The sequence below is a fragment of the Lichenostomus cassidix genome, chromosome 12 (genome assembly GCF_008360975.1).
Source record: "Lichenostomus cassidix isolate B80296 chromosome 12, HeHo_3.0, whole genome shotgun sequence".
NCBI classification, from domain to species: domain Eukaryota; kingdom Metazoa; phylum Chordata; class Aves; order Passeriformes; family Meliphagidae; genus Lichenostomus; species Lichenostomus cassidix.
The window spans coordinates 9,568,925-9,841,636 of record NC_139493.1 but is presented as its reverse complement, the minus strand read 5'-3'; the positions used below and the strand labels follow the sequence as shown (position 1 = coordinate 9,841,636).

The following is a 272,712-nucleotide window of genomic DNA, read 5'->3' as shown; positions in this document are numbered from 1 at the left end:
AACCCCCTTTTTTCCCTCCTAATATCACATTACTCACTACTGCAGCATACAGACATGTTGGGCCTGAACTTTAAGCCATGACAAGGACAGTTATGATCAACTTACAAACATCTATGACCACATAAGAGGGTTTATTGCATGTAGAATATTGTTTGTTGGCTGAACTTACCAATATCTAGAAACTTTGGGCCACCAACTTAGTCCTTCCTCACCCATAAAACAAAATATGGCTTTGGACTGCATTTAAGAACCACATGACACCTTTGGTACTCACATCCCAATTTGGATCCCTTGCCCTTGCCTGGAATCACACAAGAGGTTAAACTCAAGACATTCATTTAAACTCTCTGTCTTCCCTATGATTTGGGAAGTGCTGAACATTGGACCCACAGACATGAGCTGAGCATGAAGGTAACCATGTCAGCAATCATGTTCTTACTACTATTTGCTACTTATTTGTTTTCCAGAGAAACAGGCAGATAGAAATGACCAGATAAAAGCATTTCAAAACTGATATTCCATTAAATCATCCAAATATTTCAGAAGCACTTTAATTAACAACTGATTCATTCTTTGCATCCTTGAATTTGGACTATTTTTCTAGACATGTCCCCTTATAATTATATGCCATTCTTCTTTGCAGATAGGATGTTTAACTGTGTACAGATCAAATAAGGATAAATTCATATCCCAGAAAGTCTACCCAGCCTCTGGCTCCAGCAGCTCACTCAGAAATTAGAAACCAGGCTTTCAGCTAGTGTATGGGCACCATAATTTATGAGACACTTGTTACACGTACCTCAGGGCAAGAAAACCCTTGCAAAATCATCCTCCTCCTATTTTTTTCTCCAATTAAACTATTTGATTTAAGCCTAGTTTTGTGGGGAGAAAAGAAAAAAAAATCACACTTAAATAAAGGTTAGCAGTCAGGGCTTCAGGCTGGAAGCAGATTTGACCCCAACACAAGCAGACATTTCTGCAGAAACCTTAGGTGAAAATAGTGGTAAAACATTCAGTTCGACAATGTAGGAGGGATCAAAGCAAGATCATTGCAGCTTAAGTGATTTGTCACTAGGACTCCAGCTGGAAGCTCAGTTTCTTTGAGCTTAACAGCCCCTAGAGACTGAGCAAAGATCTCTGTAGTGCACACTCAGCACATGGAAGTGCCCCCCCATGCCCTGCACTGGCGACTGAAGGGTGCCAGCACTCAGCACCTCCTGCCCACACAGAGAATCCCCTGCTCCACCCCGAGAGAGAAAAAGATGTCTCAATAATTCATGAGTGCTAAAAATAAAATCAAAATTAAATAAACAGTTTATCAGGTTGGGACATTTTGTGCTACAACAGACATTTTCTTACATTTTCTTTTTTTTCTTTTTTTTTTTTTTAAGCTTCGTTTGGCAGAGCAGCTCATTTCCCAATACAGCCCAGGCACCCTGGGTTACTTCAGAGACAATGTAAACAAGCCAAGGTTTTCAGATTTGCAAATTAGCTACTGCACACGTACAAGAAGCATTTGCAGAACAATTTCCCAACACGAACATTTGTACCAAGAGCCTCAATGTCCCTGTGGTGCAGAGTGATTTATATCTGAGGCGTGTGTGCCTGATTCATGGTGCCCGCCCAAAGAGGCTGTGGCATGCACCATATATCAATTCCCAGGCTTGTTTGCTTCTCATTCTCTCTATTAAAAAATTAAAGAAAAGGAATCAGGGAATAAAGAAATGCAATTTGCCAGCCTCACAGATTTTTCACAGTGATTTGAATAAATCAAATCAGAATTATAAAAGGGCCAAGATCAACTATTGCATTAGAGAATATTGCTGTGAGTCTGAAGCAACTAACAGAATAGCCTTGGATCTTGATTCTTTCTTTCTTTGGAATACAAGATATACAGGAGCAGGGTTTGAGAAATTAGCACAAGTAGGGAATTGTCTTCCTGAAAATATATGAAGCACCAACTTTTTTATGTAACAGCTGGATATTTACAGCTTTGTAAAAACAGCACAGTGAGCCACACTGTCTCTGGCCCTTGCATGGGACAAGCAGAGCTGGAAAAAGGCAGACACAAGGAGGTGGCAGCACTGTGCATCCTGTTCAAAGCCTGAAGATGATCACAGTCCCTCTGCTGAGGATAAAGCCAGGGCTCTGCCTGCTTGGGACATTCAAAATCAACCCATGTTCAAACAAGCATTGCATGTTCTCATCAGGGGGATGCCAGATTTAAACACTCCTGAGTTTTGGGAATGTCTGGATGGAAAACCACATGGCTCAGGTCCACTTCTCACTGCAGCCAAGTGCCCAGTCCTGATCTCACTGAAAACAATGGCAAAACTCCTGGAGAACAATCCTGGTCATAACTAGCCATCTGTCTATCATTTTTCTCACTATGTAAGCTCTTATTTTTACTATTATACCTGACTAGACTCTCCAAGTTGTGGGTTTTTTCTCACCCTGATCTCACTTGAATGATGTCAGAGAGGGAGGTAGGGAGACAAATACAGAAATGTGGTAAATGACAAAGCTGGAACCAGCACATCCAAGAAATAAATATAATAAGTAGATACAGTGCCAAGGCTGGATACAGCAGCTGAGAAAAAATGGGAAATGTAAAACTTTCTTGGCAAGGGCACATGGATTCATCCAGCTGAAAGAGGCACATTCCGGCCCACACCATTGTAAGCAATAATCGATGTCTCCCTCGACAAAATACAGATGTTTGTAATTTTTTGGATTTTTTTTTTTTTGACTGCTCAAATGAAATAACCTTGTTGTCTTGAAAAATTCCTCTAGGACTTGGTATTGCAAATGTTACTTCTGTACAAACTCTAAACTGCTGATTCAAACCAAACACACAATTACACACAGGACAGTTTTGAAATGCATTCTAATAATAAAAATGTACTTGAAGATTGACTGATGCTAATGAATTGAAAATTCATTCAGGCTACATAAGATTCAATTAATAAGAATAACAATAACAAAGAAACTGCAATCAGATCTTTTGTTGTCTGAAACAGAGACCTCCTCCTCTTCGTCATCTATTTCAGGATTTTCTTTGAGGAAAGGATAATCATGAAAACTGAAACAATATTTTAGTCCTCCTATTTTAATTGAGCTGATAATGCAGTAACTTCATTGTCTTTTAATCAGATGTTGCTGATTTACAGGAGTGTAAGTGGTTGAAGAGTACAGTCATCACATTCTTAGAGAGGCTTACTGAATTTGGCACCAAGTCCTTTGCTGGCAACTCCCATGATCTCGGCCAGAGAAATATTTTAACTGAAAAGGCCCAGTTCTCTGCTTTATTTACATCTGCATATGGTAACTGTCGACTTCAGGCCTTCTGATTTTCACATCTTTTTGGGGATGTGGACAGCTGTGTGCTGGGAAAATACTTCAATGTTCATGTGAAAACACTTCAATGCTCAAACACGTTTTATTACACAAGTTTTCAGTTTTCATACTTAATCTTTCTCTAAATTAACCAGAAGCCTGATTTGATTGTTCTTTTCTTTTTTCCTTTCTGGCTTACAAGTACTGCAGCTTCAGTCAGCCTCCTGGCTGAAAGTCAGCCTTTAGCTTTTGTCTAGCTCTAGGGAAGATGATGAATTGGGAGAATTTAAAATACCTCTTCACAGAAGGGCCCAAGAGTCACCACTCAATCTGTCAAGCTCAGAACTGAACCCCCAGGCAGCTGCTGGGGACAAGTGTCAAATCTGGAGCTGCTGGAAATCCTCCTGGCTTTGTTGGACGCTGACAATTCACACTAGCAAAAATCCAGCCCAGCATTTGAAAAATGTCCATCCTTGACCTCAGACTCTTAGAGAAGGATGAACCTCTGAGTCCCTGGAGATGAAAGACACCTTCTACAGATCAGAGCATGACCATGAAGAACAACAACATGTCCCTTCCTGTATGGGATCATCACCCAACACTTAAAGCACACACCCTTCTACAATAGATTCTAGTCCTTCCTTTGAAGGGGCCCTAAGTGGGATAAGGTGTCAAGGAATTACCCAGGTAGCTTGTAAGAGCTTTGTATAATCTCCTTCAGATAGTCCATGCTCTCTTTTACTTGCAGAAAGCAGCTTCTTAACACCAGCAAGACAGGAGGATGCAGGTGAGCAGAGGTGGTTTTTCACAATGCCCTTCATTATCTACTTCAAGTAGATTTCAGTGTTTCATCTTTTTTACCTGAACACTTCACTGAGAAGCCCTCAGTGACCTCCTTGGTAAACAATTCTGTTTTCTAATTGATCATAGAATTAAAAGATTTTCAAAATTTCTCTCTTAAATCTACCTGTGTATAATTTCATAGTGTAGGTCTTTGCATGCATCACCTATGTCTTTCTCAGACATCATGTTCTCCTGGCTTTATTTTTTTTCCACTCTCAGTTTTCCTCCTAAGCCTTGTAGGGTATTAAAATTGGCAATTTAAGATGCACTATAAAAACAAGACCACTCCTTCCTGCTAAGAGGACACATGGTTTATTGTTTTCTAAGCTCTGCTGTGTCAGGTCCTCCAACCAGCAATTATAAAATTAAAGTTGCCAAGATTGGTAAAAGTCACTTTCTTACTAGCATCTAATTATCTACCAGAAAATCTGTGTCCAGCCTTCAGTGCCATTGAACACATATGATGTTGGCTAGAGCAAGCAGAAAAGTTATGATTTCATTTTTAAGGAGCCTTGTGAATAGAAATGGAGAAAGAGTTGGAAAACACAAGGAAAGCAATTAAAAACCTAATGCAAACCTTTTGTATTGCCAGAATCTGTCCCCTCCAATTCCTTTCACTCCATACATCATCCATTATGTTTAACAGACTCAAGTTTCCATGGAAGCTGCAATGTCCCACTGGTGTCAGTGCTCTGAACTGAGAGTGCTCTTCAGTGAGGAGCTATAGCAACTGCTTCCTTCATCTGTAAAAGCAGAACCAGTGAGGACGTCATCAGACTGTTTTCCTAACAACATCTCCCAAAATACCACTCTGGCCTGACATAACAGATACCTGTTCTCTCTGAAGAAGACAGATTATTCAGGGGATTTGGCTGCTCACAAAACATGTAACTGATCTGTGTGATTCCCTTGCAATGCAAGAAGTTTACAAAGGCTCAGTGGAAATAATTTACCTGGGAAAGATCCATTGAGGGTTACCTATTGGACTGCAGACTAAAGACTAAAGACTATTAGACTAAAGAAGGCTCAAGTCTCAGGGGAAACAGCTGTGTGCTAAAAGACTGCCTTGGGCAGAATATCATGAGTGTTTGTCCTGTTCCTGATCTTCCCTGAGTATGCACATGGACACCATTAGAGATGGGGTATTGAGCTGGAGGCCCTTTGGCATGTTCTCAGCACAGCAATTTTCACGACTTTTAAAATTAGGATATACTTAAGTATATCACATGCTGAGGCAGCACACAGAGAACTGCAAACACACTGGTTTGCACCAAGGATCTGCATGAGAATAGGCATGTTCCTGTTTCCTCCCAACCTGATGGAATACCGGTTTTCAAACAAGACCTGAAAATCATCACATAAGGGAACAACTCCAAATTCAGCACAAAAATGCAGTAGAGGTTTCATTTATCTCTGGCATGTTTACTCAACCAGAGCTAGGAAACCCTGTCTAAGAAACCAGAAGGACAGGACAGGGTTCCTCTGCACTAACAAGCTTTGCTAGCAGCCTGAATTGGATGTACTTTCCTCTGGTTTTCCTTCACTGAGGAGTATCAGAAAGTGGGCAAAAAAGAAAAGCCTCACAGAGTGTTTTAGAGCACATGTTCTCATTTCCTTTAAGGCTCATTTCTGTCTTTTACATCCAGAAATACCCCATGTTATTAATGGCTCTGTCGCCTTTGAGAGTTCACCAGGAGAAGAGGGACTAACCCCAAATTCTTTGAAGTTGATTAAAAGTCTTGTAAAGGGACTTTGAACAAAGTCCTTAGCCACTTTCAAGCAGTCTTTATTAGGTGGTACCATGCTGATGGATCACTGTGGAGCTTTCCTTCATGGGTTTAAGACTTTCAGATCGTAACTCAAGAGTTAAGTATTAAAAAAATTACTATTCAAGTAGATAGTGAACCATTGTAGAGTCATAGAATGGTTTGGGTTGAAAGGGACCTTACAGATCATCTAATTCCAAACCCCCTGACATGGGCAGAGATGCCTTTCACCAGAACAGGTTGCTCAGAGCCCCATCCAGCCTGGCTTTGAACACTTCCAGGGATGGGGCATCTACTGGTTCTCTGGGCAACCTGTGCCAGTGCTTCACCACCCTTCGAGTAATTAATTTCTTCCTAACATCTCATCTAAACTTTCCTCATTCAGTTTAAAACCATTTCCCCTTCTCCTGCCATGATCTGCCCCTATAAAACAAATCTCTCTCTCTCCTTTCTATAAGCCTCTTTAAGGCACTGAAAGGCCACAATGAGGTCTCCCTGGAGTCTTCTCATCTCCAGGCTGAACGAGCCCAACTCTCTCAGCTTGTTTTCACAGGAGAGGTGACCAAGCCCTCTGAGAGCAACTTTGTGGACCCTTCTGGACCTGCTCCATCAGGTCCATGTCCTTCTCATGTTGTGGGTCCCAGAGCTGGACACTCACACCTCCCTGTCCCTGCTGGCCACACTGCTCCTGAGGCAGCACAGGATGCTAACGGTGTTTTGGGCTGCAAGAGCATCGTGGTAATGGGTTAATTACGGTATGTTGCTTCAGACGTCAGTGGTACTCAAAACTATGTTTTAATAGCTTGGATAAACTCACATGGAGAAACAATGGTTTCTCATTGTATTGAGAACTCAGTCATTTAAAAAAACAGGGTTTTTTCTGTTATAAGTAATAACTAGTGGCTGTTAGGACCTCTTGTTTCCTATCACCAATGAACTCAAGACACACAGTTTGGAACCAATTCCAAACAATCTCCAAATTCAGGGAGCTTGGATCTAAGATTTGATTTCAATTCAACCCCTTCTTTTTTATTTCCTTATGTTTTGGCCTATCTTTAAGCATTACTAGGGCCAGAATAACTATTTCCAGGATCCCATTCAAAAGGAAGCCCTCAAGCTGCTAAGAAAGGGGTTTGCCATTAAATTACCTCCTCATCTTCCAATTTTACTGCTGAATAAAATCTGGACAGCTGTTAGCAGCTTTTCCAGAGTCTTGATTTGTAGAGTTACAAACTGAACAACATGTAGCTTGTACGTGACTGTTGTATCTGAATGCTTGTCAGACATGGTTCTTATTCAACACTGTTAGCCATCAAAAACCAGAGAGAGATCCTCCTTCCTCAGCATGAGGAAACTTGTTTTGCTTTTCTGAATTTGTTGCATCAAAAAGCCTGGCCAGATTTGCAGAACTGTAACTCTCCAAGGATGGTGAAAATAATGTACTTATTACTTTGTAATTATCTGAAAGTTTTGGATGAAAATGCCTAGAGTCCATTTCATCCACATTTCATCCTGGCTGACAAAGCTGGCAGATGACCCAGCACCAAGAACAAAAGAGTAGGAAATTATTTGGAAACATGCTAAATCTGGAAGACAACCCTTTGAAACTGCAAAGGAGCCTCTGATTAAGTGATCACTCTGAGTATTTGTGATTGATTCAGAATAGAAGAAATGGAACATTTGGGACTTGGAGCTGAACTGAACCCAGAGTAGGGAATTGTCCTCAGCCTGAGGGTGCCTTACCAAGGCTGGAGCTGTGAGGGCAAAGGGGAATAGGAAAAGCAAATATATAAAATTTCCACTTTTCAAAGAGAAACAGGGGATTTGATCTTACTTTTTTTAATTACCTCCAGTTTATACCCTTGCACCTCTGGATTAAGATCTCAGAACTGCTGACCAGGGGTTCCCATTACTCACATCTCACAGAAACATACTGAGAGCAAAGGAAAGAGGTGCAGAATGTAGGTCTCTTGAAGCTGAACTTAAAATTAATTCAAGACCTTGATTCTATAAATCATATCATATCATGATCATATCATGGAGCTCACAGAGGAGGGATGCAGTCTTCCCTTCCTCTCCACTCCTGAATGAGTTCCACCTCTGCTCTCCATGTCCTCTCTTTCAGGTGACAGGGACAGCAACTTGTAAAGCAAGGAGCACTCTCAGTAATAACCTGGAATCTCCATTCCAGTTCCAGAGGCTGGGGTGGGATGCACAAATTAGGAACCAGACATGCACAGCAGCACACACCACACCATCTCGTTTAAAGAAATGTTCACACTTCTTTGCTAACAATTTAGCATCTTATTAAATGAATTCAAATTGTTGCTAAGTTGTGAATAAGCTGAGAGTGACTTAACACTCTCAGAAATCTCAACTGGAAATAAAACCTAATTTTTATCCCAAAATTCCTTTCCTACTGTAGTGATAACAAAACCAGGGTTAAAAATGCCATTCTTACTAAAGGATTAAGAGATTTAAAAAAAAATTAAAAATCCATCTTTTCAGAATTTAATTGGCTGGTGTCCCCCCATGACAAAGTAAAAACACGTTCATGACACGACATGCATTTATCTTCAAACCATTCACTTACAGTCAGTGCCATGGAATATGGATCTCATTGAGCAGGGTGGAAAACAACCCAAGTATCTTTTGGAAAGAATAATTTCATTACAATTACGGGTTTTCAAAAAGGCCTGAAATCTGATGATTTCCGAGCAACAGGGCACTAAAGCATTTCCCTCCAGGGAACCAGCTTTTGTTTAGGGACATTCCAGGAAAACAGTCTGGACAGATATATTTTGTTGGCTGTAGCTTTTTTGCAGACTTGGTTCTGAATGCCATTAATTAACTGGAGAGGCCCCAAAAAAAAGCCTATTCTACATGAAAGCAGCAGCACAGCAGAAGACTCAGAGCTCCATGATGAAACTGCTAATGCTCAAGTGGTTTCTATCCTGTTCCATTTTGCACCTTCTATATCCACCAAATTTCACTGCTGTGCAGGACAAGAGATCTTTCCTAAATGAAGTCAAACCTTGCATTTTGCTCTATTTTTGCTTCCTACTGAACCACACTGAGTCAGCCACCTCACTATAACCTTTGGTAACCAGATCCATCATAGGAGCTTCCTCCTGCTCACAACACTTGTTTCTCAGAGGTTGTCTGCAAGGGAAACCAAACCTGTGCCTCAGACCTATTTTAGACCCAAGTGACCCTTACAGAAAACACAACAAACTTTCAGCACCTTGCTATTGGAAAGGGCCCTGGAGGCTGCAGCAAGATATTCCATTTCTTGCTTTTCACTTTAACCAAACCAAAATCACCAGGCTTAAAGGTGAGAAGTTTCTTCTTTGAAGCCATTTAACCCAGTCACTGTACACAAGCCACTGGGGCTACTTATCTTTCTTACAGTTTTTTCATTTCCTTCCCTATTCCTTTTGAACTCTGAGCACACAGCAATCAGTCACAAACTCACAGGTGCTCAAAGGGGACACCCAGAAACAGCAATAGCAAAAAAACCCAACATCCAAATATGGAATATCCGTACTGTTGGTCACAACTAAATCTCACTACCCTTCCAAAATACAAATATCTCAGTTCAAAATGTGTTATGGAGCCGACCCTAATTCATCATTAGCTGATTTATGGGCTGCATCTGCTCCAGCAGACAAGAGCAAGTTTGCAAATACCAGTGTGCACCAGATTCCTGCTTTCCCCAGGCTGTGTTTCGTTTCACATGGTGGTGGTTTCTCTTTGACCAGGCAGCACAATGGGCTCTCTGTGCAGCCAAAACACTCAGTTTTTCTGGAAATTGCCATGTCTCCAATAATTTGGGGGGGAAGAGAGCAACAGCTGAAATCCAGATGACTTGAGTATTTTGCTAACAAAGAAAGATTGTTGGAGGCTAAATGAGACTGATCCTTCCTAGAAAGAGCCCTGAACAAATAAGTACTGCATGGTTAAATGCTTGATTAGGATTCAAATGAGATTTCTGCAGAGATCATAAATCAAACTTCTCAGTAGACAGAGTTTATAGAAGAGCAAAGCAGATGTGGAATCTCTGCCTAAGTGCTCTGTCATTTCCCTTCTAAGATAAGGGGTTTCTGGTTTAAGGGCTAGAGTAAAATTTGGAGTTATCCTTAAGATCATGCCAGCTTTATGAAAGGCAGTGAACAGGAAAAGGGGGGATAACATCTTAGATTTGCCCCTTTCTATTGGCTGCAGCCTCTTCTTAGTCACAGTTTGCAGCCCCAATTTCCACTTTGCTCTGGGCAGTCCAGATGAATTCCACCAGCACACACTTGGCTGAATTTCATGCATCTAACAGCAATATCAACCCTGAATGCAGAGTCACGTGAGAGGGGTGCATGTCTGACCTGGAACAGATTCAAATCCACACATGAGTTCCCTATGGCAGAGGCACATGCCTGGTGTTAGGGGATGATGTAACAAGAGGATGTAGCCTCAGGCTGCACCCAGGGAACATGAATTAGGCTTCCCCCAAAAGAACGTTTCTTGGCAGTCTGGGCAGAACAACTAAAGTTAAAAGAGCTGATCAGGCATCCTTTTTTCCCTAGGTAAGAGGAGCTTTCAGCCCAGGAGCATGAGTTCCCAGTCTGCAGAAAATTATTCTGTTTCTTAGAGAACAGTATGTAAATAGAGCTAAAGGTGAAAGACATATATACATGTGTGCGTGTATATATAGATATATAAGGTTACAGGTAAAAATATATAGATATATGTTCTGTTTGTTTGGGGCTTTTTAAACAAGATTTAATTACACAAACCCAGCACCACAGTCTGTACATTAGACTTCGGTCTCCCAAATCACACATCTCTGATGCAAAATGAACATGAAATATCCCTCAGCTCTAGCAGTCCCAAGTTCTCCTCATTAGGTTTCCAGACTCAAGAGGGCATGTTTGTCCCACATACTTCAGCACATCTCCTTTCCAGCTGCCAGAGAACAGTTCTGGAGCCAGGTACCAGTGCAGTCCCAGTGAGTATGGCCTTCAGATATGCACTGGCTGCCCTAGGTATGGAAACATGAGCTTTCTATGGTGTTCACCATGAGCTTCCTACCATGTTCAGCAACAAATAGATGGGAGACTTTTTCCTCCAAAAATCAGAATATTGTTATGCTGAGGTGGCAAAGTTGCTTCTGAGAATCACACTTGGTTACCTTGTGCATAAACAGAAGAAATGGGTCCCATGAACCCTTTTCTCAGGAGGCCTGGGTGCAGAGTGCCTGGAACCCAGCATGTTTTGGGCACCCATGATTTTGGGAATCTCCTCTGGCAAGATCTTCCTTCTACTCATGAACTCCAAGAGATCCCATGTCCTTTCTCCCCAGACCACATCAGTGAACAGGGAAGTTCAGCATTTGTCCTCAGCTGATGTCCTTTTCACAGGGCCCCTTCATTCCCTGGCAACTGCAATCCAGCTGCAAACACACCACAGCCCCTGCTGAGAGAAGGGGTTTATGAGCACAGGCTCAGTCCTGCTGTAACATGGCAATCCATCCCTGAGCCAGCCCAGGATGTGGGCACAGCTCACCCAACTTCCAGCCAAAGTTCTCCTGGATGGAGTATTCAAACTGCTGTGTAAAAATTACAGCTGCTCGGTTTGGGGCTGTAACTGCAGAGCCTTGGACTGCCCAGCCCATGAAGTGAGGAGCACACCATCAGTGTCCTTCCACAAAAACTGGGCTCAAATAGCTTCCCTAGTGACAAGCAAGTCTTCTGGGGACAAAGGCTGGCAGAGGCTCCAGCCCAGCAAGGTGCTGTTCAGCTGCCTGCATGAGGGCACCCTCCTGTACCATCTCCTTTTTGGAGATGCCACAGACTTCCCTTTCTTTTTTCTGTATGTTTCAGCTCACAACATACTCCTGCCTCTCTGCCCAACACAAATTCTGTCCCAGAGAACAACCACCTTGTGTCTTGAAGCAGAGATCTTAGGAGATGTCAAGAAAGAAAACTGAACAATGGAAGACTGTATGACATACTTACTCACGGCGTAGCCAAATTAACCTTTCCTGTCCTAAGAAGCACATGCCCTTGCTTGGAACACTGTAATTTGTTCCACATGGCAGTCAGAAAAATAAACACAGACACAAAAATAGGTAAAAATCATGTGCTTTAAGACAAGACTTTGAAAATCCATCCATAGAACCCCTACAGCGTGAGTTCAATGGGGTTTCCTTTTTTTTTTTTTTGTTTTCTTCAAATAGCCACGTATGTGGCTGCAACATTTCTGCGGAGACAAATACATCTTTATTTTAGTTACTGGAGTCCTCTCAAAAATGTGCCTATAAATCCTCTGGGAGCGAGGAGGAGTCACAATGGAAAGACTGATGGATCCGCAGCACCGCCGCGGCTCGCACGGTTCAATTGCCATGACTGCTCCTTTGTGGCCTCAGCGTAGCTCTGTGTCACCAGGCCTTAAATACACATTTTGAACTGTCATATCCAATATAGTGGGCCCTGGTGGATAGTTAAAGGCAGCAGAAAAAAAAATAGAGAAGCATGGAAATACGATGTGAAAAGACTCACTTTTTAAACAAGAGAATAGGAGCTGTTGTTGAACATGGTGCATGGTGCCCAGTATATTCTGCTGGCTTTGAGGAGATAAAGGATTTAGTAACACAGCCTTTATGGGCTTGCTTAGTTGTACACTCTGAATGAAGAACCAGCAGTATTTGGAGGCTCTCCTTGCTCCCTTTTTTTTTTGTGTGTTCTCAAGACCAGAATATTCTCCAGCAATGCAATTTCCAGCTGACCTATGCTAAGGCCAAATGGAAACAATAGAGAGAGATTAATGGCCCAGGAAACTTTGAAGAGAACAATAGCTCAATCTTGGGATGAACTAGAACATGTGAAATGTAATAATCTTGGAGGGGGGAAGGCAGTTCTGCAAAGAGAAACCTTTTCCACAGCTTATTTAACAATGAGTGTAAAAGGAAAACGTGCCTGACTGTTTTGATTTAAAATCTGCTGGCTATAAACAATGATTTTGAAATAACATGAGTCAATATTATTTTTCTTAAAATGTGACAGAAGGTCTGAAAGCCAAGTTCTCCTCTGGGCGAGGCTGATACCACTGTGATCAAAAGCAAAATTCGTATTGATTGCATTTGGCACCTAGTGATGTTCACACATGAGACACAGGCAAGAAGAAAAACTCCATGAATGAATGGGTTTGATCTGAAAAGAGTAACCGGCTGTTCCAAGAGGAAATGTGCTTTTATTATCAGCACAGAATGACTCCATGGCAAATAAATCATTTGTACTGCAACTGAAATATTGCTCCATTATACATCAAGGATGTGTGCAACTTTTCCACTTTTTTTTTGTTTGTTTCATTTTGATGGTTTTTTCCAGCTTGTTAAGTATCTCTCCAAGGACCTATGAACTAGCAACTAGAGGTTAAAAAAAAAGCAAAACAAAAATATCCTAAGTAGTATCCATATTATACAGAAATCCATCCAAGCCACAACAAACCACCAAAAAAACCCTCTAACTAATCAACTTAAATGGTCTTTCAGTCTCTGCCTTTTATTGCATTACCCAAAACTCAGCCTTACCAAGAATCCATGAAGAAAGGTAATCTTTTCAGAAGGCAACTGAAATCTAAGCTCAGGTAATCCAAGAAATCAAACATTTTCAAGAGTCTGGCAAGCGCTTCCATGACCTCTGGAGCAAGTCATGCACAGTTTTCTGTGGCACTGAATCCTGACAGTGGATCATTTGATTCCACTTAATCATTTATGACACATACCTTCTCTGGTATCTCTCACAAGATCTTCTCATGTGGCTTCTCTGACACCTTTTCAGAGATGCCACAGACTTTCTTTCTTTCTTTCTCAGAGTTGCTTGCTCTTCTCTGACGCAAGCAGAAAGACAACAAATTACCACCTCTGTGTCCAGCAGAGCTGGAAACTACCAAACGCTGGAATCTAATTTTCCTAGCAGCAGAATGAGGCCTGACACAAAGTTCCTATGTCACATTGCTTCAGAAAACTAGGTTTAAAAACAGTATATGGAGGGTTGTATGCAAGGATTTTTCAGCTTGGACGATTATAGTAAATGTGCAACAAGGAGAGAAAATCCTAAAGCAATTTTAAGTTCAGTTTGAAAATACTCCTGAAAAGAGTTATCCTTCCACTGCTCCTGTTGTGCTTGCACAGTAGGGTCCAAGGTTTTTATGTCATTTCCTACCAGCCTTGTGTCTATGCTGAGAGACTCAAACTGTCCCTCAGAGCCTTTAAGGAGTCAGTGGGTTAGACAGACACATTGTCTTTAAGAACTCACTAAGAACAGTGAGCTCCCAAACACAACTTCAGTTTCTACTGAGGTGTCCTGGAGAGCCCTTTGTAATCAACATATCAAAGCTGGCTAACAGATGAAATAAAGGAGCACAAGCATTATCTTTATATATTCCCAGGAGAAATCAGATGATCTGGTATCAGCAGTGACATATATGCTTTGCCCAGCTGAAAAGGATTTAGAAAATTCCAAAGTGTCCCAGTTGCATCTGCTATTATTTTGATGACCTACTTCCTATTACCAAGCAAAGATGTAATGTGGATCAAAACAAAGAGGAACTCTCTATGTGTCACAGGCAGAGGATGTGATTCTAGTGTTTTTCCTTTTTTTAAAATCCATTTAAAGTCTCATGGCTTTTTTTCCTTCATGTGCAAGAAAAAGGAGATAATATCCATCCCAAAATACTTCCACATGCACAATCAGCCACTACATGCAAAAAATGAAAAACAAGTGGGGAAAAATTAATCCACCTTGTCAGAGGCGTGACAAAATTAACATGAACATCTACAAAACATCTTGAATGCTTAAACATTCTTCTTACATTGGTATGCACTGCATATAATAGACAAGTGTTGAGTGGAGTGATCTGTCCTCTGAAGAATGAACAAGCAGAGTCAGAAAAAGGAAATAGCAGAAATGTTAGAAATGTATCCTGCATCTGTCTGCACCACCAAAAGCAGAGGTTGCTAATCCATGTTAGATGTCAGCTGCATGGCAAGGCTGGAACGACATGGATTGGGAAACAATCTACTCAGCAGCTGAAAGCAATGTTCCAGCTTACAATATTTCCAATTTATTAATACTTGGATAAGTTGCTCAGCATGGATGAACAGACAGCCATCCTTTTACTTTAACACTTTTAAAAGATGGCCAATACTCTCACTGTAGTACAACCCTTAAGGTACTTTGCTTGTTTGAGTAAGTCACAGGGATGAAGCCTCCTTGTGGAAAGATTTTACACTTTTCATACATTCCACTATTCTCACAGAGCAACTGGAGCAGAGAAAGAAAGCCACACCTGGGTTCTTCCAGCTCTCCAATCCCTGCCCAGACTGTGTGCTCACTTCAGTAACCCAGGACACATCAAAACACACCACCTTTCACCAACAACTCCATCTGAGCAGCAGCAACCACAGAGAGGCTGCAACCCCTGACAATTCAGCCCTGGGCACTGGCTGTACTTTCAGGGTCTGGCACCAGCAGCAGTGAGTAAAAAGAAGCTGAATAACAGCAGACAGAGATCACTGTGCAGTTTTGCAGATACAAATCCAGCATATTCCCCAAACAGCCCAGAGAGCTGCTGAAGCAGGAGCCAGCACTGACATTTCCATGTGGCTTTGGTGAGGGTGGAGTTGTGACCATCAAATGGGTACTGCTCCAGGGCATGCCATGATGGAAGGGAAAGGCTGGAATGGAGAGTGATGAAGGTGGGAACAGGAATCCTTTCACTTTATGTGGGAAGGTAGACTTGACATTTACACTTTAGAGGAAATTACCCAGTTGGGTGCAGAGCCAAGAGGCTGCTCTGAGTGAAGTGCTAAGCATACAAACTCGATATTTAGGCAAAGCCCTTGCCTGATCTGGGGACTGTTCCCTGGCTGCAGAATGTTCCCAGCCCCATCCTGAGCTCTGTGCAGAAGGGCCTCAACTCAACCAACAAATGCTGGGCATGAGCAGACATGAAGCCTCAGCAGCACACAGATCTTCAAGGAGAGAACTTTCAAACAGCAAAATGTGGTTGCCTCAACATACTTGGCACAAGAAGGAACTGGATTTGGAGGTGTTTGGTGGTTTTGGAGAAACACATAAGGCCTTATTTCACCAAATACCTTTCTTTTTTTTTTTTTTTCATTTAATAACAAATTTTTTTTCCTATTTGGGAATGTTATGCCTGGAATGTACAGATTCCACTAATTTGTTCTCTTTTCTGCTCCTTGAATTTTCTCTTCCAGCTGCTTTCTCCAACAGATCACTTTGCAGACCAACTTTCTCTCCATATGCCTCATTTTCTCTGTGAGTAAATACATCTGGCATTCTGTTTAGCAGAGATGCATGCTTCTTCCAAAATCCACAGTTATACACACTAAAACAATTAAACCTGTTTCTCTTCCAAATTTTGTTGTGCACTCACTCAATAATTGATGCACTTACATGCTTGTACATCAGCTCATCTATGCTGGGTCTGGATCTCCTGTCCATGTGTGAAAAAAGTAATAAAATTCAGTGAAGATAGGACACTTGGCCAGAGCCAGAAGTCCTGCCTCTTCCATTCTATTCTAGCACAGGATACAGAAATAAAGGAACACTGACAAGTAAATTGAAAATCCTGGCTGCTTTGGAACGTGTGTTCCCTGCTTATTGCTTTACAGAGCTTTGGCTTACTGCTCTCTGTCATGTGAGCTGTGGCAAAGAGAGCCAGACCCTTCTTACTTGGACACTGATTGTCTATGTACCAGCATTGATCCAACTGCTTTTATGACCCAAGAGCAATATATTTTTTTTTTTTGTCCCATTAAGTTTCCTAATATTATAGGATAGACAGATACAATGCATTTATAAATGCCTTCACTCAAGCTTCCTTTTCTGAGGCTGACACGAAGTTTGAACACAATCTCAGGCCAACTGTTTCCACATCCAAGCATCCCACCCTACTCTTGCGTTCATACCACTTGCCCTGCTTACTTTAACTTTCTCCTGGCTGATTTCCCAGAATATCCTTTGCCTCTGGCAAGATAATTGCACAAGTGTAAAATACTGTCACCACAAGCCTTAGTTATAATATATGCTGTTCTCAATACACCCAAGGGACTGCTAGCCTGTGGGAGAGAAGTGCTAGTTCCTGAAGAGTTAATTATCTTTCATGTTCCAGAAACCCAGAAGAGTCCCTCCAAGTTCAGGATTTTTTTAAACCTGGAGTAAAATGTTCAGTTTTTATCTGCCAAGAGAGAAATAGGGAGTGGGGGCAAAGGGGGGTGTCTCTTGTCCACAAGAAAAAAAAAAGTACTTTTAAGCAACATGGGTATTTTCACACCTTTTATTTTATTCAATACTTAAGTCATCTGCTGAAGAGCAAAATGGAAAAAATTAAGCCACTGTCTTAGAGTGTTTGATCCACTTTCACTACGCTTTTCTTAACTATGCCCGTAATAGAATAAATGTTACCAGTCAAATGCCAGTCAGTGACACAGCAGAGACTGAAACCTCAGGTCAGTGACCTTTCATGGGCGCCATGAAAAAATTCAGCCTTCTTTCCAAAATTAGAGGGTGAGGATGATGACAGACAACACAGCCATGCTGGCAGGCAGCGTTTGAGTGCCGCAAGTTTCAGCCTTTCGTGGAGGCAATGCATTACAATCAGCCACTCACCTCTCTGCAAGGTAGCAGCTGCAAATTCCTGCTATTTTGGTACCCCACAGGGGCCAGGGACTCACCTCATTTCCCATGCCTGCCCCAGCCCTTCTGCTGCTACTCAGCATCTGCCCACTGCCCTCTTGGAGAGTCTCTGTGACAAGGGGCCACTGAATTGCCCTCTCTACCACTTCTTTGCAGGCAATTGCAAAGTATCCCTCCCATGGAAGTGTTGTTCACATCAAAACATCTGCTCATTTCTGTTTGTTTCTGCAGTTTGGCTTGGGCCATATCACACACCTTGGTGACACCAGTATTAGCACAAAGAGTAAGCAGTGAAAGGATTTTTGCCTTTACCATTAAGGGCAGACTGTATTCTACTGCCTTCACTTTCAGTGTTTTTGTTTTGCATGTGTGGTGGGAAAGAAAACGAAGGGTTGGGTCTCTTAGTCAGCAAGGATCCCTGGCACTGGGGGAAATTTGAGGGCAGCTCCACAGGGATTGTTGGTGTGATCTTGAGATAGGAAGCCAGGTGTGGGTGTAATTGCAAGGACAGCAGTCAGGGCATGGTAAAAGCTTCATGCTCCAAGCATTTGTTTTCCCTGTGCCACAGCCCTAGAAATCCTCAGGGGTGGCTCAGGGAGGGCCCAAGGCACCCAGAGCAGATACTGGGAGGGGAGTTTCTTGAGAACAACATTAGTAGCCTCAGTCTCCTCCTGTGGTCTCAGCTCCATGCATCTCTCACGTCTCTCTCATTGCAAGAACGGTCTGATCCTGTTCTCATGGTTTCCAACTCCACCTATAACCTAGTGAGCATTGTGCCAGCTCTGCCCACAACCTCAAGGATACTTAGGTATTTTGCCTCTCTTAAATGTGAAGTGAGCTGGATCCTTTGCAAAATCTAAGTCTGAATATCTGTTCTTTGTTTGGACTTCAGGATTTACTAGCTCTTCTGACATTTTCCCAAGCTGAGTTCCTCAAGATCTTTCTTTCCACTCTGTGTTTGTGTCTCCCTGCCTTCAGCTCTGTAAGGCATTCTCCAGTGCTGTCCTTCCTCGCTGCACACATGCACGTTCTGGTATTTAAAGGAAAGGATTTCACTTTCACAGCAGAGTAATTGCATTTAAAAAACCAAAAAGCGCTTTGCTTCAGCAGAAATCCTTACATAAAGAGGAACTTCTTATTCAAACAAAAGGTTAAACAAAGAGCAGTGATTGCCACACTGCTCAGCAGCAAAACACTGATCAAATACGATTGAACTCAGTCCAGGATTATATTGATTATAATCACTTGGTATTCACTTTGATGAAATTAAAGAGATTGGATTCTACTCTCAATTACACCACAAGTTTCAGTGAAATCACTTTGAATTCATGCTGTTGTCACAGGACAGCACACACCCCAAGTCTGTAATTCCTCCCTCCCCAGCTTAGTTCCTCTCACGTAATTCATGTCTGAATCTCCACTTCTGAGGTTTAACAAGCACTGAATGAAAAGGCCATTCTTCAAATACACATTCAGGAAAAAGCTAAGAAAGTAATAAAATGCTCAGCAAGTAAGAAGCCCAAGTTTTGCAGTGTATCAGAGAAGCAAATTTTATTTGGAGCTTGGGAAAGGAAATTACAAAACAATTCCATCAGTTGGTATAAACCCAAGGAATGGTTTTACACCCAAATTTTTGATGCCCAAATTCAGAATTGCAAATTACACTAAAGAGTCCAGCATTGCTGGCTGCACAGATCTAGGCAATAAAGGAGGAAAATGGAGTTACCAAAGCCAACTTGCACATAAACCCCAACAACCCTTATTCTTATTTTACTCATCCACATGAGCAACACAGTTGAGGAGAGTATTTCAACAATCTGTGTAATTTTATCTTTCCTGTGTTCTTTGGATATTATGTGTCATCCCTGTTTGCACAATAGCCAAGTGCCTGATCCTGCTTTCTTTGCCAGCCATACGGATCATAAATCAGAGGTTACAACTCATAAATCATGTGCCACTGAATACTGAATCAAAGTAAAACACCCACTTGGTAGGAGCTGCAAGAATTCCAGGGGCTGGGGGCAGCTGGAATATCCCCTGAATACATGGGGATAGGCACTGGCCCAGTTGTCCTCAGCAGTAAATGTCCCCTGGTGAGGTGCTTGGCCAAGCTGTTCCCAGCTTTTTCCTTCTCCTTGGCCCATTCCAAGCCCATCTCCATTCCCATGCCACGTACATGAATTGGACAGTGCAGCTTTTGCACCATGTCCCTGCAATCCAGTCTGTAAATATTCTGAGTGGGGGAAAAGAAGTCCACAAAGCATTCAGACTTCTGTGGGTAACAATTTTTGCTTTCAGTGGCATGAAGGTTTCTTTCAAATCTTCTCTGTGTATACATCTATGGTGAGGCAACCAGTCAGCAAACAGCCCAGTTGTGCTCAGCAAGGCACTCCAGAAACATCCTTCTGAGGCTGTAATGTGGCCCTGAATGCACCACAGCTGCTCACAACACCAGCCAGCCAGGCTGCTCACACAAGCACTCCTCCATCCAGGCAAACACGAGCCAAATAATTTTGAACACCAGATCTTTACACCCCCAACACTTTCAATCCCTTCCTTCTGCAGTGCAGGATGGAGCACCTGCATAGATATTGTGCCACAGCTGAAAAGAACCATGCAAAATGCAGCTGAAAAAGCCCCATATGCAAGGATCATCAGAAACGGGCTCAGCAAGCAGCCTGCACCCCTTCTCAGAGCTCTGTGCAGAAATACATCCCTGGATGTGGGTGGGGTGGGGAACGTTGCTTGTGCTTTGGGGAAGAGCAAGCTTGGAGTGACTCAGTGTTGTTTTTGGCTCTCTGTTTTTAGAGACATGGGGAGGAGAAGCTAACAACATCCCCAGTGAGCTGAGAAAGAACCTACAGTGGAAACTTTCTCATCGCCTGAACTCTATTGTCCTGAGCAGTGCTGAAATACATGAAAGGTCTCTTAGAAAAGGTCCCAGATGACACTGGATGATAGGGGAACAAGAATGATAAAAACCTGGATGTAGAGGAACAAAACCACATGGCAGTGCCTCTTCCTTCACAGAAACATTTATGAAGCAATGAGCTACACCACTCCTGCATGTGCTGGGCCATCCATGCATGCACAGCCAGAATTCTACTTGTGCACCCATGAAATGACCTCAAGAGAGCAAGGCAACTGTACCTGCAGATCATGGAAATAACTATTCCTGCTCTTCCACCTTGCTCCTCTCCAGACCCTGATTTAAGCAATAAAGGGAAATTTTGAAGACAGAAATGCAAGTGCTGAGGAGTGTTGGGATATGCAGGCACCCCCACCATGCCGCAGGGAATGGACCACACTTGCCCCAAATTTTCTAATGCCCTTCTCAAACTGCTCTAAGCCATACAGAAGAAAATTAAAGCCAACACAGTAGAAGATAAAATAAGTGAAATTCCCAGCTGGTGGAGCCCCGTTCAAACCTGGGGAGTTATGCAACAGCCTTACAGCCCAAAATTGAATATAAATATTATTTCTATATATGAAGGCAAGATTATGTTCCCAGAAATCTTTAGCAGTATCCATAAGAAAGAAAAATCTGCATTTGTGTTTACTTTTCTCCTCATCCCTGAGGTTCAGAAGAGTTTGGATCTCATGGCTTGGTTCAGTTGTGAGCTCAGATGAAGAAAGGACTAATGCTGTCTCACTGGTTGCCCACAGAGGTAAGGCAGAGATGTGTACACTGTCCACCCAAGGTTAATCTCCATTGGTAAGGGAGTTAGGCTGAGGCAAAGGGATGACTCTATCAGGAAAAGCAGCTGTTGAAATGGTTGGGACTCTGAGGATTTTTAAGTCTTTTTTTAGGTTATTACTTCTTTTCAGAGGCTGAATTAAGCTCTGCTCTGCACCCATCTGTCGGTTACGCAAGGGACTCACTTGGAGCTCTGACGGCTTTGATTACTGGAACACAGAGCTTCCCTCTGCCGAGGAAGGCTTCAAATCAAAGAGTTGGTTGCCTTGGGACATGCAGAGACCAGAACATTTAATCCAAGAGATTTGCAGGACCAATATTCAGAGCCTTGGAGCACAGCTCCTGCTGGACACTCAAGAACAAGAAAAATCCCCAGGAACCTCTCCTCAGTTAATGGCACAGCTAAAAAGACAGGCAAAAGAGCAACCTTTGGCCTTATCTGGACCTTTCCTAAAATGTAAGCAGCTGTGGAGAAAAACCACAGCACACTGATGCTCTGGACTTTTGTGGTAGCTCCAGAAAGAACCTCACTGCCTAAAGACCTCTTGGAGCTCCCTCAGCATGCAGCAATCAAGCTCATCTGGGCACTATTTTTGTCTGGCTGACATCCCCTGCACAGCAGTTTCTCTGTTAGTAAACACACTGCCTCCATCAGCTGTTTTAGCTTCTCTCCTAAATCCTGCCATACCAGGCCCACCAGAAACTTGCTACACACCAAATCCCACTGAAGTTATCACAATATCATATGGCAGAAATTCATGGAAGGTCACCACCATGGCCAAGACACAGGGAGAGACATTATTGAGAACTGTCCAGCTGATGTGCCAAGAAATTGTACCCTCTGTCCATCGGACACCTGGAAAGTCAGTCTCACATTGACCTGTCTGTTTGCTGGAGTAGCCCCTAGAACTGCAAGACATGAAGTCCAGCTTAGCAGAGCCCAGATCTGCATCTGTGTCCCACCTAAACTTTGGTGGGAGCTTTGGAAGTCAAAGAGAAAGAGAAATTAGATTTTCTTACAAAACCCCAGCAAGTTGCATGCCATTAATGTAGACATATCTGTCACAGGCTGCTGGGGGATTACACATTTGGGTGTTCCTCACCTTATGGAAGGAGATCACATCTACAACACAGGAATTTACTGAGCCAAAGTCATTTGATTCCCCAAAACCAAGTTAGTTAAACTAAGGTGAAGACGTTGTTATGGTGTATTACAACTAAATGAAAACTGAATTTTAACCACAGTCCACTGATTACAAATGAGAGAATTGCAGCTTCTAGAGCACAGTTAAGACCTTTCTAACTCTAGAAATCAAAACATAATACACCAATGTACCACTAGGCTTTTCTTTCCTTGTCTCCCCATAAGTAGTATCAGATACATCATATTTTCATACCTATACTCTGAACCACAAAAATCCAGGCTGCTTTAAAACACACTGCTTTTCCAGGCACTAGATAGCCACATCTCAGATAACCCTCAGGAAACAGGTGACAGAGAGAAGGATGGACCTGAGGAACTTGGCTCCTGGAACAGATCAGTGTGGTTTGCAGAATCAGAACAAAGGCAGCTAATGGGAGGGAGTTGAAAATTTGAGGTAAACTCTCAACCTTCTCATCCACTTTGCTACTTAATCACAAAGTTTTGCTTTAAATTGATGATCTGTGGGTTATGTCAAAGTAAATGTAGAGTGCCTACAGTTACCCTGTAACTAGTTTCTCAAGTAGTGTAAACACTTCAGGATGCACAGAAAAGAGACTTTTCCCCCCCTCTTTACATCTCTTAAATTTTGAGTTTCTGCTTGCTAGTGAGAAAGAACACTAAGTAGCAGCAAGAATACAGTGCCTTCCCACAGCAGTATTCTGAAAATGACACTTGTAAACAGTTCCATCAAGCAGAGAACAATAATGCAATTTGGCAGAAAGAATCTTAGAAGCCAAGTTACACAGAGAAATTATGGTTAAAATTACATTAATCAAAACCAGTTAGGAAAAGATGAGAGGAAGACTCTGGCAGAACACATGTGGGATGTTACCAATTAAACTTGTTTTTCTTCCTAAAAGGCTACAGCATTCTTTTTAATTAGCCTCTGTCATTGTAATTCTAACAATAACCCAGGGCGCAATTACTATTTGAGCTACTTGAAAACTTAAAGCATGTGCCCAGTTTCTTTAAAAGACTCCTCTGTGGACAAGCAATGGGGCTGGGTAGAGGGAAATAAACAGTTTCCTTTTTCATTTCTGAAGCTAAGTTATATTACAAGATTTATCCAAATGCTGAGAAGCCATTCTGGGATTAGAAATAAAACAATCTGTAACAAATAAATCAACTAGCTAAGAGTCAGAAATATGCAGAAAGATATTTCTTTCCAGATTTAACTTTAATATCTCTGTGAAGCAACACACTGGCATTTATGAACCACCGCAGAGTTCTGCACATACTACTGCATCTCATGAGCTCACAGCAGGCACAAACTGGCATTTCTCCTATTCCTGCTGATGCCATTGGCACTGAAGAAGTTAATGCCTGTAGGTTGCAATGCTAACCCCAGTTTGGCTAATCCTCTGGCATTAACTACACTTTGCAAAATAAATGCTTGGCTGAAATGAGATTGGAAAACCTAATGGCATTAACGAAAGCCTGACCTATAAAAACTTCTTAAAACACAGAAACACTGCATTTTTCAGGTCTTCTGCTCTAAAATGCAGATTTTCTCCACTTCACTCTACTGCTGCAAGCTCAGAACTAGAAGTACAGTAATACTTCAGACCTTCCAACTTCAACACACAACTCTGACTCTAACAAAGATGGTTCATTAATAAGTTACTTTTTGTCTCATTGAATTTGTATTAGATTCTGGTCTTCCAGAATCTCTTTTTCCAGAAGTTCTTCTTCTTCCTCCACCACCAAGGACACAACTCTTCATCTGCATTTCTGTGGTGTGAGTTAAAGAAGATAGTTAGGGATGGCAGGAAAGGTGACAGTTTGATAAAAGTTGCACCATGTGTCATGGGAAAAATCTCAGTTCAAAGACAGCTGATTAGACTTGCTCTAGAAACAAATTACAGATTAAACTTGTGAAATACCTGTTTTTATCAATAATCCTTTTTCTATCCTGGTTGTTACCAATTCACTGTGCTGAAATATCTTAGCTGGGATAAAAATCTGCAATATATCCAAGAAATTTATTTTCTTTGGAAACGTGTTACTGCTAAAAGGGTCACTGAACTCTTCATATCTTTACTAGAAAACAGAAGGCACTGCCAGAAGATGTATCTGCTTTCCAGCTTTTTCAGTGCTTTTCCTGCAGCAACTCATACAAATGGATAGTTTCCCCTTAGACAATGTGGTTCTCTGAAGCTGAGTCAAGATCTAAAGAAGGATTTTACAGTCAGCTCTGTATTTTGAATGTTCACAGTGGCAGCTTTTTCTCCAAATGTGTGGAAAAAACAGTTTCCACCTGGCCACTTAGAACTTCCTTCTATTGTTACAGGAGGACAAGACACAAAGCAAGATCACGAGTCAGGAGGTCTGAAATGGTGATTATTTGTGCCTGCACAAAACACATCCCTCCATCCAGCTGGTGAGACAATCCCCCAGCTCACAGCACAGGATAAAAGTAAAACTAGCACTATGAGATACAATGAAGCACAGGGAAGGACTGAGAGAAAGATTCAACTGTTATACAGATAATGGGAAAATATTCACTGTGGTACTAAGAGGGATGTGAGATCTCTTACTTTCAGGCTCCAGGATGCCAGCCAAACATTAACTGCTAGGAATTCAGAGGAAACTGTCTCTTAGTAATGATACCATACAATTACTTAATAGGATTTTACACCATGCTCTGAAACATGTGTTAAAGTACAGGATGGAATACCTGGCTTGACCAAATAATGTTAAAGAGGGTGGAAATACTCATATTTTGCCCTACAAAAGAACAGCATGCAACTCACAACAAAGACTATATCAACCACGCTTTGCAGCTTCACATATTCTCATCATGTGCAGTTTCCATTAGAGGCTAATAGGTATTTTAAAAGCCTCTCAGCTCTTTTACAGAATACAGTTTTAAAATAGCCCAGCATAAGACATGTGGTATGCTGGCAAACACTGCGTGTGTTGGCAGCCAGTCTGAGACCACTGCTGGCAAAAACAGGACACCTGCTGTCAGTATTCTATCAAACACAATCATTTTAGCATTGGGAGAGTTTGGAACAGTTCCACAAAAACCTGTCTGATGTCAAGCTAGCATCCCAGCCAAACAGCAACTCAACTGAATTTTCAAAGTGTCATCAATTGACTAATGAAGTGACATGAAAATTTAGATAGGCTCATGGGTGAAACACGGTGCACGTCAGCTTGAAATATTTACTTGTAAAAAAGACATATGCTAAAAATACTGTTTGAAAGGCACACTAATGTTGTAAACAGGTATTTTTAGTGGAAGCCCAGTGAATGAAAAGGAATGACTTGAAATGCCTGGTGAAGCAAGCAGAAGAATGCTTTGAAAAAAAAGCCACGTCAGAGATTGAAGTCATTCCTGTTACTAATCTGGGAACTGATGAACAAACAACAGGAATGGAATAGCTAGGATTCCACCAGCTAGGCTAGTTCTGCACTTCTGTGCTCTCTCTGCAAGCATCTTTTTTGTATTTTCTTAATGGAAACAAATGCCAAGAGTATTTGTCCATACGAGTCAGCATGATGGGAGTTTCAGAGCAACTTTAAACTAAGGACAACAGAAATGAACCTGTGAGATGCTCTGGAGAGCAGACACATTTGGCAAAAGAATCTTGCATTAACTACTGCAGGCAGGAGGGCATTTAGAGGAACATAGCTCACACAGAGCAGAAATACACTGGGCACCACACTTTCTATTCCAAGGAATCCCAGAGATAGCACAGTTTATTTATAAAGCTACCCTGAGGCCAGCATTCAGAGAACTTCCCTTTTCCAGGTTGTGTATTGCTGCAAATTCAACCAAGGCTCTTCCAGAGAGAGCCTGAGAGAGGAGAACATCTGTGATTCAGCACTAATGGTTGCAAAATGCATCCACCATTAATGTCACTGTGATCTACCATGTGTGTGGCACTGCCCAAGCCTGCCAGCTTTATTTCTAGCACCACTTAGATCTGAATTTGATCAATAAAACTCTGGTTCTTACAGTAGCTAAGCTCATCAAACCCAAGAAGTCTCAGCTGAGACTGAGGATACACTGAAGTAGCCTTGGGAATTAGACCTGTAAAATCAGGAATCTCTCTCATAATGAGAGCAGTAAGTTTTTGGAACTGCACGGAATGGGGAGCAGCAGCAAGCTGAAGTTGCCCTATTCATTTTCCCAACAAAGTGAGGGCCTTGACAGCATGCCCATGGTACAGCACAGAGTATCTGATGGGAGCAGTTGTACAGCAGAAGCAGCTCTGATTCCTCCAGGATTCAGAGGAGGCACTGAATGTCCCAGGGTGCAGCTTTACTGCCATCAGCCTGAACTGATACCCTGTGGATAACATTCAGCTCCCAGATGCAGACTCAGCTTGAGAGGTGTAACCTGGGAATGACTTCACTCATCTCCACATTTATGCTGGCACAATCAAAAGCTGAAATCAGTGTCTTTGGAAAGGGCTCAAGAGGAAATGCTGAGCAGAATGGTAAGGCAGTTCCAGAACATGAAAGCCAGGCATCCAACACAACTTAAAACCAAAAGGCAATTACTTTCCCAGGCATTCCTTTTGTCTCCTTTGTTACTATTAATTCAGTAGAACACTCCAGAAAAGATCAATGTCTCATTTCACTAAGCACCATATAAACATGCAGGGTGAAATCTAGCCCCTTAAATCAAGTACAGTTTTGTTATTCATATCAGCAGAGAGAGCATTTCTCCCACAGCAACAGGCCCTCCCTGCCCCAGGGTGCTTTTATCTAAATAAGCAAGACCAGTAAAGGAGGGAACAGAAAAAGAGGAGAAGCCAGAGGTAAAGTTCAAAATTCACAGAGCAAATCACCAGCAAGAGCGAAGAGAACCAGAACTCCAAACATTGCTTCATGTGCTGCAGTCCATGGCAATACAGCTAGCAATTCCTGCCAAGCTGCACAATATCAGCTATGGATAACACAGGAGAAAAACCATCTCTGCTCTTAGGAAGGTACTTAATGTCCAAGAAAATTGCAGAAACAATGTATTCAAGCCATAAATAAGATTACATTAACTCATCTAAGGTGGTGAAGGTGTTCCTAAAGGGTAGAGAACATTAGCACTGTGGGCACTTGCCAGCTCTCTGACTGGACTTTGTTGTCCTTTGGATGCCAGGAGCAGCTACTAGACAAGCCTTGCCAGTGTCCTTAAATCCTGCCATTAAAGAGCTGCCAGAAAAGGTCAGATAAGCCTCTGTTGATTGCATTTGTCTTGACTTCTGTGTACACAAAGTCCACTTACAATCAAAAATGTCTGGGGTATTGACAGAGAAATCGTAGTGGATAACGTTCAGTTAGTATGGCAAACAAAGCAGCAAACCCATAGTCTCTTGGGTCAATTCCAGCTCCAGTGCACATTTCCTAAACTACTTTGGCCTTCCATTTGTTTACTATAAATGCAAGAAAGTTCAATAGTGGAAAATACCCAGAGAAGAGGAGCCAGAGACCAGAGCATAGTCCTAAATATATGCAACCTGACCCTACTATGATTTTCCTCTCTGGCAGTGCTAATTTGCTATTAGTAGACAGCATTTGGATGCACAGCCTGGGGCAAAAGGCCCCAAGGGGTGTTCAGATAGCTGTCACTTCTTGGGGACACTGCATGGAAGTGCAGAGATCAGATCCTCCACAACTCAAAATGATTTGCATAGGCTGCACTAAACATCTACACAATTATTACAACACCTTTTTCTTACAGGTGCAGTGATAGCATTGGCCTACTCTGTTTTATAATTACAATCCTTTAACTATTCCATGCCCAGTCAGCAGTAACTTTAGCCAGGGCATTTTCCATGAAAGCACACAGCCAGCAGTCTGAATTTTGTACTACATCATCGACCTGCATTCACCCCTTTTTTTTTTTTTTTTCCTTTTGGGCTTATTCCTTAAGATCTGTCATATGATATACTTGGGGAGAAGGGAGGGTCGACATGAAAAAACCCAAAATCCTACTGTTTTCCTTGGATAGGCAAGATCACCACAATTTTCATGCACTTATATGTGTATCCATGATCCTAAAGAGTCTCTTAGTCTAAGAGCCTGGAATGTAAACACTCCTAAAGCTGTTAATGTCCAGAAAAGGAAAGGAAGGACAGAAAGAGATGCTGAAAGTCTCTTTCTTTTGCAGCTGCTGTTCTCAAGTGCCTGACTCAATTCTGGTTTCATTTACACCAGGGGGCTACTGTAACAATTGAGTTCCATGTTTAAAGCAATCTAAGATTGAGATCAGAATGGGAGCTACAAGATTATTTCTTTGCAAAATTGTACAAGTTAGATCAGTCTAGACAAGAAGATGCTACTCTATCCTGATGGTCATTTGGAGACAATTTTTATGTTAAACACCAACCCCCCATCTCTATTGTACAAAATTCTGCCTTTGCTCATTAATTCCCCTCTCCATTGGCTGAGTTGCCCCTAAGAGACTTTGTAACATCTTAAGGAATTCAGCTAGAAAAGAGTCCCCTGCCTCCTGTCTTTGGTTTGATACCAGATTGGAGATAAAGGGACCATTTCTGACTTGAATTTCTGGAGAAAAGTAACAACAGTTGCACCAAAATGACTGCAGGTTTATTCCAGGGTAACTGCAATCACAGTTTGTTACCAGTCCCATAGGTTATGTAAACAGGCAGAGTAAATATCAGGTCAGGTAAATATCAGCAAACAAGCCATGTCCTGTCCTCTGACAGCACAGAGGAAGCCTGAGAACATCTAAAGGAGGATGTCCACAAGAGGAACGTGGAGTCAGGGCTAACATGAAAGAAACGCAGAGTTTGTCTTTGCTCTGATACCTAAATGACAAAGTAGAAAAAGCTAAGTTCCAGCCTTTTCCAAGCACGGTGCCAGGTGGCTTCACTGATACCTAGGAGTGCTTGCAATTCTGCTTCATCCCCAGTACCATCTGCAGTGGGAACCCTCCCTGCAGCCAAGCCTCCTCTGCCTCTAAAAGCTGTGTCAGGACTCTCCAAACCACATGTGTTACAAGAGAGACTTAAATGTGAGTTCTGGCCAAGCCTCAAGGGGAAAGATGAACGTGTGGTCCTGCTGTACCTGAGTGCCTACAGACCCTGCACTGTCTCACCTCTGCACGGAACACCCTGAGGATGTGGCTCTGACAAGAGAGATACAAACGGAGCAAGAAGTTTGTCCAATTGGATCCAAAGATCACGCAGCTCCTTATCAGAAATCAGAATCCCTCACATTCAATAGCTTCCGTTTTTGCCAAAGCAGAGCCAAGTCTGTACCTCAGTTCCCTGAGATGGACTCCCTAACAGATGCATTAGGCTGATCAAGCCACCAGGACTGTGGTGACATTATTTCAGATGGCAGGGCTCAGAGGAACCTGATTTAGTTGAAGATGTCCCTGCTCAATGCTGGGAAGCTGGACAAGGTGGCCTCAAATGTCTCTTTCAACCCAAACCACTCTATGATTCTCTGAACTGAGACTTTCAGTCCTGAAGCCCTCAGTCTGCTTGACAAAATGAAAAGCTCTGTGAATGTATCTCATTTTCTAACGTTTTTTACAGCTGATCCCTCCAAGAAAGCCAATTGTAGTGCTTGCCAACTAGAAAAAACACCATATGGAAGTGAAGGGATGACAATAAGGAAACTGAAGCCTCAGGGAGGGAGTAGGGAGGAGAGGAAACCCAAATAAACTAAAACTAGAAAAGAAATCCGACCAAAAAACCAACTAATGAGATTATTAAATAGCAATTATCTTGAACTCTGTCCTGCGATGCTCACATCATTCTCTCTATAATGTACAAAATAAAGGAAATGGTCTAGATTGTGAATATAGTACATAGCACAGTGTGCAGATGTATATATATATGCAATGTTTTCTCTCTCCTAGTGAAGCTCTCTAATAATCTCAGGCTGTAATATCTTTGGGAAAGAGGTAAATGCCTCTGTATTTGCTGTGGTTGACAACAGCTGAATTTGGTAAACCTCTGGCTGACATAGAACTACAACATCATTATTACCCTTTCTGTGAAGAGGATGTTTCACCAGGGTAATTTCTAACACTCTGGACTTACTCTTGAAGAACCCAATCTGTTTTTGCTGAGTAACTTGAATCTGGACTAAGGAATTCAGGAATGCTCAATACATATCTTAGGAGGTACTAGGACTTTTGTTTTGGTTCATGGTTGTATTTTTTGAAACTGTGCCTTGGTTTAACAAATGTGTTATCACAAACATAACAAGAGCTGTTATTAATTTACTAGTATAAATAAAGCTAATTAATATAAAACATTTAAGGACTGATTTCCTTCTCACATGGGGTTGTTCTTTAACAACAAGGCATGGCAGCCTTCCACAGTCACACTATTAACTCATTTCCTTTTTGGAATAGGCTGGTCACACCTATGCAGATTGGTGCCAAAGAGTACTGACTCCTGAACCGTGCCAAGGAATTGTTTGGGAGAGTGCAGGATGACCAACAGCATGCCAGGGACAATGCCAATAATATAAAGCATAGGTTATTGAGTTCCCACCTCAGAACATTTCTAACATGCTTTAGCATGGATAAGGGCTTAAGTGATTTTTCTCCAGCTACTACTGTAAGAACGTACGCAAAACCACAGATACAATATCCCCACTGTGTGTGTGTACAAACATATACAAATATTATATTACAGATTCTCTACCTTAAAAAGTCAGAAATGCTGCAGAATAACTTGTTGCATTGCTCAGTTTATGTATAAACACTGTCCTTTAAAGACAAAACTGTTCACAAGTAAAGTCCTAAGAGATGCACATAGCTGGGAAGATTAAAGCCATTAAACATACAGAAGCATACATTGCCCAGGGTTGTGTTAATCCATGGTCTGTAATAAGGCAGTTATTGAAATGTTCAGAAAGAGCTTTCACAGCTTTCATGGCATTCAGCTGATACAGATACAATGATGGAGCCTTTTTTTTTACTTCTGTGCAAAAGGTGTTATCTATACAAAGGTAGAATATAGGAAGTCTTGGAACACCTCACCTGTGAGGCCAGGTAAGCAGTGACAGAAAATATGTATTGTATATTTTGAAACTATGGATTGAGGACAGGACTCTTCAATCCTTTCACTTAAAACTTATCCCCACTTCCTGCCCCTAAACTATTAATAAATGCTAAAGGACAAAAGAACACAGTTTGGCTTCAGTCGACTGGTGAAAATCTGGAGCAACTCAGCTGAGGCCAACGTAACTGAGATCAGAACTTGGCCCAGACTCAACAAACTAAGCCAAGTTCATTACCACACTCTTTCCCTACATGTCTGCATATTAAAGAGCATGCTTTTTTTGGGGTTGTTTTTTTGTTTGGCTTTTTTTTTTTTTAAATGCACATTTCAGCCAGTTTAAAAGTACATTCTGTAATTGTGACAAAAATGCCAACTGACGTAAAGAAGCACCACAGATTTAATAATATTTTGCTTGGAAATGGGTGTAGAAATGCATGCATTTTCTAATCCAGTGTGCCTTGGCTCTGAGCTGTAGGAAACACCTTTCTGAGAAGCAAGAAAAAGGAAACTTTTCTCCCACATGCAAAGCTTCAAAGATCTCAGCAATGACAGTTATTTTTACCAACTTGGGCACTGTCTTTAGTGCTCAGATGAAGAAAATTTAATCAAGATAAACAAATTAAGAGCAGCCAGAAATTAAACCAGAAGATTTTGGACACACCATATGAGTCCAGTGTAAAAATCTTCCTTCCTGCCAACTTTTACTTTTAATGATTATAGACATTTTTAAGCCGAGCCCACCAAGTGTAAGAGCACTGAATTAAAAAAGAAAAAAAAAAAAAAAAAAAAAGGAGTTCTGTCTGCATCTTTGGTCTTCTTTCAAAAGATAAAGCTAAAAACTTGCCAAGTTCAGCCCCCACATAAACAAGCTCTTTGGTAGTCAGTCTCGGTCCATATTCATGAACGTGGGCTGTGAAAAACCTGGGCACAGCTCTGAATCCAAATTGATGGAGGGAAAGGGGCCATGCACAGCAACAAGTGCAGCAGATAAAAAGCGAAAAGCAGTGGGGAAAGGGAAGGGATGTCTCATCCCTGTGCACCACCCCACAATCAGACTTTTCCTGCACTTTCAAGCACTAAGACAGAGCCACACCAGGCAGTTATTTTGGGTTCAGATAACAACAGAAATCATAGGCCAGCTCCCACTGCCAGCGTACTTTTCTCAATAGAAGGAGAATCATTCAATTTGCTTCTCCAAGAAATGGATGCAATTTAGTTCATTTTTCTCTTGTGATACAGTAAATTCTGGAGGGAACAATTGGTATCCACAGCAATGTCAGCTCTATTCCTAGATTCTCCCATCGCCTCAAGGTCTCACCCTCAGAACCTACATTTTCAGGACACTCATATCTCTCCTTTATTTACTCTGTCCACGTAATGGCTGAGAACTGCTTCCCCTCTCCTCCCTTCCCATCATCAGCTCCCAGTCTGGACTCAGTACACTCATGGAGTAGGAAAGAAGTGCCAGAGTGTCCTGGGACACAGGAACAGCCTGACACCTTCAAGGTGTGGAGGAAATGGCTGGAGGAAGCACCAAACCTTCTGTTCTTCAACCCCAGGTGCTGCAGAGGCAGGAGGAGACACAGCAGTACTCTGAAATTCCTGCTTTGGCTGAAGCAAAGGAGTGCACAGAGCAGCTCCTGAGCCACCCATTGCCACAGCCAGCAGTTGGCCCTACTGTCACATCTGGGCCACCAACCCAGGCCACATCCATGTTGAGATGCCCTTAAACAGCTGTGGCCTCAAAGTCAGCACTGGTGACTTCTACCTTCACTTCAAGGCTGCTGCTCACTGCCAGATGTTCTCAAAGTGGCTGTGGAGTAAATGAAGTCTGGCCTTAATAAAGCCTATTGATGCTGTCTCATTTAGCAAAGCTCCTGTTTATAGGGATTTATTAGGCACTTAATTGCATGAAAGAGGAAAATATTTGCTTGTAACTCCAATTGCTCCGTATGGCACTCTGACTCAGTGGCTTCTGAAAACACACAAATATTTTCCAATAAACAAAGAACTGGTTCAAACTGCTGCCCATTGAAAATGAGAAACTGAACACAAACATATTGATTCACAAGCTTTCCCCCCCCAAATCTGGAAGAGATACAACTTTTTTTTTTTAAACTCTGACGTGACTAAAATTTTCAGTTAGGATATCTACACAGGGCAGTGACTCCTGCAGGCCTCAGGAAGTCAGTGACTTAACTAGGGAGTGAAACAGGCCATTATATTAATTAATTATATTAAACAGGCCATTATATTATATTAATCTCATAAGTACAGCAGCACATGGTCATCATCTTGACTTTTGCTACTAACCAGCTCCAGTGATTGAGACCAAACCAGAAATTTCTTGCATGCAAACATCCTTCAGACTGAACTTAGGTGTGGAACTAGCAGCACATACCTTTCCTGTGTAGGTCAAATTTATGTCCATGTGCACCCACGTGAACAGGACCCAAAGAAATTTTAATAGCAGAATACAACTGAAAATCATAAAACCAAGAAATAACTAAATAACTGAGTCACTGCATCAGATTGGTGACTAGGATAAATAGGCAAAAGTCACTGAAGTCAAAGAAACTGGGCCAGTCTGCATCAAGAAAAAGGTGTTCCCTTATCATTAAGGCTCCCTGTTTCTATGTCAATGGTGGAAATTTACCCAACAACTGCTGTTTGTTTTAGTTTTTCAAGTTGTCAGAAAGCTTGTTAGAATGTTGTCAGCTGGGTTAATTTGTCATATTTATTATGCAAATAATTCTCTAATTGTTCTTGTTTTGTAGCTCTCTCTCTACATCTCCCTTCTGACTACAGAACAGCCAAGGTACAAATGAAAATGTTAAATTATTTTTAGTCTGGCATACTGAATTGCGCTTCCCCATCAAACAGAACTCTTGGACTTGAACTGCTGCTTGTTGATATTCATACTGAACTGTATCTTGTTCTCCACTCCCTCTATTTTTGCATGTTCCACTCTCAATACACCTTGAAATCTTCATTTAAAGCCACTGAAACCAGTCCAAGAAGAGACTCAAAGTAAGGCTTCATTCACTCTTCCAAGAGAATCACTCTCAATTTAGGAGGATGGAGAGGTGGGTCTTGTCCACTTCATTTTTTTAATATAATAATTCATTTATTTTTGAAGGTTTGTCAGACCTAAATTAAAAAATCATTGCTCGCAAGTTTTATTCCTTTTTCCCAGTCCTGCTCCCCATCCACCAGGGCTTCCTGGTACTCAGCTGACAACGGGGATAAACCACAACAGCACCTTCAAAGGCCATATTTCACTGTCAGTACACTTTCTATACCTGAAATATTCACAATAATTGATACAATATGCTTTTACAGTTAATCATATCAGTGGGTTTAAACACAAAAGTCAGAATGAGAGAAGTTCCTCTTGATTTGATACTCTGGTAATGAAGAAACTATAAACAAAACAATTACTAGCACTGTGGCTTACAGAATATTTAGCGAGCCACATTAACACTGTGCCTGCTGAACTGACTCTGGTTTCTCCTAGGAATGGATTTCTGTATCTGTTTGCTCTTAACACCACAGGGCATCTGTCCAAAACTCTGTACTAGGAAGAGTGTGTGCATTCTTGCAGCTCTAAGAATTGTGAAAAATCTTGTCTATGTCAAAAGTTTTCTTCCTCAACTCTGTCAATTGGCTCAATTTCTATTTATTTATTGGTTATGTTTAACAAGGGCATTTGAAATTTTGTTACAAACTTACTTGTAACATAAGTGAGGTAAGCTGCATCTTTCTTCTCCCAACTGTTCCCAATGAGAGGTGGGGGTCTCTAAATCAAATTTTGTGTGAAAAAGTTGCTCCTTAATTTTTTTAAAAGGAATCTTCTGGATTCAATGCAAAAACAATTTCTCTTCTTTTCTTTTTTTGTCAGAAGACAGAATTTCCTCCTCCAAATGGAAAAATTTCAAAACTCACTGCAGCAATAACATCTTAACTCTGGATGGAGAGAGATCTTATTTCTCTGGAAATACTTTTCTCAGAGGATGAGATGTTCAGAACAAAATGAGAAATTATACTGAGAAAGAAAACAGTGAAGTTCCACATCCAGCTTCCCACTTACTTCCATTTAAAACAAAGAAGAAAAGTTGCTTTTGTACAGTGGCCTTTTCTGTTGAGAAACACTACTTAGAGAAACAGAATCAGCTTCCCACAAGCGACATACATTGAACAATTTCAATACAGAGAGCACAAGAGAGGCTTGAATATGACCTGCTTGATGAGTGATGCACTTGTCCCTGCTCAGAGCTTCTTTATGTCCAATTTCTTCCCATAACTGCTGGTTTTTCAGGCAGCAGCATTACCTGGGAAGGAGAATGGCACTGAGGGACACTCCTCTGCATACCAGAAGTGGTGTCAGCTCCCGCCAACAGAGCAATTCCCTGCATCCACCTCCATTTCTCACAGGCAAACCAACACCAGAAATATTTAAACCTCTACTTGGGTTTTTATTATATTATATTATATTAAAATATAATATATTATATTATATATATTATTATTCTTAAGTCACTCTTTGAGCTTCATAATCTGTAAGTCTTTCATTTATTACAGATCAGCATATTAATGTTAGATTTTTTGCATCATTGGCACTGTGTCAAGATTAAGCGTCACATGCAACCTTGAAGGAAGATTGATACCTGGAGCATAAGTCTGGCACATCCCAAGAGTTTCACACATTGTCTTTTGGGTTTAAAGTCCTTCCAAGAGGAAGACTCATTCTGTTATTTAGTATTTCTCCCCTTTCAGAGATTACAACAAACTGATTGCTTTACGATGGACTATGAATCATAGAAAGCTGTGCTACATTCTGGAAAGTCCTTGATCTCATCTGGGTCCAAATCACACACTCTACTCCTGTTGTCAAACAAGGAAAAAAGTTTCCTTTCACAGCATTGCAAACCACATTATTTCATCTTGAAGCTTATGATCAGCTCCTTCTTGTGATTATCAAGAAGTTCATTTCCACTTTAAAAGTCAGTGTCTAATTTCACTGTCCTTTGAGAACAGCATAATCCCAAGGTGCCCTCAAACCCCAAACGGTTTGAAGACTAAGCCACAGGATACAGCACTTAACTTTTTGTAGAAAAATACTTCTTTTCACTGCATTTGGGTGTTAAAATCCTTTATTATTTCTTTTCCTGCCTTGCGGAAAAAGTACGCCCACCAAAAAAATTTTGATGTTAGTAAACATGTTTTGAAATATTGAAAGCACCTCTGGATTCCAAAAGCTAATTTTGATTTTTTTTTTCTTACAGTTCCTCCATAGTTTGTCATTAATCAGTGTTCTGATAGTGAAGCCAGCAATATTTAAGGCGGACTTAGAACAACATTTAAAATTTTAACTACTGCTCTCCCTTCTACAGGAGGATAACAGATTGATGTGTTTTCAATTTTGCAACAGTCACTGTATAAATGCTGAGTTTTGTCTCTTTGGATTACCAATGTATCTTAATTTAAGATCTCATAATACGTAGGAACTATAGCTTTTATAAAATAAGTTGTTCCTTTGTGGGAAAAATAGCCTGCAGATTAAAAAAAAAAAAAATCACAGATCGATATGTCAAATAGCACTTATTCCCTCCTTTTTTCTGGTGCTTTGAACTGAAATCATTACTGTAAACAATACTTACATCTATTGGAATAGACTGACTCTTAATCAAGCAAATCTGTCACTGTGGATTTTACTGACCAGGAAGGGCAGGAGAAACCTTGAACAGAGTAACAATTGGGCTGCTTCTGCTTAGGGATCACATAGACTTAGAAATAGTATTTTCATTTATTCCCTATATTGAAGACCCTATATTGCCCTGGAGAATAACTAAATAAAATAAAAACCTGACTTTTTGATTCACCGTTATTTATCTTAATACAGTTCTCTCTACAACAGTTCAGCAAAAAAGACTGGAGTCTTACATTTACCATATGTTCCAAATTATCACTGTTTGAAGCTTAAGTGGCAGAAAGAATGAAATTAATTCTTCTTTCCATTTAAAACAACCCAAACTGACAGAAATAAGAGAATTTACTCCATCTGCTTTCAGTCACAAATCCACCTTGTAAAGTTCAGTACTTCAGATTCAGTTTGATACCAAAAGTGAAACATGGGAACACTATTGGCATATAAAATCCTAATAAGAGTGAACTTATTTTTAACCATATTGTGCTAAATTAGAATGGGGAAAAAAAATATCAAGTCCTGAACAGGTCCAGATAAAGCCAGAATTTCAGCCCTGATAAAAATACAGTTATGAAGCAGATTTTATATCAGACATTGGCAACAACTAGTCTGGTCTCCAAACTAGTTCAGGGGATGGCTCAGTCAAGTGTTGTACAAACTGTCAGGTTTATACTGCACAGATGAGTTGAAAAGCTTTTTATTTACAATAATAGTTTGTATGCAGCTATGCCCTGACATTCTTTCCAGAGTGCTTTTGCAAGCCTCCCCCTTGAAGAAATTCCTCTTCTACCGTAAAAGCAATAGAGAGCAGATTGTTATCAGAAAGCAAAGGGTGCTCCAACCAGCTGAAAACACAGAGGGGAAGTAAATATGGGATTACGCAAATTACAATCTGGCCAGGGGTCTGGGATTGGGATAGAGCTCCAAATCTCCAATTCTGTATCTGCTGATCTCATCACTGCAATTCCTCCCACCTCCCTTAAGGTCTTGCATTAAGACAAAAAAAGCAATAAAGAGGTCATAGCCAAAACACATGCTTATTTCAAAACTCTCAATGCAGCCTTTAGATAAACAGTTCCTGTAGAGACTACTGAAAATTCCTCTCTTACAACGAGGAAGGAAATGCAAATATTGGACTCCCCAGTATCACATGGAGTCATCCAGCAACCTCCAAGGTCCTCAAAATGTTTTCCTCAACTTCTTCTCAGGACAGAACCGTCTTTCTTTCCACATCCTATAATGAGTGAGCAGGCGTTTTGAGGCAGCCAAAAGAAGTAGTTCCAAATCCTTGAGAACAAGCACCTTGTTTGAGGGAAGCCCCAAGGTAATTAGCTTTAGCAGAGTGGCAAGAAGGTCCCTTAAACACAAAGGAAGAGCTGGAAGTGAAAGGAAGCTTCAGACCAAGGTGGATGGGCTACCTACACTTGACCCAGAAAAGGAACCTGTATAAATTACGTGTTTGATAAACAGCCCCATACCGTCGCTAAAGAAATGCCGCCGTGGTGGAAGGTGAGAGGGTAAACAGCTTCACTGCTCCAAACAAAATGATCATTTTCTGTTTCCTAACTCATGGCCTAGCGTGAAAGGAATGCAGCTGTCTGACATCCTGATGGTTTTGTTTATTTTTGTAACAGATAATTGTCCTTTTAAGCTCCACTACCTCCTTTGTATTATTTGTACTGTCCAGCGTAATGCTCAAGGCTACCAAGACTGAAACACAAACAGCTCTTTTTTTACAGCTATTCTGAGCTGCAATGCAACAGCAGAGAGCACTGTAGCCCTGCAGCCCACATCAAATGTCCCCAAATCACCCACCATCAGTCTTCATTCTACCATCTGCAAGCCTTCGCCGAAGCTCAGTGCTGCTGCACCTCCACCTTCCTTGAAGCAGAAGTTTCAACTATCAGCAGTGGAATTAATGGGACAGAAGATATTCTCATTTCATACAATCCTCTCCTGAGCTCTGGTCTGCCACAAGCACGAATGTCGTCACCAGGAAGGGGACAAGTGAGCTGAATCTCCTAAAGAAATGGTAACAGCCAAATAATTGCCACCTTGAGAGCCTGAGCAGATGATCTTAGAAGCTTGGCAGGACCCAGCACCTCTCTGCATCAGACGTGAGTGTAAAATGAGGCATCTGAAAATGCTGTTATATTTAGTCACAGAATAAACCAACAAGAAGCTGAATGGTTGACATTCCAGGAGTTCCAACTCAACTTCAGTTCCAGATAAAACATCTCTCTCATGGTTAAGAATCAGATTTACAAAGACTTCTATTTATGGGTTCTGTGACTTGCAGAATTGACTCCAATCTTGACTATTGGAGCCTAGTTCTGGGCCCCTCACTTCAAGAAGGATGTGGAAGTGCTGGAATATGTCCATAGAAGGACAACTAAGCTGGTGAAGAGTTTGATGAGTCAATCATACAACAAATGGCTGAGGGAGCTGGGGGTGTTCACCATGAAGAAAAGGAGGCTCAGGGGGACCTTATGGCTCTACAACACCTGAAAGGAGATTGTACCAGGTGGGGGTCAGTTTCTTCTCCCAGGGAACAGATAACAGGACCGCAGGAAATGGCCTCAAGCCCTGCCAGGGGAGCTTCTGTCTGGACATGGTCACTGAAAGTGTAGTTAAATGTTGGAATGGCTGCCGAGGTAAGAGAGAAACAAGTCTTGCTCACACTGCAATTTTACTGCTCCAAAAGCTTCAGACAATTTGCCTGTCAATATCAAAGCAAGCAAGGTCTTCCTTTGTAAACCTCTTACCTGACATTATTTTCCACCTGGTCTAGCTTTTGTCAGACCAAGACAGAAATAAAGAGTTTAACTTCTTAAGTTTAAAAGGGTGAGAAGTATTTCTTACCACCCTATGCTTGCCTCTATTTTTGCCCCTTTTTGTTTACCTCCATAGCTGCATCTTATCCTGGTCTAAACCATCCTTCCTTTCTCTGTCCCCATTCCCTTTTACAGCTACTCCTGCGTAAATCAGATTTCTCTCAAACAGCTTCTGTTAATCTGACAGCTCAGCAGGGACTAACCCCGTCACTTCCTGCCTAAAGATAAATATCTGCTATAGCATAAAAACTGAATGAGAAGGAAAGGATGCTCTAGGTCACCAGCTATCTTTGTATCACTGAGGGGGTGGGGACACAGAGGAAGAGTAAAAGCACCTCAAACAGTACTTTTACCACCAAAATAATAGCTCTGAGATATGAAAAAGAGGTGAAGTGTGTCTGCCTATCCACCAGGCCACATCAGACCTGACAAATGTGGCTCACAGTTTCCCTGTCCCTTTGAGATCTCTCAGATTAGGGTTGCATCAGGTTTGGAAAATGAGAGATAAGGTAGCAATTCACCAGAACAGCCTCCTCCATTTGCATTCAGCCCACTGCAGCAGTAACAAAGCACTGGGGATGTGCTCCTTGGAAAAAAAAAATAAGGAAAAAAAAGTCATGAGGGAAAAAAAAGTCATGTTCAGTCTTGAAGAGAAAGATCTAAGTCAGTCTTCTAGAATGTAGCACTTAGACTCTAGAAAACTTCATTTTTGGATCCCAGCCTGGCCCTAGGTATGCATCCAGTTAAACCAAGTCCATTTTACCCCTGAGCAAAAAACTAACAACTATTAAGGAGTTTGAGGAGGGTTGTCACCAGGACACCCTGAGGTCAGGGGAACTTCAGCGTGGTTTGTTCCTCATGCAAGGCACACACACCTGAGCAGGACAGGACAGGTTACACAACCTCGTTTTCCTGCTGGCAATTGCAGCATTAAAACCTTAAGAGCAGAGGTTTATGCGTATCAACAAATGTTCTAATTGCTTCTAATTCCATCTGTACTACACTTTCTCCTCCTTTGGTTGCTTACAAACATCTCAGCTCATTAAATCTAAAGAGTTAAAGTTGTGACCTTTGCATCATACTCAGAGACACTTTCCTACCATGTTAATATAAAGATGCTTCTTCAGCATGTTTTGACACAGAAGTGGCCTTGCTCAGAAGTGGCAGAACACCTCTCCCATGAGACATCCTGGGAAGAGTCAACAGGAGATTTAACCAGAAAATCTGCATGGGAAAGACAGATGTTTTTATGGGAGAAGAGCTGCCACTAATTACAGCTATTACAGTGCTGAAAGGTATCAGTACAAGTTCATGTTTAATGGAACAACATGTTATGATACAGAATATCTTACAAAGCCTGATCTGACCCAATTCCCAGAAGCTGTACTTTATTAACAAGTGTTATTAACCTCAGTGCAATAACTCAAAGAGACAAAGGTATCTACAGACAAGTCCTGATTCAGTAACCTCTACAACGTGACTAAAGCTCTGGTATGTGGGTAGTCAGCATTACTTAGAATGACTCAGGTCACTCTAAATATAAGATATCCACTTGTTTTATAGCTTTATGGGGTTTTAAACCATACATAAAATGATCTCATCTTGTGCTGCTCTGCATCTTATTGCTCAATCAGGTGTTGCTAAACAGAAGCATTAAGTGATTTATTGTATAGAAGACAGCACTCCATAGTACACACAGTACAGAGAATTCCACTCTAATTCCATCAGCAGTTTGCTGTGTAATTTCTGGTGCAGAAAATATATTACTGTGCCCTGTATAGTCATTTATAAACCCTTAAAGGTTTATAAGGGCTACAAAGGATGCATTGCAAAATGATAGATGCTACAAAGTAAGTCTGATTTTGAAAGAGTCAGAGAAGCTTCTGGTGTTCAGCACTCAAACAGCCTCTACAGAACCATACCCTCTATCATTTGACTTCTTTCTCTCTGTCACTGGGCAGTCACAGATCTGATAAAACTGAGGTACAGCAATGTGTAAATGAAGCAGAAGGAAGACACATGTAAATCTGAATTGGGTCATCATCAGTTAGTGGACTTGTTTTAATTTATACCAGCAAAGATTTGGGCTTGTAATTGTGTACACAAAGATTTACTCAGAATTCAATTCTCCCCAGATTAAGAATTCAGTTCTAGTATTAAAACCTTTTTGCCTTCAAGGAGGTCCCAAGTTTCAGCCTTCAGAAGTCGTGGGGGAGATAGAAAGAATTATGGCCCATGCGTGTTTTCCCTATTTTGGCTGCCTTTTTTTGGTCTTTATATCTTCTATCTTATTCCCCCCTTGGCTGATTTCCTGTACTAAGGTGGAAGAGATAAATCAGCATTCCTGTGCTTCAGACACACAAAGCTTTACTACAGCTGTGGCTATTTGTGGGTATTAGTCTGAAACACCTTTACCTAAAGCCAGCGACTACAATAGCTTAAGGAAAGGCTAGAAGAATTCAGTATGAAAAGCAAATTCCCTGGAAGAGATCTACACCTCCTGATGCATGCTCAAGCTCTGCATAGACTTGCCTGCTTGCCCTAGCTCCAAGGGAAATCCTTGGCTCGGAGCAGAGTGCCAGCAGTGTGAGGAATCCAGGCACTCACCTGCCATGGAACAGCTATTTCTCAGCTGGCTCAGACCCAGCAAAGAGATTTACCCAGGCCAGAACACACTGCTCTTGCCATCTACCTGGTCTTACTTTGTAGCAGAGCAGGGAGATCTTTAGCAAAATGAAATTAGCAGATAGCCCTGAATTCCCATCAGCTGTATTCAGCAGGAAGGAGATATCACATTCACATCTCCCTCGGGAGACCATGAGTCCTTCCAGAAGAGACTTGATCAGTCGCTATCTGCCACCTTTAAGAACCAGGGTGGGTTGAATCCACTCCCAGCTTCAAGTTTCATAACTCTCTGGCTGACAATCTGTCCCTAGCAGCAGGATACAGCACAGAATAAACTGCTATAAAATAAAATAATGCAGGGTCTTCAAACAGTTCTACCTTCAAGTTGTATGTGGACATTTTGCTTCTGAAACACAGAAGTCATATAATATGTTCCCTTCCCATCTCCATTTGAAATTTGCTCCTGTACTAAACCCAGCCCAAATCATTCAAAACAGACCTGTGCTTCCAAGCAGTGCAAAGACTTCAGTAGCAAATAGCAATATAAAGAGTTGCACCAAATGAATTCAGTCCAGCTTAGCTAAGAGTTCCCCATGGACAAACTAGAAATACCATAAATAAAAGCCAAGGAGACAGACAATTTTGGAAAAGTCTTGCTGGATTTTGCTACAATTAGCAGGAAATTCACTCATTTTATTTAGGAAAAAATAAAAGCAGCAAGGGATTAGATGCATGAGGTGTTTGGAAAGAATGGAAGACAAGCCTGTGCTGGGAGGTACTTTACCTGAAGACCTGCACACAGGAATTCAGACAAAACATGCTCACTGCAATGGTGACAGACTGTGCTGGCTCCTTACTGCTGTGTGATCAGCTTTCTTGAACTGTTTCACCACGCTGCTGTTGATGTTTAGTGCTGTACACAGCCCAAGTAAATTGACAGAGGTACCTGGTGAGTGCTTCACCCAGTGCCATATCCAGGAGAAATCAGAAAAATCCACCTCCAGTGGTATAAGGGGAACAGATCAAGGACAACTCCTACCAGCTCTCTCTTTGACTGAAAAGAAAACATTCCCCTTACTTGTCCCACCAAGCTCTTCATGTGCAATGCCCCTGTCTTTTGGAGATGTGCACATAAAGGGCAGGGTACAGCATAGAGACAGGTCAAGGGGTACAAGAGAAACAGGCTGAAAAAAACCCAACCAAACACCTCACACCAATCATCACCCACTCCATGTTTTTGTGAAGATCTTTGCTATTTGAAGGTAGCTGCCAAACCTTTTGAACAAACAATTTTTAGCCTGAAGAGATCATGGACTGTTTGCTGCCCTTTCTTTGTGGGTGGTGGCACTATTTCTTCTCCGCAGCTGAATGGCAACAGCATTTTGAAAAATGAATTACAAAATGGGAGAATTGCAAATACTTGTCTGAGCACAAATTGCTTTGTTTGCCTGAGAGGGAAGGTGTTTATATGAAGAACATCACTCCTGTACAGGCACCTTCAGAGACGACACACATTCACAACCACAGTGGAGTTCCCACAGCAGCTCACCAGTGAGCAGGAGCAGCTCATGCCTCCAGCGAGATTAACTGAGCATTTTCTCAATTCTAATCTCCACCCTGAAGCTGGCATTCTCAGGCCTGCAGTAAGTGATCCACCACCAGCCATCTGTCTTGCTGCTGTCCCCATTAAATTAAACATGCTTTATTTCTTGCCATTTATCTCGCCTTGGTGCATCACTGGGAAACAGAAGCCTGCAGTTTGGGAAAATTACTCCTCTGCATAACTTGTGGTTTGACATAACACATCATAAGGAAAACAGATCCGAAGGTCAGTGCTCCTACAAGCACATCCTTCCATCAGCCCAGGAGTTATTGGGGAGAACAATTTGGCAATGCAGGTTGGGCTTCTATGCTGGCATCTTTCACAGTCCTGCAGAGGTCCCCTGACCCTGTCCTCCCAGCTGTGGCAGCACACACCACAGATTCTCAATGCCAAGTTCTTGCACAATTTACTTTGCAAGCCTTTAAGACAGAGCCTGCTGCCTGTTCTGGGCTCAGGCTGGAGAGAAAGGGAAAGGGAATGCTCCCATTTTAGCTTTGGATTATTTTGAACACTTGATGACAAATGCTCTGCAGTGAGGAGGGTTCTGCAGCGTGAGAGCACACAGGCACAAACACTGATGACTGCAGGAGCAGAGCTCACACAGGCTCCTGCCCAGCCAGGTGACCCCACTGAGCACCAGTGACACAACCAGGGCTCCAAATTAGGTGTCTCCCATCTCCAGGCCACGTGTTTTTACCATGAACAGTGTATGTTAAAAACCTCACAGGAAACAATTTAATGTGAAAGCAACCGAAAGCTCACTCCTTGGTGTTTCTTTCCATGTCCTCAGCCCAAACGCCTGGGATTGCCACAGCATAAGGACATTTTCTGCCAGACTTCAATGAGGAGCAATGGATGCTTCTGGTGCAACAAATGGTGCTGTCTCTGTTCCGTGAGCTGCTATATCCCATCAGAATGGGATCTAGATTCCTAAATTTGGGGGAAGAAATATTTGAAAGCAGACCTTTTGAAAGCACTCCCCTTTTCTAGTCTCAACTAACTTTGTCACCTTTTTGACTGACAGAGTGCAATGCAATTCTGTCTTCAGATCTCCACAGCATCAATGCTTTCCACAGGCCTTCCCCTAAAATCCAAGACAATCCATTTCTTCCAGTATTACTGGAAACAATCAGCAAAAAATAATCCACCTAGACACCAAAGAGGTACATCATATTCTATGAAACAAGTGTCACTCTTCAGCTTGCCACTGTATGAAAGAGGATTTCCCAGAGCTAGGGGATACTGTCAGTTTATGTAGTCTACAGTCACCTCTCCACCTGTTAGCACAGAGCAGAGCTGGTCTCAAGAAACTGCTTAACAAAGGACAAGCTCAAAAATGAAAGTAGAAACAGGACTTGCTGGAAAACAGCACTTCTGAAAAAGGCTGACATTGAAGATCTATGCCCATAAATGCCCATAGATTTAAGCACACTGAGAGATGCTTGAGCAAGGCCCTGTGAGACAGAGATTATCACCCTGTCAAATGAGAAACTGATCCCATCCCCGGTCAAAAGCAACTATCACAACCTAAAATATTTTTGTTCTACTTCCTTACTTCCTTGAAAACGACTCCTACTCAAAGTGCATGCATTTCAAGAACAAATTTAAAGCACATACACATCAGAGCGTTACAATGGAAAAAGCACAGGCACTCGGGGACATTTTGCTTCAGTTCTCTCAGGCCTCACTCATACAAACACACAGGCCTGTATTTAATTTTAGTACAGGAACCAGCAGGTTTTGTGGCACAGTTGTGGAAACTAGGGTAGGGACAATCCCATCTGCAGAATTAGGGCCCAAGCCATGGCCTCTTACTGGGCGAGGACTCAGAAGTATCTCCCTCCACAAGACAGAAGTCAGCAAAGTCACATAATTGGAGTAGAAACTAAAGAAAAAAAAGCCCAAACCAAACCAAACCCCCACAACTTTCCTGTTAAAACCACAGTGGATGGATCCACACCACCAGTTTAATTTGGGGAAAAAGTGTAGTCTGAAGAGTTTTCCATTTCTGCCCTCATCCGCCCAGGGCACTTAAACAAGTGTTTGAATACAGAAAATATTACAGCAAAAACACCAAAGGGTTAAGCCCATAATCACACAAAGGGGAACTAGGGAACAAGCATTCAGAGGGAGAACATAAGCCTATAGCATTCCTAATTTCAGCTCAAATATTGGAGCAGCAATTTTAAGCAAGTGCTGTGGCCACCTTCTCACTGTTGTCAGGCTAGAACCTATTGGGCTGCATCTTACTTCCCAGAAGTAGCCTTCCAAAAAAAAAAAAAAAAACCCCAACTTGTTTTTACAATCTGGGAGGCATCCACTCAGCAATAAATAGCACAGCATTCATTTAGCAATATCCCCTTTCCTCCACCCACTCAGCCTGGGCTAAGCTTTTAGCACCTCATAGTCTATTCATTCTTAAAAGCCACCAGGATGCAAACAAGTACTCAGAGGGGATCAAGGATCTGTGCCTTCCTGTATATGAATCATTACAGCAGACTCACCATGTTCAAGTGAGTCTCAGTAAAGGTACTTTCAGGAGAGTTTCTCTCCAAGAACATGAATAGAACGGTTGACTAGAACATTCTAGTCTGTACAGGATTTTGAAACGCAGCTGCCTCTCCTCAAGTGCCTGGCCCTGTGAGATGTCCATCACCAGCAGGACTCAGGGGACTCAGCTGCACTGCTGTTGTCTGATTTTCCCTTCCCAGATACCTGACTGACACGGCAGAACTTTCCACAGCTTCACTCACAACTTAAACGTTTCCTATCACAAACAATTATCTATGCAGTGTTTTAGATAGTTTCACAATCCGAGTTGCATTGCTGGTCTTCCAGAAACTTGGCATAGCATGTTGACAGATGGTCTGTTTGGCATTTGAAGAGCTTTGCTTTTTTGCATTGGTCAGATTTAGGAGTTTGGCCTGCCCCAGGTAGCAGCTTATTTTACTGGCTTTCTGTATTGATATAGAGATCAAGAATCTCAATCATAAGCAGTCCTGCTGAGCAGGAGCTGTACAAATGCTGAACAAAAAGACATCTCAGGCTTTTTACTTCACTTTGAAATAGATATTTAGACATGAGACAACAAGATCTTTCTTCCTCACAATAAGTATAATGCAATAACAATAAGAGCAGCATAAAGAGAGATGGCCAGCAGAAAGTTCTTTCATGAAACTCCCCAGAGGAAGGACAGAATAGGTTGGTAAGCTGGCCTGGATCTGAAACAGGCTTTGGGACACTTCTAAAAAGCAGTGGTTCAGTGTGTTTTCTTCTCCCATGACTTAAAATCACCCAGACCGATACATACACACACAGAGAGAAAACACAGACTTCACTTATTCCCACCAGTGTCTGGTTAATTTTTTTAATGCATCCATTCTTTGCTCATAAAACCAAGCACACACACAAAAAAAAAAAAAAAAACCTGTAAATTTCAATCTTCCCTTTTGGGTGATGATTTTACTGTTATTTCTACACACACACACACACTCCTGACAACACTGTAGTTTATTGCAATTCCCCAAAAAGCTCAGGGAATGCTGACTAACCCTGCTTTTGGGGAAAAGAATAAGTGATGATGCAGACAGCTGTGAGACGTAACCTGGCCAAAGTATGAAATTGCAAGGCCATGAAAACAAAACTCCTCCACATGCCTATAGAGAGAGCTGTACACATGCTCTGGCACGATAATTCTTACTCACTGTCACACACACACTACTTTTGCATCAGCTATTGCTGTGAACCTCAGATCTAAAGAGCTGCAGAGCCTATTAGATGCCTAATCACCCATGATTAATTCAAATGGAGCTTTCCCATTCACAGCAACACTCCCTGCTTCCGAACAAGAACAGCAGTGTTCTCCATTGTGTCTCAACATGCTCTATAAAGTGTGATGAAAGAGCACAAGAAATTTTCCTCGAGAAAGACAACAGTCTACTGCTGTTTTAATAAACTTGTACATTTAGTCCTTCACGAGTGCAGACTTTTATTACCTGTGGCAAGCCAAAACTGCTAAGCAACACAGGCCTCTGGGACAGTCCCTTTAGAGCTCTCAGAGCTCACATTAACATGCCAAACACGCTAAGGTTTACTTCTCTTTGTCCCTCTCACAGTCCCATCTGCTATTTCCTTAAAGTGAGACCCAGTTTCAACAACACGCACCACTTGCATGGTGCAAGATACATTCTGGCAGGTTTGCAGCTACATCTGCTGCTCCTTGCATAAGGCTTGTATATTTTAGAAATGGCAAGTCACGTCCTTGGCAGCCCATCCTCACCTGTGTACTACAGCAGACAAAAGCTAAGTAGGTTTCTCTGAATCAGCCTCTCACTCCAGGGTACATGTAGGTGGAACTATTTCCCCCAGGTAGTCTTTCTTACTCAAGGAAGAAGGTGGGTGCAAGGTAAGAATTTTTCAAAGACTTATTTTTTCAGACAATTCGCTTCTGCAGCACCCAGGATTGTGCACTGAAAAGGCACCTCATGGACAGGAGTGCACAGCTACAGTGGAGAGAGGAAACAAGACAAGGAGACCCAGAGTGGGCCAACAAAAAAAGCAAACAAACCCCCAAAAAACACACACTGGGTTCTATTAGAGGTGTCACAATGAGACACCTTAAATCATCAGTTCAAACCAAAAGTCCCACCCAGAATCCTTAGATGACATTCTAAGCTCTCTCAATGATTTCTTGGTCACTCCCTGCCTCAGTTTCCTCAGTTACACCATCACGAGATGAATTCTTATTTGCCAATACTGATGGAATGTGGGTAACAACAGCTGGGGGAGGGCTGTTTTTGTCTTTTAATATGACACACTGCCCATGAATTACTGATTCTTTTCATGCAAAAAGCTCTGGATTTTTTTTTAACAACTGCAGAAGCCCTTACCTTGGCTTGAGACATCCAGTTCCAATTGAAAATGCCCAGAAATTCTCTCCCAGCCATAAAATTTCATGTGGAAGAACCACACCAGCTGCATCAGCCAAATTCTGCTTCTTAACTGCTGCAAAATGTAAAGAGATGCATAAACCCAACGTGGAGAAAGAAAAGCTCCTCCAGTACTGTGCTGAGCCAGCCAAGCCTTTCTCTTGACATCAGGTGTACAAAACAAGCTCTTGGTACTTCAGTTCCAGCCAGACAACAATGTAAGTGTTATCCTGTGTAAAATGAGTTGTTACAACAAAAAGAGGGGCTACGAGTTTCCAGGTAAGCAGAGACAAACAGGAAACTAAGAGGAAACTAGCAAGTGTTATCAAAAGAGAACAACCTAAAATCACAGAAGTACATGTCAGGAACTCCACACTCAGCTGGCCCCATCCAGCTCTCCAAAGATATACAGAGGGTGAAAAAAGCTGCTCCAGCAGGCATGCTGTGAGTAGGGTCTGCAGCAGCAAGGCAATGCTGAAATAAATGAAGGCAGAAAGCACACAGAGCCTTCCTTACCTGCTGCCCTGGACCTTCCCCACCCAGCACTGCCAGCTCCATGCAGGGCTCTCCTCCTGTGCCACCTGGGATGAGAGGGCAAGGCCAGTGCTTCACCTCTCCCACCTCCAGAGCAGCCAGGGTGCTCATTCCTGCAGTAAATACAATTTAACACAGCTGTTTTAAACACTCCTGCAAATTGAGCCCACCCAGAGGGCTCACAATCCTGCTGCCCAGCCCTAAACCCCACCACGGAACTGGTGTCCCTGAGCACCTGGGTGCTTTCAGACAGGCACAGCCACCCTTCTTCCCTCAGCTCTGATGAGGGAAGAAGGCAAGAGAAATTGCTAGAAAACAGCTTCCTTCCTCCCAGTGTCCTGCCCTGGGCTGTTCATTGACTCCTGCTGAGAGAAGCACACCAGTCCCTCAGCACTCCTCACAAGCAGGGTCTGCAGCCTGTGGGAAAATCACAACTTTGCCCAGGGCTGAGATGGGCATGGGCAGAAATTGGGAAGCCCCTTTCTGCTCCTGGTAAACCACCAAGTGTCTTGAGATCTGTTTTCAAATTAGCAGAGCAGTTCAGCATCGGGGTTTGACCCTGACTAAATGCCAGGCACCCCTGCTTTCTCCTGCCGCAGACGTGCAGGAGAGGAGCAAGAAAAAAATCTGTTAAAACATACCAAATTAATGAGTTGAGATAGGACACGGCCAGGGGGGACGCACAGAAGAAAAGGGTAAAAACAGGCTCCAAACTTAAAGTTGCAAAGTGATTTAATTACCTAACAGAGTCGGAGAATAAATGAGAGGTAAAAATAAACTTTTCATACACCATTTGTTCACTCCCCCTCCCTCTTACGAACCCATTTTCTATTCACTCCCCTCCCTCCTTCCAACCAAGCTCGGGTAGTGGGGTATTCTCTTAGTCCATAGAGCAGGTCCAAAAATCCATTCATCACCACAATTCTTCTACTACAAATACTCTTTATCTCTACTTATCTCTATCTCTCTCCAGACAGTTTTCCTGCTCTCACCCCCTCCTTCTTTCCAAACCAACAACACAGGCAGGGGGCAGGGTGAGGGGTTTGTTCTCTGGTCAGTCCATCAGGGAGAGGAGTCCTCTACTTAGCCATGGGGTCCTTCCCACAAGAGACAGTCCTCTGGGAACTTCTTTGGCATGGGTCCGATCTCACGAGCAACATCCCACCTGAATCCTGCTGCAATATGAGTCCTCTTGTCCATAAGATGCTGTGCAGACTCTCCCAAGCCGAGGCCAGGCTGCTTCCATCCCAGGAGCAAGGCCTTTCTCTCCTTTGCAAGGCCTTTGCAGCTTTAACTCTTTAAATGAGACTCCCACTGGATCACAGCTTCTTCTAGGCATCCACCTGCTCCTCTGGCATGGGCTGTGGGTGGATCTCTGCATCCTTGTGGACTCCATGGGCTGCAGGGGGACCTCCTGCTCCCCCCATGGCCTTCACCACAGCTAGCAGAAGGTTTTCAGTTCTGGCGCCTGGAGCACCTCTTCTCCCACCTTCTTCACTGACCTTGGTCTCTCCATGCTGTTCTCCCTTCACAAATTTTTACCTCCACCTCCTCCTCCTCCTCTAACTACAAAGAAGTGCATGACTACCTTGTTTTGAATTTTTCTTAAATATGTTTTCACAGAGGCACAACCAGCACCTCCAATTGGCCCAAACCTGGCCAGCAGCATGTCCATCACCTTCAGAGCCATCAGAGATTGGCTCTGCCGGACTTGATGAAAAACTTCCAGAACTTTCACTCAGGACACACAGGAGCCATCTCTGTGCCACACCCCAGCCCTCAGACACCTCCCCAAGCCTACCACAACAGCTTCTGAGGGGTTTAAATTTGTCTTAGATGTTAAAGATACCTTGCTGATGTTCTGGGCTAAGCAAAACCAGCACATTCAGGCATCACAAGGCTTGTATTCTTGCAGCACACAAGAAGCCATGGGCTACTGTGAAATAGCTGAGGTACTGCATTGGTTTGAATCAACCATGAGGTGATATGAGGCCAGAGCACACAGTTAATGCAGTTTTTATAAGATCTTTGCACAGCCACAAGTCACTCTATGATTTTACATCCTGCTCTGGCCATGCTGGCAAACTACCTCTTTACTTCTCCCTTGAGTTCACATCCATCTTTACTGGGAGTGTGAAGAGAAAATGAAACCTTTTTCAACAGGGGGGTTAACCTGCCTTCTCAAACCAAAGGAAACGTGTGGTTAGAGCTGTGAGTTTTCATGATACATGAGAATCACCAGTTTCATGGAAAGGACCAGAGAGCTGACACAGAACTCTGACCTATCTGATTTCCCAGGAAGAAGCCTTGGTGTTGTAAAGTCTGTCCTCCTCTTTCAAGAAAGGAAACTAGAAGACTAAAATTTAGTTCATTCCTCCCAAACACCACTCCTTTAAAGTACCACACCACTGCCCTAGATTAATGCAGTTTATTCCATTTTCTTCACTGTTCCCAGCATGTTCTTAGAGCTGACATAATCATTTTTCCTGTAACTTGATAGTAAAATTCACCTATAGAATGCACACAAGCTCCCAACTGGCTGCCAGATGGCAAGAAAGCCATCTGATTTCTGTTAACTTCATTGGATTTGAACCTGGGAGCTGAAAATCCCCACATCTCACAGCCAGTCCTTGGCTGAGTCTGTTCCCTGCTGCTCTCCTTTCTTTGAAGATTCAGATTCCATTCACACAACAACACACAAGTCTGGCCAAGCATCACCTCCAGCCCTGGCTAAACTAAACCCAGCTACCCACGTGAATCATGAGCACAAGCTTAGCTATGCAAATCTTCGAAATGCAGTGTCTGAGCAAACACTTGGAGGTGATCTCTCCTATGATGAGCGTAGCCAAGCCACCTGCACCTGCATCTTCCACAAAAAACACTTCAAATATAGTAATGATTTTAAATTCACAGTTAAGTGTGACTGCTCACACCACATGGCAGTTTAAAAGCCACGAGGCAAAGGTATGTTAATCAACCCAGATCTGTGGCAAAACTTATAATAAAACCCAGTTCTCTCTGCCTCTAGTGTTAAGCTGTAACTAGAAACACAATCTTCCTTTATATTAACACCTCCTCTGCCCAGTGTCATTGAGAATAATGCGATAAAAATTGCAGCCACATTACTGGAATGGAAATTAGTTGGAAGTCCTTGATAAGATTGTCTTCATTGCAAGGTGATACTGCTTTGTTAGCTTCCAGCTGACACACAGAGAGCTGGCAATAGCTTTGTGGTCTTGCATGGAGCCTGAAATGGAGGCATTCCCACCTCTTCAGTTGAAAATTGAATGTCATGCATTGATTTTCTGCTCAGCCTAGAGGTGTCCTTCACGACCTGGGGTCTCAGGCAGCTGCCCTGCAAGCTCACCCTAGAACTGGAGATTTTGACAGGAAAGTTCTGTTAGATGTTACACCATAACTTTGTTGGAAGGGTGTGGAGGAAAGGCTGTCCAACCTGTTAACTGCGTAAAAGGCCCTTTGAACTGCAGTTACCTGTTGGCACAGAGCTCAGTTAGGCAATCTTAATTGTTTGCATTTGATTATGCATATAAAGAAAATGTGGAGCTGTGTCACATTGAACTAAGATATTTTCAAAAAGACGTGGATAAATAGCTCAGGAACACACAGCAGGAACACCTGGAAGTCTGCCAGGGAAAAAACCAGATGAGAGAGACTTCAGGTTGACATTTTACATTCATTAAGCTGCTTGTTCATCTACTCACAGTCACCATCCTCATCTTTAAGGGCTGGTGGGTTTTGGTAGAGTATAAAGAAGGAAAGTTTTGAGTGGACAAAACACAAAATCAGTATCCTCATATTTGAATGGACAAAACACAAAATCAGTATCCTCATTTGGTGCCAGTCCTCATGTTTGCACTGGGTTCTCCCACAGCATCTGCATTTTGGGAGAGTGGAGGTTCATGTTGCAGACCCACATGCAAACATGCAAAGAAACACAGCTGTGAGCAGGGGTTTTATAGGAGTGGAAAGCACACACAGAACACAAATTGTTCTGGTTACCCAGTGTACAGGCACCCCCTACTCCCTGTGGCCAGGCTCTCAGAGAGCATTTATTGTGTAATGCAGGGGGTATTGGTAATGGAGAGACAACCAGAGATACAAAAAGGCAGCAGGTTTGGTTAACAAACAGAGCACTGTGACTGTTTTGTAGAGAAAAAATATAGTGATGACTGAAGGAGGAAAACCAGAAGAGGAAGAAGATATTTAATGTCAAAGGGCTCCAACAAACATCCTGATTTTTAGCATCAGCCTTTTGGGGTCTATACATGTTTCTATGGAATAATTCCTGGGTGGTGAGAGAGAAAATAAATGTAGTTCTGTAGGCTATATGTCAGAATATTCATGACAGCTGTAGATGATTTATAGCTTAGCAAAGACACTGAGATCAGTGCTTGGACCACACTGGCTCTTTTCCCAAGACAAGGCACAGGTCTGTATAACACAGAGGGACTAGGGCTTATCTGTCCATCCAAGACACTCATGGGACATCACAGTTCTGATGCCAGGGGGAAAAAAGTTCCCATTTACTGCCTCCTGGCTCTGCCCCATGAGCTGCAGCACATCATAAGCACCACTAGTGTTTCAGCCTCTTTGTTTGCTTACAAAGCAGATGTTTGACAGGCACAGAAATAATTCCTTCAAGATCTGCAACAGCTGTGGCCAGCATTCAGATAAGAGGCTCTATATTTCTACAGCCACCCAGCCAAGGCCTTATGCAACTTGGTTAAATTGCCTTTTGAGACGCTGCCTTGCCAGCTCGAGTAAGTGGCAGATACCTCTCTATGGGAGAAGAAAATAAGTCTTTTGTTAGACGTCAATTTGCTTTTCCTTGGGGCTCACATTTTGAAACACTTTATTTTTTTCCTCGTTTTGGGAAGGTTTTCATATCGTGGAGCATTCAAGCATCAAACCACGTGCTGCTCCTGCCCCTGCCAGCCTTCTGTGCTTTGGTGTGGATGCACTTCAGTTCTGTGTCTGTAGGAACACAGAGCTTTCCTGAGGTCCATAGTTGGACTTGTTGGTGTTGAATGGCCATTTTCATAACCCTAGACCTCCTCCTCTCTGCCTCTCTGTGAAGGGTAGAGCCTACAGCTGACATGGGAAGTTTCAAAGGTTCTCTTTCCTGAACTAAAGTATCATTCTGTGACCATTCTTTAAGGAAGGAACAGAGAAAACAGGCTGAACTCATCAAAATCCTCCTCTCAGCAAGCAGAAAAGAGTCCCAAGACATTTTTGCACACAAAATGGCAAGTGTAGGAACATATAATACAGAGATACTCACCCTGTGTGGACACAAGACATCTGCAGTATCTCAACACTGACCTAATATTGCACCCACTCAATGAAGCAAGCCCAGCATCAGGGATTAGTGCATGGTCTCAACAGCACCAGGTGCTGCAAACTCAGCTCTTGTTGGCTTAAATATGTTTTTCCATTGTCTCTTCCCATGGTGATATTACAACTTCTTAGTTTGCTGAAATCACACCTGGATCAGGATTTAAACACAGGACCTCTGTTCATGACATAACAGAAAGTCTACCTGGTGCATTTCAGATGTGTTTTTTTTTATCCTAGAAGTAATAGAGTATGTGCTGATGACATGGAAGAGCTAACACCAAAGCAGCCAGAATTAACCACAGATCTTTAATTAGGTGCACCTTGGGAAAAATACAGACAGAAGAAAAACTTCCATGTTTCCAGTGAGAAGCTGAGAATAAAACTGAGCTTCATCAGTTCAGACATGAATTTCCTCGGGGTTGATTGCTCTGGGAGTGGCCATCAAAGGCAGATCTAGGAAACAGAGCAAACACGAGTGAAGTTCAAAACAGCACATGACCTCTCTTTGCAAAACAGGAGTCATAAAAAGTCAAAGGAACTATTAACACTTTACCCTTCTATTGCACCTCCCTCTGAAGCACTTCTCTGCAGACACGTGCAAGATTGACACCTTTACTCTGCACCTCGCTATCTTTGATTTTGGGGTCAAAGGAGTGTCTGAAGTACAAAGGGATCAATCTCCTGTCCTAGCTGGTGCAGTGTCAGTCAGTTTAGGATTGATTAAAATGTTGAGTCAGAAATTACTGTCACTTTCCCTTGGAACTAATTTTGATATTCAGAGCCCAATGTAACATTAGTTACAAATACAGAAGTCTGATAATAAAGGTACTTGCCAAGGAAAAATGGAAAACTACTGGAGGTGTTTAGCACTGCTCTCAGTGGTTGATACACTGCGTATGCAACATTATTTACCGTGTGAAAAGGTATGAAGGGCTCTGGCCTGTTCTTATACCTGACCTTCCAGATTCAGATGAGGGACCATGTTAGCTCCTCCTCAGAAAGGTCACTGAAGTCAGGCTCACTGAGGTCAGGAAATGTGAATCAGGAGCTTGCTCTGTGCCACATTTCATCCTTGCTGAAAGACAGGTCACCCTCAATTCCACAGTGAGTAAAGTGGTGATCATTAGATCATCACAGCATGGCACACTGCTATTGTTGTTACAATGATCCTAATAAAAAAGCCTTCATGAGGCTTCTCTTGGGTGTACCCATCATTAATAAGCATTTCCTCTTGCAATTTATTTTAATTCAGTTAAATGATAATTCCACTAAGAAATAGTGTCCATATAGCAATGGTATGCATGGCATGATCCTGCAGGTAGCCAACATTTAAAAGGTCTAAAAATATCTGAAATATTTTTAATGGGCATTTCACAGTAGTGAGAAATGAAATTACATGAGATGGGAGTGGATTAGAATAAGTTTTTTTCTGGCCTATATTTTGGGAGAATTCTGGGAGCTTGAATTACATTGTGAATCCATTCTTCAAAGGAGAAACAGATGGAGGAGAAATTCCTAGAGATCTTCTACTGTTTCCTCAGCTCCCAGGTGCAAATTGTGTTGCTTCTTCTCTTTTGGCCTCCTCCTATGAATTTTAAGTGAGTGTTTAGAGAAAGTCCTCCTGAGCTCTTGCCAGGCTTATTGAGGTAGGCACTGCCTGAATATCCCCTGCCTGTACATCACCTTCACAGCCCAAGGCTGGGGGTCCTCTGCTCTGAGATCAATCAACATCTCTGAACACTCATTAAAATCTTTCTGACTTTGTCATGTTCAGGTGTGGAAGTGCCCACTAATACCAGAGAAGCTTCAGTGTGGGAATTAGACCCAATTAGAGACTGTGCCTTCATGTTCCATCCAACGCCCACACTTTGAGTCAAAGCAAACTGCTGAAATGCTGGTGGAAGGGAATGGAGCCCTCTCATTTATCTATGGTACAGAGCAACTAAAATAACAAGAAGATGAGGAAGACTGCTTTGAAGCAGCAGTGCAGCCCTGGGAGCTGTTTCACAGCAAATATCTTCATTAGAGTGTTGCTCTTTAATCAAGTATTTCCATTTCTTCCATTTCTGGTTCTCATTGCCAGTGTTTTAGCTTACAGAGGTTTTTCAGAATGGTTATGATCTTCCCTTCCCCTGTACAATTGCTCAACAGGCTCACAATTTTGAGACAAACCCTATTAGTCAAAGGCAGAATTTGGACTGCCATGCCAGAATTTTGCATTTGCAACTTTTCTGCAAACATATTTTTGGTTTAACCCTCAGGTCAGACATCTAGCTGATATATATAGAAATTACTTTCTGTGGACCCAACTCAAATGAATCTGTGTGTCCAAAGAGGGGATTATTGTTTGCAACTGATTGCACTCAGAGTTGCAACACAGGGGAGAGTGGTTTTTTGCCTTTTTGCTTTTTTTCCCCCTTGTCGCCTTTGGAAATTTCACAACTTTCATTTAGCCAGACTCCGAGTCTGAGCTGAGGATCTTGCAACACTGATTTATCAATGCTGCTGAAAAACAAATCTGTACAGTGTCACAACTTCCATTGATCCACCAGGTTGGATCCAAGCTGATAGCAGATCGGATGAGATCTCAGGAAAAAAAAAATAAGATCTGTTAATTCAGACATAGAATTTCAGCCTGGCACCACATCAGCCTTCTGCTTAGCACAGAGACTGATGGCCCAAGGCTTCACCCAGGACAAACTCTGACACAGTGCAGTAAGTCAGGCGTGTCCCACCACAAAGAGAGAGATTGTCATGTCCTGGGACCTGTGGGGCACAGCCAGAAGAGGTGCTACAGGCATCTTCTAGTGCAGGGTCTTTGAAGATACAGCCCGGGCCAGAGACCCCCATGCCACTCATCCAGATAACCCATATAATCAATGGTCTCTAGTTCTGCTCTTGCCCAACAAGACAGCTTAGAAATGCTCTCATTGATGCTTCTGGAATATGTGACCTGAAGGCTGTTGGTTGTGTTTGCATTTTCCTCATTATTTGCTCTCTGTTACTACGTTAATCTAGTTCTCCCTACTTGTACTCTTTCCTGACCTGTCCCGTGATCTTGTTAATGATGTCACAAGCAGGGTTGTGGACACTTGTGACAGCACATGTGAAAACACCCCTTCAGAAGATAAGGAAGCCACTGGAAGGACTGACATCCTGGAGGCAGAAATCTCACGTACGTCTGAAGTGTCCCATGTCAGTAAACATTTAAAGAGGGAGGGGAAATATGTGGAGCTTAAGGAACTCTGCATCAAGAACTGGATTTTCCTTTAGATCTCACTCCAGGCTCAACAGGGAGACAAAAGACCAGGGACTTCATGTTGACTTCATCTCTTTCATTCTGTATTCTTGAAGGAAACAACTGAAAACGTGAGAACAGACCTTTCCTAGAACCTCTTCCTCTTTTCCTGGAAATCAGTCTTCAGTCACATGATAGGGTTTTGCTGCTCTTTAGGAATTCCAGATCCTGAATGAGGCAGACTGTAAACAAGGAAACCTGATACCTCAAGGACAGAAGGAGAGAACAAGATGTCCATAGATGCACTGGAGTGTTTTCAAGCATTGCAATGTGTTCTGTGGTTTGTTTATAGATGTGCCTGTCTCTGAGTGTACACACACACACATATACACACTCCTACAGAGTACATACTACCATTTTTTCTCCCACATCACTGGAAGCAGAGAGAGTCAGTCATAAACAAAGTGACATTCTCCAGGACAGGCACTTCTGTTTCAGCCCAGTCCCAACCACAGCCCTCTTTATATGTCTGCAGCTCTGTGGCTTCAAACCCAGTTATTTTCTAGCATAAGGCAGGGATTGCAGGACCTTGTTTGTGGGTGCAAGCAGGTACATGAGCACCCACAAGCTACCACTCAATACCAGCCTCTCTTGACTGGTTAGTTACTAAAACCCTCTCTGGCTTTTAAGGAATGTATCTGACTTTGTGGCTGCTGGAGATGAGACATGGAGTGGGCAAAAAGAGAATTCTTTTGGCAAATAAACACTGTGGTTAAAAAAGAGATGGGACAGATTCCTCAAAATGCACAAGGAGAAAAAAGAAACTTGGGGAGTCAGGGTAGCAGCTGGATTGGTACATCCAAATGGGAAAAGAGAACTGCAGGAGAATCTAAACCTTTTTACTGGAGCATATTCTTTCTCCTCCAAGTCAGATGCAGTTTGCAGTCCTGTGCCAAGCACTCACATTAACCACTAAGAGCTCCTTAATCCTAAGACATTTTTAGTCTTAACATTAAACATTTACCCCTTATCAGAAAATTTGCCTTAAATCTAATACAGCTGGACCTCAGAAACAGGGTAAAAATTGGCTTCTTCACCCTCCATTTATAATAGACAACTTTTAGACAGTTGGAGACAAACATTTGCTATCAAGTACCTCTCAAGTGAGTTAATTTCTTTTAATTGCAAAATGTTGATCAAGGAGCCCTCCTGGCTCAAGTCTGTTTTGGAGGCACAGCTCTGAGTGGTACTATGAGAGGAACACTCATAATCACAGCATCCAGGCCATTAATTAGAGCCTTGTAAAACCCCAGCGGAAGTTACTGGAAGGATTCCCATTGATCCATTAGATTTTGGATAAGGCTTGAAACACAACAACTGAACTGATAAATGCAGAGACCTCTTCCCTCTCTTGCTGTTCTTTGGATCCTTTGCCTGTCAAATGCCATTAGGATCAGTAAACAAAATCTCTGCTGGAAGGAAAAGGTGGTTTGTTTTATGTGTGGTCACTTCAGGATTGGTATTAGGGGTGGGTTCGAGCTGCCAGGTGCTGTCTCTCCATCTTCCTTGTGCTGTGGGATCTCCAAGGTCTTGTAATCCCAACCCAGCTGTGCCTGTACTGCACAGAGTAAGGAAAGAGCCTTATGGGCAATTTTGCCATATCCCACTGAAACTCACTGAACTCACTGAAACGGGCTGAGCTTCACTGGTCAACTAGGCAGTGGCCTTGGGGAATTTATTTGAACAACTTCTCATAACAAAACTCTTTTCCTACACTGCATGTGGAGCCATCATCCAAAGCCATCCACAGACTCTTTTCTCAGTGCTCTCCATTGTTAGTCACTGCTTTAGCCAAGGAAGCACCAAGACTAAAATAGTGGAGTGGTGTAAATCTGAAGCTGTTGGAAAGAAGAAGCCTCTCTCATCTCAAGGACTATGGCAGTAAAGTTTCTTGCTTAGGCAGCTGCTGGAGACTCATTTTGTTCTAGCCCTGAGCTAAGCACCTGCCAGGCCACTTTTCTGCTGCAGTGTTACTTTCTGTAAAAATAGAACTAATTATTGGATGTCACTAATACGATTTATACCCATCCTAAGAGGCCCAATAAATAGTGGCAAATTCATGAGGAAATACACTTAGACTTGAAATACAACATTAATACTAATCATACAAATGAAAAATTCACCTCCTCCAGAAAACCAATGGGGCTATGACGTTTGTGTTGTTCCCTCCTGTCCAAGCACAGCTACACAAAAAACTCACTGTGACTTTGCCATCCTGCAAGGAAGGCACTGCCTGTCTGCGGTTGGATACACCCTTGGATAAATGTCAGTGTGCTTCCTTGGCCATGAAAACATGGGAAGATGCTTTCTACCCTCTGCAGTGTCACAGTGGGCAGCTGGGCTCTTACTGGGATGAGCCAGAAATCAGCCCCAGTTTATCTTGCTCATGCAGTCATAGCCTGGAGCTGCTGCAAGACAATTCTGGTCCCAGATTTTCATCTCTCGATCCTCAGGAGATAGTTCTAATGGGCTGAAACATCTCAGAAGAAGATTAAACCAGCCAACAGCAACATCTTTGGCCAATCAGCAAATTTTTTTCCTAAAAATCCAGTGTATGGATGCCTGATGGTTTATGTCCCTTCTGATATTTTTCTCGCCTATCACTTATAACTGTGAATCCTCTCATTAGTCATACTGTACTCATTCCAGCACATCATTTAGTCTTTCTTCATCAAAACACCATTTAGCCAAAGATTATCTTAGCTGAAATGTGGCTGCTGTCGTCACTTCTCTCTCTGCTGTGTTTGATCGCTGCTCTATTCTTTTTTTAGGTAATCGTGCCAGGTAGCTTTTGATGAGTAACACACTGTTCATCTGTTGCTGTCATGTAGCCAACAAAGCTCCAAAGATGCCATCAGAAGTAAAAATAAAGTCCATTGCATGATACTGAAATAATCTTTTCTGCATGAGTGTGAGCCCTTCCCTGTCAGACAGCTGTTTTCCTTACCATTCTCTTGGTCCCTCTCAAGAAAATATCTTGTTTATTTGCACAAAAAGAAAGCACAAATCCTCTAGACTTCACTTAAAAGGAGCATAATGTCTCACTCAGCATCATTTTATGAATGATTAAAAAACTAATTGCACATAATATTGCTAGAGAGGGTGCAGAACATTCCTGTTTAGAGAGCCAAATTGTCTCTATTTAGGTTAGTGTGAGAGCATGCCATTCTTGGCTAAAACGTCATGTATGCACCATGGACGTTTGCAAGCATAAGCTAATTATGTTAATGACGAAAATGTGTTTGCAAGTAAAGTACTCAGCTTTGGGAACGTGCTGTGTTGCCTTGCTGTGTCGAAGTGGCCAGCAGAATGCACTGTACGTGCAGCACAGACAGAATTTGGATCATTGCTCAATGCCCACAGGGCCAGGGTTAATAAAGCAAAAGGGAACAGAGCACCAAAGCACTGTTGATATCTGCATGTGCACCAGAGACCATTTCATTGGCTTTGCAGAGGAGATTTCTGTCATGCAATTGCTCAATATTCAAAGCAATACTTGATACTGCTTATCCAGAGATCTACAGTTCCAACCAGAAAAATATATGGACTGACAAAAAGGGCAGTGTTGGGAAAGTCATAGCAGGAGTTGCAATGAAAAAGCAAATAGCCAAAGAAAGAAATTCAGTAATCAAGCCACAGGACATAAAGATTGGTCTAGGATCTGTAATGAAACTCAACCTTTGGATAGCAAAGGTGTAATGCTAGAAAGAATTAAGGGATCCCCACTCTAATTTGAAGTGTGCTGAAAATTATTCCCATCACAAAGGTAGGAATGAAGGCTGAGGGTCTGTCCAACACCTTGCAGCAGAGAGCTAAGCAAATGTGGACTCTGGTGATTCCTGCATGTGACACAAGCTCCTTTCACCTTGTACTTTCTCCTTGCTTGGAACAGCAGGTCAAATGCAATCTGTGAGGACATCTGTGGAGGAAGAACTGGTGCTCAGGAGAAGTTTTAAACAGGAATAGGAAGGAAAAGGAGACTGCTGTGTTTTGGTCATGGCAGAAGTGGAGCTGGGGGTGCAGAATGATACAAGACTAGAGTGAGCAGGGCTGCCAAAACACCACCAACCATCTCTGGAGGGAAGGCCTGGGACATCCCCACACTCCCTTCAAACACACAGGGAGGGATTTGGGGATCTGAACTAGAGGGGGTAGGAGAAGGAGGAGGAAAGAAAGACATTTGCAAGCCAGATGTGAGCAGCATTGCCCCCCAGAGTCAGGCCCAGCTGGGGGAAGGAGGGAACCTGGCAAACCTGGGATGCAGCTGTATTTTAACAAGCAGATGGCAGGCTCCATGCCCAGCCTGAGGGCAGGAGGAGCATGTATGTTTTCCTCCAGCAGCGAGGTCACCTTTTCATTACTCACCCTGCACTGACAAGCTCCACTTCAGCATGATTTGCTGTCAGAAAGACACAGAGAAACCAAGCCAGACACTGCCAGATCAGAGAGCTCTGGGACAGCCACAGTCACACGTTGGTGCAGGAGCAGTTTGAGTCACTCTTTCAGAAAGTGGCCTCAGAAGCCCCAGGACAGTGGCTCACACTAGCTCTTCTCTCTAGTAGAGGCTCACAGAGGATCTCAGCTGCCTGTCCTGGCTGGGCAGAATTCCCTAAGGAAGGGAAGGGCAGGACCTGACACTCTGTTTTGCACATGTTTTAATCAGCAGAGCAGTGCTTCATGAGCAGCTTTGTGCATGCCAGAAACAACCCTCCTACACAGAGCTGTCAGTGATGCTAAACAGAGGGAGAAAGCAAGAAAGCCCAAACTCACATGGGCCAGAGCTGCTATTTTCAGGGTCAGATTGAGAGCCTGAGGGCTGGACTCAGGAGATTTTCCTCTCAATTCTATTGGACAGAGTGAACAGGCTCTGCACTGGTGCAGAGGATGTGGCAGGTGGGGACAGGTAACCCCTGCAGCTTTTTATGGCTTTTTATAACAGGCAGGTAAAGTGGGGGTTTTCCAAAATTACTTGAATGAACAAGTGCATGTCTTTCCTCTGCTGAGTTTGTATTTGTCCTGCTCAGCACTGCTAGATTGTTGTTCTACTACAGCCCAATGGCTGATGATTGTAAGATAATTCAGAGTTTGGACTACTGGGAGCTTATAATTCCTTCTTTTGAAAGTCTGTACAGTATATATGTATTCACAGGCATAGATATGCATACACATACACCTATAAATGTGTATATATATGTGGATGAAGGTGTTGCTCACCTATGGATAGCCTGCATATCCCCTTCAACAAGAAAGGAGAGGAAATTAATAGTTAAAGACAATGAATAATGAGTCACAGACTGTAGGGGTTAAACCCCTCCTGTTGCCACTAACAACAGAAGTACTTTTGCCCTCAGTGGGGTGATAAACCCAGGTTGTTCTTTGGTATTGTAGTGATCTGTGCCTAAAACAGTCACAGATTCATAGACCTTTATTTGAGCTCATATTTTCATTTCTTTTTGGCGAGAAATTGTCTTTTTATTCCCTCCGTAGTAATACAAAACCCTTTTTGAGCATTTTAATAATTACCACTGTTGTTAATTTCTGTAATTATTCTGTAGCAAACTCCTCTGGCAACCTACAAGAAATACCTGCTCTCTCCCCTAAAATGGTGGCAGGGAATTGCCCAGGAATACTTATCATATTCTGCCATCCTTTACCCCATTGGAAGCAGGAAGAAATGACCAATGAGTTGGTTGTTCCCCAAGACCTGTACCCAAATCAGAACTAGGACTGCACAAATGGAGTCTGCCATGGGAAGAAATCCTAGGAGATTTGTAGGATTGCTGTGGTGAGTGCAGGATTTCTCATCTGCAGGTCTAATCCTGCCCAACACAAGCAGTTTAAGCACAAGCTACTAAGATCCCCTTGCCTTGCATGGGCTCATGATCAAGTTGTAATTGCTCAGCTATTGCATCTGTTTGCCTCATTAAAACCAGCTGTCTGTGCAAGCTCCCATCCAAGAAATAGCTGTGCAAATACATTTTTTACTGTTAATGTAAAGGACAAATTTGTGGCCTCTGCCCCAACTAGCCCTTCAAAAGCAGCATTGGTGTTTTAATTCCTTCCAAGTTCACACAAAAATGTGATGCCCCAAAACAATCAGTTCCTGTCCTTTCCTACTATCCAGCACAAGACCTGAGATGTTTCCCATTTGTATGGATTTATTGCCTAGTAATTATAGTTCATGAAATCCATTCACAGTAAAGTGTGTCCTGGATACTCCCACTTATCCTGGCAAACCAAATGTTTAACATCATGAGGGGTATAAAAATATAAGCAATCGTGTTTGAGTCACTTTTAGTACAACAGATTAGTTTGCAGGGTCTGGCAGTGTTTATAGTATAAATCACACTTTAGAGATGGGAAAATACTCTGAGATTATCTAGTTCAACTGGGTTTTTATGTAAGTATGTATTTTCTGCTGCCTTCATCAAAACCTAATTTGAGAAACATCTCCATGTACAAGATTTCCACCGCTTCCCTTTGGGATTATCCAACAACTTGACAGAAATCACTATTAGGAAATATACCCTGACATTTAGATCTACAGCCTCCATTGCTCAGTTTAAGCTTTTTAGTCCTTTTAGCATCCCATTCTCTTCCTTTCTTGCATGCTTCAGTGTTCACAGCCTCCAGATCCTTGCAGCTGGTTCAAACATCCTGTCATTGTTCACTGTTCCTCCCAACCAACCTGAGTGCCACTATAGACAAGGACACTTCTCCAGCTCTGCTTGCCTCCAGGTCAGAAACCACCCTACAGCTCTTGAACATGTGTTTGTTAGCAGCAGAGAAAAGAAAGGATTGCTAAGAACAGATCAGTGGCCAAATCAAAGAGTTGTTCTCACATAAAGGAGCCACTTCCAATATTCTGAATTATTTCATTTTTAATAGGTGTTTTTCCCCTCTGGTAATGGTTCAATCACCTTTCCCTTAGCTGAACCACTCCCTTGACAAGAAAACAGGAGCAACCAACCGAGACCTGTTTGGAGCTAAAGGCAGCTGCTGTTTACTTGTGTATTTTGCTTTCTCACAGGAGCGCTCGGTACTTCGTGGCCTTGACGCTGCGCAAGGAGAGACTGTGTGCATGGGGCATGCAAAGGGCATATTCCCCTCCTTGGCAGGAGTCCCGGGGCGGCAGCAGCAGCTCAATGCACAGCTCAGCACCCTGACTTCCTCCTGCTGACCCTTGCTTTATTGTGCCCTTGCCCCACGTGAGCACTCGCTCCTCTGCTCACTCAGTGGGGACAGCAGAGCTGGAGTGATGGCTGAAGGCAGCTCAGAATTCCCACCGACTGCTCCGAGGCCAGGATCTCACTTTAAATTTAAATTTCACTTTAAATGACTGTTCTCCAGAAGCAATGAAGGATTAAAACTGTGCCACATGAGTGCTCTGGTTAAAATGGAAGACTTGCTAAGCAGTTGCAGAGTCCAAAAAGAGTTACAGAGGGTCAAGTTTCCAGTTCAGTGAACCCTGTCAGCTGTCCCAGGGCACTGCCTTGCTTGGGAGAATAGACACACACACCAACGAGAGGTAGAGGCTGACATTTCCAAAGGGGCATTGGACACACAAAATCCATTTGCTTTCGTGCTGATTGGGAATCAGATTCCTACTGAATCCAAGCCCTGGAAGGCACATGCTCTCCTCCAAGTTCAGAGCGAGGTTTTTTGTATCTGTCAATGCCTGGCACTGCCACAGCACCTCCACAACCCCACATGGCTCCTGGAAGAGGTGCCAGATCTGCCAAGAGCCCCGGGCTGCTCCCAGCAGAGCCACTCTGGCAGGTGCAGTCCCTGCTTTGGTGGCCCCTGGGCTGCACTGCTCCTCTGCATCACTGCCTTTTGGCACAGAGGAAGCTGGCAGCAAGGACATCAGGGAGCAATTGAGATTGCTGGAAAGGGAAACAATGAAGGAAAGAATCCAAGGCAAAAAGAAAATCTTTCCCTTTCAGACTGTTTGACCTATTAGGAACTGGGTACCTACATGCTCACACCACTTGAATACAAAAAAGGCAAATTAAGGTGCACGTCATGCAATTACCTGTGTTGTTTTACATATGAATAGATATCTTGCAGCAAGCACTGAACTGTTTCATTGCCAACAATTTAGCTATATTTTAAATAAGTGCAGAACAGAGTCTCTCTTTTAAAATGTTTAAAACAAGCATCTGGCCAAACTAAACAGCCCTGTCCTTCTCTTACTGAGGGCAAAGCTCCTGCTTGATCATCTTACAACATGCTGTAACCTGCAGCTGGAGAAGAATAAACCCCTTCTCAGAGAGGTGAAGTATTTATAAAACAGTGACCCACAGCAATGGTAAAACAATCACAACAGAAAATATCAACTTCTGTGCCCACTTTCCCTGCGTGGAAACATCACCACCTGGACAAGTTTGGCACACCACCAGAGAAGCACCTCAGCCCTTTGTGCAAACTCCTGCTCCCGAGGAAGTTCCCTTCTTAGTCCCCAAAACTATCTCCAAGGAGACAAAATGCTGCTTTCCTCACCTCAGCACCTTTGAAAGGGCCCAGGTGAGGCAGGGTGGGAGAAGCAGTACAATCCAGAATGCCACAGAGCCAGAGTTGAGCTGAGCTCCTGCATACACCTCTCCTGAGGACAGCCTGCAGCAGAGCTGGTCCTACCAGCACAGCACAAGCATGGCCATGTGCCAAAACCCCTATTTTGACAAAAAAAGACCTATCCATACAGAGCTCTACAAGGCCAAGAGGTCTTCCATAGTGCCAGCAAACCAAATGCCCTCAGGTTATCTCCACCTCTATCACAGGCTTGGTGCTCTGATTGTTACTCTGAATTTGTGCCACAAAATGGCTCTGCCGTGGTGGGATCCCACTTGTATGGGATGGAAAGCTCTTTAGGTAAAAACTTGTATGGTTTAAATGAAAAACCATTCTGAATGCAAAGTTGAATTCAGTTCAAGGTCAGAGTTGTTCTTGTTCGACATATCAGACCATGACATAATTTGTAGCATGAATAGGTCAGTCAAAAAGTCTGCAGCTTTCTGACAAATCTTTGCCCTCTCTCCTGGGAGAGTGAAGTGCACCTCTCTCCTGGGAGAGTGAAGTGTGAAGATCTACATGGTGTCCTGTCATCTCTGCAAGGTATTTCATCAGACACCAGGCTGTTCTGCAATGTGCTTAGCAGCAAAATTGTGTAAGCTCAAAGAAAGTGAAGGCAAAGAGCAACTTTGGTAATCCCTGGCCAGGCCAGTGCAGGTGATGGAGGCTGGGAATGGTCCTGCCGTTCAGTCACACTACAGGTGCTGATTAGATATTTGCCAAGGGTTTTGCAGGTGTTTGCAGTGCTGAAGCAAGGAAGCAAAGGCTCTGAAAAGAGATAGATGTCAGCTCTTTTACTGCACCAAGCTGGTTGACTGAATGCAGCAAACAGTGTCAAGTTCTGTGTCTGTGTTTCTTCCCTTTGCTGAAGCTGATGCCTCAAGATAAAATTGTGGTTTATAATAACTTTATTTTTAAAAATGGTCATCAGCAGTAATTGTAATCAATATTTTGCAAAAGGACAGCCAAGGAAGAGAGCTGAGCCTGAGGGAATGGATTTAATCAGTTTCGTTGACATTTGGCCTGGTTAATACAACTGGAATGGGTCTTCTGTCTTGCTTAAGGAGAGAAAGTCTTGCCAACTCAGCACCAGTAAACCCCAGCCTGTTTATGAGAGCCAGTCTTAACATTAGATCAGGGAGGGGAAAAAACCAACAAACCACCAACACCAAACCACATTTGTCTTGTGCTTCCACAAGGCTTTCTCCTGCTCTGAATGACACTGCAAGAGCTGACAGTGGTTCCCTCCTGCCCACAGGATTTTGGTTAAAAAAACACCTCACTTTGCTCTCTGGAAATGGATATATTAAGGTAGCTCACACTGGAACATGAGATGGGGTCTTTGCAACTTTGATCTTCCTTTCACTCCCCCACACATGGTGGGGTGTTTTTCATGCTGCTCTTCTAATCTGAGGGATACACAACAAAAGCCAGAGTTTCCAGGAGCAGAGGCAATGCATCCAGACTGGAACCACTCCGTGCAAACCACCTGGCAGGACACACTGCTGCCCTGGCTGGGATCTCGGGATGCACCTGGATTGTTTTCACATGGTAAATGCACGTGAGGATTGTTCCAATGAAAGGTGCTGAAGTCCCCTATCGATCTCCCTAACAGGCAACAGCAAGGCCATGTGCCCTGGCCCTGACCCCCAGGGGTGTCCACTCTGGCTGAGCACTGGGCCCCTCCAGGGACACAGCCAGCACAGAGGGCAGGTAATGTCACCACTCTGATGACCAGGCAGAGGATGTTTATCTTTTGGGAATGTGAACTCATTCCCATCAGGAGACAGTTTTGTTTAATGCTGCTAAACACCTCCAAAGGACTTCTCATGGCTCAGAACCTGGCATTGCAAACTATGGAGGAAATCTGCACAGTGGGTGCTTTTTATGGAAGGGATTAGGCTTGCCTCTGGCAACTCATGGAGCAGCATCCTGCCTGTTCCAGGGCTGCTGGAGACAGCAACACCCACTTACTGATCACAGACAAGGATGCAACCAGTCCACAAAAAAACCTTACCTTTAATAAAGGTTAAAGCAATTAAAAGCTGACTCAAACATTTTGTGATGAGATACAAAGTCTTTTTGGCTCTAGATAACTGTGCTAATTATATAGATTTTCTTTAATGATTACGTTGCAAAGTCATGATAACTCAGATAGTTCCCGAGTGAAATGAGCCCAGTTCAGCTCAGAGAGAGCTTCAGGCAATGAGAGCCCAAAAGCAGTTGCCTTTAGGCAGAGCCCTGGCTTGTTACCTCAGCTTCAGGGCCAAGGCTTGGCAATCCTAAAACAAAGACTGGCTTTCAAAGATGGCTCTTCCCTGTTGAGAAATAAACCATGTTTCTGCCATCATCCAAACAGCACAGTGGTAAAAAGGTGTTTTACAGACAGTCTTGGAGACGAGATTCCCCACATTAAAGACTTACAGTCAAAATAAAAAGCTAAAGGAATAAGAGAACACAAAAGGAGAAAAAGGGAAAAAATTATAAAGCAACTGGAGTGCACTGATTGGGGTCCTTTGGGATACTCTGCCAGAGCTGTCCTGGGGACTGGCAGATAATCCCAGAGCTTTGACTCTGAAAACTTCTGCCAGCAGCATCCTTTGGTCTGAGTAACAAAATAGTCAAACACTTCAAAAGGGGCTGCTGAAGGCATTTTGGATTCCCTTGTGACTAATTATAGATTTTAAAGCCGTGGAGGGAGCGGGTGTTTCCCCCATTAATAAAAAAGTATAATTGTATAACTCCACACCCCCTTCCTTTCTAATGCAGCACACATAGGGAACCTCATACATCAACTACAAAGTGCGCATTGTTCTGTGTCAGCAGATAAATAATTTGCCATCTGAAGACTTGGAAGCTGTTCTCTTAGCTCAGGATTATTGTTCCACTTGAAGCATGAAGCTGGCAGCTTTACTTTCTTCTTCTTCCCGAGAGAATTGGATTGCTCTAAGACTTGAGTGCCTTCCAGGCTCATAGCTCACCAAGATATTTGTGTGAGCACACTCATGCATTCTCTGGAAGGAGTTAGGTAGAGAGTTAGGTGATCTCATCTGTCTTTTATTGTCATGCATTCTTCACTATATACTCTTTAAAAAAAACCCTGTGATGTTGAAACTGTTGCCTCTTGAATTTCTTTCAGTCATCTTTAAAATCCCTCATGCTCTATCAGCCAAAAATTTCGAGAGGAGGAAAGGGTTGTGTTGCTGTTTGAGGCTTTATTTTTGTTTTGCCTTTTTTTTTTTTTTTTTTTTACATATGGGACTGAATTTTTATTTACACACATCTGACCAGGGTACTGCTTTGTGGTCATGTCTGTCCATTATGACAGCCTGCCCCTTGCTACACTGCTGCAGCAATCAAGGAAACACACATTTTCTCACAGGCATGGACTCGTCTCATACCCCATTTTTCAAACCAAGGGGAAGTCCAGATCATTATCCATTAGCTCCATTCCTAATCTTCAGTAGTCCAGAAAAACAAAAATCAATATAAACCTCCATCAAGAGAGCAAATTCCTAATGTGGTTATGCTTTTATTCTGGTTTTCTTAATAGTAATTAAAACTCTCTTGAAGAAGTATGTTTTTCATTGACTTCAGCAGGCTTTGGATGAGAAACAGTCTGGAGGTTTTTGACAAAATGTTATTTTGACAGAAAATGCAGACTTGCTGAAATTGAAAGAGTTCCTGGGAATAGCTTTCACAGTGGCAGCTCAGTGAAAATGCTGCTGTTATCTCATGTCCACAATGTACTTTTCAGAACCAGAGCAGGAAGAAAAAACATGAAGTAGCAGAGGGCTGTTGGCCAGGCCATCACCCTGAGACAGCAGACTCAGAATCAGGTTCTGACTGTGGATTTAAACATCTCAGCTTCTCCAAGAGAGTCCAAATTACTGGAACTTTAACTAGCTATAAGGGCTGCTTCTCCTCTCCAGTTTGGGAGCTGTCAGTCCATCTCAGCACGGAGCAGGACTGCTTTTTGACGGTTTCAAGTGTTCTTCAGGATAGGAAAAAGCACTTCCTGCCAGCTGTACTTTAAATTGGGCCATAAAGCTTTACATTTAAAAACAATTGTGAAACATGACTCAAACAAGATGCCCTCAGGGCTGCACACTGAAGACAACAGCAGCTTTGCCATGAGCTTTGATGAGTGCTCAGCTGCACATTTGTAGCTCCACATTTCATTAAAATATTTATACCTCTCTAAGAAAGAGTGGGAGCATTCTACCTAGAAAGAAAAATGTGTGTAATGCTCACAATCTCATCATGGACCCCTGCTTGTATTGGGGACAGAGATAAAATTGCCCAAAAAAAAGAAAAAATTCTTGACCTTGAAAATCAGAGAGAGAACTCAAAAAACAGTGTTAAGACAAACAGAGAAGTCTTAAGACTTCAGAGAAGTAAACAGAACTGAGGAGGTTTCTACTGCTGCAAAAACAGGTGGCCAAGACCTCATCTGACATTAAATGGCACACTTGCAGTGATTTCAAGAAGGTGATATTGATTTACACCTGCTTAGAAGTCATCACAACAAGGGTTTGTAAAACCCAGAATTCAGGGGAAATTTTGAATGCTCTAAGTCTGGGAGACATCCAAGAAGAAAGGACTTTCTAGCCAGAAGCTATATTTGAAAGGGACAGAAAAGAAGCAGCTGAGATCTGGCACGGGGCTGGAAGGGGGCTCAGGTGAGCTCTGTCCTTCCAAAAGTCACAAAAGTGACTTCCAAAAGTGCCACACCCCAGACACTGCACGGGACACAGCACACTGAGGGCAGAACTGCAGCCTGCACAGTGACACCTCTGCAAGAAGAACAAACCAGTCTGTTTGCTTCCTTAAAACAACATCACTGAATGGCTTAGTGCATGTCAGAATAGGGCATGAAATTTAGGGTTTGTTGTTTTGTTGTGTGTTTTTTTAACTGCGCGCAAGAGCCGATGGCTTGGGATGGAGTTGTGCAAGGATTGCATTAATCCCTGTGGTACTTTTCCAAGCCTTGTTTGTCTGAACAATTGACTCTGAGCACAGGCACTTATCAATAGAAGCCTAAGCAAATTTCAGGACAAGCTTTATTTTAATTTTTTTTTTTTCTGACTTAAACATCAAGGTCTTCCAGGGCTGCAGTTGCTGTAGCAACAGAAAGGAGCTCATTAAATGATCAGCCTGAAGGCCAAAGCTATCAGAGTTGAAATGACCAAAAGTTAATATTTAACCTAAATTCTTTTATTTGTTTAAAAAAATGCATCTCACTTGTATTAGCAGCTGCCTCATGGACCTGCTTCGAAAATAACTGTAGAACCATGAGATGACCAAAATTTTCACACATATCCCAAAATAATGTCCAGTTCCTCAGTGGGACAGGCTCTGAAAGCTCCTTTCTACCAGGAATCATGCAAAAACCTACTTAGGTAGAGACCTATTTGCTCTGATCTTTTGTGTCTGCCAGTCACTTAATATGCAAGTGTCTAAGCATGAAGCTTTAATGATTTCCACAGTCCAATGGATTTATACATTATTTTGTTTTAAGAGCTAAGGAAAAGGAGTATGATCCTTTTTTAGCTTCATTAGATTCTGTCCTTTGGACAACTGTTCCAGGACAGAGTTATGCTTTGCCTTGGGCCCAGCAGGCAGAACCAAATGGAAATAGATTGCTGCGGCAAAATTATATGACCTGTCCCCTACTATTGCTTAAACATGTCTAGCCTCCCTCACTGCTGTTTCAAGTGCCTGGCAGGCCACACTTTGCACAGCTTTCAGTGCTAACTGCTGGTTTTCATCAATGAAATAGCATCTCTGGACAGCCAGGAGGGACCTATTAACTGGGGCTGCTTTAGGCTTGTCCACCAGCAGAGCAAGAATGCATTAAAAGTGGCCCTTGCTTGGTCAGCTCCTACTTTGGGAACATATACATCTTCTTCAGTTCACAGATGCCAAAGGACCTCAGCAGACCATTGCTTTCAGTAATTTCTTGTGGCTACACAGCCAGACTAGGTCTCACATGTCCCTGACCCATCACAACTGAACATAGCTTTTAATGAAAATACATGGAGGAAAAAATGCCACTCAAGGTCCTGCTAGCAGCCCTGGCTCAAAGAAGGGCTCTGACAGCCCTGGATGTATTCCTCTGCCTACAGTTTCTTTCTGGGAGATCTCATTGCAGGTAGCAGCTGCTGACACAAAACATTTACACACAACCAGAAATTAGGACAGTAATGTTCAAGTCTGCCCTGTCCCAAGGTAAAGGCAATTTCTCAGGAGAGATAGAGCATGGCAAGTCTACTTCATGGGATTTCTCCAGGCTATTCAAGGCTTTTAATACACAGAAGAAATGACAGTTCACCGCCATTTGTGACCTAATTAAACATAATTTTGTGATTCTGATTAAACAACAGCCGATGCCAAGCAGAAAAATGCAGGTCATACAATCAAGTGCAGTGACACACATATCACTGAATCACAGCACCTTCCAACACTTCTGGTCCTCCTTCCCCTAGATGTCAAATCCAGAGTGAAGAACACACAAGTAATTTCAATTTCAGGTTTTGCACACAATGGTCAGCAATATCACCATGTAAAGTAAAGGTGTGAAGCTGATTATGCTATCCAACAGCTTCACAAAAACAACCTTTATTGCTTCTGCTGACAGAGTGGGAGGACCCAAAACTTCATAAATAAGTTGAAGGAGCCCAGCCCAGCCCAGGTGCAACTGCCTGTCATGGGCTCACAGCATTTTCAGTGTGAACCTGACATTGCCTTTGCACTGCTCCAGCTGGAGGCACTTGGGTGGGAGGCTTTGTTTTAGTTCAGTGCAAGACTATTTGTTTGATTCTAAAGAGGCACCATCCTTAATTAAACTGTTGTGTCTCTTGCAGAGCTAGGAAGCAGTGTGGAAAGACCCGAGACACCCACCCACACATCTTAACACGTCCCAGTTAGACAGCTCCTTGCTTCAGTTCTCTTTGTTATCCTTTTGCCCCTTGTTCAGCATGTTTCAGCTGACCCTGTGAGGGACCAGAAATAGCAGTGTGGCTGGGAGGGTGATACAGCACAGCTTGCAAATGGCAAGGGGAAGGCAGAAAAGGAGCTATCATCGTGATGGATGCATCCACTTGGGGTTTTTTTCAGCCACCCTGACCTCACAGCACAGGAATGACACTTGTCATTGTGAGACCCTGATATTCCCTTCCCAGAGACCCTCTGCCAGGGCCTGGCATGCCTTGGGCACTCTCTTCACCCAGCTTTGTCCTTTGCCTCCTTCACCCTTTACCCCTGTATTCAGTTTTGGTATAAATGGCCATGAATCCAACCAGGATAGGTTTGCTTGAATCACCTTTACACTGCTGAAGGAGTGCTCTGCAAGTCAGCAGAAATATTTCTGTGAGGCTAAGGCATGCTCTGAGCCTTTCCAAAAACAGCCCCCCAAGCAGTAAGCCCCAGAAAAAAAGAAAATAATAATAAAAAACCTCCAGAAAACCAAGCACAAGAGCAAAGCTGAGCTTTGGTGCTGGTATCTCCTGGCTGCTTTCTCCAAGCCACACACTCCAAGGAGGAAATGCATTTGGACTTTACACAGTACAGTCAGCATGGAGGGAGGCTGGGAAGGATCTCTTGCCTGTCCCATCTCTCAGGTTCCAACAGCAGCCTGCACATCTGCAGCTGTCAGGGAGTCACCTCTCCCTGTGCTTGGTAATCCAAGGCTCTGCAAGGCAGCAGGAGTTGCTCCCCTCGCCTGCCTTCCTAAGGCAACACTTGCTCAGCAAACACAAATATGTTTACTGTGGAAACTTTGTACTTGCCTTACTGCCCTCGCTCTCTGCCAGGTGTTTTTCTTTTTATACCCACAGGAGATGCAGAGCCATGTTCTAATATAGAAATATAGGTTCGTGTGCATGTGTTTATTAATAAACAAGTGGGCAAATCTATTTGCTTACTGCCTCATTTGAGTGATTTATTTAGTTATTTTTAGACTTGGTAGATGTACAGTCTCAAAGCAGACACATCAAGGGATGACTATTGTAATATATTGAAGCTACATTCAAGACTGATTTTTCCAGAGAGAGAAAAGAAAAAAAAATTAAAAATATGAGACATAGCTATAAGGGTAGCCAGCACAAATCCAGCCCTGTTTTCCACTCATCAATTTGGAGTTGCTGTCATTATTGTCTTTCCTAATGGTGCCCTAGGGATAAGCTGGGAAGAAATTCAGTGCCTAGGTGTACCAGGACCCCCTCCAAGGGCTGCAGTAGAGAATCATGTCCAGGCAGTCTGACTGCCTTGCTTAGAGCAGCATCTTTTTGTACAATTTAGGGGAATATATACACACACATGTAAGAGGCCATGGTTTTATTTTCTGCTATAAAAAGGAGCTTGAGATACTGCTTTTGTACCCCCAGCTTCAGAGAGGATCACAAGCAGACTGGGTAGCCCATGAGAAAGGCACACAAAGCAGAAGGGAACAAGAAGTTGGTTGGCTACAGTCCCTGGTTTCTCCCCTTCTTCCCCCATGAGGAATCTGAGAGATGTTGGGCATTCAACCCAAACCAGCCCTTATCCCACTGAGACCTGGCTGCTTAGGGATTCTCCCAGAAAAAAACAAAAGAAAAACCCACCTTGAAAAACCCGCTTGTGTCATTTGCAAGGGAAAGAAGTTAAAATACAAAAGCTCCTTTCTGGGGTCCTGCTTTCACTTCCTGAGGATGGAGCCCTACCCAGCTCCATGAGGACACACTACAAGGAGGAGGCCTAACACAGCACAGGCAGACAAGATGAGATGCACCACAAAGAGCTCCTAAACAGTTAGGGGTCAGGCAGGGTCCCCCCCAAAAAGTTTTGCTTTGACAAGATGATTCTTGCTGGTTCCTGTGCCTGCCTCCCTCTGGAAATTGCACAGAGCCTCCCCAAGGTGTCTGCAACGGTTTTTGGATCCCTCTGGGGATGCAGGCAGAGCTGAACAGGCACTTTCACTGTTCAGAGCATCTTCCTTCTACCCTGTTGCAATAAGCAGAGTTGATTGTCAACTTCAGCCAAATAAGCAAGCATAAATGCCAGTAAGAGAAAACATTGCATACGTCCCTCATCTGGAAATTATTTTTGTTTGTATTTATGTTCCCACATGTTGTCAGGGTGATGTCTGGGCTCAAGCCCACACGTGGAAAAATCTGGACTGTGTCCTGTACTAGGAAACTCTCTAGCTCAGAGGCAAAACTGTGTTTGCTCCTCCTTGCCTCACAAAAAACAGCCTGTGTGCTTGTCTTTGTGGTTCAGAGCACAGCCACTTTTGTCCAGAGAAGAAGAAAATAAAGAATTAAAAATAGGTTTATTTTTACACTAGGACAGTGGAGTAGGAGGAAGCCTTCTCTTCTGTGCCAGAAGAAAAAGGAGAACAGGTCCAGAAAGGAGCATGATCCCCTGAGTCACAATTTGTGGCACAGCCTAGGCTCAGCCACCTGAGCTGAGCCAGGGACCTATCCTACATCCCTCTGGACAGAGAAACACAAACAGCACACTAAGCTCAAACACCTCAGTGAGGGAGCACCTCAACTTCCTGCCAGCCAAGCACAATTCATCATTTCCTGGACTTAAACACCAGCAAACAGGCTTTATCCACCAGCCTCAAGCCTCTTTCACACCTGAATGGAAACCATTTCCTCAAAAAAAACCCAAAAGGTTCAGCCATGCCAATCCCAGCCTCCCCTACACAGTACCTGCTGCAGGTTCATTTTGCAATGCATCTCAGTGGACAGACCAGCTGCTCCTTGCTGTAGTGTCCCTCCTTGATCCCTCCCTGCAGGTGTCTGGCCAGCCTTGAGCACCCCAACACCATCCCACCCCTCTCCTGAGCTCCTCACCTGGGAACTCTGATTATTCCCAGGCCCAGGGGAGCCTCCCAGTTCCCTCCCCAGTCAGCCCAGCCAGCAGAGTCATTAGCCCAGGGAGGGAAGGCTACCTCAGTACAAACTGAGCAGGAAGCCGTGGCTCTGACAAATTCCGTGAGACTTTTGCCTTCACTGACAGAGATGAGACTTCACCTGGGTGAGAACTCTATTTTTCTGTGGGTCTCTGCATCCAGAGCCAAAACAGGAGCGGCTCCAAATCCATGTGCTGCTGCTTATCAGGCTCCCAGATTACACATGAAGCAGGACATCAAAAGCTGCTGTTCCACCTTTGCCAAGGAAGGACACCTCTGTCCTTGTGCCCACCCAAAAAATTAGGGGAGAAAATTCTTGTGCTTTGCCCCAACAACGCAGCTGAGCAAACATAGCAAAGTGTGGTGGAAAATGATTGAGCTTAGGAATGACTGGGAATATGACCTTGAACATCTAAACATCTTCTCTCTGCCAGAGTTTTTCTCTTTGCTAACATAGTCCTAAGTATGGCTTCATGAAGTGTCTTCAGGGACAAACTTGGAGAAGATTCCACTCCTTGTTCTCTCTGCACAGTGGTGTGACCACAACAAATCCCCAAATTGTATTTCACTTAAATAAACCCCCAGCTGGCTGCCATGTTTTGCACTAGAAACTTTATTTGTCTTTAACTTCAGCTCACTCATGGAGTCCTTCTGGCAAGATCACAACTTCTTCATTTTGCAAGGGGAGCCTCAGTGGAAAGAAAATGAGGAAGGAGCATCACCTCAAAACACCCAGCACTGGGAGGTGTAGGTGTTGCATTGCCTCAGTGAGGGACCAACAAACCACCACAGCCAGCATCCCCAGTGACTGCCTGACACCACATTACCAGTTCTGCTGTCCCTCTTGCCTCCCTTGCTCTTCTAGTGAACACTTCCAATTTTTTTTCTAATGAATTTTTTTGTTTTTAAATCTCAACAGCCCCAAATGTGCTTCATAAGTCCTGTGCATCTTGTTAGAGTGGCAGCTGACCCAGGCTATTAGCTTTGCAAATATACTGCAAAGACACTCTGCCTGTAAGGATTCTCTGTGGGTTTCAAATACCTCCTTAGTCACTACAAGGCAGAAACCTCTCTCTGCCAACACCACATCACTCTAGCTAGTGGCTAGTTATTGTTGGTCCAATAAACTGCCTGGAAAGCAATAATTAGAACTTAACACAACAAAGAGTATAGTTTATTAATTCCCACACAAATTATTTTGTTCCAGAAGTTGAATAAAAGATCAGGATAAACAGCATAGGTTACATTGGACTAGCTCTGTACTAACTTTCCAAGAGGACACTCTGATGCAATCTAAAATGTCTGGGTTAATAGATAACAGCTCGTGCATCAGCAGCAGGTCATTTTCTTTAAAACAAATGTGTTTGAGGAGAGTAAGCTGAAAGTATCAAAGTTAAGGAGGAAGGATTGTAGGTAGATGTTCAGGAAGGTGGTGCAAGGTTCAAGGTGGAGTTTGGTGCAAGGAAACCTCTGAGGGTGCTAATCAGCCTCCTCTTGGTCACACCATAAGGGTGACAGCTTCAGCAGCAGGGAAGTTCTTATTGGCGTGATAAAGGCAAGAAAAGAAAATTGACCTGAACTTCTTGCTACTTACTGTGGGAGCCAACAGGTTTCCACAGAAGATGAAGAACTTGACCCCATCTTGCAGAGGTCACCAAGGGCCATTGCAAGGGCTCAAAAATTCACAAGCAGATATAGCCAAGTGGTTCCCCTACTGCTCCCCAGCTGCAGCAGCTGCCAGGGCCACTCCTGCCCCAGCATCCCTCCTGCTGCATCAGCAAAATGAACACGTTTGTCATTCCTTGCATTTTACCTCATGCAAGCCTTAAGCCTATCCAGAGGGCTAAAAAGCATCCCCACTTCTCCCCCAGTGTGCATCTATACATCAGTGTGTAGATGTCTCCAAATCACACCAAATCTTTAAGCTGTGGTTGACACCTGGATCTGAGGAGGAACTGGTATATTTGAATTTCCTCTACAGCTCTGCCACAAGCTCCCCAAGGACTATTAGTCAAATAATTTAAATCCTTTTCCTGACTTTACACAGTGAAGGTGACAACTGTTCTTCAAGGGGCTGGAAAGGCTGAATTTCCCACTGGGAAGTGTGTTCTGCTCCTCAGCTGGAAGATGCTACAGAGAGCTGCCAAATACTATTATTAATTTAGAACAGCTCATTTGTTTCAATGAGTTTAGCATGAAAATGCTAGGAAGGTGGCTCCAGCTCTCCCTGGATTAATGGTCCTCCACCCACCAGGGATCAGTCACAGGGTATCAGGTAACTTGCATGAAGTCATCAGGACCAATTCTAATTTGCTAATCTCTCCTTTAGACATGACAGAGATTGATTCACATTAAATTTTCATGGGTATTACTGATCTCAAGGCTGGATTATCTACCAGGCAGTGTCAGGGATACAGAGTGAGGGGTGAGTGCTCAGGCAGGCAATGCTGGAGAAGGGCTATTGGAGTTTCAGTACCAAACAAAATCCACACAATCTCTTACCAATGTGTGTTTTTTTATCAGTTGCTGGAATACCAATATCCTGTGAGGAGACTAAAGGTCCTGGGTGGCAGGTAAATGAACACCCTCCAGTTGTGCCATTAATTCTTAAGGAGTGAGAGGGAGAGTTTACCAGCAAACTTGTCAGCTGTAACTAACTTGGTTTCCTGAGAGGGGACAGATTGCTCATCACCCTGTGCTCCCCTCCCAGCCAAAGTGGCCCTTGTCCAGGAGCATCTGCCACTTCCAGGAGTGGCAAGCCCACACCAGAGGCCATTTCTGCATCAGCCAAGGCAGAGAGGTCTCATCAGAGCAAGGGGCTCCCCACGTCAGCCCCATCCCTGGACACCCACGTGCACTTCCCAGCTCCATGAAGCCCCAGTGTCCCAGTCAAAGCTGGGAATGGGCACAGGGGAGCTGAGCTCCAGCCCAGGCAGGGGTCTATGGGGCTGCTTGCTCCAGCACTGCCACCCTCAGCACAGCCTGGGTGTTTTTCCAGCCGTGCTGGCTGCAGGATCATCATCCTGACATAACAAAATTTCCAAGCCCTTTGCCCTCCTGATGCATTATCTGCCACTAGGGACAGGATCTGAATGAATCTAGCTCCAGCCAACTCTCTAAGGTCCAGAACATGTTGTCCATGGAAAAACAACACACACCAGAGAAACAAAAAGTGAGAGACTACCTGGCTGCTGTTTATAGAGTTCTCAGAAAAAGTCAGCAGTCAACAGCCAAACTCGAATATTCATGTCACTCCCTCACTTATGGAAGGTGAGTTTACTAAATGCCTGGATGCTTTTCAGCCCAATAGCCCAATTCCTGTATTTGCAACCATAATGTTGGAATAATTAGCAGGGCTTATGCTGGGGCCCACTGGACTCAGTAGGAAAGGCAGATGCCAGAATCTTTTTTAGATACAAAACAGTAATTCTTTGTACTTCTCTTTTTGAGGGCTACTGGACTCCACCCTCAGTCATATGCAAAACAATTCCTGGATAGATTTTTCTACTAAATCCCTTGGACTGCCCATGGACGTTCCTGCTTCATATGGATAAATAATATTTCTGCTTTGGGAAGTGCTAAGAATCCCTTGAGTCCACTCCAAGAATCAGCTACAGATTCAGGAGAAAAGCAGTATCATGCAAAGAAGGGACCTGAGGGACAGACAGCAATCCCAAACCCTTCTCTTTGTGACTGCCAACTGTCCAAGGCACAACCCTCTGATTATTATTCACTAAACCTCCTGATGTAAAGCTGCTGTTGCCCCAGAGCAGTGCACAGCAGCTGCTCTGACGCTGGCTGCCAGCTCAGACCTTCCTCCTGCGCAAGCAAAGCCCTTTCTGCAGAAAGAGCCCATCATTCTCTTTTTACTGGAAAAGACAGGACAGTGCTTCTTACGCCATAACATGCTCCAGTTTCTCTCTTCTTTCCTCCACTCCCATACAGAAAACTATAGGCCACATTCACCTCAGTTTTCTCTCCTTTCCAGGATGCTTTTGAATCCAACATAAGCAGGTCAAGGATTGCCAGATGCACACAAGTGTGAGCAAGAAGAGAGCTGGCTTTCCCAATACTTACTAGTCACTCCTGTATTTCATTCCCATTCCACCTAATACCTTGTCTTGTTGTGCTGGGGAGAGATGCAAACACTGCTCTCTTCTCATGATGGCCAAACCCTTGTCAGATGTTGCTCTAATCTTCAGGATGACTTGAACAGCAGTCTGGGGCTCAGTGAGATGCTGGCCAAGGCACACACACTCCATAGGCAGGATGGGTGTGCTCATGAAAGCTCTCTGCAGTAGACTTTTCCAAGAGCTAAGAGGTTCCTCCAGCCTTATCTCTTCAGGACATCAAGTATTTACATGGGCTTTGAGTCAGCCTAACCACAAAACCATCAGAAAAGTAGAGTATAAGAGAGAACAGGGCAAGAGATGAAGCATGTGCTCCAGCTCCAGCTGGAGGGAGACCTGCACTGATCTGGCAGAGCAGATGAAAGCTTAGACCTGTGAAACACTGAGCACTGAGGAGCTACAAACCTCATGATCTGGATCATTTGACCAGAAGAGGCATTAAGTCCCAACCCTCTGAAGACTCTTCAATACCTATTTTTCACACATCACACACCTTTTTTCAAATACCTCCCACCCACCCATGCCCCCACCAAAAAGAAAAAGACAAGAACAAAACTGTGGCCCATGGAACAAGCGATTAAAAGCCACAAAAACACAAATGTCCCAGAAGGAATGAGCAAGGGAAGCCAAGGACCTGTTGGGATTTGCAGTTCCCGCCTTAGCTGGGAAATTTTTTCCCCTGGATAAGCCATGGCAGTCACTGTCTTTGGCTTGTGCTGAAGCCAATGGGAGCTTAGCACAACTCATTCTTTAAGAGCAACGTCTCTGAATAACAAGCAAGCATGGCATGGCAATCTCTGAACTGAGTGAATAACGGGTTTCTTAGGTGCTGTCAAAAGGAAAATCCCAGCTGGCTCCAAACAGCTTTCTATGTGTGTTGGCAGGTCCTTGGTATTTCTCCCAGACAGGGAGGGCAGGTTGGAGCCCAGAGCCGAGTACAGCACATCCAGGCTTACATAACCCAAGGGGCCCAGGGTAATCATTAATGCTGGATTATTGCCACCAGCTTTGTGCTCCAGTCACCTGGTTGTTTGGATTAAATGTATAGTGGCCATTTAGACAAGGAGAAGGTTCCTGGCACAAGGACTTAAGGGAAAACAACCCCCAGGGAGGGTGGGAAGCAGAAGACTGTTGCAAATATCACAGGATCTAAACCCAAGCACTCCTGCAGGGAGCCAGAGTTGCCACCTTTCATCACAGCACCCTGCTCGATGGGCTGCTTTGCTTTCTGCAGGGGTGCAGCTCCCTGAGCTGCTCTCAAAACTGCCAGGGGAAAAAGGCCCCACAAAACACAGGGCAGGACTCTTCTTAGGGAGCTCTATCTTGGTGCTTCCCACATGCAGCACATCAGTGAGCAAGCTCTCATTCCTCTCCCCTCACCATCCTTTCCAAAAGCACACATTATCAGTGCAACCTGACTTCACCTGTGTCCTGTCTTTATCTTTCTTTGTTTATCTGATGTCTCACGTGTCCCATTTGCCTCCTGTAACCCCCTGTGTGTTATTGGCGTGTGGTCTGTGCCACTGTCTGGGGCAAAGGGGATTTGGGACATCTTGGTTCTGCTCCCATTTCCCTTCTGGGTTGCTCTGTGGGCTCAGACACATCACTGCACTGCACTATGTTTAGCCACAGGTCACATAAGTCAGGTCACCTTACAGAAAGATCACTTTACACCTATTCCTCCTGCTTAGTCTTTACCTCGAGCACGACCTCCTTAGCTGACAGCTCCTTACATCTCCTAACACTACTTTTTCACCACTATAGTTCTGACAAAGGGACTATAAACCTTTTAAAAACAAACAAAATTCTTGCAAGCATTAGGAACCAGATCATCATCAGTTTTTGAAGGCTCTACCACTGCACACGTGTCCATTCACACCTCAAAAACCCAATTACAGAGGTTTGAAGTCAATGAAACTTAGGCATACATATAGCCATGCTTTGCCATGCAAGGCTGCTGAAACTGGAACAGAATAAACTTATCTAGTTGTGGCATCAAAACACTTAAATATATATTTATCTTCAGGTGGATAAAGTCAGGCTTAAGCCAAGGCCACATTTTCCTCATGAATCAGCAAAACCCAGCCAGACAAGTAATTCCACATAAAACAAACATCTCTTTTGGACATGTCTACTTTTTTTGTGACAAAACTCTGAAAATGTCATTCATTTCATGCAGAACTAGCTCTGCTTTCACAGCAAACATGGCCCTATTCTTTTCAGCAAAATATTACAACTTTTACATAAACTTACATTTCCTTAGGTATTAACTAGAAAAACCCACACAATTCACACTCAAACCCAATATTTAAAACAGAAAAGAGAGAAAGAAAAAAAGAAAAAGAGATAATACTAATTTCATGGAAAATATTCCAGGCTAAAATATAACTTAGATCTTACATTTCTGCCCTGCTGTGCTCCAACAGCAGGGATTTTGCATTACTCCACTTCAGCTTTAAGTATTGCCTCTTGCAGAAAAAATAGCAACTTCTGCCCCGAATGTCTTGCAGGGTGAATTGCCCAACTTTACAGCAATATCAGAACTCCAGGTGAGATGGGGAAGAGACTGAGACACTGGTTAAAATAAAGCAGCTGATTTAATGGATGAAGTGGATAGGGTGAGAACAGAAGGGAATTGCAGATCCTCTTGGTGCAGGCTTGCTAAATAAAGCTTAAAACCGCTGTCCTGAGCACTCTGATCTTCAGGCTACACCTCAGGAGGTAACAACAACCTGGAGTGCACAGAACTTAGTCTGCCTCATCCCTCAGTCCTCTTGCCAGAATCAAAGGGTTCTCTGGGAAAAATAATCAGGGGTCTGGAGAGCCCTGGCTCATCAGCTGGTGCTTTTTGGTGGCTGTTCTTCAGGGGGAGACTTTAATCCCGCAGTGCCTGTCAGTCTCAGAATGATTCATGCTGGGAGAAGATCTGGACCCACTGCACCATTGCTCCCATGGAGACTCAGAAGTGACTTTAACACCAGTAATGTTGCTGGTTTCTTCTTCCAGTGGAGGCCAAAGCAACCAAAAGCACAGTGCAAGAGGCGTCCTGGCTTGCAGATCACAGGAGCATTGTGTTCATGCCCCTGTTGTTACAAATGGAAGCAATGGTTGTTGCAGAACAGGGTGTCTTCTCCTCAGGCCTGGGGCAAGGCTTCCTAGCACAGCTCCTTCACTCCACTCTCTCAGGTGTGGGATTTACAGAAGAGCCAACTGAGGCACCTTGGCACCAAAACCTCCATCATGCCGAGCCCTTCTTTACCAATCTAATCCTCTGACTACTGGTCTTACTGCTTGCTCCTTCCATCCAAGGATCACACAAAGGCAAATGAAGTCCCACAGTATCACTGTGATGTGTTATTATCCCCGTTTTATGAGAAAGGGAACTGCAGAATGTGGCAATCGAGTCCTTTGTCTTGGGTCACACAGTGAATCACCGTCACAGTCTGAAGCAGACTTTGAAGCCCTTCCTCCTCCACACTAATCACTAAAGCTGGAATTCCCTCAAAACCTGCTTGCTCCACTTTATTAACCACAGTTTTACTGCATCTGCAGAGCTGTTCCACAGCAGTCAGGAGCCACGGAAGGCGTTTGTGTCCCAGCGTGGCTGCCAGGCGAGGCGTGAGGGCTCCAGCGAAGAGAGAGCTGAGACATCTCGCGCCTCCCAAGGACTTTCTGAGATGAGAAAAACTGGAGGTAACTTCAGAACTGTTCCATCATCTCCCTGTTACACAGCACCTGAAAAGTTACATCCAGGTGAACCAAAATTTCAAGCGCTATTGTCCTGATTACAGAGCTGGCTATAAAGGAAATTAATGAATAATAATTTCAAGGAGGGATTTAAAATTTCCATTTTCATTTTATTGTCAAAGTAAATATATTTTTATGAAGAACAAAAGAAAATATACAGAATTGTAACTTATGTACACTGGCTTTATAGGTATTTTTGTTTCCAATTTACACAAATTTGATACGTTATTAAAAGATATTTTATATAGATATGCATCTATGTACAGTTTTATTTACATACATTCATAGGATGTGATATAAACCAGTCAATAGATGATAGTTCATTTATATTAATTTCTAGAGGACAAAAGGAATGCATTCACTTTAGCTAGACCTGCTGTTCTCACACAGCACGGGCTCCTGCTCTGCCTAGCGCTAGGATCACACTTTCCTACTTCCCATTTTGCCAACAGAAGAGACAAACAGATGCCGTCTGCAAATGGAAAGGAAATGCAACATCCATTATAAAATCACTCCTAATTACTGAATTCTATTTTCTTCTAAAGCTTCTTACAATCACCAGAGTTCAAAAGGAAAAACAAAACAAGATGAAACACAAATAAAATCACTCGCCTGCTACCATCTGATTATTTGTTTAAATTCCCTTCTTAGCCAGCTATCACGCAAATTTGTTTCTTTTGGCTACTGTTCTCACCCATTGGCCCACCCCAGCTGCATGGAGCTCTGACATGGCTGTGGGGAGGGAGAGCATTACTGAGGATCACCCCAGACCCCAATCTCACAGTGCTGTCCCAAAGTGCCTCCCACCCTCCCTGGGCACAGGCACACCCGACAGACCCTGCAGCCAGCAGGTAAACGGAGACTGAGCTCCATCCTTGGCTCCCAGAGGAGGTGGGAATGCCCAGTGCTCACCAGGGCACCCCCAGGGCTGGGGCTCTGCTTTCTCCCCCCAGATCACATGAGAGGGCAGGAACAGAGACAGGAGCAGAGCTCAGAGGCTCTCACAAACACCTTCCTGGTGCTTTATGTGCAGACAACAGCTCTTCTGATAAAGACAGTGGATGCTGCAAACCAGCCTCAAAGGAAAGCAGAGTGTCCTTTGACACCTGGGCATCCTTTCACCCTCGGCAGCACAGGACAGAAGCACGTGCACAGTTCCAAAGGCTCCACTCCAAGCCATTCCATCCAGCCTGAGCTTCTGGGCTTGCTTGGGACGTGCCTTTGCTTAAATATATATATATATATATATATATGTATGTACGTATGAATATATATATACATAAATATTTATATATAGCCCTAGCCAAGGGAAAGGTAAATGTGAGATGGGAAAATCAAAGATGCATGGGGGCACATTCCAGTGCTCTCCAAGCCTTGTCTCCCCCTATCCCCGACTCCCACTGTCCCTCCTCCTATGGCCAGCCCCTACAAATCCTTGGCTCAGGCGACCCAAAAACAAAGGAGTTGTTTTCATTTCAAAAGGAATTTGCTGTTTCCAAACTGGACAAATAGAGCAGCTTAATAAAAACTCACAATGAATGGCCTGTACATGAGCAAAGCCCTCAGGAATGCCAGGGCTATAATTAACTAGCAGCAAGCAACTTTTACATTTTCCTGTGCAGCAGAAAACAGCTAAAAATAAAACACTGTAATTTCCAAAAGAAGCAGCAGCAAAGGAGAGACAGATAGAAGGAAAGGAAAATAATATCCTTAAAAGAGAAAAAAAAAAAAAAGGAAGAAGCGCCCCGCTCCCCTGACCCAAAAAGAACTTCATTCTCAAATCATCTTTGAAGGACATGGGGCACTCAAACATGGTGGTATCAAGTAACAGCATTGACTGTTCTGTGGAGACAAATAAATTATCACTAGAAATACAGTGAGCAAAGTGCTGTCATCGGCTGTTGTAGGGTGGCTGGGCGGGAAGGGGAAAGCAGCACCATCAGTTCACGGAGCGGACGGAGCGGCTGCTTCGTGGGAATCGGTGCACCTTGACGTGTTTGGACAAGTGGTCACTTCGAGCAAACTTCTTCTCACAGACAGGGCACTGGTAGGGCTTCACCCCCGAGTGGGAGCGCCTGTGCCGGGACAGCTCATCTGACCTGGAGAACCTGGAAGAGAGGAGAAGCTTTTTCAGATCAGTGGGGTTTTATAATATTCTAGGTCTCTGACAGCAGGTTTAAAAAAGTCCCCTCAGACCTCTGGGAGACTCCGGGAACTGAAAGGGACACACAGCAGGGCTCACCTGGTCCCAGCCTGCAGGCAGCAGCACTGATGGAAACACAACTACCAACCTTGCCCCATGGCAGCCCTGGACTCAGGGCAAGCACAGACGCAATGTTTGTATCAGCCTCATTCCCTAGACCCCATGACATAGGTACGGCTTGACCAAAACAGTGCTGCCCTCAATCCCTCTGCCAGTCCCCTCCAAAGCCTCTCCCACCATCTCTCTCCTGCAAATCCAAGGATTCCTCGAGCAAACAACCACTGTCCTGCAGGTGAGGTCTGTTTCAAGCTCCCACTGACACAAGCACAACAGACACCCCCTTTTGAGGGAATCTCCAGATAAATCCAGCCATAGCTACTTAGAAAACAACATGACTTATTAGATTCAGTTGAAAAATTGGCTTCTGTGTGTGCTCCTGCAGGCTAAAGAGCCCTTAATGGTACCAGAGATGCTCAGCATCTCAACAGCTGAAATTCAGGCGGGTCCCAATGGCCATTAGCATAGTTATTTGCATAGTTAGCATAGGTAAATTGAAATCAAGATTGAGCCTTTAATTACCAAAACTGTATTCCATAGTCTTTTGAATTTTAGGTATTTCCCACCTTCTGTCTCCACAGAAAAATCCCCAAATAGCCACCATGAATCCCACAGGCCTTATTGAACTCAAATGAGCTAATCCTTTGGTCTTAACAGCCGGGCTGGCTCTATTTCCACTTTGGACATGACTGGGAGACAGAGGGTTAATTAACAGTGTCACACTAAAACAGCCCTGTCCAGATGGGTACAAAAAATTTGCTGCCTGACAAAGGGCAATTAAGTGTTTCATTGCCAGAGCAGTAACAAAGAGCAGCACAGAAAGAGAGCTTGCAAGAAATGGTATCAGCTGTTTATTTACAATAAATAAATGAAGTCATGGGCACTAGCTGAACAAATCGGGGAAAGAACATGTAGAAAAATGTGCCCTTCTGGAGCAAAATATCACATCACCAACAGAGCGAATACACTATTTTTATGAAAGGGAGAAAACAGGACCGCTGGGCTCCTATGAATAAGTCCCTCATGCAAGAAAAGTAAGTTTCCACATAAAGGTTTTAATTAGCTCTGATCTCTCGCCAACTCTTGAGGACCAGGGCATAGGCACTGGGAAAGCTGGTAATGGTTTCCTCAGTTCCTGCAGCTCTTCACTCCAGTCATGCTCCTCAGAGAGCACTCAGCCAGCAGAAAGCAGACGCAGGCACTTCCCCATATCATGGGGAAGATATGGTGTGGACACATCTCTCCCAGGGGCATTTCTAGGGGAGATTCTTTCACCTTTTCACTTGTTTTTCTTCCTTTCCTTGCTTTGGTATCGTCATGGTGAAAGAGTCAAATGCTCCATGAAGGACAGGCAGTTGTTATGGAACTGTCAACTTGCTCCTTGTTTGGGATGAGTCTTCTTCATAAAGGCTACGAAGAAATTTCTCTTCACCCCTCCTACTTGCATGTTTGCTTTCTCTAACACCCCTACTCCTCTCAGCTTCCCAAAAACACAGTCTGAACCTGGGAGCAGCAAGGTCAGGGATTTCTCCCAAGTCTTTAGGAGTGAGCTGGTCCCAGTGCCAGATCCCTGCAGGGATGCTCTTGTATAGCTATGGGTGAGTGAGTCTGGAGAGTGCAGGATGTTGCCTGCGCAGATGGGCTCAACAGGACTGAGTACTGGACAAGGAACATCCAGGGAAAAGAGGGAGCAGAGGGAAAACGGCTTTTGCAAAGAGCCATCCACTTATACACAGACTTCAAAGGAGTAGAACCAGATGTGGCTGGGTTGCCTTGTCCTATGCCCTTGGCCATTAAGGTCACCATCTGCAACAGAAGTGCAGTAGCACTTGGCTAATCCTGCACAAGAGCTTCACAAGTGCATTTCGAGGGGAATTGCATGGATGGTGGGGGAGAAAGAGGCACATGTCAGGAATGAGCGTGGATGAGTTCATCCGATAAAAATACTCTCTGCCTCATAACGATGTCCTTAGCTGAAGAGGCAGGAATGTTGCAATACTGTTCCCCAGCAGTGACGGAAAGATCAACTTACAGAGCCCACAGAAATAAACCTCAAGCTGTCTGTGTGTTTACAAAAAAACAACGCAAAGGTTAGGACAAGGAAGCCGGGAGGATCTGCTGGCCTGGCTCTGCAGTGAAATATTTGCAGCACATTCTGGCACTAAAATCAACCCAAAAAAAGTGAAAATAATCCCCTGTTGAATGCCAAATTCAAACAAAAAAAAAAGAAAAAGGAAGGAAGCCCCAAGGAATATCTCACTATTCTGCCACTTCCATTTCCTCCTTCAAAAAGATTCCTCCTTCAAAAGAAAAGTGAAGGGATCTGGGCAATCCCACAGCAACTAGAAGAGCCTTCTTCGTCCCTCTGTCTGGCAGGACACCGAAGTACTGTAAATACATCTCCCTTGAAGAAAAAGCCTAGAGCTCCCTGATGTGTAGGACATGTCCTGTGTCTCCCAGCCATATGAGAACATTGATATGTGGCTCACAGGGCAAGAAAGGTCAAAAGCTTCAGCCTGGTACTCCTGGTCCCTGCCATGGCCACCAGCCATTGAGGCCAATAGGCTGCACCTGTCCTCCCCAGTGGAGGGAAGGCTCTGGATTGATTAATCCTGCCTATCCCCAGAGCTTTGCTACAAGAAACCAGCTCAGCTCCTGTGCACCTGCAAACCCCTTCTACAGCACCAGCAAGAAAAGCCAATGTGAGATGCCTGCCTTGCCCCATGTGTGGTACTCCCCATGCTCACCCAGGCCCATGCTCACCCCTGGCCACACGTGTTACAAGCCTTTAGACCCTCCCTGCCAAACCAGGCAGAGCTTATGTCCCATGCTGTCACCTGTGGAGCCTCCAGCCAGAAGATGAAGTGGGGAATTAAAGGCAGTAGCCTCATCCCCCAGCCTTGCAGCAATTGCAGCTTTGCCCATTGCTGTGCCAGGGAGGGGAAGCAGGACTTCTCCTGCCCTGTGCCATAACACAGCTGCTGGGCCCAGCCCATGCTGCAGCTCAGCTCTTTGGCCTGAGCAGTGCTCACCAGAGGCTAGAAGGTGGCATGACACAGATCAGTGCCCTGACCAGTCCAGGGAACACAACGGGTCAGCGGCCACTGCCAGATGAGCATGGCTCTGCAGTCAGCCAAAAACAGCCCTTGCCCCGTGCCTAGGAAGGGCACAAGCATGCAGGGTTCAGTATCCATCAGGGAGGTGCTAGGGCTCGCCAGCCTTCCTCGGGGTTAGCAAAAGGGTTTGCTGCTTGCACACTCCAACCCTGGTGAATTTAAAACCTCATAGCAGGGCTGCACAGAGAGCTGAGGAACCTTTAACCCTCCCACCGAGCTAGGCACTTTGTGCTAGGCAACACTTTGTTTTGGCTATGAAAATACTATCTCCAGTGAGATCAGATCTTAAGTGTCTTTGGTGAAAAAATAAATACACAAACACAAGAATGCAGGGAGAAGAGCGGGAAAGCGGAACCTGGCAGTGTTTTAGTGATTAAATTCATTTGAGATTATATAGACCTGGGAGCAAACAGAGAGTCCAGATGCATTTGACTTAAGTCATGTGAGACTTAAGTCAGCTCTCACTGAACTTCTGGAAAAGGTAAACATGGTTTATTGATGAAAGGGGACTGAGTAATTCAATGCTCAATTGGGTCTGGCCTTTGATGTGGGAGCAGCACGCAGGGGGTGTGCAGCAATCTCAGGCTGGTGCTAAGGATTGCAGTGAGCACAGGAGGCAGCTCCCCAAACACAGCCTCTCCTGCTGGCTGCAGACCTCTCACAGCAGAGCCCTTCCAAATTTCAGGGGTTTGGGGCATTGGGATTGCAGCCTGGGCTGTAAAAATCAACAAGACAAAAGCAGTAGAGTTTGAAAGCCCTTGCAGCACCTGTTTGTGGACAAGACACGCTCTTCATTAGGAAGGTGAATAATTTCTCATTCCTGTTGGGCTCATCTTTAAAAAGTTGTGGTGGCTGAAAGTTCAGGGTGCTCCAGCTTGCAGGACCTGCACTTCTCTTGGCCCACCAGCATCCTGCTTTTGCTGCACACCATTCACCATAACACTTTGAGAAGGGAGGCACCTGTTGTAAATTTAATCATCCTTTATCACTTAATATTTTTCCTAAATATTTCCCTTGGTTTCGTAGCTTAGGGAACACCAGCTTTGTGATAAGACAGAGCTGGATAAGGTCATCCACAGGCAACACTTCAGGCTCCTGATCTTGAGCCACAAAAGTCACTGGGAGCATTGGTACCAATCTCAGCATAGATTAGACAAACCCTCACGTGCCACATGCATTTGTCACAAAAAGGAGAGCTGTGCTCACCTCCCAGCGCAAGGAAAGCCAACGTGACACCCACAGGCACATCTGCTGCCTGTGCACACGTACTCTGGCAACCAAATAAAAGCAGCAAGTGCCTCTGCTGAAGGTTGGGAGCAACCAGCCTACAGCTTCTGGGACCAATCAGCTGAATAACACGGTTTGGTGTCAGGGAACCCTGAGCAGCAAGAAACTGAGCTCATGAGAGGTGTCATCAGGGCAAAAGGAAACAAAATCACCACCAGACTGTAGAGCCACTAAAACTGATCTCCTCAGCCCTTCTGAGAAGCAAACTTCAGATTGGTCCAGCCAGGGAACAGAGAGTTCAGTTCTATTCTGACCTTTTCCCTCAAACCAACCCAGCCATCTCTAACTGCTGCATGTCTCACATATTTGCATTTTTACACAACATTCTCCTGTTACTTTTTACCTCATCTGTTGCCCATGATCACAACCCATTTCCTCATTAGACATTGCTCATTGAAGCTCTGCAGCATATTGTTTGAAAGAAATTCAGTTTAATTTAACACAAGGTAGAAAACATGGTGTTTTCTCCCATCATCATTTGTGGTGCTATATATTAGCACTTGCCAGCAGGCAAGCCAGTAATACAGCTAACTGGAAAGAGGGAGGAAGGCACTTGTCAAAGTTTCCTTAAAATAAAAATTTGTTTTTTTAAATGAAGATTTAATTTTTCAACTACTAATAAAATAAAATAAAATAAATAAAATAAAATGCTGTCTGCAAAACATTTTCTCAATCAAACCTGCAATCTTTCATTCAAGCAATGCTTAATTCCACCTCAGCCTTCTGGTTATTTTGTTACATCTGACAGCTTTTTTGCAACTTTGAGTGGCACCCACGCATTTTTCTGAATCAAGACAGAGAATAAAACCCAGAGTATGCCAGAGTGTCACTGCCAGCATTTTCAGAAGGAGTGGGATGGAGTGCATTTTCTATGAAAGTGCACAGAATGCTGCTTTTAACCACACTTGCTTATCACAGCCCTTCACTGGCCACGTTTAGTCCCACACAGTTGAAGCCACACAGGACTGTTCGTGCACAGCAATTCTGCCCTAAATCCTTCACAGTTCACTCACAGCCTCAGCTGCTACCAGCCACGGGGCTGCTGGGGCTGCTGTGCTGCAACCACACCAATGCAAACACCAGGTCCTGCCTGTGGCAACAAGTTAATCTCACCCTCTAGAATGAAATACAAATTATGATGGACTACTTTTATTTTTTTTTAACACTAAAACTGCTGGTGCCAGCAGGTGATGCTGTGCTATTTAATTTATCAAAATCCCTGGGTTGCCTAACAGGAAGACAAAAGGTCTTCACTGTCAAACCAACCAAACAAGTTCTGGCAAGAGAAACAGTTTATAAATCAGAGTACAAACCTATTTGCTCAGCAAGTTAGGTCAAGTGAGCAAAAAGGGGGAGGGGGACTGGAAAGAGCTGCACCCCAATACTGACCTCCATCCACAACCTGGCCACGTGCACGCAAAGGGCTTTTCTCCTGTGTGCCTCCTCAGGTGGGCTTTCAAATGGCTGCTTTTCGTGTACATCTTGGTGCAACCAGGAAAAGAACATTTGTGCATTTTAATGAGTTCGGCTGCAGGGTTCTTTTGAAATTTCTGACCCATGATGATTCCCGTCTGTCCCTGGATCATGCCTCCTGGCCCAATTGGCTTGGCGGCGATGGGGACGGGAGCAATGCGGACAAATTTAGAGGACAAGTTCAAATTGGACGACTGAACTATCTGAGGCACAAGGGCAAATGTCTGTCCTTGGATGTTGACTAGGAGCTGTGCAATTTTAATGTTCTCCTGTGCTGGTCCTTGGGAACTGGGGCTCGTGTTGGACTCCTGTTTGATCTGTACAGGCTGAATTTGGAGCATAACAGGTATCCCATTCTCCAGGGTCATTCCTCCATTTGAAGCTTGTCCACCTTCCGTTGAGCTGCTCAACTGTTCATTTTTACTCTCCTTTAAACTAGCACTGGGTAACATATGGTCTTTTTGCTGCAGTGAAGCAACAGAAACTTGGCTGCAAGCTCTCAAGTCCTTGGTCTCACTTTTAGGTCTTTCTTTGAGCTCCAAGTCCATGTTCTCCTCCAAAAATTCCTCAATTTCCTCAAGCGTGGGCTGAAATGGTCCTGAGTCTTCCATATCCACAGGAAATTCAGGCAACCTGAAGTACTCCTCTTTCACTATTGGCTGAAGTCTCCTTTTGTCCCACCATGATGCAGTGGTGTTCCCCAAAGATGCCTGGGACAATAAATAGTCTAAGATACTGTCCTGACTTTCCGCACTGGATGTGCTTCCATAGCTGGAGCTGAGGACCTGGGAGTCAGGGCTGGAACAAGAACAAAAGCTGGACGAGTCGCTGTCATCTTCTGACAGGGGAGAAGGCAGCATTTGGTAGGACCTCACGCCTGCTGTCATGTCCCCAAAGTATCCAAGAGAAGATCTTGTGGATGAAAAGGATTCATCAGTAGGCAGCAAGTGATCCACCATTCCTGGACGATCTCTTAAAGATATCCCAACAGCATATACCAGGCAGCCAAAGTTCAGGTGAGAGCCTGAGTGCAGGAAAACAAAAAAGCAACAGTCAGAAGTTGGTTTAATCATTTATCTCCATGGACTGAAGCTCGTAAAGCCCTCTAGCCCACAGGAAAGTCCAGAGCATCCAGCCTCCCTAGGTACACAGGCTGCTGCAAGCTTTGATATGTCTGCACCACCCCCCGAGGACTGTCAGGGCTGAAGGGTTTTGCAGGATTGCACCACGTATTTGCAAAAGAATTTTGTCAGAAATCATTTCCCATTGTGTCCCATTTCCCATCATTGTGTGCTCCAGATTTACAGCTCCCTTAAAGTATATTACCGGCAAGAGAAAATAAATAACGAGCTTTCACCTACCAATGAAATCCAGAGCCAAAGAAGGGAATGGGGAGAAAAAAATAAAGTGTTGAAATTTTTACCACCACAAAGAAACAAATAAAAAGAAGTTTACTGCTGGTGGCCATAAAATGCAAATCCTTTCCCTATCTTGTAGCTTTCCACCAACCTTATTTTTAACTTCCTCAGTTCTACAAATATAGGCTGTTCAGCATAATGCAAGGATCAATCTGGCAGGAGCCAAAAATATTTACTGTGCTTCAGCATTTACTAGGCGGATTTTCCCCTCCAGATGTAATGAATCAGTGTGCCAACGTCATCATCACCTGCACTGTCCTTAATAAGGCTGGCACTGCGCTGAGCTAATTACCATGTCCTGCCAGCCAGCTGGTGGCTGGTTTCACCCCACTGCTCCCCGCTCCTGTCTCTCTGGGGACAGAGTTGAGCTGAGCCCTGTGCTGAACTGGGAGGGCTGCATGGACCCCCAGAATCCCGACCCTGCCATGAGCCCCCTGTGTCCCCCTCATGCTGAGACAGCATCCCACAAATCCTGGCTGACGTGAGCCCTAATCCTGCTACAACCCCACAACAGCCAGCCCCACCTTTCCCAGGGCAGCCCACCGCAGTGCTTGCTGACAGCAGCCATCGTCCTGCGCTTTCCCAGTTAACACAAGCAAACTTCCTAGAAAGGTGTCTGGGGAGGGGGAGGAAGGAGGGACATCTGCGTGTTTTTTTATTCCCCACCTCCCCTAGGAAAAAAAAATTGCTTACGGAGGGAGATTATGCCCTTTAGAGAGCAAAGGCAGAGACCTCTGGATGGAGCGAACACTGGCCCTCAGTCATTCGCTCAAGGTGACTGATTGAAAACAGAGCTGTACATGAGCATAATAAAACAACTCTTTCTGTGGAAGGTATGTGGACTGCAGAGATAGAAGTCATTCGAGCAGCCTGTGAGGTTTTGTGTGTGTGTGTGAATTAGGAGGCATGTGACCCAGCGTGAAGGAAATGCCAGTCAATCTTGTTACACGCTGTCATTTTCCACAGGCTCTGCTGCTGCGCTTTGGACGCTTTGCCATGAATAGTCAATAGCTCCCAGTTTTGTGCAGGGAAGAGGATGGTTGTTACTGCTGTTGCAGAGCATCCTTGCTGCCTCATCTCCAAAATTTGCCCTGTCTTTCCTTCTCTGGAGAAATATCAAAAGGATTCTGTATGCTCAGTGCTGCAGTGAACACAGAGCAAGATATTTTACACAACACCCTTAAAGAGCTCTGTCCCATTGGCAGCATATATTAATATTTCACAGGCAGAGGGGGGAAAGCCGTATTTCTTAAAGGTATGGCTTCCTCTTTCAATCACACAGGGAGGAAACAGGGACGGGTTGAAAGAAAGACTTAAAAGAAAGATTGTGCATTTTCCTGGTATGCATGTCCTGTCAGTCAGCTATGCCTCTGAACAGATAATGAAATACCCACATGTGCTGAACACGAGGAAGTTCAAACAGAGGTTAGTGGCTCTGTTTTGTGACCTTAGCCTATAATCATGTCTTATAGTAAAAGCGAAGAGTCAGAGGAGCTGAACTATTTGTAACACGCGTTTTTTTTAATCTCTGTTGATGGAAAGTTCCCCCAGCAGAAGTCCCTGAGCTATTCCAGATTTGAAACAGAAAGCACAATCTGCTTCTGACAAATCACTATTAGCAGCTGGTAAGAATTCACCCAAGCTGGTTATTTCTATCTCACACCAAACACTGGTGACTGCCTTGAGAAACACAGGGCAGAAAGGAAGACTTGCCCTCAGATGGTTTCTGATTCTTCCTCCAATGTCTGTTTTGTTCCAGCTTAAACTTCTGAAGAATGGAGCTGTGATGGAAATCTGGACTGCAACATGTGTTTTTCTAAGAAAAGCTGGCGTGCTCTGCATGCACCAGAAGCAGTTGGTGAACTTCTTTAAAAACAAAAACAAAAATAAAAATGTTCAAGTTTTCTTTAAATGCCTGCAAGAACTAGGAAGCCACATATCCAAATATTCATATATTTCCCTGGGAACAGAACTAAACTGTAACTTGAATAAGGGCTTAAATGACAGGGAAAAAAAAAACAACAAACCCCTAGCAACTGCTGTGGGCCAGTTACCTCAGCAGAAAAAAGCCAGCACGCTTGTGTCCCATCTCTTTTGACAAGGAACAATGTCACTCGGTCGAACCAGAGGCTTTTTAAGAGGGGACTGTCAGAGGCAAATAGATCCAGGCACATTACGGGCCAGTTCTGCTTTCTGTGCACTCTCAAAGCTTGCAGAACAGCCAAGAAGATTTTGGAGAATGCCTGGAATGCAGGATTGGGCCCTGGCTATATTTTTCTCCTAAAGGCCAGGCTAACAACTAAACAGGCTTTCATCCTTACTTTGCCTGAAGACACAGCCCGAACTAGAAGACTGGAAAACAAAACCAAAAAAAAGCCGGGGCTGTGAAGGCTATGAAAACTAATGATGCTGTTTCCATAAAGCACTTTCATCTCTAGGAACCTTGAAAACATGTTAGAAATGTAAGCACCTATAGTGAGACCGCAGTGCCTGAGCCACTGAAAACAGCCACTTCTGGAGTGAAATATAGCAGCTGTTCAGCAGCACGACTGTCTCCAACTTTTTTAAAGAGTTCCCTGGGTTGTTATTATGTCCTTTCTGCCAAAAACATGTTGTTCCGTTTAAAACCTGTCCATCTAATCACCAGCTAAAAAAAAACAAAGGAAAAACCAACAAAAAACAAACCAGAGAAGACATATTTTGACACAGAGCAACATTAAAACGTTAAGTCCTGGAAACTTGCTGAAACATGGGGATGTATTTCCCAGCCTGTCATTTCTGGACAGTCGGCTCAGCACAACTGATCAACAGCATATATGAGACGCTGACAGTCATTTCCTACATTTACTGCCACAGCTTTTTCTAGTTTAAGACTAATCTCTTCAGGGTTTTCTCTTGTTCCCTAGAAGGTTTTAAATCTGTTCCACAGACAGAGCCATAAACCAGGCAATGAAGCAGGCCCAGCGTTTCTAAGAAATTGAAATAGAAATACAGGGGGGTAGAAAAAAATAATAATAAAAAGAAGCCGCAAGCCCGGAGAAAACCCATTTGCTCTCTCATCTCTTCCGCAAGGTGGCTGTGCTGCTCCCCGGACACAGTGAGGTGTTTAGGTTTGTTTTCTCCAAACCCGTTGCTCCTGGGAAGCTGCAGAAGCATTCCCAAAGATTTGATTACTGAAAACTATCCCGCTCCAGCCCCAAACTTTGGCTTCCACAAGAGGAAGCACTTCACCTGCAGAGGGCACAGGCAGTGGCCCCGCCGGAGCGCACCCGCTGCCTCTGCACCCCGGCAGCGAAGGGTGCCCCGAAACAACGCGTGGCACCAGCCACCAGGCAGGGCAAGGGGTGCCGAGACACACACACACAGAATTCCCACCGCAGCACAAGCACAGCCAGGCTTCCATGGCTACAAAGCCTCTGTTTGCTTGGAGGTCTTTTTAACCGTGCTTTTCTGTTTTGTTCGTAGTATTTTTTAGTTATTCTTTATTTTATTGGTTTTTCCCTTCATCTCTTTTCAGGAGGCTTTGGGGGTCCAAGCTCACTCTCCCTCCCCTCACCAGCGTGGTAGCAATGATCGGGAACAAACCTCCCCCCTCGCCGCCTGTCACTCCACGGCACGGCACGGCTCCAGCCCCAAAACAGCCCCCAGCCCTGGCCGCTGCCCCGGCGGGGATGGAATTCCATCCCGCAGCTCCGCCGTGCGCGGCAGCAGGAGCACAGCCCGGCCCCGGTGCGCTGCTGCGGCCGCGCAGGCAGACCCCACTCGCCCTTACCTGAACTCCTCTGCGAGCCGGGGGGGAGCGAAGGCCACGAACGACCACGAGAAGAACGCAACAACAACAACAGCGAAAACGGGAGGGAAGAAAAACCCCAAACAAGACAACCAAGCCACAAAAAAAAAAAAAAAAAAAAAAGGAAAAGAAAAAAAAAGGAAAAAGAAAAAAATCTGTAGAAATAATACTAATAAAAAAAGGGAACAATTGAAAACCGCGCACACACGCACAGGAAAAACGCCGGATGAACCCCAAGCAGACGCAAAGCAGCAGCCCGCACAGGCAGAGCGGCGGCAGCGCGGAGCGGCGGGAGGCGGGCGCAGCTCCCCCGGGAGGCGGGTGCGATGCTGCGGAGCGCGGCCCCGCGCCCGTAGTACTATATCCCCCTCACATGACGGGCGCCCGGCCGCGGCGGGGGAGGCCGGGGAGAGGCTCGACCGCGTCCGCAGCCCCCATTGGCCCTGCCGCGGCGGGGGCTGGCCCGGGCCCGGCCTCAATGGGAGCCGCGCTCGGCCCCCGGGGCGGTGCCGCTGGGCTCCGGCCGCGGGCACGGTGCGAGCGCGGCGATGCGAGCGCTCGGATCGGCTGGAGCCGTGCGACAAGGGAGACGGGTTTTGAACTGAAAGAGGGCAGGTTCGGATTCGGTGTAAGGAAGGGCGATGAAACACCGGAACAGGTTGCTCGGGGAGCTGGTTGATGCCCCATCCCTGGAAACGTTCCAGGTCAGGTTGGACAGGGCTCTGAGCAATTTGATCGGGTTGAAAACGTCACTGCTCCCTGCAGGGAATTGGACTAGATGGCGTCTTAATGTCCCTTCCAACGCAAACCATTCTGTGATTCTGTACGTGCGCAAGCCTCTGGACATCTCCTGGAGATAAGCGAGTCCCTGGGAGATGCAAGGAGCCCCATTCCCTCACACCTGCCCCTCTCCTGCCTGCCAGAGCTTGGTGGGGGCACTTCCAGCATGCCAGACAGTATTGGGACATGCATCCACACACACACACACACACACACACACACACACACACACACACACACCCCAGTATTACTATAGGCATCATTAGTTTTTCATATAAACACATTTAACTATTGTTATATACGTATGTACATACATGTATACACAAACACACTATAGCTATGCAATATTTGGTATGGATCAGGATCCATGTTCAACTCCTGCAGAGGTGAAGTCTGGCTGAGGAAGCTCACAGTGGGGCCAGCTGCAGCAGCAGTCAGTTTTTCTGCTCAATCAGTGGTTTTTCAAATTCATTTTTCCTTTTTTCATATCCTTGGGAAGATGCAGCCTGGGGTATTAGAATGCAGTCTAATGATAACAGGTATGTGCACCATTTTTTAAGGGCATGTGGGACAGCACACCATTCCTACTCCTCCACTGTAGGGCTCACTGCCCTGCAGGGAAAATGAAGTATTAGTCTCATTTCATGGGGAAACTGAGGCACAGAGGCTCAAACAAAAGTTCTGTGGCAGAACCAAGGTGCAGTCTCATCTCTTTTCAAATCCAGCTCAATTTAAACTCGCAAAAATACCATCCATCTGCATTTCTTCAGAATTGCCAGTAACACATCCCACAGCCTGGCAAACATAATCCAGTCTCTTCCCAGGGGGCCACTCAGCCTCAATGAGTCATGGCCTGGCAGCAGCGCAGGGTGACCCCACAGGTGCTCCCTCATCCCACTGGGGATGATCAAAGCACCTGGGGGTGCTCAGAGCTCTGCTCTCATACACAGACCTCGTTCTTCCTCTCCACATTGTCTCAATGAATAATGCATGAATACGTACTCATCAAAATCCTAGATACTATATTTGTACAAATACATCAGGCCAAATTTTGCATTAGTGGAACTTCACTGACGTAAAAAGGATTACGTTGGTAAAAATGTTGGCCTTAAATATTTTTACCCAAAATAGATGTTTGGCAAACCTTGTTTTACCGCTTTCTCTCAATTAAAACCCCTTTGTTCCCTGAGTAGGTGAAGTTTAGCTTGATTTAGCAATGCAAAGGACATGAAATTTAAATAGAGCTAAAATCCAAGCCCTCAAGGCTGGTCTTAAATGGAATTTGAATTGTTGGATGTACACATACAAAATTCCCATGCAATGTTTATCACATGAAAACAACCCAAAGTTGCAATCTTAATTTTATCATTACTATAACCTACCTAGGCATTGGGACACTTTAGAGGTTTCTCTAACTTGTGTTTTCCCATTTGCAAAAGACAACGTCTTCATATTTTAGTCACAGTAGTTCTGAACTTTCTTTAAATTGCTAGAGAGGTAGTGAAGTCCCATGTTTATCTTATGTGGAAATAAAACGGTGTTTTCCCAGTTCTGCTTTTCAAGTTTCATCCGTTTTACTGGGCCCACAGCCTTTTCGCTTCCCTAAAAGCACTGGAGGCTGGGTCCTTTGCCTACTGTGCAGCTGCAGGGCTGTTGGCTCCCTCTGAGGCTAGAGATAGGAAGGTGAGAAGTTTTCAGTGGGCTTAGGCAGGTCCAAACATGGAGGGGATTCACGGCCACCATCCCTTGTGCCAGCACCTGCACGCCGTAATGGAGCAGGGATCTGACACTTTTTCACATCTGAAGAATCTTACAGAGCATCTCACCCTTTCAATACCACTGTGAGGTGAAATGCAATGGAAAATATAAGGAAAGTGTAACTAAAGCATCTGTATTTCTCCCTGAGATTTCCCTGGGGGAAAAGAAAAAAAAGTATTAGAAATGCAGGCAGGCAGTGCACAGCACTTGGGAAGCAGGTCCAGAGTATCCAGGATGAACCCCTGACCTGAGCTCACTCTCACACTATGTGACAAGTTCTGGATGCACCAAACCTTTTGTGTGTGTCCAGATCCCCTTGGCCATGCACACAGAATCCATGGGAAACTTCAGCACAGCCCTGGTGTGTAGGCTCAGGGACTGTGCCTTCAGCATTCCTGGGTGTCCACAACTGTTGTAGAAATTGGTGCCCTGACCAGGCCATTGGACATCAGTACACCCTGGACAAAGATCCAAAGTCCTCTTTTTCTGCCCAAGCAAAGTTTCTAGACAGAGACAATGGACACATGAAAACCAAAGAAAAAGGATCAACAATGGCACAAGTTCTGATGCCTCACTGCAGCACAAACCTGCCACCTTACAACAGGAAATAATGAGAAAACACACAAAAGTCACTGCCTCCTTGAATGCCAGTCTGGGGCTGTCCTTGCTGAAACATCCCCGCAGCTTCATCCACTACAACATCTCTCCTGAGCAAAGATTTTATCAGAGAAATTTCCTTTCTCAGCAAGACCATATTGTCTTATCCATGACTCTGCTGGCAGTGCCTCAAACCGCAGTCTGGTTTTGAGGTCTGCAGGCACACTTTGGGGCTTAAACCCAAAACTGAGATTTACAAGCTCCAGTGGCAAGTGCCAGCCTCTGAGCTGACTCAGCCACTTTCCCATCCCTCCGTGATCTCTGAATGCACTTCTCAAGCTGTGAACTGGTTAATTCTTCTGAGACTCCATGACAGTGAAAGCAAACTGACACACATCTAAGTTTTGCTCAAGGCTTTGGAAACACTACAAGCCTTTATTAACAGCAGGGGAAATGCACAGATCTAGACAAATATAATTACTTCTGATCCCTTTTTTCTGCCAACTTTTCATGAGAACCAGCAATGACTTGGGCTGGGACAGGATTTTTGGAATGAGGTTTTGTGCATCTGTGACTGATGTCACACGTCAGCATCCTTTTGGTACTGAAGCACAACCGAGTCCTCATTCCACACTATAAAATACATCTGAATTTTCCCCTAAACCATCCTTTTGGGGCATCACTACGAGATTTCCTTCCCTCTCTTCACCTCTTCAACAAGTCCTTTGAAAATCTATCACTTCTGTCCCTTGATATTACTTGGACATTTTCCATTCTCTCTTTTGCCACCTTTCAGGAGAGAACTTCAGTCAAACTGGTTGCCCTGCTCAGACAGCCTTTCTAGCATTGCCACAGCCCAGTCAAACCCTGGGGAAAACATAAAGTTAAGGTCCTTTTCACTAGTATTTGTCTGATGGCTGTGTGCTAAAAATCCAGTCAGGAAAGGCAGATAAACCTCAGCACCCAAACTTTTAAAAATATCCCTGAGGATAATAATTGCACTGCTTTATAAAGTTAAAAAGGATCCATAGGCTGAATTATTCATGAGTTGTTCTGTGCCACACAGCACAGACCCATTAAAGGTGGGAACAGGAGCAAAGGGCTCCTCCATGCCACACTCAGCTGTTTACACCTAAGAATTGTCTGGCTGTGCTCACACTTTGCCTTTCCAAATGTGCTCTACAGAGGCTGATGTTTCCTACCTTGGATTTTCTCCTCTTTTGTACATTGCTTGTACAGTTCTGTGCTACAAATTACTTCTCATTTTTGAGGGGCTTGAAGAAAAAGTGTTTGAACTTACCGGACAGGCAAAAAGAGGGATTGTGTTGCATTAGGTGAGTGCTTTGCTGTCTTTAGAGGTCACCTGTGGTATTTCTGCCCCAGCCCTAGCTGTTTCCCATTTACTGCAGCAGCAAACTATTAGTAATCTGATGAGCCAACCAGCCACCTGGCAAAACAAGGGTTAGTCAGGCTGAATTGATTACTCATACATTTCCATCTGATTTACAAATCAGGGTTGCTCTTTTTCCAATGAAAAGACCAAAAATAATCAAGCGGAGGGGAAAAAAAAAAGGAGTTCCAATCTATTTGTGGGGTTTGTTTGTTGTTTGTGTTTTTTGGCTTTTTTTTTTTTTTAATTAATCTCCTGCAGATGGATCCCTTCTATGTGCCACAAAGCTGATGGTCACATCCAGCTGAGCTCTACTGGGCTTCAGCTTTCAGCACCAGAACAGTTACATGGGCACATAGGCAACAAAAACCCCTGTCAGGCTCTCCAGTAATGTTATAATCACGTTAACTTAGCAGTCCTTGACACTCACAGATACGGACTGTAAGTTCTCTCAGTACTACAGAAATATTGACACAAAGAATATGTTTATCCCTGGCTGTGTCTCTGCATGACAAGGTGGAAACAGCAACAGCAATCTCAGGACTTAATTTCTTTGGCCTTGCCAGGGCATCTGTGCTGCAGGGCCAACAGTTTATTGATTTTTGGTTTTTTTTTTCCTCCACTGGTTTGGAAATTATGTTGTCTTTTCAATTCAGAGTCATAGGACCAGGGGGAGATAGGTTGGAAGAAACTCATTTAAGGATTTTTTGTGATATTATTCTTTTGACTATTCAAGACAGTGGGGGGACCTGGGGAGAGTCTCTGATTATCTCCCAAACTTTCTGTTCATTAATATACTGAGAGAGAAAATGTTAGCTGACCTTCTGGCTGCATTTCTCTAGGCCATCTTTAGCCAGGTCCAGCTCCAGCCTTGTGTTTCCATGCACAACTCCTGCATTTTAATCTACTGGCAAAAGCACCCACAGAGCAGAGCTGTTCCTGACATCAGGACCATCCAAGGGAATCAGCCCACCCTCTGCAGGGACAGGGCTGTGCTGAGTGTGTGATGCACACGTTGTCCCATCACTGCCTCCCCAGCTTGATGGCAAGGTAAAGCACGAGAGCTGGGGCTTGGCTCTTTCAACCCTGGTGCTGGAGCTGCCCAGCAGCCAATGCCTTCAGTGGGACGCACAAGGTGCTTTGCAAAGGGTTCAAGAGCAAGGGGCACAGCCCAGTCCAAGCCGACCCTCCCGAGGATGACTCAGGAACAGGCAGGTCTGTAAATGTGACAAAACCCACTGACTCACCTCGGGGACATTCAGCACCTACCTCTGCTCATCCAAGTTAAGGAAAGCAAAACAGACTGGAAGACGTGCAGGAAGATCTGGGATAGGATGGACGTTGGCTGCAGTTCAGGAGTGGATCTGCGATAAACTGTATTCCCCTGCCCTCTCCTGGAAGGAATACGCCAGGGCTGGGTGCGTTTGTGCAGAATCCTTGTGCTGAGCACTGCGGGGAAGCGGCTCAAGGAGGTAGTGAGAGGAGATGGTGGTTTTGAGGACAGTGTTTACAGGACTGAACAATTCTGACCATGTTGTGTCCAGCGTGCGTTGCCAACGCCACGTCTGCCAGACACTGGCGCACCCCTCAAGAATCTGAACGTCTTCAAGGAAGAGCTGCCTGCCTGTCTGGCCATTTGCTTTGAATTGGGAAACAGAGGGGGTGAGCCAACCGAGGGAATTCAGAGCCTCTCGCTCACCTGAAACAGCAAACACAAAGCCTACATGAAAACATCAGTAACCTTCGCTCAGGTCACAGCTGGAGCAGCAGCAGGTCAGAAATGCAACACCACAGCACCAACAGACAGTTGCTATGGGTACCAGTGCAGAACAGGCAGGTGGGACCCCATCACTTGGTGATTTGGTGAGAGCCCAGCAGCAGGTTAACTCAATCTCCTTGGAGGCTGTAGAGACAGCACAAAAGTCCTCAAAATGAGGAAGATCCAGGTTTGGTGACTGGTCCTGAACTGTCAGCTGGGATGTTACTGTTACTGCTCCAGACACACAGTTCAGTGAATATCACCCATTACATAGATTCACACTCAGACATATGAGGAGATTTTGCAAAGCTTCCTGCATCTCTAGAGTCACAGGAATTACATCCTTCTTTCTTCTAAACACCAAACAGCCAAAGCAATACTAGTTCTCCTACAAAGGACTGATGAGCAAATCACTGCTGTTGAGATAATAATGGGAGCAATGAACCACAAAACCCAAGTGTGGAAATGCTATAAATAAGTCCCTGGTTCAGTAGTTACAGCACAGGACTATGGATCAGGAGACCTGGAATGGCAGGACCAACCACATGTGCTCTATATAACCTCACAAGTGTCTCACAGGCTTCAAGATTTCTTTGTAGCTGTGTTCCACCAAGTCTTTCTAAACCCAGCAAAGAGTTATGCAAAGAGGTATCCTCTGGCACGTTAGGTAGGTAAATCACCTCCTTCCAGCTGGAGAGCTCTCAGCCCTGGGCAAAGTGAGACCATGCACTGTAGACAGGCTGTGAGCAAATGGTGGTGGGGACATGATCTTCTAAACCTTGACTAACTGCTTTGTCTTCATGGTGGGGGAGTCTCTGAGAGCAAAACAGACCTCACCTAATATCTTGACCAGTTCCAGAACTGTTTTTTCCCTGCTCCACCAGAACACAAGTCCTGTTTGCTAGGTTTGCAGTATTTTCAGCACCTCCTTACCCTCCCCCCCACCCTCTTATCAAAGAGATGAACTTCAATAAAGTAGTTCCAGCTGTCTTAAAAAGCAAGATTTGTATTTCCTGCTTCAATACAGGGGTTAAGAACAGTGTTTCTGTTCATCACAGAAATAAATGTTAAATGGAAGTTGAGTTATAGCCCTCCAGTGACTAATGTTCTAGCTTGTTTTCTAAAGTTAATTCTTCATACGCTTTTTTTCCCCTCTTGTTCCTTTTTACATTTGTCCAGACTCCTGTGTTCCCGTGGGACTAATTACCCACTCAGCAGTTACTCTGAAGTCCAATTGTAATAGCTGGCAAAAGTCTGCTCTTCTATGCAAGCTTTTAAAATATTTCCTCAATTTATTTCAAATAGCACCACTCTCTGGAGCTTCTTCCCAATTTGTGTTGCCCTGGACTGAGATTTATTTTGCTGCTGTTGAGAGCTGACTGCTTTGCTAGTCCCAGGACAGATATTCTCAGCAGAATAATTAATAATAAAAAAACAGACAAAAAACCCCAAACAACTGGATCACTCATATCAAAAATCATCCATTGTGATGCAATCTTCTATTTTCTCATCTAGTGGGTCCTTAGTTGCAATGTAAGCAATGAAAAACCAGTGGTTCAGACCTGGATTATTCTTCCTCAAAGTACAGATGTGATCTTAGTAAGTGTTTTCACAATCACATCCACCTCAGACTTGTCAAAAAGTTTGGAGGAAGATTAATTATATCTAAAGATGCCCGTTTTCTTATTCTATAGGTGTTTGTGACCAAATATTCACCCCTGCTGGTGTTACAGGCAATGGTGGAGAGCTAAATTCAGATTACTGGCATATAATTTTTCCCCCACAAACACTGCTTGAGAGGAAAATATGTCCCTTCCCAATCCTCCTACTATTTAAAATGTCTATATGGCCAGAAGTGACTCACCTCATCTCCTCGCTCTGTGGTTTCACATCCTGTTCTCAAAGGATAATAATCTTGGCCATGTACAATACAGAACAAACTGATGTTCATAAAATGGATTTCAAGTGCCTGGTGAAGAATATTTAGAAAAAAGATTATGAGCAAGTCTTTTTTTCAGGACATCTGAATTGTGCTAGAGGCAGAGGGAATATGGCAACTCTTATGAGACGAGCATGTAATCACTGAACTGGGGAGAACATAATGTCTTATTGCGTGGTTTAATCCGTCCATAACCTCTACTTAATGACATGCTAATTCTTTTTTTTTCCCTAGGGAAAAGACATCTCTAAACCTCTGCATATCACCCAGTCTTTGTCCAAGTGGACCTGGGATCAGTTTCCTGCAGAGGCTGGCACAGCAACTGCCCTCAGCTCTAAAGCCAATTTACCCCAATGATCCAGCAATATTTAGACGGTTTTGCACAAGCTTGCATTTAACAGTGGCCATCCTGTGAGCTACTGCAGGCAGCCAGGTTTCCCTAGATACCATTAGAGCTCCTGGCCATCAGCAAGCAGCATCTCTCTTTCTACAGTGAGGCACTGATCATGCAAACCTGTCAGAGTCAGCTGAAGTTCACTGTTGTAATTCCCTTTGTGATTCCTATCTAAATATCACAGCTCCTCTGGTAAATCCTGGCTGATTTCTGCCCTGCAAAGTATGAAGCATTGCCACACCAGCCCTTCTCCTCATAGCCTTGTTAACACAACCAGTCAAGGAAACTGCTTTTGCTTTTACACCTAGAAATAAACTAGTTATCTCTATCAGAGAAGACAGAAAGGACGTTGGTTTTGGAATACCAAGTTCTTCACTTTTAGCATGCATACTCTGTTATAAGCACAATAATTTGCTTATGGGACCCACAGCAAACCAATACAGCAGCACCAGCACTAACCAGGGGTTTCACTGGTGGGCTCAGAACAGGCTAATGAAATCAATTGCAAACTCTGGATGTTTTAAGCAAAATTGATTTGGTAATTAAATATTTAATTTCAAGACTTGTCTCAGTCCTATTCCACCTCAAAATTACAGATTTTTAGATACCTTACCTCTGTACCTATAAGTTAAAAACCATACTCTTCCATTTTTGTAAGGCTAACTGTTCTTTAATAGCTTTCTACATCATACAGTTATTTCATTTCATGAGCTATTAAAATATACCTGCTAATGTTACAGACTCTTTTTTCACTTTCTCCAGGGCATACCCTACATGTGGCAGCATCCAGAGAGCAGCTACCACCAGCAGCCCTGAGCTGCCCAAAGGAGAGGATGCTGTGCACAGCCACAGGCACGCTGGAACTCCTCCTGCTGGATTGACAACTTGGAAAACCCCAGTATTTCCAAAATCCTAACTTGGGAGCTGTTCTTAATCTGTCATCAGCTTTTTAAGAAGAATCTAAGAACTGTCTGAGCATTCATATAAAACTTGAAAATGTCAAACACTCCTTCCTTCCCCCAACCTTTGTGCAGAGCTGTGAAAATGGACCATGGCTCAGGCCAGCACACAGCTGACCAAATCAGGAACAGCATTTCATCGAGCTCGGGCTGGATTCAGCCCACTCCAGGCTGGGTCTGGCAGATGTGGAATGTCAGCAGTGCCTCAGCAGTGGGCAGGGCTGGCGAGGTGCAGGCAATGCTGGCAGAGGTGCCAGGAGGTCATAGTGAATCACGTCCTGTCACAACCCCTGCCCTGCCACAGCCCCCGGGGAGTGCAGAGGCTGGGGCACCTCGGGGAAGTCCTACCCCAGGGATGTGCCAGTCTCGTCCTTCCTTGCAGCCCTGGGAAACCTTCCCTGTGGCAAACAGTCAGGTGCAGCAGTGTGTGTCACCCCATGTCACCACGGCTAGTTGGGTGCAAGCTGCTGCTGCCTTCAGCAGCCCTTCACACAGGCATCCAAAATAGCTGCACATAGATAACAACTCCTGTTCTCCTAATCAGTGCCATGGAGACAGGCGCCAAGGCACATCCAGGGATTTACTGATCCCCTCCGCTGTGCTGCCTGCTGCAGCTCCATGACAAATGGCATTTGTTGGTGCCAGCCAGCGTCCCCAGCATGGGAAAGGCTGCAAGTTCACTGGGCTTTTCTCCCCTCACGGGTCAACAGCGGAGGATGCTCCTTTTAAAATCAACTCCCATTTGCTTTCAGTGCAAAGTTTCTGGAGCAGCAGGAGTTTTGCAAGGAAGAGCCAAGCATGTCAGCAGATCTGCACCGTGCATAGTGGCAGGGGTCACCCGTGCTGGCACTTGGTGACAGATTAATGCCACCGCACAAGGCAAAGTGGCGGCAGCCCCACGGCCTCACGCGCAGCCAGGCCCTGCCAGCCCCGGGGAGAGGGACAGGATTGCAGCCTTTGACGTCATTGCAGCGGGATCAGGCTCAGACATCTGTCCCAGTCGGAATTGCGCACAGCCCCCGGAGAACAGACACATTGTGCAATGCCAGAACAGGCTTTGCTGAGGGATCGGGCACATCCCTGCTTCTAGCAGCCCAGCACTGCCAGGATCGGCCTGCACTGGGTACAAACAGCAAGAGTTTGGCAAAGAAATTGGTGCAAGTCTGTTGTTTAATAATTTGCCTCCAGGCAAAACCATTTTTCAATAGAGGGGACATCGCTGTGCAGCAGCAAAATGGTGGACAAAAGGCCTGTTTGCCCTCACAGGGGGGACTGTTTGTGTGGGGTAGAAGAGGGGGTTTCAGTAATCCTTGCATTTTTGTGCACTCCTAGTACAAATGGGTTTGGTAAAGAGAAATACAAACTACAAATATCCCAGGGACTCATCAGTTGGCATGAATGCATGGAGATGTTTAGGTCTTCTCCAGGTAAGAGAACCAAGGGAAAATCACGGGGAAGCCAGAAGATGGTGATGGTTTTGGAGCTGGTGGTAGAGAGAGAAGTCAGAGCCCACAGAAGGGTTCCAAGGCAGCCAAAGGAACTGGACACAGGCAGGAGCACAGAAAGGCCCAGGCCAGTCCAACAGTGCTTGGGCAAATGGCTCAGTGCTGGACTCAGGTGTGGGATGGCACCTCCAAGGAGAGCACTGAAGGCCAACATTTCAGTCCAGGCAGTATAAGACAACCAACAGAGGCACCACTGGGCTCCAAGCTGGGCTAAAGAGTTGAGAGTTGGAGGTTTTTCAGAGAAGGAATGAGAGTTCTGCTTTTCCCATAAGGGGTGGAGCGGCAGGCCGGAGCAGGCCCAGCATCCCCGGTGAGTGCAGCTCTGCCATGGCTCGGCAGTGGGAAGGTGGCCCAGTCCTCAGAGCCCGATGGGTGAGACAAATCCTCGTAAAAATACAAGCCAGCAGGAACACTTCAGCAACCCAGAACAAGAGGTGCAGAAAGGAATAAAAATTCTGAAAAAAAATCACCTTGAGCGGAGGCTCCTGGGCCACACTGGAAGGCAGCCCCTGCGTGGGACAGGGCCAGCCTGAGGACTTGGCACTTCTCGACCCTCTTTTGAAGTCCATTGAGACCCAGACAGGAGACAAGAAGTTTTGTCAGCTCAACAACTGCTGCCTCCTCCTCCCTCACACCCACTTTCAAGAAGAAGTTGTGCCAGGAGCTTTCTTTGGCTGTCTCTAAACCCGCAGACCTGCTGAGGAGCCACGTGGGCTGCTTCAAGGGGCTGTCTTGAGCAGCCACACATTAATGGAGCTGCAGGATTTAGCACCTGAAAAGAAGCCAAGCTGTGACCCAGGATGAGCAGAGCATGAAATCCCAGGTCTAACACAGTGTATGGAGAATGGAAGGTAAATCAGGCAAACTTTTGGAGGTTTCATGGACCTTGGCCCAAAGTAATGCTATATATTCAAGAGGGAAACTTAGAACAACATAAAAGACCTTCAGTTAGGAACTTCTGCTGTAACAAAACATGGATATATTGTAGAGGTAGAACTCCTTAATTCACCATTCAAGTGTCAAAGGCAGAAAATTACTGACAAGATTCTAGAAAAAGTATCATAAAAAAAAAAAGAGTATTTTAAATAGTCTCTTGAGCATGGTTTAGCCATAGCCAGGCTCAGAAAGCACTGAAGTCTACAGGAAATTAAATAAGAGGATAACAGAAATCTAAACAGTCTTATTTTACAGGAGTCTTTCCCACAGCCACCACTGATCTGAACAGCCTGAACAAGCTCCACTAGATTTTATCAGGGAAGCCTTAAAAGTGGGAACTGGCAAAAGGAGCTGGATCTGAAGGACAGGAGTCAGATGCTTTCTCTTCAGGGTACAGTGTAGGGAAATTTGGATCATTAATTGGAGATCCAAACGTGGCAGACTATTGGAGAGGGTAGCATGGCAGGCATTTTCAGGCTGTGTTCCACACCTGGATGGTGTTCTGCTGCTATATCAAAAAGGTTCACAGTAAGACAGAGGTTGCCAATCTCAGCTGGAACAAAAGCTGTTCCAAAACCAGCTAATTTACCTTGGACATGCTGCTGTTGGCAGGGGAAAAGCCATGAGCAGGCAGGGAGCAGAGTCCTTGCTGAGTCAGCCAGTGCCCAGGGCCCCCCAGAGCTGCTCCTCTGATGCTGAGCTGACCAGGTTTGCCAATCTTGCACAACCCCTGGAGAGATGGAGTGAGGAGGGAAATATTGCACTGGGCACCCGAATGCATCAGAACCTTTCAGCAGCAGGAATGACTCCTGTCTCCATGCCTGACTCAGCCTCTTAGTATTGCAAAATCCCTGCCCCTATCAAATGGAGGTGGTAAGGTTTCTAATTTAGAAGCTGCATTGGAACAAGAACAGAGAGGGCATTCAAGGCTGCTGGCTTCACCTGGCACAAGTCTGCATTCAGCCAGGTGAGATCATTGCCATGCCCCAAAGAAACTCCCATCAGAGGATCTGAGAACCATTACCCCCATTTTTCCACAGGGGAAAGTCTGGGCTCAGGACACACCTTAGGTCTCTGGGGCATGAAGGCAGAGCTAGCAGCCACAAAAACACTCAAGAAGCAATGGTAAACCTGCCCTCTGCCCAAATGCAGCAACGCTAATGCTCTCTCCAGACAGCTCAGCTGCAAACGCAGCTCGGACACCACAAGACTGCCCCTGGGCAGAGCTGTACCCAGCACTGGGGAGACCCTTGCAGGGGTGGAATGGGCTGCAGGAACACAGGCTCTGGGGATGCATGGGAGTTTGTCTCCTGTTGGAAGAAAACAGGCAGAGCCTAAACCTGCACCTGCCCAAGAGGGAAAATAGGATAGGCACCAGAGCCTTGGAGGGCAGTGAAATTGGGGTGGGTGCACAGCAAGGGAGATGCTGACAAAACATGGGAGGTAAATACTAGGAAACAAGTTCCCATTCCATCTCATAACCTCTAAATGTCTAAAAATCAGCCATCAGTCAGAATGTGAGCCATTCACCTGTGGCTGTCAGTAGTCAACAGGATACATCCAGAAGGCAGACAGGCACTGAGAGCTCAGCAGGAGAACTGAGTCAGAAGGAGCTACTTACCTGAGCCACTGGCCCCAGGAGATGTCTGCCTGCAGCTGAGCTAGGGGGTGAAAACATTTTTTCCTACAGGCTGAAGAGACCCACGGGAAACAGGTGTCATTTAGTAATGACATTATTCCCACCTAGGAAGAGAGAGCAGCCAAAAAAAAAAAGGCAAAATTACATTAGGACCAATATTGGCAGCATTGCTGAGAGAGACAGCCCAGAGGCAGGAGCGCATTTCTTTGGAAGCAGAGTCCTGGCTATCCAAAAAGGTACTGTGAGTATTTCAAATGGGTTGAACTCAGCATCACAGGAAAAAGACCTTTGCCCTGCCTTGAGACAAGGGGTCACCTCTTAGAAATACCCAACTCCTCCACCAACAGGGGCTCTCAGGAGCTAATTCCTCCTGCGAGCAGTGATGGGGTAAGTGATCTGCAGGTTGTTTTCAGGTGAGAGGCCTTTGAGTTAACAGCAAATACAGGCTTGCTGTGTTAAATGAACTTTATTCCATTTACAAAACATTGTGAGCTCCTCACACAGCCGCTGAGCTGGCTGCCGGCTGCATCTGCTAGGTCAAACTGTGTTGGAAGGATCTGACTCACTTTCATCAGACTTGCAAGAAAATGAGTCAGGCATAATCTTTAATATCTCAATCAGCCCCATAATCCTCCATAGTTCTGCCTAAATTCATCCCTGCCTGGCAATCTCTTTGGGAGCTGGATTTAAGGCTCATTCAGTGCTAGTGAGGTGTGGGAAATTACAATTGTTATCACCCAAGGAGGTCAGCAAAAGAAAAAGGGGTTAAGGGATAGGCTCTTCATCCACTGGAAGCCAGAGCATATTGTGTTTAGATGGGAACACTGATGCTCATGAGAGCACCACAGGACACATCCCAACAAGGATTGCAGGCTTGTGATGGACTCGGTGAGCCCATGGAGGAGATAGGATCCAGCTTTTAGGGAGAAGGAGGAAGCTGAGGGTTTGGAAATAGAGTAACAGGAACCTGGGGATGGAGTGTAAGCAAAGTGATAGGAAAAGTCCAGGGCTTGTCATTGTGCTGAGGGAGCCTCTGCCTGTTTCAGGGAGGGCAGGGAACAGTGAAAGAGCCTCATTGCTCTAACAGTGCCTTTGCCTGATCTCTTAAGAATTGGAGATTAGGACAAGACTAAGGAACTGCCAATCTGGAACAGACCAGTGGTGTCCGCATTCAAGCACCCAGCTTCCAGCAGAGTCCAAATTTGGATGCTTTAGAGGAAAATCTTCGATAGCATCCCAGTTCCAGGAAGAGTGTGACACACTGAGCGCCTGCTCCCATTGGGAGAGCCACAAATGTAGAAGGGCAGAAAGGCTATTTATAAGTGTATCAGATGTCAGCGGAGTTCTTTGCACTTTCTTTTCTTGATCATACATCAAGTCTAATGAGAAGGAATACAGGCTGAGGGGAACAAATGAGCTTGGGTTAACGAAGAGGTGTCCATCTAATACAATACATACAGGGAAGAACAGCAGCTGGCTCTGTGCCCAGTGCTGCTACAAGGCCTCTGAAAGCTGAGTAAGATCACTTTACTGACAACACAGTGAGAGGGAAGGGTTGAGAGTGCTGTTTGTGATGATGGTTCTGCATTATTAGACAGAGAATTGTTTGCACCTGAAAAAAACCTGGATCCAAACCTATTCCTAGAAATTTCATTATGCTCTCTTCTAAGAACATGCTGTGCCTATCAAAATAATAAACAACCTGAAGGGTTAACTCTTTCTCTCCAAACCTGCTATGAGAGAGCTAGAATAGAGTTTTAAGCACAGAGAAAAGTTGATAGCTGTTCCAATTAACGTTCCAGCTAGCATATGCTCTTTTTAATTAGTTGAAGTCTGGTGTTGTCTGGAGACAGAACTGCTGAGTGGAACTACACTGGCTTCTTTTCTGCTTAGCCAGCTCTTCTGGTCCCTCTTGGTCTTTGGAAGCTTCTTCTCCATTTCACAGAGGCCAGAGCCCATTGTGTGCTGATCCTTGGGCTGTGCCCTCAGACCGTGTAGATGTTTCACTGCAACAGGCTTCAAATCTGTGTTTCCCACTGGAGAGAAAACTGACAGAGGAAGATACTTGACACATCCTCTCCCCCTCCCAGACACGTGTTTATACATTGCTTTACTTATTGAAAACTCAGTTTTCATCTGCAAAAAGGCACTGTCACAGAGCAGATGCAGGTGGATGGAGAAGGCTTCCCCAGGACCTGCCAACCTTCCTGTTTTGCTGGAAGCTCACTGATCCTTCACCTCACTCTTTGTAACACGACCTTTGAGGATCTGAGTGTTTCAATTACACACAGATGAATAATTTACAAGTCATGGCTGTTGCAATAAACAAGTCCTTCTTGCTCTGTCCAAACATTCGACGACTTGTCTTAAATTTTCCCCAATTTGCAAAAACCTCCAGGACTTAAGCAACATTCAAAAAATGTTGGAGGAGCAACTGATGAGGGAAGAGCAGAGTGGCATTTCACAGCAGCAACAGCACTGGCAGCAAGTATTCCTCTTATCAATGAGCAGGGCATTGACCTGTTGTACAAACTCCAGATAGGAAAGCCACTGGCAAAGCAACCCCAGATGTAATATTTACCTAAGAGGAGACATTTCAGTGGAAAACAAGCTACAGGATCTGCTGACATCCCAGTGTGGAGGAGAACAGCGGTCATTCACACCGATGCAGGCAAAAAGAATGGGAACGGGATCTGGAATTTCGAAGTATTTCTGAGTAATAAAGCTGTGGTTGCGTGAGGAGCATGTTTGTGCTGTCCATGATTCCAGCTAAACAGACATAAAATGTGGATTTGGTGCTTGTCCCACAGGAGACACACTGCCCAGCATCAGCAGAGTCATTTTGTTTCTATGTGCCCCAGTATTCCATGCTCAAAATACAGATGTAAATAAGTGGATCCTGCAATAAAACAGCCAGGCTGGCACTAAACATTCCTGAACCACTGCAGCTGGCACCCTGTGATGCCTCATTCTCTGGCAAGGGGAAGTGGATCCCATGAGCTACCCTGGGAACATGAGCCACAGTTTTGAGTTACAGATAATAGTTCCTGCACAAGCCTCTCTGGGGAAGAAGATAGATAGGATCGAAACAGCTCAGGAGCAAAGCGCATAACAGGGTTGTTTTTATCTTTAATCCATTCCACATGAGCAGAAAGAGCTTGGAGCCGTGAAGCATGTGCTTCCTTTTGCAGCTCAACCCATAACTTTAGTTTATTAATCCTTTTTGCTCTGCTCCATAAGCCCCTGTTGAAGAAAATTTGTGTGTAGCACTTGTAGGATCAGCCCTTTTTACCAGCTGCACTTTCACTATCTCCATAAGTGATCAAGACAGAGGCTGTCACTGAAAAGGGCAATTCCATCTTCCCCCAGCCCATGTGTCCCTCTTCCTCAAGCCATCACAGTGATCATGATAAAAAAGGATCTTTTCCTCAGGCAGGGTATTTTTCAGTTGGATCAGTTCCCATGCAGTCACAGCAGCTGAAGTTTTGCCACAAAGCAAGGGCCAGGAAAACGGCTGGAACTGTGCCTCAAGAGCTTAATGCAAAATCATGAAGTTTCAGCCTCAGGTTCCTGGGTCATTTGTCCGTGCAAATAGTGTGGATTTATAGTCCAGCTTAGGAAAGTCTCCTTGGTTCCAGCTCTTTTGCACAATGGGCCTAATGCAATCACTAGTTCCCAAAAGTACTGAGCTCTGAGGGAAGACTGGAACTAGTTACAGATTTCATAGTCTAAGTGGTTATTCAGAACAGGTCTTGAAATTGCAACCATACTGCTTATTTATATCCTTACCAGAGCAAAGCAAAGGGATCACCCCACTAAACCAGGCTCAGCCTCCCAGATCTCAGCCTCCACTGTCCAGAGATATCATGAAATCTCCATCCTTTAGAGATTTTCAAAAGAGCTGGTCAAGGTCTTGAGAAGCCTGATTTTGAAGTTATCCCTGCTTTGCGCAGGAGGCCAGACTAGAGCCCTCCAGAAGTCCCTCCCCAATAGCATTATTCTGCGATTCTGTCATCTTCCACTGCATGTGCCCCAGGCTCTGCTACAGTATCACCAAGCAGTCCCCACACTGCCTGAGCCACACATCAAGGAGCACAAGCCAAGCACTCTCCAAGGCCTTGGCTGTGTTAGCTGGGAGCCAGAGCAAAGCACACACCTTATCTGTGTGCAGATGTCTCAGTACACACCACTGTAAGCTTTGAATTGCAAAAGAAACTGTCCCAGCTCTGGCCAGGATCCCAGGCTGAAGATTGCAGAACGTTTTCTCTTCAGCTGGAAGGAGCCTGCATCCTCAGTAAGAACGAGTGTGAAATACAAATCACTGAGCACCTGCTATTTGTTGTCCAAGGCATCATACAGCACCCCTGAGTATCTGCAGTGAAAGGAAGGATGAAAGGGATGTCTTGTAATTTCCATGTGGTCCTTCAGAAATTTCAGCAATTTTTAGTCAGTAGATTGAAATCTGAGCTGTTGAAAGAATTATGTGCATTTCCTTTGGATCAGACATCCCATGAACACAGTGGGGGCTGGGATCAGGAGACAAGGACCAGAGGAGGTTCTACTCCATCAGCTCGTTTGGAAAGATGGGAGCTGAACTCACAGGTCTTCTTTCAGAAGTCATTTTTGAGGTCATTTCTCCTTCAGCCCAGGGGATGGAAGATAGTTTCTTGCTGCTCCTCAGACCTTGAGATCTCATCTATAAGGCGAAAGGGCCATGGAGGAGCCGGAGCGGGGAACGTGGGACAGCCGAATCCCAGCCCGGCAATACAAGGCTGCTGCCATCTCGTGGCTGGCTCTGGCCATGCAAACTTGACAGGGGACAGGTTTTCCAGCTGGAAAATTTTCCATTGAGATAAAATCCTTCGTGCAAGTAAGCTTCAGCTGGAAGGGGCAGGGGGTAAGCAACAATGCCAGTGGTTAGACTCCGTGGGGCCACAGCACTCGGGTACCAGAGCTTTGCTGATGTTCCTGGGAGGTTTCCTGCTTTACTTTCTGCTATAGCTGCTCTTGTGCTTTGGGATGGCTCCACCCCAAGCCATGTTGATTCATTCTCCATCAGGCCAGCCCTTCCCTGTGCCCTGTGACCGAATGAGACAGGAGACCTCCCTGTTGCTCTTGAGAGGCCCTGGATTTGCTGTGCCCATGCAGTGTGTATGGCCTTTACGATGGTCTGGTGCTGGGAAGGGAGATGATCCATGGTGAAACAGAGACATGCTGGCCAGGAACAGATGGGATGGATATGGTCTCCAGTACTGTTTCTTTTGGCATCTTCCATCGAGCTGTGGTGCTGACGCCGGGATTTTATTGTGAATAAAGTACAAATGGAGGAGAATTACATGGTCACCCTTTCTCCCACTTTCAGCCTCCCTACTGAGCTCAGGAGCATGCAACAGAACTTGAAAGAAGTGTGACAGCAGCCACATATTCCCTATGGGATCTCCAGAGCCATCTGCTTCCCCACAGGCAAGAGAAAGGCGGGAGAAAGTGTCCCAAAGAGACACACTAGCAGAAAACTTCTGCTAACAGCTCACCAGAGACCCTACTAAAGCAGAGAGCTGCCTGCACTGCCTTCCACAGAGCTCTTGGAGGTCATGTCTTGTGGGCACTCACTCGAGGACACCTCCTCTTTCCTTGTCTCTAACCATGGGAACAGGTTTCCCCTTCTTCCTCCCAGGATGCTCCAGGTTCTGCAGCCACACAACTCACTGGAAAAGAGCAGAACAGGAGCTCCAGAGAAAGAAAAGCTCCCAGTCCATCTGGTATTTCCACAGTGTTTGCTGGTTGCTGCCAGGCTGTTCTCTCTGTGGCACATCCTGTGGCTCACACCACTCAAACTAAAGTGGAATCCTGGAATAAATGAGGCCCCTGGAGAAGGCTCCAGGCAATGGGGAGATGACTGCCCAGTGACCTGTGCAGCATCCTGGGTACACAGGGAGTTTCCCGTAGTGATAAGACTACAAAGGAATATTTATTTATCTGAATACTTATTCAGCTTTCATCTCTGTCAGCATTTCTCAATCAGCCATTTCAAAATGTTTTGCCAACACTAATTAACCCCTGCAGCACCTCTGTGGAAGGGATCAGCATCCCTGTGTACCAACAGGAAGACTGAATGGAGAAGACAAGTAGACCCTTCATGAAAAAAATGAAGGGAGCAAAGAAATTACAATATCCTGAAATCCCAGTCCTGTGTCCTGACAAAATCACAAATCCCCAAATCTCAGACATTCTGCTGGAAAGATAAGCAGCCACCTGCCATTCTTCCCATGCCAGCTGCCTGGCTTTCTCAGATGGGCACGGAGGAAGCACTGCCCAAACACTTAATAATCCCAAAAACTGGGGTGCCCTGAAGCAGTCTTTCCCCTAAGGAGCCGCAGACCTGGTCAGCTGCACAGCCTGTGCCAGCAGGCAGATTTTCCCATGATGTTGCACATGCTATTTATTCCATTCATTAACCAAGTTAATGGTGGCTAAGAATAGACCCCAGATGTCCTTCTGGCCTTTAAAACTTCTTTGCCCTCAAGGAAATGCAAAGCCTAAGTGGCTCATGGCATGTGTGGGACACAAATAATGAACCAAAGCTATGAAGAGCTTGCACATTTCCAAGGATTCACAAAATACATCTCTGCTTTTAAAAAACCTCTGTTCCTCTTCTGGGAAATATGTGGTTAGCAAAGGTAGTTCAAAACAGAGCAATGGATATACAAATGTTTAATTCATTGATATAGAGATTGTGCCAGGCAGAGCCAGAGCTGTTCAAATGTCTTCAGTTTCTGTTATCTATTTCTGTGATGTTTCCACTGTGACAAATTCGCAATTCTGTAATAAACTGGTGTTTCTGAACAAAGACCATTTCATATTATGCCTTTAGAAAAAACGCATCTGTAATACAATTTACTCCTGGTTTTTCAATTTTGGGTTGGTTTGGGGTTTTTTTTTTGGGTTACAGAAATTATTCTGTAGTGTCATTTTTTTATACATACTCCTCAATACATTTGGGAAATTTCCCAAAACATACTAAAGATAGCACTATGGTTTTCTGCATCATTGCTAAAAATCAAAGCATTCATGTGCAGAATAAAGAAAAATTTCTTTCTGTATAAGCATTTTTCTTCTGCTGCCTGAATCCAGTCTCTTGATAATCAGCAATTACAGAAAAGAATTATAACAATCAAATGGGAGTTTGCACTTACAGAAATTCATGCTATTTATTGCATGAGTTATTCAGACAGAGAAAGCTGTTTGGAAATCTATCATTAAATGAAAGAAACTGCTATTTCTGAAAACTGAAATTGTATTAATAGAGATTCTAAAGGCTCCAAAGAAGAACACAGTCCATTTGGAACCAATATGGTCTTCTCAGAAACAGGAAAGGGTAAATAAGGGGATTTAAGGATCTTTTCCTCTGTGAAAATGTATTGCTTTTCACCGATATTTTATCAAATCCTCTTTAGAATTATATGGTATTTCAGAAAGTGATATTTGGGGTCCTACAGCATTATTACTTGGGGAACCCCCAGTAAATGCCAGGTTGTTCACCCATACCACACGTAATCTCCAAACTGCTACTGTCCACACTTTATAAAAAGACAGACCAAGGCAGAGATTAGGAAATGATAAATTATGGTCACTCCACAAACAGGGGCCCCAGCTACCATTTCCTCAGCCCTCTGCCCACAGACATGGAGTTAAACACCCAATTCCCAGGCCTGAAATAAGGGGGAATGAAATAACGAACAGAGAACCCAGCAAGGCAGGGAGACCTCTCACACCAGAGCAGTTTTCTCCGCTTTTGAAGGAAGTTCAAAGGCACATCTCACTGGAACCTCAGCAAGCTGCCAGCTCAGGGCACTGCCATGTGCCAGGCACGCCGGGCATGTCCAGCGCCAGGCTGGTCGGGCCTTGGAGGGCCCTGCTAGTGGCATGTGTCACTAGAGCTGCTGTCCTGCACGGTCCCTTCCAACCGAAGCGCCCTCGGGTTCCATGCGCGCTCCCGTGCCCGTGCGCTGCCCCCTGGCAACGGGAGCGCGCGTCTCCATGGCAGCGCAAACAGAGGCGGCTGCGCCCGGCCAAGTCCCCTCTCCGAGCGCGACATCCCGACATAGCGACATCCCGGGGACAGCAGCCCGCGGGAGCCTTTGGGTGAGACACCGAGAAACAGTGGGTGAGGAGGGTGTTCAGAGATCTCTGCCAGGGACAGATGTGTGACAGGTGCCACGCCTGTGTGACATCCTCTGCTCTGGGAAGAGGGTGGAATGATTTGTTGCATTATTTTTTAGAACTGTCTGCATATTTACTTTGCCTTCTGTTTTGTTTCGTTTTTTTTTTTTTTTTCCTCAGAAGCTTGATGCTAGGGAAAAGCACCTAATAAAGGTTTCAGTGAATTAAAACCGTGAATGCCTTATCTATTGATTCACATACTACTGGTAAACAGCTACTGGAACATAATGTCAGAGGCAGTGAAATACATGCCAAATGATTCTAGCAATGAAGCATTTTTTTATTCGCATTATTGAGCTTAATAATTGTAATTAGCAGAGCTAGTGCTTCTGTAGCTTCTGGCATTATTTCCAAAGTGCTGTGCAAACAACCTATTAAAAACCCTGAGCAACCTCAAACAAAAAATACCTTAATAAAATGAATATTTATAAGTTAATCATAGATACAGTTTCCTATACTTAGCTAAAATTATATTATAAAGAATTTTTTATCTCTGAGGGTTGCACTGACAATTATTTTCCATATGCCAGTGTCTAGTCCTGCTTTTCAGACTCGTTGCCTGTAGGAGGAATTTAAATCAACCACAGGAACAAGAAAATTCTTATGAGAAAGGTTTTAGATTACAGAAATCAAGGTATGCACTGGGGGCTGAAGCTCCAGCTGTTTGCAGCAACTGCTCTGCAAGGTTCACAAACTGTATTTAGGTATTCGACTGCCTGCCCACCCCTGCCATGATGGGGCTTTCTCCAAAAATCACATCAGCAGCAGGGGTGATGTTGTTCCAGGACATAGATGAGAGACCCCTAGAGAAAAATGTTCCCTTACATCAAGCAAAGTTTAGAGAGGTTTGAAATCTAAGTAACCAGTCAAGGAGGCCCTCGGTAGAAGGTACTTCAAGAACTGAAAAGGAGAGAGAAAACATTTGGGATATATTCAAACAGCTCAAATTCCATCCCAGCCTCTGTGTCGCATCAGCAGTGGAAGTTTGACACCTCCAAAGAATAAGATACTAATTGGGCAGCTGCAGAAATACAGCCAATAGCAAACACAAAGCACCAAGGACGGACATGGAAATTAGGCCAGATGAGTTTAGCTCAAAATACATAAAAACTGGAGGCTGTTCAGAGCAAAAACTGATGCTCTAAAATAGGCCTAAAACTAGTGCAAGCAGGAGAGGATATTTTCTACGGCGTCTTGTAGCAGTGCAGATCAGGAATGGTGCCAGCAGCAGAACTGAATCAATTGAACTAATACCTCACTGAGCCTAGCTTGCTGCCTTTGGTGATTAAAGGATAGCTTTAACAATGGTCTATTTGTTCTTTGTAAGTGAGATCATTCGAATTATGCCTTTTCCCTTAGGATCCATAGCAAAAACTACAAAAAGAGATTGGAGTCAGAGAAACAAAAAACTAACCTTCAACAGTTTGCCAACCTAAAATGAAAGGGAACAGAGTTCTGTGAAGTGTGTCAATGCTGTCCAACAAACATTCAGCCTTATTGCAAGAAATCCACAATGCTGAAGCAATTACTGGGAAGAGCTTTAGGGAGTAAAAATGTAGCTTGTGAACTAATGACAGGAGGATGAAAAAGCATGGGTGTGGATCAGGAGTGGCGACTGGGTGGAAAAAGAGACAAGGGACTTGGGTTGGTTGCTATCTCCAAATTTGTTTTGTTGTTGCTTTCCCATCAGTTTGTGTGTAAGGAGAACTGTGTTTTACACAGCTTTCCCTTAAGACAGGGATGAATATCTGCTTTTGGAGGTCAGAACATATGTTTTCCAGTTTAAGCAAGCTTTTTGTTAATTGCTACAGACACTAAAGGCTCAGTGGTCAAGATGCAGAAGCCTCTAGGCCCACCACTGCTGTGAAACTTATCACATGAATTACTGGCAGATCCCAACTGACTGATTTGTTTATGGTTTTCCTTGGACCAGGGTCAAAGACACCATCCTGACATACAGCATCAACATATAAATTCTCTCTTCCAAACTTGAAATGGAAACCCTCCCTGCACTGTCAGGTAAGGACACAATGCTCCAGCACCTTTTCCTTGTCAAGTCAGAGAAGAGGCCTGAAGTCAGGTTCTTCTGCCCAAAACCAGATGATATGGGTAAAACAGCTGCACACTTAGAAAAATCTCTGGCTGAAATCCTGTTGTGGATCATCAGATATGGTCAAGTGACATAAACCATACAGAGGTCTCAGTTATGTCACTGGCTTCTCAGAAGCCCTATCCAGCTCCCTGCTCTTGATGCAGCACTGTTAGACAGCTGCAGCTGGGAGCTCTGCCCACCCTCCAGGTGGGACACAGCACATCCCACTCCCTTTGCGCCGCATCCACATATTCCGCTTCACATCTACATCCTCATCCTTTTTTTTTTTTTTTTCCTTTTTTCCAGAAAGCACAGAAGAGGATGAAGAAAAACCAATGAAAAATCCATTTAAAGTCCCACCAGATAGGGAACTTTTCTCAATGAGGGACGAGGAAATAAAAAAGGCAAAGGCAGTATGTACACATGCTTCAGGTTAATGTATATAACAAACAGTTAGTAAGGCAGGCACTCAACCAATAGAATACCAATATTTACTGCATGAGAGGTCAAAAGATCTCTTAATGAGAAAGCTGGGGATGTTCAGCCAGGAGAAGAGAATGCGCCAGGGAGACCTGATTGTGACCTTTCAGTACTTAAAGGGTGCTTACAAAATAAAAGAAGAGCAAATTTTTACACAAGCAGTTTGTGATAGAACAAGGGGGAGTGACTTTAAACTAAAGGAGGAGAGATTTAGATTAGATATTAGGAAGAAATTCCTTCCTGTGAGGGTGGTGAGGCCCTGGCTCAGGTTGTCCAGAGAAGCTGTGGCTGCTCCATCCCTGGAAGTGTTCAAGGCCAGGTTGGACAAGGCTTTGAGCATCCTGGTGTAGTGGGGTATCCCTATTCATGGCAGGCAGTTCAAACTAAATGATCCCTAAGGTCCCAGCCCAAACCTTTCTGTGATTCTGTGATCTCTGAGGGGTCTGGCTGTTGCACGTGGTTGCACATCCTGGCATAGTGTGGAAGGAAGCAAGAGGTTTTAAGCAAGGCCTCCTCACCTCCCACTGGTGACTGATACAGTCTGGTTTTTTGCTTGGGTTGAAGGTCCCTATACAATTCTGGAGAAGAGCTTAGAAGCAGTTCACTAAGGATGTCTGCTGAGTGATGTCCTCAGTATAAACCATGCCCAGACTCTGCAGACAGCAGTGAATTACACTACAGTCCATGTGAAAGCACTGAGCAGGAATACCTTTTACCCTCCAGAAGGCTCTGGAGTGGTTTGAATAGATCCTCTCAATCTTAAATTGATGGTTTAAATGTCTTTGTAAAAGTTGGACTGACTTGGTTAAGTGTGGGCAGTCCTGTTGTTCCCTTTATCTGGGGAACTCAAAGCATGAATCTCAAAAAATTTCCATTTGCTCATAGGAATAACCCAGGAAGGAAAAATGAGGACACTGAGTGGGTTACAAACTGGCACAGCTGGTGGATGGATGCAGAATGCAAATCAACAAACTAATGAGAACAAGTGCTAAGAAATTTAGTGTTTCAGTTGCCGAGAGAGAGAATATTATTGGGATTAGTCAGAAAAAACAGGCAAACAGGCATCAGCAGGGTATCAACACTCTGCCAATGTCTAGGCTGTCAATAACTTACTCATGTCTTTAAAAACCACAGCAAACAAAGCACACAATCAGGCTGTCCACATATCTGACTTCTTACAGGAACGTGAAAGGAGGAAGACCTTGAAAGTCCATGAGAAAACTACTTACTCCACTAAAATCAAGGCAAAGAGTGGGTTGAGGAAAGCTTTGAAAAAGGAGGAAGAAGAGGAGAGCAGAAAACAGGCAACATGTGAAGAGAGACTGAAAGTTCTTCAGGAGTTGCTTTCACGGAAGTTAGCCATGCAAAAAGGTGGAGAACAGTCACTGTCTTTGCAGTGGTGCTGCTCAGCTGGGTAACAGCCTAAAGCAAAGGCCAAAGAGGGGATGGGAGGAGCAAGCTGGCTCTGGCTGACTTGGGTGAGGTCATGCAGACAGTCCTGTGCTGTATCTTGCCAACCTGTGTGTGGCTGAGCCATCTCCAGCTCATGTATTTACATACAGAACATGGGCCATGGCCTCACAGCAGCCTGGCTTCCACCAGCCCTGCAGCAGCTGGGAACTCTTAGAACCAGCTGGGGGCCAGCTGAGAGTTTGAAGGACCTTGTGTCATGGAAACCTTTCTACTAAGCCAACCTTAAGTTGTATTTTAGTGGATATAGGCCTAGATTTTCTGCCTTTGACATGAGGGGTAGGTTTGCTATTAATGTCTAGAGGACAGGTTGTCCACTCTATTCTGCCTGGTTTTACTCCATGAAAACCCATACAAAACTGATCCTAAACAAGGTTATAACTGTAATATAATAATCAATATTGCTGACCCCAATGCCAGCCAGATCTATGCTCATGGCAACCTACATATTCACTGTGTTTTGCCTTGGCCCCTCTCTAGCCTAAGCAACTTTATATTCTGATTTCAGATTACATATTAGACCGGGAGACCTTCTATGGCTACCTACAGGACAGAAAACAGATATTTTTTCTTGAGGTACTTGACTTTTAGCATGTTACTTTCTGTTCATTTAATACTCTTTCCTGTGTTGCTTTGTTTTGATATTCATTCCCCTGAGATCCACTGTCTAGAAACCTTTCCAAGGTGGCACACATCAGACCTCATGAACTGCCTGTCCAGGCCTGTGTTACAGACACTCAGAGTCTATAGCCCAGCAATCCCCAGCCAAGAAATAAAGGAATGTAGGTCGTTCCCATCATTCAGTAGCCACCATGCAACTACTCCATTTGTGAGATGCACAGATACACTGACCTTTGGCTCCTGCTCTCCTATACATAAATTGTAGCTGGGAGCCATTCTGAGCTCAAAATAAGGGGACTCAAAATAACTGTACTGGAACATCCCCATTAGTCACCTCTGTTACTGTGCTGTAACACAGCACAAATCAATCTTTGTGAGCCAGGAGTTAATGCAGTGCTGGGACTTCTGGATTCTGTCTAGGTTTATTCCTTATTTTCTCTGTCCCTTCTGAAATAACTTCTGGCCTCTATGTACCTGGCTTGCCCTAAGACACACACCTGGGTTTGAAATCCTTACCCTCTCTGCCCACAACTATCAGATAATAGGGCAACCAAGAACAAAGCTAAACCAATGTACCTTTAAAGCCAAGCAGCTGAAGTGACTGTGTTGCCTTTGGGGTTCATTTTAGTATATCATCACAGTAAAACGAGGAGAGATTGAAAAGATGGAGAAGATAGCAAAGAAAGAGGAAAAAAAACTGGAACAGGCTGAGAGAAGGATGGAGAAGGATGCTGCCCTGTTTGATGCGTTCCTGAAGGAGAACCATAATAACTCTGTTGAAGCACTGAGAATGTAAGGAACGTTGAAAGAACCAGTGGTGTGCTATTTCATTCTGGGCACAGGAGATTTTCTGCTTGACCTCCCTGCAGGTTTTTGGCTGAACACTCTCAGTTTCCCTGAGTTACAGTTCGGTGGCACTTTATTCCCACACATTCAATAAAAGACAGGAAGGAGAACAGCCAGGGAATACCCTTATTGCAAAAGCCCTTGATCTGGTGGCAGCAAGGAACCTGCTGGTGGCCCCACCACTTCCATTCTTCTCACAACACCCTTCCTGGAGGAAGATGCCTCTACCCAACCCCTCACAGGCCCCTCAGTGAAGCAAACTGAGCACTTTGGCCCATTACAGATATCACAAGGACAGAGAGTAACTGAAGCTCAGCAGCAGCCAAATTAGGGCAGCCAAATTAGGGATGCCAGACTTTGCCAAAAGAAAGAGGGTCTTCAGGCAGGAGCCAAGCATCTCTTGGAATACATCTATAGCATAGGTTTCTAGTGCTTGTATCACATCTTTTTCACTGTTTCACAGGCACCTCAATTCACTACTCACTACAAAATTGTTTAATGCCTTATGTTTATGCATCCTTTCCTAGGGCCAAAAGAGAAACCTCAGCAAAGACAAAGAAATTAACAGAGATCCAGGGAATCACTTCCCAAATAAAGAAAATCCAAAGGTAAGGTTGCTCATTACTCCTGCCTCCCCTTTAACAGCCCCTACAGTGCTATAGCTTCACAGTCCTTGCAGGGGATAGTTTTCTAAAAATGTTGCGTTTTAAGAGTCAAAATATTTTGGCTTTTGTTTGCCAGGTGCTGGCTGTGTTTCTAAAACAACTCAACTAGTTTTCTAATGACATCTTAAAAAAAGTATAAATATTCCAAACCCAAAATTAAATGCCTAGTATTAGATTAAAAACCAAGCAAAACTAAGTAATGCATTTTGATGGGGACCTAGGGAAAGACAAAAGAAATAACTATGATTACCATTATGAGTTTAGCTGGAAAAATGTCTCATTCCTTTTCAAGTAAAAATTCAAAAATTAGCAAGCTCAGTACCATAGCAAGGGTCTGGCCACAGATACGGCCAGGCAGTCTCCCCATGAGGAACCACAGAGAGCACAGAGGGCAGGTTCCCATTTGCCTTTGCATGGCCATGAAACCATGTGCCCACTCTGCCCTCCTCTGAGTGAAACTCAACATCAAGAATGAGAAAGAACCTGCTCAAAGAGGAGCTTCCCTCCCTGCTAACAAACTTTGTCCACTTCTCTCAACCCAGTGATATCTCCAGATTCGAGGACACTCTGAAGGAGTACAAGATGTACAGGGACATCCTCTATCAGCTATCTCCAATGGAGTGGCAGGAGAAACATGGGAAAAGGCACAAAAAAGAAAAGGATGTGAAAACAGAATCCAGTGTTCAAGAAGGAAGTGCCTCACCTCCCCCCACCACAGAGCAGGGTGAGTGCCAGGAAAGTGCTGCTGCTCCTCCCTGGGACAGCCCCGGGCTCTAAGTGGACACCTCCTCTTGTCTCCAGACCAGGACCCTACTGCCAAGACAAACACTGCCCACAGCATCAGTTTTATGGATTTGCCAAGTTCCCTGCTGTTTTCAGAAAGTTTGGATAGCAGGTCACGTGAAAACAGGCCACAGCTCAAACAGTTCCTGAAGCCTCTTCTATCAAGGGAAATGTAAGTACCAGACAGTGCAAACAACTGACTTAAGTACTGTAGAGAGCACTCAGCTAACTGGGAGTCAGCACAGGGGAATCCTACTGCTCACCTTTGCTGGGAGATCTGGGGCTTATTGGAACAAATCGAAATACCAGCAGAAAGGTGTCAGGTGTGCAAGTCAGTACATGTGTGCCTGCCCCAAGTGAGCTCCATCCTCAAATCCTCTGCTCAGAGCCTGCCCCAGGTGGGGCTGGCACTAAGACAATGCAAACAGAGGTTTTAACCCCTTCATGGCACAGGGTGACAGGTACAAGTGAAGCCAACAGCAGCCAGGCACCCCTTCTCCCTCTTCCAGCTCTCGTGCAGAGGAAGAAGTGTTAAACAACCTTCTCCCAGGGCAGGTAAAAACCAGACTCCCCGTGGTGGCTACACCATGTTTAGGAGCTGTACTACATCTCAGAAAGAGCACAAGGCTTCTTGTATAAATATTTGTGCTGCTGCTGTCTGAGCTTTTTTAGTTAGGCTCTTGCCTCTGCCTTCTCATTTTCCAACAGCCAAAGTCTCCCAGCAAGTTTAAAGGCATTTGGATCAACACCCTCAGTTCAGGTTCATGTGTCATGTCCCACCCCCACTGGCCAGCTCAGCCCAGAGCAGCACAAAAGGCAGCTTGCTCATGGGCAAAAGTAGTTCTAATGCTGCCTGTTTGTGTGACCCCTAGATCCTACTGACCCCCAAATACCCCACAGCCACAGGGAGGCAAAGGTGGGAACGTGCAAAGGACTGTTCAGGAGTAAACAGCAACAGTGAGCAATAACAATGTTCATATGTCACTAACAAGGTCTCCTCTGAGCTGTCATTTCTCTAAGGGCCTAATGCACCAAATGCTTTTTCAGAAGTTCATTGGAGGATGCAGAAAGGGAAAGCAGCTCGGATGAAGATGAGGTCAGAAATCTTATGTTGAAATATTTGCATTTTCTGTTTGTCCTGCATAATTTACCAGTGTTACTAATTTTCCTCACCTTCTAACCATTAGGTATTGAGGAGTTACAAATTATAAATGTATGTTTATACATTCATAAATGTTCATGTTTTGGCAACAAATATTATAAATACCTTAGTTTAATTTTGCTCCTTCAGTTTCCAAAAATCTACCGTCATCTCTAAGCTTGCCATCCTCCAGTGAGATATGACATCATGTAATGGTAGATTTTTTTAATTGGTGCAGTTACTAGTTTATGTCTGAAATTGAAGTTTTCCCACTCACAGATGTTTGCACCACTTTTTACCCCCACAAAGGAAATTTGTTTTTGGGGTGAGCTACTGAGGCAGAGTACAGCTACACACATGGCAGGAAGGTGGGGATGTTTGTACATGGACAGACATGGACCTTCCTAGATGAGAGTTTGAACAGCAAGGGCTGGTGCAGACCAGCCTCCATGTAGTTCTCATGGAAAAGAAGCTGGAGGAGGGAAAAACTCACCAAACGTGTTTTCAACTCCAGGAGCCTGAGCTGTATTTTACTGATCCCGAACAACTGCTGACTACTTTCATGGAGATGCAGGATGAGAACGTATCTTTCATCCAGAACTCCCAGGACGTTGAGCAAAGTTGGAACAAGGTCCAACACACTTTCATCACCAAACATGAAAGCATGTAAGTGTGATCCTGCAAGTGATGGGAAGGGTTCCCTGTGCTCCACCTTTCAGACATCAGTGACCCCTCTGCCCCCCACAGACACCTCACCATCAGGCACACACTGCAGAGCACACGTAGGGTCTTTCTGATGAACTCCTGGCAAAGTGTCTCATCTATGCTCAATTTAGGAGATAAAACTTGAGATTGGGTCTAATTCCTTTATCCTCAAGGCACAGGCTAGGGAACTGATGCATTAAGCATCCTGGAGTGGATATAAAACACAAGTATTGTGTAATTCACATAAAGGAAGACCAAAGGAAGCAATAAAGCAGTTCCTGGAGTGATCCAGAGCAGCACCTATGCTGATTCCATTCAAAACCTTCCTAGAGGAACCCAAATGCCATTATAATTTACCCAAGTAAACTACATTGTAAAATACAATGTAAATTACCCAGGTAAATTACCCATTGCAAATACCCAAGAGTCATTGTAATTTCAATAACAAGTATTCCCATTTGAAGTGTAGCTTATCCCCTTGTGGAAGTTTTACAGGTAATCTGGATCCCCATTGACTTATTAAAAAACCTTGAATGTTTAGCTATGCTACTTCTCCCTCCCCCACAGCAGCGCAGTAATTTTTTCCAGAAAAAACTGCAGTTCCCTGTGCTCTCGGGGCTGTGCGCAGGTTCCCAGGAAAGGCTGAAGTGTTACCTCCATCTGCCGGCAGCAGGAGGAACCAGCCCAAGCTGCGGAGAGTGGAGCCGTGTGTTCCAGAGGTGCTCTTTCCAAACACCTCCTCCCTCTCTCTCTCTCTCCTCTAGGGAGAAGGAGTTGGCAGAGCTAAAACAGAAGGTGAACACCCTCCGAGCCTCTGTGGCCCAGGAAGAAGAGAAAGTAGCCGATCTGAAGTACAAAGTTCAGCTCTTTTCCTGTGAACACGAATCTGATGAGCAGGTACACACTAGATCCAGACAAGGGGGGTTCACATGTTCCTCTCCACCAGCCGCATCCATCCTGGGCACAGAGCAGGCAGGGGTTGCACTGGGGAGGGATCAGCAGAGTTTCCCAGCAATGGGGCTACAGCAAGGGTGGTTTGGGGCTCTGCTGAGGCAGCTGCTGCAAGGTGGGAGCAGAGCTCACAGAGACAACTGGGCAGCTGCCACCTGTCCCAGGTCACAGCCGGGCTGTGGAGACCAACAGGAGAATGGCTCAATACAGCCATCTGTCCCTGCCATTGCCATTAGCCAACTGGGAAACAATCAACTGAGACTTGCTGAGGGGATTAAAGTGTTTCCTGTATGGATTTCCTTTGGTTTTGGAGGGATATTATGGTTCTACTTGGCAGAACACAGCTGTACCACTCACCGTATCTCCTGTCACCTCTAGGACATAATGCTCACAAGCCTGAGCAGGAAGGTGCTGGAAATCTATTGCCAGTGCACTGGAGACAGTGAGACAAACCTGCCAACAATAGAGATGTTAAAGGTAATAGAAAAACAGCTCAATGATTTACTGGACAAAGTGGAGGGAATCCCACCAGCAAGGATAGAAAAGGCTGTGACAATCATAAGAAGGGAACAGAGGGCAAGGTAAGGCAAGACCCACTTCTGGAAAATGTCTCTATTTTTAAGTGTTGACAGCTAAAGGAGCCAAATCAACCCAAAAAACTGTACCAGCAATCTCAAATCCCATGTGAGCAATTCATCCCATTTTACTTCTGTAAGGGTTCTACGTTCATAGAACTTGCATCTCATGGTCAGTGAGCAGCAGCCCACAGATATATTAGAAAAGACCTGCCAGCTACATCAGAAAAATCTAGAAGAATAAAAGAGAAAATACTAAACCCACAAACAAAAACACATTCTATTATGAGAATCACAATTTTAAGACAATTTGCAGTAACAATATTTAAATTGGGTAATTAGAAAATTACACCTCAAGTTAACACACTCAGTTTGCCTTACCCTGATATTTTGTCAGACTTTAATATCTACATTAAGGGCATTTGTCAACACCACCATCTTTGAAATGGTTTTTTTTTCACAAAACTTTTAACTTGTATTACTAGATTAAATAGTAGCAATTAACACAATCGGTGTAAGTCCCAAGATGAGACACAATCTTTTAGGCCCAGTTACATGAAATTTTCCCTCCCAAATAGCAAAGATAACTGAACTGATGATTGTATCTGGCCATCCTCAAGTGAATCAGATAGATTCCTGTGAGGATTTAAAGCCAGAACAATGACATTTCCCTTCTGCTTACTCTCTTTCTCTGCATCTTTATTCAGCTGTGTAGTAGCAAAGCTGTGGTACTTCTTCCTGATGTTCTGTGAATGGGTTTGTACTCTTAAATGGCAAAATAAGTAAGATACACATTTATTCTACCCAAAACCCTGTGCTCCAGTGGTTAGACAGATGCAAGGTGTGATGTAAGATGTAATGTTAGATCTTGATGCTTTGTGTCAAAAGCACATCTGGTGTAAATGCATGCTGCATTTAACCCATCCTTTATTCCCTCTCTTCAAAAGGCTCAGAGAGGAAAAGCAAAAACAACAGAGGCAGGCACAGGATGAAGGATTGAAAAAGGACACGGAAAGACCACAGGCGCCTGCACAAAACCTGGTAAGTGCATAGTCTGTGGGAACACCTTACCTCAACAGCTCACTTCAGGGAACCTGGAGGTACCTGAATATCCAGTGTTTAAAGGAAAAGGGTCATTAGGAGCCCTTACAGCTGTGTGGAGATGGCACCTACAGCCAGGTGTAGCCCAATTTACAGGAGTGATGTAATTTCAGCTGAGAAGTCAGTCACAGTGCACATTATTCCAGCTCAGTGTCCTTCCACCGACCTTCTCTTGACCACATGACCCCTCCACTACCTGCCAATTCTCAGTAAGCTCATTTCAACTCATTAACTTGGCTGTATTAAACAATGCATGAAAATTGGCAAATGAGGAACTGGGCAGCAGCAGGACACTCCTGATAACAGCAGCAAGGCCCTAGATCAGCTCAGCCACATCAAACCACACCTTTTCTGACACATTCCACATCCTGCCAGACTGAGCTCTGGCCCCTAGGGAAGCTCAGTGGAGAGCTGCTGCCATGGCTCCTGCTGCACCTTCCCCAGCTCAGCACGGCTGTGAGGACACCCCAGTTCTGTCACACACCAAAGCAGGGACAGCATAGGTGGCTTGAGAACAGGGGCCACCAGTCCCTGCCCCTTCAGCCAAAAGAAAATAGAGGGTTCTGTGCGTTCCCTCTGATAGTTCTGTGGCCTCTTCCTGACATAGTACTAACGAGGCTGTAGTCAGAAACCAGTTGTAGGTACAGCAGGGAATTGCAGAAGCTGAAGCAGGAGCACACACACAACCTTCAGGTGTTTCACACTCACTTCCCAATACAAAAAGCACACTCAGCAGACACCCTGCAGCCTGCTGAGAGAACAAGGCAAGGGCCAGGGCCCCTCCCAGCCTGGCAGCACCGAGCAGCTTTAGCTGCCCGGTTCAGATGTGCTATCAAGCAGTGATGCAACATCTCTTCCTCCTCTGCAGCCTCCTCCTCCTCCTCCTCCTCCTCTGCAGCCTCTTCCTCCTCTGCAGCCTCTTCCTCCTCTGCATCATGTCGACACAAAGGCCTTGCTTTCCAACGCACCTGCCAGGAAGGAGAAGAAAAAGAACAGCCAAGGACAAATAGATAAGGAGATGGAAGAATATTTGTATTATTTCTCTTGATGGCATAGCCTTAACCACCATCAGCTTGTAGGGCTGATGCTGCTTTAGGAGACTTTTGAAGATCTACATTGTGTCCGTCTTTCCTCAGTTGAACTTTACTGTCCAATGAAATTTTCTCCTCCTACCGTAAGATTCCAGGGAAAATTTGCAACCCCCTTTCCCCTACTTTGATATTTTGCCTAAGAAAACAAATAAAAATTCTCTTCTTTTGCTTCTCAAGCTCCTGCTAAGCACCAGTGCTTTTCTCATTCAGTTTTTGATGCCAATAGCACTATCCCTATGAACATCAGCAGTGAATTCTATCACAGTCCTAGGTGACAATCTTTGTTAAGGCACAACTAAGCCAGGCACCTCCCAGACATTTATGATACTCACAGGTCTTTTGAAGGACTATAAAAACCAAGCACTATGCTCTAACCCAAACTCATTACAGACTTCACCCCACTACAATGGAGAAGACGCAACCGAAGCAATAACACAAACTCCCTGCAGGAATCAAGCTGCCAGTAATTAGCTTTGTGTCAGATGCATCCATGCAAAGAACAATACCAAGTGACAAACTGACCATAAAAAAAAGCTTTATTAACCCTTTTGCACCAGCAGTTCTTCAGGTATCCATTGCCAGCAATGGAGTCCAAGCCAAGTGATCCAATTTTCCGCCCTCAAGAGGTCAGCACTTTACATTCACTTACAAAGCTGAGTGAGGTACATTTTCAGAAGTAGAAAGATTTGGTTGCAAGTCCCATAAAAAGATGGAGTGTTCCTTGGCCATTTTAATAGATTACAAACTGGTATGGTCCTTGAGAACAGAACAACGCAGGCATTTGGAGCTCAAGGCGTCTCAGCTTCCAGGGAGAGCAGAGTGACCACTAGAGCAAGACCCTTCAGCACAATTCCTTCCCAATCTTTTCACCTCTCGGGGTGAACTCCAAGCTGCAGTCACAGCCACTGGGTAGATCTCATCTACCAATCTGGAAACCCAGCCTGAGAGGGTTCAGACTACCCCCAGACATAAGCTGTAAACTCAGAGTGAGAGGAACAGAGAGACCTCAGTGCTCAGTTAGGCTAAAGATAGAAAAATAAAGCTGGTTCAACCAGATATAATACTGCCTACAAATCAGGAGCTGAAGTTCATTGTAACCTGTATGCTTTTTTCCTCCCCAAGTTTCCCATCAATAAAAGCATTTATATGGACACATACATAGTTCAAAAGGCACAGGAAGTAAAAGCATTTCTGAACGACCTCATGTGAATTTAACATCAGTATAACTGTAAAATAAATAAATATGTGCAAGATTAGAAAGATCACAACGTTCTCCTCTGTGACATCTTATTTTGTAAAAAAAAATACACATACGTGCATACACACACCTCACTGAGAATAAAAAAAAAGGTACAAACAGCCTTTTATCAAATTCCTATACATACTTTTACAGGCATTCAGAACATCACCATAAGAAACATTTAAATTACTACCTTAAAACATAACCAAAGGTGGTCTTTTCCCCTATACAACCCTATACTTATTTAGGTGTCTGCAATTCAGATGAGTACATACAACCTCTCCCCCCACCCCCAAGAGAAACTGCAGTTTTTCAGGGGCAAATCTTCCTGGGCAACAATTCATTCCCCCTCACAAAATACTCTGACAACTGCATATTTTGTAAACCAGCCGGAAGCTCCACGTGCATGTGACACTCTGGGATAGCAATAAAGAACATGTGTTAACAGTGTTCAATTAACAAAACAAAAACACCAAACAACCCTAAACAGAAAGGTAGTGGCCAGTTCACAGGTAACTTGGCAGCGGTTCATAGATGAGATAAAAATCAAGGTGCTTAAATTTACATGACGGTCAACATTCCTCCCCAAAAAGGGAACACAAAGTTAAAACAAACCTCTCTCAGATGGTGTAGGACTCATAGCTAAAATCACTTACAGTGAGTACAGTTCTATTGCAGTTTTCTTTTTCAAGTTTTGCTGGAAGAATTCAGCAAAGTATTTGGGATGCAGGAGCAAGGAAAGGGAGAAACTCAACATGAGCTACAAACTGATTCACAGCTAAGTCAACATTTAGAATCTAGCTTTCTAAAACAAAGATTTTAGAGTATCTCATTTTTATGGCATAGAATATTAATTTAGTTACATGTGACACTTCATTCCAATTTTCTGCCAAAACACAGGGGATGAAACAGTTACTTTTCTTTTCTGTGTGTGGAAAACATTTGCAAATTTTAGTTTTTAATTCCTTGGTGCCACTGGCTCCAGGAGGAGACCAACGGAAGGGAAGTTTCAACTGTCCTAGGCAGGATTATAAATTTGCACTTGTTAGCTGTAGAATACTTGCTTTCCTGTGAAAACAGTAAATATTACCTCAGTTTGAAGTGTAATAAAGTACTTCTCCCTGAAACAACACTGTACAGCAGTCTGCCTCAGCCTCCCCAACCACCAGGCAGACAAGGTATCTTACACAGGCACATCAAGTGGGATTTACATTTTTAAAGAAAATCTTACAGCTGCAACTGTCTTTAGCAAATCACAAAGAGTGCAACCATATTTCAGTTCTACTTTTCGTATTTTCCTTGGAAAAAGACCCACACAGTTATCTCACTCTGTAACGATTGCCCAATTTGTTTTCAAGTAACTGTTCCTAATAATCGTCATTCCAGATCCTGTAAATTTATTGTGCTTCCAGTGAACTGAGAGTTATCAGAACCTGCATCATCTTCAGTGGAATTGTGTGGTTCCTGTTAAAGCAAACAGACAGCATGAAGTACTTTCACCTCTAGATGCTTTCAGTGCATATCAGCAAGATTATCTTGAAATTTATCCAACACCAGAGAAATGTTTGGAATGGCTCAGAGGAAACCCAAAGCTTTCCCACGTTAGGGATACACCCAAACAGCATTGCCACAGTTTTTCTGTGGAACACTTCAGATAAGCATTACTAATTGAAAAATATTTAAAAATCACATTTTCCTCCATTAACTCTCTACCATGGCAAACAGTCCCACTCCTCTTGTATTTCAAAGCTTCAGGAAAGGTGCCTCTCCTTAATAAAAAAGCTTTATTTTCTATCCAGAAGAAGCACACTTGGCAGGAACTTGCAGAGTTTATAAAAAAAAAGGTCCCTGAGCAAGCTTTTTAACATAACTGATACTCCCCTAAGGGCACCATTATGATATCTAGGCTCAAGATTTTATTTCCCACTTCCTACCCTTCCTGTAGCCTGCAACACTCCAGTTCTGATGCTCTTTCTTGACCCACCGAGTATCTGCAGGATGGGGTCAGGAAAACAAGGACAGGGCTTGTGAGAAAAAAATGAGTAACATTTAGTTATTCATTACTCAGTAACAGAGGAAAAAACCCAACCACCTCTGATATGTCAAAGGTTGGTAACAGACACAAGATAAATTGTGCAGTGCAGCTCTCTGCTTACTACTCCTTGTGAGTGAAAATCAACTCCCCATGGAAAACGAGGTATTTTCATCAGGCAGAACATGGGAGTGTTCTGTCTTTAATTTCAAGCAAGGCAATAACCTGTCTTTACTTTCAAGCAACGCAATAAAACCCAAAGGCTTGACATGCTGTACCTGAAGTATGTGAACAGGTAAATCCACTGTAAGCTGAGAATGTGAAGAGGAAGACTGAGAGCTCAGCTGAAAGGGCAAATCTCCCTCTCCTGGGGAATCATCCTGTGAATGCAGAAACATGATGAAATCACACAACCCCCAAGTATCTCAGCACAATATCGCAAATTTCACTCAGCCTTGCAATCTTAAGAAATCTGATAAAGCCACTGCACTGTACTAGTAAGGCCTAGATCCACAAAGATGTGGAAAGGTAACTACAACTTAAATCTGAACCTAACTCAGTGTACAACCTGTCATCCTGTTCATCAGCTTGGGACACTGGCAAGATCTGAAAAGGTAGGAACGGTTGATCTTCCAACACATCTAACACTCAGAAACATACAACAAGTTTCATCATGTTTTCTTGAAGCTGATACTTAACTTGAAAGTTGCAAATGTGTACACCTATCAAAAAAGAGATCCATGGAGAACTCTGCCCACAGGCCTCTCCATACCAGAGCTGTTAAGAATAAAGTAGAAGGAACTTACCCTTTTTCTGGATACTATACAGAGATACAGCTGGCAAAAACATATTACCTGCCATTGTCCACTAAGCAGTCCCCACCATTTATTAGGTTGTTTTGGTTTTTTTAAATCTTAAGCTTTATTTTAACAGATTAGAGAAACAACAGTTTAGGCTGAAACTTCTTTTTGCAGGAATGTTTTCATGTCAGTCTCATTTACTTTGTAAATAAGAGGTGGAATAATGTAAGAATACTGCAGAGCTCAAGACCCCATCCAGGGGCAGCAGTACCTGAGTTCACAAATACTCAAATTCTTCCATAAATGTGAGTCTGGATAACAGAGAAGATGAGCATGTTTTTTTCTCCTCAGATCTCACCTGAAGAAGCTGAATTTGCACATACTGGGCTCCAGTGGCAGGGTCCCTTATTGTCAGCCCTCCATTTGGCAGAACTATGTTACCACCCAGTCTACTGCCAGCAGTGGATGACGAGAAGTTGTTAGGGCTTACTTTACCACCCTTGTTTTTCCTCTGACCAGAGCCAGATGTCCCTAAAAGAAAGCAATTTTAATATTTAGATGGTCAGAAACAATTAGCCAAAGTTTTCTGATAGTATTTTTCAACTTTTTGCAGCTGTTTATGCTACACAGCAAATGTCCACAACAGTGCAACATAATTAAGCACCATCTGACAATGCTAAAAGGCCAGAGAGCACTCAGCTGGTGAACTCCAGCTGCTGACTGAGCATCTTTTTATATGAACACCATTAAAAAAAATCACAAACTGCTAAGCTTAGGGCTCTCCCCTGTGGTAGCACAGAAATATCAACGTATTTGTGGTGTTATAGAAAGGAATTAGGAAGTAGGATTGCATTTTCTATTTTTAATTTTGCAACTCATTTCATGAGAAGACATGCACATCATTTTTCTAAACTGTAAAATAAGCATAGTGAAGATCATTATTTACAGAAAGATTTCAAGGACTGTTAGGTAGCTGTACTTGTGTAACCTGTTCTACCACAACCTTAAGCTTTTTTCAGTTTAAAGCAGGAGGAACCAGCTGTTGTATCACAAGCTGAAAACCAAAACCCTAATCAAAACAAATGTAAGGATACAGTCCTGTCAGCTGTTCATGTTTTTGTTTGGATTTTAAAAAAAATCTGTAATAAATGAATGGCTTGGAAAACCTATTTTTAAACACTGAACTTCCCTCTACAGTATTCACTCAATCTAATTAAGCCTATCAGAAATACAAGATGATTATCTAGACCACTTTGAGAAGCCCAGAGTAGCACTAAGGCAACAGTTGGTGAAAAGTGGACTACTGGGAGTCCTGAGTAGGAACAGAAACAGGAATTTAGGAGACATGCTAAGTGCAATCATCTTTTTCAAACTAATGTCCAAAAGACATGATTGGTGATACATGCACATGTTTGATAATTCAAGGCCACTTAGAACTAGCTTCATAAAGCACTTATCCTTTCTTCCATGTGATGATTCACTGAACCAGACAGAATATATGCAGGTATGCATTTTACAAATACACAAACACAACAGTTCTCAAATCAGAAATATACAACAGAAAGCAAAGTAACATTTTTTTTTAGTAAGAAAATAAAAAGCAGATGAAGAGATGGACAGCTAGTGTCTTGTTAACAATCATGAAACATATGGTACAGCTTTCTTTGTAAACTTCCTGTGAATCTGATATTCCACAGAACGTGATTATCCTGAGTAACAGATGGTACACCACATGCATAATTATTTTAACTAGCAATAAACAGGATGGGATATTTAAGAATGTTACTCAGAAACCTGCTTCCATTGCACTGCCAAAAATACTAAATATTTTTATTTAGTAAATTTAACAAAATTAATGGCTTCTCACCTGTGCTGCTGCCATTCCCTTTTTGTTTCTTTTTCTTGGCCAGCTGAATGGCTCTGTAGTCTGTTCTTGCAGACCCACAGCTCTCCTAGTTTAAAAAAAAAAAAAAAAGCCCAGAGATGCAGGGTTTTTGGAATTAAGAACAAAACAAGACAATGAAGTCAGACTAATGAGTTCTCAGATGCAGTTATCTTCTATGCTGCAAACACTGAATTCTAGTTTCCCCCGATATTCTGATTAGAGTTTCAATAAATTCCCTGTATCTACTCAATATCTGGAGTTCAACATAAGAAGTCAGCTCCATATTTATAGGTGTTCAGATTTTAACAGTGTAAATATTTACTCTGTAATGTAAACAAAAAGTTAAGTCTGCAGCAACACAATGAAGCAGAAAGAGAAGACTACTTAAAACCGGAATGAGGACTGAGATGAAAATGCTGCAGTTAGTGTTACAGCCCAAATCTTTCCCTGGAATGAAATGAACAAGATGTAACACATATTCTTGAGCGTTCTTGCCAATTCCATTTCAGATTGCTGCTTATTTTGGAAGGTTCTTCCTGAACTGTCCCCACCAGAATTCCAGTATTTCTTAGAAGAACTTGTCACCACACTGAATCTACTTATGAAAACACACTACTCAACATACCGTTCTACATCCTCCATCAAAAGAGAGCCAAAATGCATGACCTGCAAAATCTGAGAGAAAGGTCTCCCTATAAGGTGTGAGCAGACAGGGACATCCCCAAAGTCAGGCTGTCTCATCTAGGGGTAAAGTGAATACGGCTACTCCATACCAAAAACGAGCTGCCAGTCACTGCGCCAAGATCCATTTCCTTCTGTGCACTGTAGCTCCCGGGAGGGTTGGAGAACACAAACTGTGTCACTACTTTGCTGCCCTCCTGCTGCCCAACCACATCCGAGCAGGGAAGCAAATTCCGTTCAGCTTTAATTTGTGTCAGTAACTCAGGCACATTGGTGCTGCCGAGGCTGCTGGAAGGGGTCAAAGTGGCTGTGTCTATTGTTAAATTATTGCTGGATGTCAACCCGTGCACATCCTGACTGGAATTCCTCACTGACAGAGACGCCAGCGAACCCAAGGCTTCGGCATTGACAGTCTGTACATCATCCAAATTTAAAGTGCTTTGCTGTAAAACTGTTGCACTGGTTCCCAGCAGGAGAGAACCGTCCAGGCTCTGGGGCATGTCGCTGCTGGCCACCAGGATCAGGGGATCCACGGCCTGGCTTAGGGAATTGTTACTGACAGGCAGGTTCCCCCCCAGCATCGAGCCCACCGAAGCAACATCGATGGTGACAATTCCAGAGTTCACCAGTGCCATGTCCGTTGTAATTCCAGCATTGTTAGACACGTTGGAAAACAGAGACACGAGGTCAATATTGCTGAGATCACTCTGCCCTGGACTAGTGAGTTCACTGCTGGGGGTGAGGGAGCTGGTTGCTTCCAGCTGAGTTAGGAGATCTGGAAGACAAGGGTTTGGTTATAAGACAGAGTTTTTAACAGACAATAGGGAGAAAAGGAAGCTTAAAATTGTATAAAATTCTCTATTCTCAGCCTACTAAAACAGTTCCCAACTTCCCTGAAAGAAGATTTAAGGAAAAGCAGCCTACTGAAACAAGTTCATTCCTTTACTAAGAAGCCTTGGTTACAAAAGCACTTGCCAAAAATTTCTCACAATTTTAGAGATCAAGTTCAAGTATCACTTTCTGCTACTCAGAGGTCGCACTGAGGACTTTAGAGGAGGGAGAAACCAACTTCAGTCTCAGAGAAGATTCTGTCATTCATATCAACAGGACTCAGACTTCAACATCAGTAATGACGCATTTACCTTAATAAAATATTTAATTTTTTCACTGCACCCTCCGATAGCCAGACACAGACACTTTACCTGGGCTTAAGTTATGCTGCTTGACCATGTGTGTCTTGATACTGTCTTTGGAAGTGAACAATTTATTACAGCTGGAAACAGGGCACCGAGTTTTTAACAAGTCCACATCCTGAAGATGTTTTTTGGCGTGAATATACAGACTACTTCGTGCTGAAAACTTTGCACAACAGCCTGTAAGAAGATATACAAGGCTTTGAAGTTTCAAATTTAATGAAGTTACAATTTAATGTCCATATTTAATGACTTAACAAATCAGAGTATCCCCTACTTGCTATTTTGCAGCACCTGTACATACACTCAGAGGAACCACATGAAAGTAAATCTGTCAAAGGGTAGGACTGCTCAACAACCTGTTTCTGACAACATGAAACTCTTAAGTTATTCATTGCAAAGCACAACCTTTTCACACTACTGCATCTGAAATTCTTGACAACTTCTGGAAATACCACAAAAAGGAGAAAAAATCATCAAGTAGAGCTGGTTTACTTTAAAAAGCAGAATATTCCAGATCAGACCCAGAAAATCTTTACTCCTGGAGTCCCGCTGAGGTGGTGAGGGTGGTCAAGATACAGTATGAACCAGAGTTGCTCTGTCATTCCTAACTTTGGGAATGATCATTTACTCAATTACAATGTCCTATGCTTACTTTCACCTCTTCAAACTCTGTTGGAAGACTCACTCTAAACTGTTCCCATCCTGTACCAAGCACACATAATCTTTAGGCAAAAATACACACGAGTTACCAGGAAACGCATACAAGAGTGGAGCAATACCTTCTACTGGACACTCAAATGGTTTTGTACCAAGGTGAGTTATACTGTGGCCTTTCAAGTGTTCTGCTCTTGTAAAGGATTTCCCACAGCCTTCTACTGGGCACATGAATCTCCTGTCATCTTCATGTTTCCTACAAGGGAAGGAAATTTCCATTGGCATGACTAAATCCACTACTACTTAGGTACTGGAAGAGAAACAAAGACAAAAAAACAGCCAGTGACTTAGAACAGTATAATCAGAAAAAGCTTCCTTTACCTTTTATGCCTCAGAAGCTTGGACATACTGGTGAAAGACCAGCCACAGCCTTCAAAGTCACAGATAAAAGGTCTTTCACCTTGAATAAAAAATGTTACATTAATAATCTAATACAAAAACACATACTGCTACTAGAAAACATTAAAACCTGCTTAAATTGAGGTTAATTACTGCAGAGTACTGTCATGTCCCTTCCCTCTCATACAATCTGGGCTTTTTCAAACTCAAGGTTATTGCATCAAAAAGCACAGGTATTTATCAATCCACCTCGTATCTTGAAGGTGCTTCAATAACCAGTAACAGCATTACTAAAAACAGAAACACAACTAACCTGTTTTTTCCTATTTTCATGATCTGTCACTGTGTCTTTATTACAAGACAGTGAAGTATGTGATGTTGGTTTCCATCACAACTACAAACTTTAAGTGATACTTTAAAAAACCTCAAAACTGTAAATCCATGAAACCAGGGAAAGAAGAGGACAGCAGAGGAAACACCAGTGACATAAGGCTGTGTTTCAGCTTTGCAGTGGTCCTTGCAAGTCAGAAGTGCTTGCCAGAGCTGAAATTTATCTTCTTGCTGTTCCAAACCTTGGTACATACATTCCACATGTTCTCAGGGTTTTTCAGCTGTTTGTTTGTATCAAGATTAGAACATATGCAATGCTTTGAACATCTATGGACTTGGGAATAATGCTGAAATAGTTGATTTTTTTTTTCTGGACAGAGTGCACAATGACAAAAGCCACAGCTCTGCATGTTCTTAACTACTTTGCATATGGTAACTTCATTAAGTGGGCTCCTACCCGGAGAAGGCCAAGAATCAAACTGATTTCACTGACTCCAAATAGCTCACATGACCCCTCCTGACTTTCAGTTTTTCCAGCAAACTGAGGTCCACATATCACATACTATCTTCAAAGTACAAGTCATCCCTGTGAATACCTGTGTGACTCCTCATGTGGATTTTTAGTCGGCATGCCTTGTCATACTGCTTGTTACAGCCAGGGAATGAGCAGGAGAACTGCTCTTGCTCTCTGTAGTGGGCTCGATTGTGGGAGAATAATGCACTCACTGTGATGAATGTTCTCTCACAGCCTGGGGAGAGAAGGGAAACACACATTTGCTTGACAAAACTGAGTCAGGAAAACTGCACTCTTTTCTCCCTCCCAGCTTTTAGCGAGGTACTTTCATGGTCCTTTTTTCAGGATATTGCATCAGGGAAAATGGGGGGGAAAAAAACCAAACAGTGAAATCCTAAACGTTATTCCCAGGAATACAATTGTTTAGCCGAGGTGTGCAATCAAGTACAGCCTGGGTTAAGGTGCACCCACTGAAAGCTGGCGCTGTGTCTTGCTTGTTTCACTGCACCAGCACAAAGTCGCAGGAGGAAAAGCACAGCATCCTCCAGCTCCCAAACTTTTCCTCTTGATAACTGAAGTGGCCTGGAGCATGACCTTCCTTGACACTCCGGGGTACCACGGAGGGGAAGGAGAGGCGGCGGGGAGAAGCGAGCCGAGCGCCGCACGGCCTCGGGGCGGGGATCCCACTTGCTGGAAGGGGAGGGAAGGGAGCCCAGCCCCCGAGGCGGCTTACCGGGGAAGTCGCAGCGGTAGGGCCGCTCGGGCTCCAGGTGGCTGCGGCGGCGGTGGGCGGCGAGGCGGGCGGCGCTGGGGAAGCGCTGCCCGCACGCCTCGCACTTGTGCGCCGCCTCCTGCTCGTGGGCGCGGCTGTGCGCCCGCAGGTTGTACACGGTGGTGAAGCGCTTGGCGCAGCCCGGCGCCGCGCAGGCGAACGGCCGCAGCTTGTCGTGCGAGCGCAGGTGCCGCCGCAGCTTGTAGGCCGTGGCGAAGGACCAGGCGCAGCCCGGCACGGGGCAGCCGAAGGGCCGCGCCGCCGCGCCCCGCCCGTCCTCGCCGCCGCCGTGCGCCGAGAGCCGGTGCAGCCGCAGCTGCTTCTTGCGGGGAAAGGCCTCTCCGCAGCGCGGCTCCGGGCACGGGAAGGTCGGCGGCGAGCGCGGGCGCGGCCTGCCCGGCTGCTCGGCGGGGCTGGCGGCGGCGGGGGGCGCGGGGCCCGCGGGCTGCTCGGCGCCGGGCCCCAGCGTCAGGACGCCGTTCTCGATGCGCACCAGCAGGCTCTGGTTGTTGATGGTGATGGTCCCCGAGAAGGCGCCCTCCTCCGCCCCGGCGCCATCGCCGCCCGCGGGGGGCAGCGGTGCCGGCGGCGGGGGAGGAGGCGGCGGCGGGGCCGAGCCGGGGGCCTCCTCCGGCGGCTCGGCGGGCGGCGGGCCGCGCCGGGCTCGCCCCGCTTCACCGCCGCCCGCGCCGGGCTCGGCCGCGCCGCGCACCACGTTGAAGACGAGCAGAAGCCCGTCGCTGTCGGACGCGGGCCCCGCCGGCGGCGCGCCGGGCGCCGGGCTGGCGCCGGGCTCCGGCTTCTCCTCCACCAGCAGCACCGGGAAGCTCACGTAGAGGCCCGGCGCGACGGTGCCGCCGGCGGGGGAGGGGGGCGCGGCGGCGGGCGGCGGGTCCCAGCCGGGCGGCGGCGGCGCGGCGGGGCCGCCATGTTGCGCGGCGGGCCGGGCCCGGGCCGCCTCCGCGGCCGGCAGCCCCTGCGTTTCCATCTTGGGGGTCCCTGTAGCAGCGCCTGAAACCGGAGCCGCGGGGCGGGGCCGGCCAGGGCCGCAGCGGAAACCCGGAGCGCGGAGTCACGGAGCGGGTGCGGCGCGGGCGGCGCCCGGGAAACCCGGAGAGCGGAGTGACGGACGGGACGGAGCGGGGGTGTCCCGGGGCAGGGCAGCCCGGCTGGGAATCGCGCAGCGAGGAATGGCTCACGACACACCCAGCGTGACACCGCTGGAATCGTCTCGGGTCCTGGGGATCGTGCTGGTATCCCTGGTAATGGCCCGGAAGAGTGGCAGGGTAATTAGGGTTGGAAGAGACTTCTGGAGGTTACCCAATACAACGCCCCTGTTAAGGCAGGGTCATGCGGAGCAGGTGACACAGGAACACGCCCAGGTGGGGCTGGATTGTCTCCACAGGGACTCGATGATCACCCTGGGCACTCTGTCCCAGTGCTCTGCCCCCCTCACTGTAAAGAAGTTCTTCCTCCCAGCCCAGGAAGAACTGACCATCGCTCCTCTGAAAAGAGCCTGGCACCATACTCTTGGCAGACACCTTTGAGATACTTTCATGGATTAATGAGATCCCCCCACTCTTCTCCAGACTAAACAAGCCCAGCTCCCTCAGTCTATCTTCATAAGAGAGATGCTCCAGACCCCTCATCAGCTTTGTGGCCTTTGCTAGACCCTTTCCAGCATGTCCTTGTCTTGTACCAAGGATCCCAGAACTGGACACAGCACTCCAGCTGTGGCCTCACAGGTAGAGCTTTCCAACACTTAAGGAAAAGGTAGCATTATGTATTTGCCATGGAAGTGTACAAGTTCCCAGCTGCCGTGGGACTGGCCAGCAGTCCCAGCAGATGGTGCTGTGATCCTTCCTCTGCTTTCTGCTCAGCAACTGAGCATCAAGCCTCCTACAGACACACTTAGCTCCAGGTGTACCCCATGCAAAATGTACCCCATTTTGCCTAATGCTACCTCACTAATAGACTTCATAATCTGAATTTCAACTCACAGCTCTTCTGCAGCACTCATACATTTGGGTTCTGTGCCTCTCTACAGTCAATCCAGAGTTAGAAACTCCCAGGGATTTGAGGGGCATTAAACGTGGCTCTACTGGGTAGGTTATGTCCTCTGGGCAATAAAGCTGCAAGCACAAAAATAAGGTTCCTTTTGTGCCTGGGGTGTGAAGGTGAACACACTGGCATGTACCCCAGTACTAAATAATACAAAGGTGGAGAATCCATAATATTTCTTCAGCATCTTGTCAGTGGTATATTTTCAACTCAGATGAGTCTGTGGAAGAGCTCTACATCCCTTGCTACAGAAAAGCCCAGTGTATTTTCTGGTTGTTCCTCTTGAAAGAGCAGGAACCACCCATGTTCTTGGGCTATGAAGATTAGAGTGGTTTCACACAATACCAATACTAACTTTGGACCCAGTCCACTGTGATTATTAATAAGGTAATGCCTAACATATGTCAAAGCAAAGGCTGTCAAATCTGCCTGACAACTATTCACATCTCAGTCGTATAAATTGGCAATGTGGGCAGGTTTTTTCCATAATGTAAAGCAATTCCTACCAACTGCAGATTGCACTTCACAGAAGGCTCAGTTTCAAGCAGATGCCAGACTCTCAACAATTCATCTGGAGACATACACAGTACGTGAACAGAGTAAAGAACTCGTTTGTGATTCAAAACAAACACTTTCCTTTTCCCAGCAGCAGAGGCAATGCAGAGCTGCACTGTGCTCACCTGGGGGTACTGTGGGGTCTAGCAGGGGCACAGTTTCTTAAGACACAGTTTCTTAAGACACAATCCTGAGGACTGTGTGCTGTCCTGAGGCTGCAGCTCAGCACACCCCCTCTGCAGCAGAGCAACCCAGGCAGGTTTAGGTGTGTAACACTCCTTTCTGTTCCGAGAGGGAATGGCTGCAGTGCCAGGAGATTGAGTGACATCCCAGAGTAAGGCCACTGGGGAAAGGGACTGCTGGCACTGTTCATGTCAGAATGGAGCCCATGTGCAAGGGTCATGCTTAGCATGAAATGGGATAGCTAAGAATTACTTCTGTACACACAATTTATGAATTAGCAGGAATAAGTGACTCTTCTGTCATTTGGGAATTTTTTTTTTCCATTAAATTTTCAGTGACAAAATTCCCATTCCTTTCCCTACTATGAACAGTTTCTTAATTGCAAGCATTGTTCCAAATATGTGAAAAGACTGTTCCAGGCAGACCTGTCACAAGCACATACAGATTTGCCCCATTATTAAGTTAGAGAGGAAAAAAGAACTCACATGGAACAGACATTTGCAAGGCTTTTATCATTTGGCCAGAGAGCAAAATAGGATATCAAGAAGCAACTCCAAATATATCTGCAAGAGCAACATTGCACTTGGAGTACCACTAATGTTTCACAGCTTGCTCCAAGATGTTCTCATCCACCACCTTGTGAGGGAGAGTCACCCTCAGCATGGCATTTTCCTTCATTGCTTGGCAGATGGTTTCATAAGCAAAGGCATTCCCTGACCAGCAGCGCCTGGCGACCTGTCAGACCACAGAATCAAGGGGTGTAAAATCAGACATTTCTCTTGCCACACCCACCTTGCACAATATTTGCACAAACTGGCACCCAGCTCGTGACAACAAATCTTTCAACCCTCTGCCAGTTTTCAGTTTCCCTTCTGATTTTCACAAGTAATTTTTGTAATACCTGTTTCATTTTTATGAGCAGTATTTAGGGAGACATGGTGCTTTTCCATGCATAACACTGGACACATAAACATTGGTAGAGCCAGGTACCTTATAAACTTAAGAAATTCCCTCACTAAAAGTAATTGTGCACTCCATCCCAGCTCTGCAAAACTAGCACTAGCTTTAGATAAGAGTATCATTTAAGAAGTCAATGCTTTTGCAGTGGGATAAATATTTAAAAAAGAAGATGTCACTTCAATGCATTTTCAGCTATGAAATCAAGGAGCCAGTTTCTCTGCCAGCATGTAAGGATGAAACTCTACTGACAGCTAGAGAAATCATAAATGCCTTTTCCATCAGCAAAACTCTATGTTTTGATCTGTGTAGATCAAGCAAGATTCCCCAGATTAAAAAAAAAAATTAAAGTATACATATATTAATTTTGCTTACTCCATTGGAAACATCCCAGCTGAGCATCATCTTAGCTCGTTCTTCAGCTTCCTTGGACCCATCCAAAACCAGGCCAAATCCCCCATTGATCACTTCACCCCTAAAAAAGAAAAAGTAAGAGAATGAAATAAAAATAATTCACACCAATACCACAGAATTCACAGGAGTTAATTTGTTCATTTGTACTGCAAGAAGATGGATGAGAACATAGAAATGGTGATGAATAAGAGACCAGTGATCTTTTATTCTTATATTAAAAAAAAAAAAAAAAAAAAAAGCTAGCAGTCAGGATCTACTCCAAGCAGGGTGTGGTGGTTTTGATTGGCCCAAAACATCAGCGAAGTGTTTTTAACATCTAGGAGAAATTTGGATCCCTCGGAAGCTGTTCTAGTAGGCCTAGGGAGGTGTCTGAGGGGTGGGGTGTGGCACAAAGATGGCTCCTGTGTGTCCTGAGTGCAAGTTCTGGAAGTTTTTACATCAAGTCCAGCAGAGCCAATCTCTGATGGCTCTGAAGGTGATGGACATGCTGCCGGCCAAGTTTGGGCCAATTGGAGGTGCTGGTTACGCCTCTGTGAAAACATATTTAAGAAAAAGTCAAAACAAAGCAGGCGCGCACTTCTTTCACTTTGTAGTTGGAGGAGGAGGAGGTGCAGGTGAAAATATGTGAGGGAGAACAGCATGGAGAGTGTCAAGGTCAGTGAAGAAGGGGGGAGAAAGAGGTGCTTCAGTGCTTCTGGCACCAGAGCTGAAACTTTCTGCTAGCCGTGGTGGAAGCTATGGGGGAGCCAGAAATTCCTCCTGCAGCCCATGGAGTCCATAAGGATGCAGAAATACACCCACAGCTCTCTCCAGAGGAGGAGGTGGATGCCTGGAAAAGACTGTGAACCAGTGGGAGTCTCATCTAAGAGTTAAAACTGCAAAAGGCCTTGACTGAGAGAGATAGGCCTTGCTCCTGGCATGGAAGCAGCCTGGCCTCAGCTCGGGAGAGTCTGCACAGCACCTATGGACAAAAGACTCATGTTGCAGCAAAAATTTGGGCGGGATGTTGCTCATGAGATTGGACCCACGCCAAAGAAGTTCCTAGAGGACTGTCTCTCGTGGGAAGGACCCCTGGCTAAGTAGAGAACCTCTTTTCCTGATTGGACTGACCAGAAGACCCCTCAACCTGCCCCTGTCTGTGTTGCTAGTTTGCAAAGAGGGAAAAGGGGGGGGGTGAGTGCAGAGACTGCTTCTTAAGAGGGTGGGGGTGAGAGCAGAAAACTGTCTGAAGAGAGAGAGAAACAAGTAGAGATAAAGAGTATTTGTAGTAGAAGAATTGTGGTGATGAGTAAATTTGAGAATCTGCTCTGTGGACTGAAAAGAGACCCCACACCCTGCCCCCCCACCTGGCTTGTGGATTGTAGAGGAGGAAAGGGGGTGAATACTATAGGTTCGTAAGAGGGAGGGGGGGAGTGAACAAAATAATGTATGAAAAGTATATTTTTGCCTTGCATTTATCCTCCAATTCTGTTAGGTAATTAAACGCTTTTTGCAACTTTAAGCTTGAAGCCTGTTTGCCCTTTTTTGTGCGTCCTCCTGGCAAGGGTCCTGTCTCAAACCCACGACACAGGGAAGCCAAAATCAAGCTTGCTCTATATCTCCTGAGCCCTGCACTCTGTACTGGCTCTGAAAACAGGTAGAGAAAGGTTAACAGATCTGATGGGCCAGAGATTTACCTGTCTCAGAGTGTTTTTAAAGGTTAAGCTCCCCATGTTTGCTACACTACAGCCTGCCATACAGGCAGATGGATCTATTTATATTCTCTTGGGACAAATGACAGAGCATAAGCATTTTATTAAAAAAGTGTTAACCGCCACTTAATGCACATCTGCCTCGATCATTTCCAAAACAGTCACTCATTTTGTATGAGATACAGAGATGTTTAAAGACATCAGTGCCAACTTTTCAGGAAGCAGACTTATTGGCAGAAGAAGAACAGAAATATGTTAAAATGAACAGATTATTCTTGGGAGAAATAACAGTCTGGTTTTAAAGGACAGGGAAAACATGTAGAGCAAAACATCTTGTCTGACTTCAGAATCTGGCCTGCTCAAGTTTCCATTCCATGGCATATGGTGGATGTAGCTGGGAAACTAATCTGTTGCTGTAAATCTGTGAGAGTTCTGGCATCAGAGCTCAGCATCAGCAGTAGCTGAGGGACAGGGCATATCATACAGCTACACATGGTATGAGACATTAATGGAAATCCCTGGAGGAAGGATTTTGTCCTCTGAGTTTTATAGCTAATCTAAGTTTACAAAATTTACATAGAACAACATCAGACATGCCCACTAATCAGATAGGAGTTGAGAGTCTTCCAGTCCAGGAAGGAATTGTTTCTTAATGTGCATTTTCCAGAAGTAACTTAAGCTTCTGAGGAAACGGGGAATTGAGGCTAAATTGAGCCTCACAGACCTGAAATCTGCTTCCTGAAACTAGAACTCACATTTTCTCATTTTCAATGGAATGTTTCTACTCACGTGATGTTAATTCCCTTTCACTACTTACATCCAGCACCTGTGTGCTAAGCAGGATCCTATCACAGAGCTCAGCAAGGAACTCAGAGCTCCACATCTCACCATCACGGCACCATTCTCTGAATTCCCTCCACTTTTCCATTATTAGATATGCCATTTTTACAAATGCTTTTTCTGTTGAAAGGCATGGTTTTCTTGAAAGTGACAGTTCCCACAGAACATCACTGAATGAATTAGTTTTTTTAACTGGAAAATTTCAAACAAAGTCATATTTTCAACTGAGATGTTTGGATATTGTAAGATCTGATCTTCAAAATAAAATTCTTTTTGATTGACATTGTCAACTCTTTTCAGCCTGGAATTTAATTCCCAGGATGTTTTTACTGTGTGAAGTCTTTCACTAGCTCTGCTCTTAGTCTCATCTGGGGATGACTACAAACAGCCAAACATCTGTATTCCTTGTAAATTCTACTTTTTGAATAGCTGATGTTGTTACTACCCTCTCCAAAAGAGGGGATCAGACTGGATGACAACCAATGTAACTCTAGATTCAGTCACTCCACCATACTCTGCTGCTCCCATGTACAGAGAGACCAAGGAATAGAGCACTACTCTTTACTGTCAGAGTTCAAAGCCAGAGAAACCCAGACCACTGGACCAGTGTTTTATAAAGATATTCCATATAGAAAGATGATGTTCTTTCAGTGGCAAAATGTCCCCCTGTCCACAGTGGCCCAGAGAGCATCCTTTGAAGCCCAGGCATGAACAGGAGCATCTGATCTACTTGCACTCCGTAAATTTAAAGGCTTTCCATCAATTTCCATGGAGTTACTTCAGTGCAAATCAGAATCACTCACCAGAATCTGTTCTACTGTCTAAAATCACTCCTACCTTAAGTGCCAATGTTTGTTGTGATGGATTTTCTAGCAAAACTTCTCACTTTTAAAGAGGAGCTCTCTGCCTTCATTAGCATTGGGTCACATTTTCGGGTAATTAAAGAAACATGTGGCATTTTGACCTAAGCTACCTCCTATAATTTCCAGATGTCTCCTCATAAGGTGATCAAAGAAAACAAGGCCTCTCTTGCAATCAAGATGTCACATTGTCACCAGTGCAGTTAAATTCTTAAATTGCTTCTGCCTTTCTGTTACTGCAAGTTATCCAGGCTCTGTGCTAATACACATTTTCCTGCAAACAAACAGGCAGCAAAAAATGAATAACAATCATTTGCTGTAATTACAGTCAAGACTATGTTAATCTTAAATCTCTCCAAGAGTACATGTGATGCAGATTCTAGCTAAATATATATTAATCCTGCTTTTCCTGTTTGTCCCACAAGGCTATAACAGAAAATAAAGCATGTAAAAGGCACTTCTGCAGTCTCAAAGGGAAGACACAGCAGATCTGTCAGCAGTTCCAGGCAAGCCCAGCCCTGCAGGGAGGATTGGAAGCTGAACACAGCACAGTTCTCATTTCTGAACTCCCCTGGGCAGAACCTTGCCAGTGACAACTTGATTTCTCTCTAGTCACATGTATTTTTGTTTATAAAAATATATAAACTTCCACTTGCACTTTCACATTTCCAAAACAGCTGATGACAAAAAGAGTTTATCAAGCATGTGGAGATTTCTTTATGACAAAGTCAGCTGAATTTTTAGTGCTCCAGAAAAAAAAAAGAAAAACAGGGTCAATAAAACCTAAAGGCATCTATCTCTTCGAGGCAAAGAAAGCAATTTTTAATGGCTGTTTTGCTTCTTTTGCCACCTTTCAGTGATTCCTCTCTCTCCTGAGAAGGCAAAGGGGTGCAGCACTAGCCAGGGTGGTGCCACGATTAGCTAAGGCAAGCAGAACCACCTGTCTGGCCTGGCTTTGGGGACTCTCCAGGCCAGGGCAGCTAATGACAGGACATGGTTACCACAGCTGAGCCTCAGCATGGTGGCTTGTTAAGGCTCTGCAGAGACATACCTCATTTCCAGGCCCTGCATTCTTCACTGAAGCACAGTAATTTAATCACAGAGGGCTGTGGCTGCTCTGAGAACAAGGTGACCAGACACTGTTCTGCAATGACAAGCCTCCAAGCAGCCATAGGAGATGACAAAAAGGAGAGCCAAATCCTGTTCTTCCAGAGATATTTTGATTTCTGATTTTCTGATATAGAGTATTTCTTTCATTCTGCTTTTCAGTTTCGACATTTCTCTTAGTTCTGCATCTCATGTGAAGGAGGTGTTTAATTCAGTCTTTACTTGGCTGTGGTCTTTAATGCCACCAGGCATAAGCAGGGAGAAAAAGACTGTGGGGTTTCCTGGCCCTTGTGCTGGTTTGTCTCAATAACCCCTCCTTGCACTTTAGCACAGGAGCATTTATATTGGGGTCCTGAGGTCAGAGGTGTAAATACGGCTTAAGAGGAGACCTAAACATCATCCATCCACTAACACTCTGGCTGTGCATGTGTGAAGACAACTTTGGAAGCAGGATCTGTTCAAAAAGACCACAGCAGACTGTCCTTGTTCATCAAATTAAGTTCCTCAAACTGTGCTGTGGCCAGCGTTCAAAACACTTTTTCTGGACATATGAGCATTAATTAGAAAAAGTCTTATACAACACCACACTTTGCTTTATAATTTGTCCTCTCAGCCCTCGTTTCCAAACCCATCCTTCCCATCATCACGACACTGTTCTCCTCCAGTACTGCACATCTTTTCAGCAGTTCCTGTATCTTCTCCCCACACACAACCTCAGCAGTAGGAACAGGATGGAGAGCTCAGCTTTGGAAACACAAACCAGCTCTTACCAGCCAACTCCACCCCCGTTGTGCAGCGCGACCCAGGTGGCTCCTCTGAACGAGTCTCCCACGAAATTCTGCACTGCCATGTCTGGGGGGAGAGCAAAGGTGTTACAGAGCTCATGGACCACATTCATTTCTGTGTTGTGCTGCTCCCTCCTTCCACTGACACCTTCACTGGGGCTGTGTGAAGGCAGGGTTAATCAGGTTTTACTCACAGCTTCTCTCACAGATGTGCACAGAATATCTCATTCCTGGGAGGAACAGGCAAGAGAGATTTTCCCTCCCACTGTCTGTGCCTGCTTTGGAGGAAACAAATGCCAGTTTCACACCGTGGTTTGTGAGGACTCTGGTGCTTCCTGCATTTGTGCTCCAACACAAGCATCTGAGGGACCTACTGCTCCTCAGCTGTGAAATACTTCTCATGGTGGAGAGAAATACAATCCAATCCTTTAGGACACTTTAGTGGTGGATGAACGGGCTGGACACATCCATGTGTATGGATTCAAAAGGTGCAGGACACCTGAACACTACACACCTTGCAGTTCTCAGAAGTCTGAAGTATTGTCAGATCAGCGTAACTTCAGCCCTGTGCAGAAAGCTTACCTAAAGCTAAGGAGTTTCATTTTGGAAACAAAGTTGAGGTGAAAGTGATATCCACTGCAATTCTCTGAACATGGGGGAATTTTACCCTGAACAGGAACTGCTGAAAGCACTAATAAGGTTTGTTTTGTCCATAAAAAACCCCAAAGAAATATAATTTAGCAAAAAAATATAATTTGAGTAATGCATGATTTCCACTGAATTGTTCACTAGAATTCTGTACACTTACTACAATTTATGCTAAAGCATATACCCAGAGAGGTGGAAAGAGGTGCACACAGAGCATAAGATTAAAATTTACTGAACACATTTCTCCAGATTTAATTCAGGAAAGATTCAATACATAACCTGCCATGTTTTTAACAGTAAAAAGTAAGAAAAACAATATCCCCACCAGCCACTTTTGTAGACCCACAGTTATGTGTCTGATAGAAAAATGAGTTTGAGTGGTAATCTATGTTAAACCCTGTCAAAAGCTCCATTATGCCATCTTTTATCTGACATTATGTCACTTTAATAACGCAATTATCATAATTACAGTGCTGTCAAGATTGAATGGGGGAGATCTAAATCACCCCATTCTATAATGTACAGATTTTCTCCTCAGCCACCACCTGATAAGAGGAGAGCTTGGACAAGGAGTGAAGAACAATGCAATAACCTGCTGCTCCTTGGCTTTGATAAAGGTCGTTGGCTGCAAATGTCTGTGCTGAAATACACTTTGCACAGCAGCAGTGACCCATCAGGCTGAGGTACTTTAAAACAAAATGAGACAGACAAACATTCTGGAAGAGTCCTGTGTGTTAAAGGAAAGCAAATTTCACGTGAAATTCACAGCTCAAAACTGATGTTAGAACAACAGGACGGAAGGGAGGGAGGAAGACCTAAGATGTTCCTTTATTCCCTCTAGAGGCTCATCTGGTAAAACAGATTTAGGCCTGGTTTCAAAGACTAGTGATATCGGTGGCCAACAGGCTTTAGATAAGCCCTTGGAGAAGGCAAATAGTTCATGTAAATCACAAAGTGCAAAGAAAGCATAAAGCATGGTGAGCAGTGGGGTTTAGCAAGCCTTGTTTCTATTGCCCTTTTCTTGAAGGCATTGCCTGAGGATTACTTATGTTGCTAAGATGGAGAAATTACTTTAGATTCCTGTTCTCTGTGCAGCTGCACCATTTTCTCACAGCTTGTCAGAAACAAACATTATTCAAGGCATCTATTCATTTGGCCTATTAGAAATAGCCAACACACTCAAGAAGTGTTGAAGTGGGACTGATGGACACAGTTAAAAGCCTCATTTCACTAGGAAATCCAGTTAAGATAACAGGGAACTTTTCTCCTTAAAATTGAGCCATAATTTGGTTCTATTATGATTTCCTATAATGGAAGTAATTCAATATGCTCAGCTTTCTGTATCATAATTTCTCCTTCTACAGCAGCAGATCCTCCAATCCCACACCTCTTTGTGATTGTCAGTTCATGACATACAGAAACACCACTGGGCTAAAGCTATTAGCATAATTTCCACTTTATAGATGGAAAATTGAGGAAGATTTAGGTTAAAAAGTGCTTAGTGCTTCAATAATTTTTTTCAGGTCTCCAACCTGATATTTCTTGGGTTTATTTCTCTAAAGCATCATTACACAAACTGAAAAGCAGAGTCTGGTTAGCTCAGGTCAGGTGTGCAGAATTAAAGGCTCCTTTTGTACAGCAAATCTACATGATTTGCCCACAATCACACTTTAAGTGAGCAGCAAGGCTTGGAGCCTAATCCACAATGCTTTTTATTCTTATGCCTTTACTATCAATGTTCCCTTATGACCAGAAAAGTTCCTTTCAGAAACTCCAGACTGTGTTCTTGAGTCCTTGTGCAATGGAATGAAAGCAGCTGTGAACCTTTTTGCATTAAGAAAAATACTATTATAGACCTGATTTTAATCTTGTGGATTCCAAGGAAATATGGCTGTAATCAGATCACCTGTTTGAAACAGTGAGATTCAAAATTAAAAGCAAACAGAAGATACAATCCTCTGAGACTGCTCTCCATTTACATCTGGTGCATTTTCATGGAATTTCCAGCAGTGTCCAGGATCTCTTATGTGTAACTAGCTCCACATTCATGTCTGTATCACTATTAAATCCCACAAAGCTTCTCAGGAAATCTGATTAGTTGGGATTAAAGGGTGTTTTTTAAACAAAAACATTTAAGAAATGTTGCATAAAAGAATCTATTTCTGTTTTAAAGCCATTTCCCTGCTGGTGCAGGCAGACAAGCCTCAGCTGCTGCACTGACCTGCACAAAAGGCTGATCCATCGTAAATGTTTGATGTTTCTCTGAAAGGGCTGTCAGTCCCACTCACATCGTGGTGGTCTCTGCTGAGGACTACTGGAGCCTGGAAAAAACCAAGGACAAGACATGGGAATCCTTCATGGATTGACACTGCTGCTGAGGACCATGATCTGCTCAATTCACTTCTGTCATAAATATTAAAATTTGGGGTCCTGTTAAGGAGTTCCTGTCCCTGCTTTGTACTCTCAGCAAAGCACAGAATGATGTGTTGTACCTGTAGGTGCCCAAACAGAAAATAAGGCAATTTTATCATGAAACAAAATTTCAGAGGGTTTCTAAAGCCACCTCTCCTGTGACAGAGCACAGTACTGGTGGCAGGTAGAGAGGACTGAGCTCTAACCCAAACTGAAACCCCATGTAAATGACAGACACTTCTGCCCTCACTGGTTGAAGCTTTCTCCTTTCCCACCTGCCACCCCAGTCTGAGATATTAAACACAATTACCACAATGTATGGAGACAAAAGAGACAAACCTTAATCTTTCCTTCAGAAATGGCTCGATTAATAGCCACAGCTATAGACACACGACCTCTCTGATCAGAATATAAGATTCTGGCTTGAGAGCCAACGACCTGGAAAAACAAAAGTTACAGAGGGATAAGGTTCCCTGCAACTGGCTTATCTTCAGGTCCCAGATGAATGGAGTCATAGGAGTGACCCCTTTCCTTCTGTAGAAGAAAGTGCAGATTATTTCTTCACCAACATCCAGCTTCCAGAAAAAAAATTAAAATCCCTCTTTGAACTTCATTTTATCTCCAGTCACACAATCTATGAGATATATTTCTGTATTCAGCTGCTACTGTCTAATAAATTGCACTTTTTAAATCAATCTGATTGCTAGGCTATAATCCCCCTATCAACAAATCCCTTACCAACAGCTGAGAAGCAGAGGTTTGGAGCTGGTGATGGTGGGCTGGAAGAGAAAAGAAATATGGCAAAGAACATTTGTCCTGCACAACTCTGCTGTGCTTCCAGATTAGGAGAGCACATATGAGCCCTAGAACATCACTCGTTGGCTTCACAGGGAGAGCCTGCCCAAAAAAGGGGAATAAAGGATGATCCACTGGTGTCCTGCTTCCCTAAATGCCAAAGGATGGCAGCTCTTCAGCCCCATCCCCTGTTTTGAAAAGGGTTCAGGGAGCTGCAGGTGTGAGGATGTTGCTCCACAGCAATGCCTAGAGGGATATTTTGAATAGCACTGTGAAAGAAAGGTGGTTACAGCTGAGGTGGAGGGTGAATAATGGAAATGTTTCACTCCAGATAGAAAAGGAGATATTGCTGGATTATTTTAACATGTCCAGATGAAGAAGTGAAGGAAAAGAGCTGCTTCAGCTCAACCTAAAACCCTGCTGTGGAGTGAGAAGTTTCAATCGTCAGCCTTAAGAACTACAAGCAATGTTTTCATTCCCATCCATTCCTGCTTTTCACCCCAGCATCCAAGAGCTGCATTCAGGACCAGGAGCACCACATCTGCTGCAGGAGGCTGTGCACTTACCAAGCTGTGCCTGCCAGCTTCTCGAATCCAGCGGATGTTGTCATGGTACTGCTGCTTCACAGATGTGCTCACTTGCAAGAAAAAAAAAAGAAAAAAATATGGTTTGAAAATTAATGCAACATGCTCTGAATTTACTTTAATTCCTCTGGCAGCACTAGGGAGTCACATTCTCCTCTCAGATACAAGCACGCATATAGGAAATGCTGTACAGAGTCCTCTGTGCAGCTGATGCAGTAACTATCATATATCTAGAGGAAGGAACAAGATGCCACTCAGGGGACAACTGGAGTGGTAAATCCCATTTGGATCTTCAGCACACTAAATTGAACCTTGAAATATGGTTTACATGTCCTGTCCATTTTTGGTCACCTGTTTTGCTGCCTACTAAATGCCAGTCTGTTTCTAGGCCTTTGCTAAATGAGTAGCTTTATCAAACTTCATGGCTTTGGGTCCTACAGCCCAGTCTTGCACCAGGTAGGGAATAACTCCTTTGAAATAGCCAGCAGAAATTCTCAGAATCAGCAGCTTAAGGATAAGTTACACCAATGGACACCATATCTGAGATACAGATTTACAGCACAGCAGTTATTCTGTACTACACAGTTCTTGGGTATTTTCATACAAAGATAAAACTGAGGTCTTTTATCCAACAAAGAGATTTGTTGTCTCACATTTCTATGGAACAAAAAGTGCAAGGAAATATTTATTATACAGTAGTTACTTTATGTGTAAATCCACCCTACGTCTTGTTTAGATGCATATGTTAACCAAGAAGACAATTATATATAACAGGTTAACATTCTCCAGCTTCTCCTTTCAGTTTTGCCTTTGTCACTCCATCTCAATCAGCCAAACTAAAAAGGAATAAGAATAAAGATATTTCAAGTGAAAAACAGTGAAATATGGCACATACCAGTCAGATACAGGGTGACCTCAGTAAAATCAGTTGCCTCTAAAGGCACAGCACCATCTGTAGTCAGAGAGTCACAAAAGGGAGAGGGGGTATGGAGTGGGACAGAAGTGTTGTCTTACTATCCTAATTTAGGGGGCTTTACATCTCAGATGGGGTTACAGTGGCTGAAGAAGTTGCTGTCTGTCAACTTTTTCTCTGTGGGCTAAGCTGTGTCGCATTACCTTGCCCTGAGTCACACTCTGCGACTGAGTGACCACAGGCTGAGCCACACTGATCTGCTCATGCAGTGGAGCTTCAAGTCAATCATCTCTGCAGATGCCAGGGCAGTATGTTCTCCATTACATTCCAGCTCTCACCCCTTTTCAAGTCAAATTATAATGTACATATAACTCATGTTTCAAAGTCTAACTGGAGAAACTGCACGGTGCTAACTTGAAATTGTCCCTGAGAGAGTGTTTGAACTGCTGCTCCTGCACTAGGCAGGATGACAGCAGTTGTGTGCAGTAAAGCTGGAGAAAGGAAAGAGGAAAATATAACAAACTCATATTGAACCTGTGTTAAACACATTGTTAAAGGGAAATGTAAAATATGCTCATTCCTGCAGAGGCAGGCCTTCCATACCAAGAGCTTTACTGATCCTAAAAAGACCTGTCAGTGCTTGAGGGGTTGGCTCCAAGTGATAGCTTCTAAACTCTGCAGAGAGGATTAACATGTCAGCACTTCACTTTGCAGGGAGTGAAAGATGAAACAGCTGCTAGTGCTGGCCTAATGGGATTGTGCTGCCACTCATAAGCTTTAAGAAAGCAGCCTCTAGAAGGTAATGGGTCGTGTTCATTTAGGTTACTAGAGGTATTTAATGGGAGTTTATTGGAATTATTCTAAAAAGTCCCCCAAAAGATCCAATAAAACAAAAAAACCAAACAGAGAATGGGTTCCATTCTATCACTTTTGTCAGCTATATCAGAGAACATTTACCATATTTTACACTTCACAGTGCCCAGACTTCTAGAAAAGATCTTACTGTCTAAGTTCTACAGAATATATCCAGAAGAGCAGCCAGATGAGAATACTGGCTACAAATACCTATCTCAACCCAGCACATCTGTCCCTTCCTGCCTGCTCCAATAAACAGTTGGAGCTCATCTTTTATCCCTGGGGAAGTGAGGAATCTTCCCTTTTATTTAGTCTTATTTTCTGCAATTGAAAAAAACCTCACCCTTTTTTCTAGAAAGACTTTAATTTTAGAGTAACTGCATGTGTCTCATTTGCTAACTGCTGCCTCCACCTTCCCATGCCAACGGGAATGTGTTTTGAAGTCAGCTAAGCAACTGTATTGCTTCTGGTATTTCATAAGCCCTTGTATACATTTATAGTCTAAAAGATACTGGAAAGCACTGTGTGCTCAGAGAAACAGTCCCAAGGAGCACAGAGATTGAAAATCTCTTGAAGGGAGCCATTGTCATGCATCAGTTCAGCCTTCAAAGTGCCACCGAGGTCCTAAATCCAAGTTACACCCCAATCATCAGTGCTGCATCTCTCATGCAAAGGCCATTTTAAAAGCTCAGGTACCCTAGAAGTTGAAGCAGATAATAACATAAAACTCACAAACTCTGAAAGAAATTCATCTCCCCAAAAGAAGAAGAATGTTTAACACTGGACTCAAGGCCAAGTCAAAAGTTTAGACTTGGAATGCAACAGAGTTCAGCTCTGTGGAGTCTTCTCTCAGTTTTTAGAACAGATTCTTTCATAAATTTCAAAGGCAGGCTCAGATTTCAGATGTATATGAGTGTGAGGATATCCAGACCCTGAAATTTGGTCCAAACCCAGGCCTCATAGAAAGTGGACAGTAAGTGGATTATTCAAGAATACATATGCATGAATCGCTGTTTATTTTTTGGCCAATTTCTGTTTTTCTTTCTCTTTGAGTCTAATTCTCATTGTCCTGCTAAATTTAACAACAAATCGAATATCCTTGTCCTTAGGCCTGTTTTCACCTGTTGGGATTTTTTTTTAATGTTATTTTTTCATTTAAGTTAAGAATATACAAGCAATAGTTCAATGCTTTTTGTTTGTGCAAGAGACTTTTCTCCCCAGCTTTACATTACATCTATATAAACAGCCACACACTGTTGTACACATAGTAACTGATTCATTTCCCAGTCTTGCAATGCAAACCATCCAAAGGTCATTCAATGGTTCAGTTCTGAGAAGATTCCTGGAGGCTGCACAACATGGCAGAAGAATTACTGCACATTTCTGAAGACAGATCCAGCAGTATAGTAATGGATTTCACCCTCCCTTCAATAAAGCCAGAGGACCAGGTTTAAATACATGCAAGTTTCATGCATTAAACACAACTCATGCTCCAGTGCTATTTCTTGAAAATGACTGCTAAGGAAAGATCAGGAGAATAGCCAGAACCAAGGACCTTGCAGGGTCAGACCCACTCTGTCAAGAAGTCATCTCTTGGGAGGAAAAGGAGGCTGGACACCAGCCTTTCATTGTAGGAAGACAAGACAGTTTTATTCCAAATGCAAGACATCTGAACATGGTATATCCTTTTCAGAAATATCACTCAGGATCCTTCCAGTGCTTATTGTTGCAGAATAAGGAGAGCATTCAAAATTTTCTATTTGTATTTCAATGTCTTTCATGAATGACGCAACAAATACTTCAATATTACTGGGAAAAAAATTATTACGCTCTCCTCAAAATATGCTTTGGATTTCTGACCCATTTCCATTTGATCTGGACAAATTCCTCAGAACTCAAGGATTCTTTTGTTGATTCTGGAAAGCACAAAGCTCTGCTGTCAAAACAGAAGAGCTGAGGACTTCAGTGCTTGGGGACAGTGACAAGACTTGGAGGCTGCTGTCTGGTAACTGAAAAGGTAGACAAAGAAAGGGCAAGGAAAGGGGTATGGGCTTCCCTCCAACCTGGGAGATCAGGATTAATGTGTGCTGACACAGCTTTGTCTCAGTTCCCATTCATAAGCAGGGGATATCAGTAATAGCCCAGATTCAGGGATGTGGAAGAGTGAAAGAGTGCAATTCCTAGAGTAGCACATGGAGCCATGCAGGTACTCCAAACTGGTTTCACCAGTCAGTGGAAATAGCTGTCAATGTATTAACAAATGACAAAAAAGGACCTCACAATTGTAATCACAAAAAAATGACACTGGATGGAGCACCACACCCAGGAAAACTGGGTTTCCTGCAGCTGATCTCCTTGAAAGCCTTCCTAGATTTTCATGCATCATTCACCTGTGAGACAGGGCCAAAGCAGTTTAACTCCTTAAATTACTCTTGGAGACCTGATGGTGAAAGATACTGATGGCCTTAAAGTTTCAAGGTGAAAAAGTTTAAAACCACCTGTAACAGATAAAAAGAAAGGCTCCTAGCCAAAATTGCTTTGGGATCAATATCCATGGTGGTTTTATGTTCTACATGCAGGCTGCACTCCTTATAGGAGTTTGGACAGCAGCAAGACTTCCTGCCCATGTGGAACATGGAAGAGTCTGCTGTCTGTGTTTCCAGCCAAAAGCTAACACAGATTTTACAGCTCTGGGTTTCCTTTTCTCTCCAGAAGCCCCCAGTGAGGGGACATGGGATGATGTCTTACCTCCCTGACGTATGGAGTCTTCCAGCACTGCCATGGCAATGGAATCAGTCGTAGCAAGGTCCTGTGGGTCACCTGAGGTACAAACCCAGCGGAATGGCCCAAATCCCAGGGAAAAAATGTCCCTGGGAAGAGAACATGTTTCATTAAGAGATAGTTGAAATTCTTTCCTTATTTATCCTGGCTGCTAGCAGTGCTTTTCTTTCATTAGCTGGAGACGGAAGAATTTGAAACATTTTCAATGAACTAATCTAAACAGAAGCATCAAGGACCATTAATTGAGAAATTAAACAGTGCTGTTTCACACAGCAATCCCCTGGTATATAAAAGTATAGTCAGACCAGAATTTTGATAGCCACATTGGACAGTTCAATCGAGTGCATCATCAGATGAATTGCAGCTTTTCTTCTGTTCCATCTCTCCATACTCTCCCTGCTGCCTGGTCTTTGTGCCCTTAACCCAGGCTAACCCTGAGTGCATCTGCACTGCCAGACAAGTGCAGGTTCTGACCGAGTGCCTGAGCCCAGACTCATTTGCTGTCCAATTGTTTACATACAATAGTGAGACACGCTTCACTTGAGGGCCGGAAGAAAAGATCTAATCTGGCTGGGGCCTTGCTCTGTGTTCAGCCTCTTGTTCACATGGCACAGGCAAGCTAAGCATGAGTCAGAGGAAAAATGCGTTATAAATCCAGTCCCTGCACAGATCTCCTGAGCTCAGCTGTTCCTACAGCATGTACAGTGTGGGTAAGAGGCACAGCTGGTGACATGGCAGAAGAGAGTCCTGTTTTCACCATACTTTTGACTTTGGTGCAGGTGTAAGGCTTGGATGATTTGGAATTGAGCTGTATTTCTCTGAAGAGACAAGCTCTCAGCTTTTAGCACTTAGAAGTGAAGAAGTAGAGAACAAACTCCAGTTACAGTTTGAGGCTGTGACCTTGCTCTTCTTGAGCAGAACTGCTTAAGGAAAATTCATACAAGGACAAAATGCAGCTATTCATGTAATGAAGATTGTTGATTTGACAGTGGTTTAGCCTACAGTAACTCTGGCATAACACCTGTGAGATCAATTTTCCTACTGCTGTTGCCTCCTTTTGATCATTTATATTGCACTGTGAATTTGCACTAATCTCTGGAGTACTCTTCCCCTGAACAGAGGGACTCACAAGGTACTTGAGAGCATTTTCCCAGCTCTGCCCAACATACCCCATGATGTGCTGAACATAGGAAGGATATCGAAATTCTGTTTTATTTCCTCCTTTTTTCGCAACATCAGCACCTATAAAGGAATTTTAATAGTCAGTGACTCTATGAAGAAAAACTATAAAATTCAAAACCAAGCTGCACACAAGTTCCTATGAAGGCTGTAGGTCAGCCAGGGAGGGTCAGGGGTCTCAAAGAACAAGAAAGAGAGACTAAAGAGTTAGAATTACTGTGGCCAACCCCATCCTACTTCACATATGCAGCTCGGAAGATGCATGTCCTTGCTTCCACTACAACTCCAGGATATACTCACCAGCCCTTTGAGCTTCCAAGAGAAAAGCATTGCCATAATCCCAGAAAAACATGCCCTTATCAGCCAGTTTGTTAATAGCAGCCACATGCCTCCTCAGACTGAAATAAAGAAGGAAACAGTTATTCTAGAGGTTGCTGAAATATAAAAAGAATAATATCATGAACTAAGGGCATGGGAGTAGGGGGAGACAGAGAGAACAGAAAAACCCCAGATAAATTCAGACATAAACCCACAAGATATCAACTGAGATGCTTTCAGTTGCTGAAGTTCTTATCCCCAAGTGATTTACAATCATTAAGGAAGCTTCACTAATTAGCAAAGAGGTGTCACATCTTTCAGCAAAGCAACGAGCCTCCAGGGATGAAAGGTAGCAACAAAAAACAGCATGGACAAAACTGCAGAACTGTTTAAGTAGTTCACAAAGCAAGCAGAGAAAAAAACTAAAGCAGCTAAATATCACTGTTCTGGCCTCTTCCTTGGCCCAGACTGCCCAGTTTGTCCTTTTTTTACAATAGTAGCTTATATCCCATGACTGCATCACTTTCAGAGCAACTGAACTCAAAGATGAGGGAGATATGTCAAAACATTGATTTACCTCTCTTGCACCAACGTGCGGAACTTCCCTGGGTTGGTGGAGAGGAGCTGCTTGGCCTCCTCAAAGCCCAGCTGCACAGGGTAGTAGCCCCCATTGAATGGGTTGTGGCAGGAGGTTTGGTCAGAGCCCAGGTCCACCAGCAGCTCTCCTGTCGTGTCCAGCTCATGCACCAACCTCTCCCTAGGCAAGGCAGCAAATGGAACACAAGGATGAAGATCTCCCTTCTGACAGCACTTTCTTGTGAGCATCTAGAGTAATGTACTCAGCACTAGATTTAATGTCTCTTCCAAATTTGGGAGCTAATTCTAGGTTGACCAAAAAGCCAGAGTGTTAATGTACCCTTTATCCATACATGCTACTTACCACAGATCTACCACATTCCCATGGTAACCCAAACTGAGGGCAATTTTATTCTTTCTTGCTTCTCTAGGAGAGAATAAAAAGATTGGTTGAAGAAAATGTACTTCATTCCATCTTTCCATGTACAAACCACACACAGAATCAAACAGCAAAAAAAAAAATCTATATGTTGTTTTCAACACTTTTCTTGGAAACAAATCTTTCAACATCTACATAATTGTTTATCACTGATTCCATGAAGCTTGAGTGATGCTGCAAGAGTAACATTAGTTGTAATTGCTCTATGCATATTCATGAAACTAAATGAAGACACATTTAACATATACAAATGATGTGAAGCACCATCAGTCACTAATAAAGACTACTGCAGCTTGAGAAGCTGGATTCCCATTCCAAAGCAGACTTGGAATAAGAAGAGGTGTCCCTCAACCCCTGCTGTATGCAGACTACAATGGCACAGTGCAGAAAGGTGGGCAGTGAGGGTTAGGAAAAAGAGATAAATTCACTGAGTTATGTACCAAGTCATACCTCAGGCGAGCAATGCAGTGGTCCAAGTTGTTAGAGATTTCCATCAGCCATCCCTGCTTGTGACGTTTCAGCAGTGCTGCTTCATCAACCTAAGAGGAATAGCAGAGATCTTAAAGCTCCTGTTCCCCCCATGCAGCCATTTTTACCTTTAATTTTTCAATTACCCTGCGGAAAAAGAAGCAAATATGTAAAGGTAATAGCCCTGCTATTACCTTGAGTTATATATAATATAGATAAAATATATATATAACTATTGTTCAAATACTAATTTTTCACCTCTGATTTTTTTTACACTTTCTGTTCTGTTTCCGTCCAGGCTTGAGACAGAATATAGACTTTTTGATACCTCACTTCCCAAAATATTTTATCAATCAAAATTTATCATTAAAATTGTACAAGAGGTAATGCATTTCTGCAAATTTTAAGTATTCTTATTGTTTCTTTTCATGAGTATGCTAAGAAGCAAAAATGTTTCCAATTTATTTTTCAAATCTATTTTTTGTGAAAAGAATATATTTTAATAAGTAAGGAAATATTTTCTTTGATAAGCCCAGAGAGACATTTCTGCCAGGCTGCCCAAGATGAAGCTATGGTCTGCTGAATACACTTAACTCTCACTTTTGTTCTTGGACTGCTGGTTGAAAATCTCAACCAAATATGGAAAGAAAAGAGGAAAGCATTTTCCTGTCCCAGCTGCCTAATGCCACTGAAAAATAGCATGGAGCAAAATAAAACTATGTCTTTAATTCTCTCCTGTTTGAACTTCAACGTTCCAAACAAGCTCAGTCCCAAATCTGTAGCCTTTTCTGGGCTCAGCTTCCCTGTGCACCAGTGTGTACGTGCCTAAGAGACAGCTGGATAAAAATATAAAGGGATGGACAAACCAGGGAGGCTTTGGCACAGATTCCATATTAACGGTCCAACGTACAAGCTTGCACATCATTAATATGTTTATAATGAGCTATCAGTGGCATAAGGCAAGTGGCAGAATTAATTTAAACCAATATTCTGTGGTAGCAACAGATTTAAACCCCCCACAGTGATGTGTGTGCATGAGAACACAACCTGAGTATTTTCTAGTATTTCATTAAAGAGTTTTTTATTTCTCTATAATCTTTCCCCATCATTTTCATTCTTTCTCATTAAGAAAGTATTTATATGTAAATTAAATAAGTTCTGTATTCAGGAGTTGCTTGAACACCAGGAAACCTTTTCTTTCCTAATTATTCTTAGCATGAGAAACCATCCATCATTTTCCACATCAATAATAAAGAGTATCCTTCCAAAACCTCAGATTATGATAATTACAGTGTCACTGCCAATGGAATTATTCAATAAAAGTCAGGTGCCATGGGGGACAGCTTTTGAGATATTTAAATCAGCAAAGGATGAAAAATATTAAGTGGTCTGTATGAATTACAGGAATTGGGTTCATCGAAATCCCCACATAATACAGATCAGATCTATTTAAATGTTACCACATCCTACATATTTTACTTCAGCTCCCTCAGAAATTCTTTGTTTTCTTGAGTGTGCCAGCAAGTCTGTGAAAGACTGTCTTTCTTTGAACCACACTTTCGAAAATATGCTCATTTTTGGATCACCATCTCAGTAGTTTAAAAAAATTGCATAAATATGATGAGCTAATGTTGCCTCCAGTGTAACCCCAGAGAGCTCAGTGCAGCTCAGAGGAGATATCTGTCCCTCTACACAATTATTTCATAAAATTACAATCAGCTTCCTGTCAAACAGGAGAGGTAAAAGACTTTCACCATTAATCCCTTCTGTCAGAGCTTCAGAAGCCCTGGCTGACAAAATGATCTCTCTTGCACAGTTCAGTGTCATTTGCATAAATAGTTCCTTAAATAAATAATATGTACATATATATAGCTATCCACATGTGCTCCTGAGACTCATTTCCGACAAGGATCATCTCACAGGAGATAAAAACCAGGCAATGTTCAGCCTCCTGACCCAAATCATCTGCAGCCGTGGAGATGAAAAGGACAAAGGATGGCTGTGAATGGCATTCACTGGAATCTTTCCTTTGTATTCCAGCGTTTGAAAGATCATGATGACAAGCCTGAATAAAGATAATTTATTCATTAATAATTTATTCAATAGTAAATGGAATAAATTTATTTCATCTGCAGGGAGTACCTGATGAGATCTCCAATACATGCAGAGCTCAGGTGCTCACAAAACCACATTTGCACCATGGTTGTGAAGCTGATGAAGCCCAAGCCTTCCATGAAAGCCCTGAGGTAGCCAGAGCAGTCAGGTTCACTGCACACCATGTGGGCAGTCTGACCCATTGTGTTCTGAAGTTTAATTGTAACTAGAATAGGTCAGATTGTGATATTCTTTCCACTGCAGCCCACATGCCCACAACAGAGCTTCCCCAGCTACATGTCTAAAAGTTAAATTAGCTGAGAAGGCCAAGCTCCCACTCCAGTCAGCTCTGACTGCAGCTTAGTTCTCAAAAATCCCTTCTTCTGGAGCAGGAACAAGAGCCCATCAAATGCAGATAACTCAGAAGAGCTCATTGCATTTTGGGCAGTCCTGTATCTGCTCCACCAAGAATGTTTCCCCAGTGTATTGAAATCAAAGCCAGTCATGAAGAAAAAAATGCATAAAAAGTTTAACGTTTCAAAGTAGGCAAGGTCACTAAAGATAGTCACTACTATTTCCACAGAATTGCAGAGAACCAAATCTCTCTTAAAAGTTGTTGCAGTGTTTGTGCAGTCCATCCTTCCATCTGGTTGCTAGAACAGAATCCTATCATAAGTGTAGGAGCTGAAAAGGGCAGGTATTGAGAGAACCTAATGCTATTTTTTAATATAAAAATATATTTCACTCAAAACATGCAGGTATATATACTTTCCCAAATGATGATGTTTATGGGAAGAAATAACTGGGCTATTTTAATATATTTGGAACAGAGAAACTTTCCATCAGGATGAAAGACTGTCTGCAAAGAAGATAGACTGTGGGAGAGCTTTGGGAACAGGGAAAATGGTACTACAGAACTTCTCCCCATCAGCATTTCAGCAGAACTTACCTTCATTGCCTAAAAACTGGGATTCTCATAAGTGCCTGTGATTGACGTCAAAGTCAACTTAAAAAGTCCCATTGACTTCAAGGAATCACAACATCAAGCAACTTCATTAGCACCAATCTTGATTAGTGAAATACACCAAAACTTTTAATGGGTACTTCTTATTGCATCTGATAAAGGGTGCTGGAGGCTTTAAAGATTAATCAAAGTTAAATAACATAATTAACTTCTTAACATAGACTATTTTTGGCATAAGAAAATGCAGTTCTCATGGGAATTGCCTGTGAAAGTTACACTTTTTCACACATGAAATGAGAGCAGTTCAAGCACTGGGAATGGCTCATCTGACAGCATCATTCTGCATCATTTGTGAGGCAATTATAAATCCATATCTTTGCAGTCTGATCTGTGAGTGAATGAATAGAGAGTGGAATAGCAGTGAAAAATGCTCAGCAATGAAAAGGACAGACAAACCTTGAAAAATAGGATATTTTTGAGTTTGTTTTGTCAAGGTTACTTCAGGACCCTGTCAGATCAGCAGAATGGGGGTTCTGGCTCAGCACATGAAGGAGCAAAGACAATGACAGCAGCACTGCTCTCACCTCTGCAATGATCCCCACACAGCCAGCAATGACTGCAGCCTTGGCCTGAGCCCCACTCATCCCTCCAAGGCCAGAAGTCACAAACACCTTCCCAGACAGGTCCTCTGCCTTCAGGTAGCGACGGCCTGCGTTGAGCACTGTGAGCTGCACACAACAAACACTGCCATCACCATGCCATTCTCCCTGGAATCCCTTGCATTTAAAGATTTTCTGTCCCTTTAGCAAACAGATTTTGAATTCTGGGGTCATCAGCACCATGAAACACTTTAGTCCTTTAAGAAGGAAATATGTTACAAGATGATGTTGTGAAACCATCTGTCCTCATTATGCTCATTTCTCTCACCATGAAATAGAATAATCAGTGGTTCCCAACATGCTGCTCTTGGGGTATAGAGACTTAAGGGTGGCTGCAGAGGACAGCTGAAGGAAACAGCCAAGAAAATGTTTTTATATAACGCATTTGGTCAACTCCTACTTCACATATTGTAGCTAAATACAAGCTCAGATTGAGACTTTGATTGCAAATCCCTTCAAGCCTGGGTTCTGGAGAAGACATATATAAGTGAAAAGACATTAATTTTTTATGGAGCAGGCAATGAGAATTTCTTTAGTAGCCAGAAGATCCTCTCACAGCAATCCAACCCACTCCCATCACCAGCCACGGGGAAAAAGCTTCCTCCAAAAGGTACTCCCTTTCCCCAGCTCCTTACCACAGTCCCATGGACGATTCCCTGAGGCCCAATGTAGCAGTAGCTCCCTGCAGTCATCTGGCCATACCTGGGGACAGACAGGAACACAGTGAGACCACTCATCCCTCAGCTGGAATGAATCCTGTCCTTGTCCATGTGTGTTTCCAGCGTAACAAACATCACTGTGCTTCAATTTGTTGTTAAAAAGTCTGCTGTTACCAAATCCTCAGCTTGGAGTTTTATCATTCGCAGTGCACCAAGATATTTTTGGAGGAGAGTTTAGCTCATTAAATTGAGTTCAAAAAAGCATGGATCAAAACCTGAGTGTAAACTTGTCTTGGCATTTAACACAGTGACTGGGACACAAGGACATTTTTCACCTCATTGGAATCTTTGTGTCATTGGTTTTCAGTGGCACTTGTGCTTCTCAGACACATAGTCACTTTGGAAATTTTTAGCCCAAAATGGTTGACCACATTTGTATTAAATCCTCAGAGAAGTGGGACAGCTTTCTGTCTGTTTTAATTTACTCTCTCCATTGTACTGAAAATAATAATCTTGTGCTCATCAACAGTAGAAGAATATGTAAAAAATAATTTAAAAAGGATCACTTTCCACTTCAAAGCTTCTCTTAGTGCGAAGGAATGTTTTTTTAACTTATGTTTTCCATACACTGCAAAATAACCTCTGCAAATTAGAGCTAGCAAGTGCTTTAAGTGGGTTATGATTAAGACTCTAGGCTATTGTTCAGCTAAGCCTCACACATAAACCTAATATTAATTCCTAGCAGACCTCAATTACATGCTTATATATGTGGTTAAACATAACTCAAACTCTGAAGTAATTCCACTTAAGTGTGTGTTAATGCTTTGCAGCATCAGGACTTTATGCAGCACAGTTAAAATCCATCTGCATTAGAAATTTAGACCAGTTACTGCTTGATGTCTGAATTATATTTTAGTCAAGTATTTGATATATTTTAGTAGTGACCTATCTTCTTACATTGTTACACCCAAAGCAAACATCTTCTCATATTCATCTCTGGAGGAATAGTTGGGAATAACCTAAGAAAAAAACCAAAATGAAATCCACATAAACAAATTAGCAGTTTAAGCAGGTTTTTTTTACCAGCCTAAGTTTCTTTAGCTATGGTTACACACAGAGAAACACAGTAGGAACAGGAGGAGTAATTCAGGTGTTTTATTTCATGTATTCCAGTATTAGAAAAAATGTCTGGTCTTCCTGGCACTGGGACTGCCATGCAAGTTTTAAGGAGAGCAGTTCCCAACCACGAAAATAACGTGCAGGGAGGCAGATATTGAATGGCTCAAAAGACTGGCAATGGACCAGTATTTTCACTTGCCTTCCAAGCAAAGCAGCCCAGATATCTGAGCTTCTGATTAAAAATCATGCTTGTGTACCAAGGGCTTTTCAATCTTCCAGACTGAGACTAGCTGAACTGTATTGGGCCAGAAATACAGTTTCAGTCTCAGACTCAGTCAGAACAGAGGTTTTCTAACAAGGAGAAGGTTGTTTCCTCCATCACTGCAGATCAGCACACATGAGGTGACAGCAGCTGCACTGGAATTAATGCTGCAGAATTTGGACCTCAGGTTCTCCTGTGTGTTGTCAATTCAGATAGTATAAGTCTTATTTTAATTCAGCCATCACTCAAAAATGAAACAGAATAGAATAAAAAAGGAAACAAGGTGCTAATTGATACCTACCATGCCATTGGTAATGATTAAACGAGGAGCACGCTGGTGGCTGGGGAAGAGTCCCAGGGGATGCCCACTGTACATCACTAATGTCTGCTCCTCTGTCATCTCTGACAAATAGTGCATCACCAGCCAGAACTGAAAGGAAAAGAGAGGAAAAGTGGGAGTTTCTTTGCATCTTACATTTATGGTTTTTTGGTGAAGCTGCTAAACTTGGAGAGTGAAGGAAGCTATGGAGATAACAAGGTGCATTCACATGTGGAATAGCAGACAGAGCTCTCAACACATTCCTGCTTTTAATAAGGTTCTTTAAGAGATATCACTCACCAGGAAACATAAACCACCAACTAACAAAAGGCTGAATAAGTTCCAGAATAATTTCTCCAGTGCAAAACCCAGATATCCTTCACTTTTAAAGTCATTCTAATTTTATCTTGAGATTAACCACTTGGATTTGGCACTTTCCTGGCAATCTTTCCAAAGCCAAACTGCAAAATTCTTCTTATAGAAGTGATTAAATGCTAATGGTTTTTGTTGATCCTAACCTGAAATTCAGCATCTCCTAGTGCAATAAATGGTTTTTACAATGTGCACTTTAAAATGAAATAGCTTTTCTTCTCGAGGAAAAAATCAGCTTTCATTGTGGACACAAGAAAATCCTTGATGCACCCAGGAGTATACAAATATATCTCAGCTTTGTCTGCATAATTCAATAGTTACTTTTGATTAATGCCAAAAAGTACACTTTGACCATCTCAGCTGACTTTAACTTTAATCCATCACTGTCTATGCCAAAGCCCATTCTACTCCATAGGACTTCTAGTATATGACAGCCAGGCCTGTGAGAAATTTCCCTGTGCAATATTGGAATTCAACAATTACTTGAAACTAGAATTTCTCTAGGGACACAAACACAATTTTGAGGGGAAAAAACCTCCCAGAATTGTTGACAAAAGAGGCAGCAGTATCAGTGACAAATAGGCACTGGCACTTAGGCTCCGTGGTTGTGGTTTTGATCTGAATTAAAACTGGTACAGATTTGAAGCCAGTCCCTTCTAACCCAGCCAACTCCCCAAGCTGCAAGGTCAGTTAACCAGGGAAGGGTTAGTGAAGTTACTGCCTTGCTTCTTACATTTTAGTTTATGAAAAATATTCAATAATCAAATTCATGTCATAGGACAGAACAGGTAACTAGCTGAACCCCCAACTCTTTAGCAGTCTGGGAAAAACATTCTAATAAAACTAAAAGCTGTAAGATAAATAGATCTTTTTGCATTGAAAGGCATAACTAGCAAGGGGGAAGCAAAAGCCTTTCCTAGCTTAAAAAGCAGGTCTGCAGGCCTGTAGAATTAGCTAGAATTTGAAATTATCCAGAAGAAAGCACAGGTCTGCATGGATGATATAAACCAAACTGAACCTTTTCACTTGGGCTTTTGCAACAAAACTTTTTTTAATGTTGTTTTCAAGCTACAAACAGAATGAAATGTTCTGTGTTAACAGAATCATTCATGTGATTTCTACTCTAAGTAAACAAAAACAAAAAGGTTTTGTTTGTTCCGCTGTGAGACAACTGCAGGTCATAGGACTGGCTTGGATGAGAACAAGAGAAAAGAATATTTCTGGCTTTGGCAGCACTTCTAGCTCACCTTGCAGCCCAGCACTGCCTAGGGAGTGCCAGTCCAATAAAAGCCACTGTATAAACTGCTGGCACTGCTCACCACAGAAATGCTGTGACACTCATAGTTAACAGGCAATAGTTAACTGGCATTTATTAATTAATACACAGAATAAAGAAATGGCGAGTATTGCCATGGCACCTTTCTTTGAAAAAAAGCCAGAACAGTTTTGTCTCAAAAGCTGCCTAAGGCTTCCATTTCCAATAGATTAAGTTTACCAGATTAGGAAACTGAAACATGAATGAGAAATCCCAAGCTGGAAAAAAACCCCAGGTCACTCAGTGCCATGCTACAGTGAGGAATCCATTCCTCTCCCCTAGCTAGGAACTTCATTCACACATTAGTTTTGCTTGGATTCTTTAATAAGCAAGAAGCTAGATTCAGATAAAACCACAAGAAGGTGCATTTGTGATCCTTTATGACAGAATCTGGCCCCTAAGGTCAGCTTTTGCTAACTCCAGCTCCAGAATCAGAAACTAAAACCTTCCCAGCCTTCAGGAGTGATGCTGCCCTCCCCTCTAGAGGGATGGAGCTTCCCACCTGTGCTGATTCTCTCCTGCACTGCAAATAGAGTTCTAAATACATTGCTGATTCCAAACAACTCCTGAAATTGTTTCCCACATGCATTTTGCAGTACTTGGATTAAAGTGAGTATATGTATTGGCCTTTTTTTGCTTTTATATATAAGAGAACAGAGATTATACAAACACAAAGCATCCTCCAATTTTAGAGAGGCTTTTACCCACCTGCCATTATTCTTAGAAGATAAGGGCTAATGTTCAAAGTGAAGTGCACTGTGAACTGGCCAGCTAGCACAAATATTAACAGCCAATCTGATTTACTTGGAAAAAGACTCAGAATTGCACATTCTTAAATCAAAGCCTTTATTTTATTACCCTACTTGTAAAAAATGTTGCAAAAGTACCACAAACGAACAAAGGATACACTTTTTTGTCTCCTAGATTTGGACTCTAAAATTATCTCTGCAAAATACAAAGGCACATACATCTACATCAGAGAAAGACAGAGAACTGGTGTTTATATCATCCTACACACCCTGATGTGTTTATGGTAACATGTTTAGTATGTTTGTTGGGCTGTCTGTGCCCTCCTCACTAAATAAAGCCCTTTCCATCCACGCAGTTCCTAAATGAGCATTCCCCTGTCCAAACAGGATGTTTTGGAGTATTTTAAGGCAACGACTGCCAAGAATTATCCCAAACTGCCTCAGCAGAATGTGCGTGGGAGAGGGTGAAACTGGCTCTGTGAAACAAGTTGCAAACCCAGCAATGTCTTACCTGTGCCCAGTTGCTGAAGACCTGCCCATTTCCTCCATAAGTGACAAGCTCCTGAGGAAACTGAAAAAGGCAATTTAACATTAAGGCAAAGAGTTTTCTCAAACATTTTATTGTATCTCTGAGCTATTTTTGCCATAGCACCAATAAATCTTTTCTAGAGCTTATTGCATCAAAATTCTCTATGTTCTTGAAATCAGAAAGTAACATTGTAAAAGTGTTAAGAACAAAAAAAATCAATGTTATTCTCCAAAATTAAGTGTTTGTTACTGTAACACTAGCTGGGATGAGCTTCCAAAGACACAGGAGGCATCAGCACTAATTTTTCAACATAAGTTATAGAGGCAAGATTAGATTCCTTTCAGCGCAATTTACCTGAGCCACAGAGGGATCCAGATTATTCATGATCATCAGCATGATGGCAGCAGCTGATTTGGTCCTGCAAGGGTATTCCCCTATGGGGTATGCTCTGAAAGGGGAGACATAAAAATTTAGAAGAAACACTACAACTCACAAGAGCAACCAGAATAACACACCCCACAGGAATATCTCTGCATGCCAGGGATACTCAAACTTGTCTGAGTTGCAGGCTGTTATTAAGGAGGGAAGAGTGAAAAAAGAAAAAAGCACGGATCTAAAGTTACATATGAATTTTAACAGGCAAATCAGATTTTAACTATTGTCTTATGTATTTTAACAGGCAAATCAGATTTTAACTATTATCAGAACTAAGTAAAACCAGTAAATTGCATCCAGCTTATCATTTGCTGAATTGTTTAATTACAATTGACAAATATGGTGGCCAAAAACTCTCATTTCTCTTTAATTGCATTTTTGGGAGGGATGGTGGAAGTGGCCTCTGTAACAGAGCTGCCAGGCCAAGCAGCCAAGTCCTGCAATGCCAAGGAAAACAGCATCACTGGAAGTTGCCTTCAGGCTCATCCATCCTTGCTATTTAAGATAGTATCTACGAAAAAACACTCAGCTTGAGTTTCAGACTCCAAGAAACTCTCAAAACCTGAACTAGTTAGGAGAAATATGTGCCTTTTTGCTAAGATGCACTTCATCCAGGAAGTTGAGAGGTGAGGGATGGCAAACATTCACAAAGTTATCCCAGCTCAGGTTTCCTGGCACTAATTTCCTTAATGCCACCTGCTGCCATCCTCTCACTGTTATCTTCTCCTCCACCATCTGTTTGTGTAGCAAATTCCTCTAAAACTTCTACTCTTGGATTTATACTGTAGCTGTTCAGGGCAGGGACAGCTCCTTTGCTGTGTTTGCACGGGTTTTAGTCCAACTGTGCTGAGGTCTCTAAGGTGTGACACCTAAAGGAATTAGAACCACTGATCACGAGTTTTCCTTTTCTGTAAGCAACACCATTACCAATGCTGAAAATTCCTAAAGAGGGATGGGATCAATTGCCGTTGTTTCTAAATTATCTTCCTTTTATTGGACCATAAATCCTCAATGGCAGGACACTTGCTTTGTGCAGGGAAAGTTACACTGAAAAGGTCAGGCTAAACAGTGCCAACTACTAAAAAAAAAAAAAATGGGCATCCACTGTCCAGCTTATGAGCCAAGATCTGGAATGCATATTCTACAGATTCAGCAAATGGGCTCCTCCCATGATCACATGCACTTTATCCTGGCTTTTTACATCAGGATACTAAAACAAATGCCTTGTAGTCATTGCCAAACCAGGAGGGAAAGCCTTTGAGTTTTTCCACAATGCTTTTTTTATTAGGGGTTTCTGCTTTTCTAAACTTGATAAAAGAGGACTTCTGTTGAATGATACCAATTCATCAAGAGGAGATATTTTTACACATAATATTGCTCAGAACATAAGAAAACCAACTTTCAGGTATCAGCTGAGTGCTCTGGCATAGGAACATGACTGTTAAATGGAACTGTGGCCCCAGGGACATACACAACAAAAATCAAATACTCTCAGACTACAGAGATCAAAAAGCATTTTCTCATTCTGAGACTGCAATAACCTATTAGAAAGTGATCAGTGAAATAGTCACAAAGAAGAAAATACTTGAAGCTATCAAAGAATCACTGATGCCAGTGATGGGAACAAGCTGCTGGACTGTCTCATCCAAGCCTACTTGGAAGGTGTCAGCATCTGTAGTAAAGGATCCTCTGAAGTCCAGCTCTCCAAAATCTTTCAGGTATTCTGCCACTTTTCCTCTCCTTAGCTGAATTCTGCAAAATCTGACCCCAGGTTAGTATGGGCAGCATAGAAACGTGGATGTCTGTGGAAATCAGAGTGCTTTCTAGTTGCTTTATTCAGATTTCTATATGGATATTAACCAGGCCCCTGCTGATGCAAAAAGGAATCAGTCAGTCTAAAAACAGCAGCTAGCCCCTGGCAGCCCTCACTAAAACTGCTCTGCTTCACAAACATTAGCCCCAGAATGAAGTGCTGGTCCAAGACCAACAGGCACAGCCCATTACACACCAGGGTCACACAAAGGTTCCTATGGAAAAAATGTACTGCCTTTCTTTCAAAGCCCAGAAATCTTCCTCTGCTCTGAGAGCATGGATAACCCAACCAGCCACTCACCTGGTCTTGCTTCTTGGTTCAGCTGGGATTTGACTTGCATCTGCTCAGAACTACTGCAGGTTTTCTGTCAAGGTTGTCACTGGAGGTCTCTCAGTAATGACTTGCTCCTAGAAACTAAGCCCTGCCATGGGGCAGAGCATTTGGGATCCCTGTGTGGGGCAAAGCTGGCACTGCCCCACACACAGCCTGGCTCAGTCCTTTCCCAGTGCTGAGCTTTCCCAGCAGTGAGGCTGCCCAAGCCTACCCAGAAGGGAACACTCTGCTTCCCTCCCAGCCCCACAGAGCATCCCAAAACAGGCAGGAGCCCTCCCTGGAAATGGAATAACTGCAATACACAGAACATCCCAATTACCAGATTATGAGCATTATTAATATGTTACAGAAACTTCTACAAGAGGTAAATTAGGACACAGCAATGCCCCTTATTAAAGGTCAGCTCCACAGGTGAAAACTGGCAGCCAGATACAATGTGAGCCATCCAGTCCTTACCTCATCTCAATATCTGGGCAGAATCTGTACATATAGATGTGGCCATACAGCCTGAGTTCTTCAGCAAATTCCAGCGCCAGCTTCTTCTGGATTTCAGGTGGGAAATAGCGCAAGGCATTGCGCAGAGCCAGCTGCCAAAAAAACAAAACAAAAAAAAATAAACAGAGAGAAAAAACAGAGGTACAAGAGAAAGGGAGGTAAGTGGGTGGCCCTGAACTTTAAGCAGGCTCAGCTGGAAGCCTGCCTAAGCTTACAGGACAATGAAATTCAAAAGGCCAAGCTCACACCAGGGGAGCTTCATTCCTGCTAGGCTGTTGAGTGTTTCTACCTGCATCTTTCCTTGTAGGTTCAATTGCTGTAAACATGTAACCATCCCCTTCCCAACTGCCTCCCCAAATCTTCTTGGAGAGACCCAGGAGATTTGGTAAGCAGTGCTCAACCTTTTCAATATCAGACACAGACAAATTCTCCCTCACAGTGCTGAGGGGTACTGAACTACCAAGGAAACATTCTTCACAAGTCCTTAAAACTGAGTCTCTAAGCTTCAAGACACTGAAGATCCTACTGTACTTTCCATTCCAAAGGGGTTCCTAGCCCAGAGTTATGTGACACACTCCCACATGAAGATGTTCTTGGGCTAAGTTTTATTGAAGATTCACTCCATTTGCATCCTAATGTATTGCAGAGGGTGTTGGGTTACATTATTTTATTGGTGCTACATGTATCACTTCCAAATTAGCTAAAGTGATTACCAGGCACTCAGCTAAATTCTGCAGATGATACTACGTGGCTCACACTCCTTATTGCATTCAAAGACATTAACCATGGTTTACAAAGTACAATATGTCTTTTTGGATGAAAGAATCCATAAATAAATCACTATCTTTAGTAACAGCCTGTTTGTTAAGTCATGTCTCTGTATTCTGTGTTTCATTTGATTAAAACCATAATGAGAACAAAGGTTCTGTTTTCTTTAAATAGCCAGTTTCATACAAAGATCTTGAAAGTTCCCTGGCAAATGGTGACACCATCCAAAGGACTTTTAGTTGAAAAGGTTCACAAATCATATGGAATTTCACATCTTCCTTATGTTGATTTTCAATGGCTGTGGAAAGGACAGAAATTGATCAAGTTTGCTCCTGCATCAGTTTTTCAGAGGGCTGAGTAGAGAGTTTGTGACACCTGCCATTGTCACCTCGGTTGTGGAAGTCCCTCCTGGAGGGGGTGAAGGGTGGGCTGTAGGGCAGAAATCCAGAACAAGGGCATCTAGAACTATTCAGTCTAAGTATCATCCCCACCCACCCTGGTACGCAGTGCTGAAAAGCTCCACAAAGCCCTCAGCTCAACAACAAAACTCTTCATTCAACCTGGCCATGGTCTGGCTCTGATGGTTTGAGCTCTCCAGCCCCTTCATCTGAGCACCCTGGTCTCACATCCCTTAGAGCACACTGAAGGAACAATATCCCTGAATGTAAAATACATCATACTGAGAGAGGTTTTTGTTGGCACACTTGCTCCTGAGCAGGCACACAACTTCAAGATCAGTGAAGCTGTGCTGATTTACACCACCTGAGGATCAGACCAGTAAAATCCTACAAATTAGATTTGCCACTCCACAGAGAGAATGACAAGAGGGAAAACCTATTTACCAGATGAGAAAATGCAAATTCCATCTTCTAGTACCCCTTCATTCTTCTACAGTTGGATAAGCAGTCACTCTTAAAGGGCATGCTATTAATAAACACAAAAATCCCAGCTATATCCACACAACAACAAAATACATGGGGATTTCCAAAGTCAATCTCAGAGGTGAGCAGCCATCACAATGGGTTCTAGATAAAAGAAATTTCTAAAGCAAAAATAAAATCACCTGCAGCCCTAAAAGCAACAAAATCAAGAGCCAAACATTGGTATTTTGGCTGCCTATGAGAATTGCGTATTTTGCCTCCAGGGTGGCAAGGATCACCCACAGTCTTTGATCAGTCTTTTATTTGTATTAAAATGAAACTGATGGGCAAATATTTTTCTTCATCATAAAATTCAAGCAAGAAAAATCTGGTTTGATTTTCAAGTAAATTCACTTACACTGAGCCTCTATCCTATTCATGTTACACATTAGCAGAAGCCTGAATTTTGATGATGCAAACATTAATGAAACATGAACTTCAATGTTCCATCAAATGTGGGGAAGGCACCTTGCACAGACAATAGAGATTTTTTAAAAGAGGACTATGGCTTGTTTAGCTTAACTGAATAAAGGTGATATTATCTGCAAGAAAATGTCAAAGCAAAGAAGAAGCTTCAGGAAAATGCTGGAAAAGGAATAGCTGTGAATAATGTGTAAAAATAATCTTGCAATTAGAAGCATTTAAATGGAAGAGATTGGGCAACAGTCTCTCAGTAAAAGAGCTGAGGTGCTCACAATTGCTTAGATGAAGCCTTAATGCTTCAGGAAAGGGCAGTGCCCATGTGCATTGGGAAGAATTGTACATATTCATTATGGAGTCATAAACTGAATAACCTGAGAAAGACACTCAAGGAGCAAATTCAAATAGGCTGATCATTATGCTTTTGTGAGAAGAGAATACATTTCATTAAAGCACCATAAAAAACATTATCCTAGCCTTTTGGAAGGATTGATTTACCTCTGACACATTGCATTCTGAATATTTCTGTGCATTTGATATTCAGGTGTTCTTCCTTTTTGTAACTTCCACTGACAGAAGCTTAAGCTGCACATGCTTAGTACCTCTGAAAAAGCAGGTCCAGAGTTCACTGGTGTCTTAAAAATATTATTTGCAGCTCAAATCCTGAGTCTAGTAGGCTGTTATAAAAAAAAAACCTGCTCTGAATTTGCTGAGTTACTGATTTAACTCAACTCAATGCAATGTAAGCAAATGCAAAGTCTTCCTCTTAAATCTGCCAGCTGGATCTAACATTTGGTTCTTGTGTTTCAGCTCTAATCACTAGTAGGGTGTCTCCTTTTTACACTCCCTAGAATTTGTATATTATAACATGATTCTGCTGCTGTTTAATCAAGATTTAGACCTCTCAATGCCAACAAAATGTAGTGAAAAGAGCCCATGAAATCCTGCTCCAATCAATCAGCTGTAAATTTCTTTGCTGGGGGATTCTCTTGAGAAATCAAGTAAACCAGCCTGTTTGTTAATTGGCATTTGTTGAAGAGCCAGAAGGAAGCCTCTTCAGAAGCAATGTCACTCATTTCCATTTTCTAAAATGGATCATCAGGCTTTCCAATTTAAGACCCTTGAGACACTCAGACATTCAGGTTTGCAGTCTCCCTGTTCACTGAGGGAAAGAGAAGCACAAGGAGAGAAGTGACTGGCTTAACTCTGCAATTTCATTCTTAGTTCTGCCCCTTTCCCACTGGAGATGGTGTTTCCCTCCCACATGTCATTGCTGCCTGATGACATCCAGACTAGGATCTTTGACAGCACTATTCTCTAAGCAGCAAGCAAGATTGTTTCATTTATTACTCTGCTTGAGAGGTCCCAGTTTCAATCAGCTCAGTTGGGAATAAATACGGGGATTTCTGACCTGCCATTGCCATAAACAACCTATGAGCCATAAACATGAGAGTTTAACCAAGTTCTTTACCAGCCAGATGTCCCAAAACAGTAGCTAATATGTCAATCTTCCCAAACCACAGATAAACTTTTTTTCAAGTAGCCTCATTTTTGGATGTGCAAAGAAATCATAATGGTCAAACATTCAATTTTTTTTACTGAAAGGCTGAAGCATAGCTTCAGGTGCTGAATGAGCTCCCAGGCTCTGGTTTTCAGCTCTTCATCCTAGGCTGTCCCCCAGCAGGAGAGCCCAGCTGCTCCCTAAGGAACAGGGAGCCAAGCAGAGCCAACACAGCCAGGGCAGGCAGCTCACCAGCCAGAGCCCAGCCTTGTGGTACCGGAGGGAGGAGAGCAGGGCAGCCTGGAGATGGCAGCCAGGTCCCACCAGGAGCCAAGGACAGCAGGCAAGACCAAGACCAAGCTGGGAAAGCAAGTCAGGACCAGGTCTGGTGATGGTCACCATGGGGAGAGAAGGCACAGACATCCCCAGGGAGGGTCAGAGTGGGATAGCAGCCCACAGGATATCAGCCCCAGGAGGCTCATGGCCGGTACAAGTCACCCCAAGCAGACCCAAGGACATCTCCAGTAGAGCTGAGAGTGAAGCCCCAGGCCTGGGTTTAAATGGAGCCTCTGAGCCTGTGGGCAGAGGGTGTGGGAGGAGACCCCAGGAGACCTCAGGAGAGGCTCATCAGGGTCATCAAGGGCCATCACTGACCTCAGTGCCTACGCAGAAACACAAGATCCTGCAGTCAGGGACGAGAGGATCCTGCTGGGCAGCAGGGGGACTGTAACATCCCTTGGGTCTAAGATCCATAAGGGAATTGCTGTGTGGGTGAAGCCAGACCATATTTTCTGATCCTGAGCAACACTGAGAGGTGCCCATTTTCCCCAAGTTGCTCCAGCTTTATTGGAATGTCAGTGAGTAGAGAGCATGCAACATCCTTGTTCTGTGAAGGACACACCACACAGAGATTTTAGGTGTAGTTTCTTTGTAGCATATTTACATTAAGATACAGATGCTGAGAAACACAAAGCTAGGGTTTCCTGAGCTGTGGAGGGAGGGAAAGAGAGAGGATGTGGCTGTTTCAGGCCCCAGGCAAAGAATGCCGAAGGAAGAGGACTCAGGAAACATATAATCAGAATCAGTTCTGAGATATAGCTCAATTTATCCAAGAAGATTAAAGTTGGTATGATAGGAAGAATTAGATACTTCTTCAGCAAGTCCCAAAACACACAGTTCTTTATAGATCTCACTTACAGGATTTCTATTATAACCACAAGAGGAAGCCCAAGAAAATAAAACATTGGCAGTAGTAAGGCTTATTGTTGTAACAAGAACTAAAACTGGAATGAAGGCATATGAAGAGAGGGACAAATCCAGAGGAAATCAGCAGAGCATTATTAACTTCACTTCTGTCAAATCTTCCTCTGAATATTTCAATTAGAAAGTGAACACCAAGTTATGCATAAAGTCTGATAATATGCTCAGCACTACACACTTTCAACAAAATCTGGAAGCCTGTCTCAAGGCTTAAGAAAACCTTGTAGACAGACAACCTTTCTGTCTACATGCTTTTTGAAGCATGGAGCACCTCTTAAGAAAAAGAGATTTGACCTTTCAGATATGAAACAAATACCAGCTGAGCCTCTAATTCTGTTAAGAGTTTAAGGTGGAGGATTAACCATAAAATAAATCATAAAGGAAGCTTTAAAATCTCTAGCAGTCTAATGAAATATCCAACTAGCATGACCTCTTGTACCATGAAGTAGGTAAAATGGAGAGATGAAAGACAAATGTTACAAAGTCAACCGAGGGCAGAAAATCAGTCTACTGCTCCAAAACTTCAAGGGAGAAGGAAAGTATTCCAGTTTTTATACAGGGAGTGAGGTCTTTGTCATTGCCTTCCTTTCCCCAGGTTAGAGAGCAAGGTTTGGCATCCTTTTGAGAGATCCCATCTCCTCTCCTGCAACATGGACTCCTTCCTGGCATATCAGACTTCTGGGGAAAAGTGATTTAGCAAAGGTGAGGAATCAAACAGAGATGACTGGCAATATTCTGACGTGCAGTGAAGCTCACTCCCCACTCCTTTATCTTCACAGTCATCACCACAGCCCTGTTCTGCACACTTAGAAGCCACATTTCCATGTGTCTGAGCTGTCCCAGGCACAGACAGGATGCCTCAGCCATGAATGCTCCTGACACTGAAGTAAATCCTCTTTGGATATCTCACAGCTGTTCCTCTTTCTACTCTTTGACTAGACTCTCCTCTGTTTGTGGAAATGGACTCTGAAAGAATTTGACTGCTGATGCCAGTGGGGAACTCCCACGAAGGCAAGGAAGTTGTGTGCAAGTTGTTATTGGGGAAGAACTTCTGTGTTCTGACCGGAGTGTCACAGTATGAGTGATGTTGCATGTGATGAAGCACAGACTTCCAAACTAAGGAACCCACCTTATCCTCTCCCACACAAATTCCTAAGGATCTCCACCCATGGGCCATTATTTTCTGCTCCTGATTTTTTTAAAGTCTTGAGCATGAAATAATGCAATGATTACTTTAGTCTGCACAAAGACAATTTAAACAAAAAGAGATAGGAAAATAATTACGCAACTAAAGACAAATAATTAGCTTAACTCCCCACAAACTCACCTAAATTGCAGGATGCCCAGACTACTGGCTAAAATAAATAATCTTCAGATTTTTTATGCAAATATACAGATGTGCAGCTGCTACCATGATGCTGATTCGTCACCTTTGATGTTTATTTTATTGGAAGGGTTGGCTTTCACTCCCATACATATGCAGTGATTTTGCAATAGCATTCTGAATTTCACCTCCAAGGAACAGTGCTGGATTGACAGCACTGGACCCTAATGCCTCTTGTTTAGCCATTAAAGTCATGGAAGCTCTTATGCAGCAAATCTCTCTCCTATCAACCTGATTATTCTGGAGGAGGAAGAAAGGAAGCGAGCAGAAGAGTTTCCAGTCCTTTGCCCCATTACACAGTGAATTGTAACTCCAAGGAAATACATTTGACACAAACTTAGCTTCACACTCAGAAAAGCATTTGATGCAATCAGGTTTGCTGACCCAAGCTGCCTTTATCTGAAAGGAAGAGAAATGAGGCCCTGTGAAACCCCTTTTGTGTTACCTTTTTCTCCTGAGCAGTGAGATTGGGGGTTCTCACGGGTGCATGGGGTATTCCTTTCCTCCGACCTTTGTTTTCAGGCAGAGGGTTTAGAGGAAGGCCACGACAGATTTCCTTCAGGCTGGTCATAGCTGCTGAGGAAAGAGGAGGAGGAGGAAAGGCAAGGCAGACTGGAGAGGTACAAGGAACAGGAGGCACAAGGCAAGGTGCAGCTGGGCAAGGTGCAGCTCAGCAAGATGCTGCCCGATTCAGATGCACCTCCACTCCAGGGCAATCTCTGGACAGATTGTCCTCTGGCTTTTGCAACCAGGGCTGTCAGGCAGAGAGGTACAGGTGACACACCTCCCCGCTCTGTGCTGTGCCATTGGCTCTTCCCTCCTCCCCCAAAATGAATGATTCACAGTTTGGCCGTTTATTCCCTCAGTACTTTGTCAAGTGGTGCTGTGCTAAGCCACTGAGAAAATTCAGTCACGTTCCAAGTCACCAGATTCCCCAAATGTCCAAATGAGAGTCATGGTCTGGAGCAGGAACACTGACAGAGGCCTCAAGGATGGTACATTTATGTTGCTATAGTTTAGGAACTAACGAAAGCTGAGAATTACTCACGTCACTGTTTATGGACACTGCTCAGTTAAGATGGGCATTCTCTGTTTGACACCCCTTGGTATGGGCAGTTCCTCAGATCTCATCATTTCATCTTCCAGAAAGCAGCAGTGGTCATCATAACAGCAAAATTTCCCCCTTAGGTGTTTGCTGCTCTCAGCTCACAGGCATGAATGGATTTTCACACCTTGAACTGGAAATGTACTCATTAGCACTGGTAGTGGATTTCTCAAGACAGGCAATAATTGGGAGGAATAATAAAGGCTTTCAGTTCTATGTCACTTTTATACCCTACAGTCAACAACAGCTAGAAAGTCTTGTGGTCCTGCCATCCAGGCATCACAGCTAAATGAATGTACTTAACTTTGATTTTCCACTTAACCGTGCAATGCGAACTTTGCTCTCCATTCCAGCTTGTTGTTTAAATTATACAGAAGCTTCTTGACCTTTATTACTTCCATTGAGCTACAAGTGCCACATTTTAAGCCTGGTGAAATTAACTGGGCATTTCAGTTAGACATGAGGCTAAAACCTGTGAATGAAAAAATACAGCATTTCCCCACAAAGGCAGCAATCAACAAGAAGTGACAACAAAGTACAATTATTAAATGACAGCCTCTCATTAATGTCAGCTCTGCTTTAGCTCTAGGACATCCTGCACATCCCCAGCTCCCAGTGAAGATGCTCAAGTTGAAAGAACTCAGAGCATCCCAGGGGAGCAGAGCACACAGCAGAAGCATACCCTCTGAAGGATACTGTCATTTACAGCAGGAGAATTTTGTTTTGTAATTATACAGTATTTTAGCTGCTTCCAAACAAAAGGCAAAGAGGAGACAGAAAAGCCTCTATATTTTAAAGTTTTCTATTGAGTTTTCATATTATATACATTAAAAAAAAAAAAGGAAGATTAATGTCAGAAAATTCTACCCCAAAACCTAGCTAGATAACCCTGCCTTACATAAACCTTTCCACCCCAAAGGGAAATAAATCTTTCCTTATTCTTCTTTGTATGACCTACACTCTTCAAATCCCTTTAAGGTCTGATCCTGCACACACGGGGACAAGAATAACCTCGTCTGCATTTGGACCCCCATCGGACCTGTGACAGCAGGCAGAAGTTAAGGGTGTTATACTGGCCAGAAACATGAAGAAAGAGAGAATGAAAATGTGGGAACTCACATCCTGAATTAGTTTTTTTCCTAGGGCTGGACACTTTCACCCCCTGATTGCTACACGCTGGAGTCTCTCCATGTGTTGGAGTGACCGAATGTGGCTCAGGGGCTCTGCCAGCGCAGCCCCCCAGCTCCGGGCAGCCCCCAGAGCCCTCGCTGCCCGGCTTGTCCCACCTGCGGCTGTGCAGTGCCACCGCAGCGTGTGGCACCGAGAGAGCCTCGGGCAGCCCGGGGTGCCCTGCGGTGGCGGGACAAGTGTCATTGCCGGCCGGGCTGGCAGAGGGTGCTGCAGGGACAGGCGGCCGAGGGCGCGCCCCCGCCTGCGCGCACACACGAACACGGGCACGGACACACGGACACCCGCAGGGACAGACGCAGGGACACACGGACACACGGACACACTCAGGGTCATACGGACACGGGCAGGGACACACACGGACACGCGCACGGACAGGCGCACGGACACACGGACACGCGCACGGACACGCGGACACGCGCACGGACACGCGCACGCACAGCCAGCCCTGCAGCAGCTGCCAAACAACGCCCGCAGCTGAGCCCTGCCAGGACCAGTCCAGCCGAGAGGAGGTGCAGGACCGACATAAATAAATAAATAAATAAATAAAGGCTGGGGAAGAAAAAAAAAAGGCATATATAAAGCCCAGGAAAAAGATCACATGTTTTAATAATCCCCTCTGCAGCCAGACAGGACCAGAGAGGAGGAGAAGTGAGGAGAAGTGCCCGGTCAGGAGGGAGAGATGTGCTAGAGGCTGAAGGGAGCAGAGAAAAAACTTGCAGATAACTCAGCCGCCCTCGGGAGGGCAGGACCCCCCCGCCCTGAGCCCTGCTGTAGCAGGAGGGAGGAAGGATTTTCCATCCTGTCTCCCTGTCCCCGCTGTGGTCTGGGCGCTGGGCACTGCAGCTCCATCCCGGGAGAGCAGCCCGTGTGGAGCCTGTCCAGCAGCACAGAGCAGGGATTGCCCGGGCACCGGCCCCGCCGAGCTGGCGTTGGGTTTGTTTTCCACTCCCCTGGCGCTCGCTGTGTGAAGCAAATCCCTCGGACGTGGGGGAGAAGCGGCTTCCGTGACAGCGGAGGGAGGAGGGAAATAAAATAAAATAAAACAAACCAAAATAAAAAGGGAGAAGAGCCAAGAAAGCACTTGCTTCTCATCATCTCTCAGGGAGCAAAGCCAGCTCTGTTCTTCTTATGACCCCACGCTGCAGGGAGCAAAGGGACAGAAGGTAGCGGGGGACACCTCCCAACAAAGCGGGGTTCAGGCTGCCCGGGAGGTGCCACGGGCTGGGCAAGGCTGCCAGGGCGAACCCGGGCACAGCCGAGCCGCAGCTCCACCGACAGCAAGGAGCAGCAATGAAAGTTTCGAAATAGCATCCGAACAAGCGCCAAGGAGCGGAGCGAGCAGAGCTCCCCGCCTCGCAGCAGCGCCCGATGGTGCATCCCAGGGGCTGCGCCAGAGATGTGAACATCCCCTGCCCGCTGCGGGGAGAGGGGTGAGGGCGCAGAAACCCCTCGTTATTTATTTATTTATCGGAAGCGATGGATGGGTGACACCCAGAAGGCTTCTGAGCCCTGAAAAAAGCCAAACCACCTCTGGACCCAGACGAGAGGAAGAAGAATGAGACAGCAGCCTTGACCCCGACGCTGAGAGGAAGGTGAGCAGAAAGAAAGAAAACACAGAAAAGCCATGCAAGCACCAAACCTGTAGATTACTGCAGGTCTTTTTTGCTTCACTGAGGACAAATATTTTGCTGACAGCCATGCAGCATAAAGGCATCATGCTGATTGTGTTCTTGGAATATTTTATTTCTGGACATGGGGAAGCAGGTAAGCAAAATAAATCAATATTGCCATTCTGAAACAATTTATCCTAAATTTAGCAAGGGGAAAGGGGATAGAAATCAGTCTGCTTGTGGGAGAAAATAAATAAATTGTGTCAACATCTTTATTTTAGATTGGATTTTTTACAAGGAATCTCTGTTAGTCAATATATACAGATGCTTCTTATTCCCTGCAATACCCAGCTTTATAGTTCAGCCTCCTTCCAAAGACTTATCATAGGAGGTGCAGGTTCATACATTCTTATAAGAAAGAAGTGTGTTATTTTTGCAAACAAAAGAAAAGTGAGGGAGAAAGAAGGAGGTAGATGGAGTGAGATATGCTGGATGTTTGTTTTGAGGATGAAACACTGCCTTCCTAGGCAGGACAAGAGTGAAATAACAACATCCTTGGGAAGCATCAGTGCAAGAATCTAAATTATTCTGTTAACTTAATATTGCATCATTAAAAATCAGAGACACTGTTTAGGAAATCTCAACTTAATAGTTAACATGCAGAAGACAGGATTAAATTAGCATTAGAGAAAAATGGATTAGAACAGAAAGAGAAGCTGATTAGTTGTGTGTATATATGTGGGTGTACAAATAAGCATACACAGGAATGATACAGCTGTAATGGTATTTACATGGGGTTCTAAAAATACCTGGATTATGATGAGGACAAATTCCTTAAAGGAAAGGAAGCAAAGCATTAGATTTTTTTTTTCCCCTTCTGTGGTTTTATACATCTTTCCGTTTAAAAAGGATTAGTCACAAGACTCAGGTCCAAAAAATAAAAATAATTATTGATGAAACAACAGTACATCCTTGGTGACTTTTCCTTTGAGATACTGGCTTGGAATCTCTCTTCCTGTACAAGAAAGCATATCAGTGGTTTAAATTTCACCTGTGTGCTCAGAGTCTTAGGACAGGAACAACACTTGTCATGCAGTGATTTGCAAGCAATTGAAGTGCTCAGCTATCCTGCAAGTTCCAGTGAAGGCAGAGGCAGATCAAGTGGATGCTGCTCAGATTATTCCCTAGCTAGAACCCCTCTGATAACAGATTTCCATAACTGCAAGAATTATTTTCTTAAACACTGAAAACAGCTCATAAATTTACCATCCTGTCACATTACCCAGTGACTCCTTTGGGGAAAAGGCTGTCTGTCACAGCCTGACAGGGGATGAGGGGAGGGAGGCACATGTGCCTTAATTCTCTGAGTGTCTGATTCTGGGCATTCACTCCTTCCCCTATAGGCTCCCTGTAGAATACATATGTCATCACACAGCACAGAAAGGTTACAGAGATCTTGTGAAGTTGCTGACACTGTTGCAGAAGGCAGCCTGTCACAAACTAGCCTGAATTTGCTCTGCATGCAATCCGCTAAGTGAAAATGAATCTTCAAGGAAGCACAGCTCCCAGCTGGCTGCTTGGAAAGTGTATTTGCAGGGAGGGAGTGTGTTCTGTTACTCAGAGTAATAGTGTAGGACATCGTGAATAGCAGCAAAATAATTGGATATTCTAGGTGATGCTACTAAGGATTCAATGTCCCTTTAAATAAATATTTGGTGCTTGAAGAAAAGGTTGCACAAACTATCAGCCTGTGAAAGCACAAGGGTTACCTGTTCATCTTGGATTCTTTATTTAGAGCTGAGAGGTGTACAGAGAAGTATGGTTTTGGCATACTTCATTAGCCTGTGGGGAGTACAAGGCACATAATATTTAAAAATAAAAACCAAACAAACACCTTACTGCTTAGGCTGCAGCAGTCAGGTCAGGTTTATACTGTAAGATGTGACACTTGGACAATCCTTCCCCTTGTCTTATTCAGGTGGAGGTCATTATTCCCCTCAAAAAAACTCTGCAGTCATCTGAAAACTTTTTTACATAAGGGAGACTTGGTGGAACTGACAAGAGCTTGGGCTCTTGCTTCAGCCCCAGAGTGAGCAGTGTCCCAGGAAGCAGCACCTGGGCCAGCTCATCCCAGCAGGAGCCCTGAAAAGGACAGTGTGATGTGGTCAAAAATGGCCATTTCCACCATCAAGCTCAAAATCAATTGCAGGACCTGATTATTGGCAGGGCTTGGTTTCATCTGGTCTGAGGTCATTCAGCCAACTGCAAATGAAGCTGCAGGTGTTAGAGCTCAGTGCTGCTCCAGGAGGGATGTGAACAGGCAGACCAACTGGACATGATGGAGGAGAGACCCAGCCTGGGATTTATTCTTCTGTCCATGCCTCAAATCATGAAGGCAGCTTGGTTTCATAGCACATTCTGAATCACCTCTGGGATATTTATGAAGCTGGCTCATTAGCTCCAGTTATCAGGACTCTTTCAGTGCAGAAATACAGCAGGCATCTCATAAAAGGGATGAAGACCTGCCAAACTTACTGTATATTGGCCCCAGACAAACCAAAGGGGTGTACAGCTGTGGAAACCACTGTTAAAGGCAAAAATTCTAGGTCTGACTAATAAAAACTTGAGCAACTTAAGTCCCCAGGGTGGTTAGATTTAAAATAACATTTATTAGGTTTTGGTTTTCAAGAAAAATGTTAAATAGATATAAAACAAGTGAAATGCAGGTTGGACATGCATGTTGAAACTGCTCTATCAAACACACAGCAGAAGGTGCCCAAAAGTTTTGCCGTTTCTGAGATCTGTGAAAATTGCTGTTCTGATTCACTGCAAGAGACTCAAACTCACAAAATCACAAATTTGCATATGGAAAAGAAATAAAAATTCCAATTCAAATCACTCAGAAAATATTAGGCATCTTCCCAGTCATATCAGCAGGCTTTGGATGAGTTGCCATACAACCTTTCTTCTGTTGAGTATCCACTGGAGGGTGAAAAAAAAAAAAATCGAACCTGTTTTTAGTTAATGTCTACAATGTTTTATTGCATTACAAGATTCTGAAGTAAGAGCTCTCTGTTTTAAATGGTGTCCCAGGAATATCAATAGTATGACCTCCCTTGAACTGTATGATTCCCTAATCATCAGATAACACCATTGTTCTAACACGTGCTGGGCATGTGCCATTGACCTTTCACTTTGTGGCACAGCTCTGAGGGACCAGAAAACAAACAAATAAATTAATCAAACCATTTATGGAGCCAAACCACCCTCCATGGAGTAAAAGCTAATCAACTTCATAATAACATGCAGTGGCCATGCGTAATCAAACTGTTTAATTCTTTATGAATTATTCAGTGAGTCCTCCTGGCAGTTGGGGTGAGTTGTGTGTTTGCCTGGCTGCTGTTTCCCTCCTGAAGCAGTCTCTCTTTGCTGTCCAGATTCAACATTTCATGTTGTTTCCACAGAACCAGTGAGTGATGGACAGGCTGCACTGTCCTTGTGGCCAAGCAATGTTCTGCCAATTGATTTCTTTAAATACAAAGCTTTTAATCGACTGCAGATTTTGTTTTCCAATCTCTTCCCTTCTCTCAAACTCCCTTCTGCTAATTTGCACTTTGTTCATCTCCCATTTTCCTAATGACACAGCAGTTCAAACAGGAACTGTTTATTGATGTTGCTGCATTAGCAGGCAGAGCAGATAAACCTTCTTGTGACTGCTGTTCAGGAGAATAAACATCTTTCTTTCTTTTCAAGGTTCAGAAAAAAAAACAGCTAAAAAATTCAATACTAATCTAATATCCCATTTATGGGAAGTACAAAAAGCAGCCATTCCCTTCAAAAAATATTTCCTTTTCTGCTTTCTCACATTCTTGTCTGCAAAGCTCCCCCTTATACAACTGCCTTAATTTAGAACTCCAGCATCCCATTTCTTCTATGAAAGCTTTACTGGTGCAATCCATCAATAGAGATGGACTTTCTTTTAATTACATGGTACATTTATACACAATCACCCATAATCCAATATAATTTGTAACACAGATCCATTCTTAATCAACTCTAAGTAACCTGACTCTTAGTCAGAGCTAATGCTTGTTCAAAGCTCAGTTGTAAGACCAATCCCACTGAAATTCTCTGGAGGCAAAGATGACACCTTTGTGCAGCACTGAGCAAAATCAGTTAATACTGAATCTGCTTTAAACACAGAAATTGCCTTCCTTATTTCCAGTAGTTTTTACCAAGCACTTTGGACATGAACAGGAACCTAAATGCCACTTGCAAAGACATTCTTGAGGTATGCACTTGGAGCTCATGATATCTTTGCTTAGTTCTGGTAGTGCTCAGAATCACCTGCTCAGGTGAAGGTGGGGAGCACAGAACAGAACCAATAGAGCCAAAAATCCCCATCTTCATTCCTCTCCAGCTGGTTCTGCAGCTCCCCATCTCTGTCCTGGCACAGGGAGTGGTGGTGGGGCTGAGAAGGAGCATTTTCATTCCCTTGATCTGAGGACTGTTAGGTGCATTTGTAATCCAGGCACTGCTGCCCTCTAAACTCTGCCAGTCTCCTGGACAGACTTCACTAAGATACTAAAAAAAAAATCCTTGCCAGCCAATACACTTCAAGTTACCTTGAAAGTGCCTTCCACCTGTTTCTATGAGCAGACAAGAGCATTTGTGGATGATCTGCTTCCTTGCTGTCTGAAGTTTTAGACTACCTTACACTGTATGCAGGCTAAAATGGTACAAACCATTGGTCAATGGGTTTCAGTGGACATGCAATAACTACTTTGGATCCTAACCCTGGGATGCAAAACACATGAGGTGTTTCCCAAAACAATGTTCATGTCTGACCTTTCTTTCCTGGCCCCTGCAGAGATGGCACTGAGGAACTAAGGATAGAACCAACTAGAAGCAAAACTGAGCAAGCTGGACACATTTTCTCACTTTAAATTTCCCTTTTGGAAAGAGGGATGTCCATTTCATTCAACAGCATTTACAATCTGATTGTTTATATAAGGCTGAATTGGAAACCTCTTTCTTTGGCCTATCTTGATTTTTAAACTAATTTTACCTGAGGGAAGGCTGAATATAAATGGAGTATGGATTTTAAAATTTGACCTAGAATGTTGAACTAATAGCTGACCTATGAACTGCTCCTAGATTACCCAGGGTTTATGGTCATCCTATGTTTCATTGGAAGGGTCATTTCCTTAGGACCTAAATCCAGTCATCTGACTTGTGACGTCTTGGATTAGATTTATGACCTTGCAAGATCAGTCTTTAAGTCCTTCTAGAGTGTTTAAGTTGCAAAGAGGACATTGTATGTCATTTGAAATGCAGTTTGCTCTGGTACAGTAATAAGGTTTTGGAATGACCTTTAATTCTAGTTCACAAGATACTACTGATTTTCAAACATTGAGACATTGTAATTATCCCTACTTTTTCTTAGTTTAGAAATCAGTGAACATATACATTGAAGATACCAAAAATTTGCCAGTATTTGCAAGCTTGGCAAACAGAATGTAGTCACCTACCTCCATGTCAAGGTATTTAAACAAAAGAGAGACTTGATTTTCAGCTCTCCTACAAATTAATAACTCCATCTAGTCTTATTAGAAGCAATAGAAACTCAACACTCAGCTATAGAAATAGAGACCTTCTTTATGTGTTCATATGTGTAATTAGTGTCTGTAATCTGTTGGGCAGGAATCATCTCTTTTCTGCACTCTGTCAAGTCCAGTTTGACTTTGCTTTTTGATAACCATGAAAATAAAGGCATTGAATAGTTTCAATCCTTCAATATGGAGCTTTACTAGACTGAAAGTAAAAACCACAAGATTTCTCTGGTTAACCATAAAATTCAATAGGCTGACACAACTGCATTTTCAACAGGAATCAAAGTTAAGCATCATGAGTTTGTCTAAGGATCAGTTTCTGAGTTAGGCACCAAACACAGGTACCAGATTTATTGAGACATTACCTCAAAACTTTGTGTGAAAAGCTGAAGCAGCTCTCCTGCAAAGGTGTTCTCTTGGATGTCAGTCCCCAGATGAGGACTCCAAACATTTGTGTTGTCACCTTTGTTATGCCCCCAGAACCACTTGAGAAATTCCCCTTGTTGTGTTTCCTCTCCCTGTCCTTCAGATCCCACGAGGCCACGAGCCTTCCGCTGCAATGGCCGTGCTTGCAACCCCCCCGTGGGGAACCTGGCCACAGGCAGGACACCACTGACCACCACCACGTGTGGCCAGAACAGCACAGAGCTCTACTGCTTCTACCCTGACCAGAACCTGCTCCACCACCTGTCCCCCGGCTGCGGTCAGCCCCGCTGCACCAAGTGCAACGCCAACCAGCCCGACAACTCCCACCTCCCTGCCGACATGACCGACGATTTCTTTGCCAACCCCATCTCCTGGTGGCAGTCTGCCCAAGGGGTGCACAGGGAAGAAATCCAGCTGGACTTTGAGACAGAGTTCTACCTGACCCACGTCATTGCTGTGTTCAAGTCACCTCGCCCAGCTGCCATGGTGCTGGAGAGATCCCAGGATTATGGGCAGACTTGGAGGCCCTACAAGTATTTCTCTGTCAACTGTACAGCTACTTTTGGGCTCCAGGATGATCTCGTTGAGGAAGGCTCCATGTGCACTTCCAGGTATTCAGATGCAGTGCCCTGCACCAGAGGAGAGGTAAGCAATAATGGAGGTTTGGATTAAGTTTAATGTCAAACACCTCAAGACAGCCTGAAAATCAGAGAGTGTATGCTCAAAGAGATACTCTGCATATAAATTAAGAAAGGTAGCTCATCACTAAAGGCTTTGTGTTAAGCAAACAAACAGGAAGAAGAAGAGAAATTATACATCAGTGATAAAAATGCTTTAACAAATTTCTTTTGTGAGAGGTCACCAGATAATATTAATATTGCTTGATTTTACATTGCAGATGCCCAAAACTGAACTAGAATTCCAACAAAGTAGATGTAGAGAAATACAGACCTGTAGAGTCTGATTTAGCCAAACCATTTTCACTTTAGGATGACATTAACCATGTGACCTTTCTCATTCCTGTCCATATAAAGAGTATTAGATGATTGGCTGACTTTTAAACATATAATTCTGCTAAGTTCAATATTTTCTTGCTTTCACTTTTCTTGCTGGTGGTGGCTATGGCTGATTGTATCAAGCCATAGGCTTCAGAAATGAAACTGCTTGGAAGCAAGAAGTGGGAGTGAGCAGCCAGGCTCCATCACTGGCAAAAGCCCTTCCCTGGTGTGAAAATTCTGATGTGTTTTTAAACATACATGAAATGTTTTTGTTTTTTTTTAATAATTGTACAATTGCTCTGATAAATTCCTCTGACAAGAACATTAAATACTGATTAGTAATTAGATACTCAGTTTACTTTTAACTCTTTTCATTCATCAATCTTGAAACAGTTCAGATGGGAAAGACCATAAATATCACCAGTATCATTTTACAGAGAAGACTTAAAGGCATAAAGCAAGATTATAAGTTATTCCTATAGTCACAGGATGAAGTCTTTTCATTTACATTCACTTCCTTCTCTCTTCCTCAGAGAAGTCACAGTCCTTTTGGTTTCCTTGTCTTGAAGTGGACAGCATGTTCAGCAGTAATTCTTTGCTGCAAATTAGGCTTAGGTGTGAGGTGAATGGTCCAGATAGGCTTAAAAAACCCCAGTGTTTCAGCAGTGCACTTCAAAATGCACATGAGAAGAAACTAATGTACTATACCTGAGGCAGGGACACAGCAGTAAGGAGAGATTGAATTCATCTGTGTGCAACAGGCTAAGAAACATGTCTGCATATTAGAAATCTGGAACAGATCATCTGACTACTAAAATGTCTTATTTCTGGAGTAGTAATTCTGCTGGTCAGTTATCGTGATTCATTTCTTGTCAAAGTCAAATGCAAGTCAAATACATCCAAATGTCTTCTGCAGAGAGGTTACAATTTGCCACGTCAAGAATCTCGGCAAGTAATTTATTTTTCCACTCTTGTGTGCCTTCCAATCAAAAATCTGGAAGTACTTTGCAAGACCCAGTTAATGATCTTCAGCACACAAAGAAGGGTTCTGCTGTCATTTCACAGATGGGAGCACAGCAGCACAGAAAGGTGAAGGGTTTTATGGTAAAAGAGGACAATTCTGGTCAAGTGAGGGACAGAATATGGCCTTAAATGCAAAACAACTCTCCCTTCTCTAGAACTCCTGCACTCTGCTGGCTTTTGTGCTTACTTAACCTTGGGGAATATCATTAAGACCATGTGCTGCTGCTACAACAAATCTGAGAAGTGGATGGCAGAAAATCAAATAATAAAACATTCATCCAACACAAGCCTTTGTGATTACAAGTGTCAAAGTGATTCTGTCAATTTGGGCAGCAGCTACACTGAAATGAGTATGTGTGTGCTTAATCAATCTATGTCCTAAATACAGGACTATATTTACTACCACGGGGTAGTAGATGTCAGAAAACAATAGTAAATGTAAGAACAGTCCTATATTTACAGGTTACCCTTGCAGATTCCAAATAGTTTCATGAACATGAATTGAACAGATGCAGAGGTCACTTCCTCCACAGGAGAAGTGCTGAAGCTTTAAAGCAGCACACAGGAATCTGTGTGGCAACTTAACAGAGGACAAGACAAATGCTGTTTCACAGCACATTAACCCAAAAGGATTGTCAGGTTCTGGACAGACTTTACAGGGACCTCTTCATCAATCCCTAAATGTCCCTATGGCAAGGGTGCAGAAGCACCAGGCTTTTCAGGTCAGCAGTGTGACACAGCACATTCTTTTGTGAACTGAAATAAAGGAAGGCAGAGTGTGGCTATTTAAAGTGATACCTGATCAGGTTTGCCTGAGTGACACAGCTACTGTTACTACAGTCTCACGGGAGCTTTGCCCACACACCTCAAAACTGCCATTTTACCCCTCATTTTGAAGATGTCACAAATGTCACCAGGGCATCCCCTCAAGCACTGACTCCAGTGACTTTGAAGGCAGCTGATTGAATCCCCACCAGCATTTTCTTCAGTGTTCTCTGCTTCTTTTTCACCTTCACTCTGACCTACCCAGTTACTGATTCTGGCTAAGCCTTGGATTGCTGAGGGGCTCACATCACAAGCTGACAGCACTTCTGAAATGATCAAAACTGTTCCAACTTAAGTGCTAATTAATGCTCTGACACAAATGCCAGTTTTCTTTACTGAGGGGTTTGAAGTCATTTTCACCACATGACACTCCGGTTATTCTTGGGTCCTATTCATTTTGAGAACAGACACAAATTCCTTTTTTCAACAGGGGACAAAAGGAATTAAAAAAAAAAAGAGAGGGAGAGATGGCTTACTGAGAACACTTGGGTTTAAAACCCATGCTGGGACACATCATGAAACAAGATTTCAGGCCAACTGCCTTCCAGAACTGAGAATGTAGGTGTGAAAGGAGAAGGTGGTAGAGCTGCAGTAATCTACACAAGTCTGTAAACTGAGATGCATCTCAGTCAGCACATTCCAGTCTCCAAGACCACTGAAACAGTTTCTTCCTGGGAGCAAGGTAGAAAATTTGTCAGAAGAGAAAATTTTAGGAGACTAGAATGGAGCAAAAGACATTTTGGATGAGGCATAATGTTAAGGCATATCCCTTGTCTCTGCTAGACTGCCCCTTATTTTTCACCTCTGACAGGGTCTCATATCTCCATTCCATCTCAGATAAGATACATCTGAGACAGGAGGCATTGGGGAACACCTCATATAGAAATGCAAGGAGATTACTCTCTAATGTATCTTTTCCATTTTCTTTTACTTGAGCACTTGTTAAATCCCTTACTTCTGTTCAGATCCAGAGTATTTTAGTAGATAGAATCTATCTATCTGAAATCCTAGGATCTTCATCATTAGTTCATGAACTAAAATCAGCACCACATTTTTAAGATTTGTTCATCATCTGTAAGTGCACCTACAGGGAATGCTGGCATGGAGTCTTATGAATCAACTGAGACCTTTTTTACCCTCTTGTCCATCCATCTGTTCTTCTAACTCAAAAACTGTACTATATAATCATGGAGCCTAACATGAGCCTGCAGGTCAGCTAATAGAAATCAAAATTCTGGCCCAAACCAAAGGAGAAATCACCACTACATTGCACCACACTTTAATGAGAGCTGCAGTTCCAACATCATGTGGGGGAAACAGGGACTGAAATGACTGAACCTGCATCCTGACAGCACGTGCACTCCCAGATCTGAGAGATTAAGAGCACGTTTTTAATAAACTGGAATATCCGGAAATGAAAACAAATGCTCTCCTCCATTGAATATGACGTTTGCATGAAAGGAAGGCATTAGCATGCAAAGTAGGGTGGAACACTGACCTGCCCATAACCACCAGGTCCAGAAGGAGACCCTTCCCCTACCAGGTCTAGCTAGTGGAAGGGAGTTTTGAATCAAAGCTGGTTCATTTATGTGAGTGTCTGTGTGACAGATGACACCAATGAAGTGTGATATAATAAACCCATTACTGGAATTCACTGGGGGCTGGAAGAATTGTGTATGCCTGAATTAAGTAACTGGTTTCTATGGCAACATGTTAAGTGTGCCTTGCACAGAAGACCTGTTCATTCTCCGTTTTGTATCCTGTGGTGACCTCTTTAGGGACAGAAGTCCCCAGCAGTGCCTTTTGTCAAAGATGAGTGGACCCTGTTTGTAGCTAAAAGACATTTAATCACTCCTCTAAATGCACTTGGTGAATGCCAGACCAAGCCATGTTGTGATGGGTGCAGCTCTGTCTGCTTCCAAAGCCACCAGGCTGTTCAGAGAGAGGCCACAGTCAACCCCTCTGGAAGGTCTTTTCTTCTGCACTGACACTGAAGCCTCTGCTGCCTGTCTCCATCCATGGGGACATCCTGAGCATTAGCTGTGGGAGAGGGGCACCCCTGTCACCTGAGCACCAAACCAAGCCAGGGACAAGGCTCTGTGTGGGATATATGTGATCCTGTTCCAAGGACCTACATTGTCTGCTGTCTTTTCTCAAGCTTCTCTTTCACTGTATTCGTGACAAACCTTTTGATAAACAAAGAAGTATCCCCTGTGCACACACACCCCCCCACACCCCTCATTAAGTGGCAAAATCAATAATTCAAGAGGTTGCCACTGAGGCTTCGGTGACTTCTTAGAGTTCTGATCTCGTATGGCAGTGGGGTCACTGGAAAGAAACCTGCTCAGCACATCACAAGGCTGAATTCCCAATAGCTAAGAGGCAAGGACGGGGTCTTGCACAGCAGTGAATTATCCAACACTCATCAGGACTGGCCTCTCAAAGTTGCATGATGCTCAGGTTATTCCAACTTCCAGCTGGGTTATTCCAACATCCATCTGGAAAGGATTCCAGGAGGGATTAGTCCCTAGTGTAGGTAAATGCCAGATTGTTATGACTAGGGCTGTCTGTTCAGCATTTCGTTTAACCTGAGCTGCAGAGCAGAGAGAATGCAGAGGCAAGTTGAGAGGAAGCAGTTAACACCAGCAGTGTCAACAAGCTGATAGCACTGCCAGGCCCTGCTTCCCTGGAGGAAGAATTAAGGGGCTCAAGGATTTGTCTCTGAAGGGAATTTGAACTGACTGAGACTAGTCCAGCAATCCCATCCCTGGCCAGTGAACCTGAGGAGGGCACTGAGTGTCCTACTCTGACCTGCTTTGTAATGAGCCATTTCAGAAACATTTGGAACATTATAAACCAGCCAGAAAGACAGAGCAGTGGGGATTTTTAGCATTGCTTTTGCATCTGCTGCATTTCCTGAACATATAAGGTGGCAGATATCAAATTATTTTTTCCTCTCATCCTGTTTTATAAAACCTTGGTGGAGTTCCAGCCATTACTTTTTTTCTCAAGTCCTAACTGTGAAAAAAAAAAATGGTTGCTTAAAATGCTATGAAACTCAGTAATTTATTGTTGTAATTTTCAAACTCCAGGCAAAAGAACTGAGAGGAGAAATGTTTGCTCTAGAGTGCCCACACATCACTGTTACAGTGAGATTTTACATTTAGCTAGGTCTGTTCATGTGTAAGATTTCAGCCAAAACCTAGAGACAAAATGTCTCCACTTATAAGGAATGGATGCTCTGTAGACTTTCTCTGTACTCCATACAGTAAATCAGGAAAAGGACAACAACTTAGTTAAGACTACAGTACCACAAGATGGAAGTCCATCAAATAAATCAGAGGCTATATGCCACTGGGTAGGGAAAGATTCTGAGACAATTGTTTACTGTTCCTTTAAGTGCAAAATCAACTCACATGAAAATCTCTTAATGAAGAGGATTTAGTAGTGATGAGAGTTTTTATTGCAGCTTCCTTCTGATGGACCCAGTATAAGCACACAGACATTTCTGACCTCATTAACCTGATTGTGTGCAACATAATAAACACAGCTTAAGGATGATTTGCAATATCAAATTCTTGCTCTGCATAAGGATCTTCTTTTGTAGAAGGCCTTGCATTGGCATTCCCTCCATTTATGATTCATATTCCTTGACCTTAGGCTATGAGTTTGCGAGGGGGAATGCTTGTTGTGTCCACATCTTTTCTGACTAACACTGGCTGGAAGATCAGGTTAAGAAAACAGAATTAGAGGCATCAGGAAAGGAGAAGCAAAACCTATGGCAAGAAATCAAAAATGTGAGACACTGTCTCTGAAATGAAGATGATCTCTTGATTGGTGATAAAACAGTGTGAGGCTGTGCCAACTTGTGTACAGCAAAACCAGCCATCTAGCAGTGGCTGCCCTTTTAGCTTTGCACACTTACAGCATTTTCCAGACTTCCTTGCTCTTAGGAAGGTCAGGAGAGGACAGAGTAGAGATCATCTTTTTGAGGTGCAGCTGATTGACTTTTGAGAATGAGAATGACAAATATGCACTGGGTAGCAGATATGCAGATAAGCATGAATGTCCTACTCAGCATTCAGCTCCAGTGGCAGCTCCTGATTATAGGAGAAACTTGTGACCCAGGATGTATTTCTACAAAGGGTTAAATTATAGAGGTGCTCAATTTCCACCTAGTTAAATGGAAATATTTCTAGGGTGTCTCTAATCAGACTCAATCACCATCAGTTTTCTTCTGCAGCTGTGCCTATGCTACTTTTATGACAGCTGCACACTGATGTTTAGGGAAACAACTGGGAGACTTCAGAGCAGTCTGTTACAGCAAAAAAAGAACAGAGCTTGCTAACAGACAGAGATTTCATCAGATGAGAAATAGCTTTACAGTGAAAATCATGGAAAGCTCTTTTCAAAGCTTGCATCTTAATTAAAAGAAAACACTTATTTTTCATTATACTCCTTCATGTCTTCTGCATGAATATAATGGAGAACTGAAAAATCACACAGTATCTCTGGGAAATGAAAAAATAATAATATTTCTGCCTCTCTGCAAAAGGCAGAAGTCAAATGTCTATCTGTATAGAAGGAATTTACTGCATAGGCTTTAGAATTACAAACCTTGTGAACTGAAACAAAAGGAACAAATATCAGTGAAAAGGTGGAATATCTCTTCCTACAGCTCATGACTCTAGGAGTTCACTAATACTTAGATCCATTTATAATCTAATCTTTAATACATTCATGCATCAACAGCTGAGACAGTCAAACTCTTATCTTTTGCCTGTAATTATTAAAGTTGCATGTATTGAACATCCATCTCCAGGAATTCTCAGGGAATTTTCCAGATACGAGTTTATTAATATTCCTCTCATTCCACAAAGTACTTGAATACCAGTATCCCACTTTTACAGAGAGAAAACAGTACATAAAACTGAATTCCTACTGAATTCAATCCAGAACAGCATGAGGCCCTAGTTCTTGCTGAGCATTATACTGAACAGTTGTGCTGGGGCTATGACCAAATAGTTGCATTCCCAGCTCTGTATTTTTATCAAAGTGACACCTTCTCCTTTTTTAAGAAATATAATTTTTCCTAAATTGTATAAAATTATTAGCCCATATATATAGCCACCACTAGTCTGTCTCTTAATTTAGGATGCATTTTTCCTTAGGGGAGTATAAACCCAAATACATTCATTCAAAATATAATCATGTCTTTATGACACAGAAAAAAAAGTTTAGTGGGTTGGGTTTTTTTTTTTTTTAGTTTGTTTATTTGTAGTCAGATTATGCATTTATGGAAAAATAATTCCCAGCATGTGAGATAATTATTTTTAAAAATTTCATCCCAATCTAGAATTATTTCAATCAATACATACAGTAGACTAATGAGGAGAAATTATGGATACTAACATCTTCTTCTTGACACTAGGGCAACATATATGTTAAGGACCCACTTTATGACTGGCTCTTTAATGAGATAGGACACATTCAATCAAATATTAAAAATGAGGCAACAGATGGTGATTACCTTATCTGATTCCCTGTGCCCAAGGATTTTAACCACCAGTATTTCAAGGAGAATGTGACATCCAGAAGGGACAAGAGAGAGAAATTCCATTTTCCAGTTTTATGCATATATGAGATAAAGCTGCTAAACTGATTTAATTATGAAATAAAACTGCTACCTCTCTGCAAGATGCAGCTCACCTAAGCCTACTTCTTTTGGCACAACATATCTGCTGATCAAAATGTCTTTGGTTTTTACAAAGTTAGGGAAGGTTAATTCTATACTGGTGGTTGGATTCTAGAAGAACATTTAAATGCTGCTCCCAGAAGACCTCACTACTGCTATGTCCCCCAAATCAGATCTTTAACACTTAACAAGACTTGCCTTGGGAGAAATAAGGACAAGCAAATCCAGTCTCACCAGTGAGCTTATTCCAGACAGAAATGTGTCATGAATTAATCATACAAGCAAACTCTTGTACCTCAGCTGGAATGGAATACTGTTTTTTCTTAAAAGGATGCCACAATCCCTATGGGACTTCCAAGCTATTAATGTCTCTGCTCACAAATGATGTTCAGTGTTCTAATGGGATATGGAAAATGCCAAAGCAACTCCTCTCAAGAGAGGCAAGGCCAGAAATGAAAATATTTGCAAAACAATAAACCCACAGGAAACCAAACCTTTTTCTAAGCTGTCAAGCAAAGGAACAAGAAACAATACAGCTTGGTGAAAGCAAGTGGCCCTATGCTGAGAGAAGAGCCCCTGACAGCTGCTCTTTGCCTAAAGAACCCAGCGCTCTCTGAATGCCAATTAAGACATGGGGAGGATGGATAATTGACTGGAGACCCCAAAATATTAATCCATCTGTTTAAACTTATCATACCATGTGCAAAATAGGTTTCTAGTAGTGCACAGGATTTTCTTCACAGTTCCCACAGTACAGTGCAAGACTACTGCTATCAAGAAGTATAGTGCCAGAAAGTAAAAAGAAACATTTTGCCCATTATCTGCTGATCTTTTTCAGAGAGTCCCAGTAAAAACTGTTGTTCTTCACCTCATTCACCCTTCCTCTCTGTCTCCTGTGAGGAGTCCCATAGCTGTTCACAGCTGGGATCTCTGGCACAGAGACACGAGGCCTCTTGCCCAGCCTTGTGTAAGGAGGTCACTGGCAGGACCAGAGCAGATCTTGCAGAAATCAATGCTATATCAATTACCTTTCAGATGCCTATTTTCTGGAGAAAAATGCCTCTAGCATTTATGTTCTCAAGCCATTCATCTGGTGGGTATTCTCAAGAGACCCATCTGAAAGGAGATATCATTTTTACTAAGCGTGTATATTAGAGAAGCTACAGATGAGAATGCTAAGTGTGAAAATACAGCTTATAAAAACCAGTGGCTGCACAGACTGCTTTACCCTCGATTCCTCTGGTTTATGCCAATTTGAACAGTTTCACAGGGACTTTTAACCATTCTTTGAGATGTCTGAGCTCAGCAGACTCTACAGTACTATCCCACCCAGTTCCCTGCCTTGGTCTTAGTTTAATTAACCACATGTCTGTACACAACCAGGTGCTCAGGACTCTCAGAAGCCACTCCACCTCTGTGTGGTCCACAGGGTACTGGGAAAAAGAGAGGATTCATATAATGGTTTCCACTAAAAGATCAGACCATCCTGGCTTAGGGGAACTGAACAGATTTGGTCTTTGTCCTGTGAATCCATCAGTAAGGGGAATGCTGGGCACCTGGACAAAACAGAATGAGCCATTTGCTTATGGTTCCATTGACCAGGGGAATGTAGACATTGGGGTGGAAAGGCTTGGGCTATTTTGTCATGGCTTCTTTGGTCAGGGGAATGTAGGCACCTGCACTGCACAGCCTGGGCAATCTGCCCACAGCTCTGTCAAACAGGGAAAATATGGGCATCTCTGATCTCACCAAGCAGGGCTGTTTGCAGCTTTGAAAGAAGCTGACAATATAAAGGAAGAAAATTTAAAAAAAAAAAAAAAAGAACAGAGCTAACCAAATAGAAAACACTGTGGAGAGGTTAGAGAGGCATCACTGCCTTTGCTGTGCTCTGTGCAAAGGCTGGCAGCTGATTTTGCACATTAAGGGGATTTTTCTCCCCATGTGCTATCAACATACAAGAGACCTATCTCCTAGGCATGTACCACAAGCTCGTTTTTGGCTTCTGCCAGCAAAAAAGAGGCAAAAGTATTTTACATGCTGCACATATTTATATTGATCAGTTCACTAGGAAGAAAGAAAAATGGTCCTAAAATGCTTTCAGAAATTTGGATGGCATTAACACTGCATTTATGCCAATAAACCTTGGATTTCTCTGAGTGACATTGTTGTCACTTGGCTCAAAAAGACAAGGAATTAACTGTCCCTTGACATATTGGCTGAACTGCAAGAAGTGACAGAGCTCAGTAACCCCAGGGAGAGATGTTTAAAGCATTTATAAGGCATTTGCCATCTCACACCTGAGATGGGATGGAAGCAGGGACACAGTCACTTGCTGTGGCTTGGCCAGCTGTGGTAACTCAGATGTGATGCTCTGGCATCAGTCACAGCCCCACTACTGCTTATGCAGAGTCTTCTAAATAGAAAATATTTCCTTTTCCTAAAAAGGAACTATTCTTCCTAAATAGGAACATTTTCTTGGGATATTTGCTGTGCATGCAGAGTCCTATATCTGTTCTGGGATGTGAATCTTCTCTCTTTCAGGTGATTTATCGTGCCTTAAGTCCAGCTAACAAGATTGAAGACCCTTACAGTCCTGAAGCTCAGGATCTCCTTAAACTCACCAACCTGCGCCTCCTTTTGTTAAAAAGGCAGGAATGTCCATGCCATGGCTCAGGATTGGTAGAGAAACCCCAGAGATTCGCCCACTATGCTATTTATGACCTGATCATCCGGGGAAGCTGCTTTTGCAATGGGCATGCAGAGGAATGTGAGCTTGCCAACAGGACAGGAGTCATGGAGAACATGGTGAGTTCCAGATGTTTACCAGCTTACTAGACATGCTACTTGCTTCTGCTGCCTCAGCCCAAATGTATATTTTGCGTGTGATCCTGTCCCAGCCTCCCTAACCTATCCAAAAAAAGGGTACCACTGTCAATCCACATTAGTGAAACCTACGTCACACTGGGAAAATATTTCCTATACTCCTTTCTGGAGTTTCATATATAATAATTGCATTGCTATAAATTCTGGACCTCAGGATAGCTATAAATTGAAAGGGGCCTTTGAAATTGGAACAGAGAACCAACCCCAAATAGAGTGAATCAAATCTCCTACTTTTATGCCTGCACAGAACTGAACTAATATCTTTGATGCAAAGTCTGCCCTGAACAGAATTTCAGCATCAGATCTCAAATTTCAGATTTTCTGAGTTTGTGAGACATGAGCAGTTCTGTTCCACTTAGGGTTTCAGCCTTCACTTTTAGGTTTTCAACCTTCTGTGTTCTTGTTACTTTCACTACATAGACAGCAGTGTTCAGGATGTGAAAATAATTTCCACTCCCCCACTCTTTTTTCCATGCATCTTTAAATAAGTTAGAATATTTTTCTTAAAAAAGCCAAACCTTGCAGTAAAATTATTCTGTAGTACTTGGAGTAGCCCTTTCCTGTTCAGTGTTTTATCTGCATTTGACTCTGGATGTGCACAAGAGGAATTGTGTTTGAATGCACACTCAGACTTGGAAACTCAGAGGGAATGACTGATGACTCCTTTTTGATTTTAGCTGCAGGCATTATGTAGAGAACTGTAATAACAATCACAGGGAGATTTAATCTAATCAAATATCCAGGTACATACATCAGAGGTGGAATTCCAGCCATTTTAAACCAGTCAATATCTCCCCTGGATCCAGAAGGCTCTGTCTCTGTATAGGGTTTTGAAAACCCAAATAACCCTTAGAACTCTAGTCCCTGGTGCACTCTAACATAAAAGACTCAAGAAAAATATCCTAAGCTAATTTCTATCCCTTTAGATATACAGTAACACTTTACATTTTGGTTTATGTTATTTTGGAATGTGTATTCATTGTCTTCCTTTCAACTCTTCTAGGTTCAGAGGTAGATAGTGTAAGATAATTAGGACTGCATGACTTTCAAATAATTTTTGAATCTGTTCCATCTGTGGTATAAATCCAAGATTCAGCTACATTATGTGATACAATCAGATTCAAATAGTATAGGCTCACTTAAATCATAACTGTGTGGAGAAAAGCTGTTTAAAGAGTGCATCGTCCTTACTGCAAACTGTTAAATATACTCATAGTGAAACCAAATAGATGAATAACACACTAAATGAATACAGCTGGTAGAAAAATAAACATTCTGCCCATCAGAAAAGGAAAACACAACCTTGTGTGTGTTACTGGCATAACCACTGTAAACTATGACTGGATATTTTTTCCCACTGGTCACAAGGGAATAGAATCTTTTTGTGCCATCAATGACTTCACGGGGCAGAAGGTGAAATAGTTTTGATGAAATGCACTTCATGAGTGACTCATGTCCCAGGAGACAGAGGGTGGATGTAGCACATGATTCGCACAGATATTAGCAAGTCTTTTCCTAAGCAAGAATTCAAACACAGCTGTGAAAAAAATAAGGAAAGCCTTCCATAGTTTTAACTGTCTCCAGAATCCTAGAGGAGGCCTGGAAAAGACCACAAGTGGGCTGGTTTGTGTATAAATAGAGGTATAATACATAAAGGTATTATCAAGCACACCTAAACCTTTCACTAGTGAATGCTTGTTGAATGAGATTTTCCTGGTGAAGGACATTCAAACCTTCAGCAGCTGTTCTGATTTTAACATTTTGAAAGTGTTTCTGTAATGCCTGCCTAAATAATCTCTGCTGCAAATTCAGTGATTCCTTCTTGTCCCCAATGATCAAAGTGAGCAGTTGATCCTCCTTCTGCAGATATGATTGGAAGGTTCTCACCATATCCTTCCTTAGGTTCTATTTTTCGTACTAACCAGACAACCGTGAAACCTTAGGTGATAAAAATTAAAAATTCTACTCCCAGGTCACACAAGGCTTGAGTAAAGGGGATCATGCTACTGCACTCCTCTTTCCTGTGCTTCAGATGTTACAACCTAAGTCTCTCAAATACAAGGGATAACTCACTCCTGGAAGATCCAGATCTCTGGATCCTTTTATATTTGGCCTGAAACTTACCAATGATGATATCTTAGTGGTGAGGGGAGAGTTCACATAGGTCCAGATCTCAGGGTTTGGTTTACACAGTCAGCATGAGGAAGTTTATATGAGTGTATAACTTTTTGGCTTGCAATACAGTAATGTCTTTGCCTACCAGCAGGAGGAAAAGGCCTTTGTTGTTGAGGATTGAACACCAATGATATACTTCCTATCAGCCAAATTACACTGCAAAATAAATCTTTGCCATTTTGCAATTTCCTGGCAGAGGGAAGGTGCTCTGCTTTCAGTCACATGGTAAGGGTGACCCACATAAAACAGGGTGTGGAGGAGATCTGTTACAAACAGATCTGCACATCCAGAAATCATCTGATTCCATCCACTGGCCACATCTAATACTTGAGGTACACATGGGCAGAGCAAGTCCCAAGACACACAGTTTTTAATGTGACTGGTGTGGATGATGTCACAGACTGAAGGCAGAGCAGCTTTATGTTTCCTTAGCTGCTGTTAGGTAATTAAATAAAATGATGCAAAAAATAAAGACCTCCACAGAAAATCTTAAGTAATATGAGTTTCAGCCTCTTAATTGTTCATAGGTCTCCCATGATGTATTTATCTTCTGTAGTTAACGAAAACAAAACCAATTTCATGTAGAAAACAACTGTAATTGTTTGACATGGGATGGGCCCAAAATCTGAGCTCATTCTGCACTTAGGTCTTATAAAAAACATTTTTGTGTTAACTTGTAAGTCTGCTATTCTTACTCTGACAGAAATCCCTTCCATTTGTAATACTCTTAGCACTGCTAAACTGATACTATGTGGAGGCTAAATAATGGAGAAAATTAAAGCAAATTTAGTGATACTTTTGAACCAACACTTTTCAAGACCATTTTGGAGGGACTGGATGATCTATGGCTATTAGATGATCTGTCAGTGATCAATTTATCTGTGGATATGTCTCTTCAGTCATGGTAACCCATTCAGCTTCTGGCTTCTCCAGTGAGAGTGCCAGTAAGAAATCAGCTCTGTGAGAAGCAATGTCACAGATGCCACAGTGTCACAGCAACAAATGGGTAAAAAAACCCTGCAGATTGTAAACCCAACATCCAAATGGTGTATCATTCCTCATAGCTTGAAATCCTACATAGTTTCATGCATATTTCCTCTGGTCATAAGTTTGTGAAAATACAGGGAGATTCAAAATAGGCCAATAGTATCCAATGAAAATATTCTCGGACTTCTTATTTTGGCAGCAAAACATTAATAATTACTCTCTCTGTGGGCCTTTTATATTTTTTTAAAACAAGCCATGCACCCACCTCAACAGAATTTATCTAGATGACATTTCCCTTACGAACTACTGAGAATATCATGTTGGAAAGGAGGAAAACTTTAAGACATGAAGATGGAAAGTGTAAATAGTCAAGAAGCCTCAGGACATACATATCTTGAATCTGGGGTTTGTTGCTATTGACAGTGATGTTTTCTTGGTTTCTATTTAGCTTTCCTCAGACTGAAAAAAAAGAAAAAAAAGAGACACAGAGATGTCATTCCTCACCCAACCTCAATAGCTTCTCATGATAGCTAAGGGCAAAATTATCCTTTCTGTGTATCACAGCCTGCATTTTTCAAACTCTTACAACAGTTCCTGTCCAAGGTATTGACACTGCAGGATGTACAAAGTCATGTGTGCCTCTGCAGAGCTCTCAGGTTTAGGATCTGCTTCAATGACCCATCTCAGCTGAGTCCAGAGGTGCCTCCAGAACAAAGTTTACAGAGCAGAAAGTGCATATGGACAGAACACAGAATCTAGACCAAAGTCCTTTTTGTTTGCCAAACATTTCACAATTCTCTTACTAGCCCATGAGAAGTAAGTATGGAAAGAGGAAAGCAAATGTGGATTAAAATGTTTTCTCTTTAGCTTGTTAATTATTGGTACCTACACTGCCAGGAAATTGTTACAAGTGGCCTCGGATGTTTCTTTTGCTTCTTTATCCTGTTTACAGAGACAAACTAGACTCCCTGTGAGTCTGATCCTCCACAATGAAGCAAATGGAAAGTTTTCCACTTACTTCAAAGGGAGCAGGATCTGGTTCTAAGTAGGATTCTTTGTTTGGCATAATGGAGGTTACGTAAGATAAAACTTGCTTTTTCCCATCAATTTTCTAGGTGACCAGGCTGCCATAACCCTTGCAAATATCATCTACCTCCTCTTCAGATATCTTGTGTAGTTCTATGCATAATCCCCAGCTAAGTTTTCACATTATCTGATTCCAGCTGTGCCCAGAACTCAGAGATGCAAGAAGTGCCATTCACTTTCAGGAGATTTGAACAGTGGTATTTACTCATTACGCTGTGATTCAGGCATTCACTTCTTAAAATACCAAGTTCCATTCCCCTTTCTGCTTCCTCCATTCCTAAGGCACTCACCAAGAGCTGGTGACCTGCTGTAACTCAGACCCTGCATTTCAGCCTGGCAGCTCTGTCCAGTTTGTTACAGACTGATAATGGAGTTATTGGCACTGAAGGCAAAAATAAGAGGACAGTTTGCCCCCAAAGTCAATAAAAATCAAGGTAGAATTCAGAAGGCAAACAATAAGAAAGCAGAACGAAATATGGACTGAGGCACAGCCAGGTGTGTGTGGAGACTGAGGGAGGGGAATTCAGGCAGAGGGTGGAGTTGTGTCTTGAAAATACTGCAGGCTGAGTGATATTCCCTCACATGAACCATCAGCTTTGTACCTGATATTGAAGAATTTCTTTTAAATCTGCATGGATATGTCTTTTCACTTGAAGAGACCACAGAGCCCATTTGAACAGAAAGGAAAACAAAGCAGAATAGCAGACACTCCTTCATTTAACCACATAAAATGACCCAGGAAGAGTCAACTTTACTACAAGCAGGTAAGGGGTAGCCTCTGATGTCACTGCAAACTGCTGTATACCAAATTTCTCTGGCAAAAAGTGAATAAAGAGTCCAAAGGCAAACATTTTCTCTGAATCAGCAACAGTTGCTCTGACCAGGAAGACTTCCAAATTTAACCTTCATTCACTAGGGAAAAAGCCCCCAAATGGACTGAGAGTAACCCAGGAGAAAGAGCAACAACCACATTTACTGAAAGGACAAAAGGTAAAGAAACTAAATGGGAAGAGAGAAAGCAAGAGATTCAGGAATTATACAAAGCTGAACAGAATTTAGAAAAATTTAAAAACTGCAGGATAAAGAAGTGAAAAAATTTCACTCACTTTCTCAGCTGTGGATCAGAATTCAGGTGAAGCAGCTTTGTACAGTCAAAGGTGGCTAAGCATCATGTAATTTCTTGGAACTGTTTTATGGAAACAGAATATAGTTGTACACTGTGTGCTATAAATCCACCAGAGGTTGCAGAGCTCTGTGGAAGAACTACTGGATGAAACTCATGGTTTAGTATAGCAAGTCAAGCTAAATGATTAGAACTGAGCATCCTGGCATTAAAATCCACAAAGCTATAACCTCCTCTGTGTCCTGATTCAAAGCTGCTCAGGTGGCAGGTGTACAAATCAAAGCCTTTGGCAGCAATTCCAGACTTGTAACAGCATGACTGTACTGTGAGACAGATGAGGGAATTAATCCAGATTAAAAATACTAGTGCCAAGGGAAAAAACCCTCAGTTTAGCTTTTTTCCAAAAATGGTTTTGTTTTACAGGCCAATTTAAATAACTCAGGGTATGATGTAGTTGATAGAATAGAAAGAAATAGTAAGGAAATGTCTCAAATTGAGATTATTCCAAAAAAAATTTACATCCTGAAGCCACAGTCCGAGAACACAGCTGCTATACCAAAATACAAAAGTACAACTCACTTTCACTTTGCCACTAAAGCCAATATGGTGGTGATACAGAAAAATATTTGTGTTCCTTTTCTGGACTAATAATATCCTCTAAATTAAAGAATGTCAGTTTATAAACATCTACCCTTTGCAATATTTATTAGAAAACTTGAAGCATGATGAAGCCAGAATATCAGCATTTAAAGCAACAGTTTTCATCTTTCAAAGCTGATAGCCTGAGTTAGTGACAGGAGCAACCCCAGCTGAGGAGAGCAGGACTGCAAGGATGCCAACTATTCCAGGTGATGCACAGGGGACATCAGACTGGTGTTATGAAACGGGGATGTTTATACAATCACACAATCTGCCTACCTCTCTGCATCTTTTTCTCAGATCCATTCCCCACAATAACTTTGGAAGACACTATCCAGTTCCAAAAAAATGTGTCAGAGCAACTGAATTCTCAATACTATGAATGGGAAAGAGCCTCTGAGACAATACAGTTATCAGAGTAATGAGGAAAAGCAGATGAAGGGAGGTGTCATGAAACTAATTTTCACAATGTTTCGTAAGTACTCAAACATTGCAGCAATGAGCACAGTGGAGAAGTCCATACAGGCCTAAATACTTTTTTATCTAAGGATCAGGAAATGTCAAGTGTTATCCATGGAACAAAGGATAAAGTGAAATATAGAGGTGAGACAGAAATCCCCTGGATCTCAATTTTTCATCTGCTGTATGAATTCACTTACATTCATTCATATAAATCAGTAGTTTATGACTACTCAGGCTTTAGCTAAAAACTGTCTGATTTCCTAACTGGTGCCATGAATCTTGCCTCTGTTGCTCACACCTTGTTTTCAAGCTTCCTCCACCTCCATTGCCAGCTCCAAATCCAGAAATTTGAAGTATATTTTTTACCTCAGGTGCCTCCTTGTAGCAAGATGTCCTAAAGCTTCCAATGACATGAATCCACTGGCAAAGTGTTATTATTAGTGTCCTGAAGGCACTAATAGAATTTTAACAGTCCTGACCAGCCCCACCTGGGAGTCTTACCTGTGCTCTCTGTCCATTGGCCTGGGGAGTCTATTTAAGCTCAGCCCAGGGCTCTTATTGTCTGTTTAAGCTCTGCTCTGCTCGTTCCTGTTTGCATCCCTGCCTCTGGATGAATGTGGGGACTCTCTGTGGGTTTGTACCTTCCCTCATAATGGACCTTCTGCCCCCTTCCCCTGCATGTGCAGTAGCCTGTCTCTCATTCTGGCCTCTGAATGGACTTTACATACATGTTGTGTCCTTCTTGGCCTGCTTCTTGCTGCTCCTGAATTATCCCAGTCCCTTCTCTCTTTGTTTCTGGGCTGTGATGCCAACTCCCTGCTCTGCCTGCAGTGTTTGGGGTGGTGTCCCCTCAGTAAGGGTCCAGCCTGTGCTGTGGAAAACCTCAACGTGTAGCTCTTCAGCCCTTAAAGAGCAGCTGGTCCTTGCTGCTTCCTGACAGTCCTCTCCTTATTAATCATCATTACCTCCATGTAAATCTGTTCCTGCTTTCTGGGACATAGAAAAGTGTCAGCATAGTTACCCTGGCTCTGGACTTGTCTGGTTATCTTCTCTTCCTTGGCATGGTGATATTTGTGTTCCAATAAGATACAGTGCATCCTGAGATCTTGCATTTCATAGAGACTATAATTTCCTAGTTTTTTGGTTACAGTTTTGTGAGAGAAATGCAGACTCATTTCAGCAGTGAATAACAACTTAGGGACACACCTGCTCTCCTTGTGCTGCTGTTGAATGTGACTCTCACATTCTTCTCTCCCTAAGCAGATATCCCATTTCCTATTTTATCTCACAGTTTCCTGTATTTCATTCTTGCTCCTTCCTGGACTTTAGTCTCTGTTGCCTCCCCTATCTCTTCCTCTCTAACAGAACAAATTGTTTCATTACTCACAGCCACCTCACCTACCCTTATTTCAGCTCACACTTAAATATAACAGGTCTCTTCCACAGCTCAGCTTTTCCTGCAGTCTTTAACCAGTCTTTCTGTGATGGCCACTTACAGAATTAATCACTTTTCTTGTGTATTCAGTGTGAGCTGTTCATCTCTGCTCTCTTCTCCTATCCAAATCCTTTCTGTAGTTCATTGTCACCTCATGCTGTACTCTCTTCTGTAGCTGTTTCACCAAAGAATGCTACCTGAGATTACTCTCCATGGAAAAAAATATTCCTTGAGACCCATGCACAGACAACACATGGCAAACTACTTTCTCCTTCATGTTCCTTTACATTTGCACCAATACTAATCAATTCTCTTTGCCTTGTTCTTATATCTGTGCAAAAACATTTAGTTACCAAATCTAATCTTTCTAAAAGAAGTTCTATGCCAGCTTCCCTGTTTCCCTCTGCCTGCCCAGTGGCTCTCCTGCTGGCTGACTGCATGGCTTTTCAACCCCTTTGTGTAAACCATTCATCCTTCCACATGTATTTGGTAACTTCCACAGCAGGGATCACAGGTAGGAAGCTTCTTCTCTGCCTCTGTCCTGCTCACAACATGACCCAAACTACAAACATCTGTGAACCAGAGTTCGCAACAAACCAGTGGGCAATGAGCAAACTAACACGTCTACTTTCTAAAGAGTAACTGGACTTTTCCTTTCCTCACTGAATTTTCCTGTTGCTTTTTTTTTTAATAATTGTTCATGAGCGTTCACACCATCTGTGCTGTGCACTGTAAGTGCAGGGTCCTGTGGAATAATGAATATTTGATCATGTCATTCAAGGCTAAAACAAGATTACATGGTTTAATTGTGCCATTCCCCAACTGTACAGTCTCAGCATTTTTAATGTATTTTTTTTTTTAATTTAGTGAATGCACAGCTTTTGTATATATTTCTAAAAAACCAAATGGGCAACTTACAGATTTTGCATAGAAATACATTTCAAGAAGTATTTCCTAAGAGGTGAAGAGATCCAGGATTTTGTTCTGACCCATTTCAGAATGAAGTTAGTCTGTTTTCTTTCTGAATTCTACTTTGATTTTAATTGATTTTGGGGACAAACTGTCCTCTTATTCTTGCCTGCAGTGCCAATAACTTAGCCTGAAGTTTGGAGACATTCAAATCTATAGTTCTGGCTCAGGTTCACTTTACCTTTTCTCTGTTCTCTGGCTTCTGAAGAGCAGCCTTTATGTCCACAGGGGAGAACTTAAAGCCTGAAATGTCAGATCCAAACAGGGAGAAGCACAACACTGTTGCATTAGTATTTTTGCCTTTGTCATTTGCCACCTTACTGAGTGCATGGAAGGTGGCTGAGTTTCCTGTGCTCCGTGCCGCATCCCCGGTGCTGACAGACACACTGAGCTCTGTGCTCAGCGCTCCGTGAGCAGGCAGCCACCCTGCCAGCTGGCCATGGAGGGGCGATGGCATCAGCTGCTGCCCTCCCTCTGCTTGCTGCACCACATTCTGCTCGGCAGGGTTAGAAACCAGGGGAGCAGAGAATGAATTACTGCAGGCACATGAGTTTGGGGCAGGGGAGAACATCCACAGCACTTTGAATGCTTTCCTCCTGACCCCCAGCTACCTGCTCTGCCAGGTGGGGAAGGGGGGACTGCAGGGAGAGCCAGACTTTCAGGAATGACCATGGAAAAATGTAACTCATATTAATTGTGAGATTAAAGGATTAAAGTCAACTCACAACCCAGCCAAAATGAAGTTTCAAGCTCTGGGGTGTGTGTGATGTGCAGTGGGGCAGAGATGTCCAGTGGTTACTGAGCTCAGGATCCTCAACAGCCCATGGAGGGACAGGGGTCTAGTCCCTGATTTCTGTGCATTTTGTGTCTCCTTGCAAGCAAAATACATCAAATAATAGCAGCTGCTCGTGTGATAAATGTAGAACTTGACTTATGGTACCACCCTTCCCTTTCACATCTTATCCTGAGTATTTCCTCAAATAATTAATTTGTGAAATCCCTTTCTCTGAGGCATTGTAAACAGATATTGGAATAACTATGAAGAGAGAGACCTACGTGTTTTAGCTCCAGGCTCTGTGGGTTTCCTAGGAGAGTCAGGCAGCTGTGTGGGAATTGTGCAGAAATCCCACCTGCTCACGAGGCTGTTGGGAACTCCACCTGTGCCTGTTTGACTGTGCTCTCCTTTCCCTGACAGGTCCATGGGAAGTGTGTGTGCAGACACAACACAGCAGGGGACCACTGTGAGAAATGTGCTCCACTGTTCAACGACCAGCCTTGGAAGCCAGGAGATGGAAAAACAGGGGCACCAAATGAATGCAGAAGTAAGTGGAAGGGAGTTTACTGACCCAGGCTCTCAGGATGAGCACTCACTATGCCAGCAGGCAAAGCTCCCTCACTGTGATTTGCAGTAATGGTGCCATTTCAGAAACTGGGGATAAATTGCTGGTCATTGATGGGGAACTTCAGTGTGCAGGTCTTTTTTCTGCAGGTGTCCCACTGGGGCTATTGGGGAGTGGAATTCACCAGCCAGAATTGTGGTTTTCATGCAGCTCCATCCCCTCACATTCCAGGTTCTAGAAGGGTTTAAGATACTGCCAGATTGGTTTGGGACATGCTGCCATGATTACTGTGTCAGTCATAAAAGCCTGAAGGACAATGTCCTGTCCTCACCAGGGTGTCGCTGTCACAACCACGCGGAGAGCTGCCACTTCGACCTGAGCGTCTGGCTGGCCTCGGGGAAGCGCAGCGGGGGAGTCTGTGACAACTGCCAGCACAACACCGAGGGACATCGGTGCCAGCGGTGCAAACCAGGCTTCTACCGGGACAGAGGGAAGCCCCTGTCTTCTCCAGAGGTCTGCAAACGTAAGTGGCTGTGTTATGTGATGTGAAAGAGAATGAATGGTGAAGGAATCATTAAAAGAATGAAATAATTTCTGCAGAATCGATAACTCCTAGAGAAGTAACTCGTGAGTTTTGCTGTCTTTTGTTTTATATTCCTTTCCTAAACTACGAGTTTTTTGATCAAAAGTGGTCACCCTGGTTTTTTGTCTATTTGTCCCCAAACTGTGACACTTCTATTTTTTTTGTGATAACAAAATTCTCCCAATGCATTGCCTTCTGGGGAAAGGTACATTCTTTTTATGTTTGGTTTTAAATTATTATGGTTCCTTTTCTTTTGAGGCACACTTTATTTACCTGGGGCTTTTTTCTGTACCCACCAAGATGGTATGAGCCTATGTGCAACTTACTGTTAAATTCCATTTGATTGTGCAACATCTGGGCACATAAATACATATAATGGCTGCAGAAGATGCAGGAGGCCTGGGACTATGCCTATTCCCTTGGGAACAAATGTATCAGAACTCAGCCAGATGTACCTCTGGACTCCACAGCTGAGTTATGGGGTGCTCTGCCCAAATTAATTGCATCATTAACACTTCAGCAGAACATGTAAGGGAGTGTCTTGGGCACAGAGGCACTAATGGTTGCACAGAGAGGATGTGCAACCTCTGGATCAAGGTAGTTTGCACCCAGCCAGTGTGGCAAACAGCCCAAATCTGCCTCACTTAAACATTTCCTGAGTATCTTGCCAGGCTTCCCATGTCTGATTCCATCTCCCATCTGTTTGGGAAATATTGCTATTTCCAGCAATATACCTAATTTCATTTTTTCCTTTGGATAGTTTTCCTTCCCCAAAACACAGGCATCAGTTGCCAGCACAGAGAACTTCATCCTCTGTTTTCTAACCTCTTGCCCACTGACATCATGAGCTTTTGAAGCTTTCCTGATCCTTTTAATGATTGTCAGCATGATTCCTCTTAAACACTCAGGTTACTCCTTTCCCTAGGTCCATGCCCTGTGGGACAGGATTGAAATTGCTTAAACTTTCTGTGCCAAACATATCCAACATTTCTGCTCTTTTGCGTTCTTCCCACTGGAACTTGGTGACAGCACAGACTGCTTCCACACAACCTTCTCTTCTCATTTTGACAATATCATCACAGAACACGGATCAGCAGGCAGGGCAGAGGGTGAGCTAGATAAGCTCACCTGTATCCTGTAGTGTTCTGTGGTGGCTCTTTTCTAGTTGTTTCTACTCTGAGCAGATTTGCTACAGGGAAATATTGTAATGAGAACAAACTGTTGTGCCAGAAGATTAGCTTTCAATCCCATAGTACCTGAAAGAATCAGTGTATGAACTCTTGTACTGAGCAGCAGGGTGACAGTGCAGTAACCAGCATCATGTGTAATACAGATAACTGCTAAAGTCAAGGAGCACTGGAGAGCAGCAAAGAGGAAAAAACACTATTTGAAAATACAGCCTATCTGTGTGGAAACCCTAGAACAGTTTGCCTAGATGAAATCAGACCTTGACTCTGCCTCTGCTTCTCTTGTCCGGTCTGGTTGCAGGTTTTTCTGTAACCCTTGCCAATACTCTGCCTAGCAAAAGAAAAACTGTTCAGAAATTTACCTTGTTGAAAGAGCTTTATTCCTGTTGTGCCAGTAAAGCACAACAATGTTCTTTTCAGCTGGGAAGGTGCTGCTGCCAGCAGAAGGCCCCAAATGCAATCATCTCCACTCTGAGTTGCATGCTCAGCCCTAGATAGCTGCCATCCTGCTTTAGTCACTGAAAGTTAGATGTCTTTTCTAGGCTGCTTGTTCTGTCGGTGGAGAAACAGTGGGACCTCTGGGGAATTATTTATTGCAGTCTAAGGAGGATGTCTGAAATAGATGGGCTGAATTGCCCTCCAAAGCATATCTATTTCCTTAAGAGGTACTCTGGATCACTAGCCTGCACTAGAGTGTCTCCTAGCCGAGATGACTCTAATGGGTTTGATTCAGCAGTAAAGGTAAGCACAACCCTAACTGTGAATGATTCAAGGCAATGGGACCTTTCCTGGGGTGTAAAGGCATTCATGAATGATTGGCATGTCAAGATATAAGGAAAGGGCACTGCAGCTCACTCAGCTTTTCCAGCAGTTGGATGCACAAAGCTTGTACCTCTGTGGGAACAGAAGGTACTCTGGATGTAACTACAGAGTTCAGAGAAAACTGGGAAGGAAGGTGGTTAATCTGTGCCTTTTCCCTTTTATTTGAGGGAAAGAGAATTCCCACAATAAGATTTGACAAATTACTCTAATAGGTAGTACTTTGTATGATGGAAGAGCTGATCCCCAAGCACTTCCCCATGTGGATTGCAGGCAGTGTGTGTACTTCCTGTCATGCTGTACCTCTGCAGAGAATTTTCAGTGAACACTTCACTACATTGACTGTTATCAGAGACAGCAAAACCAGAAGCACCAATTGAGACAGACTCAGGTTAGAACAGACTCAGTTTGATAAAGGGAAGCCTTTGCCTCCAGGACCATTATCAGCTGAGATTAAATGTAAGATGCAAGACAGAGGCCCTCTTCTCTATCCTTTATGTTGAAAAATTTGCATTGCTAGTGAACCTCATTTGGTGTGGTCTAAGTTGTTCAGGTTGTGTGACCCTAAAACCAACCCTGGTTACTGAGTAAATTAAAAAAAAAACTGTTTTGAGTATGTTAATATATTAGACAATTAGACTACCAGATACATTTTTGTCATACCTCAGCCTGCTGATTGTAAATTGAAGAGCTGCCACTTCCAGATTAGCATGTATTTTAGGATTAAAGTGTACCAATTCCAAGGCATCATCTCACTTTGAGAAATTCATGCAAACAGTGCCAGACTAACAACACTAAATGAAAAACCCACCCACTGAGCAAGTGTTGAAAAGCAGTAATAAACTGCAAACAGCAGACTGAATGGATGGTTTTGGTGAGAGCAACCTAGAGCCCATCTTTCCATTTTGAGCTCAGAGGGGAAAAAAAAACCTTCAATGGGAGATCAAAACTTGACCCTTGTGTACAGTAGATACTGAGCTGGGAAAGGAAGTCTGATGAAAAAGCTGAATGAAATGCTGTGCTAATCCCTTTGAGAAAGCACGCTTGAAGAGTGCTCTGCCATCCAGAGCAAAGTCTAGGTTCAGCTGTGACATCCCCCTCAGGCTCCCAGAAAGTTAACAGGACACTGCTCAGGCCCAGAAACAGTCTTTAAGCATTAGTCATAATAATGAATAGCATTCTCTCTTAATCTGCTTGGAAAAAAAAAAAAGTTGTATAACAATTGGATCTCCTGGCACTATCTAAACCACCCTTAGCTGACCCTCCAATGTGAGACTGCAAAGGCATTCCCTCAGAAAAAAAAATCTGCTGAAATTTGATATGTAAGTGTGAATCTGCTGTTCCTTTTTGTGTGCAGAGGTAGCCTGCCTCTGATCCCTTTGCCTCTCCTGTTTCTACCAGCTGGGATGAATGAGAGCTGGGTCATGGGCAGTGCCTTGTTTTGACACTGCTTAGATCTATATTAAAAAGAAAAAAGAGGCATGAAAAGAGTCCCAGAGCAAGGCACACACCTGCCTGTTATTGGGGGTGACAACACTGGATTAAGTAGTTTAGATATAGACTTGTATGGGAGCTTTGACTCAAAAGCCTAATCGTTTCCTAACCAATGGTTAGAAAAGCTGCTGTATCCTTGGCTCTTTCCTGTGGCTTATCCTGAGGCTTAAGGGATCCTTCTGAAATGGCACCATCTTTTGTACTCACCCTTTGCTTAGCTTAAAAATAATGCAGGCATGTAGACCCAGTAAAAAGGGTCTCCAGGAAAACAAGCTTTTTTTTACTCAAAGAACGAGGCTAGAAAATTAAAATGTGCCCAGATGCACATGCACACACACACAGTCTGAAAGGCTCTGCTTCTCATCCTTTTACTTCTGAGCAGAGGGAGTGAACTTTTAATTCTAATATCACAAAGGCCCCATCACATCTTGGTTCAAAGTCTGTCTTAATCAGCTCTGACCACACACAGAGCTGCCTATCTTATTTCCTTCATTTAAGAAACATCATTGGCAGAGTCAATCCCCACACCTGACATGCTTCAAAAATTGCCTGGATTTGATCATATACTCCCAAGATGCACATGTGCATATTTCAGACTCAAAAGGCTTTGTTTGATTTTTAATTTTGCATGGTTTTTATCAAACAGCCAGAGTCTGCTCACAGCTCTATCTTCTGCAGTATTATTAGACAAATGTTTAAGGCAAGATACCTAAAAGGCCATTGAATTACTCGGAGCATTTGGTATTTTCCTGTAAGTTGGGACCATATTGTTACAACCAATATTATATTTTACATCTGTGTCTAATTACATGGGGAAAACAGCTGTGCTGAGGGCAGAGAGATTTATTAAGGACTTGAGTGGAGACTGCAGTATGAATTATTCATTTTTTCATTATTTCTTGTCTCCTCCCTTTTACAGTAGCGTCTGACAAAACAAACTTAGTATGGGAGTGAGATTAAAAGGCAAGAGGATGTTTCATGATACTCTGTGACCAACAGCCAACTCTAAAGTAAAATGATGTTTTTCTCTACACTACTGTCAAGGGGAGAACCCAAATAAACTGCCCATCTCTGAGCCAGGACTGTCTGCACACCGTCCCTAACATAATTGATGATGCCTTTGACAAACAAGGCCATTGTCACATCGGCTGCTGTTTTGTTAGGGAGGTGGATAGAGAGAAAATGAGGTTTGCCAAGTGAAAAGAGGCAAAAAGCAGTGGGAAAGGGTTGTCAAATATTGGAAAATGTTAAAGGGTGAGGTTTTGGAAACTTGCTTTTATGTCTCTTTAATTGTGAGGTTTATTTGCAAATCCATGGTGCTGTTAAACAGATAAAAACCCAGTCATCCACAGCTGCCCCTTCAGCATGTGACATGTGGGCTCTTATTTTAGGAGTTACCTTAGATGCACAACTGGGATTTTGGCTGTAATGCTCTGGAAGCCAGACAATGTACCCACCCAAGCTGAAATGCTAAATAAACACAGACTGAGTAAAGCGTTTGCAAGCCACTTGTATAACTCATCTGAAAGTGTTGTACATGTATTGATTCAGCCTGCTTCCTGATCCACCAGAAGCTGTCCTGGTTTCTAACTCGAGAATATGTCCCACATTTCATCTGGGAATGTTATTTTTTTCTGAACTGTAGTGTCAAAGTAAAAAAAGGCACTTTTGTTTTCTGCTTCCTCATCAGCTTTCACAAGTGCTGTCAGTCACTGTGCTGTGATATTTTCCCTTAGGGACGGGATGGGAGAATGTCTCATCTTCCTGAATCAGGATCCAGTCTCAGGTGGGGATAGGTAGTCTAATGATGTGGTTTACCCATCTGTTAGGTGACTCTGATGAAACTTGAAAACTGGAAATAAGATGGGGATAAAGACAGACTTAGAAGTTGCAGAAATCTGAGACATTTTAGGTGAAAACTCAACGGGTAGATCCTACATATAGTGATATTACAGTGCAAACAAACCTGGATTCAGGCAACCCCAGAAGTTGGTAAACTCTCATACCTTGTGTCTCAGACCTGTCTGCAGTAAAGGAAGGGTGAATTTTCCCTTCTTATCCTCAAAACTGTGACATCAATTTTTTTCAGTCACTGACAAACTAAGAGTCTCTTTTTTTAGGGTGATGTAATCAGCCCTGAAAAAAAAACACGGGGGAGAGGGGGAAATCATGTTTAGCAGCAAAAAATCAGAACTTGCCTTTGAACCTGCCAGTGCTAATGAGCACTTCAGTGTTACACCTCCTCTCCAGAGCTGACAGCACAAGCCCTGGGTTTGCTCCCAAAGTCCAGGCTGCTTTGTGGCAAACAGGAGAGGCTGCAGCCCTCGCCAGCCTGCTCATTGTGCAGAGCACATTGCCCATGACAGCACACGGCTTTTCTGTCCCTAGGCTGTTGTGCTAGTGTCCCCTGAACACAACGGGCCCAATCCATTCCACAGCAGTGTAATAATATTATTAAAATTATTGGCATAAAGAACACAGGGCACGGGGAAAAAATAACTATATGGTAAGAAGATCATAAGAGAAAGGCCCTTTAAACAGAATTGCTCGTCGTTCTTCTTGTACTATTTTCAAAAGATATTTTCCTTTCCTGAGTTTCAAATATGAGGTTGCAGATGAAAGGGAATCTGTCCCTGCTACACTTTAAGCTCTTTATAGTCATATGTTTTCTCCTTTCCCCTTGGAAAATGCTGTGTGGAATCAGTGTGCATTTGGTCTCTTGTCTGTGAGCTCATGAAGAAAAGTAGTTTGATCAGAAACAATGATGGGCAAACTTCAAAAGCTTGGGACACCGTGTTTGGTTCAAATAAGCATTCAAAAAGGCTGGCCTCAGATCCAAGCTATCTAAACACCTTGGGTGTCCATCATTTAACTGAAAATCTCTGTCAAAGCAGGCCTTAGCCACAAGATTTTTATTTCTGCCCCTCTTCCAGATGGATGAAGTAGTGCTGCACTACCTTTTCAGTCTGCTACAAGTAAAAGTCAGGGCATGCTGCTTTCTTAATACAAAAAAGAGATGAAATATGAAGGTCTGAAGTTCAGCCTAGTTCTCATTTTGATCAAACTTGTCTGAATATCAGGAGTGGATTTGTTTACTTCTTGTACTTTAATTCTGCAGAGCTGTTGGCATGAGGTTTGACCATCTCAGCCAGGTTCTGCCCTGATGGAGAGGAGTCAACTGTGCTGGCTGGCACCTCTCTGTGTATCCCTCCCTGATGCTGTCACATCAGTAATGTACCAGTGCTGTGGGATTATGACAATTTATTGTCTGTGCAGGAAGAGTTGCCCACAGGAGCAGTAACTATCTGTTTTCCTGCCAAATTGCCTTGAGTTGCCAGGCTGGTGTCAAACTGGCAACAGCATTAGAAAGATTTGCAGGTTTTTCCTCCTATTTGCTCATCTTCAACTACATGTAAAATATATCTAGTGAGTTTAGAGGTCTTCTCTCATTTTGTTTGCCTTGCTTGTAACAAATCTGCTCATGTATTGGTAAAAAATAATTAATCAGCTTCTTTATATGCATACTGTACTGCATTGTGAGATGTTTAGGACTTTAGAACTTGCACTGAAGGAAATCTGTGCACTCTTGGAGGCAGAAATAGAAAATATGTTTCAGGTCATCTGAACCACCTGTATAAGCTACATCTAGTTTTGTGATTTGTGTTTACAGGAAAGGCAATGCAGGCAACAGCTATGATTCTCTACCTTGTCCTTGCTAATGAAACTTTCTGCAAACAACTTTTAAAGGCATTCATCCTCAAGCCCCAGTGAAACTTCCTGCAAACAACTTTTAAAGGGACTCATCTTCAAGCCCCTTTAAAAATAAACACACAGGGGAGGCTTCCTGGTATCACTTCAAAAGCCTGTATGGTCACAATTTGTGTAGTAGGGAAGAACTGACTTTCATGCACTATGCTCCCAGTTGTACTTGTTTTGCTGTGTCTATCAAGTTAAAAAGAAACAAAAATACTGCAAATGTAGGCTGAAAAGCAATGTTTACCAGTTCTGACTTAAAACTACTGAGCATGAGGAAGAGGGTCCAAGTTTATCAGCCTTACAAAACTGTTACTCAACCAGCTGACCCCATTGCACATAATTTGAATTGCCTCTTGCCGTGTCTCCACAGCCTGTGCCTGCCAGCCCATGGGCTCAGCCAACACCACGTTCAGCAGCAGTTGGAGGTGCCACCCCAGGACAGGATTCTGCTACTGCAAGCCCGGGGTGGCAGGTCCCAACTGTGACAGGTGCCTCGTGGGCTACTGGGGCTTCGGGGAGAACGGCTGTCGCCCCTGTGACTGCGCCAGAGACTGCGACCAGCGCACTGGGACCTGTTTCAATGGGTAGGGAAGCCCTGCTGTGGGGTCACTTTGAGATGGGACTCTGAAATTAAAGAAAAGCTAGCAAATACTGCAGTGATTACAGTAATCAGGGGGTGAATGGTGATTTGAAAAGGTGGCTGTAAATTATAAAAGGTTTCTTAGGTTACATTTGGTGCCTGGCACGTCTTAAAGTCCACTGCGTTATCTAAGGCAATCTTGAAAAGATGACTCTTTGCAGTAAGAGGCATTTCCACAACCCCATGGAAATACATACAGGGTCTTTAAACATACTTTTGCTTTGGAAATAGATGGAAGAGTCTGAAGAGCCTCTTTCATCTGTACCCTGGGTAAAAAGAGTGATAGCAACCTTCTTGTTTCTAGAGGGCCAGGTATCTGTACCCCAGATAGGTATTGATCAGTACAGAAATCCTGTTATTTGCTGAGCAATTGCAGTTCTACAGGTCCTACAGCTGTCCTCAGGTCCCAGTGACATCAATAAGTGGTCACTAAGTTACATAATTCCCTAAAAATAAACAAACGTAAGCAAAAAAGGCCCAATTTATTGATACTTTAAAAATGCTAAGTCAGCAGTGGGAGGCCTAAATAAAAGCCTAGATCCTGTGATCTGTCTATCTGGCATGAAGTCTTGCTCTTACTTGCACTCCCAGCCTGAAGAAAGTAAGCTCACCCATCTGGGTCCAGCCAAACCCAGCTGTCTGCCACCCCTGCCATGTCCTGATGCAGTGCTGTGGTTTCTGTGTCCCCAGCTATGACAGTGAGCCTTTCTTCAACATCCCCATCGGGGGACGAATCCCTGACCTCGTCCAAGTGCCGACCAACGAGAGCGAAGAGGAGTGGAAATGGAACGACCACGAGCAGGGGTTTTCTGCACTGAGGCACCCAGGTACAGCCCAGGGCCTGGGAAGGTTTAGTTGCCACCTCTTTCATCCCTCCACCCTGACTGGGTCTGCCCCACTCATCTCCAGCTTGTCCATAGCCTTTAAATAGTTCTCAGTTTTGCCTGCCCTGTAAAGATCAGCACTTACCATCTCCAGTGGCTTGGCAGAGGTAACAGTGCCACTTACTGCATAGCTTGACTTTTCTAAGACGGATATTGTCTTAATACCAGGAAGGATCAGCATTTCTTAGGTTATGGGATCAAACAAAGGTCTCATTACTTACACGATTTACAGCTGGATCTGATTGTTACAAATCTCTTCATTAGGATCAGTTTATTAACTGTACAATAGACCTCATGTGGGCTGCATTTTATGTGACAGTGCTGATCAGATTTCAGAGTAATTATTTTATCATATAACAAGAAACACATTTGCAAATAACTGAGCTCACTCTCAAACTTATTCCTAAGGTCCATATAGATTACGGGAGCTATAGATATCTAACTTTATAACTGAGGTTTGTTTGCTCTTCTTTTCTCTCTCATGTCCTGGCTCTTCTCCAACCTTTTGTGTTCTGGGGTTTCCCTGCTAGAAAAGTGTGTGTGCAAAGAAAAGGTGCTTGGAAGCGTCAGTGACTTCTGCCAAATGAAATATGCCTACGGTAAGTGGGTAACATGCCCCAGGGTATGATAATCTCACAATGTTCCCTCTATGCCTGTTGTTAGCTGATAGCTATGAAAAATGACAGGATTGGTGAAGTCCTGAGAGGTAGGATTTCTTCTGCCTTTTTTGTCTAGTGACATGTCCAACTTCTGATCAGAGCTTAAAAGCATTTTTCATGCAAGGCTCCATGGTGTCTCCTTCCCACCCAGTTCATTTCCCTCTTTACAGCAGGAGGGGTGCTAGAATAACACTCAGTGGAATGATTGGCCTCCACATCAAGAAAAAATGATAAGAAACCTCACATCTAAACTGCCATTGCTTTTGCAGTCATTATACAGGTTCAAATGGCCATGCTCATTTACCAGGAATGTATTTAATACTGTGGCTTATGAACACCTGGTTCATGCCATCACATGAAACAAGAAAGGAAAGGTCTGGGATCCAAAGGTTTGATGTGCTTCTGCCAGGACACAACAAAGCCTGCTTGAGGGGCTGATCTTCATGAGGCTGCCCTGCCAAAAAGTTATGGGATGCTACCAAATTAAAAGAAACAGAAATTTATCATGGCAAATGTTAAGATGTTTAAGATGTTGGACCACAAAACAAAAATACTTTTTCTGGTTTGTTGTGCAATCATGGAATTTTAGTCATGTGACATGCCTGATGGGAAGCTTCCTGCCTTCCTTCCTGTAGACAGTCCTTTCTCACAGGACAAAATTTTTGAGAGGCCAGTGTTAAAGCTAAGGACTAAAGTTTTCAAGATGGAAATATAAAGTGCAGAATCAGGGCACTGGAAATCAGACTGGTAGCTGCTGGAGTAGTTTGGGGTTTTTTCTCAAACTCCCTTATGTATACATACAAGTGCTTTCCTAGGACTTCCATGTATTTGATATCAGCCCATTATAAAATAGTTGCTAAATAACATAGTGAAAGGATGAGTTAACTATTTCAGAAGAAAATCTAGTTTTTCTTTTCCAATTTTATTTATAAGATCCATCAGTGAAGTGGACAAGCACTGTACTTTCTGTACAACTGCAGTTTGGGGTTTTTAATGTCTTCTTTCTAGCTGATAAAATTCTACCTTTTGGCAGCATAAACCAAAATTCATTTAGAAATTCATTGTTGGTCTCTATGTTTTCTGGCAGTAATAAAAGCAAGAATCCTATCTGCTCATGACAAAGGGACCCATGCAGAAGTTGTTGTGAAAGTGAAGAAGGTCCTGAAGTCAGGCAAAGTGAAAATTGCTCGGAGCAACAGAAGCATTTATCCAGAATCCTGGACCAACAGGGGCTGCACATGCCCCATTCTCAATCCTGGTAAGGACAAAATGCTCACCAGGGGTTTTGCTTCAAAACTGGTCATCTGCACATGGTAGTGTTGAATTTGTAAGTGATAAAGCCACTGGAAATAAATCAATTTGTAGTTGTAATCCCTGAGCACAATCCTGACACCAGTGACTCTGTGCCCAGGAGTCAGCAGTGACAGTATGCACATGGATGGATACCCATAAGGTGGCATAAACTGGATAAAGCTGGCAAAGCTGCTGTATGCCAGAGACTTATGAAATAGAGAAATTCTGCATTTAGTTGTGTTTTATTCTATTTACTAACTAAGGGTTTTCCCTTTTCCCCCTTTTAAAATTTTCTTTCTTTCTTCCTTTTAAACTAGGTACTGACTATCTTATAGCAGGCCAGGAGGACTCTAGGACTGGCAAACTCCTTGTGAACATGAACAGCCTGGTGAAGCCCTGGAAGGCATATTTGGGAAAACAAGTATCAGATATCCTTCGAACTGGATGCAAATAATTTCTGCTTGAGAAGTTACAGTGCTGGACTTCGCCTTTTAGTAACACTGCAGTGAAAGGTGTAGTTAGTTCATGCACTCCCATTCAACATGCTCCTTTCTGAAGTGAGGAAGCAGACTTGCTTTCATGTGCTGAGACAGGAAACTTGGGACATGACTACTTCTTTTAAAAAAATGCACAGCCTTATCATACAAAGTTATCTAGTGCATCATATATAGATCATAAGTCAGTTCTTCACTTGAGCCTGATTCAACCCAGAATCATTTTGCAAGGCAAAACTAAAGATACAGATTAGTGTTTCCATACTTCAGGTCAGTCTGGTATTAATATGCATAAACTGCTTTCATAATACATTCATTACTGGGGTGTAGTTTTCTTTATAAGTGACCACTAAAAGGCAGCAATTTCTTTCAGCTTTACAAGTGGCATAATACTAAACAAGCATATAAAAGAGCTCAGTGATTTACCATCAGACTGCAATTCTGCCAATATAACAGGTTGCTTTCTAGAAGACAGTATTATCCCACTGCTGACCAGAAACAAACATGTGGCTTATCTTGGGACAATGTCTTTTACAGATGTGCATTGCTACCATCAATGCTTAGTGCTGAGCTCTGCTGCAGAAACCACCTTGGCTCCAACTCCATTCCAAATCCAGCTCTTTGTTGTAGCGCTTAGTCTGTCACACCACTAAGGTTTCACAGCAATAACCACAAAAAAGCCTTAATTATAGGAAAAAGCCAAAGCATGAGGAACTAGCAGCTGCTCTAATGTTGAGATTGTGACACTACAAAAGCTACAAAGCAGAAACAGGAGGTAAATGGATTGGCTGGATCATGTATTAAATGAGGTAAGCTGTAGTTCTGGGAGAGCAACCTGGCTATTCCAACTGTGCTCAAGACCACTGGCTTTTGATTGCACTTAGTGCTTTCATTGTGCTTTATTTCTTTGGTCACACTTCAGGCTAAGATGCTGAAGCTCTGCTTCCTTCCCATTGTGCCTGAGGATTATTTCTCCCTCTGCAGAAGTACAGGAGTGGTAACATCTGCACTCCAGGTAAAATTAGTTCTGCTCTGCAAAAGCATTCTTTATAAATCAATTTTACCCTACACTCTAGTAATCAAGAGGTAGCTACTTAAATCCTTCCCTAACACAGTATTTTGAGGAAATTGTAGTTTGAGACCTGTGTCCCCCGTCTAAGGACTCACAACCAAATGAAGCTGGTTGGAGCGTTGTTTCTTCAAATAAAGCAGAAATTACAATTAATCAATCTATATTCTTTCAGGGGGTTAGAGACAGAGCAAGCACACATGCTGCTTCTGCATATTTCAATTCCATGCCTAATTTTTAATGCCCCTAGGGAAGGGGAAATGTTTTAATTTAGCACTGTCTGACTGGCACATGGGGTACCTAGCAAACCCTAATACTAATGCAGAAGGATGGAAGTCCCAGCCTACAACTTAGGCCATCATTTTGTGCTCTTTACTACTGGGAACCTAAAAAATCAGCTTCTTTCATTCTCTTCATTGCTGTTTTACTTTTCCACATTGATTTAACAGCAGGAAAATCCTCAGCTCATTTGGAAATGGATGACAGGCAGATCTTTACAAAAGAAAAGCCCCAATTTCTTTCCCAACAAGGTATAAACAGTGTTTCTTCCTCCTTCCTTTTCAGGAAATTTCCCCTCCTCCACTGCTTTCCTTCTTTCATTTCATTATTTATTTGTTGTTACCTAAACTGGTATCCAACAATGTGGCATCTCCAACAAGCTATTTAATTAATGCAATAAAACACTTTTTAACCAAGGAATTTGGCAGAATTTGAAATGTCAGCTTAATGAAATTAAGGAGCACAGCAACTGCTTTCTTTTGGTCTCCTGAAATTGTCTCACAACAAAAAGATTTAGTTCTTTTTCAAATATCAATAAAGACCTGTACATGAATTTACAGTCTGATCTCAAAGGGCCTCTCAAAAGAAATGAAATTCAAGAGTAGGTTTAGAATTAAACTAAGGAACATGCTTTTCAACAGAGGCCATTTTACCTGCAGGGGATCTTATTTAATGACAATGAGGATATTCCATGTTGGTTTATAGTCTGCACCATATTAAAGCAAACACCTCTATTCCACTTTTTGTGCCAGATTGGTGATTTTGTGGGGAGGGTAAACATCCACATAGGTCTCTTCTGTGAATGAAAGTTATTTTATGGTCATTTACAAGCACTACTAGCTACTGGTAGTAGAAATACAACTTGGAACAAGAATATTGATACCCTGGTGTCTTCTCTTGGGGCCCACAATAACACAGTGATTAATGACTACCAAATGAAACAGTTGTATGCAAACAAGATAAATCATCAATATATCACACATTTCAGGTATCTCAAATGTATGTGGTATGTACACAAACCTTACTCTAAAACTGACTGCAATTTGACTTTTTATTGGCATCACTACTAATCAGGTATCTCAGAGTTCACAGAGAAGAAAAATAACAGAATAATGTTTCAAGTCACACAGAGCTGCCGTGTGCAATCTTTGTTCCACAGTGCTACAATCCAGGTAGCTTGTCTGAAAACAAGAATCTAAATAGATTCTGCACAGATCACATTAGAAAAGCTACTGATGAAAGATGGGAAAGTTTAAATGGATCACTATGAGACTGTGGAAAGGAAAAAAATTATTTTCTTGTGTTGTGGTATGTGAAATGAAGATGAGCATGAAACACTGCAAGATGACAACTGACCTCCTAGCAAAAGCTGTTACATATTTGTCAGAACAAGCAAGCAGGTCCTACATAGTAAATTAAAAGAACTACCACAAAAGGCATGGTATTCCTGTACCAAAAAAAAAAAGGGTTTTTCGGACCTCTGTACAATATCCTTGTGATCCTCCCTGTAACTGTGTGTCTTAGGTGGCACAGTAATACAAAAAATACCAGTGTGGAAAACAGGATGAATTTGCCCAAAGCAAACTGTCTGGGCAGCTTCTTTTACTACCTGTAATGTGGAGCCTGTCTTTAGGATATGAACACTCCACAGCACCCAAACAGGCAAAGTGGCTCACAAGCAGTAGCAACCACATACCAAAGAGCAGCAAGGATGCATCACTTGGAAATCCTCAATAAGGACAAAATAAAAGCCTTTATTCACAAGAAAAGAAGTCTGGAAAGCTGTGGAAAATTTCTAATGGGGCAAGTGAGAGTTTGAAGCAGTAGATGTAACTCCTCAAAAAGCAGCAAATTGGGGATTGCTGGAGGTCAGTGCAGCTCTTGGTAACAGCTGTGCAGCCTGCGTATCCAGGAGCATGTGATCCTTCTGGCAATGGGGATCCTTACAGCACCAAATAGTTCATTAAATGGTCATTCAGTGCTGAGCCCTAACTCCAATATACTGACTTATTGCTAAAAATGCTGCTCCAGCTTCTGCCCCCAGCAAGCAGTGAAGAAGGAAGATGTAGCTACACAGAATTCGTGCACTGCTCTTCTGAGAGGAGCTCATGCTATAAAGACTAAGTTTTCTCTGTAACATTTACCATGTCTCATAATTTTTCCATGCTGCTTGATGTAAGCTTTTTTTGAATTGATATAATTCACGTGGTGAGCTCTCTGAAGTCCACCAGACCTGGAAAAGCTAGTGTGTTGTTATGTGTTGTAGCACTTTTTATTTTTTAATTAAAACTTCAATTAAAAATACTCAGATACTTCTACTGATGTGAGGTTTGGGATGTGTCTTCAAAATTTTAAACCATGCAATCCTCAAACCACATGCACATTAGTTCTTTTTTAGTTAATAAACCACAAATATTCCCAACATCAGGGTCTTGCTTTGGTAAGAGTTAGCACAGTGTCAGGCAAATGAGGAGAGCATTCAGCTAATAAGGCAACCATGATACATTATTTTTCCCCTAAGCAACTTACCAAAAAACATGTATTTGGTATGAGAATATGCACAGATGAGAAACACAAAACATCCACCATCACCAACAAAACATCAGCTCCAAAGGGGTTAAAAGCAGTTGAAAAACAACTGCAGACAGGCTGGTGTTCAACAAAATGAAATCATGTCCAATGAAAAGAGCTGAGTAAGAATAAATGACAAACTGCTGGTAGCTTCCCTACACTGTCCCACAGTAACACTAATAGAATTTTAATGAGGTAAAACAAGAGTCTAGAAGCATATAAATGTCTTTTTTTCCATCCCTAAGAATAAGAAAGTAGGTTCATTGACGTGTGATCAGATAAGTGCCTGAGATAAACAGGAGATGTTGCTGTCAGGTTTAACAAGGACACTCTTAGTCAGAACTGCAGAGGATATAGATCTTGTTTCCAAAACAGCCCTGCCAGATCCCCAGATCTAATGATCCCTACAATGGCCTGCAAGATAAATGTCTCCTTCTAGCCACCATTGTGTTCATCATTCCTTTTTCAGGGAGGAAGGGAAAAAAAAGGTTCTTTTAGCACCTGAAGCAAGGTCATCCCTCTAGAAAAATTACTACACACAAGCTGAAGTCAGGTCTCTGAAATGCCCTCGGGCTGTACTGCAGAGAATAGCAGAAAAAATTACTGAGTAACTTTTAATTCTGAAAATGCAATTTCATCTAATTTTAACTACTTCTCAATACTTTCTTACATTTTAGAATATATTTTACATTAAAGGATCACCTAAAAGAGACAAGTTTTAGAGGCAATCTTTATCAAGATATATGATACATGTACCACTGATTCAAGTTTAAGTGGATTGCAAGAACAATCCCATCCTAACAAGCAAGAACAATTTAGGATTAAAGCTATGGCTTCCTTTCTCAAAACACTTCAAACACATTACACAGTGCTTTTCATAGTTTCTGATATAAGATCCTTACTCATATTTCATATTTGTATTGGATGCAGCACAAAAGGTTACCAAGCCACAGCAGTCAGAACGAAGCAAATCCACCCTAAACTCACCTTCAAAGATGTCAGATTATGCTCCAAATTCCCTCTGTCTTATTAGGTGCATGTCCCTACCTACTGTAGCCCAGGATTCTTGCATTTTAGTTTTGTACATAGATGCTACAAATACAGTTACAGAGGATAAATCCAAACCCTTTAGAGCACAAGCAATGAGGGAAAGAAAAGCATAGCAAAAAAGAAAGAAGAGGCAAGCCATTAGAACAGAGCACCCCTTACAAACAGCTCTCGCTTCCTCACAGAGAATGCACTGGATTTCCATTTGAACAACCAAAAGCTTTGGTGCATGTGATTTTTTTCCTTTTTAATTTGGTGCTCAGTGTTTATCTATTGCCTAAGATTTCATTTGCATGATCCAACTGCCTAAGTGCCAAAGTTTATCTCTGCTGCTTTTGTGCCTATTTACTCAGGTTAACTTGGCACTTGGCTTCCTATGCCTGAAAGAGTCACACTGAAAGTTCTGTGTCACTTTGTTTCTTTGAAAAGCATAGAGATGCCAAGAGTCCCTGCTATCCCTGCCCTCAGAATGGAGTAGTCAGACACTTAATTGCCTACAAATTTTTTTCTGAGAATCCAACAGCTGCACTGAAATACAAACCTCACACACTATAAAACCTGACAGAAAATTCCCCTCAAACATTCAGGAACATCAGTAGCACCGAATTAACTTGTGCAAACAAGATACCAAAGTGCTATATGGCAGTAGTGCTGCTGAGCACTCCAGTGCTGCCCACAGAGACAGGCAAACATTTAAATGTTTAAACACTGCTGGACGTTGCAGGTAGCATTACTGACACTTCAACCTTTTATGCTTTGGTTGAGGTACAAGGAGAGAAAAAACCCAAACCAAACCAACCTGCAATGAAGTTACTAAAGCCACAGCCACAACTTCTTTTGTAAAAGAAAAAATTCTCACAGCCTATGTTTTGCTAGGAAAGACAAACAATGTAGTAATCTCTTATCTACAGCTGTTAAACTATAGTGAACTATTAAATTATTTCTACCTCTTAAGTAATTTTCAAATATTTTAATAGCTGTTCATGTTTATTTGCTGGTCCATGATCCAGTCTACCACAACTACTGAAAATACTGTAGTTTCTTATGCCTTCCTGCCTGGGGCTGGGGAGAAAAAAGTAAGACAAGAAAAAAAAATCTGTCAAGCTGGAGCAACTGATCTTCACAACCGACAAACTGACTCAAGGTCTCCTTACTGCACAGAACAGTTCTCAAATCCAATCAGTGTTAACAAGAAACCCAACCAACCAAAACACCACACAACAAAGGCACAGGAGCTTCTAGTGAGGGTAAAAAGTATTTGCTTTTTAATATGCACTTAAGTCACAGTATATGTTTTGAGATCATTACACCAGGTAACAATTTATTGTATTCTCAAAGTATTTTACAAGTGCCCATCTATACATTGAAAGAGAAGGTAATAATCAAAGGAACTCAAAAGCTGCATTTTCAGAGCAAAAATAAAGCCAGTGACCAACATTCTTTTCATTCATCTTTATCATCAGTTGCACAACACACCATTTTTAACAATGTAAAAGCCATCACACTAAGTAAATGAAATCGAAGATGTGCATTTCAACATTTTCCTGGCAGTCCTGATCTGATGCCAGTAATAAAATGTAATCATAATCTAATACAACCATTTGAAATTATTTTAGAAATTCTAGATCTATGTCATTATTAATGTTTTGTATCACTTTGGCAAAAAAAAATCTTTAAGGAAAAACAATAATTGAATGCAATTTCTATTGACAGAACAGAATACATTTTAAAAAAAAGCAGCTCTTGATCAGAACATACTGAAATGAAGACAGACCTGGTGTGCCAGTGGAATTTTAGTTGAGAGCTATGTACTTCAAGACATTATTCAAGTCATAACTCAAGGAAAACTTGAGGGTAAAGAACAGCTGTTAAAGTGTTAACTGTGTCCAAAGGCAGGTTACACAGTACAAACACACACTCACTCTTTTTGCAGTACTTATTTGCAAGGCTGTAGCTCTGAGATTTCTCCTTCAGCAATAAATTATTTATTATGATACAGTGCACAGAACATGATGAAACATTTCCTCACTACTCAGAAGACAGACACACTGCCTAAGTCCATGTCTCTGAAAATGAGAAATGGAGACGACAGCCTCCTTGCATCTTCATTAGCTGGATCCCTTCTCTTCTTTGGCAGCAGAGGCCTCCATAGAGGCAGCTTCCAAATCTTTGCTGGACTTCTCGTCATTTTCATCCTCTTGAGGGTAAAGATCTGGGTATTTTTGCATGCATTCTTGCATGGCACGGAATTGGTCCACACAGTCTGATCCCTTTATTTCTTCTTTGCTATAGTGGAAACAAGAAAAGGCAGACTTGAACTGCTCCCCACAGGGACCACTAGCCATTCCACCCAGACATGGGCAATTCCAATTGATATCTCCATTGGGCAATATCAATCCTGACAAACAAGAGAGAAGAAAAGTTAATGCTCCTTCCAAACAGTGATTTCATTCAGTGACAGCAGCTGGGCTGCAGGTGTGAACTCAAGTACTAACAATGCCATCTTAGTTCTGTAGCTTCAAGGCTCACAAACACCTTTCACTTCCCAGCCAGTCTGCTTCTCCCTCTGATCTGTATAATCCTTTAATGGGCACAAGTGAGATTAGTTCTCTATCCATCTCTGAGTTAAGTCCTTATCCCTAGACTACAGACCACTGAGAATATTCTAAGGGAACTGCAAAACAGAAGTCAAGTCAATCCACTTGCCAGACTTTGTCAGGGAACAATCAAGCATTACAATCAAGCCATACAAATAATAAGAAATTAAATCCAATATTAAGATTAGAAATCTTTAAAATCAAATCGAATGGATGCATTTTTCTTCTAGTTTTAAATAAACTGAAATACTAACCCACAACTTTCCCCCTTCAAATTCGAACTGGAAGACAAGAATTGCAAAACCAAAAATCAGTGCATTTGTGAACCACAGATTTAATCACGTGGCACAGAACACAAGGAACAGTGAGAGCAAGCTTGCCTGTGTGGTTGCCAGAAGCCAAATTGTACTTTAGAACACAACTGAAAGGAGTTAAGTATCACTTAAGACTCTAAACTGGAACAGCTGTAAACTTCTGCTCTGGAAGAGGTAAAGTCATGACAAATACTTCACTGATGGAACAGCAAGGTGAAGTTTTAAGAGCATAAACCTTAAATTTAAGCACCTTCCCTTTAGAAGGGGGTATGAAAATACCACTGGCAGACAGAAAAGTTGCATTAATTCTGATTCAAACATTAAATTATATTTGGGACCTGATACAATTTGACATAATGTAAAATACTGCCACAAAATCCAATAAACTTGTTTCTTGTCTTTGTCCTGTGGGATCACAAAGTTCCAGACATACATTTCACTCCCAGGTGCAATTCCTTGGACACAAGGCTGCAATATCATGAATCTTAACTGGTACAGCAAAAGCAGCTCAATCATTTCTTGCTATATTAGAAGGAATATTTTAGTGATTTGCAATTGATCAGTGATGTGCTCTACCTCAGCCAATGTAGTTCAGCAGAAAATTACACTGAGTCAGTCAAATCTCAGCATTGATCAGACTCAAATTTTTAATTACAAAAAGTAACAGAGTCCTTAGCATGATTTAGTCAACTACGGTAATACTGTCATTTTCCACGGATCATGCTTTATTTGGGAAGATGGTTTTGCAAAATGTCTATAATATTCACTGTACTGGTAAGATGCAACTAGTCCAGAGCATCATGGCATCTCTGGCCACCTGGAGGAAAAGCAGGACTTTTGTGACAAGAAAATGGGTGGCTGCTGCAAAATTCCACATTGCCAAGTATGACATAAAGCAGAAAGATATTAACCATACAGTGTAGAAGACATATAACTTGCTTTGTAAACTAGATTTTGTTGTTCTGTATTTCTGCTCATTAACATCAACCAGTCATTTTAAGGTCATTTTTTTTTAACTTTAAAAAGAAAAAAATGTATTTTGGAATGTCCCTTAAGACACTACAGCAATAAAATTACTTGTACAATAATTCTCTTCAAATAGATTGCTCCTTTTAAAACCAGACCTGCCTTGCAAACATGCAAATCTTAACAACGTGAGTTATCCCATAAACAATACATTCTATGCTATCTCAAGATCACTGACCTACACCTATCTGACCACTGAAATAGCATCAGTTTCAGATGTTCTATGCACAGAAACCAAGCTTTAGAAAAACAAAACAAAAATACAGATGAATAAAGCAGGCATTTCCTCATTCATAATCACAGCAGAATTCACACATCAATGAGTAAGTCCATCAGCAAGCTTAGAACACAATTAAATCGGAAACACATTTCATCCATTGCTCTCCCTGAATTGCAAGCCTGCAATAGATGGGATTACTATTTTTAATTAAAATTGAATTAAAACTTCTTTCAAATGCAGCCTGAGCCTCACTGATTCAGTGGGTCATAATCTACTTGAAGCTGTACTTGAGGAAGAAAAAACAGCCCTGTTTACATCACAGCAGATCAAGACTTGTGTTAGCAATTGATTGCTGACATCACACAATCTCATGTCTCGTGGCTCATGGAATCTGCAATAGCATGGACAAAAGCAGGCCTATCTGCATCTGTGTCAACACTTGGCTGTGGACTTGCTGTTATGAACTCCCACTGCTGTTCTGAGAAGAGTTTCTTCCCTGTTACATGACAAACATCCCAGTAACAAGTTTATCTGCCAGGGATTCACAGTGTAAGATGACAGGATTGAAAGGGACATCACAGTCCTATACATCTGATCATTCATTATTTCCTAAAAGAGTGTGTGGTTTTGCTTCATCAGTCCCCTGTAAAAAACACTTTAAAACTGTCTCTAAAACAGGATGACAGGAACAAGTCTGGAAAAACAGAAGGGGAAGACCAGCAAAAATATGTATTTGAAGGCCAATTCCACAGGTGTTTTTATCCAACTATCCCATCACAGCTGTAACACTAATAAAAATCACTTTGCATGCATAGAGCTCATCAGTGCCTTCTTCATATAAGCTTAATAAAATATAAAAGTATTCTAACTGATGGCAGCCAAAATGTCAGTGAAAACCAGGAATCTTTCATGTTTAAATTCCACCATCTGCAACACATGGGACTAGAAAGCAGCTTTGCAGTTACAATACTATTTCAAAACCGCTGCAAATGAATTCTTAATTTGTTTCCATCAGCCACAGCTGTCAAAAAGCACAGACAGTGAACTGTGAGCTTCACTGCAGTATGAAATGTTAACCTGAACTTACTCCAGTTTGTCTAGATTTCCATTTCACATGGCTTTTCTTTCAATTATTTTAGTTTAAAGTGATTCATTAACATTTTGCCTACCAAAATCTCCCAATCAATACAACAACAACGACAAAGTATTGATAGAAATAAGAAGAGTATCCAACTTTTTTTTATCCTAAGGGAAACAGAACAGAAGTTTTCCTGAACAATCTACTGACTCAAGTAGACTGCTCAAAGACTAACGTCTGATAACATCTGGGACAAAAAAGAACTATCAAAAAGTGTCAAATACCAAGCTAGATGTTTATCTCAAGTATGAAAAAGGCTCCTACAAAAAAAACCAAAATTTCAAACACAAGTTTCAGGTGTATTAGAAAACAGTGCAGATTATGGTAGGTCTATGTAATGCATCTCTTCTTTCCCAGATATGACTGGTCTCTATAGCACAGCAAAAAAGATGAATAAAGTCAGTACAGTTAATTATACAACAGAATTTGAACACTGGAAACCAAGTCTTCTATTCCAAGCAGAAGCTAAATTAGAAAACCCTGCATGTTACATTAGGTACAGCAAAGCCCTTCCCAATTTTCTTTTAAATAAAAGCCATGCAAGCCAGAACTTCAGCATTTCAACATATTCCAAACTATTTTACCCATGTCTTTCCTGCCCATAATATTCACTCCCATTAGATGCAGCTACATTCTGTCATATGTCCATTTTCTCTGTTCTGATCTAATGCACTGCAGCCCTGGGTCACTCAAGTGGTTTCTCAGATTTTAAAACATGGCAATAACTTACCACATACTAAGAAAAAAACCCGACAAACTAACAAAGAAAACCAAACAACAAGAAACCCCCAAACTTATTAACAGTATTTAAACACAGTTTATGGAGTTTCTTATTTTGAATCCCACAGACACAGACAGTCACTCTAAGGTGTCCCTGATATAACAAGCTTCTGGCTTTCCCCATTTTATTCCCAGATCTACTGTTGAGGAAGAAAATAACCTAACATTCTGTAAATGCAGGATTCCTAGGGAAAAAAACCCCATCAACTCTTCTCCTCACCCCAGCCTTTCCCTATCCAGCAAAACACATGTAAGAAAAATCAATTAATACAGTATTTAAACATGAATGAAGTGGTTCTTTTAATTTTGACTGGTTTTATTACCCAAATGTGTGGCACACTGGGTCATCATCAAACTGAAGAGACTTACCAGTGCAGGTGAGCAAAACTTTTAGATATATAACAGACTACATACATTTGTAATGAAGCCAAAATAGGTAGATAAATGCAGTAACATTTCAACACAAATCTGTTTGCGAAAAAAAGTTATTTTAATGACATAGGAAAGTGTGGCTCAAATTACACTACACACTGTATCAGCTAACAAAGAGATCCTGTGAGCTACAGCTGCTAAACTGCTTAAATGCTGCCCTCTAAAGGTCTCAGAGCCACTTTAGAAAAGTGTAACTTTCACATTCTAACTAAATTTCAGAGTCTGAAGAATTTACTTTAGTCTCAGTTGAGCTGAAACCAATGAAATCACTTCACACAAAGTGAAGAGGCCAAAAGACCTGTAAACATAGAGGCAATTAAAAAAAAATTAACCTAAACTCACAGATTTTCATAATTATTATTAACACAGGGCAAAAATTATTAAATCATCATGATCAGAAGATTATTTCATTCACCCATTAGAAACAATTTAAAATACAATATTCTGGTTGCACAGAGTGTAAGTCTTGGTTTCAGAAATATTCTGCTCTCTTAAATCTCTATTTTCAGGTTAGATATACTTCATATAAGAACTGTAATCTTCATGAGAATTTTTATCTTTTCAAGGCATAATAAGGACAGTTAAAAACTCAATAATTTGAACTTATCAGTCATGTGCCACTGAAAGATATAGTTTATAATGCTACCAGTATAGTATAGGATTAGCCAGATATTAATTGATATTAAATCAGATATTCAGAGATCACCAAATTAGTCAATTTCATCTGCACACAGCCAGGTAAGCAAGTCTCATCAATGACAGTGATATGTAACTCACTCCAGCTTCTCTGAGAATTGCATGGTGTTATTTAAAATAGAGAAACAACACCCGTAATTTTCACTGATTAAGCACTAACTTTGTTAATAAAAGGAAAAGGTTTTTCGGCACGTCTCTGGCTACTAACCAAAAGTAAAAACCATCAACTGATTATCTGAACAAGCCACTAAAAAATAATTACAAGTGTAGGAAAAAAAAATACTATATGAAAAGTGTGTCACTTGTGAAGTCCTAATTTGGCAGCTAAAAATTGCCAAGGGTTTGGGTATTTACTGCATAACCAGCTGCCCTCAGTCTTTAAAAAGGAGAAAGTTTTTCTAATTCATACAGGGTTTGTTTTCTGTTGGTTTCATATATTATATAACACTCCTTAATTCCATTTTTCTGCTCACTACTGACCTTGTTCTTCATAAGGGTCATCTGGGTCATCTGCAACCAGCTCAGCACTGCTTGGTGTCTCATGGTCCTCCTTGGTTGCAAATATTATTCTGTCTTTTCCTACCATGGAGGCAAGAAGAAAAAATTCAGAGAAATTTGAGACAGTGTCATTTACAAAACTGCTGAACACCACAAGTAGTGAGATATTCAACATGATGCACTAATGTCAATAGTGAATGAATTGTTGTGCTTAACAACCACCTTCAATTAGAACAGTTACTAGTTCAGAGGAACACATACATACTGAAATTCTGAAGTTCCAGTTTTTATAGCAACATCCTCTAATGGCTTCAGATCACAGTACAGTTCATTGAACTGTTAAGTTAAAAAGCTGATTCAAAACAAACTCAAATTACTTTGTTACCAGGTCTACCACAGATTAAGGCATTAGACTAAAAAAAAATTGAAAAGTGAAAGAAAAACTACTAAAAAATAACAGTAAAGCGTTCAGTAGGAACTTATTAATAGCAGTGCTCTTCACTAAAGACTAGTGTAATATTTTACACTAATCATCTGAATTAAAAACTGAGGAGAACCATCACCATATAGAACTAACTACAGTGAATGGTGCTGTGAACATTACAAGGGATAGAAAACCAAAGGAGCAAACTTCCTGCTCTTGATTTAACTAAAACATTCTTTAGTGGGGTCGGGGGAGGCTTGGCTGGAAACGTCAGTAGTTTTAGTTTTAGTTTTCTAACAACTCTGCAAAGCTCTAACACAAACTCTGAGACACGAACAAGCAGAGAACAGCTAGCTGAAACTCTTCTGAATGCACAACTGCATTGAATGGTAAAAAAATGGTAAATTCCCTAAGAATTCTCCAAATTCATTAAGGCCACTGCAGTGACTTGGCATATTAGAAATTAGAATCTTCTGGCCCCTCAAAGTAACCTCAGCCAGCAGATGTTCAGTAACTTAACTCTCCTCAGTAACCATGCATTTAAACATGTCTGAGAAACAGATAAACCTAAAACTTTTCTAAAAAGGAAAGAGTTTTCTGACAATTCTGCATTGTACTCCAGCAAAGTTTATAATCTGGAATGTTCAATCATTTCTTATATAAAAGGAGATAAAAATACATGAACTCTAACCCTTATCACTGCAATTTTGTAGGGCTGCATAAGGCAACTTACAGATCTTGCAAAATTAAACAAAGCACAGCCTAAAGCATAAAGAGATCCATAGGTTATGACTACCTCCCTACAGTTTATAATCAGCATTGAGCCAAAGTTTGTAACTTAAAAATGGCATTTAGAACTGTAGAATAGCGCTTTATTTCCAACATGAAACTTTACATTCAGCTACTTCGCATTACTTAAGAGGGCAAGGACATTCATTTTTATGTTATGTAGCTATAGATAGACATATAGATATCTATATATCTCCCACTTTAAGAAGCGGTCAAGCTTCATAAACACCACAAACTGTGCATTATAAAGATACAGAAACATAAAGCTCGCACTCTACCCACCCTGCCCATCAACCTTAAAAGGTAAAACTCTACAGCTCTGGCCACTGAGCCCGGCCGGGAGAAATGTGACCCCTGCGGGCAGGAGCCGTGCAGCGAGCAGAGCTGCCCTGCCGCACGCCTAGAGCTCGCAGCCACACGCGGTCCCTGCGGGGCACACACGGTCCCTGCGGGGCACACACGGAGCACACATGGTCCTTGCGGGGCACACACGGTCCCTGCGGGACACACCCATCCCGCTCGGGTCCCGCGCTGCCGCCCCATGGCCCCGCCGCCCTTCCCGCCCTCCGTGAGGAGAAAGGTCGGCGGCGGGAGCCGAGGCAGCGCTGCCGGCGCCACACACGGAGCGCGGGCGGCTGCAGCGCCTCTTCTCCCCTCCGGCCGCGCCTTCCCCTCATCCCGGGCTGCAGAGCGCGGGCGGTCACCCCCGGCGCTCCCACCCCTGCCGCCTCACGGCGAGCCCGCCCGGCGGGGTGACATTGGGAGGACACCCGGGCGCACCTTCCTGCCTGCAGTAGGACATGGCGGAGCCGGCCGGTGCCTTCCCCCGCTGCGCGCCGCACACGGGCCCCGCCGCTGCGCTCCCGCCGTCCCGCCAGCCCCGCTCCGGGCAGAGCCGCGCCGCCGCTCCACGCCGCGACCTCCCGCCTCCGGAAGCGCCTTCCCGGCCCGCCGGCCGCCGCTGACGCACCTCCTGCCGGCCGCGGGGCTCCGCCAGGCCCGGCCCCGCTGCACTACAGCTCCCGCCCGCCCCGCGCCCGGCCCCGCGGGGGGAGAGAGAGCGAGGCAGCAAGGGAAGGAGGAAGGAAGGGCTTCCCGGCCGCGGCGGGAACTACGCGTCCCGGCGTGCGCCGCTGCGGGCGGGAGCGGCCCGGGAGCGGGCGAGCCCTGGGGCGGAGGCGGGAGCGGGTGGCGGTGCGCGGCTCTGGCGGCCTTGAGCGGTGCTTCCCGGCCGGAGTGAGAGGCTCAGGATGTCGAGGAACGTAAGTGCTGCTCGCTCAGGCCCCGGCTCGGCCCGCTCGCCCCGCGGTGTCCGGGCTGTGGCCAGGGCTGTGGCCAGGGCCCTGTGCCGGTCAGAGCCCGCCGGGCAGCTCCGGGTGAGCCAGAGGAGCGCCGTGCCCTGCTTGGCTGTGTGCGGAGCTAGAGCTGGTAATCCCCACAGCCCGCGTACGAACTGATAAACCCCTGGGCGAACAACTGTTTGTCCGGTGTCACTGCCTTAAGTTATTGTTACCGTGGGTATAATTATTTTAGAGTGTGCAGGCACTCTTTTCACTGGTGGGATGAATCATAATTCGTTATTTATAGCGATGTTTTAGATGGTCAGGAATTCAGGGCTATGACTCAATTTGTCATGGCCTGAATGCAGGGTGTGGACGCCAAATACAGAACCTGGAGACAAACCGGAGAAAGCTTGAACATGCAGAATCACTAGAATAGAAATCTGGGTTTTGGTTTTTTTGGTGGGGTTTTTTTTTGGGTTTTTTTTTTTTTTGGTCTTTTTTTTTTCTATCAGGCTGGAGTTTTATTCATTGACTATCTTTTTGGTATCAAAAGTGAGGCATTTAGTAAGTGTGGGAAGGTTTTGGTCCAAGGCAAGATGTTCTGCTCTGTAGAGCAGCAGTACTAACAAAGCCAAAAGACTTGTTTTGAAACGGAATGCTTTCCCCTTTCACACCAATATTGCACTTTTGGTTTATTTCCAACAGTTTGCTGACACAGGCAGCAGAAAAGAGCATGTCAAAATCACAAGTGAGCCCAAACCAGGGTTCCTGGAGCGGCTCAGTGAGACTTCTGGAGGCATGCTGATGGGACTTGTGTCATTTCTTCTGGCTTTCTACCTTCTTTTTACCAATGAAGTAAGTGCAATACTGTCAGTGTTTGTATGCAGTTTTGTTACTTCATCCATGAGAAGAGGAGGTTTTGTCTGGGGACCTGGTGCTTATGCTTGGGATATAACAGAAAAGTGAAATCACAGGGCCACAGGTAGTATTTCTGCAGAACTGGGTGTGGTAGAGACACTGGCAGTGTGTGATGAAAGATCCAAAACTTGTAAACTGATGCAAAAACAGTCTATGGTAAGATGGTTGCATGAGCCAGCCACATTCCAGCCTTCTCTTTTTTCTTGAGATAACAAAAGGTCTTCATTTCTAGTGTTGTTATAATTACATTAAAAGAATTCATACCCCATGTTGCAAAACTGGGGGTGTTATTTATTCCCAGAATTATTTTATATCTTGGTTTTAGATTAAAAAAAAGAAAAAAGTAAGCCAGGAATCTTAGCACTCTACCATTGAAAACATACTTGTTTTGGCAATTTTGGAGTGGGGAGCAGAATTCTGTGAATTTTCGCTTAAGACTTCCTTTCATACCTCTACAAGAGGAAAAATAACTACTCCCAGTTTCAATGACTTTGCAGGAAAAAAACATACCATAAAAAAACATAATATAGGTGTGTGGGAAAGTGAACCATAATTTGCATCATTGTTTTTTGCAGTTATTTAGGAACGGTGAACAAGGTAGGAGGTGAAGAGCAATAACTTCAGACCCCTGTAGGAATAATTTGGGTCTCTTTGAGAGCCTTAGTCAATATTAGTGGTCCTGCTGCCTGGCTGAGAAGTCCTGCCCCAAACTGGGTCAGATGCAGTGAGTGGAGAAGTACAAGAGTATTTGAAAAATATCCCTTGAGCTGAATATACAAACATTCCTTGTGGTCGTCAGTTCACTTGTCTGCTACCCTTGTTCACAAAATACTGCTGTGACGTTGGTTCTCCACAACGTGATTTGTGTTTTTTTCATTGCAGGGCCGAGCTTTAAGGACAGCCAAGTCTCTAGATGAGGGGCTTTCTCTTGTTGTCCCTCTGTACAGCATCAACAGTATTTCTCAGGAGAATGAGGGGAGACTGGTGCATTTGGCTGGTGCTCTGAGTACATCCAAGGTAAATAAAGGAGTACTTTGAAAATATGAGTATTTCAAACTTGGAGGAAAGGAAAAGTCTTTGCCAATTAAAGTTTTGTTTGATATCCAGGAGAAGACATGTGGCTTTTCTCCTCCTCTAAGCATTGCCAGCTACCTCTCAAGCTTTGGTTCTTGGCCTGGAATCAGGGAGGTGCTGAATGGCCTTGGACTCCCTTCTCCCAGGCCATGTGCCAGCTCTGTGTTTACCCTCACGCTGCCTTTCATGGATAATTTCAATTGCCATTTGTGTAGGGAACCTTTGGTGTGTTCATGATATTGTAAAGTCTTCAGGCTCTTGCAGCACAGGAGCTCTGCAAGTTCTGACTTTTCTGTAGTGGTGACATTTTCCGTGGTCCGCCCACATTGCAGAAGGTAACATAGCACCTTCCAGCAAAACACAATGTCCTGGTTTAAACATTGAAACCTGTAAACCCACAGTCAGCAGTTCTGGTTTCATTCTTCTCTATGGCAATAACTTTGGATGATGATTCGTTAGTAAAATAAAGAGACATTCCTTTTTGTCTTTCATAGCATTTATACTATGTTCACCTGTTTGTAAGATAGTGCCAACTGTGTAGAGTGAGGTATGTAGATGGGTTTGGTTGAGTTTGTGAGGTACAGTGTTTAGACTGACTTGTATTTTCTTTAATTTTTGCACAGCCTTTGTTTGACCCCAGCTATGGGCTCTCCATCCATGCAGTCAAACTTAAGCGTAATGTGGAAATGTACCAGTGGGTAGAATATGAAGATTCCAAGTAAGTGAAAGTAATCTTTAAAAGTTGTTTATGAGGCCGTTGTGTTAATAGGATCCTGTCACAACTTTTTTTTTTTTCCTCCCTATACCTAGAAAAAAAAAAAACTTTATAGCAAGAGAATTCTAGAGATCTTGGATTTTTTTTTCTTTTAGAGAATCACTTTAATTTCCTTGAGAGATGTTAACTGCTCTGCTAATAGTTGCAACCCAAATAGGGAAAACATTTCTAATAATTCCACTGCTAGTAATATGAATTTTATTAGCTATTATGTAGGTGTGACTGCACAGAATTCATGTTCCAAATGTCTTTCATGTCATATGAAAAAGAAGAGTAAGAGTTTGTGAAGGTGTGAGAAATAATTTCTCAATTTTACATGCTTATGGTGCAGCATCTGTTAAAGACTTGATTGGGGCCATTTTGTCTCACTGTATATAATTCTGGTTGCTCCTCATCAATCTAGTCAATAGCTCCTCATTGGAAACATGGGAATAAAAGGGTTGTGGCTGTTGAGCATTTGTGTATAGCTTTCTCCTTGTACAGAAAATCTTTGTGTCAGAACAGGTAGTTCAGAGAAGAGTTAGGTTATGTATAAAGATAAGTTTATGTTGCCAGTGATCTGTCTGATCATTTCACCGGTAAAGTGTATTCTGCCCTGAGCAGGGGTGTGTGTACGCTGTTTTGGTTCTCATCCCAGCCCTTTTTCTTTGCAGGGAATATGAAGAGAATGGTGAGATTAAGAAAGAGACAAAGTATTCATACAGTAAGTTGATCAACAGAAAGTCCCTTTTCTTTTGTTCATGTACCCTTGGACTTTTATGTGTGTATTTTGATTTTGTTCTAAAACCTATGTTTTCTTCTTGGAAAACAAAGGAAAGGAATGTGAAAAAATAATCAAAAATTCTTTTTCCTAAACAAATGACAGAACCTCCCTGTCTTGAGGTAACTCAGCTGAAAGAAGATATGCTGTCAGCAAGCAAGTGCTACAGAAAATCTGAGTCTTGTTTTAGAACTCTTCAGAGAAACATCCAGGGATAGGATGCTCCACAGATAGGGTCCATAAGGTCCTCAGTGACCGGAGATGGGCAGAGTTTGGCATGTGTTCAAAGCTACACCTGAGTTTGCACTTCAGACATGGATTACTTGGCAATATGTCAGCTGTGAGCAGAAGAGAACAGACAGGGCAGTGTAGCTCCAGCCTGTTAGGGACCTGCAGGGAGCCTGTTTAGGTGTTGATACCAGCCAGTGAAAGCCACCAGCACCTTCTGATGTGCACCGTGGCTTTTGCCAAGTGCTTGTTTGGCAGGAGCAGAACTGGGCGCATTGTTCTGATCTACCCAGTGGCAGAAAAGTACTCTGAGTCATCATGTGTTTGGAGATTGGTGTCTGTGCTTCATTTATCTCAGATTAAAGCACATGGATGTGTAACGTGGGCGTGCAGCAGTTTCTGGGTGTGATCATATAAAAATACTCAGCTCAGTGAAGCATGGGGACACTGTAGCATGGAGGTACATAAGGGGCAAATCTGGTGGTTGTTACAGACTTACGGTGACAGGGAACAAAAAGAAATGCCATCAAAAAAACAGCTGTCCTCTCAAGATTGACAGATTCTTTCCAGTTAATGTCTATATATTATTAGCTATGGTGGGTTAGCCTTGGCTGCCAGCGATGGACCCACACAGCTGCTTACTTCTTCTCCCATCAGCAGGAATGAAGGACAGTGTCTTCAGTAACTGAGATCTGAGTGTCTTTTCCTCAACCTTCTTATCATTCTGTTTAGATACAGAGTGGAAATCAGAAGTTGTGAACAGCAGAAACTTTGATCGAGAAATTGGACACAAAAACCCGAGGTAAGGTACCATCTGGCACAGTCCCTCTGAATTCTGTCACTGGATCTGATCAAAATTGAAAGCTGAATGACTTATTTCATAACACAGTGCAGTAGATGGAAACTGTTGTTCTTTTGGTAGCTGGGAGAATGAAGGCATAAAGAAATTAGAGCAGTTCAGAGCAGTCATGCCTTAACTTATTTTAATGGCTCCTACAGTATGCAGTCTGGACAGAGTTTCTTGATGGATATTTTCACATCATGACAGTCATTTAACTCTTTGAGTTTCTCCTGATGTTTGCCATAGTACCTTTTCTGTGCTGTATATTACATGCTGCAAATCATAATTCTGGGACTAATCAGGTACTCTCTGTGCTCCTCAGTGCCATGGCTGTGGAGTCCTTCACTGCTGTTTCTCCTAATGTCCAGGTTGGCAGCTTTGTTCTTTCCAAGGGTAAGGATTTTTTTTTTACTGGCTTTGTGTTTGCTGTTGCATCAGCAGTGGACTGTAATTCTTTCCACAATAGCTGTCATGTCAAGTCATAACCAGGAAGCCAGCCAGCAAATTGGCTGTTCCAGGTTAGACACTGGGCCTCACCTTGATGCTTTGTTGTGCTTAGGTCTCGTGGATAAAATTGATGATTTCAAGCAGTTGAGCTTGTCACACTTGGAGGATCCCCATGCTGATGTTACCCGAGGAGGAGATTACTTTTATCACAGCGACAACCCCAGGCGTCCAGAAGTAAGATGGGAAAGACAAACCAAAGCAGTGATTACTTGTGTGTGAAAAAGAAATTGGGGCATTCCCATTTCTATTTAAATGTGTAGAAAACGGAGTGCAGACCACCACATAGGACATCTCCTTTAGTGCAACCCTTTGAAATGAGTGGTTTTTTTGCAGAGACCTTCCAATTCCACTTCTTTATTCTCTGTTTTCTCAAGTCTGCTGTGCTTGTAAGTGGAAAAGGATGGTGCTGGGAGATGGGTTCTATCTCTGCCTTGTTATATTGAGGAGTACAGTCAAACAGCTTGTTGTCAGATTGTGCTGCCTGCCCTGCTCTGCCAAAAGATGAAATGACAAGAGATGAACAAAGCATATCATGTGCTCCTGAAGCTTAATCGGGGTATTATTACAAAACAGCATTTGAGCTCTCCTGTTTCAGCTGCCAGCTAGCCCTGAAAAAATTAAACCTTGGAAATCATTGTGGCTATATTCTTGCTTGATATAAATGTTCAGAAAAAATGTTGATAAATAAAGGATGTTCCTGTGCTGAATTGTCTTTCCTGTGATTCCCCTTTGTAAAACAACCTTTCTTGACTTCAATTCTTTTTTTTTTTTTGCAGGTGGGAGACCTTCGTGTCTCTTTCTTCTATGCAGGTCTGAGTGGAGATGATCCCCATTTGGGCACTGCGGCTAGGGTGAGTCTTCAGCTGTTTCTGTATTTTGCAAGCTCTGTTCCCAACTCAGTAACAAGTAAATATTTTTCCCTGTCTTCCAAGGTGACTGTGATTGCTCGGCAGAGAGGTGATCAGCTGGTACCATATCAGACCAAGTCTGGAGATGTTCTGCAGATTCTGCACCCTGGGGATCTCTCTGTGGAGGTGAGATATCATACTGTACTAGTGAAGGGTTAATACTGGAGGTGGTAGTGCAGAAACAATAGAAGACAAAATTTTTACTCTCCTTCAGACCTGCTCTAGAGGAGGTGATACTCATATAAACATTGGCTTTTCTCTTTCCTTCTAGGACAACAGGTTGTAGCTTGTGTTTGCTTCCTGGTTTCTGCATATTCTGTGTTTGCTTTAAAGATTGTTTCTGTGCCTTCTCATTTTGCTTTTATTTGCTCCTTGGTTGTCACCCACTTACACATGCAAGCACATGCTTTTGAACAGGTCACATGTAAAAATAATAAAAATAAGGGTTTAATTAAATAAACAATAAGAATTATTCTCTCTTCAGCTCCTAATAACAGGAGTTTAGGCTCATTTGAAATGTTTATTACTATTCCGGTTGAGAAAGAACCTCCAGGCAGAGCATTATGCTCCAGTAAATCCTGCATGCTCCAGCAATTTGGTGATTCATTTACTCCTTTTAGTAGTTTGTTTCCATTAATGATTGTTTCATGCCCTGCTGTAAAAAAACCCTTAGATGTCCAGGGGCTACCAAAAGCAGTTAAAAAGGCTTTGTTTTGACTTGAAAGCGTCAAAACAAATCAACCTCAATCAACCCTAGAATCAACCCTCTTCTGTAAGCTCTGAATCTTCCCTGGATAGAATTTTATTTCATTGAAAATTAGCTGGTTGCAAATACATAATTCATTGAGTACTTGTATGTACAAGTAATCAATCAGTCATCTCTTACCATGTAGTACGTTCTCTGTGCTGCACTCTTCAGTCTATTGCAGTGCACTGCCATACTGCACAAACAGACAAGAGAAATTGTTCTCCTAACGTTCTCTTGGCTCTGATTGGCTCATAATACACTGGAATTTAAAGGATCTTGAAAAAAGAACAAGAAACAGGCTGCATGTCATGGTATTTGCTTTCAGGAGGTGTTTCAGAAGGAGCATGAGAGTAACACCATGAAGACCTGGGCCCTCCGTGCAGCAGGCTGGCTCTCAATGTTTGTGGGCATCAGTCTGATGACCCGAATCTTCTACACATTAGGTAAGTTTTTTACAGCAAGGTAAAATGACCTAGAAATAAGATCGTAACCTCTAGAGAGAGTTACTTCATTTGGAGACCAGGAGAAATCTGGTTTGAACTCAGTCTGGATTTGAGATGAAAAGTCACTGTGGGCAACTGCAGGTAAACAGGACCCCAAAACCATCTGGTTGCTTTGTGAACATTAAAAAACTCCCTACAAATATCTTTTGCCAGTCTCAGAAGATCCCAGCCCAGTGCTTAGCAAAATCAAAAGCTGAAGCACATGTTGGGCTGGTTCTTTCAAATCTAACTCAAGGTGCTGCAATACAAGTAATTTCTGCACCCACACACAACTGGTGCCCCCCAACAGGTCCTCATCACCAGTTGTATACAAACAAGACTTTGTGTCTGGTTATTCTACACTATTGTAAACAAACAGCAAAGAAAGTTTTTGTTTATCCTTTGAATATAGAAAAATGCTGGAATAACAAGAGAAAAGCAGGACAATGCTTCAAACTTTTATAAACTTCAGACATCAAAGATACCATTTTGCTTTGTAGCTGTGAACTTTTTTTCTGATTTATTTATCCATATACATGCTGCTCCAAGATTTAAAAGGAATTTTTGTGCTAGCAGCTTGTATCAGTTGCCCTAGACTTGTTCCATAGCTTCAGGGCTATCTGTCTCCTCTGCTTCTCAAGCCTCGGACAAATCTTCAGACTTCATTTTGGATTATTTCCTGTCTGAAGAGATGAGGATAGCATTGCCTTACGTTTAGCTGTTGCTTAATTATCGGATGCCTTGAGGATACTCTGCTGAAATGCCTAATCCAGTGCTGTTGGATAAATAGTTTGAGTCTTTTGATTGCAGTGGTTAGCGTGCAGATCCTAGGCATGAATCAGACTTTCTTTTAACCTATCATCTTGCCAACAACCTCATGCCATGTTTAATTCTCTCTGCAGTGGACTGGTTTCCAGTCGTGAGGGACCTGGTTAACATTGGATTGAAGGCGTTTGCCCTGTGTGTGGCCAGCTCGCTGTCCCTGCTGACCATCTCCGTGGGGTGGCTCTTCTACCGCCCGCTCTGGGCCCTGCTGCTCGCGCTGCTCGCCGTGGTCCCCATCGTGGTGGCCAAGTCCCGTGTTCCGCCCAAGAAGCAGCAGTGACAAGGAGGTGGTCGGGTCTTGAGCTATGATCTGGTTAGAACCTTCTCAAGTGCATTTCTGTCCTGGTTCCTGCAGCAAGCTTACAGCGAATCACAGCTCAGCAGCGAGCACTGAGAGCTGGGGAGGGGGCTTGAATATGGGTATTGGTACACATTGTCTGTAGACTATAGGATGCTGTTTGTGGGAAGTCAGTGACATAAGCTTTGGGGAAAAAAGAATTTCAGAGTGTATGTATTGATGGTGAGTTAGTGAACAAGCAGATTTGTACCTCTTACTGCTTAGTAATTCCCCCTGATTTGGGAACTGGCAATTCCTTGCTGGGTGGGGCACCTTGTGCGTTTTGGAGAAAGTGCCAGCTGCATCCCATGGACTGTGGTTAGATATCCTTAGGAAATACGTGTGTGTACCTGTCTCTGACAAACCCTCCCTCTGCTATCTTTTCTTGTTGGCACATCCTTTGGCTGATGTGTTCGGCAGTGTATGCGTTCAGAGGGATTTACACAACTTAGGTAAATTCTACACAATACTCATGTAAATCCTCTACTTTTGGACTGAGGATTTTCAAAGTCATTGATGTAATGAGTGACCATGTTAATAGTGCTCCAGGGTTGGGTGAATTTATCAGGAAATATTGATTTCCCCCAGGTTTTAGAAGTATCTGAAGTTGTTACTGGTTGGGCATCCAAAATGATAGCCTGGGCTATAACATTGCAGAACTATTTCAAAAATTTCACTTCAAATTTAACTTAAAGGGATACTCACAGGTCATTCACCTGTAAATATAAAACCTACTGCCTTGAAACAACATTGACTTTTATAATTGAATGTGTAGTCTTTAAAATAAGTGAGGTTTGTTTTGTTTTGTTTTGCTGTGCATACTGTTCCTTTCTTGAATTTCACTTAGTAAGGACAATGAACATACTCCCTGAAATTAAGTAATGGAAACATTTTTGCCTGATTAGTTTTCATAGATTTTAGTAGCCTAAATTGTGAGGTTTGTTATCATGTTAGAGGAATGCCTTGTAGCATTCTGATGGCTCATGTTTACATACTTCTGCTGTAACCAGTACTTGAGGTCAAGAGACACTCTTGTACTGTTTTCAGTCTCTCCACCAAGCTGGAGTCGGGCTTCCAGAGGAGTCCCCCCTACACTACTGTGTTTTGGGGGTTTTTGTAAGTATACACAATTCAGTACAAAAATAATGTCTTCAATTATGAAATCTATTTATGATCCTCAGAAGAACGATCTCTGTACCAAAGGAACAAGAGTTACATAGAAGCAAACCTTTACTAGAAATGGTACTCAAACGGGAATCTGAGTTAGAAGTCAGAAATTTTTGAGAAGTGGTAATTACTTCATTAGTAATTACTTTCATTCTTTTGGTATTTGAATGTCGTAAATTTGGTATCTTGGCTTGGTCCTGCTGGCAAAAGCAGGAGCAGTGAGTCAAAGGGTGCAGGAGGTGGCCCTGTGCATGCAGCTGGCACATGGTTCTGGTACTGCACAGTCTTCCTGCTACTCACCAGCACCAACTCATGCTTTCAGCAGTCAGGAATTGTGCTCCACAGGGGAGAGAAACGGGGTTTGAACTGCTGCTGTCTTACACATGATGCAGAACAATAACCAGCATTACTTACGGACATGAAGACACAATTTTCTACAGAAGTGCTGAGCTTTTGTATATTTAATAAAATACAGTTTTCAAAAGGTTGGTCTGTAGGCTTGGTTATTGAATTCAAGTATTGTGTGTTTTACATCCAGGAAGTGTCTGGGTATGTGGAGGATTAGTTTGCAGCTTCCACATGAACTGGTTTACTGTTGTTGGGTTTTGTTGTCCTGCAAATATTTCCCTGTTCAGCCTCTTGTCTTTTTAAGGAGTATGGGGGTTACCTGTGCATTCAGAAAACAGACAACATATGCTTTTTTTTCAAACTTTTATTTTGATCTACAAATATAGTACAAAAATAGATTTTTCTGAACATAATTACATGAAAGCCATTTTCTTACATTTCAGTCTTTCCTCTGTGATAATGTCCAGCAATGACTAAATTGTTTTCCCCTCTATTTTTGAAGAGACTGTGTCAGTGAAATTTAAATACATAATACTGCCAAAGACAGATCAGTATTTCTACTACGAAAGTGCAGGAAAAGCTTATGTAGATTTAACATTCCTCTCTCAACAGTTTTTTACTGCTATAGTACTGGATAACGAGAATTCTGTGTGTTTAGTGAATTTTGTTTCCAACAGTGATATTCCACCAGTTTTACATGTTTTGCTCCAGAACAGGATTTTGATGAGAAACAGAAGCAAATACTTATATATTCTAATTACCTAAGAAGGCTTATTGAACCTTAAGCTTGTAATAAGGAAAGGGCTTCTCCCTTCCAATGCACAAGATTTCTGACAGTAAAGATCACAGGCTGAAAAACCAGATTTGCATCACAAGCTGCAAGTATTTAGAAAGTACTGATTCCTCCATATTGATTGCAGGGGTTTTTTTTTTAGACCTTAGAAGGGAGTATCTCCCTTTGAGACAGAAAGGCCAGAACTCTACCTCATCACTGATTTGGGTAAGTTGTGGATCAAACTTGGCATCAGCATTCCTTTGACCACCTCTCTGCAGATAGGTAAAAAGCAGCTGGAAGCTTTAGTTCTGAGCAAGCAGGGAAAAATAAAAATAAGAAAAATGGGAAAAGAGACTGCTAATGACAGGAGTGCCTCAGGAAACTCAACTATTAGTGCTGAGTTGTACAAAAGAGAGCAAAAAGCCCAAAAAACCAAAGTGATCTCAGAAGGTGCAGCTCCATGTCTACTTCTTCCAACTGCAAGGATAAAAGAAACTCTTAATTGGTATCTAAGTGATACCTGTGATATCAAAGGAAACTGGATACTGAACTAGGTTGGTCCCTGACAGCTCAGAAACACAAGTGCACAGGAAGACCTAAGGCCCTAACTGGCAAAGGATACTTTTATCACGACTATTGTTCTTGCATCTGGAAACTGCAAAGGAAAGCTTATCACAATTTCTCAAAAGGGAACAATTGAGCTGCTTCTCCTCTCTTTTCTCGCTTGCTCTTTTTGGTTGTTTTCCCTTCTTGTTTCTCTAACTGGCGATTTTGAGGCCAATAAATGGCTGTGTTCCCCACTGCGCTCTCGGAGCTCGGAGCTCCTTCTTCATCAGAAGAGAATCCTCCTCCTTTCTCTGTCTCAGGTTCTGATGGCTCAGTCTGGAAAAGGTGTGAAAATCAGAAAGTCACTCTAAGAATCACTTTTAACTGCCCCTTTCTAAAAGGGCTTGTCTTTGGTCACAGTGATACTGAGTGACCCTGCAGAAGTTGGTTGCTCTGGTTTGGGCTTCTCACCCAAAGTGCTTCTATTTCTGAACATCAAACATTCTTTCAACACAAGCAAAACATTTTTGACAATGGAAACATAAAACGAACCTGCTTTAAAAAGATCAGGCTTTTCACCTTTCTCCTTGGGGAAAAAATTAAGAACAAAAACATCTAACATATGAAAAAGTGCCCCAATCTCATCCTGTTAGCTACGTTCTTGGCTTGGAGTAATAAATCTAGGAAGGGGATATGTCAAAACAGAAAATAATAATGAAAATAAGAACACTGATCCCTTGTTAAAAAGTAACAAATCTTTGATAAACATGACCACACTGAACTTCTGGTTTAGTTTTTTTGGCTAGGTGAACACTTTTGAGCAACTGCTCTCTGGAAATTCTATTCTACAGCTAAAATAACATCCAGGAAAAGAAATTACTAATAAAAATGCAGATACCTTGATGGAGTAGCGTTGCTTCAGTCTCTCTCTGATGAGAAGTCCTTTTGTCAGCAGCTTCCAATTCCCCAGAGCTCTTTTCTCACGCTTCTGTGGGGGATTGCCATTGGAAAGAGAGGAATTTACTACTCTGAGTTTCAATGTATTTATGCTCATGGAAAAGGAAAGCTTGAAGATTTTGAAACTGTCATCAAAAAAAATCTGTCAATTACAGAGCCTGCTGTTTGACTGCCGACAGTTTCAATGAAATTTGCTTAATAAATGTAACAGTAAGGAAGCTGCAAAAATAATTCTCACCTCCTTCTCCTTCTTTTCTATTTCTGCTTGTTCATTTTCCCAGGCAGCAACAAGGACCTCTTTATACTCCTCACACACCACGTATCCATCAGTACTAGGAAGGAGAACACAATCCTCTGTCAGCTACGAGAATGAAAAAGGGAGAAAATGCCTGCTGACTCAGCCCAAAAGCTACTGACTACTGACAGAACTGTCTGTCTCAAAGGATCAAAGTGTGTAACTGGTCACGTGCTCCCTTTAACACAAGATACACAACTTCTGCAGGACATCAACATCTGACAGGTGCAACAAAGCAGTTTTACATACACTGGGTGTGAGTAGCCGCCGTGAAAATCAAATCCAGTGATGGCCTGAGCACAGTCAATGTTCAACTTCCGTGCCACTCTGTTCAGGTTTGGAAGTTTCAGCTGCACACAGCCAACAGGTAACATGGACGGCAGGAAGAGATAGACATTTCCGTATTCATTCCGAGGAACCTGTTAGGGCAAAATTACAGAGAGACAGTGATAACTCTGCTTTCTGGAGAGGTGAAAACCCTGGTGCAACTCAGGCACTCTCCCCTCCTTCTGACCTGCTACATTCCACTCCAGTAATCAATTATTATTCACATGAAAAGTACAAGCCTAGATTTTCGCTGCATGGTTATCTCCTAGCTATGTCCTCTGCCCACACTTTATTACTCAGGAAGTAATGCAGAGAATTAGCAAAGCAAACTAGGGCTAGGGAAATTAGATCAACGAAATTGTAACTCCAGCAGTCTGCACTGCTAGCACTCAGCACTGGTACGTGTGAAAAAAAGGCCTTGGTAGAGTTTTAAGCATTTCCTCCTGGGTACAGTAAACTCTGAACTCCTAATCCTGAATCCAGATGTTACTGACTATCTCGCCCTTAAAACATGCAACTTCTGGAAAAATAAAGCCTAGAGCTCCACACAAACCACTTCCTTTAGCACCAATCCTGCCTTCCCAGCTACCTTTCCATCCACGGCTATGGGAGGCTGATACTCCTCAGTCTGCCAGCGGCCAAACAGCGCCAGGTCCTCCCGGTCCCGGTTTGCCGGCTCTGCCAGGCGCGCCTTCCTCGCCCGGTTGGATAATCCTTTCACCATCTGCCAATACAACAAGCAGGCCTATAACATCACAACAAGCTGACAGCGACTTCAGGTTTTCCTAGGACACCGAAGGAGAAGGCTCTGAGAGAGCAGAAATGCTATTTCCTAGCTTCAATATCCATTGCCTATAAATGACAACCCACAGCACCTGTATGCAACAGGCAGAGATCCAGCAGTGGATGTAAAACACTGGGATGCTTTTGGAGAAGATGAAAATGGAGCAGCTCTGCCAGACACCCTTGGGGTGGGAAAAAGACAATGCTGGGCTTTGGGTAGAATGTAGGAACTATAGGCACAGAAGACAGACAGTACAGCTACCACAAACCATGCAAGGAAGTGTGAAATCCACATCTGCTGACAGAGAGAAGACAAAAACCAAAACACAACTGCCCTTGAACTTTAGAGGACAGGTGGATTGCATAAGAGGAAGTCAAATTTGCCCTCTTACCTTGTAAGGCACTTCTCCAAGCCTCACTACTCGAGCTTGCTTCAGCCAAGTGTCCCTGGAGTGCAGCGTGTGTATACAGTCTCTAAAAAGGCCAGAAAGAAGCAAACATAAAGAGTTTTCAAGGGATCCATAACAGATCTAAAGAGACTTCCTATCATATTAGGAATAATAAAAAACCTGTATCTTAATGATACCCAAATAGTGTCAGAGCACCTAAATGCCTCACCTGTTTAGTCATGTGGCCCAAGACTATTGCTGACACCATCACGCAAATTAGCTCTTCAATTTGTTACAAAGATCACAGATGCAGATAATAACAGGTGCACAACTCACCTGGAGTAGACAGCCTCTCCCCTGCAGTACCCCAGGATAGCAGCTGTCTCAGGATAGATGGCCTGGAATTTCAAGAGGTGCCTCTTCAGTGCATAGAGAGGGTGGTTTTTGTACTCCCCAATTGCTGTTGGCAGAGGCTGATCTTGAAGCTTCACCTGAAACTGTAATTATACAGAAAAGAGTAATTTCACAACTCTCTTTCCCTTTGTAACAAAGTAAGAATGACTATAATATGGACTAGAGAAAAAACGCAACAGAAACCTAATCAGATGAGCCAACAGAGCAACACTTTCTTGCTGCAAGTAAGTACCTACATGTGTACCCTGACCTATTTTAAACACTCTCTCTCAGAAGCATAATGCTAAACTGTACACAAATCTCACTAGTAAGTTTTCAGCACAAGCTGTGCAGTACTTTTGCTATGCAAATTTATCTGAACAACCTCCATCATTTCATATTGTTTAAATTTATCACTGTGTATTCCCTTTAAAATATGTTCAATCTCAACAGTGGAAGTTCAAGTACAAACCTCCTTCCTCATGGAAGGATTCTTGGTGATTTTGCCTGAATGAGAATCCAGAGACTGAACTCCTGGACTAAATGTCCTGAATAACCTTTTGCCATTTACCTCCTTTTCTTCCTTCTTGTCTCTCTCCACATAGGGACTTTCATAGGGCTGCAGTGTCTCTTCCCACCACTCAGGGTCCACACGGCTCTTCCTTGTTGAGGTCATCCACGCTGGGTCATATCTTTGTGTGACATCCCTGACACTCCCATCATTGTCAAATCCCACCACGTAGAAAAGTGGCTTTGTTGCATGTGCGAAGCACAGCTGGGGCTGGCCCACATTGCCATGAACACAGTCTACACAAACCCATTTGTCCTCAGGCTCAAGGAAAACCTCCAGCCACTGGTCTGTGCCCATTGCTTTCCTCACCTCCTGCTGTCCATCATCCTCATCACTAGAAATGATTTTGTTTCTCTTTCTCTGTGCTTGAGGCGAGGCTGGAGTTGTACTTTTTGCTGGCTTAGGCTCAGCTCCACACGAATTTTTTGACAGCCTTGATGATGAAGTCTCTGGTTTTGGGCTTTTTACAGATGTCACCTTTACCTTCTGGGAGGCCAGTGAGGTCCTTCGCCTTTTAGGGACAGTTTCAAAATCCTCATCAGAGACATCACTCTCCTCCTCTGAAATCTCAAAGTCCGAAGCACTGCCCTCATCACTTCCACTCTCTTCCTTGTAACACACTTTGGAGGCCACTCGTCTCCGGCGGTCATTCTTGGGCCTGACTGGCACATCTTTTTCTGCTAAACTGCTCCCATTACTTGATTCCTTCTGTTCCTGGCTACCTTTAGTCAGCTTTGACTTGTGTGTCCTTTCAGTCTGAGCAGTTTTGGGTTTCTTTGGCTCCTTGTCGTCTTCTTTGCTCTCTGAGGATTTCTCATCCTGCTTGGCTTTTTTATTAGGGCATTTTTTTACCACAGCTTTGGGTGTTGTGGCAGAACTCTCCTGCCCCTCAGAGGTGCTGCTGTGAGACAGCCTCTTGGATGAGGTCTTTCCCTGCAAAGAAAGAGGCCAGGTCACTTTTATCACCATGGGAAAGATTTTGATTAAAAAAACAAACTGAACTCAGCCCGAGGTTCGTGCAGATCAAAGGTTGGCAGGCACAGCCAATCCACTTGTATTAGGAACTTGAAAACTTCAGGCAATCGGCTGAAGAGAGGTGTACTCATGCTTTAAGTTTTAAAGAAATTTAAAACCACTGAAGCATTAAGAAATCTTTGCTTACACACAAAAATGACTGGCTTTTTAAAGAAGAAAACTAAAAATTAAGGGTTTGCATTTTCTGCACTGTAGACAAAACCCTGGTTCATGCAGTAAGCAATTCACTGCAAATTATAACAGCCAGAAGATTTTTTTAATCAGTGACCTATTCCTTATTCCACACAAACAACAAAAACTACCTTTGGTTTTGTCTCCTTGAGAGGAATAGGCTGAAAAGACAGCACGAGGCGACACAGCAGCTGCAATGCTCGCAGAATAATTAAAAATATCTGAAAAACAGTTTAAATTGAGTAATTTAATCACAGATGGTCTCCAGATAAAAATACAAGACAATAAAAAGCCACAAATCTACCCCTCACACCACTTTGTGAATGACCTGAGACACAGCACTGATACAGCATCCAAACTCAGCAACCAACCCTGCACTTCCCAGTCTCTTACATGAACCAGCTCCTCATCATCCTGTGCAGCATAGATGGCAAACCTTCTCTCCAGGGTTGACTGAAGGGGCTCTCCTTTTTCAGTGGAAAGCTCATCATTGACAGTGAAGGTTCCAACAAACCTGAAATACAAGACACCTGCATATTGTCCAGGGTTTGTGACTGTATTCACGAACTTCAGAGTTCACCCTCTCCTTCTGTAAAAAGGACAGCCCCTCTCACCCTTGTATTTAAAAATTTTAAAAATCGCTGAAAATTGTTAATTAGTTATCCCTCTCCCTGAACCCTGGCTCTACATTCTATGTAGTACCATGATTAGAATAGAGTTTTACCATTTCACCAGGTTGGAAAGGTAGACAAGGCCCACTTGACCTGCGGGCACTTGGGTGAAGCGGGCAGGGATGATGGACAGACCAATGGCGAGGAGGTCTGGCTGGCTGCAGATCCTGTTCCTATAGAGACCATTCGCTAGTAAACACAGGAGGTGAACCTGAGAGAGAAAAGTTCATAAATTCTCAAGAGATTTACTTCATTAGACCTACTGTCCAGGGTAAAGACAAGAAATACTTCACTGCTCGTTTTAAGAGAGACAGGCAACAATGAAGCCTCCAAAGCATTCGCAGTGCTGTGTTCAAAAGACAGTAAAGCACTGAAGACCTTGCAAGTGTCTCCTGCTCTACATGACTGGCACTTTAATCCTGACAGAATGAGAAGATATCCCTCAATGGAGAAATATACATCCTACTCACATATGCCTTGAGCTAGAAATTTACTAATGCAGGCACTGGCGTTTCCAACTCACAGTTTAGGAGGAAACTAAGGAGCATCTGTCGGGACTACAGCCTCTTTACTTTTTCACTTCTAGCCATGGCCCCACATTAGATGATAAAAATTAGTTTCTTTCAATTACAAATCAGTTGAGACATCTTTATGATCAATTTCTTCTCTGCCATGGTTCTCTGTGACAAATACCTTATGTGTGTCCTCACGGACCTCCTTGCTGAATCGTTTCATCATTCTCCGAAGGTACATCTCAAACTCAGCTTGCCTTTTTTCTCTGCAGAAGATTACAAAAGAAATGGATGTTGCAGGACTTCTGTGGACCTGCCTTTCTAGATTCCTGAACAGGGTCAGTTCACAAAGAGAATCCATCCCAGAGAATCTTCTGTGCACACTTAAGGAAAAGCTTAGAGACTGGTGTGCAAACAGGCCTGCAGATGAGTATGACTGTGAACTCCATGTACCTGACTACTGAGAGCTTGGTATACTCAGATGACCTGAATTCTGCCTAGTTTCACATGCCTACAGTTTCCTACAGACAGATTTGGACAGCTCCGTACTAAGCTTATCTGAATCACCTGACTTTTAGATTACTGCTGGCATTCCATTCAGATTTCTCTTATTTGATGAAGTCTTAGGAGGGTATATATAGACACTCTGGTTGCTCTACTGTGAAGGGCAGCCTGGGACTGTGCCCATCCTGTAAGAGCCCAAGACATCCTCAGGTCTCCAGCTGCCATTTAAAGCCAGCCTTCCTTGGTATAATGCTCTCAGGTGCTGAGGGCATTCATTTGACCCACTCATTCACACCTCAGGTGTGAGCACACAAAGGCTTCCACCCAAGCTGTTAAGATTTTGCAGTATCACCTCAGCGCTCATTGCGGAGATCTACTGTCCCTTAATTAGAAATGTAGATACTAAAACACAGTGAAGCTACACACTTGACTTTCAAGGAAGCTGAAAAGCCTCTTCCATTCCTGCCAATTTCCACTGAAGATTTTTGGTAAAATTGTCACTGTGTACACTATTCTTCATCCCACAACCCTGCATCATTCCAACTCAATGGTCTGCATCAAGTAGGGTTTTTCACCCAGAACACAGCAAGTCAATGATTGTCAAGACTTTGGGGTATTTTTAACTTCAGCCTTTACCAGCCCTCCACCACCTCCTTGTTCTTACCTCCTCTCTCTTTTCTTCACCTGCTCTGGGGTTTCAATCTCTATCTCAACAGGATTGCTTGGCAGCCCCACTGACGGAAGAACAGCAACTTCTTCTAACTTATCTGTGGCAGGTTCCTGGAGTTCTGAAAACATAAAATATTACTAAATTATAAGTAAACATGGAATAGATTCCCAGGGAGGACTGATGATAGGATAAGAACCTACATCTTCCTTCTCAAGTGTTCAAACCTTCAAACAGAAACATCCCCAGTAACTACCACCTCCGGGATCTTCTGTAACACTGTGTGTGCTAAGTTATTTTAAGTAACTGTGGGATGCTGGTCACCTGCTGCTGAAGACTCATGGTAATATACAAGCTATTAAAAAGTGCTTAAAATGAATAAATATGCAATTGTTACCTTCCACATCCTCCCATTCATCTTCACTTTCATCATCATCATCATCATCCCCAGTATTGCCTTCATCCATCTCTTTTTTAATAGGAGATTCTGTCTTTAACTTCATCTCCTTCTGAGGATGCTTCAGTGAGTCACTGTTAAAACCATCAAAACAGTGTCAGCATCAGGAAATGCAGGTGCTTGTTTATCAAAGACTAAAAATAGGAAAATAAATGAAGCATGACCTCTGCACTGGTAACAACAAATTGAGCATCTGACAATTAAACCACAGAAAAACATAAGATGAAGAAAAAGCTCTATAGAATTGAATGATAAATAAATTTACCTGTATGTTTCCTCTTTGATACAATTCTCTTTATTTCTAGCATTCTTTTTACTTTCTTTTACTTGTGATTTTGCCTCTTTTTGTTTTGAGGGTTTGGAAGTTTTTGCTGTGTTGGAAACTTTAGTATCACAATCTTCTTTCTTCTTCCTAGCTGGAGCTTTTGAGTTCTTTATACTGGGCTTTTTCTCTTCGAAATCATCTGCATGTGACAAAACAAAGGAAGATGATTGTTAAGAGGATGGAGTTTCATCTCCATGGCAATCTGAAACAACATCTCCATGGACTTCTTTAGAGGCAGCTACGAAAGAATGTAAGCACTCGCAATGGTGAGCATGCCATTGTTTATAAACAGTAAAGATTTGAACAGTGAGACTTGTCCGACGAAAATACTTACGTAACTCATAAGAAGTACCTAAGATTCCTTTAGTCCTACCGATGGGATCGGCGGAAAACCAGGCGGCGTGCTTGCCACTCACATCAACATATTACCCGTGAAGCTGCTGCGCAGAGCGCGGCCGAGGTGCGACAACCCCTCAGGGCTCGCTCAGCCTTTGTCAGCGCTCGGGGCTGACAATCGGGGCAGCGTGCGGCACACACGGGGTTAGTGCTCGGGATGTGGGGCACTGAGAGCACCGCCGATAACGCAGCCGATAAGCACCCTGCTCCGGCCCGGCGGCTCTTCCCAAGGGCGCGCTGCCCCCGCTGCCCCCCGAGCCCCGCGGCCTGCAGCAGCCCTAGCCACCGCGGTGGCGCAGCGCCCGGCCCGCCATGGCCTCCCTGCCGCACTCACCCTCCTCCTCCTCCTCCTCCTCATCTTCCTCCCGCAGCCCCCCGGAGCGCCTCTTTTTGGCGGCCGCGGGCCGGGAGGATGCTCTGCGCTTCCTGCCCATGGCGCTCCGGCCCGGCCCCGCGCGGGGAGCGGAACGGAACGGAGCGGAACGGAACGGAACGGAACGGAAGGGAAGGGGCTGGGCCATAAAGTCTCGCGGGCGGGCGCGGGAGGCGGTTTGAAAGATGGCGGATGAGGTGGACCAGGTGAGCCGCTCCTGCCTCTTCCCGCGGTGCAGGGCGAGGCAGCTCTCGCCTGGGCCGGGCGCAGCCCCCGGGGAGCGCTGTCCGTGTGAGGGGAAAGCCCTGCTCGGCCCAGGAGCTCGGGGCGCGGGCAGGCCTCGCTGCAGGCCCCTTGCCCCGGCGGAGGGAAAGGGGGGAGAGCTGCCCAGGGCAATGCCCCTGGCTCTGAAGGGAGGAGGTGGCTAGAGCGGAGATATGGGATACATATGAGAGATGTGGGATGTGCACGGAGCTCTTCACCCTTTTTTAGTTGCGTGTGTGCCTTCCCCACAGAAAGGGCCTCAGCCCAGTATGTGTTAAGCTTTCACACCAACCTCGAGGCCTGGCCTGGCTGCTGTGTGGCCCAGCAAGGGCTCGGAAGAGGCGAGTGTGTGTGGGGCAGTGTGTGCCCGGGGAGCTGGGGCCACCCGGCTGTGTGTGGGGCAGTGTGTGCCCGGGGCCCTGAGGCCACCCGGCTGTGTGCCCGGGTAACTCCCTGTGCTGGCGCCCGTGTCAGCCTGGGTTCAGCTGTCCAGCCTGCACCACGGCACAGATGTGCTGCTTCTCGCAGGGTGGGCTCTCTGCTGCAGTGTAAACAGTGGCTGCTGGTAAGAAAAACGGTTCACAGAGTCATAGAGTGGTTTGTGTTAGAAAGGACCCGAAAGATCATCTAGTTCCAACACCCCTGTGTGTGAGGAATGATTTGCTGCAGACTAAACTGAAATCTTTTGGCTAGCATTGCTCGCGCTGGTGGGTATCAGTAGAGTCTAAATCAGATGCACTCAGGTTCACCGGGATGTGAAGTAATGATTTGAAGTATTTGCATCTGTGTTCTCACTCCTTTGTTTTCTGTGTCTCACGAACACCGAGGAATGGAAAAGTTTGCAGGCTTCTGTGCAAATAACACTTTTGTTTTGTTTTTTAGCAACAAACAACAAATACTGTAGAGGAGCCACTAGATCTCATCAGACTTAGTCTAGATGAGCGAATCTATGTGAAAATGAGGAATGACAGAGAGCTTAGAGGCAGATTACATGTAAGTAAAATCTTCGGAATGCTGCCATACTCATTCAGCTAAGCACTGGGCAGCCTTTCTTTATGTACAACAGTCTGTTAAACAAGTTTACCTGTAATATTCCACTGGTTGTTGAAAAATTAGTTTGAAAACATGAGTAATTGTATTTTGTGGTTGCAGGTGTGGAAGTGATTAGAGAAAACAGGTTAAGAATCATGTTAGTTACCAGAAGTGGAACATGATTGGTGGAAAAATCTAATTTTTTCAGTACTTTGTCTGCTATTAACTGCTTCCCTAGAAAGTCAAGAGATGTATTTTGTTTTTCTTGTCTCCTGAATGATACCAAGCAACTAATTTCACTGTTTTTGGCTTCCATTTCTGTGTCTGTGAAATAAGCAATAATGCTGCAGGCCTCTTCTTGTATGTACCCTGAGGCCTCTTTAAGACTGAGGTCATCATTATCAAACCCATCCCTTAAGGCACACCGGAGGTGTGAAGGGATAGGTACTCAGCTATGGGTTCTCTGAGTTTTCCTTTCTATTAAGTCAGTCGTCCTCCCTGACTGCTGTGTTCTGCTGGGGAAGAGAACCAGTTGCACCCTGTATTAGCTGGGCCTTAGCTCCTTTGGAAACAGAGATGATGAGAGGTCCATGAGGGACATGTGTAGTTTGCAGCATTCTTTCGTAAGGTTTTTGGAACATGTGTTTAAGGTTTTGTAGCACTGTATGAGAAGCAGCTTTCACATCCTTTAAATTGGCCCTGGGCAGTCAATTCCAGGAGGCTGGACTGGGAGCAGAGAATGTGTAACTGTTTTGATGTCAACAAAGTGTGTCTGTCTCTGAGTTCTTGTAGGTGCTCTCACAGAATGCTTCAGAGCGATTTCCTGCAAGAGTGTTTCAGTAAATGTAGATGTTGTGTCTTTTTTTTTCCCGCTGCAGAGTTCTCATTTGTTTGTTTGTGATGAGTTGTAACTAGAACTGATGATACTTGGTTTTGGTCAGGCTAAATTATTTATGTCTGAAAGTCTTATTAAAATTCTCACTTTAATAAGCTCATGTTTGAATTTGGAAAACATAATAAACCAACTTCATTCCTATAGGCATATGATCAGCACTTAAATATGATTTTGGGTGATGTGGAAGAAACTGTAACTACAATAGAGATCGATGAAGAAACCTACGAAGAGATTTATAAAGTAAGGACTAAATAAAGTAGTTTATTTATCCTCAGACTATTTTTTTTAACTACACTGTGTTATATTGTTTTTTGAAGCAAGCTCTAACAGAGGTTTTGGACAAATTGTTATGGAAGTACACAGGATATCCAGAGACTTGGTCTTAGTTGTATTGATCTCTTCAGCATGCCGAAACATTGCATGTTTGTTGGAGTTGTTTCAGGTGTGTTTTTGTGGTTGAAATGAATGTTTTGTAAATGTAAACTTTTCTTTCCTTCTTCACAGTCTACCAAAAGAAATATTCCGATGCTCTTTGTCAGAGGGGATGGCGTTGTGCTTGTAGCTCCCCCACTGAGGGTTGGTTGAAGCAACAAAGGATTTAATCTTCTTGGAAAGTTCCAGATTTTTGGACAGTGGTTCATGTTTCAATCATGTCACAAAATTCTGTATATGTTTTTTATAGGATATTTTTGTCTGTTATTTTGGAAAGGGGAGGGAAGGGGAACCAGTTTGTCTTGCAGAAAATACATGTAGTCAATTGAAGCAGTGTAAAACCCAACCTGATTTTCTCAGAATTAATGTAAACTGCTGTAAATTGGCTGTCTTGTCACATTCGGTAAAAGAATCCTTAATTTTTTCTATCTTGGCAGTAGCACAGTCTTATTTTTGTTGTTTTAAATAAATTTTGGTTTATCTTTGAGATTTGAGTTGTCATGTTTTTGTGTTGAGGGTATATGCTCTTCTGTAGAGCTAGTGCTTTATGAAATTATAGTATGCAGCCTCACTATCAGAGAAAGTAGTAACTTCAGTGTGTTGTTTTAACATCTGTCCTTGCTAATACCCAAGTTTTGCAGATTACTGTTTTGGGGGACACTACATCAGTCAATGGTGCTGTAATTTATGGCTCTGTGTTCAAATTTGTGATGCATTTCTTCATTGCAGGGAAATGGTGTTTATATGAATCTTCCACTTAAGATGTCTAAAGAAGATGGGCTTCATTGCAATGTTTTCAGATGTTTTCATTGGGGCTTTGTTAACAGTTGTGGTTTGCAAGGCCCTGAGCAGAGACTGAGGTTGTTGCTCACTTGCTGTTGAGTTGCTTACTGCATTCATTTCCCACTGTCTGTAGCCTGTTTGAGTTCTTGAATACATTAAATTCTGCTGGATGCCTTAAGATGCTCATAAGTTATCTGCAGTGAAGATGTACTAGAACCTGAACAAAGCTCTTTTTTAATACGTACTTTCTCAGGCCCACCCTGTTTGCAATTTATTTTCCTTCTTGTGTGAAAAAAGACACACTATAGTTATATTGTAGAGTCATATGAGAGATGTAGCTCTGCACTTCCTACAAAGCTTGACTTCTGACTTAATAAACTTAATTATCTAAGAGCTCTGTAGAGTTAGCAAAAGCAGTTTGCTCTGGCACTTTCTCCTGCAGCTAAAAATCTTCATAACTTAGTCCATAGCTTGCAACAGTGGTGAGGAATGCAAGGTCTGCCAATCATTTCTGGTGAAAGCTGCTCCATTTCTTTTTGTACTGTATGATTTTTGTGTTGGAGGACTGAGATGATGCTCCAAGTGTTGGTAAGTCAGGAAGTTCTGCCTTGATAAATTTTAGAATTCATATGTTAATAAAACTTGTAGACTCTGAGAATGATGATTGAGTCCTACATACCCTTTACTTGAGCCATATTTGCCAGCCTAATACATTTATCTGTATGTGCAGTATTTTTATATCACAGGGTATCAGCACAGCTGGCTCTTTTGAAGTTTTAAGTGAGAGATTACGGTGGTTGGTAGCTCAATTATTGTCTAATTGATTTCTTGGGTATTTACTGTCTAATTATAAAGATCTGTTATTGTTTGTGTCACTGAAATGTTCAGTAGCATCCTTGATCCTCTAATTTGAAATTAGCTGTATGGAGTGGGATCCAGTCTAAGCCTCTCCATGATGAATGTGCATTAAAAAACAACAACAGAAAACAAACACCCCCTCCCAAACAAACAAAACCCCAGCAAAACAAACAAACAACAACAAAAGAACACCACCCTAAATGAACTCCCTCAAAAAAAACAACAAATCCCAAACAAGCCAAACCCCAAAACATTCGAGAAGTTTTTTGCAGTCTGGTTTCTTTCTTACTGTTCTTTCTACTTTTTGATCGTAAGTTGACTGTACTAACTGTTTGTCAAGATATCTGTTCCTAATGAGTTTGAAAAAGAATTTTTATTAATTTTCCTCATATTTTCTCAAGATTTCTCCAGTGCCTTTTCATATTGTCTTGTATTTTCAGTCTGCTAGAACTTCTAGTATTACTGGACTTCTTGAAGCTTGGCTTTTTATTTCTCATAGCTTTGTTATAGACAGTAGTAGCCTTGTGGTAAATTTTATCTTTTGGACTGCACCTTTTTTGTAGATAGCAGAATAATTTCTCAGTTTGTCTTTAAAGAATTTTTGTTCTGCCTGAAAACATCTCACTCTCAGCAGCTGTTTTTTAGTAAGATTTTTATTATGTAACTCCCTTTATCAGAAGCAGTGATAGAGTTAAACTTCTGGTGTCCTACTGCTTTTGTGACTGTTGGCTACCTTGACATTTCTGTATGGGCTTGTGAAATTGATTTTTGGATCTCTGACTCCTGTAGGGCACTAGATGGTGCTGCTTTTCCTCGAATTCAAGCTTGGTTGGCTTTTACTGATGTATGTAAGCCTGTGTCAACAGGCCCTGTAGTTGTACAATTAGTCATTTGTTTTTAATTAGGATGGCACTTGCCGACAGTTTTAAATTAACTCTGCTGCTCACCCATAAGTAAAAATCAAAATATGTTTTGGTGTTTATGTAGGTACAGAGCAAGTCCCCACAAGAGTTAAAGTGAAGCAGTGTATGTGCCTTGCTTTGTCAGAGGTTAAGATGCACAAGCTCCAGACTGTCAGCTTTGCCCAGAGAAGAATTAGCTGAAGAATTGCACCATATAGAATAAATTGTGGTTGACCACTGTGCTGCTGAGCCCTGCTTGGAGAAGAACAGCACTTGTTGTGTGTGGTACACAAAGCTGCCCCTCTGCTTCAAGTGCTGTCCAATACCTTCACAGAACTTCACTGCAGTTAAAATTCAGCAGAGGGCAACAGCCTGCACTTAGGTGTTTATGTACATTTAACTCCTGGAGAGGCAAATACTTCAGTTTATTTCAAGCCACCACTGCTGTTGCCTTTTTTTTGACCCATATGTAAAGATTTTGATCCATCCTACATATTTGATCAAGACAGAATTTTGTTCTAGGCTGTGTAGGGTTTAGGTTTAGTTATGTGTTTGGGGTTTTGGGTTTTTTTTTCAAGTTTAACAGGGATTACATTATGTGTTTCATTCCTATTCCCTACCACAGGACAAGCCTAGGATTTGGATAATACAGTTATAGTAAGCCTTGAGCAGTGTGAGCATTGGCAGGCTGCTGCAGGGATTCAGGGCTGCAAAAGCAGGACAGTATTGATCATGTTGGGAATTCTACAACAGCACTGTCTCTTGGTACTTCTGTTTCTGTTGTGTAGATTTCATTGGAAATCTATTGTTTGAAATACTTAAGGAAGCTTTTAAACCTTACTCGATTTTTCTTACTAGAACCATAGTACTGGGAAGGGAGCTGATTCAGTGCAAGATGACAAATGCTGTGCATTGTTTTTTGAACTGATGATGACATGAACAGAAAATCCCATCAGGCTTATTAAGGTTTAAGGCATTCATGCCAAGATCACTGATGGGCTGAATACATCATTACTGAGGGTGTAGGACTCCCATGTTTCTAAACAGGAAGCTCTTTTCATATGCTAAACAAAAAGAATGGGAAAGAAAAATAGAAAGTTCTACAGAAAATTGAAGCACAGTGTCCAAGCCAGCCTTTTTTGGGGGGAAGAATGGGTGGAAGGAAGAGAATAGATGATGTGGGTTGGAGCGGAAAACAAGAACCACTGACGGAAAAAGATGTAGTCAGAAACCCTGTTCATGAGTGAATTTTTTCATTGTTGCCCAAATTAGTTTGAATGAAAGAAAGGCCCACTCCCAAATTTTGGAAACTTAGTCCAAAAAGCCTATTTAGTTGTACAATGGCATTTGATCCGTTTATGATGTGACTGCATGCACCAGCAGGGGACTAGGCAGGCATGCTCACTGTCTGGGTCGGTGGACAGACTGTTGCAGAAAGCACTGCACAAACCTAAGGAAGAACTGGGTAATGACTGATCACAAAGAGGTGTTTTTAGCAAAGTTTTCCTCTGGGTGGCACATGGTAAGCATAGAGATTTGCTTCCTCAAGGTACACATGGAAGACATCAGGATATTCAAATGTAGGCACATTTTGTGATTTTCTCTTTGGTTTTAATGATGAAAATTGTTCTAGATTTTTAGAACAAGTTGTTCAATTAATTTTCTGATAAAATGTTTTATGCACCTCTGCTGGCTAAACATGATGCTCTCGGGTCACAGTCTATTGGTTCGTGTCACCCAAAGCCCATGTCAGTACACAGTTGCTCTCTGCAGTGCATGATGTAGTGCTCTAGCCTGTTTCTGGGTGACTTGAGCAAGGAACTTTCACCAGGGCTTTAAACCATTGGACAAGGTAAAGCCTGAACTTCCTAAACTCTACTGTAATAGTGGAGTCAATTTTAGCCTCTAAAGGAAATCTTAGGGCTGCAGGTGACTTACGCCTGTTCCTTTCTCACAGCACTCTGCTGTGGCACAAAAAAGTTATCTTTGTGGATAAGGGAGGCTGCAAAAGCCTTTGCTATCAACAGCACAGTTTATTATGTGATTCATAGTCTAACTGCTACCTAACAGAACTCACAGTTGTGGCACTTCTACTACAGTATATTTTCATTTGCTCTTCTTGAATCCATTAAGATGTTGGGCAGTAAAACCTCTAGTTTGATGTACATCGTGGCATAAAGTGTGTGTGTCACTGGAGCTTATCACTTAATGCTGATCAGGGTGAAATGCTTTGGAAAACTTTGGCCAAGCAACTCACATAATTCCTTCCTCAGTCTATTCTATGAATATCACAAAGAACTTTCAGGTAAGCAAACTATTTCCAGTTAAAAAGAAGAAAGAGTGCTGCTCTAAATTTAAGTTGAAGTATGTAGAATATTAAGTATAAAGCCTGTGGTTGTTCAGCACTGAATGCATTATTGAATTCTTCAGGAGCCTTCAAGTTTCAATGGCAGGAAAAATTTGAAAAAAAGTAAATGCTGCTCCAGATCTTGATTTCTTTAAATAACTGCTGCAACAGATGACTTTGTCACTCATCCTTAGCACATAATTGCTCTGGTTAAGTTGGCTTTTTATACTGTAAAGGTGACACACGTTAGGTAGACTGAATTACCTTTTTCACAGCAGGTAACTGTTCCTGGTTCGTCCTGTGCTGTAGGTGGTGTGGTAATATAGCATGTTGTAATTTGTTCTATAACATCTATATTTAATACTTTTTAGTAAAACAGTTGCCTTCCCCAACTGCCCAGATGTTGTGTTCCAGTGGTTAGAAGTCTGAGGAAGAAATGAGATATCGACAGATAACATCTGAGAGCTAATTTGATTTGTTCTACATTTGTAATGCATTCCTCCAAGCTAAATTCTTGTTGACTGACGTGCTGCTTATAAAAGGCAAGAGATCCAAAGCTCCATTGCAACCCAGGAAGATTCACTATAGTTAAATTGAACACAATTCTCAACAACTTTCTGATACCAAGCCTTCCGATCGTTGTTGCTGCCTGTGGGTGTAATGCAAATATTCAGGATTGTTTCTGAATTAATGTGATTCTATCAATAAAGCACGGGTGCTAATCTCACTGGAGATTTTCTCATATAATGGAGACTATTTTCATGTTTAAATGTTAAGCCTTTAGAACTGACTTGTCCTGCATTCATTCCCTGAAAACCAACTTAACCCAGCAATCCTGTTTTCTTGCATCTTCCAGGTTTGCAGCCTCCTGTGGGTACTGCAAGATCTCTGTTCACTGTACTCAATCCTAAAGCCAGCTGTTGGTGCTATTTTTGCTTTTTTAAGGCACTGTGATGTTGATACAGTGATTTTTTTTTTTTTTTTTCTTTTTTTTTCCCCTCTGTCATGTGCAGTGTCTTGAGTTAAGGAGGAATGTTTTACATGTGGCATTTCAGGTGCCGAATATGAAGTTCACTTTAAATTTCCATTACTTTTGTTTTGCTCTGGATTTTATTTTTTAGTACTGTTGTCCTGCAAGCAGGGTAAATGGTTTCATTCTTGTGAAGGGCTCTGACATAGCTGGGATGAACCTTCCCCCACAGGTATTTTTCCATCTCATTCTGGTGCCAGCCTTGATACACAGCTCTGAAAAGCAGGGGAGCACAGTTCTTCAACTGGCTCAGCTGCACAGAGAGAAGTCACACAGAGAAATAGTCCCTTCATCACACCGGCAACAGAGATCTGCTTGTTCTTGATCAAGCAATAATATATACCAGAGAGTTCAGAAGAACTGAATGTGGTGTGATTTGTGGTCTCAAAAAATAATTCCCTGGAGTTATATGGAAGGTATCCCCACTCATCACACTCAGCCTATTAATGAAACCCTGCATTAAACATGTGACGTTAAAGGACTGTTGAGTTGAAATTTGAGGTGAACATTCAATAAGTTGTTTGGTTTTTCCTTACTTTATCAAGCAATTTTCACCCACAACTTACACAGCAGAATTGTGGGACGCCTATACTGAGAGGTTGTAAACAGAGCATGAAAATATATGATGTAAGCAGCCAATTGGCCTCAAGCAGTTTTGTCTCTTTCACAGGCTCTGTTGCATAACTGTTCCCTCCAGCCTGGCTCTGGTGTTTATGGGCTAGATGGTTACGTGAGAAACTAATCAGGACAGTTTCTACTTCTAAGGACTAGAAATTTTTGGAGAAAAATGGAAGTTCTGCATAGTAGAACATACTATACTATATATACACTATACATAGTAGAACATAGTAGTAATAACATCCAGAGAAGCAAGGGTTAATTTCCATAGAATTCCTTCCCAGAGTTTCTTCCAAATAAATGCTCTCTAAGTTAGGAATGAACTTGGTATTTTTTGTTCTTTGAACCATAAGCTTGGGACAAGAGGCTTTATCTTGTATTTCTTTTTTTCCTTTTTTTACTGTTCTGATGGTCCGAGGGAGTTGTGTAGGGTGACTGCTAATCCTTGGTGTGTCTGGGAGCAGCAGAATTCCTGCAGGTCATGCTGTCCCAGTACTAGATTCCTTTTGTTTTCAGGTCGCTTATTAGTCACCCTTCTAACCCAACATCCTTTGTTTCCAACAGAAAGCCATTGCAGGAATGCAGTAGCAAGGGAAGGAGGATTGCTTCATTCATAAATCTCAGAGCATTTTAAAAAGAGGCTATAAATGATTGTCTAATTTCTTTCATCTGAAGAAAAGAAAGGATATTACAATTAAACATTTTGTCAAAGGTTGCATGCTGAGACCATGGCAGAACTGCAAACAGGGTGTACCCCTGTGCTCTGTAAAGGGTCTCTTAAACCCTAGAGCCCAGGAATGCAGCCTGGCCCATGAGTACATGGATCATTGTTTCCACTGTTATCCTGCTAACATGGAGAAAGCTGGAATACTGAGGGCATTGGAGGAAGAATTTCACTGAACCTACTGGATAAAATTTAGTTTCCTACATATATAAAGCAAATAAAAGTGATTAATGTTAGTAGAGCATACATTTCAGTTTCCATGTGGGTTTAATACTAAAAAGATTTAAATGTATTTTTGAGTGTGAGGCTTAAAAAAAACTCACACACAAAAAAGGGATCAATGCTGAGTAACTCAATCTCTATTCTCTTTCTCTAGTGAGAGAGCTGATGGTTGATCAGACTGCTGTAAAGTTCAACTCAGCAAAAGGTAACTCAAAAGACAAAATAGAATACTAGGCTAAGAAACAAGATGTGGTCCTCAGATTTGGTCCAAGATTTGGGAATGAGAAATTACAAATTTATTTTAGTCCTTTCTTATTCTGTTACCACAGATAAATAACTTGGATGTCATGAGCACAACTGCTGCTTCTAGAAAGGCTTTTGTACTGGTAGCTTTGGAGCTACTCTAGGCAGTCAATTGACTCAACTGAAACTCTAGGAATGCAAACCCCTTTTTGTAGCCATTTCCCAGGTGTATGGAGAACTTGTCTGCAACATTTTTAATAGAACGAAACCATATCTGTATTAATTATAGTAATAACTTTCCACTGGCAATCTGGGAAAATAGATTATGATACCAGATCTCCCCATTACAGGCATACCATGAAGTCCTATAAAGGTATTACAGAGATGCAGCTGGAACTTCATTTATCCAAGCTTCATTTCTCTAACAGTCCACTTTATTTAACACTGGGTCATGAGATATAAATTATCTGCCATGAAAATTCTCTTGTTTATGTGAATTTTTTCATGACATTATTCCTTCAGGTATCTTCACAACCAAACATATACTCTATATGGATTTGGTGAGAGAGGAGGGACATACAAGTGGGAAATACACTCGGTTTTTATTTTTTAGTTAACTTGTAAATATTAGCATGGGACATACATTACATAAGAATGCAGTTTATCAGGAATCAGCGAACTGATGGGTGGATAAGCTCACTATCCATTAGTAACTCCTGAAAAAGAAGCAGCCCTGTGGGAACCGTGCTGGTTACAGAACTTGCAACTCAGTCTCATCCTCTTGAGGTCCAAATGAAGCCCCCCACCTCCTGAATGCTTGCACAGTGAGCTGTGACCCTCTTCAGTTGTGGTGTGACAGTGCAGCTCATGGGAGATACAGGTTCTGGCATGTTGAATGCATTAGGTTGGAG

At 43.1% G+C, this 272,712-nt stretch overlaps 9 protein-coding genes and 2 long non-coding RNA genes across 22 annotated transcripts; 4 read left to right on the top strand and 7 right to left on the bottom strand.

Annotated features, from left to right (window-relative positions):
* Nucleotides 1–84,884: 84,884 nt before the first annotated feature.
* Nucleotides 84,885–98,584, bottom strand: KLF15 (KLF transcription factor 15). 2 transcript variants are annotated; one of them, XM_085072569.1, is made up of 3 exons: nucleotides 98,122–98,584; nucleotides 92,848–93,955; nucleotides 84,885–86,903 (listed from the first exon to the last, which is right to left on the bottom strand). In XM_085072569.1, exons 2-3 carry the CDS (start codon nucleotides 93,888–93,890, stop codon nucleotides 86,735–86,737), a joined length of 1,212 nt encoding a protein of 403 aa, XP_084928695.1. In that variant the 5' UTR covers nucleotides 93,891–93,955; nucleotides 98,122–98,584; the 3' UTR covers nucleotides 84,885–86,734. The 2 variants fall into 2 exon arrangements, with proteins under 2 accessions (XP_084928695.1, XP_084928697.1); XM_085072571.1 differs by having other exon boundaries at nucleotides 98,352–98,584.
* A 604-nt stretch (nucleotides 98,585–99,188) lies between these two features.
* LOC146431670 (uncharacterized) lies at nucleotides 99,189–119,773 on the bottom strand. 7 transcript variants are annotated; one of them, XR_014854721.1, is made up of 6 exons: nucleotides 119,568–119,773; nucleotides 111,778–114,564; nucleotides 106,288–106,392; nucleotides 103,486–104,363; nucleotides 100,925–102,721; nucleotides 99,189–100,831 (listed from the first exon to the last, which is right to left on the bottom strand). It is a non-coding gene; the product is annotated as an uncharacterized LOC146431670 (long non-coding RNA). The 7 variants fall into 7 exon arrangements; XR_014854720.1 differs by having other exon boundaries at nucleotides 99,189–101,180; nucleotides 102,575–102,721; XR_014854722.1 differs by having other exon boundaries at nucleotides 99,189–102,721; nucleotides 103,486–104,058; nucleotides 104,195–104,363.
* Nucleotides 110,288–111,032, bottom strand: LOC146431671 (uncharacterized). The gene is made up of 2 exons (XR_014854726.1): nucleotides 110,746–111,032; nucleotides 110,288–110,664 (listed from the first exon to the last, which is right to left on the bottom strand). It is a non-coding gene; the product is annotated as an uncharacterized LOC146431671 (long non-coding RNA).
* Nucleotides 119,774–119,796: 23 nt separating the features above from the next.
* On the top strand, nucleotides 119,797–132,703 carry CFAP100 (cilia and flagella associated protein 100). Of its 5 annotated transcripts, XM_085072566.1 has the most exons (17): nucleotides 119,826–119,937; nucleotides 120,546–120,649; nucleotides 121,949–122,034; nucleotides 122,414–122,520; nucleotides 123,769–123,958; nucleotides 124,566–124,633; nucleotides 125,307–125,470; nucleotides 126,052–126,132; nucleotides 126,732–126,913; nucleotides 126,991–127,144; nucleotides 128,020–128,068; nucleotides 128,628–128,779; nucleotides 129,583–129,715; nucleotides 130,148–130,350; nucleotides 131,052–131,126; nucleotides 131,292–131,385; nucleotides 132,344–132,703. In XM_085072566.1, the coding sequence occupies exons 3-17, from the start codon at nucleotides 122,010–122,012 to the stop codon at nucleotides 132,491–132,493; spliced, it is 1,827 nt and encodes a 608-aa protein (XP_084928692.1). In that variant the 5' UTR covers nucleotides 119,826–119,937; nucleotides 120,546–120,649; nucleotides 121,949–122,009; the 3' UTR covers nucleotides 132,494–132,703. The 5 variants fall into 5 exon arrangements, with proteins under 5 accessions (XP_084928693.1, XP_084928690.1, XP_084928694.1 ...); XM_085072567.1 differs by lacking the exon at nucleotides 120,546–120,649 and having other exon boundaries at nucleotides 119,797–119,937; nucleotides 128,023–128,068; XM_085072564.1 differs by lacking the exon at nucleotides 120,546–120,649 and having other exon boundaries at nucleotides 119,797–119,937.
* Nucleotides 132,704–133,054: 351 nt separating this feature from the next.
* On the bottom strand, nucleotides 133,055–144,346 carry ZXDC (ZXD family zinc finger C). The gene is made up of 10 exons (XM_085072563.1): nucleotides 143,001–144,346; nucleotides 142,350–142,502; nucleotides 141,406–141,484; nucleotides 141,150–141,280; nucleotides 140,377–140,547; nucleotides 139,267–139,949; nucleotides 138,476–138,560; nucleotides 136,967–137,139; nucleotides 136,087–136,188; nucleotides 133,055–135,240 (listed from the first exon to the last, which is right to left on the bottom strand). The coding sequence occupies exons 1-10, from the start codon at nucleotides 144,025–144,027 to the stop codon at nucleotides 135,154–135,156; spliced, it is 2,691 nt and encodes an 896-aa protein (XP_084928689.1). The 5' UTR covers nucleotides 144,028–144,346; the 3' UTR covers nucleotides 133,055–135,153.
* Nucleotides 144,347–146,331: 1,985 nt separating this feature from the next.
* UROC1 (urocanate hydratase 1) lies at nucleotides 146,332–183,520 on the bottom strand. Its single transcript, XM_085072562.1, has 20 exons — nucleotides 183,276–183,520; nucleotides 176,539–176,669; nucleotides 173,856–173,949; nucleotides 173,484–173,543; nucleotides 170,519–170,647; nucleotides 169,794–169,855; nucleotides 168,813–168,879; nucleotides 168,103–168,246; nucleotides 164,443–164,531; nucleotides 163,918–163,980; nucleotides 163,555–163,734; nucleotides 162,960–163,057; nucleotides 162,650–162,722; nucleotides 161,448–161,569; nucleotides 156,914–156,984; nucleotides 155,892–155,990; nucleotides 155,362–155,461; nucleotides 152,478–152,559; nucleotides 147,171–147,270; nucleotides 146,332–146,573 (listed from the first exon to the last, which is right to left on the bottom strand). The coding sequence occupies exons 1-20, from the start codon at nucleotides 183,399–183,401 to the stop codon at nucleotides 146,433–146,435; spliced, it is 2,031 nt and encodes a 676-aa protein (XP_084928688.1). The 5' UTR covers nucleotides 183,402–183,520; the 3' UTR covers nucleotides 146,332–146,432.
* A 2,273-nt stretch (nucleotides 183,521–185,793) lies between these two features.
* Nucleotides 185,794–229,893, top strand: LOC146431666 (netrin-4-like). The gene is made up of 10 exons (XM_085072560.1): nucleotides 185,794–186,890; nucleotides 192,878–193,419; nucleotides 203,857–204,120; nucleotides 214,270–214,396; nucleotides 214,749–214,937; nucleotides 222,624–222,837; nucleotides 223,584–223,720; nucleotides 224,308–224,376; nucleotides 225,524–225,694; nucleotides 226,047–229,893. The coding sequence occupies exons 1-10, from the start codon at nucleotides 186,824–186,826 to the stop codon at nucleotides 226,181–226,183; spliced, it is 1,917 nt and encodes a 638-aa protein (XP_084928686.1). The 5' UTR covers nucleotides 185,794–186,823; the 3' UTR covers nucleotides 226,184–229,893.
* Nucleotides 229,894–232,431: 2,538 nt separating this feature from the next.
* On the bottom strand, nucleotides 232,432–241,062 carry CHCHD4 (coiled-coil-helix-coiled-coil-helix domain containing 4). The gene is made up of 3 exons (XM_085072557.1): nucleotides 240,884–241,062; nucleotides 238,873–238,971; nucleotides 232,432–233,587 (listed from the first exon to the last, which is right to left on the bottom strand). Exons 1-3 carry the CDS (start codon nucleotides 240,903–240,905, stop codon nucleotides 233,298–233,300), a joined length of 411 nt encoding a protein of 136 aa, XP_084928683.1. The 5' UTR covers nucleotides 240,906–241,062; the 3' UTR covers nucleotides 232,432–233,297.
* Nucleotides 241,063–241,066: 4 nt separating this feature from the next.
* On the top strand, nucleotides 241,067–251,440 carry TMEM43 (transmembrane protein 43). The gene is made up of 12 exons (XM_085072556.1): nucleotides 241,067–241,365; nucleotides 242,092–242,241; nucleotides 243,187–243,321; nucleotides 244,002–244,096; nucleotides 244,807–244,856; nucleotides 245,874–245,943; nucleotides 246,305–246,375; nucleotides 246,542–246,663; nucleotides 247,266–247,340; nucleotides 247,422–247,523; nucleotides 248,471–248,588; nucleotides 249,530–251,440. The coding sequence occupies exons 1-12, from the start codon at nucleotides 241,354–241,356 to the stop codon at nucleotides 249,730–249,732; spliced, it is 1,203 nt and encodes a 400-aa protein (XP_084928682.1). The 5' UTR covers nucleotides 241,067–241,353; the 3' UTR covers nucleotides 249,733–251,440.
* Nucleotides 251,403–261,512, bottom strand: XPC (XPC complex subunit, DNA damage recognition and repair factor). The gene is made up of 16 exons (XM_085072559.1): nucleotides 261,413–261,512; nucleotides 260,623–260,821; nucleotides 260,298–260,431; nucleotides 259,898–260,021; nucleotides 258,911–258,995; nucleotides 258,271–258,428; nucleotides 257,940–258,060; nucleotides 257,678–257,767; nucleotides 256,341–257,273; nucleotides 255,713–255,873; nucleotides 255,380–255,461; nucleotides 254,794–254,928; nucleotides 254,127–254,296; nucleotides 253,821–253,914; nucleotides 253,524–253,613; nucleotides 251,403–252,961 (listed from the first exon to the last, which is right to left on the bottom strand). The coding sequence occupies exons 1-16, from the start codon at nucleotides 261,510–261,512 to the stop codon at nucleotides 252,752–252,754; spliced, it is 2,886 nt and encodes a 961-aa protein (XP_084928685.1). The 3' UTR covers nucleotides 251,403–252,751.
* Nucleotides 261,513–261,527: 15 nt separating this feature from the next.
* LSM3 (LSM3 homolog, U6 small nuclear RNA and mRNA degradation associated) lies at nucleotides 261,528–264,561 on the top strand. The gene is made up of 4 exons (XM_085072558.1): nucleotides 261,528–261,657; nucleotides 262,598–262,708; nucleotides 263,787–263,882; nucleotides 264,147–264,561. The coding sequence occupies exons 1-4, from the start codon at nucleotides 261,637–261,639 to the stop codon at nucleotides 264,225–264,227; spliced, it is 309 nt and encodes a 102-aa protein (XP_084928684.1). The 5' UTR covers nucleotides 261,528–261,636; the 3' UTR covers nucleotides 264,228–264,561.
* Nucleotides 264,562–272,712: the final 8,151 nt, after the last annotated feature.

Bases quoted from the DNA above. Each gene is read 5' to 3' on its own strand.
- XPC (XM_085072559.1), bottom strand. From the start codon at position 261,512: ATGGGCAGGAAGCGCAGAGCATCCTCCCGGCCCGCGGCCGCCAAAAAG. The intron at 254,297-254,793 runs GTAGCTGGGAAG...TTGCCCTAACAG, and splicing joins CCATAGCCGTGGATGGAAAG to GTTCCTCGGAATGAATACGG. The intron at 253,915-254,126 runs GTATGTAAAACT...TCTCCTTCCTAG, and splicing joins GGCGGCTACTCACACCCAGT to TACTGATGGATACGTGGTGT.
- CHCHD4 (XM_085072557.1), bottom strand. From the start codon at position 240,905: ATGTCCTACTGCAGGCAGGAAG. The intron at 238,972-240,883 runs GTGCGCCCGGGT...CCTCCATGGTAG, and splicing joins GTCCTACTGCAGGCAGGAAG to GAAAAGACAGAATAATATTT. The intron at 233,588-238,872 runs GTCAGTAGTGAG...CTTGTTTGTCAG, and splicing joins TGACCCTTATGAAGAACAAG to GATTGATATTGCCCAATGGA.
- TMEM43 (XM_085072556.1), top strand. The intron at 242,242-243,186 runs GTAAGTGCAATA...TTTTCATTGCAG, and splicing joins ACCTTCTTTTTACCAATGAA to GGCCGAGCTTTAAGGACAGC. The intron at 246,664-247,265 runs GTAAGATGGGAA...TTTTTTTTGCAG, and splicing joins ACAACCCCAGGCGTCCAGAA to GTGGGAGACCTTCGTGTCTC.
- ZXDC (XM_085072563.1), bottom strand. From the start codon at position 144,027: ATGGAAACGCAGGGGCTGCCGGCCGCGGAGGCGGCCCGGGCCCGGCCC. The intron at 140,548-141,149 runs GTATTGCTCCAC...ATCTTCTTACAG, and splicing joins ATTTGAGTGTCCAGTAGAAG to GCTGTTGTGCAAAGTTTTCA. The intron at 135,241-136,086 runs GTACAGCATGTC...TTGCTTTAACAG, and splicing joins TACCTGTTCACATACTTCAG to GAACCACACAATTCCACTGA.
- UROC1 (XM_085072562.1), bottom strand. From the start codon at position 183,401: ATGACCAGCCTGAAGGAAATCTGTCGTGGCCTTCCTCTAAACCCTCTG. The intron at 173,544-173,855 runs GTAAATTGCGCT...TGCCTTTTTCAG, and splicing joins TGGATCCCTCTGTGGCTCAG to TTTCCTCAGGAGCTTGTCAC. The intron at 152,560-155,361 runs GTCAGTGCAGCA...CTCTCCCCCCAG, and splicing joins TGGATCAGCCTTTTGTGCAG to ACATGGCAGTGCAGAATTTC.
- LSM3 (XM_085072558.1), top strand. From the start codon at position 261,637: ATGGCGGATGAGGTGGACCAG. The intron at 261,658-262,597 runs GTGAGCCGCTCC...TTTGTTTTTTAG, and splicing joins TGGCGGATGAGGTGGACCAG to CAACAAACAACAAATACTGT. The intron at 262,709-263,786 runs GTAAGTAAAATC...TCATTCCTATAG, and splicing joins AGCTTAGAGGCAGATTACAT to GCATATGATCAGCACTTAAA.
- CFAP100 (XM_085072564.1), top strand. From the start codon at position 122,010: ATGGAAACCCTCCCTGCACTGTCAG. The intron at 126,133-126,731 runs GTAAGGTTGCTC...CTCTCAACCCAG, and splicing joins CAAATAAAGAAAATCCAAAG to TGATATCTCCAGATTCGAGG. The intron at 129,716-130,147 runs GTACACACTAGA...TGTCACCTCTAG, and splicing joins AACACGAATCTGATGAGCAG to GACATAATGCTCACAAGCCT.
- KLF15 (XM_085072569.1), bottom strand. From the start codon at position 93,890: ATGGTGGATCACTTGCTGCCTACTGATGAATCCTTTTCATCCACAAGA. The intron at 86,904-92,847 runs GTCAGTATTGGG...CCTCTCTTCCAG, and splicing joins TGGCCAGGTTGTGGATGGAG to GTTCTCCAGGTCAGATGAGC.
- LOC146431666 (XM_085072560.1), top strand. From the start codon at position 186,824: ATGCAGCATAAAGGCATCATGCTGATTGTGTTCTTGGAATATTTTATT. The intron at 222,838-223,583 runs GTAGGGAAGCCC...CTGTGTCCCCAG, and splicing joins ACTGGGACCTGTTTCAATGG to CTATGACAGTGAGCCTTTCT. The intron at 224,377-225,523 runs GTAAGTGGGTAA...GTTTTCTGGCAG, and splicing joins CCAAATGAAATATGCCTACG to TAATAAAAGCAAGAATCCTA.